Source organism: Styela clava, chromosome 10 (assembly GCF_964204865.1).
Source record: "Styela clava chromosome 10, kaStyClav1.hap1.2, whole genome shotgun sequence".
Classification (NCBI taxonomy): Eukaryota; Metazoa; Chordata; class Ascidiacea; order Stolidobranchia; family Styelidae; genus Styela; species Styela clava.
The window spans coordinates 21619971-21894705 of record NC_135259.1 but is presented as its reverse complement, the minus strand read 5'-3'; the positions used below and the strand labels follow the sequence as shown (position 1 = coordinate 21894705).

The following is a 274735-nucleotide window of genomic DNA, read 5'->3' as shown; positions in this document are numbered from 1 at the left end:
ATGACAAATTGAACAATGTGCTTCAAAATTTTGTGAAATGCAGAAATATTGCAACTCCCATTTTCTTCGAAAATGCCACCTTCTTCATGTACTTTGCGTTCAATTTATTCACTCAAGTGTTTAAGTATTCTTTTGCTAGCTTGATGTGTATTCTTAATTGGGTCAAAATGTGAACAAAAAAATTAATTTTCCAAAACTACTTTCAGTAAATTGCTTTCTGTGTGAATATTCAATTTCACTTTAAAAGGGTTGAAAAATCTATTACACTTAGATGAAAAAAACTCCAAAATACAATTACAATTATTGTTAAGCGTCCGAGGGCCGCACTGGAAGTTCTCCGGGGCCGCGAGTTTGATATCCCTGGTCTAGATTGAAGTTGTTCTAAATATAAAACAGTATTTTATCATGAATCATGATTATACCCTTTCCTGAATTTCTTTTTTAGTAGGCCTACTACCAAAAGTTGATGAATCAAATATAACACAGGTGTAGTGAGTGACCCATAATCCTCATTTTCCAAAGCTGTTTTAAGTATGTCTGGCATGTTTTGTGCCTTTTTACGAATAAGACCGCTTATGCAATCTTACGCTTTGGAATTTTTAGTTATTTTCCTCAAGCCCTGCAGGATGTAGGGGCCATACACAACTCTACCGGAGGGTCAAATGTCTTTGCATGTCTCCATAGGTTGTTCTTCTATTGCAAACATTTATGGAGTATTCTGATTGTATTTCTTGGAATCACACTGTCACTGATATGTCGCCAGACTTCTGATATCTCCCCTTCTGCTACAGTTGTCCTGTGAATAAATAATAGGAAATTGAGGTTGGACGAATAGTTGAAAGTTTTGCTTTATGTCGGCTTAATTACTTGATTGATATACTTTCTATTTTTGCTATTGCCTCTTGTGCTGCAGGAGTCCCACAATGCGTAGACAGGTTTTCCCACAACTTTTACATCTAAAGAAAGAGAGGAGATTTAATAATTTTCGTTAAGAATAAATAAAGCAGTCTATATGATTTAGATTGGAAAAGCTAATAAATCCAATATCTCATGTTTTATGTAAAAAATGTTTTACTGAATTTGGTATATAAACCAACTAATAAAGGGGTTTAGTCAGAAAATTACTATACAATATAGACCGGTATGAGTGAAATGTTAGGTGAACTTGTTAACCCTTTGATTCAATACGCAAATAAAAGTGAATGAGCAATAGTATGTTACAGCAATGAGTATATATCCTCACTGATTAAAAATAATCTAATTGGAGGTGCATGAACTATTTGAAACCGTAAGGGGTAAGTAAATATGCAATTTCGGCAAATGGGCAACTACGTACCGTACTGATTTAATAACTTCGTAGTATTTGACAAAAGCTGGCTTTCCCACATGTACTTAACAGTGCGATGCCCGGGTGTGATATACAACAATAGTATTTACCTTACTTTTTTCCGATTTCTTTCTACCTTCAATTTTCCAATATATCATTAAAATCGACAACAACTGTCAAAGCAGGAACGAACACCATTAGTGCTATGCCTTGAAAGCAGCACACATCCGCTCGTTTTCGTCTCGTAAGTATGTGCATTGGAGCGTGCTATCGGATACGATCTTCGGCCAAAAATGCCTGAGTTGCGCATCATGTTGTTTAATGTCATTGGTTGAACATATAAGAAATGCGCGTCCTAGTAATATTGTCCATGGAAACACACTTATTGTTGTATGTACTCTGCAGTAAAGGCAGTTTGTTATAAGTAGGTTGACAGGTATTGGGACTAATAATTAATTTAAAGGTGGAATAGCAGTGAAAGGATATATTAGGCTTTTCTATGTCTTCAATCAAAATAGCATATACTTGCTATTAGGCATTCGATTTTTTTTTCTAATCTAGGCTTTTTATAAATGATAGGCTAGCAGAGGCAAGTAAGCACTTGCTCTACCTGTATGTGCTATAAAGCAGGGGTGTGCAAAGTGCGGCCCGCAAGGGAAAATTGTGCGGCCCGCGGAGGCAACTGAATAGCAGTTTGAAAAATTTTAATATTAAAAGATAAAATAGCTAAATGAGTTTTGGTTCCAGCCTATCAGTTGATGTTGTCTAAATCGAACCTAGAATAAGATTTGACAGAAAATTATTTGGAAATGAAACTTGGCGCATTTTACTGAAAACCTCTCAATCAAGTTACTTCCCACATTTGAAAAAGTCATGGCTTCAAATATGGCACTTTTCGGTAATATATTTTTGTTCTAAAATGGGCGTCGCATCGAATTGATAGCACTTCCATTTAAGCAAATTTGGATAAAAGTAGTCGGGAAAAGAATCCAGCAGAAAATTTCTCACTGAATTCGTTTAAATTGGGTGCAACAATATATATCTTTAAATTACAGTTCTAAGAACTTAATGCGTTTTAACTCATCATTTCTGTAAGGACCATGAGATCAATAACAAAAAGACACCATTTTGTGCCTGCAACTAATAGAAAGCCTGTGTGAAATGTAGGTGCGGCCCGCGGTTTAACCCGGTTATTGATATTTGGCCCGCCTGCGAAAAAGGTTGCACACCCCTGCTATAAAGTAAACACGCCCAAATTTTTTTTGTCAAGGGATAAGTAAAGTAAGTTCGAGCCACAGGCAGGGTGCATAAGATCATGTTTAACGTGCGTGTGTGAAGAATTAATCGAAATGCAAATATTGCTGTCATGTCAGAAGAGGCCCGCCCGCAAGAGAGTTTTCCATTATCGTTATGAAAGTTTAATCAAGTCGCAGGCAGTTTTATGCAGGGTTCTACCACAAAAAGAAAAGATCGAAATATTTTCTTACAAGACAGCTTTTCTTATTGCTCGGCATAAGCGACCTTTCACTGAGGGTGAGACTATTATAAAGCCTGCTTTAAACAACTTTTGTGAAGTATTTGAGGGTGTGAACTTTTTGCTAGAGAAGTACAGGAAGCTGTTAATAATTCTGCTCTTAGTAATAATACTATAACAAGACGCATTCAAACTATTGCAACTGATCTAAAAGAACAGATTTTAGAGGGTTTCAGAAATTCGCCATGGACAGCCCTGGCAGTGGACGAGTCAACTGATACAACAGCACACGCACAGCTTCTGATCTTTGGAAGATTTTTGAAAGAGAGCTCAGTCACTGAGGAACTGCTTGATTGCATTTCACTTGAAACCACAACAAGAGGCGAAGATATTTTTAGTGGTATTGATAAGTTCTTCACTGAAAATAACCTAGATTGGAATAAAGTGATCGAATGTGGTATGGATGGGGCCCCATCAATGACGGGAAAGAATATTGGAGTTCTGGGAAATCTTTCTAGGTAATATCCTCACATTAAGATAAGCCACTGTAATTCATCGTCAGAATTTGGCCACAAAAAACTTGTCTCCGAACTTCTCTGATGTAATGCAGATAGTCATATCCACTGTCAATTATGTGAAAGCTAGAGAACTAAATTCTCGCTTGTTCAAACAATTGTGCATTACTGAAAATTCAAATCATCACACATTATTAATGCACACTGCTGTCAGGTGGCTGTCAAGGGGAAAAACTTTGGAAAGGATTTTCCTTCTTCGTCGTGAACTTGCCATATTTTTGCAATGGGCACGAGAACGCTTGTTATTTTCATGATCCACACTTTCTTGCTCGCCTTGCGCTTCTTACTGACGTTTTTGAACACGTTAATAAGCTTAACACTCAACTTCAGGGGAACGGGAAATGGGCGTTTGATTTTCAAAGATCAATAAAAGCTTTTGTCAGCAAGATGCAGATACTTTGAAAAGAAGCTGAAATAATTTTTATTCTTATTTTTGTCATTTAGAGGAATTTAATGCTACGATAGATGTTGATTTTCATGGGGAACTAGACTTCGGAGAAGCGAAAAAAGATTTGCTGGATTACTTGAGAAATCTGACAGAAAATATGAATTTAAAGATTTGATAGCGGAATCTTTCGACTTTGTACAATTTCCATTTAAAACTGATATCGGTACCACGAACTGCGGTGCTATTGCACTTGAGATGGCTGGATTGCAGGCAGACAATGAAGCAAGAATCAATTTTGATATGTTTCAGGATTTAGCAAAGTTTTGGATACAGTTACCAAACAAGTATTCAGCAGTTAGAAATCGAGCATTGCAAGTTCTTGTGCGATTCAGAACTACTTACGTATGTGAGGCAGGATTCTCATTAATGGTGTTCATTAAAAGTGATTATCTGATCTGCATAACAAACATTAACTTGGAAAATTCTTTGGCTGAAAAATGTTGCCTGACATCATACATCATATTTTTACACCAAAACTTCTGTGAGCGGAAATGACCTATGGTGCTTGACCAAACAAATTATATTAAGTCTATCAGAACGTGGATCCACGATGGTTTCTATTGTCAGTGACATGGGATCCAGCAATCAAGCAATGTAGAGAAGTGCGGGGATAGTTTCTAACAGGTTTGAATAATTTGAAGGATGTGATATCCGCGTATACATATATCACGCAGAAGCCTATCCATTACAATTTACAGCATATTAACTTCTCATTGGTTACTCTATTTTAGATTCGAAGTGAATTGCTCTGTGCCTCGCCCTGCTTTCGAACATAGGAAATTTCAATTTATTGCCGATGTACCGCACCTGATAAAAAATTTACGAACAGCTTTTATAAATCATGACATTGAATTGCCAACATCTGTTGTTACGAAATATAATCTTCCGACTAAAATGGCGAGTATCAAAAATGTGCTTGGTAAAAATGCGCAGTAAGTGTATTATATCTATAGGCTGAACCTAAAATTTACTTAACTAAAGGTTCGATTCTGTTACGTTGAGAAAGTGGCAGATGAGCAGAGAGAAAAAGAGTTGAAACTTGCCCCCAAGCTCACGGAGAAGCATATAAAACCTTCAAAATATCAAAAAATGAGAGTTGGTCTAGCGCAGGGGTGCACAACCTCTTTGCTGTTGACGGCCACATTGCATATATTTATACTCAAAACGGCCGCCAGGGAGTATCTGATCGCGCCGAAAGCGCGCGAAATTTTCTTTGGGCTTTTATGACGTCATAACCGCGTATTTGACCCATGCGAGGTGCAGTCTGCCCAATTATGAAGTATGTAGGACTACTTGGAAGTATAATATTCGCATTTTAAACGGATTTTTCTTTTTGCTGGACCTATTCTTGAGGAGATATATTGCAGCAAGTTGCATAATGATTGCACAATTTTGAAAAAAATCAAAAGCCGAGGAGCGGGGAGGGGCGGTCACACCCATTTTCTTGTCCACAAAGATATAATGAAAAATAAAATATTTTAATGAATTTATTCTATAAAAGTTTGCAACGCATTGTAGCAATTTAATGACTTCCTTGGTCTTGCATGTCGGCAGATAAACTTGCAAAGTCAGGTAACTGGTTGGATACCATCAGTCTTAGTTGAGACTCCAGATTGACGTCTAACAATCTGGTTCGGTACTCATTCTTCAGGTACTTCATTTTTGAAAACGTTGCTTCGCACGTGTAAGTGCTTCCAAAAAGAACGAGAGTTTTTCTTGCCAATTCTCGTAGCACTGGATATGCAACTGCGCCTTTCCATGTGTTCAGCAAATTTTCCTCGTCTTTAAACTTCTGCACAAGCTGCTCATCATTCTTCAACTCCAGCAGTTCCATTTGAAGGTGCAGTGGAGCATTCTCGGTATCAACCAGATGCGGAAAAGCAACGAGTCTTAACGTTTTAGAACTCCTCCTAAAATCTTGAAAACGATCGCCAAAATCCTGCAACACCGTATCGAAAACACCAGAAAATAAGACGATTGGAATTTTGTCAACCTGTATTTCTTTGCTGTCAATAAGGGCCGTCAATTGTGGAAAATGGATGAACTCACGCTGCTGGAGATGACCTTTGAGGAGACGACATTTGTCACGAAAATCCAGTACTTTTTTGTACATGAGACAAACTGTAGTTGCCTTTCCTTGCAGACTTTGATTCAGATTGTTAACGAAGGTTAGAAAATCAACCAGAAACGCCAGAGATGTGAGGAAGTCCGTGTTCAGTAAGGGACAGTCCTTGTTTTTTAAGGAATAGTATTCTATTATTTCTTTGTGTAACCGCAGAGCACGGTGAGATGTTTCTCCCTGAGACAACCAACGAACTGCGGTGTGATATAAAATGTCCTCAGCAGACGTTTCACTCGATTGCAAAAGTTCTCGAAATTGCCGGTGATGAAGAGCATTTGCGCGAATGAACAAGATGATGCGATTGACGTCCTTCAAAATGACATTGATAGCAACAGATTTGGCACACAGTGCTTCCTGGTGGATAATACAGTGCAGGTTGATGAGCTCCTTGTTATCATATTCCTTTGATACGTACTCTGAAAACCTTGCCACAAAACCTTGCGAGTTACCCATCATGGCAGGGGCGCCACGAATTCCACGAAGATTTGTCAGATCGAATCCGTTACGAATACAGGTATTCTTAACTGCAGTAAATATGTCTCCACCACGGGTGCGAGTAGCGAGTGTTTCCATAGAAAGAAGATCCTCGCACAACTCGAAGCTTGGAGATAAAGATCTAATGAAAACAAGTAATTGCGCCGAGTCTGTGATGTCAGTTGATTCATCGACAGCCAGTGAGAATAAACTTGCTTCCTTGTTAACCTGTGTCTGCAGAGAGAGGGTTAACTGCTTGGCGATATCATCTTGCGGCGCTGTATCGTAACACGAGAGAGCAATTGATGAATAGTCAGTTTCCTTACCAGGATGAATGCACTTAACAACATCTATGAGGCAGCGCTTAACAAGTTCCCCATCGGAATAAGGCTTCCCCGCTACACCAAGATGATATGCCACTCTATACTGCTATAAGAAGCTTTGCAACGATTATGAAGGGACTTAATGAAAGTAGAGATGCAAGATGTCTGCTGGCGTACACTTTTTTTCAAATTTTCTACACAAATCTTTCTTGGCTCGCCTTTTAATTTCGCATAAGCATGCGACATATGACGACGAAAATGCTGCTTTGCATTATCCCCTTTCACAGTTTTTATAATTTGACTGCATTAAGACACATCATGGTATGTGCTGCTGTCTCGATCATGAAGTAATCTATCTCCCATTTGGAATTAAATACCCGACCCTCTTCTGACACTGTTCTTTTCCGTTTTAACGACATGAAGTAATGTTTAAAAGTTTTAGGCAGTTTAATATAGGCTAGCGCTGTAATAAACAAAATCTGGTGCTAACTGCAAGCTCAATTAGACCTAATTTGAAATGGTATTCCTCACTAATAAGTTGGCCAATCGACAGATTCACTATCAGGCTTGTCATACAAATCAGAGTCAGAATCAAATAAAACTGCTACAATTTTCTCGGCTGTAAGCTGTGGATGCCTTGCTAGGCTAGCTTGCCACGTTGCTAGGCTGCCGAAACGCGTGATCAATTTGAACCATGAAAAAAAATTCCCAACAGAAAAATACACCATCCAGATTGTGACGCATCGTGTCGTCTGACTTTTCTGATGTGCTTATGTTTTGCTTCAATATACGCCAGCATAGCCGACATATCCTATATTTCAAACATTTTTTTTTGTTTATAGGATTTTGTATGTGGACCGCCGCTGTATTTTTTTACGACGGCCGCAGGTTGTGCACCGTTGGTCTAGCGGCTCAGGTCTACTTGTATTTCAGTTTATTTCCATCTTATTTAAAAATATTAGAGTAACAGTATAAAAGTCGTAATTTCACATTTTTGCTGAAATAAAATAATGTTAAATCGTTTTTTTTTTCTTCATAAACCAATGAGTTAGAATTTTACATCAAACTCCATCTTTTCACAGGTGATCGATCAGTCACAGTACAGCATGCGCAATAAAAACGCTTGTGGAGAGTGACGTACTGCCAAGAGATGCTTTGTCGACATCATTCTTCTGTTCATTCTTCAAAAAATGATTCGATATTGTGAACACCAGGTCCATTGATAATGCTCTGTTCCCTAACTCTCGAGAAAAGATCGATCACCTTATCGAGGTCTGTTGTGTGACACATCATATATATTGTAAGTAAAATCGCATACTAAAGTGGCACCAAATATTTTAGGTGATCGACGTCGTAGAGAATTTAGCATTTCCAGGAAACAAATGGAAGCCAATTCAATCCGGTATTAAGTTAGCAACAACTTCGATAATCGAGCTTCATGCTGACATTGTGCTAGGCGGAAACATGAATTTTTTACTACCTGGAAAACTAACACAAGATGCTGTAGAGAATTTATTCTCTCAGGTTATTTTTTGTCTTATCTTTCAGTACAAAGATAGAATATATTAAATAAATCGTAATTGCATTTATATGGTCGTATGGTGATCTCTGATTGAAATGTTTTTAACATCACAGGTGCGAAGTAAGGGAAATTCGCATCCGAAGGCATGTCAATTCCGAAATGCAATAAAATTAATATTGGTTGGTCAGTTTCTCCACGTTCCCTCAAGTGGAAATTACGACACGGACGACTCAGAAAACAAACGGACGACTCAGAAACACAAAAACAACATAGCAATGCCTCATATTCTTTGACGAATGGTGAGCCACAACCGAACATCGAAATCAATGAAGTGGACGCACTTATTGAATCTGCAGTTGTCTGCATGGACATTTGCGAGTCCAACGGGCTTTATTATATTTTAGAATGGGCTGTTTTCAAAGAACTTAAAAATATAGAAAAATGTGAAACATGTGGAAAATCATTTTGTAGGCAAGAATATACGATCAATATGAAGGATTGTCCCGAAGCCCTTTTAACACTTTTTAAATCATATAATTAAGACTTAATATCCACCGAAAATTCGATACACCTGATTCATCCATCACTGTCCCTGCTTAAATATTTTCAACAACTGGAATCTATTTTTCGGCTCAACATAAAAACTCTAAAATTGCAGCCTAATCCAAAAGCATTATTAAAACAAAAAATCGGATGCTTAAGATGACCATTGTTCTCCAGTTGCCATAATTTAATTGAAAAAATTATAGATAGATACATTCTCTTGAGAATGCGAATTTATGCTAGGAGAGCAACTCAAAAAGTATATGCCACAAATACGCTAGCAGAAGCGCTGCTTGCGCAACAAATATTAGGTAGACAAAGACCTGTATATATATTTTGATTCCGTTTTGAAATTTTTTGATTGTTTTTAATTTATTCGATTTTGTTAGTTACTCTTCGATGTTCTACTTCATCAACGTTACGGTTATCATTAATTATATTTCACGAATGCATTTATACTATTAAAATATATTTTCAGCTAAATTCCGTCGGCCACTTACATATTGTTGAAATATACAGTATTTGTCCTAGTGAACTATGCGTGTTCAACTGTTTGTTCCATGCGCAAGAGTAGTTACGCGTGTTCGGATTTATAGAAAAATAATGCATAATTTGATGATAATAAATCCCATTTTCACAAGGTATTTGAACTGTGTGGGTTTTTAATATAAATAAGGACGTGGATCTAATTACATAAAATCCATTGTTGCGTCAGAATACTTGCATTGTTAAGCGTCAAATTGGTATGTCGCAATAAAGATCTTTGAGGGCCTGATTGAAAAGTTGTACAACGTTGTCTTTGCGGCCCATATTTTTGCAATAGATAGTGTTGTGTCTCTTTTGGGACCCGGAAATGATAAGTCGATTTGCCAGACTCGTTTTATTGAAAGTATTCAAAACGGTTGACTAAAATACAAATGAAATAATTAGCACCAAATAAATCAAAGACAAATGATACAGAATATAAAACTAATACTTACACAAAACAACTCCATATAACAGCATAGTCCCAAAACGACAGATATACAACCAAGGTAAAACAGTAACTATAAATGCAATACCATACGAGCTGTAGACATGCAAATATCATAATGTTATATCGAACGATTCGAAATACAGTATAAAAGAAGACTATTGAATGAATTCAAACTTCAACGTTATAAAGGCGATGTAATCTTAAACTGCCATAACAAGAAATGAAATCCTAAACTGCTACCACCAGAAATGCAATCTTAAACATCTTGCTGAGCTTAGGGGACGATAATAAAATAAATACGTAACACGATAACACGTGAAAGAGAAAAATGCGACACGTCGAATACGAGAAAACAACACAGTAATGATGACGACGACGAGATAGCGATAATCATCACGATGACGATGTACAACTGAAGGAATCCTAACTAAACTAAACTTTAGGACCACACGGACTGCCGACAAAGCCACCCCATGACTATCCGCAGGAAGTCATTCTTCTAGGAGGCAGATTTTCGATGCGGGTCGAATATGTATGCCATTTATAGTTTTAACCGCGACAGTTCGGACTCGTCCGTCAGAACCAGGGTAAATTTGAATAACACGACCAAGTTGCCAACGTCCTCTCGGTGCAACGGGGTCAGAAACGAGCACCAGATTTCCTTCTTGTAAGTTTCGTTGTTCCTTCCGCCACTTACATCGTGTCATCAAATTCGGTAGGTAATCTTTTCGCCATCTTCTCCAAAACTGATTACAAATAGCTTCGGTTTGCCTCCATCGTTTTCTGTAGCATAATTTCATCACGTCTGAATCCAGTGGAAACACTTCGGCCGAATGCCCTTTCAACAAACAATTTGGTGTAATGGCACTAAAGTCGGTTGGTTCGTCGCTCACTGTTGTAATGGGTCTACTATTCATGATGTCGGTAACCCTCGCAAACGCGGTCTTCAAGACTTCGTCGGTTACACGCACATTCCCCAGAACTGCTTTCAAAGCACGCTTTGCGGACTTTACTAATCTTTCCCAAACGCCACCAAAATGGGGAGCGTAAGGTGGAGTGAAATGCCATTCAATATTGTGTTTTAAGCACAGTTCTGCCACGCGAGATTCACCTATCGAGTTAAGGACGGTTTTCAGCTCTCGGGAACCACCAACTATATTTGATCCGTTGTCCGACCATATTTGGGATACAGGTCCTCGTATCGCAATGAAAGACAAAAGTACACATATGAAGGAATCAGTATCCATAGTCCATGCCATCTCAATGTGTACAGCTCTCATTGAAAGACAACAAAACAAACACCCCCATCGTTTCTCTAAAACCCTGCCTCTCTTTGTTTGGATCGGGCCGAAGAAATCCAGCCCGACATTTTCGAACGGTCTTGCTTCAGTAACACGAACTTTGGGCAGATTCGACATCAGTGGGGTTCTGCAACTTGCTCGGCGTCTTTTACATTCCCAACAATTATCAATTATTCGTTTGACAAGTTTTCTCCCTTTTATATGCCAGTAGCGCTGTCTTAATGCGCTAAGCGTGGCCTCTGGACCGGCATGTGCGAGTCGAATATGAGCAGCTTTCATTATCAACCATGAAATTCGACATGGGCAGTTCGAATCACATTTCAAACTTGAATACGGCAGTATAATAGGATGTTTCGAACGCAGTGGGATATTGGCATTTTCAAGACGGCCCCCGACGCGGATCACTTGTCCATCGAAAAATGGCGTCAGATTAAGTAACGTTGATTTTGATGATAAATCTTCTCGGTTAGTTATGCATTTGCGCTCCACGCGGAAATGCTCGTTTTGAGCAGAAACTATCCAATACCGGCCCGCGAGTTCCAACTGTTTAGGAGTCACAAGTTGAGCTGGCAGCGGGCTATACGTCGGACATTTCACAGAAAGATTCTTAAAATACCGAGCTGCCAACAAAACCACGGCAGTTCGTTTGCATAAGGAAAACCACGAATCAAAACGTTCGACATCGACGACCTTTTCGATTTCCGAATCAAGTACTCCATCGCTGTTATCCGTAGTTATAAAACAATCTGCTAGTATGCATGTTTGATATTTAATCTCTTGGTCGTGGTCGTCAACTGCACGTAACGCTATCTGGCTTGGCCAATCACTTTCGGGCATGAGCAAAAACTCTGGTCCATGTAGCCATCGATCAGAATTTTCTAGAAATTTGGAAACCGTCATTCCCCTAGTGCAGTAATCAGCGGGATTCTGTGCGGAGTCGACGTACTTCCATTGGTGTGGCCGAGTGTGATCGAGTATTTCGCGAACGCGATTGGCTACAAATGTTTTAAATCTTCGAGTTTTATTTTTCAAATATCTCAATACACAAGTCGAGTCGGACCACATATGTACGTCGCCTAGTGGAAGGGATAGTTCTTTTCGGAGAAAATTTAACAATCGCACGGCCAAGAGAGCACCTTGCAATTCTAAACGAGGCACGGTCATACCTTTCATAGGTGCGACTCTTGCTTTAGCCGCGATAAGACTACACTGAAAATTCTCCCGGGAATGCTTCGATATTATGTATGCTACCGCGCCATATGCCACTTCTGATGCATCACAGAATATATGAATTTCATACGAGGAACTTTCACATTTAACACCTTTAAATTGACGTGGAATCGAAAAACTCTTTAAACATTTCAGCGAATTTATCCAATTTTCCCAACACTTCAATCTCTTATTATCAAATACTTCGTCCCAAGCTAAGTTGTCACGCCAACATTCCCGCAGTAATAATTTGGCATACAAAATGATTGGTGCTACAAATCCTAATGGATCGAATATTGAACTGGTTACACTAAGGGCCTTTCTTTTCGTGGTAAATTCAGTAAATTTCTGGTGGTCGAATATAAAGCAATCCTTCTCGATGTCCCAATGCAAGCCCAGAGCTTTTCTAACAGGTAATCTGTCCAGATCTAAGTCAACATTAGTGACGACACGTCCACTGGATATTTCACGTAAAACCGATTTAGAATTCGAAACCCACTTGGTCAAGTTGAATCCTTTATCGTGTAACATCTTAATCATATCTTTAGCTGTCGATACCGCGGAATCAACATTCCATTTCGAAGTAAGTAAATCATCGACATAAAAGTCTCTATCGGTAGTTAATATTACGTCTCTAGGAAACTTGTTTCTACTATCGTACGCAGCTCTCTTCAAACAAAAGTTTGCGACATAAGGTGAATCCACAGCTCCAAAAATACGAACTAAGAATTTATACACATCTGGCCGTTTGGTTGAAAAAAGGTCTTCCGACCAGAGAAAACGTGCAGAATCCGTATCATCTTCCGGCAATCGAATCATATGAAACATGGCTTCTATATCGGCGCTTATAGCGATTGGTCTTTCCCGAAAACGTAAAAGCACCCCGACTAGATTATTGATCAAATCGCGCCCGGACATCAATCGACTGTTCAGACTGACGCCGCAGCAAGTAGATGCCGCGTCAAAAACAATTCTTAGTTTATTTGGCTTGTTGGGATTTTCAACGCCATGATGAGGCAGAAACCAAGTTCGAGGACCGCGAAACGCCTTTTCATCTGAAGTTAGCTTACGCACCCAACCCCTTTCAATATTCTTTGCCATTTCTTTACAATATAAGTTTCGCAAACGTTCGTTTCCTTGGAGTCGTTTTCTGAGATTTTCGAACCTGTTAAGCGCTACGTGTTCGTTTTGCGGCATTTTGCAATTTTCATTTCTCCACATAAACCCAACCTCGTAATGACCGTCGATAAATCTAATTTTTCTTTCCATCAAATTATCAGTTTGTCTATCTTCAATCGACTCGCTACGGGTCAAATTGTACGCCGTGCCTACAGCTTCAGTGGACCAAAATCGCTCAACTTGTTCTTGCAGCATGTTATACTGGTCACGCAAATCACAACACAGCATATTTGAAACAGTTTCATCTTCATTAGTCGCGCCTGAAGACCCGATCAAAGTCCAACCGAGAGGAGTTTTAATACCCACTGGTTCATGTTGCTGGCCGACTCTACGTTCAAGCTGGAAATGCGCCAAGGGATTATCGGCTCCGATTAAAATCATGGCTTTGTTCGCTTCAATGTCGGTTAACGGAATATCCTGCAGGTGAGTCATATTGTGATCGTTCTTAAGGATTCTAGCTGGATGTGGTATGCGTGACTCGACCACAAACACGTTGCTTAACATCAGAATTTGACCACTCTCGTCGTGAGCAGATCGCACCGACAATTTCACCACCTCCGTATTTTGCGAAACGCCCTTATTGCATAAGGTGTTAATGGTTAGACACCTAGGACTTCCTTTCAAACCAAGTTTTTGTTTTAATTTGGGATGTATTATTGAGATTTGACTGGCAGAATCTAGAACAGCGATAGCATATTCAGAGGATCCCAATGGGCCTTTTACTACGACTGGCAAAAGCTGAAACTGAACACCATTAACGCCTGAAACATGAGAATTGGCAACGCCGCTCATTTGAGGAGGGAGATCAGGCTGATTGTTATCACTCAATCTATTAGGAACGACTCTCAAACCATGGATGGCTGAATGATGCTTACCGGGACAAACACGACACATATTGCGGAACCGGCACGAAATAGCTAAATGTCCAGGTTCGAGACAGTTAAAGCACAGGCGTGAATTTAGTAGAAATCTTCTTTTCGTGTCATTGGCACTAAACCTGAAGCTATCGCAGTTACTTAAAGAATGAAAACCATTGCAATAGAAACATTGCATTCGCGGTTGTTCGAGCGGCTGATTTGAATGACCCGATAAAGGGTATACCACATTCTTCTTAGGAAATGCCTGTCTGCGATCGTCACGATCTATTTTAGTACTGAAAAGATTTGGTGAAAAAGGATTTCCTAATTCCTCGCATCGTTCCCACAACCACTGCTCGAAGTCCAGTAAACTCGGCATTTCGTCGGCACGAATCATATCAGTCACAAACTTATTCCAACTCGAGGTCAGTTCTGCCGGAATTCGCATTGCTGTCTTTCTAACATTTTCAATACTATACAAATCTGCAAGCAATCGCATTTTCTTCAAATTTATCACAATGTCGCGAACTTCAGAATGAAAATCGGATATTTTTCGGATACTGAATTCTGTTACTCGTCTACCATCTACAACCTTCTCGAGAAAGGCCCGAGCAATCGTCACCCGTTGGCCGAATATATGTTTCAATTCACTCAACGCGACAATATAATTACTTCCCACCGTGCCTAAGCCATCGACATGTCGTTTAGCCACCCCCGTCAAAGACGCGACTAAGCGAACCATACGCGAACCGTCGTCGTCAAGAGAACTGTGTACATTATCAAAAAATAACTCAATAAAGTTTGGCCATTCTAGGGGCGTTCCGCTAAAACTAGGAATCGTAATCGGCGATAAATGGTGCTGGGACAATATTCTAGAATTCAACTGTAATGATAACATAGTTTGTTCCTCTACTGACATATTAAAAGAATTAACAGAAAATTTACCAGACTGGTTAGGTTCCAAGTGGTCAATCCACGCGTCGACTGCTTCTTGTGGTATGAGCATTCTGTTTGCAGGAGACGGGCGTTTGTAAGTTCGTGCTGTCGGGAAGTGCAATTCTTTGGTCTTTTCTGAATTTGTTGCCACTTGACTCTTCGTCGGAACAAAAAAGTTCACTGCACTTCGTCTGCGTGTTGACTCTAACGGATATTCAATATTGACGCCACGGAAGTTATCTTTAGGCATCTTTTTGGTAGCCAATTCAGTCTTTTCTTGTTCAATTTCACGCATAAGTTCGTCAGCTTGGCGACGTGTTAGATCTGCCATTCGTTCTTTTTCGTTTATATCAAGGCGACGCTCTAGTGCTGATATTTTATTGCGAATGGTATCTTCTTCTGTGAGAAAGTCTCGTTTAGCCATACGTACAAGAGAATCGGCTCTTTCTACCTCTCGTTCTTGCTCAAGTTGCAATCGCTTCAGTGATTCAACACTGCATTTGCTTGTATTGGATTCGACAGACCCGTGATCAGAAACGATCTCCTCGTCAAGGTAAGAATTAATTCTGCTTTCAATTTGATCGATTTTCGATAACATCATTTGCCTTCCAGTTTCATATTTCTTCAAAACATTTGGATTACGGGTAGTCGGAATGAGTTTATCCATCACTTGGTCATAAGCAATTCGTTTAATATGAAGTTTAATTTTAAGATCAGTAGCGATAGAATTTTGAGCATTTTCAGTAATCGATTTTGAAATTCTGTCGCACAAACCATTTAGTTCATTTTGTAGTCGGACTCTTTCGTGGCATAATACATTGCGTCCAATAGTTTCAGAGTTACCGTCGTCTGTTTCCGCGAGAGGAACTGCAGGCGAAGAAGAAGCTTCTCGTCTATTCAAATCTTGTGTAATTGATTCATCTGCTTCGTTCATCGTCGTCGCAAGGAGATTTGTTCAACTTTGTCACTTTTGGGACCCTCAAATGATAAGTCGATTTGCCAGACTCGTTTTATTGAAAGTATTCAAAACGGTTGACTAAAATACAAATGAAATAATTAGCACCAAATAAATCAAAGACAAATGATACAGAATATAAAACTAATACTTACACAAAACAACTCCATATAACAGCATAGTCCCAAAACGACAGATATACAACCAAGGTAAAACAGTAACTATAAATGCAATACCATACGAGCTGTAGACATGCAAATATCATAATGTTATATCGAACGATTCGAAATACAGTATAAAAGAAGACTATTGAATGAATTCAAACTTCAACGTTATAAAGGCGATGTAATCTTAAACTGCCATAACAAGAAATGAAATCCTAAACTGCTACCACCAGAAATGCAATCTTAAACATCTTGCTGAGCTTAGGGGACGATAATAAAATAAATACGTAACACGATAACACGTGAAAGAGAAAAATGCGACACGTCGAATACGAGAAAACAACACAGTAATGATGACGACGACGAGATAGCGATAATCATCACGATGACGATGTACAACTGAAGGAATCCTAACTAAACTAAACTTTAGGACCACACGGACTGCCGACATGTTGTACTTCATATTTTATTACATAGTTCATAGCTTGGCGGTAAAAATCCACCCTTCGGTTTCAGTCTTGCTCCACTAACAGCTGAGTTATTTGATTCGGTACAACAACACGAAGAAAATTCCCCATAAGACTCCATTGTATCGCGTTTTTCAAATATGGCACAAGATGGCGTCCATGGAGCTGTTTAACATTAGGCAAGTTGGTTGCTTGGCCTGGGCCGTCCTAAAACGCGGAAATACGATTTTGATTGACAGCCAACGGATTTGCTCATTCGCGGTACCTCTAGTGCGCGTGCTCTTCTGTGTGTTACGTGACGATAGAGTTGCTAGGTTTTATCTCTGCTTTCGTCTGTTATTTTGATAATAATTTAGTAATACATAAAACATAGCTATGCCTCAAGCTGGTTCACTGGAAGACCGACTCAGGAGTGTAGCACAGGACGCGCCAGCGGAAGAAAAGCCGGCGCCAAAGCCAGCTATTGATAGAGAGAAAACCTGTCCACTCTTGCTGAGGGTTTTTACTTGCAATGGAAGACACCATCCTCTGAGTGATTATGCGCGAGGGAATGTGCCAAATAATGAATTACAGATTTACACATGGTAAGTGTTGTGTTTGTACAATCTTGTTGATTTTTAAATCGTGGACTTCTAATCAATGACATTAGTTTTCTGAAATACATAAAGCAAACTAAATTGGGATGATTTAATCATATTCCGAACAAATTCTCCATGTTTAGTGTTCAGTTGAAGCTTAATCAGAAATATAATAATGCGTTTTTTCCATCTAAGTTTTTGATTTTATTGTCAGATGATATCTGTCCTTAAATTACTGAATTATCAAACTCCAATTGCTGAATTGTTCACTGTCACTTTGTTGTGAGAGAGAGTGTATAAAATAGGCGTGTGTAAAGTGTCTGGTCTCGTATCTCGAGTACTCCTAATGGGCTTAGTATAACAATTTTTGCACATGTCATTCCTAACCCCCACCTGACTACGCCATCTCAAAATCGCAATTAGCCAAAGAGCTTGCCAACGTATAACTGAAATTGCATCTGCACCGACGATAAAGAACTCGACTCTCATATCGGGATTATTGCGACGAGAAAATGAGAGAAATAGCTTGCTCGATTTTGCACAGTCGCACATTACTGTGTTATGCTACGCCCACTAGAAGTAAGAAACTACACTGAACCCTTCACAATCAACGATGCATGATAACCGTGTTTCGTATACATGATTTCACTGGTACCTGTTTTGCATCGCACATACGTCTAAGATAACGCCATTCTTGTGAGTTTGTCAATATTACTCATGGGCCCGAGTCTGTTTTACTTTTGTGTTATTGCACATAATACATTCACACAATTCATCACCACAATTGCTTGGCGGTATGGCGCATCGTGTTGAATGATAGGAATCCTGTGAGAATAGTTATGGGCGAAAAAAACGCCAGACTCCTCGCCGACTGACTCCTGGTCAGTTACGGCTCTGATTCAGCGTATTGCTCATCCAATAATTTTACGCAAAAACACTCCCAAAATTGATGACAATGTATAGAAATAATGTTCGGGTCGTCCAATTTTGCTCTGACCCAACTTATTTTTCATTCAATAATTTTACACCGATGTATGTTTATTTGCCTCAAAAATGTAACAGTACCGGTATCTGCATAATAGTTAAACGGTATAAAAGAGACTGGATACATTTTCAAGACCTTACCGGCCTAAGACACAGATGTGCGACATGCACGCTAACAAGTATAACTGCAGTTTAGGACTGCTGCGTTATAGTAGGACAACGAACATGAAAATTACAAATAAAACTCTTGTGCAATACACAGGACGAAGAGGTACGGCACCACGATGATATGTACAATAGGCAGTTTATGGCACGTTCATGTCCAAGGTTCTGATGATGGAGGGTATAAATCGAAATCGCATTTTTGTGTGTTTTACGGTAGATTGTACGAAACAAGTAAAAATTTATTCGAGACATGAACTAGCCAAAAACCAACGTTGGGTGGGACCACGACACAAAAGGGTTAGGTTCTAAAAAGGTAAATAATATAGGACATATGTAGAAATTCGTTGTTTACACTCGAGTTGGTAATTCTAAATTGTATGCGACAAAAGTAATGAGAACAATAGAGTCTGGCATAAAATGCAGGTCAACTTCATAGGCGCTATTGTGTGGAATTTATTGTCACCACGTCTCAGCATGATAAATTTAATTTGTATAAGATGATCTTTTCATTAGCAAGGATCCAATGAAGTAACTGTACAAAGCTAATAAACCATAAAAATATGCAGGAACTAGAGACAATGGAATAGTGGGTTGCCCGAGACTTGTTTCCTGAGCAATGGAAGTTGGTTGCATTCATGATGACATAGTCAAACGGAGATATTTTCATCTGCCAGTCTTTTCTCAACTTTTTCCCACCAATCATCAAAGAGCCCTTTGTATCTGAAAAATAATGCCTGGAGATTAGAATGTCCTGCACGAAAGCTAATATAATTCCAATAATTGTGCTTTAAGTTTTGATCTAAATGTACTTAACAGTACCAGTATCCGGGAATTTCTGATTGCACGCTCTATTTCTCGTTCAAAAAGGCCATGAAATCCAGACTGGCCTGTAGTTTTATCCAGGAATAATCTGAGTGAGGGCTCGGAACTTCGCTCAGACATGAGACTCCCATACTCCTGTGTGAGTGCTCGTAACTTTGGTCAGCGAAATTAAATATATAAAATTAACTAGTCTCATCCCTTTTTACACAGGATGGATGCAACATTGAAAGAATTAACAAGTCTGGTGAAGGAAGTGAATCCTGACGCTCGAAGGAAAGGAACAAAGTTTGAGTTTTCTACAGTTTATATGGAAAGAAATGGACGCCATAGGTTAGTTGAAAAGTATTCACCGTAAAGCTATCAAATAGCTTCTGATATTTCAGTGGCGCCCATACCTTGCTCAGATATTGTCTCATGCACTCTTGAATGGTCTTTCATAACCTTTCTCTCCTTTACTACCGAGTACTCAGAGTTATCTTTACTTCTGAGTGAGTGCCCGTAACTTTGCTTAGAGATGAGTCTTCTTTACTTCTGAGTGAGTGAGTGTGTGTTCAGAGTAATATTATTAAAAACAGTTTAAAAAAATACCCACCGTCGTCATTGAGGTTTTTTTTTAGTTAATTTAACGCAACTCCATCACACTGAAATGCCATTTTTGATTCCATTTTAATATTCTGTATCATGTAACATTGGTTATTCTCAGTATGGTGAAAAATCATTAATTAAACAATGGAACGCTCAATATTTCTCCACTATATTTTTATAGGTACAAAGACATTGGTCGAACAATGGCAGGATTGAAGGGGCCAGATGACAACGTTACTTTACAGGTAATTTTATCCGCACTATGGGAATGTCCGTCATATAACATTCCACACTGGCGGAATTCAACCCCCATTAAGAGGATTTGAAAATTGTTTCTTTATATAATGTTATATATATTTAAGGTGTCCATAAGTCTTTTTTTAAATTGCAAAGAATTGGCCCTTGGAGATGAATTAAATGAATCAAAAATTACTGATTTAAAAACAACAAAGCTTGTTAAGCTATATTAAGAACTGACTTCATGACAAAAATTAAAAGTACTTTATGGACACCCTGTATATTAAGACTTGCTTTGTCATTTTCTGTGTAGCAATTCCATATACATACATTCATATATATTTCCCTTCAATTATTTTTGTCTGGAAAGTGAGCATGTCAGAGGCTACGGTTTCCAATATAATTAAGGTTTTCAACTTTCCTCTACACAAGATATATATTCTATCCTATCTTCTCAAAGTTTCAATTTTTCATATTGTTGTTTAAGGACCAAAAATTCCAGATTGGGGATTTCATGGACATAGCAATTTCAATGCCACAGATGGGAAGAAGAGATTCATGGAGGTGAACACTGAAATTGGGAACACTCAATATTGGCGATATGTTGTCTGGAGAAAGCAATGACTTGGTTTTTAATTTGCCTCTTGGCCTTCAACATTTTGGTCTACTTAGTCTACTTGGGCACGGAATACAGATTTTTTGAATGACATTCATTCAAAAAGTTGAATTTTGCTTATAAATTGAGTTTTTTCGCACAATGATAACCTAATTTAGGCATTTTATCCTTTTCATTAGATGGTTCAGATATCTATAGCCAGCTGGAAACCAAAGTTATCATTTTTTGCTGCTTGAAAGTTATAAATATCTAACCTTGTTAGTAGACTACCCATATACAATTTAAGTCACACTCAATGCCTTACTATCATTTGGGGTTATGTGTGACTTCCTTTTCTTGCTCTACTCCGTTGCGCAAGTGGATTCTCGAAGATGAAAACTTTTTATTTTGGTGGTTTTACCTACTGCTTTTCGGAATTCAGTCTCACCAAGCAGTTCCAACATTGTGCATTTTGAGTGAGTTGTGAGATATCAATTCACTTCTTATCGGTCTGCTACATGTCTACAAGCTTTCACATTGTAGTTCTGGGTTCAAAGTGATACACTCCTTAATGCTGATCTGTATGTTTTTATTGTGCAGTTTTCAAATAAAATACATCTTGTCCCGAGTGTTTTTTGTTGTTGTATTTTTTTTAGAAAAAACGGAATTGGGAACCTTGGTCCTAGAGCAGTGTTTTTCAACCTTTTTCATCGTGGTACTGGTACACCTTTTACAAGTTTCAAGAACTTTGTATATCTTACAAATACCAATGTTAGTTTAAGGCCTAAATAAACGTTAAATTTTAAGCACAATATCTAAATTTGACTGATGTCCGTAACGGGAATAATGTTCAATAAAGCGCATGGCAACCAAAATGAACAACAGACAGACATGTGCCTGCATTACCTAGATAAATTGTGATGTAACGATGTGATCAAGTCGTTTTTTTGGGTAAATGACATTTTATTTATCATGTGTGCCACATTTGCAAATGATTATTCTGTAATTTAAATAGGATGCGTATACCTTTTATCAGTTGTATACCCTGCTTCTTGTCCCCGGTTGTAGAGCACTGTCCTAGAGCATGTTTCGCAGTGTGGTATTTTGTATTGATATTGAAGTCAAAAGTTAGAGCGCTAATTCTTAACTAACATAGGATTTACATATTTATCCCGGGGGTAAGGAAAGCCCATAATAAGACAACTTAATAATATGCCGAACCACGGCCCCATGTTGGGTATGGGATTAGTTAGCCAGTTATTTGTTTTCTAATTTGAGCTCCTTGGTATATGTTTGAATTACAATTGCCCTCTCCGGATAGTTTGGAGTGGAGCATAATGACTATAAGTTGGATGTTGGCGGCATATTTCATCCCGCCATTCTCTGGGGATGGGGTGGGATTAGTCTATTCCATGTGGAAAACCTCTTCTTCCTATCCCCAGCATACAGTGTAAAGCAATTTATTATCTGGAATACCCGCCTTCCAGTCACGACAACACACAATGTTTAAAAATGCTCCCAAAACTCGAGCCATGCAAGTAATAGGTTGATAGCTTGTCTGATAAACCTTCTATTCAATGCTTATAAATGTCACAAGATTGAATGAAACAATACAAGTACTGTTAGAGCAGGGGTTCCCAAACCAGGGACCATGACCCCAAATTGGGTTGGAGTGATAATTAGATAGGGTCGCTGAGGTATGGTAGAAGATGGATGTACAAAACATCTAAGATTTGACAAAACATGTTAAATTAAGCAGTTTGTACCATGGCTTACTGTAAAACAGACCCATATGCATCGCTATATGCTTATGCTATAGCATAGAAAATGTAGGTGAATATTGTGACATCACTGTTTGGTCTTAGTGATTTTACTTAATAATACCACCACATGACCAAACTCAAAAGTCCGATGGAAGAAGCTCTGAAGTTCCATGAAAAATATATATATTGACATGGGGTTGCACTGGACACCTGAAAGTTGTAGGCTTGGGAACCCCTGGTATAGAGGAACGGGGGTGTTCAATATGGTCGTTATGATTTTGAGACCTGTCTAAGCACTCATGGAGAGTAAACCATATTTTGGGTAAATGTCCTGATTTGGGGAAAAAATTTGGAGACGTGGCTCTCCTAAATCAGGACATTCGAAATAAGCCTTTAGACACGTCTCAAAATCGTAACATTTACTCGGAATCAAGACGATTTGTTCTCTTTGAGCGTGACCAAATCAGAGGATTTTGCTCAAAATATGGCTTATTCTCCATTATACATTGATGAGCAGTCTCAAAATCAGGGCACCCAATTAAGACTTTTTAATGATGCACTCAAAATCAGTCTGACCATGCCAAGTTTATTTTTTTTCAACCAGTAGAAAATCTATCGTTCACTAATAGAGAGATAATTAGACAATTTGCCACAGGGGAACAGTAGCTTTGTTAAATAACAGCACACAAAGTTCCAATATCTAATTGAGGAGATTTTAAGTACATTACTTTATTCAAAAACTCCTCGCGATCTAGAATTAGCATTTTGATCCCTAGCAATGAAATTATAGAATTGGTGGCAAGACTAAATTTCATTATTGGCTTGTGCAATTTCTCAGTCCATATCTGGGCAGGCGTTCTAAACCAGGGGTGCACAACACAAATGAGGACATGTGCCAAATTTTTCAAATTAATCTTGGCGCGTGCCACGCACAATCGTTGGTATTGTAAATTAACTCCCGTAAAACAAACAAATTGCAATAACAATACATAATAACGAATATCTTTTTATTAAAACAATTTAATGTCCTGAAAAAAAAAAGGCTGATTTTGATATAAACGTGATATTTTAATGTATATCATAAATATTTTTTTTTACAAAAAGGTTCGCGTGCCACGTTTGAGCGTAAGGCGTGCCAAATTTGGCACGCGTGCCTCGTGTTGTGCACCCCTGCTCTAGATCCTTGAGGGCGTTGTATGCATACTGCTGCTGGTTTGTATTTCATATTCATCAATGCAGAGCAGTGGTGTGCAAACCGAGCCCACAAGCCAAATAGGCCCATAAAGGAAAATTATGTGGCCTATGGAGAAGTGCCAATTTTGTATGGTGTGCGGCTCGCGAAATAAATCTGGTACGTGGTTTCATCCAGCTATTTGTATGCTTCCCTTTTGTATTAAAGGTTGCACTGCCCCATATAGGGAGTAGCCACATTTTGAAAGGATCTTCCTGGTTTAACACTACCAACCAAATCATCGCAATATTGGTGAATGAGGCACTGGATTTGACCCTGAGAACTCTGCAATGACACAGTTGGCCCTATTGCTTCGACTGTTGCATATTGCTATGTTGTCAACTCTTCCTCATCACTGAAGTACGAATCTTTTTGAAATTTCATCTTTTTGGGCTTCGTTACTGAACTTTGATGGCGGTATCCACTAAATTGCGCGCTTTCTTCCGCAATAACGTGACTCAAACTTTCAAAAGTTGAGCTTTCAAGATATATTTCATCATCGCTACTTTGATCATCATTGTCAAAACTTTTTTCTAATTTTTGTTTTTTTCTTGTAGTTGGCGGTTCAAATTTTTGTTTTGGGCGTTTCTTTTTCTGGGGAGGGGGTTGTCGATCTCCGAGCATGTTTTTAGGACATTTGTAGCTTAAATGAAACGCTTCACCGCACTCATAACATCTACTTTTGTCTCGGTATTCTTTCCGGCGTATGAATTCTTTTGCTCGTCCATTATCTTTTGCTAAACTGCATTTTATCATTCTACCAAATAACTGCTTGCCGTCAATTATTTTAGTTGCTTTGAAAGCGTCTTCTTGTTTTAAATAAAGAACAAAAGCAAGTCCTTTACTCTGTCGTGTTGTTTTATCACGAACAATCGTAACTTTCACAACTTTTCCCATTTTTCCGAATATTTGGTGAAGATCATTATTCGTGAGTTGATATGGTAAGTTACTCGCATAGACAGTACTTTTACTCGGAGCAAGACCACCGCTCATTTTGTTATTTTATAAATTCATCTAAAAGTCTAAAAAAAAATGAAATAAACATTTTAAATAAAACTTTGTCGCATAACAAATAAAAAAGTGAACAACGCAACAACAAAAAAATTGAAAGACTTTCACAGATGCACATTATAAAGAAAAGTCAACAAATTCAGTTAGGCAAAGAGGTACAGCCTACCAATCATATGTACGGATAGCCAAGCAGGTAATTGGTCTGGAGTCACACCGGCTTAGGATGATTATGGGAGGGGGCTTTCCGGGTGGGTTAGGATTTCCAACAAGTGGTCGGATTCATAGTTTAAAATTTCCTGAGCTCTGTGTAGTTATTTTGATCTACTCAGACTTGAAATTTCAAAAAAAAGTTTCAATTACCGGTAACGCCAAAAACTGACCATCCCAGAATAAATTTACAATCAGCTCAAATAAAAGTTTTCTCCTCTATGCTCACAAAATAATGATTAATAAATATGTAAAGCCTATCCTATAATACTGGCAGCTTTAGTTGTATTCAAACTGCTGAAAGGTATCTGTATAAAAACTGAGTATGATCAAGCCTTCTTATCTACCGGTACTTCCTTCTCCACTGGAACAAATATTAAAATCCTGTCTTAAGCTTTCTTATTAGCTTTTCCCTGTAAAAAACTTTCATCCTATGATCAATTGTGCCTTCTCATCAACTTTCCCCTTTATTAACTTTTATTTTAAAGGTTCCTACTCTCAGTATCATCTTAGCTTTGGCGCACTGCCTGCTCCAAATTTAATCATTGGTGTACTGCAGGCAGATGGGGGCTGGGAAACTCTTTTGGGGGTGCAGGGAGGAGTGGGCCCCAGTTTGCCAAAATATGCTGATTTAGCATTTGTACCAGTCCATTGGGCCGAAAGCGCTTGGAGATTCACTTTTGGAGAGGGTTTGTACATTGAATCTGTGCTGACCACTAGTGGTGAATTAGCTCGGGATGGGTATGCTGAACCTGAGTTTATGTACAAGCGGGGTGATGGCGTTCCAAACTTTCCGTCAGCTGGTCTAGGACGTATCGATAATCTGTGAGCTTCAGAAGGTGTGTTTTGAATTTCTACGAACGGACGATCTTTCCCCGTTGCTATGGGTGACTGTAGATATTTCGCTTCAGTGGCTAAGTAACTTTGTGGTTGATATCTCGTAACCAATGGCGACTGAGCTCGTGAACGACTAACACGTGGGGATGCCAACCCAGGGCTGCAATAAAGCTGTCGTGGAGTTGAAGGCCTGTGAGACGAATGACCAGAAACGTGAGCTTTTAATGCATGAGTGTATTTCTTTAAAATTGTTTTTTCATATTGCAACTTTTTTATCTCTTCATTCTGATTTTGACAATACTTTTCCGCTTTCTTTAACATGTCACTTTGAAGTTCAATTTTCCTTTTTAAATGTCCAATTAGCATAGTTCTGTGCTTTCCTTGAAAATTTAAAACTTCTATTTGTTTCTTTAAAGCTTTTTCCGGCGACATAAAAAATGTCTGAATGTTCATATCCAGTTTGTCATTTAAAGCTGCAACGTTGCATTTACGTTGACAAATAGCACACGGATCCGTTCCTTTTTCTTTGCAGCGATTGCAAAAAATATGGCTGCACGTCGTCAAGTAAAATGATACTCCCTTAGCAACATGTTGCCCGCAGAGATTACAATGAACCCACTCATCCATGATGAAATAAAAAATCGAAGATGACGAATAGCATTACATAGAGCTCTGAAAAATTATTCAAAATATATTAATTAAATAGGCAATGGAAGCTTTAGAAGATTCTTGGAACCCTCAACTAAAAATGAAAAGAGTACTGATAGAAGAGTTGCAAGTTTGCTCAAAGCAAAGTTCCGAGCCCCCGACTAAGTAGAAAAATGACTGATAAAAGAGTTGCATGTAACACTGACATTAGATATATATCATTACACACAGCTATTCCATCTAATCTAAAGGTATTTTAATACATTTTATTCGGACAAGTTTCTCACAGCCAGTCCTCAATAAAACTGAAAATATTACCAATAGAAAAGTTAAGGATGACCACTAACATAGTCATATACCGTAGGTCTCCTCATAGAGTTTAACACCACACTTAAAATATTTCTCAGATATTTGCAATTATGCAAAACAAAAATTAAGACCCAATATATTTGTGAGTGTTTGTCTAGCCTTGTTCAGTAAGCCCCGTTCAGAGCAAAAGTGTAAAACAACATAATAATTACCGGACACCTGTGGCGGTATGTATAAAATAGAAAAAAATATACTCAAAATAAGTGCAATTCAATTCAGATCTGTTATGAAGAGACATATATGAAAAACAAGATAATAGTGCATAAATACGCTGTAACTGTAATGATTTTAAAAGCAATAACAAGAAGGGTTTTCAATCGGCTATATAAATTACACCGTAGCCAATAGTTAAGTGAACCACAGTAGGTAAATAAACGTACTCCAGCAAACTTATGAGTCTGAGACTGGTTAACTTTTCCTGACATGGACTGATAACTGGATGAGCGGCCGTGGTTTGCCGTTCCATCAATTTCGCTTCCCCAGGGTAAATCCTATTCATGATATGATAAAGTCATCCATGCACCTGAAGCGGATAACTATTTCCATGCTCGAGATGAACTGATAACCAGACAAGGGACATAGTTCGCAATATAATTAGGCCGTTCTGTAGATTTTACTTTCTCCTGGATAAGATTTACATATTTATCCGGGGGGAGAGGAAAGGCGTTAAGTTAAGAGGACTTAATAATATGGCAAACCGCAGACTCCCGTCCGGTTACAAGTCCATGTCGGATTATTTAGTTATTTGTTTTCGGAAGCATGGACTTGATGGTGGAGGAAGCCGTAACAGACCAGCGGTTACGTGAATCACCCTACGGCGACAAGGAGTCCAGCAATCCTCTCACACACAACTATCCCAACATGGGATTCTAACCAGCAAACTCACACAGAGTAAACAGCGGTCCAGTGGCGAGTGTGAACAATAAAAGCCTATTTCAATTTTCAAAGTATTATCAAATCTTTCCAAATCCAAGTCCATACCTTTCTTTGGAATTACCTTGCGGCGTTATCGGCTCTGTTATTCCCTCACAGGTTTTACCTAGGCACTGCCCTCTGCTCCAACCCATTTTCTGGAGCATTTGAAAACCCTTGTTATTATCAGCTAACTCAGTATAAACAGAAGTTGGCATCTCATTTTTTTCATAAGGATTATCGCTACCCTTTGTCAGTCTCCTTTCCAAAGCTCTATCAATATATTTCACAGATGTGTCAGTAGTAGACACTACATTACCTTCCCCATGCAAATTAAATTTTTTCTTCAGGAATTTTAGTTCTGATCGTCTTTTTACTTCTAAATTCCTTTTTGGGACAATTTCAGGCGAATTGACCGACTCGCTCTTTTCAATGATAGCTTGAACTAGTCCAGGTTCGCAATCAGGACATGTAGCATTGCCCAAATGCAAGTGTAATACAAGTACCGTATCTCCAATCAAAAGCACACTTTTGTGTGATACTGGTGAAGCAAAAACTGTTGTTAAACCAGGATTATTTTCGGTAATCGAATTCAAAGTCGTCCCTAAGTTACTTCCGTAATCTGTGACAAAATATTTCCTTTTTTCTTGATCGAACATCACAGCGCAATGTTTTTTATCTACTTTTTCATCAGGTATCCGAATATCGCAGTTTTCGCTCGATCCCAAAATGGCTCCAGGATAAGTAATCATGAATATAGTCCCAGGTTTTAGACTTTTCGATGCTGTAACCATAGCTCGAATACATGGTCTTGAACCCAATTCGGCTCTATTTCGTGAATAAGACTTTGTACCACTAGAGGGATTTTTCCCTTTGGTATTGGGCATAGAGGAACCTGTAGTATCATTACTTATTCCATCAGATATTGGGCTACTACTAACACCACCTTGTACATAAGATATCGGTCCACTAGATGTTTTTGTGCCAGTAAAACTTTGTTTGTATGATATCGGGCCACTGGAGAGACTCGTTCTAGTGTTATTCCGTACATTTGACAATGGGACTTTACAGCTAGTGGCAGTAGTGCTAGCTGTGACAGTGTTACTTTGAGTATAAGATATCGAACCACTAGAGGCACTCACACTCTGTACATACAATATTGGGCCACTAGACATACTGACACCGTCATTCTTTTTTATGTAGGGTATTGAACCATTGGAGAGACTAACTTTGGAAAATGCATTGCAAAGAGAATCCCTGTAATCTATATTCCTGGATATTTTCTCGCTTTTTGAATTTTTGAAATCTTCTAGCTGATGTTGAAATTCATATTGTTGTGAAGTCTCATTGTATTTGTAATAACAACCGTTCTTATAATTGTAGAAAAGCTCAGTGTTGGGGTAATAGTAAAGATGGGTGTTGTAGTCAAAGTATAACCCGCGGTGATGATCGTAAGTCCATTGAGAAATATTTGATGCTGAGATGGTAGTTTTTTTGGTTGCTCTAGTATTTAAATTCTCCACAATGCTATTTGAATCTTTCTTGAGCTCTTGAAAATTAGATTTGATGTCTATAAAGTCAGTCTGGCAAGAGGCGTCAATAAATTTTGAAGAATCGTTGCAGTTCTTTTCATTCCGACTAAACTCAGCCAATTTTCTTTTTAACTTCGCATTTTCTATTTTTAATTTAGTAATTTTGGAACGGAATTTTACCAAATCTGTTACTATGTTGAAATCGTCATCTGATGAGATATCCTCATTATCCATTATAAATTCCTAATTCAAGTATGGGGTCGTTAACTATCATGAAATCTGTGAAATTATAAAGTAAATAAAGGTTTACAAATTACGGGTATATGAGGGCACCAAAATAAATACTAAAATAACAATAATAATAAACACAATCGAATGATTTAGTAGTCTTGTTGCACACTACGGTACGGTACTGTACTAACACAAATGTACAGTACCGTAATTCTGTAGACTGTACCGTACCGGTAACATTCAATAATTAATATAAAAAATGGAATAAGTACCAAAATCCAATTAATAGCATACCGGTACCGTAAAATAACAAATTTACTATCCTATATTTAATAAATTCAATGGCCGTACCGGATCATTTACCGGTACTACTGGTACTGTACTGTACTTATTCAAAGGGGCCTGGTATTTTCACAAGCCACACTAGTACCGGTATTTGTATAAAATTTATTGACATTACAATCTGCGGAGTATGGTACCGGTACCGTAGATGTTGAATCTCGCATTTAATTTAAAGTCCATGCATCACAAAGCCGTTTTAAACTGTTTACTCTCCCCCGGGATAAATGTATAAAATCCTATCCTGTCCTATAAAAGTGAGATCAAAAGTACCGGAATCGGAGTCTACTACCGGTACCCTTTTTTGATGCAATATATTATATTGAATATAAATATGTAAAGAAAGCGAAATTGTAGTGAAATTTGACTTGCAGACGAAAACATAAACAAGGATTTTTGCAAAGTTTTCCCATTCGGCAGAATGTGGTGTTTCCATACTTCAAGTATACGACAGGAACACTGAATAAAAGTAAATTCATATAGATTGAAATTTTCCGAAATTGAGGTTATTCTCAGAGGTTGAGGTCCAGTACCGTAACGGTACCGGTAGCGTACCTAATATGGTGTCCAAATATACACTTTGAGATTTTAGTGAGAGCGTTTATTTTGGTTTTCCGTTACAACAAAGCCCGAAACCAAAAAGCAATACCGGTACAGGGCAAAACAAGCAATGTTAAATTTTTTTGTTGTGCGTTGTTGTTTTTCGGTATCACCGGTCTGCCGGTACCGGTATTGTGATTACGGTACCGGTATGTTAGTCGTTGGGTACCGGTATGTCGTATAGATCAACTTTCCTATGCTATGAAGTGGGTGTTATCTTAGTACTGTGTTTATTTTATCTTTCAGTCTTTTGTTTCGCCACCCTGCCACTGAAATAAGAGAAATTTTTTTTATTATCTTGAAATTGGAGAACTGTGCCCTACCGTACTATACCGGTACCGGTAGTCAGTTTTTATTTATTGATATATCGCATATCGGGACAATCATAAAATCAGGTTATGTTAATTTAAATTGCAATATGCGGGTGCTGCAAGTTCTTGTGTCTGACAATGAGTTTTACCGATCAAAGTTTGTTCTAGTCTGTTAATTATTCTTTAAAACTTATTTAATAAGATAACGTTATTCTGGCTTGCTACACTTTAAACGAAATAAACTACATAAAACTTTCGGATATAGAGTCGTATTTCATAGCAAATGAACAGTATACATTATTCAGCATGGATAACCAGCATAGACGAGATCCGCAAGTAGCGGACGATTTATACAACCATGGACTAAATACGAACCATGCACCGTCACAAAATGGACAATCAAATTCTACGAGGCATGCTTCATGTAGCCAAATGGATATACCACGATTATCAACCTCTCTACCGCCGCCTTATGGCTTACACCATATTCCGCAGATGGCCTTTGACCCTGCTTTATATTCATCAATGCCAAGGACAATGTTGCCAACTTACCATCCAGAAATACTGAATCAATCCAGTTCCCAGCTGCCTATATCTAGTTCAAACCGGTTGAATCCACTTTTTCTTGTCAGCTCGAATGATAACAATAATTGCAACAGAGCTAGAGCGGCCTCACATTCCACTGTTCTTGAGGTAAGGATAGGATTTTTATTCCAGGGAGGGGAGGAAAGCCGCTAAGGAGGCTCAATTATAGCTCTGAAACCTTTAAATTTCAACAGTTTCTGAAATTACTAAAAAATGATAATTGTTCCTATCCGGAAACAAGAAAACCATTTCATTAGTTTCAATATTTTTGTTAAAATAACAGTGAATTAGTGAATTAGAATAGTGGCTCAGTGAATATTTGCCATACTCATCAATTCAGCTTTCTTGGACCTTTGGGGGTGCTAGCAGCCTTCGTTTCCTCAACTTCAAGCATTAAATTTAAATGAAGTCTAGTATAATTCACTTTTTTCACAATCGGGTAGTAAGGGTCAGAAACCTGTTTTTAATCGTTCTATCTTATTTGAAAATGTATTTGGAATATTGATTCAATTTTGGCCTTGACGAGCTCTCAGTTAAAATTGGCCGTACCTAAATTGCTCTGATTTGTATTTTATTATATTCAGATGCAGCAGAGCACTTCAGCTACAGCGGCACATCTACCTTTCTGTCCGATTCCGACATACTTACCAAACCCGTACTATGATCCTCACAAGTATCCAGATCCATCAACATGTCGTAGGAACTCAACTACATCAGCTTTTTCAAACCCCCACGGGACAACTGGGTCACATATTCCCCTGTACCCCCCGGGAACGAATTTCCATCTCCCATATGTAGCCCCACATTACGATTATATTCTGAATCGTCACCAACCACCGCCTTATGCTTCTTATAAAGAAATCTATCCACAACCGCACTCAATTCAAACCCCAGTTAGACGGGATCGGTACAGTGTTGGAGGCCCGTTACCAACGTCCGAGATTATTTCCAATGAAACTACAATAAGGTATTGAAACTTTTATGTTTTGAGAATAAAATATTATGTTTTTCGTGACTTGTTTTCACTCTTAATGAGGTCATATACAAGCAGCTAAATATACATAGGATAGGATTTTCATATTCATCCCAGGAGAGAGAAAAGTTGACGACTTAAACATATGGGGAATACACAGCTATTTAGTTAGGTTTATGAAACACTTTATCACTCTCTATGTGGGTGAATTGTTCATGGGATATTTTACCTGCTATGATAACATAATTAGGTCTAGGCTTTAACTGCTACCCAATGGTTCTCAAACTTTCACGACCTATTGCCTCCTTCCAAAGACTCTCACGACTTGCTTTGTGGCCCCTTAAAAATGTTTTGTGGCCCCTAGGTTGGTCGAGGGCCCATTTCAAGCAACCCTGTGCTAGAACATCGTGCCGAATTTATTTTCTGTTATACCTTACTACCATTCTACTACCAGCAAATTCACTTTAAAAAATTCAGGTTCAATAATCTTTCTATCTCATCTTTAGGCGACGTAACTCGATACCGACCACACTAGAAGTTGTTCAGGTATCGGACGGAAGTTCGGAAGATCCTGCAACGTCGACGTCAGTTGATGAGGACGAAGATGACGAGGATGATGATGATGTGTTCGATTCTTCGACTCCTGTCACCGCCCCTCACAGTGCAACTGGTAAGAGTTCGAAACTAGAGCTAGGATCTGAAGCCCGACTCGAAATTCGGCTGGATCGGGCCTGAAATGTCAATCATTAAGTTCCGGTCGGGTCGGGCTTCTCTATTGCTGACTTTTTTAAAATAAAATGTTTCGGCCGTATTTTGGCCACGAGAGACCGTGGTCTGCAAAAAACAGAAGTTGCCTCATCAACACGACACATACTGTACTTAACTCTTGCAATGACAATTCAGACTCCTAAATAAAATATGAAATTCCGGATTTGCTCCGGGCTCTGGTCTGCAAATCCAGTTGATTAGTCGAGCTCAGGCTGGGTCGGGTTTAATACGCACGGGCCTGGGTTGGGCCGGGCTGGAATTTTTGGGCTTAATCTTACCTCTATTGGTAAAGACCAAAAACTAACAAGTCACTGTTTCAGATCATGCCTGTGCAGTAGAGGTAAGATCGGGCCCAAAAATTCCGGCCCGACCCAGCTAGTGGGTATTACACCCGAGCCTGGCTAATTAACTGGATTTGCAGGCCCGAGCCCGAAACAAACCCGAAATTTCATATTTTATTTAGGAGTTCGTTGAATTGTCATTGCAAGTGTTTAGTACAGTATGTGTTTTGTAACAAGTATTCTTTAGTTTAGTATCCACACAAAATTTTAGTATATATTTTTATAAACAACTATTTATTTTTAAAAAAGTCAGCGATAAAGAAGCCCGACCCGACCCAAACGTGACGATTGACCTTTCAGGCCCGACCCGGCCCGAATTTCGGGCTCGGGCTTCAGATCTCAGCTCCACTGTGCAGTCACAGTTTGGCATGTTTCCACTAGATTTGTATTTTCAAATTCCCTGAAATTGTAGACGAGAATTTTGAAGTTTTGAGTCACAAAAGTGTAGACTTCCAATGGTGATAAAATGAGTCAAAACTAAAATTAACCATTACCTAATTCAATTAAATTGAATAATTCTTATTATGAACATTACAACTGGTAAGAGTTATTAAAATTTTTTGAAATATATAGCTTAGGGTGTCCATAAATTTCCTTTATAATTTCAATTTCGTTCTGAAGTCAGTTTCAAATATTTCCTAACCAGGTTTGTTGTTGAATCAATGATTGTTCAAGTATTTTTACCTCATTTAATATATTTGTGAGGGCCAGAACAATATATGGTATCGATAAATTCCCTCTGCAATTTTAAAAATTTATACGACTTTATGGACATATATTACAATCATATTAATTAAGTCTTATTCTTTTTCAAAAACAGTTGCCCTAAACAAGGCCATACATAAGCCGCTACGGATACGTAAAAATCTAGTTCAAGGTGACTTACAAAAAAACATAGAGCTCATAAATTTCTTAGTTACTTTTACGATAATGAAGAAAAATTATTTGACACGTGATTTGTGTATGATTGTACCAGAAAGTTTCAGCAGCATGCTTTGCACAAAAATGATGTTTTCTTTAGAACAGCGTTTCTGAATCGATGGGGCACACCCCACGAGGGGACGTGACAAATTGACGTGTGTGCGAGACAAATTCTGAAAAGGGGTTGCATCTTAGAGGGTTTGAGAACCGCTGCTCTAGAACAGGGCACTCAACTGGCGGACAGCGCTCCGAATACGGACCTTTCAACCATTCAATATGGACCGTGTCTGCAGCATTCGCATTGTTTTATATTCTTTGATGATTTTGATACTATTAGTATACAGTTTGCCGTATTGGTACAGATTTGCGACATTTGTTTCCATATTTGTGAGCCAATCATTGCTCTTGTATTTAATTTAATAATGCATTCGTTTATTTAATAAAATAAATTTTCGGAATGTGCGGATCCCAGTAATTTTGAAGTTTTGTAAACGAAACTTTAGTGGAAATACTTGAGTCCCTGCTCTAGAATATGTTCCAAATGATCTGGGTTCTGTTCTGTTATTTTGGCATTTTCGAAAGGTTGGGGAAACACCAGGTCGTTCTACATTTTTACTACCGGTAATCAGAAAAAATACAGTCAAGGGAAATATTTCAATGGTTAAATAAATTATTATTTCAGACCCAGCGTCTTACCTGGAACAACTACGAGAGTCAAGAAAACGAGCATTGAGTGGAGGCAATATGATGTCACAAGCAAAATACCTATGTCAAGATAATTCCAATCTCTACCCTAGAGCAAGATTCCGCGGACGCTTAACGCGGGTGGAATACGACCCGAATGCTTCTGACGAACAGAAAACTCGCCTTTTTAATCGAGAGAGTGCTTTTGCAAAACCTATACAAACAGACACTGACATTCCTGGAACGTCTGCTATGCAAATACCTAAAGTTCAAATTCTCGTTGATGACCAAGATAGAAGCAATGATGCCAAAGCTGGGAATACTAGCGGGAACGTAATAAAAGGTAGGTCTTGGGTGTAGAGGCAATTATTGAAGAAAAGAGAAATTAAGTAAAAGTAATGTTTGTACACACTATTCTGAATTCAGTTCCTTTAATTTCCTCGATAGTTGTTTGACAATTTTTAACGACTGCGATTGAATTGAGATACTAGTACATTATTATTTGAGTAAAATAGGAAGTCTGGAGTCCATAGTCTCCTTCTCATTAAAGTAGTCTCCATCAAAGCTCAGCGCTGAAGTCAACATTTCCAACAAAAGGGAATCACCAAGAGTCTTTATATATCTACCTGGGCCCACAGCCCTGATGTATACTGCTTATAACTTGTTTAAAAAATGAAATTTGAACGAAATTAACTTCAGGTTGAGGGAAGTTTTATTCCAGCTCTGAGCTCTGATAAGATTCAATGTTCATATCATAAACTTGTGCATGATTTTTTGTCTGTCGGGTATGCTTTGCTAATGTAAATTTTGAGTTAAATTTTCATCGTTTAGATTTCAACTCCAGGCTCTAAGAATTCAAAATAACAAAACTTGATGCGAACATGAATTCACATTTTTTAGATTCTAAATCAGAAGAGGCGAGTCCATCCGTGTCAAAGACTTCAATTCCTGATAAATCGACACACTCTCTTCGAGTCATATCTGCAGCCCCAAGAACTCTCACCCCCAGCCCGTCCATTTTAAAAAAATCCAAAATACGACTGAACCGGAATAATCATGTGACTTCCTCTTCTGGTGACAAATGTGAAAGTTCATCTGAAACAATACGACAAAAAACTCTCCCGCCTAAAAAGCAAGTCGCATGGAAAGATGATCTAAAGCCTACAAAAAAAGACATTTGTGATGAAATAATAACTCCAATGAAGCATGACCTACTTTCAGAACAAAATTTATTAAAAATTAAAAAGAACCCGAGTGTGTTTACATGCAAAAACAGAATTGGGCCGTATGTTTTTGGCCCGCTGTTTGGTGCCTCCCCGGTCCGCAGTATTTCACAATATTTAGTTCGCAAAGAAAACACGTTCAAGTACTACATGGCGAAAGTTTTGAATATGGGGGGAAATTCAGTCGATGATAGAAGTGGACGAATGTTACTTTATTCCGAGTACTCGTTGTTAACTTTACTAAAAAATCATCCAGGTGTAATAAGAGAGCATGGGTTCCATAAAGACATGACATTTGACCCCAAAACTGGCCGAGTACAGGAACGTCTTTGCCTAATTCTTGATTGTTTGTCTCCTCACGAATTTGACGAGTCCACAATAGATTGTTTGAACCTGCAACAACATGTCATAAAAGTTAAACGCTTGAGTGAACGCGAAACAATAAGGATTTTTACCTCTATTGTCGAAGTTATGCATTCGCTACATCAAATGAACGTTGTTCACAGGTAAGGATTTTTTTTATATATTTCAACTCCTCACCCCCCTGATTGTAAGTTCGATTTTGTCATAAATTTGTCCAGCGGCGAAGTTAAGGTCAACTAGCATTTTATTTGGCTAACTTACTACTTTTTCTTGCTGTATGACTTTGTGCAAGTGGAATTTTCATAGGTTTCGCTGCTTGATGGATGACCAATACTGGTTTATCACATTTCCTCGCAAAATCATTAGCCGATGAGAAAGTTCGCGTTTAATAAGGATGTTGAAATAAATTTCTGGGGAGACTGGACCCCAGTAATTTTTAAGTTTTGTAGACTGATCTTTGATGAAAATAGTTGAGAAGCCCTTTTATGAATAATAATTTCAGATGTTTGATTCAATATGTATATCAATGGTATTAGTTTTTTTCTGTATTAATCCAGTGTTCCATATTTTATATTACCAGGGATCTCAAACTTGGAAACATGGTATTTCTTCGGAAATCTCACAAAGTTATTCTGACTAATTTTTGTCTTGGGCGGCATCTCATGTCAGATGGTGAACTACTCAAAGACCAGCGAGGGAGCCCGGCTTATATCAGCCCAGATGTTCTCAGTGGTAAGATAAATTGTTTATCCCTGGACTGTTGTTGCCATGGTTACCCTGCTTGTTCGTTATTACCCTGACTGTTGTTGCTACGGTTACCCTGCTTGTCGTTCTCCGAGTTGCTTTCTTCTTGTGAAATGACAATGCTGGAAATATCAGGTTCACCTAAACCAGTGGTTCTCAAACTTTTCAAGTCGCGTCCCCTTTTTAGAACTGGTTGAGTTTCGCTACCCACCTCAAAATATCTAACCAACAATAAGCTACAAATATCAGATTATAAGGCAAAAGTCAGTTTTATTCGAAAAACACGTTGAAAGTACAAATAATGCAAGAAATGAAAAGTTTTGAAAACAAGCAGACTTTGTTGTTATTTTTATTAGTACAGTTGTTTTTAGCTGACAAAAGGTTTTGGGGAGGATAATACACATCGTAAATCGCTTTCACAGTTAAGATTCACAAAATAGGGCGGATAAGATCAAATCTAACAAATATTTTTATTTTTAATTAGCGTCACGTTTTGTCAAAAATTGTCTATGCCCCCCCCCCTCCCTCCCAACACCCTCCACCCCCCCACCCGTGTGGGTCGCACCCCACTGTTTGAGAACCCCTTGTTTTATACTTATATTTCATTTATTTTTTCAGGCAAGCCATATGCAGGGAAGCCGAGTGATATGTGGTCACTAGGTGTCGTTTTGTTCATGATGTTGTACGGACAATTCCCATTCTACGACCAGGAACCCCCCAAGTTGTTCAAGAAGATTAAAAAAGCAGATTTTGTCATCCCAAGGTAAGATTTGATTTTTATATTAAACAGGGGGGGAAGCAAAGCAGATAGAAGGCCTGGTCCTATGGCAGGCATGGGTAATTACTTTTATGAGTAAGCCAGCTACAGGCAATCAATGATCCCTCTAATTTTTTGTAGTATGTGTCCGCAGAAAATTTGGTGTGTGCGCACTTTTTTGGAAATGACTAATATTTGTGCAAAAAACAATGAAGAAATTTTGGCGTTCTAACCGGGTAATAAGTGGGCCAACAACAAACTTTCTCAACCTGGCAACCGAGCACATTATTACATTACATCGAAATATGTCTGTGCGCAGTAAATCTATGCGTGTGCGCAGCCTCTGAAAGCTGTGTGCGCGGGCACACGCGCACACTTTTTGGTTACTGTGCCAGAGGCACAAAACTCAATATGAAAAACTATGAATTAAAATAATTTTTCCAACAGCTAGACAAAACTTTATATAATAATAAGGAATAAAAAGTGACAATCGGGACATTATGACGTTATTCCATCAGAAATTTATATCTCTTCACACCTTGTCAAAAATTGTCTATGCCCCCATTCCAACACACTCCACCCTTTCCCCAGGTGTGGGTTGCACCCCATAATTTCCAGCACACCAGTGGGCCAGGTAGAAAACTTCAATTGGCTGAATCCGGCCTGTGGGTCATAATTCACCCATCTTTGTCTTATGACATTCGGTCACTGGTCCATGTCGTGTATGGAGGCAAATGTAACCAAAAAGAGTCTGTACTTAAATTTGGCTGTGACAGAAAGAATAACTTTTTGCTCACAATTGAAGGTTGAATAGGGTTTTTATATTAACCTAGGAGAAGAGCGAGAGGCTGATATAATGTATAATATGTCGAACCACAACCTCTTGTCTGGCCGATAGCTCACGGTATTGAATCTTTTAACATAGCCTTTGTGCTGATGGAGACATGTGCGCATTGGGATATAGTTACTATTGATCAGTGAGATATGCTTGTCACTTGTCAGACGAGACTATACAGAAGTACATTTCATGCTGGTGTGTTCTTGAATTAAATACAATATTTAACTGAAACCTCCACGTTTCAGCAATCCTCAGACGACTTCTCAAATTAACGACATTATCCGAGGATTATTGACCCTTGACCCCACTCAGCGATTGACGGCAAGCGAAACGTTGGTAGCATTAAAACAATGTGCCTGGGCATGGAGTGACGCCCGGTACTCTACCATTGATGCTCAGGTAGTTCCCGACGTGGATAACGTGGAGTCGGAAGACGATGATAAACAGAAAAAAGTAGGTTAAATTAACTTTTTTTTAATTATAAAAAGAAGATTACAGGTAAAATTCGAGGGCTTTAACGCAAACTGCCGAAACTTGAACAAAATGTGCAAAAAGGAGAACAAAATTCTTTGAACTTTCGTAACTTTTCATTGATCATATGGCCAACCATGTCTTCTCGTCCAGTTACCAGTCTATGTCAGATATGGGATTATTTGGCCAGTTATTTGTTTGTGAAAGCATGGACTTTATGGTGGAGGAATCTGTAACCGACCAGAGGTTACGTAAACCGTCTTGCGGCGGCGAGGAGTCCAACAATCCTCTCGCACATAACTATATCCACATGGGATACGAACCTTGCAAACTAGGGCAGGGTAATCAGAGGTGTGGTGGCGAGCGTATTCCTACTGCTCAACACGATGAGCCGCACCGCCGAGCTTGTAAATTATCTCCGACTCAATAGCTCTGTTTGGAGGGAATATTTCTTTTTACGAGGAGGAAGTGTTTCACTATATAAGCTTTCCTTTCCTCCCTTTTTTCTGTAGGATGAAGAAGATGAAAAATATGAAGAAGCCAAATTGACAGAAGAATTCAGACTAAAAATGCTGAGTTATGAGGAGAATGACTCAACAGAAAACAGGAATGAAGGTTCGATTTTGAAGTAGTTCTATATTCATGTTTATGACATCAGACCAATTGCCTTTTTATGGGGCTTTTTTGCATTAATAAGGCTTTAGACAAGCAGATATTGCTTCAAGCAAATTGTTCTCAGAAGTTAATGTTGTCACAAGGCGGTCACGATGACATCAATTCAAATACTGCACTTCCAATTTTTTGAATTGATTAATTTTCAATAAACAATGTTCAATGAAACTGATTAATTTTCAGAAAATAATGAGAGCCACATAAAGTATAGTATAGTTGAGAGCCGCGGTTGAGAATCGCTGGTCTAACTACAACTTCAACCACTGGGTGGCCATACCCATTTCTTGTTAAAAGTGACGATTTTAACCAATTTTCAAAATTAAAATTGAATTTTTTTTTTTCAGGTTTTGGACGCAGGACATATCAATCAACATTGCCAACGATCCAGCATTGCCCTTACGACGCTCGCCCTTTAACGGAGAATGAGATTGCGTTACATCGACAGTTACTTGTAAATTCAACACTTGGTGTCAGGGTGCAAGGAACTACGTAATAAAATGAGCGGGAAAAGAAATATTATTTTGTCGATCAGAATAAAATGTTGCCCTGATGATATAAAAAGGGGGAAGCTATCATTCCTTGGTTGATCATAATCATTTCCGGGGCTCCCGAAGTATGCGAACCAAGATGGCGGACATCGGAATGTAATATGTGTACTAGGTTAGGGTTAGGCCATAATTTTAGATATAAATACTACGGAAGGCTTTTGGCTAGTCTTCGAACTGATAATAGGACTAAAATAAGGAAAATTGGAAAAAAATTATCGCCTAACTCTAACCTGTTACGTTCCGATGTCCGCCATCTTGGTTCGCATACTTGGGAGCACCTCATTTCCTTGTCAATCATTTTTTTATTTACACTCTTGGTGGGGAGTTAGGAATAGGGTTTGAGTTTAACCTGTGCTTAATAGAAACTTTGACTATTAGGCGGAAGGCACATCACTGACATGGGCAAACTACAGCCTGCGAGCCAAATCGGGCTTGTTGGGTATTTCAATCTGTCCCACCTGATGCTGCCTTAAAACCAAATTATGATGTTTTAGCTAAAAAATAGCTTAAAGAATTTGTTGAGATTGCGATTAGATATAGTTCTAGCACAAGGCTTCTTATTTTTGCTTTTGTAACACTGTAAATATTGTTCATAGAATGTAACTAGGTTGGCAAAATTGTTGGTCTCTGGTCCAAAAACCGTGCCCACCACTGGCTTAGCATTATTCACCAGCTGGCTGGTATAACAGCATTTTTTCTTATTGTTTTTGCCCTTTTTCTGTTGCTGAATGTTGTTCCATTTGTTATGTTGCACTTTTTATAGATTTTTGTATTTTCAGTTTTGAACTGCAATTTTTAGAAGGTGTTTATCATATCTGAACATGGCTCTGAACTACTTAAGTGTCATGGAAATTCATCGTTGCAAAATGTTACTGTTGCTCATGTATAAAGTTTGGTACTCCCAAAGTATGTGAACCAAGATGGCGGACACCGGAACGTAGTATGTGTACCAGGTTAGGGTAAGGCCATAGTTTTAGGTACAAATACTACGGGAGTCACTTGGCTAGTCCCCGAATTCGTAATAGAACTAAAATAAGGACAATTGGTATAAAATTATGTCCTAACCCTTACCGGGTACACGTACTACATTCCTGTGTCATCTTGGTTCACAAACTAAGGTGTGTGCTCATTCTTAATTCATCAACTTTTCGTCCTTTTATAATTTAGTGTAAAATGAACTTGATTTGCGTCTGTACAGCAAACTCTCTTCCCTTTGGCGAAAATTTTGTTTTGCTAGGCTTATTTCATGAATATTGTAATGAACAGTTTCTTCTGACCTATCCAGACTTAACGACTGAAAAAATTTACCATCATCAATCTTGATTAGCTGTGTGGGCTCCCGCCCACCTAACGCTCAGTGCTCCTATCGAAAAACTCTTCAAAACGAACTTCAGTTATGGGAACCCCTTTTTTTCCTAATTGTGTTAACAGAAGATGTCTCCCTGTCTTTCATGGCGTTTTGCCTGTCGCCCTAGCTTTGCTCAAGGTCAATTTTTATTTTGGTGTGAATGCACATGATCTTGCTTCGAGCAAATTTCCCTAAAAAAGTTTTATGAAATTTGAAAAAATTGTTTTGGCAGAATAATCGCAGCCTAAGCAAAGTAAAACAGTGCTGCCAGTCATGCTTCATTTATTATATTGTTTAAATCATTATTAACCATATCAGTCCATGAGTTTATATTTTGCCATTTGTCATCAACACCATGCTCCTGTTCTTACAAGGGACCACAGATGCCTTTGGTAAGTTTTGACTCGATCAGTATATACTATCACATAATGCATCGATTTTGCAATTCTTTTTAGTCTCTGTGGTTTCTCGTACTGTCTCTTTTTCTTTTGGGTTTTCTTGTCCTTAACCGCAACCGCGCGTGTTATCCGGTCACCAGTCTGTGTCAGGTATGAGATTAGTTAGCCAGTCATTTGTATCAGATGCATGATCTTGGTTATGAAGAAAGCTGTAAGCCGCACAGGGTAATCAAATGTGAGATGGCAAGCATATACCCAACATGATTACCTTTGATATAAGCGTATGGACTCGTCGCTCCGCCAGTCAACAAAGCAGCCGTTTCTCAAGCTGTAGTGTAGTGTGTCGTGAGAGATTCTCGGGTGTGCCGCGGATCTATTGGCAAGTTTAGAAAATAAGCTATTCGTGTTACACATGGGCATGCTAGCAACGGACAAGCTCGTGAAACAGATCAGCGGTTTCCAAACATTTTGTCCCTGCGGTGCCGAACTATCAGGAAACTCCAGCCGCAGTAATACGAAAAAAGGCTGCTTTTAAATAAAACTCAATTTTGTCATCATTAATGTGTAATTTATGCCATTTGAAGTTTGTCAACATACAGTCCTAAAGCAGGGGTGCACAACCTGCACCAGTCGAGGGTAAAATGTGCTGATGTTTGTTTTACTGCAATGTAAGTATATGTTGGCGCTTGACTATTACGGAAAATCATTGTGTCGTTAACGTAATAGAAGTTATAAAGAGTAACACATTTGTAAACATCCATTCATAAAGCCAAAAGAAAGTCTGCCAAATTTCCTACAATTTCACATCATTACAAATGCCAGAATCAGAAGAAAGAGCCGTTGGATAATGATTTTTTTATATGGCGCAAAATATTCAGGCTACGGCCTATACGAGCATTCAAAATATCATGCTATACAGGGCCGGATTTACCAAAAGACCAGGCAGGCTAGGGCCTCAACGTCAAGGGTCCTCGAAGTTTGGTTTCGAAATTTGTAATTCTTTTAAAAACTTGACAAGTTTAAACCCTACCTATAGTTAGGCTTACCATACGTCCCGCCTCGTTTTGTCCCGCCGTCCCGATACCGTAAGTCAGTCAATAGTCCAGTTTTTTCTGCATAGTACACAAACATGTTCTCGTTACTGTTGTTTCTTTGCAGCGCTAGCCTACCTACTGAAGGCGAATGCTTTCGTTTCCCGCCGATTCCCATTGATGGCAGGCGTATCGCATGTAAAACCAATACTAATTAGTCTAAATTCGAATTATTTGTACCGGTGTCGTTAACGTCAATTCCTCCCTATTTTTCGAACTGAACCCGATATTTTGACAGAGAATATGCACATGAAATTACGATAACAACATGGTCAATAACGACATCCGAGGAAACTTTAATTAAATGTAGGCCTATGTAGTAGAGTCGGAAAATGTGAAATTATAAAATCACAGCTAAGGGGTCGTTGTCTTTCGAGGCGTCCCGATTTGAAGTCACAAAAATATGGTAACCCTACCTATAGTATATATATATCAAGCTTTTCAGAGTAGAAAATTCTATACACAACTGGTTTCAACCACGTTGTAAACATCCCTTATTACGTCGTTTGCATCATAATAAAGGCAATTATTATGCGCATTCTGTTGGAAGCTTCTATCCATGTTGAAGTACCGTAGTCTACTCTGCAAAAAACAGTATCGGTAGTTGATATGTTGCTGAAATAAATAACTGATTAATGTTCTCGACTTATCTTATTTTTAGACGTCTTGGTATTGCTAACCTGCGTTTAAATCAAGGAATAATCTTATTTCATAATTTTTCGAACCTCAAATTTATTACGAGTGAAAGATTTGATAGTGGAGCTAGCAAGCGCAAGAGAAAGGAAATTATAAATTAAAAGCAAAACTGCCTTGAGTAAATTTTTATTCTTTTAATTAAAAATTTGCACTCATGAATGGGAGAATGAAAAGAACGAAGAGTTTAATCAATGACATTAAACAACATGATGCGCAACTCCGGCATTTTTGTCCGAAGATCGTATTCGATAGCACGCTCCAATGCACATACTTGACGAGACGAAAACGAACGGATGTGTGCTGCTTTCAAGGCGTAGCACGAATGGTGTTCGTGCCTGCTTTGACAGTTGTTGTCGATTTTAATGATATTTTTGAAAGTTGGGGTAAAAAGAAATCGGTAAAAGGTAAGGTGAATACTATTGTTGTATATCACACCCGGGCATCGCACTGTTAAGTACATGTGGGAAAGCCAGCCTTTGTCAAATACTACGAAGTTATTAATTCAGTACGGTACGTAGTTGCCCATTTGCCGAAATTACATATTTACTTACTCCTTATGGTTTCAAATAGTTCATGCACCTCCAGTTAGATTTTTTTAATCAGTGAGGATATATACTCATTGTTGATTGCTGCTCATTGTAACATACTATTACGCATTCACTTTTATTTGCGTATTGAATCAAAGTGTTAACAAGTTCACCTAACATTTCACTCATACCGGTCTATATTGTATAGTCTGATTTCTCAAGTATTTGGAGCCACGAATGCTTGTAATTTTCTGACTAAACCCTTTTATTAGTTGGTTTATTTTCCAAAATTCAGTAAAATATTTTTTAAATAAAACATGAGTTATTGGATTTATTAGCTTTTCCATTCTGAATCATATAGACTGCTTTATTTATTCTTAACGAAAATTAATAAATCTCCTCTCTTTCTTCAGATGTGAAAGTTGTGGACAAACCTGTCTAAGCATTGTGAGACTCTTGCAGCACAAGAGGCAATAGCAGAAATAGTAAGTATATCAATCAAGAAATTAAGCCGACATAAAGCAAAACTTTCAACTATTCGTCTAATCTCAATTTCTTATTATTTATTCACAGGACAACTATAGCAGACGGGGAGATATCAGAAGTCTGGCGACATATCAGTGACAGTGTGATTCCAAGAAATATAATGCAATTGAAAATTGCAATAGAAAAACAACCTATGGAGGCATGCAAAGACATTTGACCCTCCGGTAGAGTTGTGTATGGCCCCCACATCCTGCAGGGCTTGAGGAAAATAACTAAAAATTCCAAAGCGTAAGATTGCATAAGCGGTCTTATTTGTAAAAAGGCACAAAACACGCCAGACATACTTAAAACAGCTTTGGAAATGAGGATTACGGGTACCTCACTGCACCTGTGTTATATTTGGTTCATCAACTTTTGGTAGTACTATAGAAGGAATTCCGGAAGGGGTATAATCATCATTCATGATAAAATACTATCATATATTTTTTGAACAACTTCAATCTAGACCAGGGATCTCAAACTCGCGGCCCCAGAGAACTTCCAGTGCGGCCCTCGAACGCTTAACAATAATTGTAATAGTATTTTGGAAGTTTTTTTTTTATCTAAATGTAATAGATTTTTCAAACCTTCTAAAGTGAAATTGATTATTCACACAGAAAACAATTTACTGAAAGTAGTTTTGGAATATTAATTTTTTTTGTCCACATTTTGACCCAATTAAGAATACACATCAAGCTAGCAAAAGAATACTTGAATAAAACACTTGAGTAATTAAATTAAACGCAAAGTACACGAAGAAGGTGGCATTTTCGAAGAAAATGGGAGTTGTAACATTTCTGCTCTTCACAAAATTCTGAAGCACATTGTTTAATTTGTCATATTTCCATCAATACAATCAAAAAACACAATAAGCTCAGCAGTCAATATGACAAATTCGAAGACCAACTTCGAACAGAAAATTTCCATGTGTTTGTATATTAATATAATTATACAACGACTTAGTTACTAAAAATCAATATCAATAATAATTCAAGCAATCCTATGCCACGCAATGTAGTGCGAAATGTCTTGTCTAAAAAATCTGTCATTTGTTTTTTTACTGATCTATACATGAAATGATAAAAGTAACTTTTTTGCATTACTGGAATTAATTAAACATTCGTAAAGATCCAGATAAACCCATGATCATGTGGCCTCGTTAGTTAGAGTTGGTACTATAAAATCATTTCAGACTGGCCTTAGTATGCTGGTGACACAAAAAAGATGCCAAACGCCAGGACGAATGTAATTATTAAAACATTGAGTTTATACTGTAGTATTTTTGTTAATTTTAGGTTCATATATTTGGATTAAGTTATTTTTAGTGTATGTATTATTCTTTCCTTATTCAAAGCTTGTTCAAAAATGATTTTGATGGTTGTACATAGAATTTTACGATTTTTTATAATAAATACTGTAACTTGCAAATGTTGCAATAATAGTGGAATGCAAATATTAATATGTAATTGCATTTGAAATTGAAGAAAATAATAAAACTTAATCCAACTGTTTAGTTGCATCACAATATATGTCACAAACTAAAACTATCTTAAAAATATCTTTTAAGTATACATTATCAAAAACTGTTTGCGGCTCTTTTTACAATTTTCAAAATGCAATGCGGCTCTCGAAAACCCATGAGTTTGACACCACTGATCTATTCTAGACGATTCAAGCATTGCTTTGGGAAATTATATCACTTCAATTAAATTGAAATAATCTCGCTATATTAAATACAAAATCGTTGCTATCATAAAGGTAAACCAATTCAGCCACTCGAAATATATTGGCCTTCACAAAGCAATGAGGCAAAATTGAGAGTTCATGAGCTATGAACATTTGTTCTTTTCTTTGTCTTGAACTTTCCATACTCCACAGCCCCTATTAATTTTTTTTAATTTTAATTACCATGTGATAGTCATACATATCTTTAACTTGTATTTTCTGTCATGATGTATTATCTCAATGTGCCAAACTATTAATTTGTGTGCATATTTTGCTTCCAGATGACATAAATGTATTGTCATGTTTATTACCTCAGCTTGGAGTATTGACAAGAAAAAGGTGCCAGTAAATTAGGTAAAAAAATTTTCAACTCATTGTTATAATCAGAATTCACAATCAATAGGAATTATAAACAGCCAACAATCAGTGAGAATTATATGCGAAATCCCTCAGAATAAATTTGTCTAAAATCGGAGGAAGGCAAAAAATATAGGTAGTTTCCATTCACACAAGCATTTCAAGAAGACTTGCTCGAGCCAAACTAAATGAGCATCGTCAGGTGATCGGTAAGGCTGCAAGTTGAATTCAGCCCTGCAACCTCCTGCATAGAAGATAATATTAATTAGTGGGCTATGAGCTAAATTCCTAAATTTAAACAAACCTATCTACGATGCATTATGTACCAGCAATGTTACCTACGATTAACTGAATATGTAATATGTCTAATAAATTCACCTACAAAAGCAAGTTCGATAGGTGCAAACTTTGTGTTATGGAATTGTATCGCAGCACAGTTTTGTATGACACCCTCTTTAAATGAAATTTCAATGATTAAGCGCAAACATTAAAATTACTAACTTTGAACTTTGTCATTATCTGCAAAATGTTCCACACAAATCTTTCCGCTATCGCGTTTGTAATCTTCTCTGATAAAAAAAAAACGTCTATGATGTCCAGAATTGCTCTTTACAGCTTGCCTGTTATTCCAGCTTTCCAAGTAAGCAAAACTTCTTAGATATAGAGATTATTTTGTTTCGTTACAGGCGCAAAAAGGCAGGTACTACACGTAAAAAAGACGCCGAGTAGCAAAAGCGAGCGGAAAACGGACGCGAAAGGCGACGAGAAATATGTGCATTGGAGCGTATCATGAAATACAATGTTTTGCCTGTAGTCTTATGGAGTGACGTCAGAGTTGCCTATCATGTTGTTTAATGTCATTGGTTTAATTCACTAATATTTTTAACATTAAGCAATGACATGTGATGTTGTTTCGAGAGAAATTCTGAGCTCAAATCCGGCCCTGATGCTATATTAATACAACTGTGTTCGACGAAACAAGGGATTCCATCGACCTATGACAAAATGAAAGCATTATTTCTAGAGTAAAATATCACGATAATATGCGAACATTGGAATACTTGCTAAACCTGTCCGATATTTAGCTTTGATTCGAATGTCTGCAATCTTGCAATTTCATTGTCGCTATTAGAAAAATTCCAAGAGCTTAGATAAAATCCCAAAGCGTACATTTCATTTTATTACGATATAAAATTGATTGAACATACTTTACATTGATTAGCTTGTATACCATCATAATCTGATAAAAAGTCGAGTGCAACCCCGAATAAAATTTAAGAATGGGTGAGAAGATACATCCCAGGCACAAATAATTGTTTCGATTTCAGCACTTATTATATAGTTTCCAATTCAGGATAATGGCCAAGTTACAATGTCTAAAATAGCGTTTTTTTTTTATCTGTTACGGAATATCAAAGTAAAAGTTTTCCGTTCATGTTGTTAATATTTAATACCATCATTTTTCAGACTTATTTTTAGTTGCAGATTCACTCTTCCAAATATATTTGACGTCTCGTTGCCGATTATCGCAAAATAACGAGTTTTACACACCAGAAGCACAGCCCGGCTGATACCACGTCTCTGTGACACAAAACATACGTCTGCTTCGGCGCTAGAATTTGTAGTAATCACGAGATATGGAAAATTGAATGCATGAAAAGTAATAAATGCTAGTAAAAGTATCTGCAATTATAATGTAACTAACAAAGTAAAATATGTTGCGCTGTTAACAATCTCTTGGGCCTTAAAGTAATTTCCAGCGAATATTAATGTCGACCCTCAGTGGTCCTCTTCTTTTCCGACTGTAGATTCAAGTATCTCTTATTTGTTAAACTTATTTGATAAAAATATTTGGTCATCCTCAAAAACTTTCGTTTTTGTTTGAATTTTACCATTTCAAAAACACAATTTTACACACATTTTAGACACAAGTCAAAGAGATATATATCAATAAAAACCAATTCTTAAGTCAAATATATCTTTTAAAGCATAGGTTCTCAAAGTGCTCCGTACGGAGCCCCAGGGCTCCGCGAGAGAAACCCAGGGGCTCCGCGAGCTATTCGGTTACTTTTCAAAATACTGACTTGGCTAATTTTGTAACTGTTCAAAGAAGCAATAACAGCTTTGATAAAATTGGACAACAATATAGTCTCGAAATATGGCAAAAAGGCGGAATTAAAAAATGACATTATTTATAAGTAGGAGCACAGCCAGGATTCTTAAGAGGGAGGAGTTCAAAATTGGAATTGGAAATTTCTACGCAACATTCTTCATTTAAATTGCATTTAAAGTGTCTTGTCGTAATAATTCTAATTGTGCTCATCGTCACTCACGTTTGATTCGAGATTACTATTAGGATTACTAAAATGAAAGAATACTATTCTAAAACAAGAGAGCTACGCACAAATATATGGACACGTTAGACCAGAGCTAATCAGTCTTTACCGGTACCTTTGACGCTACCGGTACCCTCAAAAAAGTTCTGAATTTCCAGTAGCAAGAATTTTGCAGAATCAAAACGTACAGCCAGTCATGACACTGACTAAAATCCGTGTTCCCATGGATAAAAAATAATACAGCAAAATTTTAGACGAAATATCAAATTTCATAGAATTCACGCAAAATTTTGAAATAAATAAAAGTAATAGCCTTCTAGCGAAGAAATTAATCTTTAACCACTGAAAATTTCAAAGCAATTGGTCCAGTATTCGAAGAGAAAAGCGATTTTTTAAAAACGTATCAAAGAACAACAACAACAACAACATAATATTGAAACGATCGTTATGGCCACTAAACGTGTCCAATAACATAAAATACCCAAGGTCTGGGCAAAATATGAACGATTGTAATTTATTTTATTGCATGCGACTAAAAGGTACAACGCATGAACAATTGACTGTGTTTCGATTTCGCAGTTACTATGATGAATAACCAAAGTAAACATAAAACTAAATTTTGTGATTCACAATGTCTATAAAAGTCTGCTGAAACAACACTTATAGTGTTATCTCCCATTTAAGTTTCAGTTTTAATATTTTAGAATGCCGCTTTCCAATCAAGAAATTCGAGTTGCGGATTTACCTCTTTATTAATTATTATTTTTAGTATTTCGTCGCCGATGACTATAATATGATAACATGTTTTTTTACATTGAACTCATAATTCCCCACGAGAACAAAAAAGCAATTATCGTTGTCATTGTGGAACAATACACGTATATGTCAAGGAAATTTTTGATTTAGGAAGAATAAACATCGGCGTAAAGATGTTTAAGGTTTAAAACACGCCATACTGACGAAAACAATCGGCGATTGTAACAAAATGCAATCGCGCGCGTTTTTAGCGCCTTTTAAGTCTTCCAAAAATGTCAAAAGGGAAAAGATTCGACCCCTAATTTATTAATATGTTTGTCAAGTGTCAAATTTATAGCTTTAGTATATATAATTTATCTTTGAAATTTAGATTCATTTATGACTTGTATTAACCCTATTAAAAAGGTGTTGCATTCAAATTAAGTAAAGTACTTTTAACTTACTCAGGAATATTAATTGGAAAGTAACAATTTTAACATTTATTTTGGGGCTCCGTGAATAATGGTCAACCTTTTCAAGGGCTCCGCAACATCAAAAGTTTGAGAACCCCTGTTTTAAAGGACCTCGATCCCACCGATAGACCTTTTATAAAAACGCAATGCGGCTGTCTAAGGAAAAAAGACAGTGCACCCTTGGCCTAAAGAATAAAGGCAAAAGGTCAACTGTTCTTCCTCATCTCTGCCTGATTTACCTTTGAAATGCTAACAAATGACTCTCGTTCGCTAAATACGCTCCAGCAGATAAATAAACTGCAGTTCACGAAATTGCAGTACAGGGAGTCCTCGGGTTATGACGATCGCGACTAACGCTGTTTCGAGGTTACGAACGCGCACTCCATAACGCTGTTTCGAGGTAACGAACGCACTCCATAAAAGTATAAAAGATAATACTGTACTGTAATATCTGAGCCCTTAAACTGGATCATTGTGATCAAGAAAATCAGTGCTTTGGGTTCATTGGTTTTCGTCATTTACATCGTGAATAACGTAGAGTTGACAATTGCGACATATTACGATTATGAACGAATAATCACTAAGCTTTAGTCACATGGTATACAGTTTCAGTGATACTGTACGTCTCTTTGGTTGTTTGAGCCGGGTTTTTCGTAACTTCTTTGAACGTTTTTTTTTAGCTTTTTGCCCTTTGATATGAACTCAAAGCGTAAAACAGATGTTTCTAATACAGTACGATATGTATAGAGTAATTAATGTACTGTACAGTATAATGTTCCGACTTACACTGAAATTCGAGTTACACCGCTTCTCAAGAACGGAACAACGTCGTAGGTCGAGGACTCCCTGTAATTAGTTTCCATAAATAAGAAAAGAAAGTAAAGTCGATGAGATATTCATAATAAATACAATAATGTAAAATACTCAATCATATTTTAGTTATGTTTAACGCAATTCTTAATTTTCGGGCGCATTCAGGAACTTAACGCACCTTTTGAGAACCGCTGCATTAGATACTAATATTGCATTTGTCTTGTCGATGTAGTAAGAGTGATTGTTATGTTATAATTGGATTTTTATGTTTCAATGTATTTGTAAACAAGACGTCCACCTTTCGCCACGTTAACCTGCGCGCTTAGTGTAATGAATGAGAAATTTAGTACCCTGATATAAGGCTTTATTCAACTTAAATCTAAAGCACACTTAGAATGGATCTAAAGTAAAATATAACACAAATAAATGTTACTAAACAAGAAAACACATACGCAGCGAATTGCTGATGCAGTGAGCTGACTGTCAGACAAAATCACTGCACGCAAAGTTACACTGCACGCAGTACATGTCGTAGTAATTAGTCCTTCACGTATAACAGTGGGAGTTTTACAGTCGTTTTTGTGTCTCGAGGACATGACATTGTAACTGTTATCCTACTTTTTTTCTGTAAATAAAAACATAACATCTATAAAGACACAACAATACAAATACTGTTATCCTACTTGGGATTTAATCGGAACAATAGTAGGCTAATTTTCGTGTCCTGTGACTCAAGTTTAGTTTTAATTTACGACTCAAAGTAAAACAATTTTTAGTGAAAACACACACAACTATTAGTTAACCCAATATGTTATATCCTAGAAGCTCTTCTGATAAGTGTTTTCAACATTTTCACATCTGTATGCTATCGTTCCGTTTTTTGTCTACTGAAAGAAAAATTTAAGCATGATTATTGAGTGACACCCAGGGTTCACAGACTTATGTTTTATTGTTATTCAATAAACGCCTGTCAACAGCCCCAGCATAATATATTGCTTCTATGTATGGTGTCGAAATAAAGAGATGCAAAAACAATATCGTACCACAGAAATCACGGCACATGTCGGCTAAAGAGATATATATATAAATTTAGCCACAGAGTTATCTGAGACTATCAAAAGAATTTCTCCAGTTGCAACACTAGTGTATTATAGTCAGGGTTGAAGCTACCATTTGTGGCGGATATAAATGATCAAATCACAAACTTTATATAAGAACCGGGTCTCGTGTGGTGTCGTATCTCAAGTCTAATGGGCGTAGCATAACAATTTTTGCGTATGTCAATCCTAATGCCCACCTGACTTCGTCATACAAAAATTACGTCACTCAAAGAATCTACCAGGCAACTATACTAGGCAATATAACCTAATCGTACACATGCAATAGTGGAGACTGCCATAAAAACAGGTGCCTTGAGGTTCAAATCCTGGTTCTGAATTTCCCAGCCAAAACAATATTCGGTCAAATTGCGATTAATGCTGTTACTCAATAAGAAAGTAATGCCCTAATATATGGAACCGAATGCCAAAACTAAGTAATATGAAATATATACTGGGAGTCTAAACACCAGAAACCACGACACGGTGTGCAATTTTAAATAATGATGACGACGTCAACACACATTCCAAGAAAAAACGAACTCCATAAAGTCCACAGAAAAGCCTTCTTGCGACAACAACTACTTTCAAACACTGAAAATTTCTAAGCAATTGCCCCAGTAGTTAATGAGGTAAGCGATTTTTTCATAAGATAACAACAAGACGAATAACAACAAAGCGATCGACACGTTCGTTTCGTGATCAATAAATGGCACTCCTATAGTATGCGAACCAAGATGGTGGACACCGGAACGTGGTATGTTTACCAGGTTAGGGTTAGGCAATAATTTTATTCAAATTTTCTTTATTTTAGTTCTATTACGAGTTCGGGGACTAGCCAAGTGACTCCCGTACTATTTGTACCTGAAATTATGGCCTAACCCTAGATTGGTACACATACTACGTCCCGATGTCCACTATCTTGGTTCGCATACTACAGGAGTATCCAATAAAGACATATGCTATCGAGACATTTTCCTATAACCAGCTTTGGTTCCCAGCGGCTTCCCTTCCCCAGTGTAATTTGTGTTCAACATTATTTCTTCAAACTTTGCATGTTATTTTTTACTGGATGGAAAAAGTAAACTTTAATATGACTATTTCGTTCGCTACAATGTTACTGAGCACGTCTATCAATAAGGGGATCGACAAGTTATTGAAGTAATTCTCCATTCACCACAAATATTAGGATAAATTGCAAAATTTCAAATCTCATTCTGTGAATTATCAACGCACAAATGTTCCCATTTGTGCACAGGTGAATTCCTGGGTAAATCGTTTAGTAACATGCGGCTGAGTCGCGACAAAACATTTATTATTTATATTCATATTAATTTGGCATTCAATAAGATGAACGTTATACAGAAGTCGCGATTTAGTATATGATTTAGTGAGAATTTGTTTGATTACAGGTTTACTACGATGTTGCCCAACGCGTTTGTCAAACACATAACCATCCAATGTATAGGTAATTCTTCAGCCACCACAAATATTAGGATAAATTGAATGAAGGCTGATATCCATCAAAGTTTATAATACCGTCGCAGTTTTAATGGGTTTATCAATTCTAATAAAGATTAAAAAAATTAAATTGTTACGTTTGGCCTACAATAGCTTACTCGATTTAAGTCAGTCGTTCAATATGCGTGGATGGTAAAAAAGCTATAGTTCGGTGACAAATAATCTGCACGAGAATTCCAGCTGTCACTTTGTTCATAAAGTTTGGAAATTGAATACGGAGCCAAGAACACATTGCAGTACTTTTATGGGTGCGATGTACGACTGTTGAATAGTTATCCTTACCGAGTTAGTGGTTTTTGAAGTCGTTTTTCTTTTGTTGAAGCGAGCGACCGCAGGTCTGATGAATTTTTCTTTCAGTTAACATTCATAGGTCTACTTTTCTTTATAACTTTCCCTTCTTTAGTTATGGTTGGTATTAGTTTCCCGCGTCTCTTTCACTTTGAAATACGGCGTGTTAATATTGCAATTTGCATGTCTTGTGCCTATTTTCAGTATGGTGAAAAATGAACTACTGATTACTGAATGCCTTGACTAATTGGCATCGCATGGTGAAGATCTCGGTTTATAACACCTATGCCCACTACCAATTCGTTAGGACAGCTGTTCCCAAAGTGTGAGCAGCGGCGAGTTGTCAAGTGCGCCGCGAAAATCAACAGAATTGAGTAGAACATAACTGAAATATGCTTGATTATAAATGTTTTATTGTTTCTTAGTTTAAATGTTTTGTATATGAATCAATAAGTTCTTTTTCCATTCTATGTCGTTTACTTTCTGTTACATAGTGTATGGTTCTATTGTTATGTAACAATGAAGATAAAAACTCTTGCTGCAAATTCGCGAGTTGCCTTTAATTTATCTGCTGAACCGAGTTTAGTGGGCATGAGTGATTTTCGTAGCATTTAGATAGAAAATCAGGCAGCGGTGAGGTAAAAGAGTCATTTTCCTTTATCTATTAGGGCTACATGTTTACAACCTTTAAAAGGCATAAATTAAAATTTAACGATCATAAAATTAGGTTTTATTTAAAAGCACCTTTTAATCGTGTAAGTGCGCCGCGTGTTTTTCCCGAATAATTTGGCGCCGCTCGAACAAAAAGTTTGGGAACTGCTGCGTCATTAGGCAATGCCGACGAACCCGACTTTGAATGGATTTGAGACGATACCCAATATGACGACAAATATTGGGAATAGGTTTTCGTAGATCATATTCGGATTCTTCGAGACAAAAATTCTTAAATTTTATATAATCTTCATTTCCCAAATTCAATTTGTTATATAAATCATTTATTAAATTACACACGGGTCGAGAAAAAAAATCATTTACTAATGAAAAAACATATCAACTACAACATACAAATGACCCGAACGATGATTTATTTCATATAAAAAACATTCTTAGTTATAAGCACAAGTAAAGTTATTCACAAATTAGTGTTTGAATTACAATGCATATGATAGTGCGATGCGTCTGTGATGGTTCTGAATCACTGACCAATAGCGTTGTCATGGTGAATGACTCGTTTACCACTGGTGGGGGGAAGTGAGCAAGGTACTTACTTCTGCTTGGCATTGGAATTTATTTGGCACACAGATCTACATAATGAAAGTCATAATAATGTGGAGAAAACTGTCAGGTTTAAAGTATGGATATGACGAAATGATGTTATATTTCAAGGAGTCGCAACAGATGTAACAAGAGTGAAAAAAAAATTAAAAGGGGGTTGAAATACAGACTTAGTTTAGAAAAGCATAGAAATGATAACAAATACAGAAATATGTTAATATATTAAGCTAATGTTTTCAATATGAATGTCTTTGCCCTAGGTACTGATAGATAATAAGATAAGATTAATTTGTTTAATTTATTAATAATAGTGTAAAATATTCATTTGCTAGTTGTCATTTATGTTCTTTTATGCAACTTTGGAGTCTTGTATAGTTTCATACCAAAGTACTTCTAGTAGGCAGAGGCGTAGCTTAGGGGGGGCAGTGGGGTACATATGCCCCCGGGCGCCAAGGTACAGGGGCGCCAAAATGGGGCAGGCAAAAATTTCACAACAAAGGTAAAAAACGGTCACAAGCAAGATCGCACCGGCGGCAGACATCTAATCTTAGTACATGGCAAACTGCACACTTGGTCAGACCACTTACGACTGCCGACGTCATCACGCACATAGCACGGTCAGATTTCCATCGTAATTACATGGCCAAAAAAATCTGGTCGGAAAACAAAGCAAAATTTGATTTGGTAACGTTAGGTAACAAAATGCACCGGGTTAATTACGTGGTTCTGTATCGTTAAGTTCTTGCCTGCGCACTCGGATGTAAGTTGATATTAGTTCTGTGCTGGAGACAAATGGAAACGGAATTTGGTTGAATGATGTTAATACATGTTTTGAGTAATACGTGGTTTTGTATTTTGTTGTCAAAGTACCGTACTTTGCGGCAGAGTTACATAAAATATATTATACTGTGCTAAAAGACCTCAATGCCGTTTTCGACAATTCGTCGAGATTGCACAGATTTTGCAAATCTCTACCACACGGACATCAATGGCCACGAACTTTTCACCGAAATTGGAGATCAACCAGAAACTCCTTTGGCTCTTCTTGGTTTTATTGTGTCTTTTGGAGACGACGTTTTATTCAATCTGCGAATTTCTCTACAAATTTTGTTAACAATATCAGTTTCAATTGCAAGCTGTGAACGGTCTTTCAGCAGATTGAAACTTATTTTGTCGTATTCGCGTGCATCAACGGGACAGGATCGTCTCCGTGATCTTGCACTTCTAAGTGTTGAAAGAGAAACATTGGAAAAAAACAGATTTTGATGACGTCTTAACCAGTTTACGACAGTGAAATTGAAAAAATGAATTTATTTTAGACTATGTAGAATGTAGATCATCTTTGACAGTAACTGAGTGGGACATATGCTCTATTTTGTATAGCTTTGCTTCTTCTTTAAATAAAATGTTCCATTAAAATTTGAATTTACATATACATATATTTTTGAATAAATAATAAAATATATAAATACATATAAATTTGAATTCACATATCGTCACGCTAATAACCGAATTGCGTAAGTCATTTTGAGCGGTTTTGAATTTTTCATAAAATAGGTATTTATGTAATGCTGCGCACCTGTCTGTTAACTCAGATTTTATTTTAAGAATTCCGAAACCCATAAAAATAGAAATTTTGTATGATATGCAAATTTGTTCAATTGTTCCGTCATAATGAATTATCATTGTTAACGCAGGACTATTGTGACGTCACAAAGGCAAAATAACCTAGGCGAAGGATTTTCGAGTTTTTGCATCTCAGATTCTAGCTTAGCGCTAATAATTTTCAATTTATACTACTGTATAGGAAGGCGTGCACTTGTGATATTTACTGTCTGAGTCCAATTCACCATGGTTGACTTTTATATAAGAGTACATTACTGTTTTATTCTTTATATTTAACTTTAGTCTTATTTCAGTGATGTGCAGAGCGTGTTATATTGATGAAATATATATTTTTAAACATAAAAAATAATGTAATTGAAACAGATTAGCTATTTTGGGGATTTTGGATTGTTTGGTTTTCAGGACTGGTACATATAGACAAGTTGCAAAATTGCGTATGTCCTCTAGCCATAGACACATTTTTGCCTAAATCACAGTGTGCCATTATGACGTCACATGATGCGTCATACAAATTAACTTAAATCCGGCTACGATCAAAAAGTTGAACTATGGCAAATTAAAGACTCTCAATGGCATAGCAATATCATTAGGAAGTTTTTTTTACGTTTTTCTCAAAACAGCTAAAAATGACTTACGCAATTCGGTTATTAGCGTGACGAAATATAATTTTTTTTTACATATACAATTAAATGCAATAGAAAACATGATTAAACGTGGGGGCCGGGGCGCCAATTTTATATTTTGCCCCGGGCGCAAAATATGCTGGCTACGCCTCTGCTAGTAGGCGTAGCATAACAAATTTTGCACATCAATCCTAGAAGCACTTGTGATACAAAACTACACTAGACCCCAACTTTGTACATTAATGATTTTAATAACAACTTCTGATTTGATAATCTTAACCAAGTGGATAATATGTATCTGAATGAATTGGATACTACTGGTGGCTGTTTCTGCTGGAATTATAACTAGTTTTTATGGCTAGATAAATTTCTGTCGAGAATATTGATGTAAATAAAGTCATAATGACCCCGAATGTTACTCTGTGCTTCTTCTCATTATATAGACATTAACCTAGCTGTTGAAATAGTCTTTGTAAAGGAACTGTTTTTATCCATAGTTATTCATATTGAGTTCTGAGCACCCGGCCCATTAACCACATCTATTACCTGTAACTGTCGCTCTCAAAAAATTAATGACCCACTCCTGTGCTGGACTATGTGTCAATCTTAGTATAGGATTTATATATTTGTCCCAGAGGGGGCGACCGATAATAAGACTTAATCATACCACGGCCAGTTACTACTCCATATTCAATATGGGACTAGTTAGCCAGTTATCTGGTTCATATTCATGGACTTGATGGTAGAGGAAGCTTTAAGCGAGCAGTGGTTATGTGAACCACCCTACGGTGGCGAGGAGCCCATCGATCCTCTTGCACATAACTATCCCCGCATGGGATTTGAACCCACACAGGGTAATCAGAGGTGTGGTGACGAACAGATTCCAAACACTTAGCACAATACGTCACACCACCGAGCCAATCTTCTTTGGTTTGGTCGGTAGATCCGAAACTGAGGGATGCTGTGGTAATGGTGACAACGACTATTTTTTATGAATGATTTTGCTCAAAGCAATTTCACCTCTCTTCCAGAATTATAGGAAACTGATCTCTGAACGAAATTGCAGGTGGCACTGAAGTGCCAAGAGCTAATAAGACTAAATATTTATAGCGCTGAATTATGTTATAGTAAACTGGCTAGTGCAAGACATGAAGCAGTTTTCGCTAATACAATCAGGAAAGCAGCTATGAGGTAAAGCATTCCGCATAACTGAAATTATCAAAAAAACCTTTGGTGAAAATCTTTTTTCCTCTAGGTACACTGACAGTATGTGCTTGCTCAGATGAAACAATTTTTAATATATACCGTATATGCTCGTTTTACCGCCCGATCTTGATTAAGGGCCCAGTTGAATAGCCGCCCGTGTGAACAGAACATAAAAATAAATAAGGGCCGGTGCTTGAATACCCGCCCGATGTAAAAGCTGATTTTTCTGTGGTAGACAACTATAGGAAATAAGAAGCGCTTTTGTCACAACGCTGTTGAATTTTAAGCATCAGTAGATAACACTCACGCCTTAGGCGTCCAAGTACATAACAGATAGCATTGATTACGTAACACCATGGTTCTCAAACTGGGCGTCGCGATGCCCAAGTGCGTCGCTTCAATATTGATAGGCCGTCGCAAAACTTATCTTCTTTTGCGGATTTGTACCTGCGGTGCGTAGAAAAAGTCAAAATTTTCGTTATTCTCGTTTGAATCATACTTGAGAACTGGAAATAACAATATAATAATTATTGTAACGATCGAAAATAACAAGCACCCGTGCTTGAATAAGGGCCCGGTTAGTGAGTTGGTTGAAAAAAATATGGGCCCGGGCTACAAAACCAGCAAATACGGTACTCAATATTTTGGAGCTCAAAACTAAAAAAGGGCTCTAAACTAAGGGGACGGCTTATACGCACATGACTGGGACTGTAATTGTATCTTTGGGGAGTTTGACAGTGATAGTCAGGTTGAATTTGAAAGATTTTGAGACTAGTTCTTATCCCTATTAATAAATGAAAAGCATAAAAAAAATGGTTATCATTTTCATTAATTCTCTTCTGCAACCGTTGGCTATGATAGGTGTGTACGGCGTTACTGTTTGTAGGGTCAGTTACTCGCAATTTTTGAATGCATTTTAAGGGAGTGCTTATATTTTTTTATGAACATTTTCGAAGTAATATCGCATATATATTCAAACTTGTAAAAGAAAAGTGTAAAGAGACTTTATTGAGACCCTGGATAAAATAGTTTCATATGAGGTGCTACTGTGTAACCGAACCAAACCTGTTGGACAGAATTCAATAGGTAATGTTAATTTCAATTCTGTATTTTTACAGGGCCAGAAGTCATGATTGATCACCAAATATCAAATGTTTATACTGTTAAATGTATTATATCATCTATGAAATTGTTTTAAATTATTCCTAAAATCATATATTAACCATATTGTTTAGAATCATTCCAGATGTATTAGAACATTCAATTTATTTGGATTATAAAGTTCTTTGAATTATAATGAATAAATGTTCTTTTATTTAGTTTTTTATTATGGTTTCACTGACTATCTAATAACAGTTTCATCATTCAGAGATGAATCTGACCTAAATAATCAGGTATCACAGGTTAGGTGTGAGAGGACTTTTATGAGAAAGTATTAGGTTCGTACATTGCTAAGTTTCAGTAAATGCTTGTACAATATTTTGTTCATAAAATGTGTAAAAAAATGTTGTATAAGAGAGTGTAGAGTAATGAAGATTTGTTTATGGAATGCGTTCCAAAAGGGCGGCTTTTATTCAAGTGAAGCAGCGATATAATATAATTCAAGTACAAGCATATACGGTAATTTATTCTTTTCACAAAATTGTAGGGAGATTCTTTTGACACCACGTATATTATAATTTTTTTGAGGTTTTACTGTATAACTGTACTGACCTGTTAGACCAAATGGATGCAAGATTAAATACTTTTCCCCACCTAAACGCATACAGAGCGATTTAATTGCCATGTACTCGTCTGTTCAAACCCATTTCGCCTGTTCAAACCGGTTTTAACTGGTTTCATCTTGTAAAAGCAAACAAATCGTTGATACGTAAAGGTACTGTATGTGATGTCTCTATATTTACATATGATAGAGTAAAGTCTGTTTGTTGGCATATTGATATATTACTGTAAAAAGAAAGTGTGAAATACTGAATTTTCAAGTTATTATATTAGTTACTTCTTCTAACGTCTGCTCAGAAATAAAATGAAAAATAGTCATTTACAGTCCCAGACAGTACCGACAACACAGTACAAATCTTAATTGACCAATATCTCCCGTCATTAAAATACAGTAACACTGTTACTCAGTAATAGGTACACATGGAAATTTCTGAGCAGTTTTCAAGTGCTTGCTGAGTGTTTTTCTTAAGTTGGGGTTAGAAATGAAGATTGTGCTGGAAATTTTAATTGACTAATTCGTTATTTGGCAGAGATGTTTTCTCGAATCTCACATTTTTGCATTAGCGGGGGCTTTGTACAAAGGATCCATTTTTAACAGTACAAGGCAAAAAAAATGCATTGCCAAATTTCATTGTCTTAAAATGCCTGTTTGGTATCAAATAATATCCAATGCTCAGGATATTTACAACTAAATACTGTTCGAAGATAGTAATGAATTTGGGTTACAATTTTCTCTTTTCAAGTTTCAATCAAGCAATGCGGTGGGTACTGGTAGCTATGAAAATTGAATAGGATTCGTGTTAAATACTCCTGCCATCTTTGATTATGCTGAGTCAAATGCTATCTCTCTAACTCTGCAAATCTCTGGAGAAAACTTACAAATGACCACTAAAAATGGTCCAATGCTAATAACATAAAATATCAGTTACTCAGTAACAAGTTCACACAATACTGTCTTTGTGACTTACCAGTTGAGTACTGATCTAAATGACGTTTTTTTTTCATATTTTCATCTACTGTTTTTAGCTAAAACAGTAGGATTTAAGTCAAAGAAATGCTTCATCGTCAACATGGATAAACATCCAGAAGTGAGCGGTTTCTCTGACCCAACCTCTGGTCAAGCTTCAAGTTCTCAGAGTGGAGATGCACCACCAACATCTCACGTTAACATCTACACAGGAACAGAACCTAAAGGTAATTGAATTTATTTTGAACTTGGCCAAGGAAAACATCTTGATGCTGTCGCCTTCAAATATTGATGTCCTCTATGGATAAATTTTTACCAGTCGTCATAATTAATTGGAATTCCTTTTTTTCCTAACCAACCTTTTCATATATAATTCGCTCCCTCGAAATTCATTCAAATCAAGATCAAGTTTAGTCACTGGAAATAAAAGACACTCTTTAGCAGAGTTAGCAAGACTAATTGAAATGCCTAGAACTGCTATCTGCAAAATTCTTCGCAACATTAATCTACGATTGAAGAAGCCTTCAGTTTTCTTGTATTTTTTCCATCTTGGGCCATATTTGGTAGAACCAGAATGTTTACTTGAAACCTTAGCGACGAGCATCAAAAATATTTGCATTACATAAGCAATTGCTAAACATCATAAAGTTGCAAACAAACTTAGAGAAATGAAACAAAGGAGATCCCCTCAACTTCCAGGATAAACTTTGCCAGGAAATACATTGAATTCACTCATTGAACTAATTCATTTGAACGAGAATAAATATCATTTATATGATTAAAAAAATAAAAGTGCTCAATCCTGCATGAACAACCAATATTTTCATAGAATATATTTTGGAGTTTTGTGATCTTAATTTATAATACTCCTATAGGGACGAATAAAAATATGACGGTTGAGGAAAGTTAGTGATGCATTGACCCTTAATTTTGACATCATAAGTCATTGATATCATCCTGGGATTTTAGCCTCAATGACTTATCATGAAAAACCATACATTATTTGATATGTTGGAGTGGTATCACTATTCCCACAAAACATTTCAATTTTGTATAATACTCATTCTTGGCATCATGAGCATCAATCTACTGGTAAACATTTTTATGTAACGAAAGTAACGTTTTTTTGGCATTTTTTCATTAATATACCAACTTCCTATAGTTAGCTACAAAAACAATATGTACACATTTTTATTTATCATGGTTGTATAAATTTTTCAATATTCAATGTCAAATTGTGTAAAGCAAGTAACAATGTAACGTAAGGTAACGATAGTAACGCAAGTAACGAAACACGAGAAATCAAAATTTAATAAATCAAAAAGGTCTTAATTATGAAATATGATGGTTTTGGATATTTAGTTTATATTTACCCCATTCAATTCAAATATGGACCAATCAATCCTACTTTTTGCCATAACAATATCACACTTTGAAGAGATAATTGATATCGGAATTTCAATAGTTGAAGATAATTTTAGGATTAATGGTATTCTTGGGAAGGTGATAGTTATATACTTTGATGTAAAGCACGGCCAAAGAAAAATTAGCAGAACAATTTGGCAAATTACATCCTTATGAACCCATCACTTGAGCAATGTAACAAAATAAGTTCTAGAGTTATTCCATATCTCATCATATATGGCAAGCCCAAATTGCAACTGTTGTGTGTGAGGTAGCGGTGTACAGCAGTGGTTCCCAAACTTTTTGGAGTTGCGACCCACCATTTATTACCACAGCTTATGGCGACACATTTACCGTTAATTTATTTATTCTATGACATAACACAGAACACTGCTATGGCTAATCATCGCAAAACTATCGTATTTCCTCGAGAATAAGACCTGGCCTAAAAATAAGACCTAATTTGAATTTTAAAAATGATTTTAATTAAACCCTAACCATAAAATAAATTTAAAATGTGTGTAAGAGGAAAGGTTCAATGATCTGAGGTAAAGTGAAGATCATACCCCTATTCAAGATTGTGTGATGTCACAATCACAATTATGATATTTGTCACTTGATTAAAGCAATGGATGTCGGTTTTTATATAATGTTTATTAAAAAATCTCGTGATTTTCTACGATGTAATTTAATTTTTGATTAATGAACACAAAAGATCTCTTCCAAAAAAACATATTGTTATTCTTCAAAAGAAAATAAATCAATACCCTGTCTAAATTTCGTGGAAACACGGTGAGAAGTGATTTACAGCGTACAAAACTGCTATGCGTAAAAAAGCCACATGGTCATTCTTTGTGTAGCAAATTTTTGTTCCTTTGAGAAGATCGTAAAAGGGAAGCTTTCACAGATTAGGGTTTAAATTCAATTTCTTTTGTTTTTTTGAAGATTTACGTATTCGAGACGCCATAATAATTGATCAAAGCTTTCTACATCTTTTCACGACCCACTAAGTTCCTTTTGGGGTCGCGACCCATAGTTTGGGAACCGCTGGTGTACAGCATTGCTTGGATCTTTCAGAGTTTAATAATGTATTCAGTCTATTTTTGTTTCGATGATATTACATAATTTAGCAATTTAAATTTAATGCGATTATATGTTAATAATTATTGACTAAATATCAGATGTTTAAAAAAAAACATAAAACAGACCCAGATTTTAACGTAACACAAGTAAGGTCCCATTTTTACTTTGGACTGAAAGTTTTAAGATTTGGATCAACCGTATTCACCTAATTACTTATCGATTTTAATCGGTAAGTATGTTGATAGGTATTTGTCTGTTAGATGCACGCGATATCTCACGAAAGCGAGATTGAATCTGCTCCAGATTTCGCATGTGCATTCATCTTATCTCGGATTATATCGGACCAGAAGCCTATTGATTTTGGGCGAATTATGTCGTATAATTAGCGAGTTATTAATTAATTAGTGATGGGACACAAGGTGTCACTATGGAGTAAGAGTGCTGTTTTGGGGGATCCCTTAACTTTCGATCGATAAGTCTTCAGTCTCTGACCGATATTCTCGTTTTATAATATTGATATGGGAAAAAGTGGTTGATTGATGACAATATCTTGAGATAGGGACCATATTTCTATCAAAAGAGCTTGTGTTCTTTTCTGAAATGCAAGTAACGGTGTTTCGCGGCTTGCCTATGTGAAAGTAGTCTATGTTACAGGTCCAAGGCCATCTACAACTAGTAACAATGTGACTTGAATGCTTTTAATGGGCTTTATGTTAAATCAGTTTGAAAGTTGAAAATTTGCTCAGATGTAATGAAAGTAACCCTGAATTGCCGTATTTCGCAATCTCTCAATGCCTGATGACATGATATTAGCCACATCATGTATGCTCCTAATTCAAAAGTTATTATCTGAAATCAATAATTTGAATTACTATAATCATTCTCTCTCAATTTTAGCTTCTGGATCGCATTCACAAAGCCCAGATAGAAGCAGTGTTGAACTAGAAGTTAGAAATCAGGATTTGTTTGTGGCAGGTGAGTGTATTTATAGTTAGTTCTGTTATTGCAATTGATTTCCGTTCGTTATGAAAATTTAAAATATTACATTTAATCATCGCAAACGTAAATACTGTGTTCAAAGCTTTAATAAACAGCATGACACTTTCCAGTCGGAGTGTAATTTGAAGTTTGTATAATTCTCCATTTAAATGAAAAATGGGGAAATGTTAGATTAGGCATAGTCTGCACATCTTTCAATATCAGTAAAGCACACTCAGCATTGTTTCTGCTTGATTACTCTCATCAAATTGTGACTTGTTTGCATCACTCAGGTTTAACTACATTATTGAAAACAGATCAAAGTATGAATGTCGAAATTAAAGATTCGAATATTCACATTATTGGAGGTAAAAATTTTGGAATTTATGTTGAAGCTAATTAAGCTAAATAGTAGCTTTGTCATTCCATTCCTATAGTATTATCAAAGTTTAGTCATTCATGTTAACTGACACACAAAATATCACAAAAATGTTCTTCTGCTAGCTCAATCAGGATGTTTACATGGTTCACTATTAAAGTTTCTACTTTATATTATACTCTTTATAAAAACGATCTTGTCAATTTTATAGGCAAGGCAATCAGTCAGTCAGTAGTTTATTTTATCACAAACCGAATGTAAACAGGCAATGCTAACTGAGGGAGTTATTTTCGAACAATAAACATCACAAGGCTCTAGAGAAAAAATTGAGTAGCTAATTTCTAAATAAATTTAGTCGGGGATAGATTTACAGTGACAATGACCTCGTGTAAAAGAAGATTTTGACTGTACAGATTTGACAGGTCTGAACTTGAGTTTCAACAAATTGAATGTTATGTTTCCTTGTTTTTTGAGTTCAAGAAATTTTTACTTACTTTGATGGACTATTAGAGTATTGGTGAGACTCGACTCGCAAGATCTCAGTTCTACTTACGAGACAACAAACAACAATGTCACAATATATTAATTTGCTATTCCTAAATAATATTGGCTAGCTGACGTATAATTTAAACTTGCAAATTTTTTCAGATTCATCTTTTTCACCTCCAGCATTGACTGAAACTGCTGTTCAGGCACTGCCAAATTATAAATTTGGTCATGTGTATGATGTGATTTTACCATCGTCAGGTATGTCTAATGCATGCAAATCCAGCCTTTGTTTTAAGGAGCGTTATTTGTTCTCCAGTGCTTTTCCATGAATTAGATCAGTTCTCATCGTTTGTACTAAATGGAACCAATACTGTGCTTCAACAATTACATAATGAAAGTATACATCTGGTCCTTCCAACTCAAACGCAACTCTCTATATAATAGTCTCAAGATCCTGTGAAACCTAAAAATTCCAGTATAGCCTACTTCAGGGTGGTCCGAACTGCGGCCCGCCGACACATTCTGTGCGGCCCGCAGAACAATTTCAGCGTACACTACTAAATTCTTGACAGATATTCGTAATTATTAGCACAACAATTTTGATTTATCTTTAAACCATTTCAACTGGGAATAGTCCTTTCCCCAATCCCGATGTCGGGATTGATGTTTGTTAAAATCATGGAATTTCATTGTTGTATATATAAACGTCAAGACGGTGGCTACATGGGAATGACGTCCTGTGATTGGTAAAAGGAGAAAGTCTTGTGCAGACAGTACCAAGTTGATGAGATGAGCTCGCGTCAAGTACCGTACCTCCCCTTTTCAAGAGATCTCTTGTGTCTTTATTTTAGTCAAAACACTCCTCTATTTCAAGCGTTGACCATGTGACAGCAGTGACGAACCGCAAAGATGACTCAGCGCCACGCGATCCAGTTTTTTTTAATCCGAGTTTGATGCCCCAACTAAACGGACTTGGTTGTTTTTTGACGATAGCACTAGGCCTGCTCTCGCTACAAATAATAAACATTCTAAATGTAACAATTCACAATGAGTGTAGAAAAAGGGTGACCGAAGTAAACGTATTTCCTTACCCACAACATTGTTAAATCACAGTGTCTGGTGTGTTTTCAAGTAATATCTGTCACAAAATAATATAATTTCAAGCGACATTGCAAAACCAAACACGAAAAAAGATACCGAAAATACCACAATATTTCTCGGGAAGCGATTTTAAAATAACTAAGGGCTTAATATAGTTTCTTTGAAAAACTGATTAGAACGATGAACTCTCATTCTTAAATATATTTAAAAGGAGTAAATTCGCGATGTTTTGATCACTTTTGGGTTTTCTCCGACTGCGACCCGCGAGACCTTCTCAAATATTTTTGAGGCACTCCCTTCGACCACCCTGGCCTACTTGATTTCATCCTACCTACTTACGCAAACTAAAGAAAAACTTTTTAAAGGTGAACATCTTTGATTGAGTACTAATTCTTTTCTAACAAACAAATATTATTATTTCTTACACACAAGTGCAAACTATTTTTGCTGCAAACAGGCCTGGCGTTGCAGTGGCTCGACGGTTGACTGCCTCAATGTATGATTCATTAGAGACATTCTCGATATCGCACCCCTAATTAACCTGCATGGTAGCGAGGATAACTGAACTGCTGGCCGGTTGTTACTCCACCATCAAGTTTATGCATTTAAATTGTAGGGAATTTGCTGCAAGATGGGGTGCGTTTCAGCTAATAAATAAACACAATGTCAGAATATCTAATCCACCATTAGTAATTAATTACCTAGAGCAGGAATGTTCAACTTTATTATAGGAAGGTCAGATACAAATAACTGAGTGAAACTGTGGGCCAAACCTTCATTTAACATGGGCTTTCTAGTAGTTATTAGGCTAATGACATGCTCGGTTCACTTTTACAAGCTAGCTGTTTGGGCATTGTAATGCCATAGGCTCAAATCAGGCTCTGGTATAACCCTTGCCACGCAAAGTGATTGGAATTACTCACAAGTCACCCACCCGTATCAGATTAAATTTAAAGTTTGACTTTTTTTTATTTCAAAATCTCAACGCATTCACTCACCATCAGCAAAGTCATTCATATCGTCCAGTTGCATCAATGATGCTACTACATTCGCTAGAGCCAATTTTTTTTTATAATCACTCAAGTCCTATTGTATCGTTACTCGAGTCGTGATTGGCTCGCAGACCGTGGTTAGGAACCACTGCTTTACTGGGTCGCATGTTTCAGTTCTGCAACGCCGACAAAATTGCTTTTTTTGAAACTTGTTAGCTTACTTTGACAGCTTTCATTGAAATGTCATAATTTAGGTACATATACTTAGGTAGTCATTTGGCTAGTCCTTGAACTCATAATTTACTGAAATTGTAATAAAATTATAGCCTAACCCTAACCTGGTACACTACGTTCCGGTGTCCGCCATCTTGGTGCTTCAGGAGTATCCAAAAAATAATAAAAAAATAAAACCGAATATAGCATAACTAAAAAACGTAAAAGCAAAAAAAGCGTCAATTTAGTTCTGAATTTACTGTGTATATGCTCATTTTCGTTCCGTACGTTCTTTCTCGGGTGTGAACTTTTGGCGACGCCTCTCAACTTTTCCTATTCACTTAGCCTAGTCCAGGGGTTCCCAAGCTTTTTTCAGGACGACCCCAAGGACAACTTTCAAGAGTCCAGTGCGACCCCATGTCAATATATATATTTTTCATGAAACTTTAAAGCTTCTTTCACTGTACTTTTGAGTTTGGTCATGTGGTGGTATTGAGTAAAAGAAGCTAAAACCAAACAGTGATGTCACAATAACCACGTACATTTTCTATAGCATAAGCATATAGCGATGCATATGGGTCTGTTTCACAGTAAGCCATGATACAAACTGCTAAATTTAACATGGTTTGTCAAATATTAGATGATTTGTACATTCATTCTCTACCATACCTCAGCGACCCCATGACCTGTATGCGGCCCTACCTACCTATCTCTCCGACCCAATTTGGGGTCGCAACCCCTGGTTTGGGAACCCCTGGCCTAGTCTATTCGACCAACACTAAAGGTAAACAAGCATATCGTTCGTAGTTTTCATTCGCTACTCCTCCTTTCCATGTGTACCTTTTCTGTTTATTATGCAATAATCTAACATGTATTTGTTGCGGGTTTTAATCATTATTATAATTTATACGAATATTATGTCGTAGATTGTTTGGGGCTTAAAACAAATTTGAGCATTTACATGTCTCTACCTACAAAGGGCCTTCCGGAGCAAATTAATTTTGTAGGTGGAGTGTCTACTGTATAAGGTGGCAAATTATCCACATGTAACGATCCGAGTTTTGTGGAAATAGGCCATCGTATTCTTTACTTATTGCACTGTTGTCATTGGTAATGGACGTTGCAATCCTAATTATACCGCAAAAGTGTGTCAAACAGGAAAGTTCTAAATGCAACATTGACTTCAATATTTGACTGGGTCTTGTAGGGTCTTATTTAATGACATTGTTTAGTCCTCTAGTCTCAATTCCACTAACATCCACCAGTGTTCACTATTAGCGCACTTTTTTGCGAACAGTGAGAAAAAAATTCAAAAATTCAAAGTTTACAAATATTTTGGCGAGTATGAATTTGACAAATAAGTTGCGTACTAGTACTTTTGTAATCCAATTTTGCATTATTAAACGATATTTGCTGGAATTCTAACCTGTGTGGTTCAGACATGAAAGATAAAGCTTTTCCATTAACGGCAAAATTCTTGTTTATAATATGATTATTGTACAAGCACGCCGATTCCCCTTCCCCGCAAAAACGCTCGGTGGCGTCTTTGAAACCAGATTTTGGAATACTATGCACTGCGTTTCTTGGTACGATTTTCTAGTGCTGGTTCGACATGTCTTTGTTCCCTTCTTAGTGAATTTATTGGAGCCATTCAGAAAGTTATGATACCCGATTGGGCCATTATTTTTTGAATTAGAAGAAACTTTTATCAGCATCTCACAGATTTGCAAAATCACCAAATTCACAAAATACATAAACATAGGTCGTATTAACAACCATTTTATTGTAACTACGAATGTTAAAAGCACGCGGCATTTCCAGAAATTTCGAGATATTTAATATTATCTAGTCATCCACGATAAATCAAACTCAGACCAGGGTCAAAAATCAAACGCGACTATTTCTCATTGATATGCGAGTAGAGGTGGGCAAATCGAATATTTTTTACGAATCGAATATTTTTAATTTCGTTATAATCGCTAATTGTTTTGTCATCGCGATCGTTTTGGCGGCGATTTCTTGGATTTGGCAATCTATATCCCCGCCCTTTCTCTTTTTTGCAGGTATGAATTCTTGCGGGTCGGCTGACATCTCAGTTTTATATTTTGGGTTTACCTGTGCGTTCACATGGCAACAGCTGTTAAAAGACATTTAAGGACTAATTTCAAAACCCAAATTACCATTTTCGTTGGCTTTGATATATTTTTATGTAATATTATTATCAAAACCGGAATGCAGATATTTATTAAGACGATAATTAACTCTCTTATTCTTTTCTACGGTGTCTGTATTATTGCACAGATAAACCTCGCAAATCTGCAATTGTGTCAATCCTGAATGTTGATTTAACATAGTGATTAAATAATTCTGCTTTTTCAACAAAACAATACTCCGGCGATAATAACAGCTAAAATGTTACGCAGTAACTCACAATTTTATTTACAAAATTTGCAAATTCACCATTTTTTTGACGATTTTGATAATGTCACGCCCTAATTATTAGTGCAAAAATACTCAAAATATATCGAATGTAATCATTTCGGATGATAATAGGTGCAATTCCTGACCGAGACAGTGTGCGTTGTTACATCGAAATTCATGATTGATTTAACATTCTATTCTTGTTCACGATTTTAACACTCCAATCGAGAAAAAAATTAATATGAATTGTCGATTGTGATCCAATGACCGAGAGGGCACATAGTTTTTTCTCTGTTCAAAGCTGATATAAAACGAATACCATGTCGCTGAAAAGTGGTTCTGTGTTATCTTTCTTTAGCCAATCAAAAATAGTGGTATATAAACAGGTTTCTAAACTTTATATACTAGGGATATAATTTCTAATAAAAATACGAGTAATGGCCCACGGGAAAATGAATTTGATTTGAATATTGAAACACACACACCTAAGAGTTTCACATTTCATGCACAATTAACCGATGCTACATGTGAGGTTATTGTACATGAACGATTATATATCGCAACTGGATGTCTGATATCTGAGAATGCGTACTTATCCTTCAACTTTAATTTTCAGGGTTTCGTGCGTTGATGCGGTCGAATAAAAATTATTTATTAAATGGATTGTTATTTCGCGACACACTCAAAATTATTTGGGAACCAGTATCATATCTTTTATATTCATGTTTTTTTTTGAGAATCATCCTCGTTGTATTTCGTGTACTCTTTAAAAAAAAACTTTGTTGTCCCTATTAGTGTAATTATAATATATGGAAACGTCGCAAGTGGCGCTAAGATCCGAATATTTCATACTGGGTTTGCAGCATTAGAGAGATGCTATTTAGAAATGCTGAAAGTACAATTCCTGAAAATTTTGCCAATATATGATGTTTTCCACCCGATTTAAACCAACTTGCACGCAAAGTAATGCCGACATTTGAAAATTACATGTCTTTGCGTAATCTCTGAGATAGTATAATATAAATGTAAATTAAGTCAAGCTAGCTCATGAAAGGGGGGAGGATTTTCTAATGATCTTACATAATATTTCGGAGAAAAAAATCTTCGGATAGAAAGTAGGTCAACCTATCTCTCAAAACAGCGGGACTTTCATAGTGATCTTGCGTAATTCAGAGAAACATGCCGTCAACCCATTTCTTAATAGGGGAGAGGGGGGACTACCTACAAGCATTTTCTTTCGGACGAGAAAGTATGTTATACTAAAGCGATATCGGTGAAGGGGATGTTATTTTGCACAGGATTTGTACAAATGACTCCTTTCCCTAGCTATGGCGGTAGTAACTAATATCGATTCCAACCTGCAAGTATCAATTGTTGTCTGTTAGATGGAAGGAGTAACACAAACGTGCAACGCCTTGCTGTTCACGCGAAGGAGTTTGTTTCGCTACTGACAAGGGTGGTTGATTGGACAAAATTTTGTACGCGACAGGTGTGCTTGGCAGGTGTCCTTTCGTTACCGATGAATTCGCTTGTTTCAAACAAAGGTTTAAACTAAACTCTGTTAACGAAAAGGCTCCTCTTTAATTAGCAATATTAACTGAAGGGAGGTATTTTCAAGTATATATGCAATTTGAAATGAGTTGAAACAAAAGCTTGGCACCTAACTTGTTAAAATCGGAAAAGCACTTTCGCACTTTTTTTTTCAACTGCGAAACACTGTCGCACTCATAATTTCGTTAGAGTTAACACTAGGGATGAATCTAAATAGGTTTGGCTCGGCCGAATCCGAGTATTTGTGCTGGACTCGTGTCCAAGTCCCAAGTCCAATACTTCTACATTAGCTCCGAAATAAATACCCAAAGTGATGCTGTAGTTCGCGTATATTGGCCATAAATTAAACACTTTTCAAAATGAGACTATGTACCGGTAATTCCAAGCGTTGCACATAAACACTGTTGCTTTCGGGTCAATCATCTTTTCTAGTTGGCGCTTATAATGATAAATAACAATGGGCAATTATTGATTGCAATTCAGAAAAGCGTATTTGCCTTTCTCTCCACGAATCAGATAATAAACTAATTCAATCGTCGTTAAGGGCGCTCAAAAGGAGAGAAGGACTCTCTTTTTCCGACGCAATCCCTTTTAATAATACAAATCATGGCGCATTGAAAAGCATAATAAAATTTATTAACATTAATTTACAACGAATTACGAGTAAGAATTTACATACGGCTCTCGCTAACAGACACAAACGATAAATGTGAGAAATCTTGTGTTGTTGTTTTTTGTTTTCTTCTTGCGACTATAATATCTTTTCAATTTCATAATTTCCTTAGAGTTAACACTGATCCACACAACAGAGTAATATTCATTGTATTCAGGTAAACCATCATCAAGTCATCTCCATTTCAATCTCCAAAAATCAACTAAAGCAGGGGCTCAAGAACCTCCTCAACTTGTCGACCCCGTATATGAAGTGATACCCGAATCACCAGGTACAGTAATAATATTTGATAGTAACATTTGAATTCACGTTTTTGATGGTATAATAAGGAATGTTTTGTGGCTCATTTGGTTTTTATTTTAATCTTTCTGGTAATCTAACATATAACAACACGTGCATTTCACCAAATTAAACCGATGATAAACATTGTATGCTGGAATAAATAGCTTGTTGTCTACTATGTTGTTGTTGATCAGTGCTCTTTTGACTTGTCATAATTTTATTTCATTTTGAGTGCTTCTGAAGTGCGAGTGCTTCATACGACCCTTGCCACATATGCTTGCTTCAAAAGATTTTCCATTTTTCAAGAACTGTAAAATATCAAGCAATTGTTTGTGTTTTATTATATTGAAACAGTCATCAAAAATGTTTGGCAGTGATGGCTCCCTATTAGGTTTCTGCTTATTATTTATCGTTAATTGTATTTTCAGGTTTCATCAAGCGAGCAGCCGGAAGAGTTTTCAAAGGTAATAAAGCCATTTTAGGAAGTAGAATGTTACTTATTTTTATTCAACTTGATCAGTTTCTAATGAGGCAGATTCACACTCTAACTTCTGAAAGTAATTCTATTTCTACAAGCGGCTACTGGCGCTTGGGACTAGAGCTCAACTGGCATCACCTCTTGGCAGTTGGCACCGATACACCAATGACTGATTACCGATATCTATCTATTCGTACAATTGTTTGACACAATGAGTCAAAACAAAAATGGTTGTTCACAGCGAAATTCCACAGTTACTTACAGCCCGCCTCTCTTTGCCTGACAGTGTTTGGTTAATATTTTGCAAGTCCCAATTCAAACATCGACCATTAATCCGTAGTCGGGTACCCGCATTTAGAAATGAAACATTAAAAATCGCGAAAATTAATTTTGGAGAAAACTACAACTCACATATGTCAGTAGCGTCATAATAGTTTATATGTACAAAAATACGGTCGCATGTAGCACCGATCAAATTCATGAAATGTGAAACTATTACTTGGAATTTTTTGATAATGAAGTTGATTTTTTATTGCCATTCAATGATTATTTACATGCGCCATGATTAGTGGCGGGCAAAATCGCATTTTTTAATCGAGTAATTCGAATATTTTTAACGAACACCAAATAATGAGTATTGCCATTTTAAACAACATTAATTGGGATGTCGGCCGCCGAAACGATCGCCGTGACAATGAATTTTTTTTTTCGGATTTGCCTAGAAGACTGAAAACTATGTAACAATGCGGCATTTTTTATTTCATAATTTTGTCATAATCGAAGGCTGCAGTAAATTCTTTGTCACCGCGGTCGTTTCGGCGGCCGACATTTCAATAAATGTTGTCAAACTATATTAAAGCACTTTTTCATTCACTAGCAAATATTGATTTTCACGTAATGGCGGATATCGTAGTTTGGTTTTTATATTTCGGACAGAAATGTGAGTTCGCATCGGCAAAGAAGTTAAAGGCAACTATTAAGTAGGGCATTCACAACACAAATTAATTTTATTCTGATTTTTATCTTCTGTGTAGGATTTGTATCACAGTTTGTAAATTACGGTCCCAATTTTAAGCGAACAATATCATTATTACCGACCTCGGGATGCGATATTTGTGAAGCGAATAGTTGACATTTCTAATCTTTTAATTTTAGATCGTATCCGTGTTAATTTCGAATTAAATAATAATTAAAAACTCTGTAAATTGGTAATCTATTGCGGTGGTTCCCAACCACCGGTCCGCGGACCGGTGCCGGTCTGTGAAGCCTTTGTGCCGGTCCGCGAGAAATTTCGTTGTTTTTATGCCCTCTCAATCGCTTCACGGAAGACGAGTCTGTGTTGGTTTTTTACTCAATTTCTCTTCCGCCGTCATATTGTGACGTCTTTTGCGGCATCTTGGCGACGTATGTCGCGACATCTTGACGCAGAGTAATCACACTTTTCGCTTTTTTCAGATCCGATTCATCGCGAATGTTCTTCATCAAATCTCGCAAAATTCAGAAACTTAAAATCGGCACACATGCTTTTTCTGTGCTTCGCGATTATTCTGATTAATATGACAATCCATATAAAACGTTGTGCATATTTCTTTGTTCCAACCTGAAAACAGTCAAGGACAGTATAATATTCCAGTACAATATGAAGTTGTTGCGACCCTGCAGGTGACCACAAGATGCGCAAAAAAGCATGGGCCGCTGAGATTTTTTCCAGTACTTTGAGCAGACACAGTAGGATTTTGAGCTTGATGCAAGTTTACTGACGACTTTGTAATTGTAATGTAAATTCATTTCGTTTGTGGCGTCGATTAACTGCATAGAGAATTAATATTATAAACAGAATGAAAAAGAAAACGCTTGATTAAAATTGTGATTCTACTTTACAGTCCAGATTTAAAAAAGAATCACTGTCACAATTTTGGATATCTCTTGATAACAAATAACCACCGCTAAGTAATCGATCAATCAAACTGTTGTCCGTATATTCAACCAATTTGTTTATGCGCTATGCGAAAAAACAATTTCATCACTAGCTTCAACTAAAACGAAGCAAAGAAATCTGCTGCACGCCGCTTCAGAGATACGTGTTGCAGAAACCTTTTCGAGGCCTCGTTTGCAATGTTGTATTGGAAACGGAACAGCAGCAAAGTTCTCACTAGAGTTAATTGGGTCTGTACATCATTTGGCATGCACATGATTTTTATGAGATGTTTTATGCGTACCTTTCTAAAGCATAATGAGTGCCCATCCTGCATTATATTACGCAAATATATGTTATTATTACTTATCGATCTTAAGATCGATAAGTATATTGATAGGTATTTGTCTGTATGTATGTATGTCTGTCTGTGTGTGTGTCTGTCTGTTAGATGAACGCGATATCTCACGAACGCGTGGTTGAATCTGCTCCAAATTTTGCATGTGCATGCATCTTACCTCGGACCAGAAGCCTATAGATTTTGGGTTAATTATGTCGTATAATTAGCGAGTTATTAACTAATTACCGATCTAAGATCGATAAGTCTTCGGTCTCCGACCGATATTCTCGTTTTCTGTTTCAATCATTTCAATTTTCGCCAGTCCGCAAGTACATTTAATTTAATTTTACTGTTCGGCCAGGGTAGAAAGGTTGGGAACCACTGATCTATTGAATACTCAGTGTTGAGTATTCACGCAATTTAGCTTTGGGTTAAAACGCTGATACTAAACATGTGAATAAATCGCCAATAACAGCGGTTAACTTTGTTTCATGGAGGGAAGGGACAATATGCTTTCCGGACTTGCAATCAACAATTGCCCATTTTTATTTATCATTATCAGCATCGCAACATATCATGAAGACGAAAAAAGTCTGGTGGTGTCAATTGCGCTATAGCACTAACGCACAGAATAATATCGTTTTGACCACGAAGAATTGATGCGCGACCGAAAAACGACGCTGTTGCTTTTTTGTAAATGACATTTCACATCAAAAATTTTCCCAAAGGGAGGGGGAATATATTTTCATTTGGCTAATACGGACAACCCCCGAACTCGTAACATAACTAAAATAAGGAAAATCGGAACAAAATTATGGCCTAACCTGGTACACATACTACGGGAGTACCAAAATATGACCATCATTTTAATAAGACTGAAACCAAAATAGACACAAAAAAATTTAAATTGCTCCTGCATTCTGAAATAATGTCTTTTCTTAATATTTGTATCATAAACGACAATTTTCAAAGCATAGAAAGTGGTTTGGTGGATCAAAGACAAAATTTTGAAGGTTAAAAGCAATTTTGTTGGTGGTGCCGTTGGTTAGTAACCAATGTGCTGACCTATGGCCCATCTTACATACACTTGGATGTTACCTTCATATTGTTTTTATATTTTATCCAGGCTCACGTGCAAACAAATTTGTTCGATACTTTAATAAAAGAACTTGGGAACGAACAAGACTGAACATTACAGAATCCTACCGCAAACAAAAATTATCAGAGCCTGAATTTCAGGTGTTTCCTCAACTACGTATTGTGAATCAATTTTACTCTGGACAGATGGCCCCAGGTGATACCAAGTACAGGCCAGAAATCGATTTTATTCACACTCAACTTGGATTGTTCAACGATTCAAACTTGGGAAAAGAGATCTCCGTAAACAAACTACTCGAACATTTAGGTGATTCATCATGCAGAAGTGTGGTATTGGTTGGACCGCCAGGTAGCGGGAAAACCGTGGCCTTAAGACGACTGGCAGAAGATGTCTTTGCTGTCAATACTTTATTTAAGGATGCCAGACCTGACTCCAGATTACTTTCCGCAACATTAAATAAGTCTAAATGTAGATTCAAGTTTGTTCATTACTTTAATTTGAGAGATCTCTTAGTTTCATATTCTATAACACCAGAAGAAGCAGTGGATCCCTGTTTTTTGCTTTTTGGACAATTCGCGCCAGGTTTGAAAAATATTGAGGTACGTGAAGGGTATATATGGACTCAAAATCATCAGTCGGAATGTATATTTTTTCTTGATGGCCTGGATGAAGTTCCTTGGAATCTAGAGAGGAATTACAATAAGATGTCGTATACAGATAAGTCAAGCACTGCTACATTCATGTATAACTTCTTATCAGGCAATCTCTTTCCTAATGCAACATTAGTTATTTCTTCACGCGAATACGGAATTGCATCGTTGCCTTTGGAATTACGACCACAAATGGTGATCGCTCTTGCTGGCCTAGATCAAGAGGACATTAAGAAAATGTTTGTTGCGGTTTTAGGTGAGACCGGAGAAGAATCCTGGAATAAGTTAACAGTTCAATCACCATCTCTTGTCCAGTTCTCAAGCGTACCATTATTCTTGATTCTTAATGCGATAGTTCACAAGCTCAACCCGGAGAATCCACCCCATACCTTGACAGATGTAATGATACAAATAATCCATTTATTTAATCAATCCCGTCATGTTCGATATACACGACATCAAGATATTCGCAATCTAATGGAAATGTCATTCAAAGGCACAAAAGCAAAACGAGTAATTTTTACTGACAATGATCTCAAAAAGGTAGGCCTTCGTCCAGATGATGTCCGCGATCTTATGGTATATGTGCCTGGAAATGGCATAACACAGCCTCTCATGAGAGGTGACCATTTGATGCACTTCAGTCACCAAATCTTTCAAGAAATTCTGGCTTGTCTATACATTGCCAACATGGATCTTGACATTTTTCAATCTTTCGTAACTACAGAAATTCACGGTGATCATTGGGCTGTCGTTTTGAAATTTCTATGCGGAATTATCTTGAACGAGAATACTGCTACCAAGTTTATTAAGGAATTGATTGACGGTGAGTGTGATATATGAATCACTATTATATAATCACAAGCAAACAAATACACAGACTTAAATAACTGAAGCAGCATAGAAGTTTATTTCATTGAAAATCATCTGTTTATGCTACAATCGTAATTGCTTGAGAAAATACCAATAAATTCTGCTAAGACAAATACAATTTATCATATGTTTATCCAAGTTTTATTTTTATTTTTGATAGTTTCTTCATTGGCATCGAAAAAAGAAATTCTCAGACATAAAATAGAATCTTTATTCAATCACGCAACAAGATTTCAACAAATTGTGGAACTGTACAATACTTTGAATGAATCCAAGGACATAGAATTCATTCAGGCACTCGTGAAAAATATCACCTTTGAAAGGGAGATATTTACTGAATATGGAATGCATGCTGTTTCATCCGTGATGCGACATTGCAACTATCTGCAAATAATAAGATTAATAGACTGTAGCCTCAATGAGAATGTGCTAGAAGTTATGAGAAGAAATTTATGCTCGTCAAATCTGAAGGTGATTATTGGTTAATATATTTAAGTATTCGTCAAATTTACCATATGCTCATTTTCATCAAAAGCTTAGAAAAACAATTATTGACTGGTGGAACTGCTGTGGCTAGTAAGATTTTTTCATGGCCTCAGCAGTTAATAACATTAGTTCACACTGCACTATTTGGAAATGAACACAAGATATCGGTTCAGGATTAACTTTAAGGTGGATTACCCAAACTTGATTGAAGGCAATTGATTAACCTAAGAACTAAATTTTTTTTTTAGGTGGAAAGATTTGACGTGAGCAGAAACCAATTAAATGAGCAATCATGTACCATTCTGGGGTCAAGTCTACAAAAATGCTCTGTGAAAGAACTTATAATGCAAAACTGCAATCTCACTGACAAGAAACTTGAAGCTTTGTCAGGATTTGAATCATTGAAGGCAAGCATTTATGTTAAGTTTAGAGCCTATTAGGAGCCTAATAGTTTGATAACGGAAAATGAAATTCTAAATCAAAGTGAAAGTTTAAAGACTGAAATAATATGAGTTGCCTGAGCTTCATAAAAATCTTCTGTTATGACCATTGTTTATTTCCCAATGGATTCAAATGTGGTTATAATAAAAAATGGATAACTAATATATACACAGACATTTGACATTGGCCACAATGATCTTTCTAAAGTTTCAATGAAGAGCCTAAAAAATTTCATCTTGGAAAATAACGTGGAAACTCTTATCACCGATACTAGGCATTTACGACAGGAATGTTTGGATGATCTAAAGCAAACAACCAAAGTAGTGGAAACAGGAGTAAGAAAAGTAGATCTTCCTAAGTTTACTTTGATATCCTTGGAATGAATACTTTGATATCCTTAACTGTGATAGGTGCGTACGTCGGGTTACGATTAGACGGGTCGGCTTACATGCGAATTCTTTTAAATTCACTATTTTAAAGCCGTTTTCAGGGAGTCAGCTTATATGCCATGATATATGGTAAATCTTTTTAGTTATATTTTTTAATTATGAAAACTTAACTCCAAGGAACATCATTAATCTTATATGAACGTTGAACAATTAGTTCAATGTCCACTTACTATAAATCTATGAATAAGATATTCTACAATTTATTTTATATTATTTATTTTTCTAAATAAAATTATTTTTCTGAATAAAATTATTTTTCTATTGCAGGTAATGCAAAAAAAGAATCACAATATACTTCCAGGTATATATATCAACAATAAAATTGTTTCCATGATTTTAAATCCACCATGATACTGAATCAGGGCTCTGAATATTATCCTAAATTGTCTGCAGTTTTCCTGCCATTAGGTTGGGTCAAAAGTTTCCCATTTTACTGTGTGAGTGGTTCATGTGGCCTGGGCGATGTGTTGCATTGTGCTATGCGTTAGAAATATGCTTGCCACCGCCTGATTATCTTGAGTGGGTTCGCAAGTTCGAATCCCATGCGGGGTTAATTATGTGCTGAAGAATTGCTGGACTCCTCACCGCTGTAGATCATGTAATCGCTGGTCGCTTATGGCTCCCTCCACCATCAAATCCATGCTTCCGAAAACAAATAACTGTCTAACTGATCCGATATCCGACATGGACTGGTAACATGACCAGAGGTCATGGTTTCATCATATTAAGCCATCTCAGCTTTCCTCTATCCCGGGATAAATATGTAAATACTACCCTTATGCTTGCAAATTTGAGCTAAATGAACAAACTGAGAAAAAAGCAATCTCACACGTAGCAAGAGCGCATATACAATAACCACTCGAAAACTTTCAGGGCTTTTTGTGTGGAGTTGTAATATTTTGACCAAGTGTCTGAGTTATTTATTGGGTATTTCTGTGTTGCAGGCCCTGAAAAAGAAAAATACACCAAATTACTACAAATTGGTTCAAGCAAATCAGAGAGAATGAAGATTTTCACTGAAATGCATGCAGTCGGAGAGGCATTGAGTGATACAATTGCATCGAGTGTACAGGCAATCGACATGAGCAATGTCACACTCACATACAATGACATCCCAGCTCTTGGTTTTATCATAAGCCACTCAACAACACTAAGTATGGTCAATTTCAGCAACTGCAGATTACCACCAAACTCGATTGCTCGACTGGGATTTTCTATCAAAAGCAATGTTGTGGTAAGGCTTTCTTTCATTTTATTTCTATTTTCAAGCAAGCAAGTTACATGTTAACTCTGTTCAGCTACTAGTTTTTAGATAACATAGAATAGGAATAAAGAATTTCTTTAAGAGGAAACCTAGTAATACGAGAATATCGGTCGGAGACCGAAGACGTATCGATCGAAAGTTAGGGGATCCCCAAAACAGAAACTGCCGTTTCAAATTAATCCACTCTTACTCCACAGTGACACCGTGTGTCCAATCACTAATTAATTATTAACTCGCTAATTATACGATACAAATCAATACGCTTCTGGTCCGAGATATGATGAATGTACATGCAAAATTTGGAGCAGATTCAACCTCGCTTTCGTGAGATATCGCAATATTTTCAAAATATTTTCAAAATACCAGTTACAATACATAACATTACAAAATATCAATAACTTATATAAAATCCTGTAGAGTACTACAGTACAATTTCATTTCGTAAAATGAAAATACATATAAAGTATATCGGGCATATTTAAAATGTCTCGCTTTATTAATTTAAATGTTTTCAATTTAACCTGCGATTGCGTTCACAAAATAGAATGCCCACAAGTCTTAAATACCACGGCAATCTGCGGACATATAATATGTGGTAAACTGCCATAAAGTTTTGATTCGTATTTTTGCTATTTCGCGAATTCTTAGATGTACTTGTTAAACTGACTCCGCTCAATCGCAAAGCTACCACTCCGATTACTTTTAAAATAAAACCTTTTGAAATATCCATAAATCCACTATAAAATTTAAAATAATAGATAATAAGGCAAATCCCGCCCACAACCAGCAGTGCTTCGATTTTAGTGACATATGTTTCTAAACGCCGACCAAACATAATACGAATCCCCGCCCCCCTCACCCCCTGGCTGTGCCACTGCTAGCACACTATTACTCATTTACACAATCATAATCTACTTGCAGATTCATGAACTCAACATTGAAAAAAATTACAACCTCAATGTGGAAGACTTCATTGCCGGCGTCAAGCTTTGCATCAGGGAAGGAAGAGAATGCAATTTTATCTGTGATGTTGCGCAACTCACCAAAAAAGATAAAAAAGTCTTTAAAGCTGTGGTATTACAATACACGGTATGTGGAATTTAGTTCAACGCTAGCATTGTAACTCTTATGAGTCTTATGACTCCAGGAAGAATCAGAACACATTTTTAGAAATTACAGACAATAGTAGTACATTTGAACATTGATGTTGTGAAAAAACACTTGCTGCAAATTTAAGACTTCCATTTCTTGGGTATAGCCATACAGTTTTCTAATCACTGTTAAATTATACCCACAAACTATTCTAGTACTGATACATTAAAATATATCAATTTATAAAACTTTATTTAAGGAAACATCTCCTTCTCAATCTGCGAGGTCAAGACGTGTATTAGCAATGGAAAGCAGAGTAAGTAGCTTCTAACATATTGACATCTGAACCACTAAGCATTAGGAATGCTAATGAAGACATTTGTGAGTTTGAGAAAACCATGTGAGAACTTCTTGCTGCAGGTTGTTTCAATGGTTTTTCAATACAAATATGAAATATACCCTTGAAACAGTTTACAAATTTGATTTCATTTTTGTACAAGGTTGCCCTACGAGATACAAACAACTGCCGGTGTCTCACAAGCTATTTATATAAGTCAGAGGTGACGAACCTGCGGCCCGCGGGCCGCATGGGGCCCGCCAAAGAATTTTGTGCGGCTCGCGAAGCATTCAGACGATTCAGTGTATGTTTGGCTTGAAGTCATAAACCTTCAGAGACTGTACATATAAAATGGGAGCGCCAGTATTACCTGTATTACTGACAACGACATCTTGTTTTGTTGGATCAACAATGTATCAAAATAACCAATGTCTTAGTCTAGTTACGCTGGCTTATCAACAAACGCATAGGGATTAGGGAAGGAGGGGTAACCTCACTTTACAAAAATCTAATGTTTCAGGGCACGATACACGGGATATCTAAAGTAATAAAAAGTTTATAACTTCAGCTCTATGATTAAAATAATGGGAGATCTTGAATAAATGCCTACATTTTAAAAATCAGTTAATCGTTACAGGATGGATTCGTTTATATAACTCCTGTATCCGGAGGCTTGCGAAATACGGCTCTTTTGTACGAAGCCCTCGTCACTAATGTGAAATTTGTTAACGACAAATTTGGTATGCAGTTTAGAGATTCCAAAACGTCATTTCGTCCTAATATAAGCGCTTAGTAAAGCAAAAAACTTTCCAAAAATTTCACTAAGCAAAACTTGAATTGAATGTTCTATTTTTATTTTATACTGCAATATATCATTAGATAACTTCATCTTTATAGATGCTGTTGTTCGTTTTTGTTGGTGAAAATTAATAGGCATCAAACTATATATGACTAAAAAGTTGTGCGGCCCGCTTACTCAGCAGTGACTGATAAAATGGCCTGCGAGAGCAAATGGGTTCGTCACCCCTGACATAAGTACATTCAAGATATTTATTACACTACACTATTTAAATTGCATCAATTGAAATTTTATCAGCTAGTTAATTAAAACCCATAATAATATTGGATTTTTGTGCATTTCAGTTGCAAATTCCACAAGTTCCTGTGAGGCGGTACAAGAAGCACACAGGAAAGTCTTATAGCATTAGACATCAGAGAAAAGCTGTTGAAGACAAATCTCAAACAGCTCCATATTCAACTAGTCAGGTTAGTGCCTTGAATATGATTTAAAAAAATTTGCCCCAAATGATTTGACTGTTAGATTAGTTATTCGAAAAAAGCAAATGAATTTTGTTAACTTACCATCCTATTGAAATGTTTTTTTGCACTAGAAAATTTTTTGGACAAATTGTCAATATGAGAATTAGACTAGTATTATTTATCCCGGAAGATAGGAACATTGCATAAACAACTAACCAAATACTGCATTCCATATATAGCTATTCCTCCATCTTCATGAGATTAATATTAAATCTATTATTGAACCCTGAAATAATCAATTATAACTGCATGTTACAAAAGATTCAAAAGAACCTAATGATTTTAGTTACAGCCATCAAAGACAGATCAGACAACTACAGATCCAAGAATCGTTGCCCACACAGAAAATACTGACAAACGGGAAGAGGAACCTCTAGAAACATTCTCTGTAAGTCGAGCAGTAACATTACATTATGGAAATTCATTCAGGATTTCACTTTATTGCAATTAATATAATGTTACCGGTAATAATAATTTATTGGGAAATATTTTGACATTTCAATATAGTTGTCTTATTTTTGATAACTTTCATTACTAAATTGAACCTTGAAAAACCTTGGATAAAAATTTGCTAACTTGCTCAACTTTCCCACGTTGGCTGTGAGAAATCGTTTGCACATTTTTTAACAAAATTCTTGATCTACTTAGACAAAATCGAAAATCCCGCAGTCATACACTCATAAAATTTTATTTGATAAACAGGATGCTACAGTCTCCACAAATAGGTATTCTACACAGCCGAAAAGAACGAAAAAAAATGTGACAAAGTACAAGCCCAAAACTGTTGCGGAATCTGTTAAGTATAGGAAGATGCAGAGATATCAGGTATTGTTAACTATCCTGTATAGCAGTGGTTCCCAAACTGTGGGTTGCGCCCCAAGATGGGGTCGCGGAAAGATTTTCGGGGTCGCCTAATTTCTTTCCAACATGCACACAATTGACTAGGATTGGAAAATGAAATTTGTAATAGCCGTCAAGTATTTTTACGCGCACGTGTCTAAAATCTACAAATGGGCTACGTGCTTTGTCCACATCGCCTCCACCTGAAAGTAAACATTTCGTATTGCAATAATACGTATTTAGACGTCTTATACATAATTTCGAGCAGTCAAACACGAAACCACAACAATTTCTAGCATAATAAAAGTCATTTAAAAGATGTGAGTCCGTACACGCTTTTTCCTATTTTACTTTCATGCTCTATTTTACGTTCGAATTAATAATAGAGCAATCTGTAATATGCAATCTTGAACTGAAAATAATAAAAAAAACTGTTGGAATATAATAAATAAGAATTTAAATTTATGTTTATTTAGAAGCAGTCTTACTATTTCCGAAGTATCGTACGCTTTCTTACAATCTACCACAAATCTTCTGTGTTATCAAATCTTCTGAGGTTTCCCTGTTTTCCCGGCGCTTTGCCGGACTCGTTCATATAATTTTTGTGCCAATGTTCTCCGCTAACGTCCACTTTTAGTCGATATATGGGTAGGCTACATTGTAATAAAACTTATATATTCATTTTTGAAATTGCTGAACGTAGATTTAGAATGGATGAAAAGGTACTTTGCACACACACAATTGACAGCTCAATAATGTGTAAGACGCCAGGGTTGGTTTCCCCACTGTGGCTATTCATCACTTTGCTTGACATACTATAAATAATGTAATCTTTGATGAATTATATATTCTGCATATATATTACTGTATTATATTGAATCAGCAAATTGGCTTTGGTTTGCGTGATATGTAAACCCATTAGTTCATCAAGCCTCCTTTTTGCACTACTTATGCAAGGGCTTGTCAGAGAAAAATTCTGGAAAACTTGAATGTTGAATAAATAACATTTTCTTTTTTTTTAGTCAATTCTAAGCACATTAGAAGAAGAAATAAGTGAAACCCTGTTTCATTCAAAATTGGATAAAAGTGTAAAAATAGCGGTAAGTTGACAAACTGTACCATGCAATTCAAGAGTTTCGCTGCGCACCAACACAGATGTATTTCTGTAACGTTGCACCTGACAAAATAAGACTTACTCAGACCATCAGTTTACAACAATCAAACTGACCGGCCTTCGATTCTGAAATGTTTTTGCAGGGAATATTTTATCTACGGACCACCGCAAATGCGGATCTACAATATTTTCCATTCACAGGGGGGGGGGGAAGAGATTTATTGTTTCATCAACCAGAAAACAAGCAATGGTACAAAACATTTATAAAAAATATTTCGGTAATTTGGTATTGACTGGGGAGGGAGAGATACGACCATAAGGTCATTGAAGTCAGCTTCCCCCAAAATCTCTATTGAGATTCGCATTTAATGTATGTAAACAGTGGCTAAAAAAGCTACCTGTTGGATAGTTTGACTAAATCTTTTATAGAATATTTTGGGGTTTTATCTATAAAGACGTTAAACCAATGGATATCCACAGTGAACAGCATGTAGGACAACCAGAAATTATCTAGAATCATAAAAAATGTTATTTATTAGTGTTTTACTTGCTTCGCAGTCCTATTGCTCCCAAAAACAACTATGGTTCTACACAATGTCCCTTTCCCTGCTAAAACTCGACTATCATATTTATTTCTATTTATTTTCAGGCATTGGCATCAGATAGAACAAGGTTTCATGTTTTAGCAAATAAAACAACAAAGTCAGCAGGACTGAGGCGGCATGTTGAAAACACGCATTCGATGGTAATATGATTTGTTGTACCCTAGATATTTAATCTAGAAGAAAAATATTGTTTTGTTGTTTGTTGAGGCCCGTGACAGTCTAAAAACGATAATTAATCTGAAGTATATTCGATCAATTTTTATTGTACTGAAATAAATTTTACTCCATGAGAGTTTACAGCAGATTTACGGATTTTTTGAAAGGTTTTTACTTTAAAAATAATCGAAGTGGCAGCATTGCGATTGAGCGGATTGTCACTGTTACAAGTATAGCTCAAATTTGCCGAATTGGCAAAATAACAAAAATACGGATCAAAACCCCAGAAACTTGACCCCCCAGAAATGGGGGGGGGGGGGGGGGTCAAGTTCCTTACCTAACGGGCATTAAAATGATGTTGGCAACTTTAAATAGCCTATAAAACATCTATATGCCGGGGCAGTCAATAGCAATTGAGTAAGTTCAGGCTAGGTAACAATCTTAAGTCTGGATTTTTGCAAGTTTATTTCTTTTCAAAATTATGCTTTTGTTTAATTTCTTTCTATTTATTAATACTTACAATGAGTGCATTTTGGATTATATTTTATTGCTCAAATAGTATTTAGAATCCTTTTGAGAATTTGGAATAAGCACCAGCCCATTTATTTCATCAGAAACATTCAGTTATGACAAGGCACATTGTTGTCGAACACTTTCTCAATACCTTCAAATTTACTATCAGTAGACAAATTTTCAAACATTCCCTGGGAATTTAGAAGTCAGCAAATAACATGGCTTCATTTCATACTGTACTCAAAACTAGGGTTTCAAGCTTCAAAAACAGTTACAACACCCAGCTTTTCGGGTTAGGGCAGATACCCTAGTTCCGGTCTGAATTTTATCACTGAAGGCCATGCCTAATTTTCGATACTTTGAATTGATGATTATTTGATAATTGATGACTTATGATAATATATACACATAGGTTTCCTCAATGAGGAAAAGCAGCAAGAAAGATTCTGGAATCAAATCGTTCAGCTACTTCAGTTCAGCAGCCAGCAAAAAAAGCATTCACAGGAAATATTCTGGACTCGGAACGAGAATTTCTGTAAGATACTAATTTATGATTTTATAACCCCATTTCAAAAAAAATAAATCACACTGAAATGGCATCTGCAATGCAGGCTCCAGGTAAACTAACTCTCTCCATGTCGTGATACGTAGTACAGCTTCAACCCTAATACCTACATAACGTCAGGCTTCCACCCTAATAGCCATGAACTTATTAATTTATCCCTTCAAACAAAGATTCTGGACCAGGGGTGCACAACACCGATGCATGCGTGCCAATGTAAAAAGTCATAAACCAGTGGTTCTTAAACTTTTTGAGCGGCGCCCCCCTTTGAAAAATTTTACAAACTTCGCGCCCCTCCTATTTTTGCTTTGAAAAAATGCTTTTGTGATGGGCAGGTTGCTATATATTATGATGGCGCTATAAGAGTGTTGGTCTCATTGCGTCATTGCTCAGATTGTTTAGGCATAAAACGCTTTGGAGTACAACTTTGCCATTCACTGTCGTATGTATAAAGCCAAATAATGGTTGGTCATCATACATTCTCGTTTTCCCCTCAGTTTGCAATACCTGGCAAAGTCAAACTAATTTTCAAGTAAAACTAAACACGCAATAAACCTATGCTTTAATGTATTTTCTGCTTAAACGTTTACATAAGACACGTAAAATTTCAATCAATTGTTTACTTCATCACTATTGAACGATGCCAAAATTATTTACTGTGTGTTAAAAATAAGCAACAATTACAGACTTCTTGGCTTGCCTAACGTTTCAAACAAAAATGGAGAAGTACAAATGAATTTATGTAAATTTAAAAGCAGATAATTGTTTAATAGTTATTATGCATGTGGACGTTTCCTCGGCCCTTGACCGCTGAAAAATAAATTCGCCAAGGCGTTCGCGATTGCATTTTGTTAAAATCTCGATTGTTTTCGTAAGCGTGGCCTGCTATTTAAGCCGTAAAAATCTTGATTTTGGTGTTCATTCTCCCTAAATCAGAAATTTCCCTCGACATATTCTTGTGTCGCGAAGACGATTATAACTACTTTTTTTGTTCTCGAATAGAACCATGACACCTCTGAGGAAAACGAGTTAGTTTTTATTATATAATCATCAGCGACGAGATGCTAAAGATGGAATTAAGTAGTGAATCTGCAACCAAATATTTCTTTATTGTAAAAGCGAAATTGTAAAATACTGAAAATAAAACTGAAAATATCATGAGTTTTGTTTTGGGGTGGACCGCACCAGCCATTTTTATGGTTGCGGATTACCGTGGTATTTTGAAGTAGTGGTGCTTTTAGTTTATCGACGCAATCGCAGATTTGATTTATCACAATTAAATGAATAAAGTAACCATTTTAAATGAGTATATCGGTCATGGATTGAATATTTTATTCAACACGAAAATCATTACCTATCCAGTGACAAAGTCGGCTCTTATAACGACTTCCGATTCCATCTTGTGACCTTTCGCGCCCCCCTGTGAGCATCTCGCGCCCCCCAGTTTAAGAACCACTGTCATAAACTGAAAGGGCATGCAAACGGTATGGGAAAAATTACATCTATAATAATAGCTTACGTTTAGGAGTTCACTCGTACAATTGTGAACAGGCTTTCCCAATCATGAACAAATCTTAAGCTTACGGACATGGTAATTTGAATCTTCTCTTTGAAGCCAAACATTTTAAATCTGGTTCACCAACAAAGCAGAAGTTTTCCGGGGACAAAAAATTGGTTTAGTAAATAGTTAGTTGTTATGTGTTTCATGAACGTTCATCCACAATACCAACGATTATTTGAATGTGGCATGGCAACAGGATTATTATGAAAACTTTGACACATCCTCATTTAAGTTGTGCACCTCTGCTCCAGACAACCAACTGCTAACATACTAAAAGCTACCAAGTTTTTGAAAAGAAATAGTTCTAACTTTATTATTATGAATGGGTTAATATATAATGTGATAAGAATGAGGTATGAAAATTTCTTCTCGTAAATCCAGACTTTTAAAAGTGCACAAAAACTGAAAATATATTGCAAAGCATTACAAATCAAATTCACCCTCATTTCCAACAGGAGGACAAAAGCAGAAGAACAGAACATTCATTACAAGACAATGTAGATGTGAGATATTTATTCAAACTACAACTTACATTTTCGATTAGGAATTGAATTCTTTAGCTACCTCGATGTTAAAGCATTAAAATTATCATTAGCACTGAAAATTCTCATAAAAATGAGTTCACTATATATATTTTTCTGTACGAGATAGTCACTCCGAAGTTTTGGTCAAAGGGTTTAAATTTTCTGTTTTAGAAAACCCTACCTAATATACGGAGTTACTTTGGCGAGTGGTGATATCAAATTCTGTGATTCTGCCAAGTTATGTGAAAATTTAGCAACCACCTTGCCATTATTCAATTCTCAGTTTCTTTAATGATAAGATTTATTACACTTATTATTATAACTTTTCAGACTGACAGTGCACATGGAAGTTTCGGCAGTTCCGAAAATTTTGATATTTTAAGGAAAAATAATGTAAGTCAGAAATACTTTTTTTGCTGTTTTGCTTCAGAAAAATTGTACACCAGTTACCTCTACTAATTGTTTGTTCTCACTTCACAATTACTAAACTGGGAAAAGTATATGCATAAAGCTAAAAACATCAATTGTCGATCTCAATTACTGATTACGAATATTTTGTAACTCATTCAGGATCACGATCCAAAAGTGGTTGGGCACCAAAGCTTCGAAATGACATGCAAATATGGGCTTGGAGTCGTGGAAAGTAAAACTGAGCAGATTGTAAGGTGGTTAAATAGTAAGTACTGAATGATCAACATAATGGGATTGGAGAATATGAATCAGAGACAAGAATTTTGTTAAATTTTGACTATTTGACCCTATTCAAACCGATTTTCTGAATTCAATTTGCATGGGTCATTCAATCGCCTGTTCATAATATGCCTGTAATTCTAAGTCATCAGAGATTTAGTCATTTCTCAAAACTATTGAAAGTCTGAGGTGAAATTTTGATTTGAGTATAAATAGTTTTAACACTGGAAGATTTTGGATATGAAGCTTTCCACACAGAATGTAATAAGTTATCAACTTCAATGAGTTTTTTTAAACTTTCTCCTATTTCATTAAATATGCCTAATTTGAGTAGATCAATACGTTTTGCTTAACCTTGTTGTAATGTGAGATATTTATTAACAGAAAAACAATCGCAAAAGTTTGAATTACCACCAGAAGAGGATTTTGTAAAAGGGAGTGAGCAAGGTAATATGCTTGAGATCTAGTTAGCGATAACCGAAGAGGTTTGTTTGAATGAAGTTAAGATTATTTAGTATCGGCTTAGCCTAAAATTACCCAAGGAATAAGATATTACCACTAAGAAGGCTCAAGACAAGCATCCTTCGATATCTATCTGTTTTTTTTTCAGGGCATATAGATCTTCTTGAAATGAAACTTGACAATGCTCTTCGTAGACCAGAAGTAGTATATGCAACCATTGGTGAAAAAGGTGGAGAAGTGAGAATATCCTCCTTCAAAATATATTTTCCACGCGGTGCAGTTAAAGAAGAAACAGAATTTTTCTTCAAGTCATGCTCTTTTCCCGATGAACAGCAGTCTGAGGGTTTTTTCCCCATAACTCCTGTCCTCACATGCAGACTGATAAATGAGCCCCACAGATTGAAAGATGATACGATACTGCCATTTACTTTTCATAAGTCAGTCAAAATAACAATGAGAACTTTTTGTAGCCCAAAATGTGTGAACGTACCAGTTATAGTTTCAGTATTCCATACAAATGAGAAGGGTAAAGGTGGTCGACAAGTAAGATCTCATGAGACAATACTTGGTCGATTGGGTGTTATTGATATTGAAGTTAAAGACTTTTGCAAATTTGAGCCCTCAATTCCTAATGAGCAATTGAAAAACATAAAGTTTTCCCTAAAAAACAATATCAGCTTTGAGAATACAGAAAGGGTAATTTCCTATTTTTGGAAAGAAGAAAAAAACATCACTGCTAATGATTTGGGTAGCAGTGGAAGTCCAATAGCAACAGGATTTCCATTGCCAGTAGAAATCATCATTTCCCAAGATTCGACCATTAAGCTTTCGATGAATTGTAAATACCCCAATGAAACTGAAGTTGAACCTTTGGATCGTAGCTTCAAATTTGCTGAAGATTTGCTCATACAAAAGTACCATATGGTATTCTTCGAGTTAAAAAAACTAACACATAAATCTTGTAAATTAAAAATTGATTATACCATCAGAGCAATCGACTCATACCAGAAATCTAGAACAAGGGGACCGCTTCCTATCTTTGTTGAATGGCCTATAAAACAAAATGGTAAGTGATATTTTCTACCTTTTTGGGATCGCTTAAAGCAGCTTTCAGATTCTGTAGTAGCTAAAATTTGCATGCAGGCCGCATGATTGGAAACACGCTACTTCGCGGGTCTAACAATCAAAGCCGGCATTGTTATTTATGCTTTGTGTGAAATTGGTGTGCCCTTCGCGATCCTTAAAATTCGTCGCTCGAGCTCTCGCCCCCCAGTTTGGGAAACCCTGATTCAAATATCTCGGTATTCAGACTGATTCACGCTTAAAACAATATCGGTATACAATCTCACACCCATTAGTGCATATTAGCAACCTATTAATAACCCCATTTTTTACTAGCAGTTTATGAAACTTAAAGTTTCTTTTTCAAATTTAGAACTTAAAAAACAATTCCGAATGGTGCAGAAATTCTCGCACAAAAGATATTGCTATTTACTGTAAAATTTTAAAATATTGGAGCAGATTTTGTAGAAAAATGTAATTTAATAGTCGAAAAAGTACAACAGAGGAATTTCTATTGCTACTAAACGGATTGTTTGTCCAGCCTACAATGGAAATATCCCAAAAAGTTAGATATGACTAAATAAATTGTCATACATATATCTAGGACAATTTTGCAAGACTGAACCTGAGTAAAATATTTTTCTGCAGTCAGTTTATACTGTAACACTCAATACCTAATTCTAATAAACAGGAAATATTGAAAATGAAGGGTGGGTTTTAAAAGTAGATCAATGCTCTTTAACCTTTTTGTTATTGTGGAACCCCTAATATAATTTTTCGTTTTTTATGGAACCCCAATTAAAAATTTTTTTTTTAACTTCGGCAATTGATTTACATTTTCGCTTCGGAGAAGAAGCAGGTGCCTCTTTCGCATTTGAATTACTTTGCTCATTGCCGTCCTGACCTTCACCGTTGTTATTATTTTGCCTCACATAAAAAAAATATACTATTTGCTTCATCTGTATTAACTAAATATTAAAAAGTTGGGTCTCACACTATTTATAATATATTCCAACAAAAGCTGAACAACAACTCTAGTTTCTAGTATATACTCTCTCTAGTCTCGAGCAATATCTACATACTTTGAACATCATGTCACTGTGGTGCCACAATAGCTTGTTCTTGTCAGTTGCATACCAATGACTAAAGTGATGCAACAACCAAAAAAATTTCTATTTTGTCTATTAACTGATGAATGAATGTTGACTGTTGAAAAACTGATATGAACGCGTCACGATGGTCTAAGAATATTTATAATGATGCATCAACATACTGAAAACAAGAAATGATTCCCCCTGAAAAAAAAAAAAAACGTGGAACCCCTACGGAACCCTATAAACTCACAGAACCCCACTGCATGTATTACGGAGCCCTAGGGTTCTGCGGAACCCCTGTTGAAGTGCACTGAGGTAAATGAACCACTAAATACATATTTTCCATTTCATATGCAAGGATACTGTACCTTGTTTTTACTCAAGAAAATAAGATTCTTCATATTTTTAAGCCCACCAGTAATGAAAGTATTTCATTAAATTTAACTGTTTCAAATTATTATTTTGATTTGTAGTTCGTCTTGTGAAAAATGTATGTGGCAAAGTTTGCGGCCCGCTGGGCCTTCAGATTTATGCTTGCGGCCCTCTTGGTAATTTGAGTTGTGCAGGCCTGCTGTAGATGGAATCAAATTAATATCTATGAAAGTAATGATAACATGTGCCATAAACAAATAAATTTTGACTAATGATATTTGATATATTGTTATTTGGTGTATCAAACTATACAATAATATTTGTAAAATATGCGAATAAATTTCTACAGAATCCACTGGGGCCACTGGTATAAGTGTTAGTGGTGCTGATTGCAAAATAATACAACGAGGAAACATAAGCGCAATAGCAGCAGGTATGTCATATATATACATATATACCGTAAGTCCCATCCCCAGTTATTTGCAGTTCACATATTATGTTGTAACAATATTTTCATTAGTTGCCCAAAATTATCCTTTAGAATCATTGTTTAGTGTTTTACATTTTATCCGCGAATAATTGGATTTATTTTCTTAACTGGTAAGCCGGTTTCTGCTTTTTAAAATTTTATTGTATTCACAATTTCACTTCAAAATGGAATATTTCAGAAAAAAACATTAATTCAAAATATCTGATTTATTCAAATATACTTTAGTGGATGCTAAATAAGTTTGAAACAAGTTATTTTGGTCCTCAACCTGTTATGCTTATTCTCCCTTTGAATCTTTTTAAATACCAGAAACATTTTACAAAAAGACATCACTTCAAAACTAGAGATTTCCACAGGCTATATAAATAGTGTATTCTATCTAAGTGGATTTAGTGCGGTGCTTTTCAACCTTTCTTTGTCCTTCACTCTAAATCTGGTACACCCCCACCCATCCTACATTTTTAATCGCCCAAAAACACAATGTTTTACCAACAGAATACTTTATTATCTGTGTCCTGTGAAGGTTGCTCCTGGATTTCACCAGCAATTGTACAAAGTGAGGTAATAATCTCAATTCCAGTGTCCCTATTATTAATGTAAATTATACCCAAGAACTTTAACAGTATAACTTCATGAATTTCTCAGAAGCTCCAGCAATTATGCGAAGTGTGTTAAATTATGCTAAAGTTATTCTCCAGACATGTGGTAGATTTAGATTCACTTGTGATCACTGATATCGGCTTTGGAAGCAGGATGGAACATCTGAAAATGTAATTGCTCTTTTTATATCTACAGGTACAGGCCAACGAATTGCAGCTGCAGGACAAGATGCTCCACAACCAAACTTTCAATGCAGCACTTTAACTATTTATTTAGTTGTTACCGCTATTATTGCCATTTTTTTATCACTATTATTTCAAACTATGAAATGATGCCACTTCTTACATTAAGAATGCTATTTCTATAACATCTCCCTGGTGCCTTTTTTTACACAAGTTTTAATTTCAAATTGTAAACGCATAGCTGGAGCGCAAAGTTTGAGAATTATACCTGTGCTGTTAGAATTACCGTATTTTCCTGGCTAGCAAATCTCAAAAAGAGGGTTTTTCCATATAGCCATCCAATAGGACCGGGCAGAAAAATTGCCTTTTCGTTGGTCCTTTTTGGGCACTAATATGCGTTCTTATTATTATAAGTTAGAACAGTGGTTCCCAAACTTTTTAGAGTTGGGATGGGACCCACTATATATTACCACAGCTTATGGCATGGCGACCCACAACAAAATATCTTGGTTGGTTCTATTTTTTTTTTTTTTTATGACAGAACACAGCAATGGCTAATCATCGCAAAACTACCATGTTTCCTCGAAAATAAAACCTGGCCTGAAAATAAGACTTAATTTGAATTTTAAAAATTATTTTAATTAAACCCTACCCTTAAAATAAATTTAAAATGTGTAGGAGAGGAAAGGTTCAATGACCTGAGGTAAGGTGAAGATCATACCACTATTCAAGATTGTGTGATATCACAATTATGATATTTGTCACTTGATTTTTGTATAGGAAACACGAATAAAAACAATGGATGTCGGTTTTTATATGATGTTTAATAAAGAATCTCGTGATTTTATTTTTGATAAATGAACACAAAAGACCTCTTCCAAAAAAAAAACCATAGTGTTATTCTTCAAAAGAAAATAAATCTAAATCCTTCTAAATTTCAGGGAAACACAGTAAGAAGTGCTGTACAGTGTACAAAAACTGCTATGCGTAAAAAAGCCACATGGTCATTCTTTGTGTAGCAAATTTTTGTTTCTTTGAAAAGATCATAAAAAGGAAACTTTCAGTTTAAAATTTTAATTCAAATTTTTTTTTTTGAAGATTTACGTATTCGAGTCGGTAAACACTGGTAATTGTAGAATAGCTCATGTTGATCATCTTCGTTTATATTTGAGGGAAGATTGTGACAGTGTGCCTGTTATTATTGCTGATATCCCAGACAATATTGCTGTTTCTAATGATGAGCAGGATGTTGTTATTCCTGTTGATGTTGAGCCAGAAGTTAATTTAGATTTGCCTGTAGGGGGGTCTGATGAAAATCAGGTTGTTACTCGTTCTGGTAGGACAAGGCGGCCTTGCCTACTTGGATGATTTTCATACTTGATTTATGCTCTGTAACATTTTGTTTTGAATTACATTGGGAATTGTGCTATAATGTATATATTTAGGTAGGACTAGTTAGTGTTTTTAGATAGGGTTTATTTGATTTTGTAGTTGGGAATTTTTTGTATTTTTATTGTGTATTTTGTAAATAGTGTGCTTTATATTTGTCATACTTTCAGGAATGCTTTCTACTGTTTAATATTTCGTTCCACATTTTTACATTTACACATTTTTACGAGTTTTGTATTCCTGCTGTGTTAATACCTTTCTTAGGGGATGTTTTTATTTTTTTTTGAGAGTAAATTTTTCAGAATTTTCACTAATGAACAGGGGGGTATTGTGGCGGGACTGGATTGTCCTATTTTTTTATTGTTTTATATTTTATTTATATTTCTTGTCTAGTATTGCATATGCATTGGTGTGTGGAGTCTGATCCATAATTCGGCCTATAGTTAGATCCTGTTACTCGACTCCAACCACCACTGCATATGTGAACTGGCTGCAGTTTGCAGCATTCGCTCTTCTTTGCTTTTGCTGTTGCTGAGTAAGGACCGTATTTTGTCGCTCTTCCATTCTATCTGCTTCAATCGTGGATTTTACACTATTTTAATAGAGTCTTTCATTTGCATCGTGAACTTCGAACCTATTTGTGTGTCTTTGCAGCACACAGGATCTTCTAACTAATTATTACTAGACTATATTATACCGGTATTCCGGATAAGTCGTACCGTTGCACCACCGATCCTATTAACCAGTATAACTAACTAAAGCTTTCTACATCTTTTCACGACCCACTAAGACTCATTTTGCGACCCATAGTTTCGGAACCGCTGTGTTAGAACCAATCTGTATCAGTATTAGCATACCCACAAAATTAACTTTTCTTTTACAATAAAGCAGTAATTTTAGCATTAAAAAGGTAATGACAATAATTTTGAAACTGTAACATATGGTGAGATAAGTATATTACCGCACGCAGGGATGGTCAATTCGAATTTAATATCCAAATATCGCAACCTTAGAATATCGTTTTTAGCGTTTATAAAAATATCAAGCATACGCCAAAAAGACGGCCCCACAAAATCAGGTAAAAAAATTGGGTCCAGAAAATAGACTTAATGGCCAGGAAATACGGTAAAGATGCAAAGAATAACGATCACTGATTATTACATTTATTTATTGGACAATATATATGTTTATATATATATCTTGTTAGTTATTTGAGTTTCTTTATTTAATTACAGAACATAGCTAGTTTGGCTTGCTTTTTTTGGAACACCTTTGCAATTGGTAGGCAAAAAACTACTAATTTTAGATTTGACTGAGACCTTTTACTTTTGGCATTGCCCAAGTTATTACACTCTTTGATATGTACCAAGGATATGTAACCTGCCATGCCAACATAGTAACATATAATGCCTCAACCGCAAGGCCACTGCTTCTTTTGGAAGAAGGAATAAGTTAGACTGTTCAATATGCCATCTCTTCGATTTTGCTGCAGTTATTAGTTTCAAGTGTGGTGTCGTTAACAAATACCACATTTTGATATCCAATTAATTCAGTGTTTAGTGCAGTTTAATGCTGTGTTATCACTGACGTAAGACATGAAGTTAGAAAATCAATTTTTATGAGCGTTTTCACAATTTCACTATGAATAAGGTCTTCTTGTATAAGCACCCACTGATTTGCTGAGGAGCGATTAACATAATTTCTCATGCTGTATTGGATTTTTCATCTTGTCCCTAGTACAGTTAACACACCAATTTATGTATTGGAACTAATTTGAATCTCTGTATGAGCTTATTCCAAAATTCTATATTTATCTCACATAGCACATACCAATAAACACAACTTCATATGCTTACTCTAACCATGCTTAACGTTTTTTATCTATCCCAACCCTGAACATACCATGAATGCCACTCCATATGCTTACCCTAGCCATTTGCCTAGAGTTACATCTGTCCTAAATCTAGAACATACCATGTATGTTTACTATGCTTAACTTCTTATATCTATCCCAACCTAGAACATACCATAAATTCCACTTCATATGCTTACTCTAACCATTTGGTTCAAGTTTTATATCTTTTCCAACCCAGAACATACCATGAATCCCACTTCATATGCTTACCCTAGCCATTTGCCTAAGGCAGGGGTCACCAAACTACGGCCCGCAGGCCGGCTCCGGCCCGCAATAATACGCAAAATTGGCTAAATTTTTTACCGAGGGAGATTTTCCCCATCATCGTCTTCCTTGTTTATTTTGTAACCTAGGCCAATCAGCAAGATGCAAAAAAGTGACTTATTAATAGACCTTTTCGCATCCTCTCAGACACTTTTGTCACCCTGACAGATTCTCAGTCGTGGTTGTGAACAATACTTCGTTTTTGCGGCTTTGAATGCTATTCGTTAGTCTTTGGTTGTGTTTCGGAAATTGGGAGTATGAATCAAATAAGTCAATCATCATTTGCCTCCTTAGGAGTTGTAGTTTTATTTTTTATTAGTATAGTAATGAAAAATTAGTCTAAAAATAGCTGTGATAAAATAGGCTAAAATTCTCTACCGGCACGCAACATTTTATAAAATGTTTAAGAAATTATTTTATAAAAACGGTCAAGAAATAACGGAGTTTTAGTACCGCCCGACAGGCCAATTATTACCATGAGGATTGTATTACTTTTTTGATAAGAACTGTAATAAATATGAAAAAAGAACACTTATCAAACACCAATCTTTCGATGTGCGTCACATCGTTGGAATATTGAGACTATTTCAGGATTCTATTCTGGCAACGGTCATTGGCACCGCCACCGTCGCAAATAAACGCTGGAGTTGTGCATGATAGTTTGACAGTGGTTAATTGTGGGTAATAATTAACGATGTTCTGATTGTACAAACTTCATAAAAATTGGTAAGTATCAAGCTAGGCACGAAATACACACGTCCATATAAATTTTATTGGTGTCCATAGACACTATCATTAATTTGCACTACGTATAACTGGAGCGTAATTTTCAGAAGCTCCGAATGTTGGGATATTTTATGCGCTAATGAAAAAATTCAAATACCAGATAATAGTTATTTATTTTATCTAAATTATGTCAATTTCATGGAATTCCAAGATACAGCAGGCAATCCGTAGTCGTTTTCATGAACGGTATTCCAACACGGCGTAACGGTAATAGTCAGACGTGTTGCGTACATTTTTTGGCGCGAAAAAGCAGATTTTGTAACATTCCTAATTCATGACAGCAACGTTCTAATAACAGCTAAACTCAGGATAGTTGTCTAGATATAGAAATCTTGTATATTTGTTTTCATGGGATGTTCTCGATCTGTATTCTGCGATATAGGTGGAATTTAATATTTAAGTCTTCAGAAATGTAGAATTTATATTGTTGAATGAATTTCCCAATTTTATTGCATTGACAAAAATATTCATCCGGCCCGTTTCAACATAGTTTGAGTCATACCCGGCCCGCGGTCAAAAAAGTTTGGTGACCCCTGGCCTAAGGTATTACATCTGTCCTAAATCTAGAACATACCGTGTATGTTTACTATAACCATTTGCTTAACTTCTTATATCTATCCCAACCTAGAACATATCATAAATTCCACTTCATATGCTTACTCTAACCATTTGCTTAACGTTTTATATCTATCCTAACCCAGAACATACCATGAATCCCACTTCATATGCTTACTCCAACCATTTGCTTAACGTTTTTATAGCTATCCTAACCCAGAACATACCATGAATCCCACTTCATATGCTTACTCTAACCATTTGCTTAACGTTTTATATCTATCCTAACCCAGAACATACCATGAATCCCACTTCATATGCTTACTCTAACCATTTGCCTAAAGTTTTATATCCATCCAACTCAGAATTAATCTAACCATTTGGTTCAAGTTTTATATCTATCCCAACCTATAACATACCATGAATCCCACTTCATATGCTTACTCTAACTATTTGCATGAAGTTCTATATCTATACCAACCCATAACATACCATGAATCCCACTTCATATGCTTACTCTAACCATTTGCATGAAGTTCTATATCTATACCAACCCATAACATACCATGAATCCCACTTCATATGCTTACTCTAACCATTTGCCTAAAGTTTTATATCTATCCTAACCCAGAACATACCATGAATCCCACTTCATATGCTTACACTAACCATTTGCCCAAAGTTTTATATCTATCCTAACCCAGAACATACCATGAATCCCACTTCATATGCTTACTCTAACCCTTTGCCTAATGTTTCATATCTACTCCAATTCAGAACATAACACGAATACTACTTTGTATGCTTATCCATGAGCCCAGAACATTCATGCATCTTCTCCGATATGCCATTTCTAACAATTTACTAAAAGTTCTGAACTGCAACAGATTTACGTTATATGCTTATTTACGTTGTACATGAAAATGGTCGAATTAAATAATAACTAAAATAGCAACCAAAAACAGACAAATTAGAAAACATATTTTTTCTCCACGAAATATATAAGCTTTCGCTAATTGATAGTTCCACAATATGATATGACCTAATCAAACAGCGCTAACTAAAGCTAACAAATATACCGGTACTTTGAAAAATAACAAGTTTATCCTATTTATTTAGGATTTACATATTTATCCTGGGTAAGAGGCTTGATAGGACGACTTGACCATACGGCGAACCGAGGCCTCTCGTCCTGTTACCATTCCATGTCGGGTATGGGATTAGTTAGTTAATTGTTTTCGGAAGCATGGACTTGATGGTAGAGGAAGCCATAACCGACCAGCGGTTACGTTAACCACCCTATGGCGGCGAGGAGTCCAGCAATCCTCTTTCACATAACCATCCCTGCATGGGATTCGAACCCACGCAGAGTAATCAGAGGTGTGGTGGCGAGCGTATTCCTAACGCTTAGCACGATGAGCCACACCGCCACGCCAATATATATTTATCTCTTCAATACAGTACTAGCCTGCTTGCCGGTACACAAGCACAGCTGTACTTCTCCCTTAAGAATAGAGATGTACATATTCAACCCGCATGAAAGCTTCCGAAAACAAAACAATATAACTAATCCCATACCCGACTCGGAATGGTAACCGGACGATAGGCCGTGGTTCGCCATATGGATAAGCCGTCTTATCAGCTTTCCTCTCACCCGGGATAAATATGTAAATCCTATCCTATCCAAAGTCAATAAATATATGCCGAACCACTGTCTCTTGTCTGGTTACCGCATAGTAGAGCTCGACCGATATATAGGGCCGATATTGCGTGTTTGCCGATATATCATATCAGCCGATATATATCGGCTAGCGCCGGGCTGCGTGCCACAACGGCTCTCGCCCCTGTGTAACTGGTTTCTCAATATTCCTCTCGCTTTCATTTTGCGTTATGAAGGTGTCTCTCCTAATTCCCGGTGTCTTATGATTAGCCATTTCATGCATGGTCATAACTGAAAAGTTGTAACAATGACGTTTCATAAAGTGACGTTTTTGAGAGAGTACACAATGAGAGAAAGGCAAACTTAGTAACAGCATTAAACGGTGGTTCTATAAATAGAATCGATTGGAAGCTGGTGAGTTAGTGATCATAGAAACATGGCACAGGTATCTCAAAGCAATAATGTCAGTTCCGAATTTGTGACATTCCCAAATTCAATTTTGAATTTCTGGGGTAGCAGTTTTGTTTATATTGATGGTTGTTTATCATTTTGCTGAAAATTACAAAATAAAAACCTAATTCATTATTATTGACTAAATAAGGTATTGAGAGTCTCTGGAAACAAAGTTATTAAAAATTCCACATGTAACTGAACATATGCTATCACAATATTGAAGAAATTTATCATTATCACGATTCACTTTGAAATATATCAATTTATAATTTTTTAATACCCTTATTAACATGTGTCCACAGTTATATTTAAAAACGTCAGATTAACCCTTTCCGTGCGGTGGGCACGTATACGTACCAACGACAAAGGTCGCTAGATTGCGGTGGGTACATTGATGTACTCCACTGTTTTAGTTAGCAATCGGTCGCAAACTGTTGGTCTAGTTTTTCCAGGTTTTAGTTTATTGATAAGAAGTCTTCTTCGAGATTAACATAAGCGACGGTAAATCTCGCTTTCGTTTACGACGGGAATTTTATTTGCGGCGGAACGAGAGAGTGTTTCTGAAATTTATGCAAATTTCGGTGTTTTTTGGGTGGTAATAGAAGACATATTATCCCTTCCATCTACCAAAGTATTTTGAGCGAATATTTCTATTTTTTATTGTGGTTTGAAGTTTCAACTCCTACGAAAAAAAAATGCCTTTTTTCTATCCGGTTTGTGACTCAGACCACCAATTTTAGAAAAACTTTTTTTTATAATTGCCAATTGAAAGCTCTTTAAATAAGCTTTCCAACGAGCCGTCAGTGGGCAGCAGAGGATCATTAGTTTTTCGTTAGTCGATCGATTAGTTGTGGGGGTACAAATGCATAAAATCGGCGTAGCAAATACGATTATTTAATAAAAAATAAAAATTGCACGGAAAGGGTTAACAATTCTTTTTCCTGGAAATAGCTAGACTGATATTGAAGTAGCAGGACAAGTTACAGAATAACATTTGTTCGAGCATTAACTGGAATTATTTAAATAAAAGTCTCAATGCAATGATAATAAAAATCAAAATACAGACTCACGAGGTGCTTCATAAAAGCGAGGCTCAAAATATGATTTATATTAATATCGGCATAGCGATATTGATTATACGCTACCGGTTGGCCGATATATTGATATCGGCGACAAGAAGTAATATTGGTCGAGCTTTATCACATAGGATCAGTATAATCATGACACGACCCATTGGATAGTTCAAACTGGTACGTCAGATGCTGCCACAACCAAACTAAAACCAAATTGATATTTTTTAGATAAAAAAAAATAGCTCATAGAATTTGTTGAGATTGCGATTACGTGGTCCAGTCCATAAACCTTGTCCCCCCCATAGTATGACCGGTCACTTGTTTTAAGGTGCAAGGTGCATGAACTTGATGGTGGAGGATGCAGTAACATATGCTGGTATCCTATCTAAGTGCCCAATAGATAAATCCCAAGTTAACAGCAGACTACAGAACTTCGGAACTCGCATGAAAACTATATCAAATACTGAGAAATCACTCACGCGATGTAGTCTACGATGCAAAACGTTCTTGAAGTAAATCTCTTATACCGAGTTTATGTCGCTAATATCCAGCTGATTAACACCCCATTTTTTGCATTGCAAAGACTTTATATGAACAATAATTTTTCATATACCAGTTTACCGATTCTCGTTTCACCAATTCTTCTGACCACCCACAGCCAGAAATTGTAAAGAAATGGCGCGCTTCACAGACGCTTCGGCCGCCAAAAATGTCAATTATGACATCATATCCAACTACCGAAGCGTGTAATATGAGATTTCAAACTGCGGTACCTCGAATAAAATACCGGATGGGGCCGCCAAAAGCACGATATTAATCTATTTGCTATATGTAAATGAAATATTGAGATCAAGCAAATTATAAAATGATTTAATAAGGATTCTACTCGGCCTTTTTGTGCGGTTAGCTTTGGGGCCGTAACTTGCAGTCGCTTGTAATACCCTCATCACGTTAATATCGAAGGAATCTTCTGAAATAGGATGGTTTCGATTTTTGTTTCAATTTACCGTAGAAAAACAGCGTTTAACAGCCTTAATTAATATAGGTTAATTTATTTCTAAGGTAGTGACGGTGCATATCAGCGAGAGTCAACATTCTACACTAGCAATCGTCAAACTAACGCGGCGGTGTGGCTCAACGGGCTAAGCGTTAGGAATACGCTCGCCACTGCACCTCTAATTACTTTGCGTGGGTTCGCAGGTTCGAATCCCATGCAGGGATAGTTATGTGCGAGAGGATTGCTTGACTCCTCGCCGTCGTTGGGTGGTTCACGTAACCGCTGGTCGTTCCTCCACCACCAAGTCCTAATAACCATTAACAATAACTAACTAATCTAATACCCGACTTGGAATGGTAACTGGACCGAATGGAGAGGCCGTGGTTCGCCATATGGATAAGCCGTCTTATCGACTCTCCTCTCCCCAGGGATAAATATGTGAATTCTATCCTATCCTCATAATCATATCAAAATCTGAAACATGAAAAAGTTCACGTAACCGCTGGTCGTTCCTCCACCACCAAGTCCTAATAACCATTAACAATAACTAACTAATCTAATACCCGACTTGGAATGGTAACTGGACCGAATGGAGAGGCCGTGGTTCGCCATATGGATAAGCCGTCTTATCGACTCTCCTCTCCCCAGGGATAAATATGTGAATTCTATCCTATCCTCATAATCATATCAAAATCTGAAACATGAAAAATTTCGTGCAATGTTTTTGAAGAAGTTAATTTAGAACTGATGTAGTAGGCAACATCGGAAATAAAAAATAAGTATGTGTGCCAGGTTGGTTGGAGTAACCGGACGAGAGGCCGTGGTTTGCAATATGGTTAAGCCGTCTTATCGGCATTTCTCTTCCCAGGGTTTAATATGTAAATTTTATCCTATCAGCTTGATTCATTCTCAATTTTCATGTTATCGCTACATTTTCCATTTCATACGCTTGGGATCAGAAGATAATCGTTGATCACCAAATGCGACTCCTTTCACATCTTAAGTAAAATATTTGTCTTGAATATGTTGGAGAAATTGTGTGGTTGTGTTGAGTTTTATCCTATTTCTTTGCTGATGTTCAGTCACCGTACATGGGAGCGTAGGTAAAAAGTACTTAGTAAAAAAGAGAAATAAACATTCGAACCAGCTTAGGTGGCGGGTCGTCCAGGTTTTCTCTTGTATGTGGCACTGGTTGCAGCGAGGTCGAACAGCTGAGCAGCGATGGCTCATGTCGTATATGCGGAATCTCCGCCTGGATTTATTGAGGAAATAAAATATGAAGAAATGAAATTGGGGAATGTGAGTATCCCGGTTTGCTAAGTTGGTAAAACTTTATTTCTGTGATTGAGAAATTCTAAATCATTTTTAATGTGAAAATAAAAGTATTATTCACAGTGGGGCACAGTTCCCTGATTCCAAGATGTCCCGAACTTTGCTTCAATAAAACAAAACTCTATTGGTCCCTGAAACGAAGATGTCTGGCACGACAACACATGTGTCAGATTGTGTTGAGCTTGTCTTGGTAATAATTTGTGACCAAAATTGCTTTTACTTGCTAAAAACTTTCGAATGCTTCGGTAAAAGATTTTTTCCTCAGATAGATTATTAGATTAGATTATTATATTTTCAAGGAATCCAATGGTGATGTTTTTAAATTGCACTTTCTTTTAGTTTAGTTTATTGTGTTTTGATTCGATATGGAGGCCCAGCCTGTCTCGTAAGGGAAGAGTTTGCACTCACTGTTGTAATTGATGTCTTTCATGTGCGGGCTATTCTTTTAATCAGAGAACTGTACATTATGGTGTCCATCCGCATCTTCATATTCCGTTTCATCTTTACTTTTCAGACGATTGGCAAAGGAGCTTTCGGCGTAGTTTATGAAGCTGTTTATCGCCAACATCCTGTCGCTGTGAAGAAGATTGAATCTGAGAACGAACGTCGAGCCTTCATTACAGAATTGAGGCAGCTCTCAAGGTTTGATTTGGCATGTTATTCCAGCACTTTATATAACTTACATTGTTTCTTATATTATATTTATATGTTATTGTGTAAATTAGCTTTATTGCACAACTCGTTTTGATCGCAAATTGATCTTCAAAATTTCAAAAAAGATTTTGAAACCCCTGACTCAGACTCATGAAATATAAATCTTTAATGATGCCATGTTTATATCAAAAATCTGAAGTGCCCGAAAAGTCATAACTAATATGATTAATAGGTCCTGTGATTTTATTAACCAATTACCAAGTTTAGTGCTGTAGATATGAAAAAAACAGTATGAAACAAAATAAACACAATGCACATTAATATCCTCACATACAAGCCGACCCATTAAAAACGATCTCAAAATGGTGAATTTATAAAAATTCTCATATATACCGGCCCTACCAATCGTAACATTCCGTACGCTTAGCGCGAATAGAGTTATGCGCGTACAAGCCAGGTTTTTAGTGCGATCAAAGTTATGCGGCTTTAAGGTGACCCCTTAGTTTGTTTGGCAACTTTCTTTTCGTATCAAACTCTGCTTATATGTGAGGATATGAGTAGGTTTGTTTCATTGCGATTCTGACTATTCCCAGCCCTAATCGAACTATTATTTCCAGAGTTTCACATCCTAATATCATTCGTCTGTATGGTGCCTGCAGTAACCCTGTGTCTCTTGTTATGGAACTGGCAGAGTGTGGATCTCTGTATGACTGTAAGTAAAGTAGATATAAATTGGAAATTCAAGTATTTGGAATTAACTGTATTCGATGGGATTTATATTTTATAGACTTGAAAAAAAAATTAAATTTTTCATTTAAAAGTTTGCCATGGTAATAATTGAAATATGCCAGATAGACAAGCCAGGGTTGTACAACTATTTTTCTGAGTGGGCCAATTATTGACAATAGACTTGGTTACCGGGCCCGAGGCACAAGATTTAATATGAAAACCTATGAATTGAAATAAGTTTTTCACAACAGCTTGGCTAACGTTTATGTGATGTAAGAATCAAGGCCAATATAACGTTATTTTCATCAGAAATTCATAATCATAAAAACTATAGTCGTTGAAAGTTGAAAAGTAATAATATAATGTTTATATTAGCATTTTAGCTTGTTACCTATCGATTTTAATCGGTAAGTATGTTGATAGGTATTTGTCTGTCTGTTTTTCTGTCTGTCTGTAAGATACACGCGATATCTCACGAAAGCGAGATTGAATCTGCTCCAGATTTTGCATGTGCATTCATCATATGTTGTACCAGAAGCCTATTGATTTTGGATGAATTATGTTGTATAATTAGCGAGTTATTAATTAATTAGTGATGGGACACAAGGTGTCACTATGGAGTAGGAGCGCTGTTTTGGGGGATCCCCTAACTTTCGATCGATAAGTCTTCGGTCTCTGACCGATATTCTCGTTTAACTGTTGGTTTGAATCTATGGGCTTCCACAGACACAATTGATCTTTTTTACATGCCCATAGATCAATCAAATACCTGTTACTGTAGAATAAAAAAAATAAAATTTTTCATTGCAAAAAGTATGTTTGGCACCTCTATATAAACTAGCATAATTCTATACTTTTCAGTGCTGCATGGGGCAGGGCCTCTCCCCCACTACACCGGGGGCCATGGGATGAGTTGGTGTTTACAATGTGCAAAAGGTGTCGCTTATCTTCATAATATGAAACCAAAAGCTCTGATACATAGAGACCTGAAACCCCCAAAGTAAGATATTTTTTTTTTCTAATTATTTCTCCGAGTGATGACGATGAATGAGGTGCTGTAATGTTCGAGAATCACTGATTTAGGCCGCATACTCCAACTTGAGAAAATCCTTTCAAACAGCTTTGAATCCTATTATTTTACTGTTCAGTTTACTTCTGACGAACCAAGGACTCGTTCTGAAGATCTGTGACTTTGGCACTGCCTGTGACATTCACACACAGATGACTAATAACAAGGTAGGGATTCATGTATTTTCATTATGAGATGGGTTTTGTGTTTATCCCCATTGTGAGGGAAATATGAGAGGAAGCCTAGTCATAGTAATCTGTGCGCAACTGGTAATAAGCAAGCGATGTTGTCAGCTTTCCAGTTTCACATCGCAGCCAAACCAATAACAATTTACCATAAAATCTTAAAACTTGCTCAGAGCTGAGTCACTTTTACTTTGGAGTGAGCGAGTGTATCTTTGTCTAGAGATGATTCTCATTTACTTCTGACACATAACTTAGTGCACGTAACTTTGCTCAGAGAGGATTCTCATTTACTTCTGAGTAAGTGCCCATAACTTTGCTCAGAGATGAGTCTTCTTTGCTTCTGAGTGAGTGAGTGCCTATAACTTTGCTCAGAGATGAGTCTTCTTTGCTTCTGAGTGAGTGAGTGCACGTAACTTTGCTCATAGATGATTCTCATTTACTTCTGAGTGAGTGCTCATAACTTTGCTCAGAGATGAGTCTTCTTTGCTTCTGAGTGAGTGAGTGCCCATAACTTTGCTCATAGATGATTCTCAATACTTCTGAGTGTGTGCTCATAACTTTGCTCAGAAATGCGTCTTTTTAATTTCTGAGTGAGTGCCCTTAATTTCATTCATAAAAAAATTAAAAGTATCAAACCATTCTTTTGCACAGGGTTCAGCGGCATGGATGGCTCCTGAAGTATTTGAAGGATGTCAATACAGTGAGAGATGTGATGTCTTCAGCTGGGGAATCATACTCTGGGAGGTAGAATTTGGATTTTGCTCTTTTTTTTGTGCCACAGTTTGAATAAGTATAGGGAGAGTTTAAAAGTCGTTTTCTAAGCTTCAATTCAAACAATGCAATGTACATTCAGCAACTGGGAATGAGAATTTATTAGTTTTATAAGGACCAAGATCTGACTAGTTCTGCTGTGCCAACGTGTAAAATCGGGTGCTCTAACTACTCGGATATTGTGCCCATGGTTATGATATATTCTTTCTCTTTAAGTTTTTTCTAATATACAACATTGTTGACAGGTCTTAACTCGAAGAAAACCATTTGATGAGTTGGGAGGTCCAGCATTTCGCATCATGTGGGCAGTTCATACCGGTACGAGGCCGCCATTAATACAGGGATGCCCAAAACCTATTGAGGAACTAATGACAAGGTGGGTGCGAGTTTGCTATAAATTTTCACAAAACTTCAAGCATTAAGTTTACTATGTGGTCCTGACAACAGTCTATCAATAAAGGTTTGGATATTTCAATGTGTTTGTCACCAAAGTTTGATTTTCTCCGAGTCAAGTTCAAGAGAAGATATTTTTTCTCAAGTCTTGGTTGATGGTAAATTATCTTTGACACCACAGCCCTGCTCTAGTAAACCATAGAAAACATTTTATGTAGAATCCATTTTTCAGGATTTTTAGGTACAGAAATCAAAATATCTGGCTACAAGATGTTTTCCATACTATTCAGCTTTAGTTGAGTCTTTTTTAAATTCAATGAAAACCTAATATTATTTCTTGTTCCAGATGTTGGTCAAAAAATCCGAGTTCCCGTCCAAGTATGAATGATGTTGTATATGCAATGACAGAATTGATGCCGTATTTCCGTGGTTCTGATGTTCCCCTTGTATTTCCACAATACTCTGACAGTGATGAAGAGTCTGATTATTATGAAACCGGCAGTGACAGGTGAACACTGAATATTTCTATATATAATTTGATCTCATATTTATCTCAGGGGACAAAAAAAGATGGTGAATAGCTTGGGTGAAATTTGTTGGGTGCCACTGCGCTATGCCGACTAGCCCACAAATATTAGCATTTTTATTTAAATGTGCTCAGCGCCATGTGACAAACCGTCTATTCTACATTCCATGTTTCTTGTACTGCTAGATATGGACCTGTGTCACAAGGATGTTTGATAAGATATAGAAAAATAACTGAATACCTATTCCCATACCCGACATTGGTAACCGGACAAGAGGCCGTGGTTCGCCATATGATTACGCTGTCTTATCTTCCCTCTTTCCAAGGATAATTATGTAAATCCTATTTTACTAACACTAAGCAGTCCAATAAAGGTTCGATACAACATTTATTATGTGGAATCCTGCAATTTTGTCGACTACATCTTGTTCAAGTATCCTGTTAGGCAGGTAATTTTGCTCTGCTTTATTTAATTTATGTCCTTATTATTCAGAGGGTATGGAACAACATACAGTACAATCAGCGACACCCTGAGGAAGACACACATTACAAATCCTAATATGACCAATCATGATAGACCACCAATGGTGACATCACAATCTGTGCCTAATATACAAAGACAGGTGAGATGAATGAATTTTTATTTTGGATATAAAAAGCTGATATAACTTAATCGTATTGCCACAGCAAAACCTAAGGAGCTTATGTCACATTTTCAGAAATTGGCTTTTTTGATCTTCTGTCATGATGGACCAAGGACCGACCATCTTTTGGTCCAAGTTTCAAAGCTATACCTGTTTTAGTTTTTATTTTAGGCAGCGCTTTGTGTCCATTTTCGTGTTTGACTTTACAGTTCTGAAAATTACAAAAGATTTCCTCGAAACTTTAAAATGTGACATAAGCAAATTTAGTTCTACTTCTGCGATATGAAGATACATTTAAAAACAGGGTGTTAAAAAAGTAACGCAAAATTAACAGAAGTTAAGATGAAATGCTTCTTAAAACATTTAACCTGTAACCTTTTAACAGTATTGAATTACAGTGAAATGCCATTTAAACATTTCATGTCTGACACTTTTCAACAGTTAGTTTTTTAACGTTGCCATGACGAAAAATTGTTCCTTAATTTTGCGTAACTTTTTTTAACACCCTGAAGTAGTACGCCAAAATGAATTGAATTGTTTGTATTTTTTTTCATTTTAATTCTTTGATTATTTGGATAATAATAATAATAATATTGAGCAGTCTCACAAAGCTTAGTTCTGAAACCCTAAGAATACAGGGAACTCTTTATCTTAACTTTCCTGCTTTTCTAAATTCAAGCTATCAAATATACATTGACTTCTATGTGCTCCTTTCTTGGACATGACCCCTTTCAGAATATGTTCAGGCTGCCTTCGATTGCGATAAAAAATAAAATAATTATAAAAGGTTTTCAAATCAAAACGTGGACGACGGTGTTAGGATATGTGCATCATATTCGGTATTCTTTTAAACACGAAAAACAATATTCTGAGGTCGCGAATATTAAATTCGATTTGAACATCCCTGTATTAAAATAACCTAGAACAAACGAATATCACTATTCACTACACACGTTTTCTAACTTTTCCCTTTTTCGGCCTTCCGTAGAAAAAACTTAGATTAGTCGAAGCAATATTTTTACGAAAATAATTTTTGTAAGTTGGATTTTTCGTATCCAGAGTCTTTCATAGGTAGAGTTTACATTGTATTATCAAGAATGCATTGGTATTAAGATTATGGTTATCTCTGCTCGATTATTAATAATTTTAAATTGAAAAATATTTCCAGGAGCAATTGGCATCATCAGGATCCCCTCTACCAGACCCCACACGTAAGATCTGTTTTATATGTTTTTCTCAATAGATATACATCAAACTTTACCCTGAATGAAGGGGCAACCACTGTATCTCACTGGTTACTAAGGACTGGGATCATTATTAATTAAACTCGGGGTGAAGTGGTGGGCTTTGTTTTTAAACCAAAGGTTTGATTTTATTCACAGTGTTTCCCATGGAACAATCTCTCAACTTTGCTTTTTACACACCCCTGACACTGAGACATAAGGAGTTTATTTTGGAAGGACTTAAATTTATTTGGTTCAGAATTGCCTCCTTAGTTTATTACATCATGGGTGAGGTGGTGGGCGAGGGGATTAAAAACAACAAGCTAACTTATATTGTACACAATTGATACAGTTTTTGACCCTAATGGTTTGCATTCTCTTCTGTCTCTTTGGCGCTCTTGTAGTATGTGAACCAAGACACTGAAATGTAGTATGTGTACCAGGTCGGAGTTAGGCCATAATTTTATTTCAATTTTCCTTATTTTAGTTCTATTATGAGTTTGGGGACTAGCCAAGTGACTCCTGTTGTATTTGTTTCTGAAATCATGGCCTAACATGGTACACATACTACGTTCCAGTGTCCACCATCTTGGTTCAGATACTACGGGAGTACAGTCTCTTTTGGCACCAAATCCTGGATTAACTGGTTCGGACATCCTAATGGCCTCTTAGTATAAATATGGAGTATGAGGCCTGAATATGGGTGAAGATTTGCTGTGAAGTGATTTGCGTAACTACAAATCGGTCATGGCTCTCTCCATCTAAGTCTGAAACAAACCAACTGGTTAATTACTTATTCTCATAACCATCGAATTATTTTTCATATTTATAATTTTGTAACAAATATCTACCATTCTCAGCTTATAATGTAATTACTAATAACAATTTGAAGTTGCAACGTAAACTATATATTTAAAAGGTAAAGGTTTAATCTAAAATTTGAAACCCCCCCATTTGAGTCCCACCCACTACCTATGGCTACAGAGCTGACATAGGAAAACTACGGCCCGCGGGTCAAATCAGGCTCGTTGGGTACTTCAATCTGGCTGCCACAACCAAACTGAAACCGAATATTGATGTTTTAGCTAAAAATTAACTCAAGGAATTTGTTGAGATTGCAATTAAATTTAGGTTTGGCACGAGGCTCATTGTTTTCCACTTTTGCTTTTGTATCACTGTGAATATTGTTCATAAAATGTAACTTTTTATGTCACATTTACATGGCCTGCAGGTCTAAGTGGGCAACATTTTTGGCCCCTAGTCCGAAAACTTTACCCACCCCTGCTATAGAGTCTGAACTGGGGCCCAGCTTTGAGGTAAAAAATGAAGCCTTGGAGCCTGAGACTCAGGTTTGTTATACTGTGGCCACAGAGCTGAGGCAGAGCCATTTTGATTTCTAACCAAGTCTCCAGCCCTGCTATCAACTGGACAAAATATGCTCCATCTTATGCACGCTTGCATGACAGTGAAAAATATTTTTTTGTTATTCATGAAGCTCACCATAGATCCTTCTCATATGGCAACCTACTGACAGTTCCAACCGAGACTTATGGAGGTATTCTGCATGAAGTTACCATGCAATAATAATTGTCTGCTTGAAAATCAGATGCGATAATTATATCTAATTGAGCTTTTTGTGAATGCGCAAACTCTGAGCAATGCCTGTAGATTCTAGAAAATTTCGGACAAAGACTGTAATTATGAGGAAACTCAAAAACTCGTCCACTGCTGAGTCTTAGAATTTCCAATGGACTTGGAGGCACCCACGTTATAATGTTTCCTTGTTCCTTGTAATTCATTTGACTTTTAGCCTTCAGCTTTTGACAGTGTAATAGTAACTGTGGAGGTTAAGAGGGGGTCGAACACCGGTGACCGTACATTTGAACCCATGTCTATATCCGCGGGTTCAATCAATATGTGGGTGCTGAAACCCATGGGTTAGGGTTAGTATGGGTTCAACTATCCGTGAAACAAAAAAAAATCCACAGGTGCAATAGCATACAGGTGCAATTGTCATGGGTTCAAATGTACGTGGGTTCAATTGTAATGGAACCTCGAACACCATATGTGAGAATGATGCTTTCAATATCATTTGATAGAGGCAGCGGTTGGGAGTAAAGCTTCTCACTCTTTCTGAGTTTTTTTCGTTTATTTTTAAGATCCACCCCCTCCCCCACTTTTTTCAGCAATGAAAACCCACATCTCTCACTTATTTGATGATTATTTTAATCTTTATCCTTCAAGTTGACAAAGTATTCGGTGCCATATTACAATTTTTTTTTTTGAAAAATGACCCAGAGTCGTTATTTATTTTGTTTGACTTCTCAGCCAATCGTCTTCAAGTGCCACACCCCCATATAGTTGGGCGTCGCCGTACAAAGTCTTCTAATGCTCTCCTCCCCAGTGAAAGACCTATGAGCCCTCTAGTGGTAACACAGCTGCCCATACCAGGTGCTGTACCATACAGAAGGGGGCATAGGAGAGTGGCTTCGTATGGGAATGAACTGACAGTTCCCAATCCTGAAGGTATCAATGGTTTTCGTGGACGTAGAGAATCGTAGACAGGGGTTGACAAAACACTTCGAATACATTCAAAATTGGTTATATTCAATGTAAAATGTTCTTGAGAATGTATTTGGAATTGGGTTTGGTCATTCCATGATTGTAGGTAGAGTTTTAATATCAAAGTAGCCGATTAAAATAACATGTGGTATCTCACAAGAGCATGCTTGTTGATTCGAATAATTCATAATTGACGATAGTCTAGTCCAGGGATCATCAGACTTGGCCTATGGCGAACGTATGAGGCAGCAGGTAATTGTTTGCGCGAGGTACAATTTGCCACAACTGCGTTCATGTAAAGCAGTGGCTACCAAACTATGTCCCGCAGGCCAGTTACGGCACGCATAACAATTCAATATGGCCGAGTGAAGTAGTTTAAAACCTTTAATTTTTTCCTATTTGCGTTCTAGATACTGCCAATTGTTACATCATTATCACAGTTTAAGAACGTATATATATTTGTAAAAATACAATTATCCTAATTATACTAATGTTAGCAGTAGTGTAGAGATCGTATTACATGTTTAAAATGACAATTTTGAAACCGTTTCTAGTTAAAACTAAAATAGTGTTTTTAGATAAATTGAATCTCTTTGAAATAGCACTAATTTCTTTGGGTATTTCCATGATTTTGTAAATTTCATACTCCGGCTTTGAGCTACAGGAGTGAATTCTAGTTCAGTGGTTCTTAAACTTTTTAAGCCATGCCCTCTTTTAGAATTTGTCGAGTCTCGCGCACCACCTCAAAAATAACCAGCTAACAATAAGCTACAAATAACAGATACTAGGACAAGAGTGTGTTCTGAAAGTGTGTTTAAAAAACACATTAAAAATATGTGGATGGAACTTAAATATCCAAATTAAAGAAATGTAATAATCAAAAATCAAATGTAACAAATACCTTTATTTTCCAATTAGCTTCATGTTCCTTCAAAAAATTGTTTATGCCCTCTGTTGGAACACACCCCCGTTTTAGAGTCACTGTTCTAGTTCATAGCAAAACTGAAGTTTTTTTTGATGAATTAAAACTATTGTAATTTCAATTATTGCTTACTACTAATTTTCTTTGGTAATTCTTATATTTTGATTTAATTTAACGAATTCTCAAGTTTTGTAATTTTAGCTTCCTGGTATTCAAATGCTTGAGATGACAATTTTGAGAACTGTTTATAGTATTTAGTTTACAGTAAAGCCGTATTTTCAGACAAAATAGAACTTTTCCACCTTAACTTTGATTACACCAATTTTTTTGAGTTTTCAAGTTTTCTGTTTTAAAAACCTAAATTTACCTCTTAGCTGCAGGAGTAGATTGTGGTAAATACTAAAACGATTTTTTTAATAATATAGAACTAAATCTTAACATAGGGCTACGTTTCAATCTTTATTCGCAATGAATCCAACACTAAGTTTTCTAGCGCAGGATTGTCATCAGGTATATTCATGTTGGAGATAAATAAAGCACCGCAAGTGTTTGTAGAACAATGCAGTTTGCCGATGTTTTCAGATTAGATTCTGCGCATTCCTATCTATATATCTCCACTGTTTTTCTGTGACAAATTCGAAAAGTCGACTGTTACATCGCATTTTTATTCTCAACATGAATATACTTGGTGGCAATAAGGTGTCTAAGTTTTCTGTTGTTTAATGCATCAAACTTCTTCAATTTCAGCTCTGAGCTATGGAAATAAATTTTCAACAAAGCGTCGCTCATCTTCAGACCTTATTGCAGAGATTGAGAAGTCACCGATTGAGAGAGTTTCCCCGTCTCCTGTTACATCAAGATCTGCCAGTCCTGCAAGGTAGGTTCAAAGCTGAGACGTGGGGACTTCGAACTGACAGTCCCTGCTTTCTAAAGCCTTTTGCACAATGAATATTTTAGCAAAAGCTGGCAATTTATTAGCACAGCGGTTCCCAACTGGGGCCCCATGTCTTCCAAGAGGGCCACAGGGCAGTTGAAGTGGGGCCACAATGCTAGGCATAATACTGTTTTTACTTTACAAGAAAACTGCCCACCTTTTTCAGTTTAATTGCATCACAGGCAGTTTTCAATTTATTGAGGATGAATTGTTTCAACATAATGGGATTTATAATCTACCAATCAAAATAACCCTATAAAATACTACTCTAATGACAAACAGGGGGCTATGGCTCATTAGTGCTAAAAGCCCTTGGTAGGGGGTCACGTCCACCAGGGTAAGAAGAGCGTTGTGAGTAGCAGCTCCACATTTATATGTATCTGCTTTCACCAAAGTACTGAATGACCTCAGGAGACCAGCATGGCAGTATTTATACCCAGGAATCACGCTTCAGTAATTTTACCCACAATGCAATACCATCATGCTGTGCTGTCATTGGTCAGTTAAAGAGTGGGGATTAGAATTAAATAAGTTATCCTAGGATGATAATCATCTAGACCAAATGTAAATGAGAACACACAAGTGAACATGAGCATTGTAAGAAGCATTGTATAATACATAAGTAAATCTTTTTTCAGACCTCGGGCTTCAACGTCTTCTCCACTGATTACACCGGCCATTCACGCTCCAGATTCTACAGCAAGTGTTACGACTTTACCCCCACCTGCGAAGCCGTTGATTGTTCCCTCCCCAATCGCCAGGAATTCTCCTCTCCTCATACACGACGAAGAACCAGGTTACGACGATTATGATTATGCAAACGATTGCACGTCTCCGAGTAAGAGCATGGTTCTGTTGTTTTGTTTTTATGCTAATATTTGTGGTGGATGAGGATTTTTGGTAGATGTTGAGCAATTTGAATTGCATTTGATTTCTGAATTATAAACAGTGATACATTAAGCATCTTTATGACTTGTTTTCATATAGTTGCCTTAAATAAGTGTTAGATAAGAAACCCATGATACAATAAAGAATTGCTATACTAGTGAAAGAAATAAAATTTCAAGTAAAATATATATGCAGTATACTATATGTACCCACCCACCACAAATTTTAGCATAATATTTATGTTCATTACATTGCATGTTGCAAAGCCGCTTTGTGTTTTGTTCATTCATTGCTTTGCTCATTTGTTGTGTTGTTGTTGTTTTTCAAATGCTTCTCGATTGATCAAAATAGGTGAAAATGATGCACATTCCAAGCTCACATAACCTCTAGGCTCGGCGGTGTGGTGATTCGAATATGCTGGCCACCGCACCTCTGATTACCCTGTGTGGTTTTGCAGGTTCGAATCCCATGCAGGATGGTTACGTGTGAGAGGATTGCTGGACTCCTCGCTGTCGTAGGGTGGTTCACATAACCGCTTGTCGGTTACGGCTTCCTCCATCATCAAGTCCAGGCTAACCCCATACCAGGGATGGCCCATACCGAATAGTTCACTATTTCGAATACATTCGAAATTATTTTTTTCGAATATGAAATTTCGAATACTTCGAGAATAAAATCCACTAATTGAAGCTTATCTAAATGTATGTAAGAATTTCCATACAATAAGCAATGGAATAACTGCTATCTACAAGTTACAACCTAGCTATATTACCAGGCATTTCATATTTGCAGATTATTGCAGTATATATTTTATATACCATGAGTCATGTTAACAGAATTAAATTAATACAGCAATAGTGGTATCGATGATGGATTTGAATATTTGCGCAACACAAAATCATCCTAGTAAAACACCCATACTTTTAAATACCAACCATTATCCAAATTATTTGCCAAAAAGCGGGATAAAGTATGAGTTATTTTTCCGTCTTGTGACAATTTTTTTCGTGGGCACAAAAATACGAATCAAAAATTAGTTATATTCAAGAACTTTACCACACATTCTAAGTCCGAAGATCGCCGTTGTATGTTTGAGTAATAATACTCTTATTATTTTATAAATATGAAAATAGGAATCAAAAACTATTTATAATCGGGTAGTTTACCACAAATTCTAAGTCCACAGATCGCCGTTGTATTTTGTAAATACGAAAACAGGAATCAAAAATTAATATTAATCGCGAGTTTGCCACACAATTTATGTCCACAGATTGCGGTGATATTGTGCCGAATATATTTAGTTTTTGATTCTTATTTTCGTACTCACGAAAAATTGTCACAAGTCAGAAAAAGAATTTATACTTTATCCCGCTCTTGGGAACTAATTTGGATAATGGTTGCCATTGGTTTGTATTTAAAAGTATGGACTTTTTACTAGGATGATTTTGTGCTGCGCAAAATATTCGAATCCATGACCGATACCACTATTTAAAATGCCTTACCATGTTAATTTAATTCTATTATCATAACTCAAATGTTGGCAAATCGGGCAGTTTACCACACATTTCAAGGTCACAGATCGCCGTTGCATTTTAGAATTATAATAGTTTTATTATTTTGTAAATACGAATCCGAAATGAATTATAATTGGGCAGTTTACCACGTATTTCATGTCCACAAATACCCGTGGTATTTGGTATCAATACTTTCATTATTTTATCAATATAAAAATAGGAATCAATATTTAATAAAATCGGTCAGTTTACCACACATTTTATGTCCACAGATTGTCGATACAACCATGAGTTACGCTGAACAGAATTAAATTAATTCGACATGACATTTTAAAAGCTGGTACCAGTCATGGATTGCATTATTTTGCGCAACAAAAAATCATCCTGGTAAAGGATCGATACTTTTAACCATCGTTATCAGAATTATTTGCCAGAAATTATTTTCTTATAAATCGACTTGTTTTTCCAACTTGTGACAATTTATTGAACATCGTAACAATGACGGCTATGAATACCGTATTTCCCGTCTAATAAGTCCACATGGCAAATAGGACGATGTCTATTTTTAGCACTCCAAAAGGGGTTTTTCCATATAGGCCTCCAATAAGACGGGTAGAAAAATTGTTCCCTGTTGTTCAGTTATGCTGATATGCGCTAATAATTTTATATGTTTAGAACCAGATCATGTTAGTTTGGTAGAATCATACTCACAGAATTAACCATTTTTAACAATTGAGCGGTAAATTTAAGTTGTAAAGCGGTAACCATTTTGGACAACCTATTAACCCGAACATTGAAATAATTTTGGAATGTGATAAGTAATACACTGTACGTCCACGGGTTATTTCACAGCTGTGTTTTCCTGTCCCTGTCGTGTTTTGCTGAATCCGCAAAACGAAAGGGTCGCAAATCACTTTATCTCGGTGACCAGGTTTCTCTTTGAGGTAACGATAACCGGCCTGCGATAAAATATCATGATTGGCAGACCCTAAGACCCGAATATAAGGTTACACAAATCATGCTTGAGAAGACTCATGCAAATAATAAGCAGGCCACATAGAAATAAAATAATTTCGACGTCAATTTTTCGACGTAATGGAAATGAATTTGTAAATTAAAAGCCTCGTAGACGAATGTCGGCAACAGTGTTAACTCTAAGGAAATTATGAGTGCGAAAGTGCTTCGCAGTCGAAAAAAAAAGTGCGAAAGTGCTTTTTCTGATTTTAACTAGTTAGGTGCCCTAGCTTTCATTTAAACTCATTTCAAACAGCATAGATACTCGAAAAAGCGCTCCTTCCGTTAATATTGTGAATTGAAGTCTTTCGGTTAACGGAGTTTCGTTTAAACTCTTGTTAAAAACAAGCGAATTCGTCAAAGGACACCTGATAAGCACACTTGTCGGGAATAAAAGTTTCGTGCAATCAACCACCAGCGTCAGTAACGAAGCGCACTCCCGCCTGAACAGACCAGCCTTGCAAACTTGTTTCTTCCATCTAACAGACACCGATTGATACATGCAGATATTAGTTACTACCGGCCATAGCTAGGGAGGGGGATCATTTGTACAAAACCCGGGCAAAATGACATCCCCATGACCCATCACCAATATCGCTTTAGTATAACACGCTTCCTCGTCCGAAAGAATATGCTTGAAAGTAGTCCGCCCTCTTCCCTTTTAAGAGATTGGTTAACGTCATGTTTCTCTGGCCAGTTTTTCTTTGGGAAATAACGCAAGATCACCATGAAAGTACTGCTGTTTTTATGGATACAGTGACCTACTTTCTATCGAAGATTTTTTTTCCGAAATATTATGCAAGATCACTTTGAAATCCCTTTCATGAGCTAGCTTGGCCTAATTTATATTACACTGTCTCACGGATTACGCTAAGACGTGTCATTTTCAAATATCGACTTGCATTGGTTTGCGTGCCAGTTAGTTCAAATCGGGTAGAAAACATCATATATTTGCAATTTTTTTTTAGAAATGCCATGTACTTCCAGCATTTATAAATAACGCTCTCTCTAATGCTGCAGACCTAGTATGAAATATTCGCATCTCAACGCAACTTTCAATTACACTAATAGTAATGATAACACCAAAGAGTTTTCCTTTGCGAAGGTACAGGAAATACAACAGGGTGATTCTTGAAAAAAACATGAATGTAAAAAATAAACGAATGACATGATAGTTTTCCCAAATAATTTTGAGTGTGACGCGAAATACCAATCCATTTGATAAATCTTTTTTAGTCGACCACGTGAACGCCGAAATCCTGGAAATTAAAGTTGAAAGAGAAGTACGCATTCTCACATAAATAATCGCGATATATAATCGTTCATGTGCACAAATCTCACATGTAGCATCGGTTAGTTGTGCATGAAATGTAAAACTCTTATGTGTGTGCGTTTCAATTTCAATAAAATCAAATTCGTTTTTCCATGCACCATTACTTGTAATTTTAATATTAATTGCGTTCCGAGTTTGTAAAGTTTAGGAACCTCTTGTATATACCATTACCACTATTTTGATTGGCTAAAGAAAGATAACACGTAACCGCTTTTCGGCAACATGGTATTCGTTTTATATCTGCTTTGAACAGAGAAAAAAACATGTGCCCTCAGTCATCTGATCACAATCGAAAATCCGTATTCATTTTTTTCGCGATTCCGGCAATCGTTATTTTTAAGGGTTTTCGTCGACTGAAAAATAAACATCGTTCTGTTAATTATATATTTCAGGCCATGTTCTTTATATCCTGCCATAATTAGCAAATCTTTATTAAGCAACCCATGATTATAAAATAGCTTTGCTTATCATTTGCTGCTGAATCTTGTGCTATCGCTTGTCAATTATAGCAGAGACGTAAGGAACATATTTAAAAAAATTTTAAATTTTAAAATTAAACATATTAAAAATGTTTATAAAGAAATTAGCCACGTTATCAGCGCCAACTAACAGAAAATAACTTATCATAAATCACAATTAAAATTCAGTCGGTAATAAATGGCGCTAAGGTGATGCCATACAGAACAAAAAGATTTGGTCGCGAGAGTTACTTTAGATGACCGTATAACGATGTTGTTTTATAAGCGGAAGGTAGAACAATCAAATTTAATAAAAAAAAACGGGGGTTACGACACCCGTAACACATCAAGTTCATTAGACATCTCTAAAGACTTCTAAGTTGGTTACTCGATTACACTATACTATCAATAGTACACTTATTACACCTGTTTGAGTATTCCGGACAATTTCGAATTTGAAATAAACGAAAACTCAACATATCATAATTAATACACAAAAATAAAATAAACATTCATCGAAAAAGTTATTATTTAAGAACAACAACATAATCGTATAATTCCGCGCAAACCCCGATGTTCGCAAGTGAGATGATAAATAAATACTATCCGTGTATTCGATAAATCAACTTCTGCAAACAGTCTTGGTGCAAAATATTTCCATCCAGTGATATGCTTACAAATATTCTCTGCGTTAATATCATAACCTCGCCTATAGGACTGGGCAAAATATTCGTATCGTTTCAATTTCATACTTTGCGCCAAAAAAGGTACCAACAAAGCTTCCTAATTTTAGAAGAGTAAAAATAAATAGACTATTCGAAATAAATATCCCAGATTTCAAACTCCGTATATTGGCAGCATGAATTAGCCGTTTCATGTAGGAGCCGCACATACAATTGATTGTCGAAAATTAAAAGTTAAATTGACGTTCCGAGAGCCCACACATGGTATAACATGTACAGGCTATAACCAGAAAAAAATGACAAGTCATAATCCTTTTAATGTGCTTTCAATTAGCTCGTTAGTGATCCCTCCCATCCTTGGCCAAGTAATGTTTCGAAAATGTGAACCTTCCACTCAGCCATGCATGGCGGGTGGAGTGTTGAAATCGTGAACAAGAGTATAACGTAAAATCAATCGTGAATTTCGATGTAACAACGCACACTGTCGCCGTCATGAATTGCGCCTAGTAACATCGGAAATGATTAAATTCGTGATATTTTGAGTATTTTTGCACCAATAATTAGGGCGTGATTATCAAAATGGTGAATTTGCAAATTCCGTAAATAAAATTGTAACATTTTAGCTAGAATTATCACCGGGCAGGGGCGCAGCCAGGATTTTTTCAACGGGAGATTAGGGGGAAGTTAAAACATTACACCAAAACTGCAATTCGCGACGACGTAATGCGTTTATAACTAAAATGTAAGGTCGTTCACGGCGAAATTTCGCAGTTACGTGTAGCCCGCCTTTCTTTGCCCAACGGTCCGAAATCCTATTTTTAAACATCGACCATTTATCCGTAGTCAGCGGGCATCCGCATCTAGAAATGAAACATTAAAAATCGCGAAAATTAAATTTGGAGAGATCTATAACTCGCAGATGTCAGTAGTGTCATCATGGTTTATATGTACAAAAACACGCTCGCATGTAGCGACGATCAAAATCATGAAAATGTGAAACTATTACTTGAGAATTATTGTTAATGAAGTTAAATTTTTATTGCCATTCAATGATTATTTCATAATTTTGTCATAATCGAAGAGTGCAGTAAATTTTTTGTCGCCGCGATCGTGTTGTTAAACTATGTTAAAGCATGTTTTTATTCACTAGCAAATATTAATTCTCACGTAACGGCGGACATCGTAGTTTGGTTTTTATATTTCGGATAGAATTGTGAATTCACATGGGCGAAGATTTTAAAGACAACTATTAATGAGCGCATTCACAACGAAAATTGATTTTGTTCTGATTTTTATCTTCTGTGTAGGATTTGTATCAGTTCGTAAATTACCGTCCCGAGTTTAAGCGAACAATAATATTATTACTGACCCCGGGATGCGATATTTGTGAAGCAGATAGTTGACATTTCTATGCTTTTAATTTTAGATCGTGTCTGTGTTACTTTCGTATTAAATAATAATTGAAAAACTCCGCAAATTGGTTATCTCTTGAGTACTCAGTGTTAAGTATTTACGTAACTCAGCTTTGGGTTAAAACACTGATAGTAACTAAACACGTGAATAAATCGGCAATAATGGCATTTCGACATGGTCAAAATAATATTTCTCACCAATATCTCATGAAAGTTCCATAAAATACATTATTTACTTGTCTTACTTATCGACGTTTCTAAATTTATAAAAACGTTGTTGACACGCTTTATACAAAATCGTTTCAAATTTATTGTTTCTACATGTTAGCGATAGCCGTCTGGTTAATTCTTACCCGTAACTCATTGTAAAGTAATGTTAATAAATTGTGTTTTGCTTTCCAATGCGCGGTTGCGGTTAAATTCGTTCGTTTTCCGGAATTGCAATCAACAATTACACATTTTTTATTTATCATTATCAGTACCGAATATCGTGAAGATGAAAAAAGTCGTTGAAACTTGAGTTGAATTAGTTGCAATTAGCGCCTGATTAGGCACCAAAGCACTCGAGCCCAATGTTTTTAGCATTAGTCGCATATGTAAAATATCCTTAAAGAAGTGCTGTTTATTAAAGTCATCTCGTCTTATGGCCACGCAGAAATGCCTTTATTACCGAATTATTTAATCACAATTTTAAATCAACATTCAGGATTGGCACAATCTCAGATTTGCGAGATTTATCTGTAAATTAATACAGACACCATAAAAAAATTATAAAAGTTAATTATCGTATTAAATATTTGCATTCCGGCATCGATAATAATAATACCATTCGCTTAAAATTGGGACAGTAAATTTACAAACGTTGATAGGTAATATCGAGTCAACGCAAATGTTTATTTTGGTTTTGAAATTTGTCGTTGATGCCCTTAACAGCTGTTGCCGATGTGAACGCACGCGTAAGCCTGGATTGCCAAACCCAGGATATAGTCGCCAAAACGATTGCGGTGACAAAAACAATTAGCTATTATAACGAAATTAACCAGTAGAAAAGGCTTCCTTGCTAATTTTTCGACCGACGTTCTAGACTCCTGCTGTGCATAAAAAATATTCCTTATTCGTTAAAAATATTCAATTCGAAAAAATATTCGATTTTGCCCACCCCTACTGGCATATTAATGAGGAAATAGTTTAGATTGATTTTTGACCCTGGTCTGAGTTTGATTTATCGTGAATGACTAGACTAGCTAACACTAAATATCGCAAAATTCCGCGAAATGCCATTTGCTTTTAACATTCGTGGTTACAATAAAATGGCTGTTAAATGTTAATACGACTATGTATTTTGTCAATTTGGCGATTTTGCAAATCTGTGAGATGTTGCTAAAAGTTTCTTCTAATTTAACAAACAATGGCCCAAGTTTACATTCCATTACTAAACAATGTCGTGTCGAGTATCAGAAATTTCTGAATTGCTCCAGTAAATTCACTAAGAAGAGAACACAGACCTGTCAAACCAGTACTAGAAAATCGTGTACTTTGGTCACAATTCATCGATGTCATTGACAGTCACATGACCACTCTCGTTTAGAGAAACGCACTGCCTTGCATTCGGACATCTGGTTTCAAAGACGCCGCCGAGCGTTTTCGCGGTCGAAGCGGAATTGGTGTGCTTGTATAATAATCATATTATAAACAAGAATTTTGCCATTAATGCAAAAGCTTTATCTTCCATGTCTTCACCACATAGGTTAGAATTCCGGTAAATATCGTTATGATATGCAGAATTGAGTTACAAAAGTACTAGTATGTTACTTATTTGTCAACTTAATACGCACACAAAAACATTTGTCAACTTTGAATTTTTATTCCATTCAAAATCGAAAAAAAGTGCTATTTCTCTTCAAAATCGGAAAAAAGTGCTCTTTCGCAGTCTCTAAAAAAAGTTGCGAAAGTGCTTCGCAATTTTCGCAAAAAAGTGCGCTAATAGTGAACACTGGTCGGCAATGTCCACCCAGCAAACTTGCAAATATGTCGCAACACTATGCGACGTACGGTCGGTCGGTCGCACAGAATATAAACAATCAAAGTGCCGATTCTATTTCATCGTCATTACAATACGTGAGACAACGTAAAAAGTCATTTGAAGATTCCCGTAAAACGAAACACCACGTTTACGGCGAAAAGTGGCTACTATTCGGAATTATTCGAAAATCAGCCGAAAAGGTATTCGAATACTTTGATATTCGAATACATTCGAATATTCGATTCGTTTTGGACAACCCTGCCCCATACCTTACTTAACCTGTTAACCGGAGGAGAGGCCGTGGTTTGCCATATGATTAAGCCGTGTTATCTGCTGTTCTCACCTCGGGATAAATATGCAATCTCTATCCTATCTCTCAGAATTAGTTTTTCGTTTGGTTTTCATCCATGTTTTGTTTGCATGCTTTCCGGCTGTTGATTGTTGTTTTTGCACTTAATTTGAGGTTTTGTGTTGGATTGACGGCCCATCTATTTTTCTATGGTGCCTATTTGCACCTTTTGCTCTGAACAAATCACTATACAAACAGCCACTGATATCCAATGATGAGTGAGTTACTATTTTTGAAAAGGAGGGGTTCTGAAATTTCTAATTGCCAAGATAGACGTTACATCTCGTGGGTCCGGCCCGAACGTGAGTTTTCAAAAAAGTGTTTAAAGCTACAAAAAATTGCAATGTATGAAACAGAAATAAGTTTTTTTTTTACATTTTAAAAGTTTTCCAACCCTCAACCGTCCCCCACCCCATGGTTATGCCCCTCTTGTTACTTTTATTAAAATGTCATAATCGTTTCTGAACATGAATCTCACATTGCTAAATTATGAAATTGGCTCGCGTCTCCAACCAGTCTAGGCTCGCGTCTCCAACCAGTCTAGGCTCGCGTCACCGACCAGTCTGAAAAAATCCAGCTGGTCATTTTTCCCTCAAGCTGATAACAGTACAAAAAATGATAAAGGAAGGTCTGTGAATACAAAGCCATATGCTAGAAGCTTTTCTACTTAGTTTCCTTATTCAACGTGTTCCTTTACCTATCCTGGAACAGTAAGTTGTTTAATGAGACATCTCAATATGTTTTATCTGCTCTTCTCTCTCTGAGAGAGTGGTTCTCAAACATTTTGAGTAGCGCACCTTTTTAGAATTTGTCAAGTCTTGTGGGCTACTAGCTAACAATAAGCTACCAGTAACAGATAGTAAGACAAAAGTATATATGCGGATGGAATCACAATGCCCAAACAATAAAGAAAATTAAGTATCCAAAATAAGGCAGGCAAGATCAAATCTAACAAGTCTTTTTATTTTCAATTAACTTTACACCCCTTGGAGAAAATTGTCCGCGCCCCCCTTGTGGGGGCATCCCACCATTCAGGATCTACTGCTCTAGAATAATTATACAAAGTTATATCCCAACTAACATGACTATTTTTTTTCACAGAAGATCCAAACAAAAGCAATTCCTTGCCGATGTCATATCTTGCATTGGAACTCCATCTACAACCGTTGCCTCCAACCACCTCCAGTTCGGAATCCATGGAGATTTATGAGCAGCATTGTAGACTGGCTGAAGAGTATCTACGGGTCCAGGTAGGGAATAAGAACATTTTCAAGTTATTCTCTCCTCACTTCTTACACTTAATTCACACTTAATTCTTCTATTTTTATTTTTTGCTTAATATTGCCGAAAATTTTTAAAATTCAGCCAAATTATTGTGAATGCATTAAAAAAGATTAATGGGCCCCATAACCAAAAATACTAATTAGGACTGTGTGTGTGTGTGTTGGGGGTAAAATTGAGCCAAATAACAAATTATGGTGGATGCATTGATGAAGATGAACTGGGGGGGAACTGGAAATGATCCTGGCATAATTCTTAATATTTAATGGTGCTTGTAATTGGAGTAGCTTTGTGCAACATGATTTTCTTCCTGTTAGGACAAAATCTATGACAAAATAAATAATTCTGAAATATTATAATATAGGGCACTCAATTTAGTGTTAAAACTGTTTCGTTTTCTGAAAAAGTGTTGCAGAGTCCATTGTTGTGACAGCCAGTTCGAGTTACCTTCCAAAATATCACAACATATGTGATGAGGCGGCGGTTTCACATAAGCTTTGCAAACCTTTGTTCATCACGGTAGAAAATTTCAATATTTATCAGGGGAAAAGAGATGAAATTCAGTTTCATACGCAAGAGAAATAAGTCAAAAAAATTGCCAATTTTTGACTTTACATTCTGGGTCCGAACGAAAATTTTTATCTTATTCAGACTGAAATTATGTTCCTTCAAAATCGGAAAGAACTCCTGACAAATGAGCTTGAAGAGGAAGAAAAACACAAAGTCGAAGGAAGCAAATTAGTGGAGGAATATCAACAGTTGTTAAAACAAAACCAGGAATTGTCTCAGCTCACAACAAAAATGAAAAAAGAAGTTGAGAAAGCTCGAATGAAACAGAAAATGTGATTTTAAAATGCCAACATTTGACCTCGTTACAAAAATTCTTTAACTGGAATCGCACATTTTCAGATTTTAGATTATTATTTTCAAATATTTGTCCAATTTTAATAATATCCGTATAATCCGTCATTGCTTGTCATTATCAACAAAATTCAAATTAATAACAAAATCATACAGGCTTTTGATCCCAATCAAAAAAAAAAAAAAAGGAAATACGCTTCATAAATGATAGCGCTGGTCAGTGTTTAAAACTTTTGGATTTGTGAATCGCATCAAATATTCATGTTTTCTACCAACTTTTTTTAACTTTTACACTTTCTATTGTTTAACTGATATTGTGATATTGAGTTACAATAATATTAGACCAGCAAGAGACGTATATATTATCAGTCCAATTATTCAATCCCCCTGTTGATTTGACTTATTGTTTTATTTTGAAAAGTTTTGACTCCAATCAGCACCCAACTACAGGGTCACTGACTCACTACCCACAGTGTTGCAAAGCTCAATTCTATTCCTGCTGTAAGGGTTGATTCAAGTACCTCTAGTTTAGAAAAACTGCCACAAAGCTACCAGCTTTAAAACTATCTTTGCCAGTTTTATATGAGCATTCCTCTTAAAAATAATTTCATATAAAATGTAACCAATCAACTTCAGTCTCATTCCTACTTATTGTGCCCAAAATATTTCAGCATAGAATTATTTTTAATGCGGGGACCACTTTAAAGAGAAAATGTTTTTTGTAATTTTTAGTTGTATAAATCAACAAACGAACAGCATTTTTGAAATCTTTTGAGTTCTGTTAGTCCAAGGATTTCAATGTCCAACTAAAAACTTTCCCAGAGCATAGTATCTTTTTATATATCAGAGGGTGCTTGTATGCTTAGTCCTTTCACCTAAATCAGTGGTCCCCAAAGTTGATTCACGGGGGGCCAAAATTAGAATAGGAAGGATATTCAAAGACGGGGAGATGGGATTGCCCTTAGGGGGACGATACTGGTTCGTATAATTGAGATACCGGTATAATTGAATTGTTGCCAATATACATGTAATATGAACTATGATAATGATGTTACGATTGGTGGTACATAGAACGCAAAAGTGTAAAAACAAACTATTTTATTTAAGTGAGGCGGGCCATATTAAACCGTTACACGGGGCGTAATTGGCCCACAGGTCGCGAATTGGAAATCAGTGACCTATATATGCATTATGTGTGCACAGTGCTTATTTTGTTTTCAATACAGGGACAATATGACCCGTTAATCCCATTCTAAAGTAATGTTATTTGTTATATTGCCCTTGATTCTGTACTGGTTCACTGCATGATTAAACGGCCTCATCTACTTTCCTCCCTCTTGGATTGAATTGTAAAATAGTATTTTTTGCGGGTTTTTTTATTTGCTAACGCACTTAACATTCAACTTTAACTAATTTTCATTGCTTTTGATTTTGCGGTTTTAATGTAACATGTACGGTATGTTGGCTCTTTATGCTCGATAGAAGCAACTTTGTAGAATTATTCTCATACCCAATCTGGACTGGTAACCAAACGAGGAGTTGTGGTACTCATATAACAAATTAAACCAGTGGTTCTCCAACTTTTTAAGCCGCGTCTTCCCCTTTTAGAATTTGTCAAGTCCCCTCCCCCCCCCCCCCCAAAAAAAATAACTAGCTAACAATAGTCTACGAATAACAAATAGTAAGGCGAAATTATGTTTTATTTAAAAAACAAGTTGAAAGTACGTGGAATATCCTAAATAAACAGATGTGAATATTCAAAATAAGGCGGACAAGATCAAATCTAACAAATTCCTTTATTTTCAAATCAAATAATTGTGACACCCCTCATCGTTTGAGAACCACTGAATTAAACAACTCCTGTATTGCTATGTCTGTTTTACTCTGTTCACAGATGAGGAGAAACGAGATAATTGTATATTGTAGCGAAATTTTAATTGAGGCTGTATGAAACGAGGTTCTATTGTTTATAATTTTACTCAGATGTTTTAATTTTTAGTATTGTCTTGCCTGCCCTGGGCCAATCTACGCTAATTTTGTGCTGACGACATATCATTGTGTATAGAAAATCTTTTCATTTCTGTATTTTATTATTTTTCATCTTCTCAAATCTAATGCTTTTTAAATTGCTGTAATAAAATGAATAAACTTGTAAATTTCTACTGCTTCAAATGAAAATAGACGCAACTGAGAAGTATTCAGAGCTGTGGAGTTGGAGTCATTTCTGGTGATGTGCAAGATTGAGTAAATTTCAAATCTAGATGTAATCAACTTTATATTCTTTTGACCAAAATTTGGACATCTGACATTTTCGATCAAAGACAGTGTGATATTGCCGCACAATTTTGTGCAAGAAGCATCAGTAATGAGAAGTTGAGTTTTGACTTATTCCTGCAGCATTTTAACGTCAATTTGATGTAATATAAACAAGGATAAATATGAAAATCTTATTCCAAGGCCTTCATGTCGAGTCAAGATGGGACCAAAATGAGAAGCCTACTCAGACCAACTCTTTACCTGGGTTCCGCTGTGGTTAGAAAATATAACGGAAAGCTCTGGAACAATACCACAGGTTCTTCATTTGCTTCAAACTGGAATAGGTCGAATAGTACATGAAAAATTGCACACGATGCACAGTGTACTGCAGAATTTCCCTAAAAAGTGCATTTTGTGGCACATGTACAAATACAGATCATTTGAAATTAATTGGCCAACTTCATACTGTAAGTCAAACCCCCTAATTTATGAAGTCTGAAATTTTGACTTCAAAATTAAATTGAAGTTTTTATGCGACTGCCGCAAGGTGACGCGCAGCTTTCTTGCCCTTTCCGTTCAACCAAGAAATCAAGTTCCCAGTAAAAATAATTCGTGAGTTTCTGTCTAAATGTATTCATTAAAACAAAAATTTTATTGAATTTGAAAATAACATGATCAAATTATGCATTTTTGTATTTTAATATAGCGCAATACCCAACATTTATCAACCTAAATCTTCGATATTAATCTTTGATATTTACTAAAATTACTAGAAGTGCACACTGCCCAAAACATTGCCGCAGGCGATACACGTCATGCAATCTCGCTCCACGTCCATATGTTTACCTTCTGCGTTGATATCTAAGTGGTGTTTCGAGATAGGTATGATGGTAGTTGCTGTGGGTTTTTTAATGCAAGTTCGCAATGTTTTGGCTAGAAGGGTGCCAAGGAAAAGGTTCAAGCAGGTACCGGTACTGATGTCCTTAGAGCTAGATTTGTAGATGTGACAGAGGCGTTCTTGAAAACTGAGTACGGTACCGGTTAGGGCTGGGAATGGTTAACCGATTTCAGATGGTTAACGGTTACGATTTATTTTAACCGTTAACTGACATTTCAGGTACAAATCATCTTCATACCGTACAATTTCTTCGAATATGATTACGTTATCGCAAATTTATCTCTTGTGGCATTTAATTCAAAAGAATATTACTAACTGGGCAAAAGGGGCAAGGACTCAATAAATGTGAAAAATAATGGAAGTACCTAGATTGCTGATTATGGAAATTTGACAATGATGAATTCAGAATCAGTTTTCGGTCGATTTCGAAAAATATTGTTCACGATTTCATTGCAAAATCGGATATTCAATGTCATACCACAAGTGCGCAGTTGATGCCGTTTTTATTTATATGATATATATCTCGAAGTAAAATTTGCACATCGAACACTGATAATTTGTCACATAAATGGCGTTTAACAACGGAATCAGGTTTTCTAAAATACTTCCACACGCCCGAACCACGCTGCCTATCTATTGCAGCAGAGCAATCATGAAACTATCTCGATTCGTGAATAATTTTAATAAGCGATACCGGGGATAAGAACACGTGAAATTGCTTTATAAGCATTGTGACGTAACAAGCTGAAATTATAAATTATTATGTCAAACGTCACGCATCGGTTAACTGGTTAATTTTACCCGGTTAACGGTTAAAGTGTTTTCCCTGAAATTCCCAGCCCTAGTACTGGTACGTTATTGAAATAAAACTACAATGAATTTTACATTTGAGCTAGTCTATATTACTACTATAGTCAAGTCTTTTAATTTACTGCCAGATAACGAAGTCTTTTCAAGCTTTGTGTTATTTATTTTGTGGGCTCACTATATTTATTCCAATTTTTGCAGAATAACAGTTGTAATTTATGTATTTCTAAGTTCTCTCAACACCTGTTTAGGGTACCGTGAGCGATCATCTGAAACTTGACGAAACTAGAAGTTGACTTTGAAACAATAATTGTGGGTATTGCTGCTACAACCTTATAAGTAAGGATGAGATCCCTTAAGAAGTCTTTCAACCAGAAAGAATCGTCAAAAATGAAGGCGGAGCGTCGAAAAGCCAACAGAAAAGCAATGGACCAACTAGTGACAATCGTGTTACCAACAATTGCAATTCTATTCTTACTAATTTTTCTCTACGTTTTCGTTTATTCACGCCCGAGTGGAGCCAAACAAGAATTATAATAATGTATTTTGAATTTAAATGAAGGTCTGAAGATTTGTATAAAGATAAAATTATTTTAGTTTTTACTTTTTGTGAGTCATTTCAGGGTGTATAAACTGTATTATTTTGCCAGAATATAGTCCTCTGGTTTACATTGCCACGATTCTGCCTGAATTTAATTTCAAAACCACACTAGCAGGCTCATTAATAATGTTTCAATATCTTTGCTGCTCAGCAGGTAAATTAAATGAATTCTAGATTGGATCGGGAGATTGTGTAGATTTGTATAAAGATGAAATTATTTTATTTTTCTGTTCATTCCAGTGGTTGTGTGAACTGTACTGTTTTGTCATAGTCTGATTACAGCCCTCTAGTTTACATTGCCATGATTCTGCCCAAAACCATTGCTGCATGCATTGACAAACTTTGTATTGTGCGAGACTAATATGGCTAGTCCCATCAGTGAAATGAATTTGTATTTCGGCCACTTAACTTCACACTTAAAATGCCCCTTGCACTGCATAATAGTATTCTCTGTCCATTTTTTTGTCCAATCTATTCAGAAATTGCCATTAGATAATTTTTTCATTGACCAAACTCTTTTTAAACTTTTTTTATGACCAAATGTTTTAGTAGCAGCTTTCTATTTCATTCAGGGAGTCCATGTCTGAATAATTTGCTGCTTTGAAGTTATTTCTTGCGATCATTTTTGACTTGACTATTGTGCGTGAATATATTTTACAGAAATTTGTCTCATAATTTCAGTAAAATATCATTGCAATTCGTGCACAAAGAAAAGTGCGATCAAATGACTATATTTCAATTTATTACATATTGCCGACATTACCGCAGAACAATTCAGCAAATAGGAACGCCCAGATTGTAAAATTAGATGGCCAGAGTTTTTTCGTTTTTCAAATTATAATTATGTTGAATTCCATGGTAAATTAAGTGTGTTTTGTCCTTTCTGTAAAATATATTTAAATTAATATAGAGCCGAATTCTAGGTCTATTGCTCAACATTTTAGCAATGAAATATGTTCACTCCCTCGAGCATGCCAAAAATCTGGATACCGATGCCTCTAGTGGCCTTATATGATTGAAGCTCATATTTTTACGAATGCTTTTCTGACTATCTTAGCCAGGTTTTAAATTTCTTAATAAATCAGTTAATGATGTCAAAATCAATGTCTGTATTGTGTAGATGGGAGACAGGGATAAGGTGTATGAATTGTCTGTGTGTTCAAGTATATGCTCAGAGCTTAGATGCTCACAATTTTGACAAAAATGACTCTCAGTGTTTTAAGAATTTTAAATATTCAATGGAAGCTTTCATGCAATGGAACCAATATGAGGATTACGGCGGCACTGCACCCTGCGTTGGTTTAAATTTCATGGAAGATAATTATGTGCTGTCGTGGGGTGGTTCATGTTACTGCTGTTCGGTTAAGACTTCCTCCACTATCAATTCCATGTGTCTGAAACAAATGGTGACCGTACATTTGAACCCATGCGTATATCCACGGGTTCAATCTATATGCGGGTGCTAAAACCCATGGGTTAGGGTTAGTATGGGTTTAACTATCCGTGAAACAAAAAAAATTCCATAGGTGCAATTGTCATGGGTTCAAATGTAATGGAACCGAAACAAATAGCTGGTTTACTAAAAAATAGCATAACCGTATTACTTTCATGACTCACATTTGGAGCCCGCCATGGGTTTTTAAAGTTAGAGACCTAGGATAACTTTTGTAAGATCGGTGACTGCCTAAATGGTTTGTGCATCGTCGTAAACGCAAGGTATGAATGAATACCAGGAGGGATTTCTACTGTTCGGCTTCGTGTGAACGGAAGCATCGCAGACTACTCGCTTCCCAGAGTTGAGTATGAAGAAATCATGAGCTTTGTCAGATAGTTTCTGCAAAGATATTTTGTAATAGTTTCCCAGTAAACTTGATAGTCATTCCTGATTTTGAGCTCCCATTTTGTGTTAGTAACTTACTTGCATTTCTGATTGCCCTTAATTTTAGCCTTACTTTCGGAGTGAGTGAAATAGTTTTAAACGAATTTAGACTTTTTGGTCAGTTGGTACATGGACTACAATTAAAAAATGGAGCATATTTATTTCCTGTCGCTGTTATAGGCCATAATTAGATCTAAAATTCTCCCAGGAGACAAGGAGAGATGGGACCTGCAACCGTGCTAAGCTATATAAAAACAACATCAGTTGTGCATGTGTGGCTGGTGAAACATCTTGTGGCAATCTGAAGCAAATAAGTGATTGTCTATTTCTTCATGGACTGGTATCTGAATAAGAGTCCAATATAAGAATAATTAAACCGTGTTTTCAGCATTCCTCTCCTCTGTGAAAATCTTACTATTTTATCTTTAGCCTTTCTACAACATTTGAACCTCTCCAATTTCTGTTTAAATTGGCTGATGCAGTTTCGCATGTTGAAATAGATATTTCAGGAATGTGCTAAGCCAGCGGTTCCCAAACTTTTTGTTTGCTTGCCAAATTATCAGGAAAAAAACTCACAGCGCACTTACACAAAAAAAATGCTGCCTTCAAATGAAGCTCGTGATCGTTAACAGTTATGTAACAATAGAGGGAGACACTACACAACAGAAAGTAAACGACAGACATCGAAAAGTAAAATGACTTTATTGATTCATATACACAGAATAAGAAACAATAAAACATTTATAATAAATACAAAATGTCAAATATTCAATCACATTTTAGAATTTAACACAATTCTGTTAATTTCTGTGATGGGTTGTTGTGTGCACCCCTTGGGAACCGCTGGGATAAGCTAAGGATATACTTGAGACTTTTCAACTGCAGAAATGATATAATTATGATATTTTTATTACTCAACTGCTTTACTTAAATTTTTATAATATTACAAACACTATAATTTCAAGATTTTTATTTCGTGAATCTATTTTCTCTAACAGCATTAACTTGAATTCAACAAGTATATATACTGGTGCGTTTTGCATAATTTCATCTAGTTTTAATAGCTCTTCGCATTTCAGTTCTCGCCCGTAACTTTCTTACTGAACGAGTTTCATTTACTTCTGAGAGTCCCAACAGCTTTTAGCAGTCTGTAACTTTGCTAAAGATGATGAGTCTCATACACTTCTGAATGAGTAATAGGTAACTTTAAGCTAATAATTTTGGAAAATTTAACGATGAAAAAATGGGTGAAACTTTGCACCCTTCGCCAGATAAGGCTCTAACCACTCACACAAAGAGCAAGCTTGCTTAGAAAAAGTTACATTTCCTGCCAAGTCCGACACTTTTTGTGAAAAGATTGACATGCATGGAACTAGTTTTCGGAAATACTAAATTTTTCTGGCTTGGCATTGTCAGCCGAGTTTATCACTCTTCGGGTGAAAAGGTGGGTCTAGGATTTGAAGAGTTTGACAACCGCAGACCACTAAGCCATCATGTAAGTCTGTCTGCACCATTCCATATGAGCATTCAGTTCATTTCTATCAACATCTTTCTCCTGGCATCAAACAATATTATACTTGCTGCCACCGCTGTGTTGAGACAGTCCGAACCAACAAACATTGGAATGTTTATCAAACCCATATAACCTTCGACCTTTCGTTTCCCTGCTTTCGTTGCTTCAAGAGCAAACTGACATGCATCAGCGCTCACTCCATGTACTTCACCACCGATGATGACGACAGTGTGTCCTTTTTCATATGTGACATCATAATAAGGTTTCGATTCAAAGATGACATTTTTATAATTATTGATTGTGACATCATTATCCTTGATATTCATATCGCCGGTAAGCTCTTTATAAAATTCAGAGTCTTCTTTAAATCTTCGGAAATCTGTCACCAGTTCAGACAACCGCATGTTTTCTGCACTGTGATGAGATAATTGAACATTTTGTATGTCGAATTTTTGCAATGCTTCACCGACTTCATCCCATGTGAGGCTGTGTTCGATAGGAATCTTAAAATGAGCTCCAGCACCAGCTCGAATAACTTTTGAATCCCAGATATCCACACATCCTTTAGTTGTTATCACCTATAAAATTCAAGAATCAATTAGATATCATGCTCAGGCGGCGGCGGCTCAACGGGCTAAGAGTTAGGAATATGCTCGCCACCGCACCTCTAATTACTCTGCGTGGGTTTGCAGGTTCGAATCCCATGCAGGGATGGTTATGTGCGAGAGGATTGCTGGACTCCTCGCCGTCGTTGGGTGGTTCACGTAACCGCTGGTCGGTTATGGCTTCCTCCACCACCAAGTCCATGCTTCCGAAAACAAATAACTAATTAATCCCATACCCGACTTGGAATGGTAACCGGACGAGAGGCCGTCATTCGCCATATGGTTAAGCCGTTTTATCGGCTTTCCTCTCCCCCGGGATAAATATGTAAATCCTATCCTATTCTATAATTCGATCTTTTAAGAGACCCACAGCATTCTACAAATTTTGAAAGAAATGCATTTATTTTGCATAAAATTTTTCGAAGAAAAATTTGCTCAAAGCCCGGCCAGAAACAGTCACCGAGAAGAAAAGAAGGTAATCTCTGAGTGAAGTTATGAAGTGCCATGAGTAACTGGGACTAGATTGATTTTGGGAAATTTTATATCTGAATACATTCTGAAATATTATTTCATATATACTCTAAATCCGTGGCTCTCAACAAATTGAAAACACGTGTATGGAACATAAATAATGAAATAAATGAAGCTGAAAATCAAGCAAAATTTAAAAATAAGACAGGCAAGATCAAATATTTTTATTTTTGATCAGCTTCACGCTCCCTCAAAAAATTGTCTGCGCCCCACCATTTGAAAACACTGGTCTAAATTGAGACACAGGTATTGTTTTTTAGGCTTTCTACACTAATTAGAAGTTTGTTTATCAAATACAAATAAGACAAAATTTTCATTTTTTTAAAATAATTTTTTTTTAAACGTTTAGCCTAGTTTAATCCCAGCCAGGGATGCAGAGTTGGGGTTTGGTATGTTTCATATCCAATAGAGAACACACAGAAGTTAATTTATATTCAATGACTTTCAAACACAGAAAATCTGAAATGACAATTTTTCAATCTCTTCTCAGTGTGTAAAAGTAATTTAACCAATCACACCACATGGTGGCTTGACTGAAAAAGTACTGTCCAATCACCTGTTCACAACCAGCGGCAGCAGCACCTCGTAGTATTGTTCCCATGTTTCCTGCATCCCTTATGTTGTCACAAACAAGTGTTAGCGGCAGAAGACTTTCGTCATTCTCATGCAACAATTCATTTCGCTGACTAATCACTTTTTTTCTGGTAATTTCATCTTGTTTGCTGGCGATTGCCAAAAGTCCATCCGTTTGGACTTTAACCTGGGTATATTGGAGTTGCCATGGCATTAATGAAAAATATTCTAGCAAAATATTTGAACAGAATATTTCTTTATAAATTAAGACAACTTTTTCATTTTATAAAATTGCATTTTTGCTCGAAAATTCAAATTTACTAACTGTAACATAAAAAAAAAAAAAAAAAAGTTTTTTAGTATAGACTGGAGGACCGATATGGCCATCAGAGTTAGCTTCCCCCACATTCCCTATTTTGTATTATGTACATGAGACTGACAGTTATTGTGAGTAAATGGTGTGGAAATAGCTAAATGTTGGAGAGTTGAACGGACAAGCAAACGTAACAGCTTTTTCATTGATTAACACTTTTTGTGCTGAAGGGGGCCCTTGTGCTACCTGATATATAACATGTTGCCAGATTTTCACAGAATCTTTAGGGTTTGACAAATTCACATTACAGCATGGACGGTGGGCAAGGGAAGGGAAATTTATTTGATGGATATAGTCAGGTCCAAAGCCCTCATCCACCAATTTGCCCAGAGCAACAAAAATAATACCCACCTCTGAAGCTTGTTGTATCTCTTTGAATCCAACTTTGATTAAATTTATCTTTGGCAGAAGATCGACCGGCAAGCCGACAAGATTCTGCAATCTGCTAAAGTAGAGAGAGCGGACAAACATCCCAGACTTCATGGCATCAGCAATCAGAAACTTTCCTTCCAGTAAACAAGCGTTGTGTCGTTCCCTGCAGAAAAAGAATACAATTAAATATTTTCATCAAAAATAAGAAGTTACGATTCTTTTTAAAATGATGTTTGCTTTCAACAAGATGCTAGGCATACAAGTACTGATACATAAAAAAGAAAGAGTTTAACAAAAAATATTGGAAACCACTGAGCTATACTATTAATATCAATTAAACTACCATGTAATTTTCAAATTGGTCAGAATCAAAATGAACTTGGAATTCTCAGCTGAAATAGGACTAAGCCTCACCTTCACATAATATGATCATAGAGGATGTCATAAATTTTGAGTCCGCATTGACGAAATTGGCAATTCGGTTTTTATTATTGAAGAATACATGTCATACGAATTTTTCTGATGAGCCGACTAATTTAAAATACATTCGATATTTCATCCTAATGTCCATCCTCGTTTGAAACCACAAGAAATTTTAGCTCACGTTCCAATGTTCAACTCATAGAGAATCAAAAATACGGCTCCAATGACCTTGTCTCACCTGTATGACCTTGACTTCATATTCAGCATCAAGTTAGAGAAACTTCCGATTTTCGCCGGATTTGGTTTTGTGAATTTTAGATTTAATATCTCTTGTGGAATGTCGCTATAGGTGTTGAATTCTTCATCGATTTCAGGCTGTTGTACTTCTGTGGTCTCTTTCAGAAGCTGTAAGAAAACAGACACATATAGTCAAGTATGTGGACCAATATGGAGGCAACTAATTTTGTTCGCCCACTTTACATCAAGTTATTTAAAGTGACTGAAACCTATGGGGTATATTCACTTGGCTAACACAGACAGTCCTCGAATTGTAATAAAACTAAAATAAGGAAAACCTGAATAAAATTATGGCCTAACCTGGTACACATACTACACCCATTTTTGGGTCCTACACGACCAAAATTCAATATTACTGGCCAGAAATTGTCATCTAAACACAGTGATGCAAACACTGCAGTTCCACACTCCATTGATTTTCAGGTTGAATTTCACCAAAATCTATGAAAACCTCACCTTTGTTTGTTTCGAAGCCCCTTTTCTCCTTTTCTTCAATTTTTCATTTTTGAGATGTTCTTTATATTTATCTTCATTTTCGAACGAGTCTATCATTCGTCGATAAATGTTTCGTCGCAAAATCAAAGCGATGGTGTTTTCATGAATCCCCAAGATGATTTTTCTTCCTATATTAGCTAACATTGTTAATAATCTAAATGAGACAGAAAGTATTTCAATTTAAATCTTCAACAGACAGGCAAAAGAGTCGAAGAGTGTTGTATTGGACTGTTTTGGAATATGGCGCCCTGCAGAAGAGTAGATATCATTTTTTTTATTTATCTTGGAGAGGAAAGTCAAGTCAGCTTAATTTTATGGCCAACCATTGTCTTTCATTAAGTTACTAATCTCCGAGATCATCTTTCTTCTGTGATTAGCTGACATTTTTCCTGATCTAGACAAGAAAACCGTATTCTTGCAAATATGGAGACCTGTAAAGCCGAAGAAAGATCCGCCAGAAAATTTTTGTATTTATCTCGAGAGGGCAAAGTGCATCTATAAAGTAGTTCCACTTGTTAAAATATCCCACCTTGATCCAAGCTCACTTTATTTTTGTTGGAGGGAAACCACTTTTTTTTCATTTTTTCGAAAAATGGATGGTTTATTTACTAAAAAAGTTGGTCTCCAGGAAATAAATAAAGATTTCAGACCAGGGTTGCGAAACATTTTTTGCCGGCAGGCCGTATAACCAACTTCAGACATCTAGCTGGGACACACAAATTTGATTTTCTATGAACACAACAATTTAAAAAATTCTCAAAATGCAAAATTTAGTTCATTCAACATTTTAGTAAAACACTTGAAATTTCGAGTTTTTACATAGTTTGTTTACATCAGCTTCAACCCTTAATGTTGAAATACTTAAGCGACAAGGGAAAGGAAAGGCAAGGGGAGAGAATCCGGCTATCGCTTAGCCTTTCGGTTAGAAAGTCACCGGGCAAATCGGCAGAAGATTTAACGCAACGACAAGGGCAAAAAAAACCAGAAATCATTACTCATGTGAGCATCTTTTAAAAAACGAACTTTGCATTGTGATTTTATGCTTGATGGAGAAACAAGGGCCACACTAAATGTCTTGGCAGGGCGGGCTGCAGCCCGGAACACCACTGTTTTAGACTATATAGTTTGATTTCATGTGCATGTACTTCTATGAACAACGCGTCTTATGTATGGACAAAACCTTAATCTAAGCAATTGGCGGTTAGCCCCATAGCCCATAAAATACGGTAGTAATGGATCCATCTTTTGAGAGAATTCGATATCATGACTCTTCCTACACAGAGTGCACCATGAACCAAACCCTTTGATATGAGCCATTCATATACCATCCAATATCACACATTACTTGAAGTATGAGAAGCATTTGTATAATCATCATGGCTGACCATTCCTCAAGATATTCATGAAATCTTAGTTTGAGACCAAGAGTTTTTTAATGAAATGTTTTTACTCTGAATAAAGCTCTTTACAAGTATTTATAATAATATCCTGTGCAAGAGAAATAGTGCGCTTGTTAACCACGGCCTCTCATCCAGTTACCAGTCCATGTTGGATATGGGAATAAATAAACATTTGTTCCAGTGAAATGCAACATTTCACTCTGTTTATCAAAAATTGATTTTACACCCCGGTACTGACAACAAAACACAAGATTTTCAAGTTTTTGAAAAAATTATATTGCAGTGAAGGAACATTGTGACATAACAATAATATTATTTTATAAAATGTGCCATGAACAATAAAATATTATTTATGATATAACAAGGAAAATACAATGGAATTAATACATTTAAAATTACAAGATAGAGAATCATTTCATCAAAAACCGATCACATAAGTTTGCAAGAAAGATGAACAGATTTCACACGAGGCCTCCAACCTAAAACAGTTGGCTCATGGTCCTGAAGAATTCGTTCTCCGTCACACGGCCGATTATCTTGTAGGCTTTTCCCTCCCTTGAACGGAAATTAGTCGCAACACCTTACTTGAAGGCTTGTTCTCATCAGAGGTGTGAAATCAATCCAGAATTCTTGTAAACGTTGAATATTTTTTTTAAATAATGCTCAAGGACTTCGATTCAGTTTATTTCCCGCAAATTTAGCAGAATCTCAGCCATGTATGACGTTACAGTATTCACTGATTCTGCAGCAGAGGTTCAGTGATGCATAATAATGAAAATGAATTTGGAAAAATTACGTTGACATGGAACTCACTTTAATACCAATAAGGCTCAGTACTGACGGAAAATATAATTTAATAAACTTTCACTGAAAAGTTTAAGACAACCAAAAGAAAAAAAATCGAAGCTCAAATGAGGAATCGTGTGTGAAAAGTCATCAAAAAATTCTAGTTTTTTTATTACCGTATTGAATTACCTTTGGATAACATTTTCAACTTATACAAGGATTCAAATATTTTTAAAAATCTTTTCTAAGACTCGTCCTAAAATATCAAGTGCAAAAAATACCCTGGATGAGAATTAAGTCATTGTGATGTTAGGAGATACCATGGTAAATTTTGTGAAAAGGGTAGCATTTTTTATTTTATATCAGAAATAAGAGAAGTGTCGAATTGAACATAAATCATAATTTCAATGCAAAAATGGCAACCGTCCACATAATCCATCAATTCCAATTCACAGAATCTTCGTGAATTACTTGAATCATGGGTGCATTTTAGTATTGTAAGCCTCTCAAGTTTTCCTTATCTAGCAGTTCAGTAATCGCTTGCAAAAAGACTTGTTCAGAGTGGAATACACCCCATTTTTTTATTCTAAATTCCCTAAAAATTTTCTTTAGAGTCCATTTGGAAAAGACAGGTATTGGAACAAAACAAAAAATATTTTTTCATCTAAATAATTTATACATTCTACTAGCAATTCTTACTAAATCTAAATTCATTCGAAAAATAAAACAAAACTGAGTTGTGGAAAATGAAATTGAAGAAAAGAGAGTTTGAGGTCTGGGTATATTCAAATCATTGGGAGTGTCTAGGGTTGGGCTTATACAAAATTGACACCACAAAATATAACAACAGAAAAAAATGAGGAGGCTAAATCATATGGGGAACCACGACTTCTCATTGAATGTGTGATTAGTTAGCCGGTGACCATACTTATTTCCAAATGCATGGACTTGGCGGACATGGCGTTGCAGATGGTAAGTTCTTAAAATATGCTTTTCTTGAAATATCACAAATCATTTAAAATCGAATCCTAGCCAAAATAACATTGATACAAATATACCAAAATATTCGGGTGCCCATAAAGTCCCTTTACAATTTCAATTTTGTTATGTAGTTAGTTCTCAATATATCTTAACCAGGTTTGTTGTTTTTTAATCAGTATTTGTTCAAGTATGTTTACCTCAATTAAAATCATCTGTGAAGGCCAAAACAATATATGGTATTGAAAAATTCCCTTTGCGTTTTTAAAAAATTTTGAGACTTCATGGACTCCCTGTATATAAGAATTGCTTTAATTGAGCCAATAGGCATTTGGCAATTTGGTAATGCACCATTATGATTCTAAATATTTCAGAAGCTCTTGGCGTTTCAGTGTTTGACCGTAAATTTGCTCAGAGATGATTTACTTCTGAGTGTGTTTGGATTATCTTGCTGAGCAAAATTCACTGGTATTAAATAATAAAATTCTGGGTATAAATTGCGAAAATGCAATAATAATAAGATGGCACAGATACTGACAATTAAAACAAAAAATAGAAATATGAAATAAATTTAAAATAAATTTGAAATATAGTTTTTTTTACCCTGGTTACTCCCCACCCCTGCCCCAAGCAAATCGAAGTACGTTCTCAATTAGTCTAATAAAAATATCACAAGTAGTGTTTCGTAGGTCAGAGGTTATGCGGTTTGAACCTGGAATTTTGCTCTAATCCAGGGGTTTGGTGAAATTTAAAAAATAATTAGTAAAATTAATTTGGTAATTTGGTAAAATTTGAAAAATAATTAACCCCTCAACTGCCATAGGACTGTCCATAAATAAAACAAGAAATGAGTTGCCAAGCCAGACAGTCTCTCCATCATCAGGAAACGTTGCATTCCTAACAATGTTGCAATCCTTTGAAAGGTCAAATGCCACATTTGGTTATTTACTTTCTTGAATGGGAAATTTAGCTTCAATGCAGATCCTAATATCTCCCCGGCTGACATGACAGTTGCAATCTTGTACTTTCTTGCTCTCTAAATTTACCCCTAATTCAGGTCCAGTATGGCCCTCAAGAGAATTTACCCCTGGATTGAGAGCCTCGGTTTCCTGATATATTACAGACTTCAAAAGGATTTCATTGGGATTCAATACCATGATCTTAGATAACCACAAAGTTCATTGAAGCTTGTCCAATGCAGAATTCTTCTTCATTCGTCGTATGCGTTGACTAGAAAATGTGTCACAAATTTTTGTGCTTTTTCCCGATCTAATCTAGCCTCCATTCTTGGTTTCCGAACTTTTGATGGAGGACGAAGCATAAGTCCGCTGAATATTTGAGCTGAAATAAACAAAACAAGTTGAGCAGTTGAGTTAAACAAAGATAAACTGGAAATCCAGGCCCAAAAATATAAAATTGAGGGTTGGACCCTTTTAAGATGTAGAAATAAGCATTTTTATCACACAGCAATTTTTGTAGATTGAAATGTTTTTTAGACTCTTGAAAACCAACATTTTTCGGCCAGACTTGGAAATTAGAAATTTCAGAAATACCGTTTTCCAGGTTATGCTGTTTGCAAGGCCCGAAAACCTGTTTCGTATAAAAAAAAAGGTTAATAACGCTATATCACAAAGTTATAAAACATTTTTCCATGATTTTTTTTTTTTCAAAACCAAACATGGAGGAGCCATGGTTTCAATTTTATTATTTCATATTTCCCACATCTATACTTGAAACCAGTATGCATACACAACTATGATACGCTCTGATATTGAGTCAAGATCAGTTTAACTAAAATCAATTTGCAATTAAAGAAGTCTTTTTTCGAAGTAAAGATGATCGAAATCTTATTACGCAAGATTTTCTTTCCATTTTTGTATAATTTAAAACAAATTTTGGGGAGCATCAATAGAAGGTTTTATGGAAATATACATCTATTAGAAACATTTGGAATTTTCATTGAAAAAATAGACTAATATTTTGACACAGACATTTCCGCTGAAGTGATGTGTCTTGAGCAAGGAGAGACTTACCGACTAAGTCAACGTCTAGACCATTCTCGCTGCTGTATCTCAGTAATTCTCGTAAGAACGCACAAATGTATTTGAACACATTGCGATGGTGTCGAGTCATTCCTTGAAGAACCTATAGGAGAAATAATGGAGTGATTAGAAACATGGCTGAGTGAACTAGCTAATTAGCTAGCAATAATGGCCCAGACTGGATAAAATACTACTTTATATCCTCACATATAAGCCAAATTAAAACTAAAAAAAAGTTGTCAAACTAAGGGACTTATACGCAAATAACTCGGATCGGACTCAAACGAAATGACACGAACGTGAAGGATTTTGAGACACTTATTACTGTTATTATTAAAAGTAAAACATAACAACAATGGTTATCATTTTCATTAATTCTATTCTGTAACCATTTGCTGTTATAGACGAGTACAACGTATTACAATTTGTAGGGTCGGCTTATATGCAAAGTTTTATAAATTCACCGATTAGGGTTCATATTATATGTGGGATCGGCTTACATGTGAGAATATGTGAGGGTTCAAGAAAATTCTGGCAATAAATTGGAATAATTGTATAAAATAAATTCTTCATATACCACGGCATAAAAATGACTCTCAGATTCCATCCAAAGCAGGTTTCATTCAAAATGCAAAAATTTGTGAGTCAGAATTTTCAAAAAGCATAAAAAAATGGGACCTCCAGAAGTATGCGCACCAAGATGGCGCACAACCTGAACATAGTATGTGTGTACCGGTTAGGATTCAGGTTTTGCGCTTGGTGCGCATACTTCTGGAGCACCGAAAAATGGCAACGGAATAAGCTTTTGTAGCTGTTGCAGAAGGCTGGTGTCCAAGTACATTTCTTTCAAAACTAGCGAAAGCCAATGGCAATAGAGTATTTCCTTTGACGCCATGGGTCATCAACCTGTAGATATTAGATGGCATGTCTAGTAATCATTTTTCTATGGCACGCATAGGCACCTTTAGCTTTGAAAGAGTCTTTTGGCATCCTTTCCATCAAACTCGAACCTACTCAGAGCCGCAACATCTACTCTAATGATAGTGCCTATTGAAATTCTCCGAAAACTACTTATGATGCAATATTCTAGTTCTTATTAGGAAGATGACAAATAATTATGAAAGATGTAATAATTCAGTTTACAAAAAAATATGAAGAACTTGGAGAATAAAAAGAAAAAGTTTGCTCTGACAGATTTAAATCACTTTAATGCGATCCATTTTTACCGCTCACAACCCATTGTGATGTGTAAATAGTGAGTAGTTAGACCTCATGCCTCCGACTTTTCATTGAATCCCCACTGCTACTAACAGAAAACTGCTATAGCAACTTTGATTGAAGTGATCCAGAGCTCTGAGAACAAAGAACGGCTTTGGGGCCACAGGTTGCAGACGCAACCAAACCTACTTGTTTGCATTGGAAGAAGATATCACAGACTTCTAGGCATGGTTGGTAGATATGAAATGGAATCACTGGCTCAGGAAAAGCTTCAAGAAGAATAAGAAGAGCTTCAGCTGCTGAGTGGTTTGAACCTAAAAAAATGCAATGGACCGTGAAAAAGGCGGAATAGTATTTATATGCAAATCATACTGCCCAGGAATATATCAGGACTATCTGTATCATTTTTAACAAAATTGCCTAAAGTAATTCAAATTATTCGATTATTCACAGGCTCTCCTTCTATAGCAGGCCTGCACAACACACGGCCCGCGGGCCGCATGCGGCCCGCCAGATACTTCTGTGCGGCCCGCATGCGGCCCACTAGATACTTCTGTGCGGCCCGCGGTTGATTTGGAAACACGCCACTTCTCGGGTCTAACAATCAAAGCCGGCATTGTTATTTATGCAAGCGAGCCGCTACTCCGATCATATTCGAAATCGTGAGATTTATGTTTTGCACTAGTTTCAATAAATATCGAACTTTGTGTGAAATTGGTGTGCCCTTCGCGACCCTTAAAATTCGTCGCTCGACCTCTCCCCCCACAGTTTGGGAAACCCTGATTTAGATATCTCAGTGTTCAAACTGAATCACGCTTAAAACAATATCGGTATACAATCTCACACCCATTAGTGCATATTAGCTACCTATTGATAACCCCACTATTTTTTACTAGCAGTTTATGAAACTGAAGTTTTTTTTTCTCAAATTTAGAACTTAGAAAACAATTCCTTCATTTATGAATGGTGCAGAAATTCTCGCACAAAAGATTTTGCTATTTACTGTAAAATTTCAAGAAATTGGAGCAGATTTTGTAGAAAAATGTAATTTAACAGTCGAAAAAATACAACGAAGGAAGATCTATTGATACTAAACGGATTGTTTGTACAGCCTACAATGGAAATATCCAAAAATGTTAGATACGAGTATATAAATTGTCATACATATATTTGGGACGATTTTACAAAACTGAACCTGAGTAAAATATTTTCCTGCAGTCAGTTTATACTGCAACACGCAATACCTAATTCTAATAAAAAAGAAATATTGAAAATGAAGGGTGGGTTTTCAGGGTAGTTGAACCCCTCAATATGTATTTGCCATCTCATATGCAAAAATACTGTACCTTGTTTTTACTCAAGAAAATAGGATTCTTCATATTTTTAAGCTCCCCAGTAATGAAAGTTTTTCATTAAATTTAACCTATTTACAATATTCTTTTGATTTGAAGTTCATCTTGTGAAACATGAATGTGGCAAAGTTTGCGGCCCGCCGAGCCTTCAAATTTATGCTTGCGGCCCTCGTGGTAATTTGAGTTGTGCAGGCCTGTTCTATAGTAATGGGTTGGCCTGGTGTGTGGTCGCTTGCATCCCTTCTATCTGCACTCTTCCAACTTCCATTGGATATTGAGTTAGTTGCAAACATACCATATTCCAGATGTTCCTAACTTTTTATGGCTGGTTGCTTTCTTTTGCAGGCTTTTAGCACTCATGGCTCCGCTCTTTGCATTTATAGTGTTATTTGGATTAGATTCTAAATCCCATTTTATCAAACAATTCATGTTCAACAAGGTGAAAACACCGTGAAATATCCTTATCAAGCAAAGAAATGGGGAATTTTTAAGTAATAAAAAGGTAAAATCAGTTATACTGCTATATGGCCCCTCAGGGGGTCCTTGGTCACCTTCAACTTTTAGTCGAAAGTTAGTTTTTACAAATAAAATGAACCCCCACTTACCAGGCAGCCTCATTCTTCCTGTCGTTGTGTCAACTTTCGTGTCGAGACAATCTCGAATGTCTTCAACCTCTGAGTGAAGACCAGGCTGTTGGAATAAATCCTCCTATAGAAAGAGAGTGAAACCACCATGTGAATGAACAGTGAAAATTATCAGTCAGACTAAGGTTACAGTAGTGGTTATGAGGCACTCCCACATTTCCATCCTGAGCAGAGCTCTCCACACAAGCAGTCCCACCTAACGCGTCACAAAGAAATAGGGGCGCTCCAGAAGTGTGTGTTCCAATATGGAGGTAACTAATTTTGTTCGACCACTTTACATCAAGTTGCGTAAAGGGACTGAAGCCTATGGGCAGGGGATATATTCACTTGGCTAACACAAACAGTCCCCAAACTCGTAATAGAACTGGAATAAGGCAAATCGGCATCAAATAATGGCCTAACCCTAACCTGGTGCATATACTATGGGAGTACCGAAGATTATTAGCCAGACCAAGGGTAAGGTAAGAAATTTTCATATATGTTTCAATTAGGCATTTTCATTCCGAAAACGGCTCTGCAGACAATCAGTTTCGCATTGCGCATAACACTTCATTTGGAGAATAGGTATCAGGTGAACGGACAATGAAGATTGATAGTCACTTCGTGTATAATGAATTTCCCTGACCTTTGACCCCCAGAAAATTCTTCCTATGTACTTTACCATTGCAAAATTTTTTATGCTTATTTTAAGAGTGGTTACGCAAGTTGGCGTTGTATTACAAAATGTATAAAAATAAAAATGTTTGACATTGGTTTTTAACACCAAGCATTCAACTCATTGAAAAAAAGTAGGATACCTGTTTTCTTCCGTAAGTATACAGATGATCCACGAGTGTCCACAATTCTTTGGGAACAGACAACGAAACTTCGTTCTCTGAAGATACGAAATCTGCACCTCTGTTTGGTTGGATCTTGCTCTGAAAAAATATACAAAAAAATTAGTGTTGGACTTTGGTATTGAAGCTGAAGATCTCGAATTTAAATTCTATGCCCAGTACCTCACCTAGAGTGTTATAATTTGGATAATGCTGAAAGGGGAGGATTGCAATCATCCCAAAAAGAGTAGCTTTCAAGATAGTCAGTGGCTGCTTGTACAAGGTTTGTTGCAAGGAAGATGTGAGAGCAAATTTACTACAATATCTTAGATTGTAACCGATTACACCAGTGGTTTTTAACCTTTGCAAACGTGTCGACTCTACGTTATTCTGCAAGCTTCATCCGAACCCCGATGTTTCGAACACTTAAAACCAAAGGCATGCGAAACTATATGAAAGAACGTATATTGAAAAAGAGGACTATTAAGTCCACATAGCCATGTGACAAAGTGCCTTTTTTGGTTGAAATATTTCTCGAAAAATTCCTCTAGATGCAATTGCTCAGAGTTTTTCGGACAAACTAGCAACACCATGATACTTCATGATATACAAATAGTCCAAAAGAATCTCGTCAAAACTACGTAAAATTTCCATTAAACCCCAGGAGTTTGACAGAACCCATGTTAGGAAACACTGGATAGCACCAACAATATCTTACCAAATCTCTTATCTCTTCAAGTGAAACCATCGTAACTGGCTTCTGTAGCCGACACAAAGCTTCGATTGACATTCCGAAACAACTCGGCAAATATTTACCGGTCACAGTAATGAAGAAATCTTTCCCTGGAAATATTGTTAAAGTTTTTAGATCGATCAAATAGTTTAGAATTTGCATTTAAATATATTCATATTCGTAAGAAGGGATTTTCATTCAAAAAACAGATAGTTTAGGCGAAAGTATGTTTTATCCAAAAAACACGTTGAAAATACGGAATGGCACTTGAATATCCATAATAAGGCGGACAAGATCGAATCTAACAAATGTTTTTATTTAAATTATCTTCGCGGCCCCTCAAAAAAATGGCTACACCCGCGCGCCTCATCGTTTGAGAACCACTGAACGAGGTCATCTAGAAGAGAATATAAATAGGGCCAACACAGAAACCAGTTTTTGACTTGTCGACAATGTTCCCTCTAATTTTTTGTAGTATATATGCGCAGAAATATTGGTGTGTGCGCACTTTTTTGGAAATGACCAATATTTGTGCAAAAACCAATGAAGAAATTTTGGCGTTCTAACCGGGTAATAAGTGGGCCAACAACAAACTTTACCAACCTGCCAACCGAGAACATTGCTACATTACATCGAAATACATCTGTGCGTAGTAAATCTATGCGTGTGCGCAGCCTGTGAAAGCTGTGTGAGCGCGCACACTTTAGAGGGAACACTGCTTGTCGATATGAAAATTGGCAACTATAAGCCATCTCAATTTCAGTATATTTCAATGATTTAAAAATAAATGACGCCGGAAATTCGACTCCTAGTGTACAAAAAACATAAATAAGAAGCAACTCTACACATGTGAGAGCAGTTGTTCTCAAACGATGAGGGGTGCGGCCGACAAGGGGGGAGTAGTAGATGAAACATATTTTTGCTTTACTATCTGTTATTTTAGACTATTGTGAGCTAGTTATTTTTGAAGGTGGAAGGGCGAGACTCGACAAATTCTAAAATGGGAGCGGCGCTTAAAAAGTTTGAGAACCCCTGAGTGAGAGCAAAACCATAGCCTACTTTGGTTATGAGTTCATATATTGACAATTAGCTTACCTCCTTCTAAATGTAGAATCAAAATATCGTCTAATCTTTCTTCCCCGGAATTCAACAGTGGCGCTGACAAACGATTAACGTAAACTTCAAACTCAAGAACTAACTTTTCACCTGAAATAAAAGAGGTGCAAATAGCCATTTAAAATTGATGAGGGGGGCATTATCATAGGTCGGGGTTGAATAAGTTAATTCAAAATGGAATAATTGTTAAAGAAATCCAAATAAAATCACATTATAGGAAGTAGACAAATGTTTAGTTAAGCATTCAAGTTTAATTTTAACAACATTTTCAATAACCTACCATGGGGGTGCAACAAACTGTTGCCATTAGGAAAAAGGGTGAAAAATCACCATTAGTTTAAGAACCGCGGATCTATACTCACCAGGTAGCAGACAACCTTTTGGCTTAGTTATCGTCAACCATTTCTGACAGATATTCGTTTCCTTATTCTTGCAGATGAATTCAAAGTTACATGGTCTCATACCATCATTGTCTATTTCAACCGTTTCCAATTTCGGTTGTTGGAACTTCACTTCACCAAAGTCAACCTGGATGAAGAACAGAGAATGAAAAAACAATGCTACTTTCGTAATGTGGTTCATGAACAACATTCATGAAAAGACAGAAATGGGAGAAAACATACACGACTGATAGGCATTAAATATATACAGAGTGTCCATAAAGTCTCTTTACAATTTCAGTTTTGTTATGGAGTCAGTTCTCAAAAATATATCTCAACCAGGTTCGTTGTTTTTTAATCAGTAATTGTTCAAGTATTTTTACTTCATTTAATACATCTGTGAGGGCCAAAACAATATATGGTATTGATAAATTCTCTTTGTAATTTTAAAAGATTTTAAGACTTCATGGACATATGCAACTACATAGAAAACTTTTCTCATTAACAAAATATATCCAATACCGAAGCGTCCAAGATAACAACCACCACACGAGGCTACAGGTGAGACCCAAAAGGCCACAGAGAAGGTCAACTTACATGTTGTTTGTTTAATTTCATTGTTGGCAAATATTCGTTTTCCAATTTATCGAGTCTTCTGTTTTCGTCTTCAAATACTTTCTTGTAACGACTTTCGTCAATTACTTTGACCTTGAACAGAAAAACAAGAGTCAGCAAGTTAAGTCTAACTGGTGGTTAGTTGAACCAAATTCTCTCATCTTAATACAACCAAATTCTCTCTTCTTAATACAACCAAATACTCCCATCTTAATACAACCAAATTCTCTCTTCTTAATACAACCAAATACTCCCATCTTAATACAACCAAATACTCTCATCTTAATACAACCAAACACTCCCTTCTTAATACAACCAAAAACTCCCATCCTAATACAACCAAAGACTCATGTCTTAATACAACCAAACACTCACATCTTAATACAACCAAATATCCCCATCTTAATACAACCAAATACTCACATCTTAATACAACCAAATAATCACATCTTAATACAACCAAATATCCCCATCTTAATACAACCAAAAACTCCCATCTTAATACAACCAAACATCCCCATCTTAATACAACCAAACATCCCCATCTTAATACAACCAAATTCTCTCTTCTTAATACAACCAAATACTCCCATCTTAATACAACCAAATACTCCCATCTTAATACAACCAAATTCTCTCTTCTTAATACAACCAAAGACTCCCGTCTTAATACAACCAAATATCCCCATCTTAATACAACCAAACACTCACATCTTAATACAACCAAACACTCCCGTCTTAATACAACCAAACACTCACATCTTAATACAACCAAATACTCCCATCTTAATACAAACTAATTCTCTCTTCTTAATACAACCTGTTCAGGACAGTGATCATTTAGAACTATCCCACGCCAGACCCCTTGAGATGCCAGCGTTTTCTATTGATAATTTAAGATTTGATGTTGCCTAATTCTCTGGTTTGCCAGTTTGCTGGTTGAAATGCGTTAACCTTGAACTGAAAACTGACAGCAATGACCCAATCCAGTGAAACACACAGAACACAAGTTGTAGAAACGAAAACCAATGCAGCAATGTAATTTTCTTTGTAAAGATTGAAGATGGCAAACGGCAATGCAAAATTTAGATATCAGTGATTATAGCAAACGATTAACAACGTTCAGCGTACATAGAACAACAAAATCTGCAACAATATAAAATCATACAACTATAAAGTTTGTCTAATGAAACCCATATAAGCCAGAAACCCACAAAATTTAGCATTACTAACCCTAAACTGAGATAAGCGCACTTCACATCGAAAATCCTAGAAAGCAGCTGAGCAAAGCCCCGGATGTAGGACCATAATTCCAAGATCAAAATCAGTATGCCAATATCAGTAGACCATAAAAAATGCGATATTAGGCTAGCGTGAACATAACCGGCCCCGGGAAATTATTTAAATTTCAGGGAAACTAAGAATCATTTACCAAACACAAGCAGCTAGCCCAAAACACTTGGCCCAAAAACGGTGTAATTATACAATTAAGCTGAATAATAGAAAAATAAAAAAAATATAAATATCAAACAACATCATTCACTACCCTCAAGTAAGCACAGCCGTCTTACATCCCGCATAGCACTAGATGTAGCAGTTCTAATTTCGACCCTACGCACCATGCCATCACCATCCGGAAAAACTTTCTCAACAATGGCCTTAGGCCAAGAACCACGCGGTAAATTCTCATTATGAACAAGAACCAGATCACCAACTTTCAGATTACGACCAGACAAGGTCCACTTCTTGCGAGACTGCAAGAGGGGCAAATACTCCTTGGTCCATCTTGACCAAAACATATCCAATAGACGTTGAACACTGCGCCAACAATCCCTATACTCGTCAGTTTTCAAAAATCGATCGGCAGGGAGGGAGGTGTCAAGACAACCATGCAAAATCGCACTGGGCGACAGGGCCGCAAAATCTCTACAATCATCGCTCAGTGGCGTGATTGGCCTATCATTCAAAATTCTCTCAACGCCTGTGAGAAATGAAATAAGGGAAAAATCTGTCAACGTTCGTCTTTCTACAAGAGCATACAAAATACGTTTAGTTAAATGAACCATCTTTTCCGTAACACCATTTTGCCAAGGGGCGGAAGGAGGACTATGTTTCCATTTAATTCCCTTCCGTGCCAATTCACCTTCAATACGGGTAGCATCCAAATTGTTCATGCCTTGAGCCAACACATTCTTTGCACCAATTAAATTTGAACCATTGTCACAATAAATAAGTGACGGAGTATTCCTACGATCAGAAAAACGAAACAAAGCATTCAAAAAGGATGGTGTATCCATCGACTCAACACACTCAATATGACAAGCTCGCGTGGCTAAACATGTAAAAATACAACCATAACGTTTCAACTCACGCCTACCGCATTTAACCTTGAGTGGACCAAACAAATCTACTGAACATTTATCAAAAGGAGTTCGACCAGGTTCAATCCTAAATTTAGGGAGAGGTGCCATCCATTGACTACTAAACTTTGCCGAACGTAACTTGCAAACCATACACTTGGCCAATATTCGCCGAACCTCAGACTGACCTCTGAGGATCCAAAACTTTCCTCTTAGAGCAGATAATGTATGCAAAGTACCACAATGACCCTCCCTGCAATGATACATATGTACAATCAACTCAGTGACATGATGACTTTGGGGCAGAATAATTGGGTACCTCTGACTGTAAGGCAAATTGGAATGCTTCAGTCGTCCACCAACTCGCCACACATGACAATTTTCATCAAAAAATGGATTCAACTTCAACAATAACTTCGAAGAATTACTCGTGGATGGTTTCAAATTGCTACTTGAAGGGGGAGAACTATCATTCACTCGGGAACCCAACTGCAACAAACTAGGCGAGATGGAATCCAACTGAACCAGACTCACCACATTATGCATAGCAAATTCCAACTCATCAACACTCAAGTTTCCCACAGGCGGTCTTGGACCACTGCGAAACTTCCATTTCATGTATGCCTTAAAACGGAGCAACCACCCAACACTTTGGCACAATTTTTCGAAACAAGAGAAGCGTTTGAGCAAATCAAAAACAGAGGCAAATTCATTAGAACTTGTAGAGACAAAATTAACTTTAACCTCAGAGGCAAAATTATTGTCACATTTCACAGAACAAGGTTTGGGCCAATGAGAGCGATCTAATTTCAAAAATTCTGGGCCGGCAAACCAAACAGACATTTTTGGTAGATGTTTGGGCATAACTCCTCGAGATAGAACATCCGCAGGATTCAATTCAGAGCTCACATGAAACCAAGATTCAACTTTAGACAATGAATGAATTAGGGCAATACGATTAGAGACAAAAATTTTAAACCTTTCAGAGCGATTATTAATCATTTGCAAAACAGACATACTATCGGTCCAAAAATAGTAGGAACACATCTCATAGTCCAATTCTCTTTTGATGGACTGGGACAACTCAGCAGCAACGACAGCTGACATCAATTCTAAGCGGACAACCGTGATAGGTCGCTTAGGTGTAATTCTTGATACACTTTTCACAAATGAAACATGAACAGAACCATTAGCATCTATGAAACGTAAATACGCAACCGCACCATAACCATCTTGAGAGGCATCACAAAAACAATGCAATTGTATATCAATTGGCGTAAAACCAGGTGGCTTGTAACATCTAGGGACTGAAACATCATTCAAGATTGACAACTGTGAAACCCAATTCTCCCATCGAACCTTATGACTATGACAAATAGTATCATCCCATGAAAAATCCTCACTAGACAAATCTTGCAATATACGCTTAGCAGGCAAAACAAAAGGTGAGACTAGGCCAAGTGGATCAAAAATAGACGAAACAGCACTCAATATACCCCTACGAGTTGCTTGCTTTGGTTCAATATCCACACACACTTTCAGTTCATCCGGCCCCATATTCCATTTCACACCAAGGGCGTGGTGAACACCAGACCCATTCAAATCCAAACATTTCAGTGAGGGAGCAAGTTCCGAATTAGGAATTGATGAATTAACTTCACTTGAATTACTAGCAAATTTTGTCATATGAAACCCCTTTGTTTCAGTTAATTCACACAATTGATTAATCAAACTAATAGCTTTCTCAGACGACTCGCAACTTTTCAAAACATCATCAACATACATATTTCTCTCAAGTGTTTGAACAGTGTCAAAATCAGCACCACTCAAATTATCATCAGCAACCTTTCTCACAGCAAATGTAGCAACACAAGGACTAGACACACAACCAAAAAAATGAGACGACATTCTATACTCAAGGACAGGTTTTGTCATGTCACCATCCTCAAACCACAAAAAACGCATGGAATCACGGTCAATAGGGCTCACTTTAACTCGGTGGAACATATGCTTGATGTCACCAGTGAACGCAATGGGTTCTTGACGGAAACGCAACAAAACACCCAATAGGCCATTATTCAAGTCGGGACCCGAAAGAAGGTTCTGGTTCAGAGAAGTGCCTTGGAAGACACTGCTACCATCAAAAACTATTCTAAATTTTCCCGATGTGATCACAGCATGATGGCAAATATAAAAAGTTCTATCAGTATGTGAAAAAGCATCAGGGCATAATTCGGCATAACCATTTTCAATATACTCATTCATTTTAGACCTATACATACAGAAAAAATCATTATCAGTTTCAAAACGACGTTTCAGAGACCTTAATCTGGTCTCTGCCATTCTTTTATTGTTGGGAAGTTTGACGTTGTCACTCTTCCACGGGAGTCCTATTTGCAAACGACCATCAACAGTGGTGGTCGTTTTTTCCATAATTTCAAGAGCTCTCTTGTCATTGACAGACAAACCAGTTAAACATGGGTCACAATTAATATCAGCAAATTCATGGGCACAAACTTTACACATTGGAGCACTGAAACTATCACAATCATTGACAATAGGATTGGAAATATGAAAAACACAATTAGCATTAGAAAATGAATCGCACACTTCTTCGGTTTTTGAGTTTCCATGCAGAATATCCGGACCAAACAGTGTCCAACCAAAAATTGTATGACATGCTGTAGGAGCATTGTCATCGCCTTGCAAATATTCTGTTGGTGGATATCTGGAAAGAACATCAGCACCGATCAAAAGATCAATGTTATCAGCATTCAAGTTACAAAACTTCAAATTAGACAAATGTGGATATTTTGCAGTAATATCATTGCTTGGTAAAGAACCTCTTAAATCGGGAAGAGCGTCTAAAGCCAAAACATTATCTAACCTCACAACCGTTGATTCCCCAATTCCCTGTACTTTGAGGTTTACCCTGTGGCCAATATATTGCCTTGAGTCATTTATACCATTAATCAAACAAGATTCAGAAGAACCAGAAATATTCATTCTATCTAATAAAGACTTGGAACAAAATGAGCGAGTAGCTCCATGATCGAGAAAGGCATACACTTCAATTGATTTTTTCATGTCATTGAGAAATACCCTAACAGGTGCAACTTGAAGTCTAACATAGCAAACATTTTTATTGACTGAAAGAGATGAAAAAATGCTATTACCGGCCCCATGTACTGTCGCAAGGACTGACTGATTATTTCTGTTCACATGACCAATATGGAGCAACGTATGATGACGAGCACCACATCCTTCAGCCCTGCATCTACTTTGCGAAGGGCAACTACCAACCATATGGTTGGGCTTTAGACAGTTATAGCATAAACGTTGAACGCGAGCAAAATTTCGACGAGACTCAACAGGCTCCACCATGAATTTTTCACATTTATATATGGAGTGATAGTCTTTACAAAACAAGCATTCTGGAAGAGTAGAGCTGGGAACGGCATCAGATGCTTCAAGTTGATCGTCAACGGATGACGAAACTGCAGTGTAAATTGCATCCCTTGTTCGATTCTTAGCAATTTTATCAGATACCCGAGCAGCATTTTTCATGTAAGACGCTACACAACAGTCAGATGTAATCCGAGCTACTCTGCAAGCAAAGTCTACCAAAGTAGCAAACGTTGACCTTTTTGAAGAAGCTAAGAGCTCCGCAAAATACATTCGTTGAAGATCTTCTGGCAAACGTGCAAAAATTCTAGTTAGAAATTCACTTAAATCCATTGCATTTGGCTTTTTCCATGCCTTTAAAACTACAAGGCATGTTTTCAATTCAGAAGCATATTCCCGCAATGCAGACAGATCATTCATCTTTAGTACACGGCCCTCAGTTAAACTCTTACGATAAGCTTCAATAACTTGATCGTGGCGACCAAATTCCTCTTTTAGGCCATTCAAAGCAGAATAATATGCAGTTTCGATATCTTCTTCATAAGTAAAACGCTTAATAACCCTTTTAGCATCACCAATGCATGCACGTTCTAATTGTTGAAATTTAGTGCGAAAATCGTATGCCTGGCCTTCTATCAAATTTTCGAAAGATTTCATGAATGAAAAATAGTTCAAAGGGTCACCATCAAATGATAATGGCTCAGCACGAGGAAGTGAAAAGCCTTGCTGCATCGCTTGAGTCAATTTGTATAGATGTTCAGAGAATTGCGTTTCAGCCTTACTCTTTGAATTGTCAACATTTTTTCCTGGACTAACCTTTTGATAGGGTCTAGAAACATTTCCCAGAAAATGAACTTTTTCCTGAACTGACATTTCAGGTGATGTAGAATTGAATTCTTCAGGAAACCTATTCTTACATAATCTTCTTTTGACATTTGAGGAACCAACAGCCACAGGCCTCTGAGCATCTCCCAGAGCTGTATTGGCCAAGTCAACAGACTTCCAACCATCACTAGATTCCACATCAGCCATTTCAGCCATAAGAGCAGCTTCCTTACAATCTTGTTCAAGCCGAAATCTTTGCAATTCAGCAGCTTTTCTTCTCTCTGCTTCTAACAGCTCAGATTTTAGTTTCTCTTCCTGATCAAATTGCTCCAACTTGAGTTGAGCCATCTTTAGATTGTATTCAGCACGCACAGACTCATTAGAAATAACAGAATGAGCTGAACCAGTTGAGCCTGCATCGTCATGCTTAGCAACTGGTGTTCCAGAGGAGATCACATGTTGCATTTGCGGTGCAGAATCTTCAGCCATTGTTATATACGATATAGTTTTAATTTCTTTAGTTAAACTTGTACCTCGTTGTTAATTTAATGTTCAGGACAGTGATCATTTAGAACTATCCCACGCCAGACCCCTTGAGATGCCAGCGTTTTCTATTGATAATTTAAGATTTGATGTTGCCTAATTCTCTGGTTTGCCAGTTTGCTGGTTGAAATGCGTTAACCTTGAACTGAAAACTGACAGCAATGACCCAATCCAGTGAAACACACAGAACACAAGTTGTAGAAACGAAAACCAATGCAGCAATGTAATTTTCTTTGTAAAGATTGAAGATGGCAAACGGCAATGCAAAATTTAGATATCAGTTATTATAGCAAACGATTAACAACGTTCAGCGTACATAGAACAACAAAATCTGCAACAATATAAAATCATACAACTATAAAGTTTGTCTAATGAAACCCATATAAGCCAGAAACCCACAAAATTTAGCATTACTAACCCTAAACTGAGATAAGCGCACTTCACATCGAAAATCCTAGAAAGCAGCTGAGCAAAGCCCCGGATGTAGGACCATAATTCCAAGATCAAAATCAGTATGCCAATATCAGTAGACCATAAAAAATGCGATATTAGGCTAGCGTGAACACAACCAAATACTCCCGTCTTAATACAACCAAATACCCCCATCTTAATACAACCAAACACTCCCGTCTTAATACAACCAAACACTCACATCTTAATACAACCAAATATCCCCATCTTAATACAACCAAATACTCACATCTTAATACAACCAAACATTCACTTCTTAATACAACCAAATATCCCCATCTTAATACAACCAAACACTCACATCTTAATACAACCAAACAATCACATCTTAATACAACCAAACATCCCCATCTTAATACAACCAAAAACTCCCATCTTAATACAACCAAATATCCCCATCTTAATGCAACCAAAACTCTCATCTTAATACAACCAAACACTCTCATCTTAATACAACCAAACACTCCCTTCTTAATACAACCAAAAACTCCCATCCTAATACAACCAAAGACTCCCGTCTTAATACAACCAAACACTCACATCTTAATACAACCAAATATCCCCATCTTAATACAACCAAACACTCACATCTTAATACAACCAAATATCCCCATCTTAATACAACCAAATACTCACATCTTAATACAACCAAATATCCCCATCTTAATACAACCAAATATCCCCATCTTAATACAACCAAAAACTCCCATCTTAATACAACCAAAAACTCCCATCTTAATACAACCAAACATCCCCATCTTAATACAACCAAATTCTCTCTTCTTATACAACCAAATACTCCCATCTTAATACAACCAAATACTCCCATCTTAATACAACCAAATTCTCTCTTCTTAATACAACCAAATACTCCCGTCTTAATACAACCAAATATCCCCATCTTAATACAACCAAACACTCACATCTTAATACAACCAAACACTCCCGTCTTAATACAACCAAACACTCGCATCTTAATACAACCAAATACTCCCATCTTAATACAACCAAATTCTCTCTTCTTAATACAACCAAATACTCCCGTCTTAATACAACCAAATACCCCCATCTTAATACAACCAAACACTCCCGTCTTAATACAACCAAACACTCCCATCTTAATACAACCAAATACCCCCATCTTAATACAACCAAATACTCCCGTCTTAATACAACCAAATACCCCCATCTTAATACAACCAAACACTCCCGTCTTAATACAACCAAAAACTCACATCTTAATACAACCAAATATCCCCATCTTAATACAACCAAATACTCCCATCTTAATACAACCAAATTATCTCATCTTAATACAACCAAACACTCTCATCTTAATACAACCAAATACTCCCATCTTAATACAACCAAACACTCACATCTTAATACAACCAAATATCCCCATCTTAATACAACCAAATACTCACATCTTAATACAACCAAAAATTCACTTCTTAATACAACCAAATATCCCCATCTTAATACAACCAAACACTCACATCTTAATACAACCAAACAATCACATCTTAATACAACCAAACATCCCCATCTTAATACAACCAAAAACTCCCATCTTAATACAACCAAATATCCCCATCTTAATGCAACCAAAACTCTCATCTTAATACAACCAAACACTCTCATCTTAATACAACCAAATACTCCCATCTTAATACAACCAAATTCTCTCATCTTAATACAACCAAAAACTCCCAATTTATTAAATGAAAAAATCATTTGGACAGCACAGCATATCCCAATACCACAAAGGCTCTGCTGTGTATACATAGCACAAATATGTAGTGCATGCAGAATTGAAGCCAGGCCAGAATGAATAACCCAACGAGCCGATTTGGACCGCGAGTCGTAGCTGTAGTTTGCCCATGTCAGGGCTCGAGTCCCTACCGCTAAGCATCGAATGAACCTCCTTCTTACCTTGACTTGAAACAAAGCACTGACTGGTTTGTGGTCACTCAGTTTCAATTTCATATGTTGTTGGTATTTGAGAAGATCAACAGAGGATTGAGGTTTTGCTGCAAGAAATAAGATTTGTGTTTTATGAGCAATTTTTAATATTTTGTTACCAGCAAGGCTTTGCACAAGCCGCATAAGAAGCAATCCAAGACTGCTTTTTCAATTTATTCGCACTTCTGATTAGGTTGAGGGCATTTCGAAATTTAATTTATTTAAAAAATTCATGCGTCCTGTGGCCTAAAATTCAGATTTGTCATTTAATAGAGCATCAGGAAATGAATTTATATTAATAATAAAAAATTGCATAAATAATATAAGAATTTTCAATCTTGTAATAGTAACATTTGTTCAAAATAAAATGAATTTTTTTGAATTTATCCATTTCTGAAGGTAAAAATTGACTCTTGAAAAAGGGACTGATATTAAACAACTCACCGTTTGCACCAGTTCTCAGAGACAAGACAGACTCTTTCCAAAGCACTCGATCGCACCAAGCAGGAGTCCGACACTTTTCTGAAGTGTCCCATTCATCTGTTCCTGGATTATACTTATAAGTTGGTCGAAAATTTATCTCGCCTTCATTAAAACCTTGGAAGACTCGTTGGTCACCACGTTCGATATTCAACTGTTAAAAAAAGAGGGTGTATTGGTGTGAAGAATCTCATTTTTAGACATATGGAACTCAAAATTTTAATAAACAAAGTAATAACACTAGAATATCGGTTAGAAACAGAAGACTTATCGATCGAAGGTTAGGGGATCCCCCAAAACAGTGGTCTTACTCCATAGTGACACCGTGTGTCCCATCACTAATTAATTAATAACTCGCTAATTATAAGACATAATCCATCCAAAATCAATAGGCTTCTGATCCGAGCTATGATGAATGTACATGCAAAATTTAGAGCAGATTCAACCTCGCTTTCGTGAGATATCGAGTGCATCGATATTTACGTCCCTTCAATGTATATTGTTTTTTTTTGAATAAAACGTACTTTTGCCTTACCAGCTGTTATTTGTAGCTTATTGTTAGCCAGTTATAATTGAGATGGGCCGCGAGACCTAACCATATGGCGAATCACGGCCTCTCGTCCTGTTACCAGTCCATGTCGGGTATGGCATTGCCAACTCATCTCACATTTCAAAGAAACAAACCTGATCTTTTTCTTTCAACAGCTTGTAGCCTCGTTCATCGATCAATTCTTTCACATATTCAGAAGACAGGTCTTGTATCCTGTAGTTAAGGTCACCCAACCAGAACACAACGCTAGAAATGAACAGATATTTCTCAGAGTAATATAAATTTGGAGATCTCAATTACCCAACCAGAACACAACACTAGAAATAAACAGATATTTCTCAGAGTAATATAAATTGAAGAGATCTCAATTACCCAAGCAGAACACAACGCTAGAAATAAACAGATATTTCTAAGAACCATATAAATTGAAGAGATCTCAATTACCCAAGCAGAACACAACACTCGAAATGAACCAATATTTTTGAGTTCCGAATATTTTAAAGAATTTAACTACCATTGAAGAACACAATACTAATAATCAACAAATATTTTCTGGTTAAATATATGTTGAAGAGATGAAATCACCCAGCCGAAACACAATGCTTGAAATTAGCAGATATTTGCATATTTGTAGATTTATTGGAAGCAAAATTTTTTTTTTTCAAAACTATTTTCCTGAAGTCGCTCGCACTTACTAGGAGAGATACTGAACTCTGAGCAAAATTATCGGTGCCCACTAAAACTATTTCATTCTATGGGAGTTCAATATGCAGGCTACCATTCGAATGAGATTTTCACAAACAGTAATAAAAGCACTTCGCCATCAATGGCCATCACACATGCAATTAAAGCACTCACTCATGTTGGAAGACAGACATCGGCATTATTTGTCCGTTGATATTAAACTGCAATCTCGAGCAAATGTCTCTAAAATCTTCGTTTCTACGTTGGCATTGTTCAAGATGAGCCGCGAGATGGGAGTTCACAGCACATATAGATGAATTATGGAGATCCATACGAATTGCTACTCCTCCTTTGTTGCCCTGAGGATGTAAAATAATTCAAGTCAGTGCTTTATTCAAGTGTATAGTGGATCTAATTAGAGTTTTGTTCCCCATTTCCCTGAGAAAATCAGTTCTAAACTGGAAGTCTGTACTTAACTGGTGAATAACGAGAAACAAAATAGATCTTGATATGTCAGCGGCTGTTTTTCTAGAGCCTGATAATGAAAAAAAACTTCCTGTCTTTTGCAAGTTTTTTGGCGTTTTTTTCACTGTTTTTGATGGTATTTCACTGTTTTTGCAAGGTTTTTGACAGTTTTTCATTGTTTTTGATGGTATTTCACTGTCTTTGCCAGGTGTCTCACTGTTATAGCAAGATTTTTGATGGTTTTTCACTGATTTTACCAGTTTTTTCACTGTTTTAGCCAGGTTTTCGGTGATTAACCAGCTCCAGTTTGGTAGTCTTGGTGTTACCAGCTTGTCTAAGACGTTTTTGAGGGTAAGGGGTATATAAAACAGAAAAAAAGCGTAATTACCATTCTTCCAAGCAGTCCGGTCCCAACTTGATGGCAGGTAACGTCTCTTATTGATAGAACGTGCATTGTCTTCACAAAGACAAGAAGTAACATCCCAACCAATCGAATTGATTTTACCTGAATTTAAGGGGAAAATTTCAGATTAAAGAAAATATGTTCATTAGGTATCTGGATTGGTATTTCATAATCCTGATAATATCAATTCCCAATAGTAATAACAATGGGCTGCTGTGTCAGGTACAGGTCAAGCAAATAATTTGTTCCAGATGCATGTGTTAACTTTATTGTATTTCTGGCAAATAGCATTTTCTCCGATGGCTGAGCCTGACCTGTGATGTCATCAGTCACAGATGAATGATCATGACCAAACAGCTATGAAGGTGAAGTAGCCATGTGCTCTCCCATGTGCGGCGCGGCGGGGTGGCTAAACGGGATAAGCGTTAGGAACACGCTCGCCACCGCACCTCTAATTACTCTGCGTGGGTTCGCAGGTTCGAATCCCATGCAGGGATGGTTATGTGCGAGAGGATTGCTGGACTCCTCGCCGTCGTTGGGTGGTTCACGTAACCGCTGGTCGGTTACGGCTTCCTCCACCACCAAGTCCATTCTTCCGAAAACAAACAATACAGTAAAACTAATCCCATACCCGACTTGGAATGGTAACCAGACGAGAGGCCGTGGTTCGCCATATGGATAAGCCGTCTTATCGGCTTTCCTCTCCCCCGGGATAAATATGTAAACCCTATCCTATCCTCTCTGTACTTGAGGGCATATGTCAGTTGGTGTTGCTTATGGGTTACTTTAGGTTTCTCTGTATGCCAATTTCTCACAGCTTGAAGCACATATATGACAATTAATTTAAGAAACATGTAAAGGCACATTTTCCGGTCACCAGTTATGGTCTAACTTGCCAATTACAAATTTCGGACCCCCCCTCCCCCCCACCAACTGAAAAATCCTGGCTACGTCCCTGACCATGCCAATGCCCCAGAACACCACCCCCCTACAATCGGATTTCCTTTTTTCCAATTATTGCAGCTTCTCACAAATCAATGTGTTTGTGCTGACACTTGGGTACTCCCGTAGTATGTGAACCAATATGGCAGACACCGGTACGTAGTATGTGTACCAGGTTAGGGTTAGGCCATAATTTTAGGTACAAATACTACATGAGTCACTTGGCTAGTCCCTGAACTCATAATAGAATTAAAATAACGAAAATTGGAATAAAATTATGTCCTAACATTAACCTGGTACACATACTACGTTCCGGTGTCAGCCATACTTCGGGAGTACCGAGACTTGTTAGGATTGTAAAACGCCTCATAAAAAACACTCACCATATGATACTTAACATTCACATGCGGTAAAGATCTCGACACAGCTACGATCCAGTTGTCTTCCCTCCATGACTCGGTGAAGACGTACGCCTCCTTGCTCAAGTCAAGTTCTTGAAAGCTAGAAAGAATTACAGAGCGTCCATGAAGTCCCTTTACAATTACAATTTTGTTACGGAGTCAGTTCTCAATATATTTTTACCAGGTTCATTGTTTTTTGATCAGTAATTGTAAAGTAAAAGTTGAAGTATGGTTACTCCTAACCATAAGAAATTTGATATTGCAACTCCAGATCAGACTGCCACACAAGCCAATCTCAAACTATACCTGGTGGAAACTAGAGCTTTGTGGTTTAACATAGCGAGTCTGATTTAGTAATAGAGCATGCACAAGCACTGCCACACGACCCCCTGCATAGTATGTGGAATATAATGAGCCATACCATCAAACTAAACTAAGTACGCCAATTCTTACTTGGCGGTGTAATCTATATAGGCTATGGTTTCAGTTGCTCATAGAATTCCAGTGGCCATTCATAATTTCACTCTAAGATGAGTTAACATTTTCTTTGAGTACGAATAGTTTTTGGATTTTACCGGTCTCTCCTGACTTGACTATACTTAGGGATGAGTCTCGTTTGCATCCGAATGAGCGTGTGTAATGCACGAAACCCCAATTATTGTATATGATATCAACTCTTGGCCTTTCAGTGGTAACTTCAATCAGAGATGTATGCCCCTAACTTCAAGCAAATTCTCCTGAAGAAGAAAACTCATATCCTCACCCAATGAAATATATATCCGGTGGATCCCTCACTAAATCGTCTGTGCTCAGCCAATCCGTGACTTCATCAGGTGGGTTCTGTCCGTTCACGTTCCACGTTCCCACGAATATTCTGAAAGAAAACAGTCATGAGGTTTAATTTTTCAAAACTTGCTTTGAAGAAGGCTTTAGATTAGGAAGAAACATTTTTGCTAAAGGTCAGTCTAGCATAACTGTAAAGAAGTAAATGATGTTAGTTTTCATTGTTTATTAAATGGTTTACTTGGTAACAACAGCGAATCAAATGTTTTTCCTGTCGTTAATATAGACAGCTGCTATGTTATCGGAAGAACCAGAACCTGCCTGGCAAAAAAAGACAGGTGCACGTGCAACGCCATTGGTGGGCAAGAGATTTGACCTTGAAATTTTAAACGTTCAACACGAACATGTTTGGTAAAACACACCGACCATTGGGCCATCACATATCAAGAAAATGGGAGTTGCGGTGTTTGCTGCCAAGCTTATACATAGTAGTAAGAAGCAAGCAACCAGCATTATTTCTATACAGACAAAAATACGTCGAATTATGACTAGAAATAAATTTTTCTGTTAAGAATTTCAATAATCAAACTTGTCTAAGCTCAAATATTACAGATTACTAGCCAAAAAAATAGCGACAAAGCTCGATAGCCAGTATTGTTATTATGCGTCTCTTTCAGCCCGAAATGTCATTTTTACTTCATTTTTTACATTCGTGTGTGTTCAGCATGTATTTTTAGTATGGTGATGGATAAACTTCTGGTTTTGTAGTCGCCTAGTTTATCTGACCACCACAAAAATAAAGTGTATTTGCCAAAACAAAGATAAATTTTATACACTGCTTTATGGTGGCCCATCGTTGTCACACGTAAAATTGAAAAAATAAAAAATAAACATAAAAAACTTAAAATAAAAGCAAAATAAAAAAATAGTCGTGAAAAAACATGAAATAATAAAAAAAAAATTAAAAAAATAAAAAACGAACGTGAATAAAATAATGTTCCCTGGGTTTCTAACTCACTACTGATTTTCTTGAGCAATATTCAATAAATTTAATATGCAAATGTTCTATCAATTCTCCATGATACAAGTTCAACTAGAAGTAATATATTTATATAAAATAATGGTAAGAGAATATAGAATTGAATACAAAAATTCGAGAATTTTGTTTTTACGTGTAGAAGGTAATTGAATTGGAGAATGCTGCTTAAATGCTCAGTTGTCCGGACACTCGTGCGATACAGATATCGTCTGATCGTACCCGGTATTGATTGCATGGGTACAGGTACGGTCAGTAGTGAGCAGTGAGTTAGAAACCCAGGGAACACCGTTTGTGCGTGTAGGATTATGCATGACAACGTTGGTCCCAAGCAGAAGCAAATTTTCTCAAAATAAAAACGTGTGACAACGATGGGCCACCATACTGCTTTGCCTAAGTAGGGTGATAAATATAAACCACTGATTACTGAGTTTGATAATATTCAAGCCCAAGCACTATTCACATGACCAGCTTCTATAAACATAACACTCAACAGTCATATCATCACAGGCATTTCCTGTATCTATTATTATATGGCTGTCTAATAATGTGTAGAAGTCTGCTGAGGGCTGCTCAAAACTAATCAAGAACTTGAATAAATTAAATATATTCATGATTTCAAAAAATATATTTCCTATTTTGACATCTTGAATATGGAATAGTTTTAAAAGAGTTACGTCCAAATTTTAAAAAATTATAATGATAATTTTTTTAACATTCTTGAATTTTCAAACTCAACTACTCGAATTTACATTGACATGTCCTTGTTAAAAATAATTTAATTTTAGTATTTGATATTCCTTCAGAAATATTAGTTCAGACTTCCGAGTGTATTCAGTTTTGGCCAGTTTTACATTCATTTTTGTTCACTCTGGGAACCCTGCCGAGCTCCTGCTATGTGTAGTGTATGTTAGAATAAAGCATGGCTCCTAAATTAAATAGAATACACAAAAGGTTTTCAGTATAAAAATATCAAAGAAATATGGTCAAATACAAAATAGTTCAGATAGCTCTGAATTGTGGGATTCATCAACTATGTAGATAGTTAGATTCATAACACAATATAAGGTGGTTTCTTAATTTGAGGAAATTTACGTTTCGACCAAAATATGATCTGCCTACTCATAATATGGTATTGTCATAGCATGCGTCACCATTGTTTCCTTTATGTGACCTAGGTCACAACTTATAAGCAAATCTGCCTACTTCCAGGTGTGAAAATAAAAACAGCATACATAAAAGCTAAAAGATGGGTTCAATAATAATGTCCTTGTTTTATGCTTTTGCACTGGGGGATTTGTACAATGGATGATAAGGATGTTATGGCAGGAATAATTATTCCAAGTCATGAATGGGCAAATTAAGCCCCGCGGGCCAGATACAGCCTACCGAAGTGTTTCATCCTGCCCATTTGTGCCTGTTGAGATAATAATTGACTATACTTTATAAACTTCAGTTGGAAATATCGGCGAAAATAACGCCATAATGACCTCAATTGATACATTGCGCTCGTTAATATAAAAACATTAGCCTAGCTCAGTGGTTTCCAAACTGGGGTTTGTGGACCTTTTGGGGTCCGTGAGGCAATTTCAGAAGGTCAGCGAAAGAAATCTGTTATATAACATATACCGTAAATGCTCGTTTTACCGCCCAATCTTGATTAAGGGCCCGTTTGAATAGCCGCCCGTGTAAACAGAACATAAAAATAAATAAGGGCCGGTGCTTGAATACCCGCCCGATGCAAAAGCTGATTTTTAGTGGTAGAGAACAATAGGAAATAAGAAGCGCTTTTGTCACAACGCTGTTGAATTTTAAGCGCTGGTAGATAACACTCGCACCTTAAGCGTCCAATTACATAACAGATAGCATTGATTACGTAACACCATGGTTCTCAAACTGGGCATCGCGACGCCCAAGTGCGTCGTTTCAATATTGATAGGGCGTCGCCGAACTTTTCTTCTTTTGCGGATTTGTACCTGCGGTGCGTAGAAAAAGTCAAAATTTTCGTCATTCTTGTTTAAATCATACTTGAGAACTGGAAATGACAATATATTATTTATTGTAACGATCGATCTTATCTATATGTGGTCATTGTGGTGACTTGACAAACATCACGGATCATTCAATACTGTTCCAAAAAATAACAAGCACCCGTGCTTGAATAAGGGCTTGGTTAGTGAGTTTGGTTAAAAAAATATGGACCCGGGCTACAAAACGAGTAGATACGGTAGTTTGATAATACAAATATTGAGTGCTTAAATCTGACACATTTGTCGCCTTTGCAAACACTGCTGGGAACACTGATTCCCCAGTTTCTGTTTCGAACATGATGTCCCAGAGCTTTGGGCCTGTGATATCACAGAGAGAGTTCAATTGAAGCCATTACAAGCCAACTGACTGCAAAGGTATAGCTGACGTTGCTTTTTGCACGTTTGTTGGTGAGAGCAGGTGGGGAAAAGGTGTTTTTCACTATACCATACGGCGCACTAATTTTTTGTTGTGATCTTCTAATGTTTCATTTTAATGCACAAGGCCGCGAATCATGAAAAAAATTGCGATGGGTCCAACATGGAATTTTTTTTAAAGAGTTTGGGAACCACTGGCCTAGCTAGCTGTTGCAAATGAACTGTGTTTTATTCATACTTTTTCATATTGAGGCTTGAGACTCTGACCCAGTAACCAAGTCTATTATCCATAACTGGCCCACTAAAAAAAAGTAACCCCTCACCCTATTCTGGGTGATTCAAGTCTTGTTGCACAATTACACAGAAACACTTAGGTTAGAGTAAAGCAAAACTCTCAAATCACATAGAATACAAAAAGTTTTAAATATAACGATACCAAAGAGATATGGCCAAAACATGTCGCTCTGAATTGTGGGAGCCATATATATACACCCCTTTCGACATTCTTTTTTTTGTAAAAAATTGTTTACATATTTCGCTGGTCTTCCATAGTCCAATGACACACAAGCTTTGCATATTAATCGTATGATGTAATTATAGAATAGCAATATGTATGATAATGACATCACAGATTCTATTATTATATCACAATAGGCCAGATTTGATATATAAACCCTACAGCTGGGATGCCTGTACAGCTGGAAACGCTCAAAATAGAATAGAAAATACACAAATTGTCTCAGATCAAAATGGGAATTATAATCATAGATTTTGAACAAGATATGAAATTGTGCAGCCCCAAAGAAGGCTCATATAGATTCATATGGCGTAAGGTTTTTAAAAATCTTAATAATGACTAATGATCAGACTTAGAATGCAAAGTGTATGGTTTTCAAGCTATTCCAGGGGGGGGAAACCCCAAACATAAATATTCGGAATATTACAAAGTCTCTAGGAACCCCTGTATTGTCTTTTATTATCTGAATAGCATAAACTATGACTATATATGGAACATAATGATCTTCAAAGTTTAATAACAGCAGCAAACCTAATAGATATTTGATTATAGTCAAAAAATATTCATTTATTAATACGGACTCCTATTTTGCATGGAAAATCATGGAACCCCTGGGCTGCTCTGGTGGAACCTGGACATTTACAAGAATTGACATTTTATAAAAATTGTGAATTAGAAAACTATTGGTGGGCAAAATCAGTGAATTAGTTTGTTCGAGTTATAAAGCGAGTTAGTAGAGATGTCTCCTAGCACTATACGAAATATTAATATAGTAATTTTCTGAACAAAAAACTATAAAAATTTTAAAAGCTTTATGATAAGGATGAGATATCATTTCTATCCCGGGGGGAAAGCTGATAAGACGGCTTAATCATATGTCAAAGTACAGCCTTCATCCAGTTACAAGTCCTTGTCAGGTATGGGATTTGTCAGCCATATATTCTTTTCTTCAGATGAATTGATTTGATGATGGAGAAAGCCGTAACCGACCACAGGACTCAACTTGAAAACCCGCGCATGGGAATAGGCGCTCCAGAAGTGTATGTATATTTTTTTCGATACTTTACATCAAGTTGTATAAAAGGACTGAATCCTATGGACAGGGGGTATATTCACTTGGCTAACACAGACAATCCCCGAACTCGTAATAAAACTGAAATAAGGAAAATCAGAATAAAATTATGGCCTAACCCTAACCTGGTACACATATGGTTATGTCCGCCATCTTGGTTCACATACCTCGGGAGTACCGGGAAATCAGAAGTGCAATGACAAGCGTATACCTAACACAAAGCATAACGTGCCTTTCTCAAAACATTTTGTCTTCACTCACTTGAAAGGTTTCCTTATCGTGTATTCTTCCTGTCTTTTCTCCATGCATGTCTGCATAATTTGTTCACGTCCTCCAAATAATTTTTGAGGCGTGACTTCACTTGCGTCTGCTGAAGACATGTTGTCATAGAAGAAGGATGACCCGCTGTTCAAAGGCTGAGGTTCTCTGGAAAAAGTAAAAATTAGGAATAAGACCAGGATTTTGATCTGCCCATAATATATCAAGTATTTGAACTTTAATAAATTTTGATCTGAACAAGGACCTAACCGCTGGCCGGTTACGGCTTCCACCACAAGTTTACGCTTCTGACACAAATAACTGGCTAACTAAACCCATACCTAACATGGAGTGGTAACCGGACGATTGGCCGTGGTTCGTCATATTATTACTTCCTTTTAGCGACTTTCCTATCTATCCGGAATAGATAAATATATCCTATCACCATGAATTTAATACTTCAGACCTAGGCCAATATGACACACAACATGCCGTTTTTTCCTCATCACCTCGAACTGCCAGCTCTGGGCAGTTTTAAAATACGAACCCTGTTGACTCCATCGTCAATAAAAATATTTCGAAGTCTGACCCCTCAATCCTGATAAAAATGGCAAACCTTTACAAAACAACCCACCTTGTAACTGGCAGTCTTGCGACATCTAGTGAGGAATCGTTGTGAAAGGACGACCCACTTCTTGATGGCCTGAAGTAGAAGATGCAGGAGAAATATTTCATGCGTTGGGAAGTCATATAAAACAGGGCCTACCCAAACCAATAATGCAACAAATTTTAGGGGTCGCATTGTTATTGTGAGTGCACCAATTTCATGCAAAGTAATACCGATATATATCTATTGTGCTTCGCTTTGAAACACAATTATTAAAATTATCGCAAAATGAAACCTCACGATTTCGAGAAAATCCATAGGATCGAAGAAGACTCAACAAGGGGTACGGAAAATTGTAATATATTGAAAAGGGGTCGCAAACATTAAAATTTGGGAAGGCCTGACCTAAGGGATGTTTGTATTCTAGAGAGCAAGCAATTTACAGGCATTGCAAGTATTCTATACCCAGCAAGAGAATAGGTTTAAATAAAATTCAATCTGACATTAGAACATTAAAATTTTTGGGTAGAATTTTATTCTATTGCCAGAATTTGTTATCATGATCATGCTACAGAATATATTGGTGGGGTGTAGAAAACATTTTGATGGGTGTGAAGCAAATTGAAAATATTGTTAAATTTGCACATTTCTTCGTTTTGGATATTTACATATCCATTCACGTATTTTCAATGTGTTTTTGAATAAAACATACTCTCGCCTTGCTATCTGTTATTTGTAGCTTATTGTAAGCAAGTTATTTTTGAGGTGGATTTGGCAAATTATAAAAAGGCAGCGCGGTCTAAAAAGTTTGAGAACCACACTTTATTAAATCTTTTTGAACGCATGATTTGGGAAAATGAAGGAGATAGATATAGGGGGATTGGTTTCAATTATTGGTACAGAGGGTAATCAGATAGAGAGCGTGTTCCTAACGCCTAGCACTATTCCACAACTGCATCTACTGATCTACTTACCTTGTAGTTGTTCTTGTGTCTCTTGGGTTTGGTGGAGAATCAATGAAAAAGGTTGAGGCTTGCTTTAGTGATCTGTAAAATATAAAACAAGCAGTTAGTTCACAGAATCTAAACGTTAGTAGGACTAAAGTACAACTTCAAAATAATCGAAATAGTTTCAAAAAATTAAGCGTAACCATTGCTTTAAAATCTTTGAATTAAAAACAAATAAATAGTGAGAGACATTTGATTATGTTTGATAGCTTTCGAATGATTTTATTATCGAATTAACTGATCAAAAGTTCATAGAAAGCCAAGCACAGCAAAAATTCACACAGATAAAATCGAGATCTGAGGGTTGGAGGGAATTGAATTAAACAGACTCAATTCTAAACACAGCCATTTATAAAGGACCCAACTCTCTGTGAAAACCAAATTAGTAAAAAGCTAAGAATAACGTTCTGATATAAATGACATAGATTTAAAATACCGTATTTGCTCGTTTATTAGCCCGGGCGCTCATTTTTTTAAACATACTCACTAACCGGGCACTTATTCAAACCGGCCCTTATTCAAGCAGGGGCGCTTGTTATTTTTAAAGTAAATTACACACAAAAATACCGGTAGATAAGATCGATCGTTACAATAATTAATACCGTATATTGTCATTTCCAGTTCTCAAGTATGATTTAAACGAGAATAATGGCCCTTATTCATTTTTATGTCCTGTTCACACAGGCGGCTATTCAAATGGGCCCTTAATCAAGACCGGGCGTTGAAACGAGCATTTACGGTACCCACTTTTTAAAAATATATAATTAAATTATTCTAAGATCACCACATTAAGCATTGATTTTTTAATAGTAATTAATACGTTTCACCCTGAACAAGGCTCTCTACTAGCAGTCAGTCACTGATGCCACTAATAGAGCGTTTTCCAAACTTTTTGTTCGAGTTGTGCCAACTTATCAGTGAAAAAAACTTGATGCCATTATGAAATAAAACTCAATTTTGGGATCGTTAATGTGTACTTATGCCATTTAAAGTTTGTAAACATATAAATCTAAGGAATTAAAGCAAAAGGTCAACTCTTCTTTCTCATCTCTGCCTGATTTTTCTTTGAAATTCTAAAAAATCACTATATTCGCTAAATTTGGTTCAGTAGATAAATAAACTGCATCTCGCAAAATTGCAGCATGTAGTAGATAACAATAGAGGCACTACATAACAGGTAAACGACATGTGAGGTAAAATAAATTTATAAAATAACAGCATTTCAAATGAAAAACATTTATAATAAAATATTCAATCATATATTATGGTAGTTATAACACAATTCCGTTAATTTTCGCGACATACTTTTGATTTTCCTGAAAGATCATAATCTCCCCTGTTTGACATGGCTGGCGCAATTGAATAACAATATATGTTTCAACTTCTAACCTGCTATCACACTTTGAACTGTTCCAAGACTGATTGATAAAGCTTTTTCTGCAAGTTCATACTTGACCCAATATCTATTCTAATCTACTGGCACAATTATGTTAATCTAATAATGGAAGGTCAATCAGGAGAGCAATGGCTAAATATATGGGAATAAATGTTGTGCTTTTGTATCTTTGATTGATTTGAAGTTTGTTTAAAAGAATCACTAAAGTTAATTGGTTATCTATAATTGTTGAGGTATACAATGCTTTGATCAATATTCTCAGTTCATACCATTTTTGCTTAACAATCAAATTTAAAATGCTAAGATGTTACCAATAAATGTTGCTCCTGACATTCAGTGGCTCACAGATTCTTGTTTATAGTGTAAAAATAGTTCACAGCAACCTAAATTGCTTATGCTTTCAGCTAACCTTCGATGGTTAATATTTGACAGACAACCCCACAATGCAAGCCTCAGAATCAATACCAATTTTGGCACTTGTGTGTGATTAAAAAGAATTATCTGAATGAAAGAGATTGCTGGATCAATAAATCACTGATGCATGACCATAAAAATATCAGAGCTCAAATTAAAATTACAGTTGCAGCAATCCATGCTGACTCACCTCCAACTAAACGAATTTTTCCGGACGGTAGTTATTCCAAAAGTAACAAATTCTCAGTTCATTTTGCAAGAATACTAACTTACCTATATTAATGACTTATATTATAATATATTACCTCTGGATGAATAAATCAAGAAGGCCTATAATTTTTTGGTCTTCTATTGAAGTGAGTTGTAGAGTTGTATTTGATAACACAGACCCCTTGCTGCAGACTGCCGTGTTGGAAAAGGAATTCTATATTTATCAATAGGATAGGATTTACATATTTATCCCGGGGGAGAGGAAAACCGATAAGACGACTTATACATATGGCCAACCCTGGCCTCTCGTCCGGTTACCATTCCAAGTCGAGTATGGGATTAGTTATATTGTTTGTTTTCGGAAGCATGGACTTACTTGGTGGTAGAGAAAGCCGTAACCGACCAGCGGTTACGTGAACCACCCAATGACGGCGAGGAGTCCAGCAATCCTCTCGCACATAACCATCCCTGCATGGGATTCGAACCTGCCAACCCACGCAGAGTAATTAGAGGTGCGGTGGCGAGCGTATTCCTAACGCTTAGACCGTTGAGCCACACCGCCGCGCAATCTAATAGAACATTTAATCATCTTTCTTCCCCGTAGTATATACAAAAGTCTTATTCTATTGACTGCCACATCAAAATTCATCAACTACAGAAACTCAATAGACTGTAGTTTGCTCTATGATTGAGCTGATTACTCAACTTTCCTCTATCCAAGACAAATGTGGGAAGTGTTCTATTTTATTCAGCCAATACTTCAGAAAAGCAGATCTCAGTGTCAGTTTTATTACCGCACCCTTGCCTATGATATATGAAAGCAATCAACAAAAGACGTCAAGCTGCCTTGCCGAGGTTAATCATTTATAAACAGCAAATATTTAATGATTTTTGTCTTTCTATTCCAAATTGTTTCATTATAATTTTTATTCCAATGCACAGACACCTACTTTCAAGCCAACTTACACAATACTGTAATTAGCTAAATAACCAAAGGATGGCAATAAACGAAAATAAAAGACATATCAAATTTCCCGGCTCTTAATAAGTCGCTTTTCATGACCTGGTCCAAAGCATATGTAATTATAAGCGCATATTACTGCTTATTAACTGACCAACAGAGAAGAAAATTTTCTGCCCGTCTTATTGGAGGGCTATATTGAAAATTGCTAAATGTAATCACCATCTTTTCAGTGCAAAAATGTGGCTTCGTCTTATTCGCCAGGTAGACTTATTATTATTAGCCGGGAAATACGGTAAACATAATGGAAAATAATAGTTACCGGTACTTACAATTACAAATCAGAAGATGCTTAAGCATAGCTCCTCAGTTAGGATAAATAGGAAAATCTCAATTAAAATAATAACTTTAACAAACAGGCCAAGCTTGGGTAATAAGACCAGAGAAAAATTGTGAAACTTGAATATAATATTATTTTGATTGGCATATACAACAGGAATATTGTTTATTGTTTTATTGCAGTGTTGGGTGGAAGTTACTGAAGCCCTGAGTCGTGAGGAATCAGACTCACGTGTTGAGTTCAAAGTTGACTCAAAGGGCTAAGTCGATGCCACTTAGGTATGCAATCTCACTTGCTCAACGTGATCTCAAACTCATATCAAAGTGACACGAATTGTAATGCCACATCGGTATGTGTTCAATCTAATAAGGACATTTTCATACAATTCAGTCCCTAACCCTAACTGAGATTATACAAATGCTGCATACCAAAGTAGCATCACTAAATGTTTCTGGCTGTTGGTTGATTCCATCTGTCCCTACCATGGGGGGGGGGGGGGGTGGGTGGATACTGTATGTGGGGATTGTTTTAATGAAACGATAACTTTTTTGAATTTGTCGTTCCACAATTTATTTTGATTTGAAATCAATCTATCAATCAATCGTTTATTTTGTCATCACAAAAAAACACGTTCAAACATGAAGTGACATAATGAATAAATTACAGTACTAATCATGTTTTTGTGTGACCGGAGTCGCGAGGGACCTAAGAAGGTCTTCAAGCAGCGACACCTACAGCGCTACAGGTTAGAATAAATATAATTGAATGAGGGATAAAATGAATAAATCCTAGGAATAAGTCATAACTGATACAATTACAGCGACATTCGAAGTGTATGCGATTATGACACACTAAAACAGAAAATATATCACATTGCTTGATACACAGTAAACAGTGTTAGAAACACAGGCAAGTACCTGAAATACATAACTGATTATCCCCATACTCGCCGAAGGCAGGCAAATGGAAGAATTGTCAGGGTTTGCCAAATGATCAAGCTGTTTTATCAACATTTTTCTTCCTTAAGATAAATATCAATATACTATATTTACCCAATGTATAGAGTAAGTAAAAGCAATAGCTATTTGGGTGCCATTCGATATCAACCAATCTAAGAGAGCAATAAAGCATAAATGGCAGCATTGACACACTTCTGCTATGAAGGAATTATTCTGACTAGTCATGCTTCATTGCTTTTGAATCTTACCTTGAAGAATTTGAAGGCTTGATATGCAAATTGACAAACTTGGGATCCAAATCTATCAATGAGTTTTCGCTGACTGCTCTTTTCTTGGTGGGAGGGGGAGGCGGGGGACGTGCTGGTCTTATAGGAGCATTATTTGTAGAAATTTTTGATCGAACATCTGTAGGGCCAGATATTTGCCTCTGTATTGGATTATTATTGTTTGTACTCTCTTCTGTTGTGTCATAAAGATCAATTAGAGTTCCCATTGTGTTAGTTTCTTTTACAGGTGTCTGATAGTTACGTAATAATATTCCAGCACCATTTGAATCAGATTTATTTCCAAAATTTAAATCCATTTCAAACTCTGCATTATTATCCTGGGTATTCGATGAAGCCAACGGATCAAACTCATTCACAATCTCCATGGTAAATCGCAGAGTAGAATTAAACTTTGATATGGATTCAAAAGTAAATCCAACGGTGATTAAAAATTCTCATATTCTGTATTAAATTAAATAACTTCTATGCAACCTAAAGGTTAATAATATCTAAAGAACAATAACGAGGTACAACAATAATTGTGTGTTCAACTGCAGGTCTACTTATCTTGAATCCGTATGGCACAGCCGCGGCACGAATGCTTGAATGAGACATTTGGTTTAATAAAATAAACATTATTGGCTACAAAACGAGGTGTCTGGCACGATGACAGATTGTTCCATACTTGTCTCGATGATAATCTAATTTAATGGGGCCGCCTTAAAATCCAAAGATGCATGTTTTTTTTTGCTAAAAACTCTCGAATGCTAGGCTAAAAAAAAATTTTTTTTTAAAATTGAATTAATTTTTTTCGAGAATTTAATTGTGATGTTTTAAATTGCGCTTTCTTTTAAGGTTTATGCACAAATCTGATTTGCTGATCCATGCCGATATAGATGCTCAGATCAGATTGTCTCGGGAAGGAGAGGTTTGCACTCAATGTTATAATTGACGTCTTTGAACGTGGGGATTCTTTGAATTGGAGAACTGTGCGGTACAGAAGCACAAACCTTATTAGTTCGTCCAATACTTTTTTACCAATAGGAATAGCACGATCTGCTTTTTCACAGTAGAAAACACATAAACATGTCAAATAAGAGAGAATGACCTTGTACACATTCTAAAATAAATGTGAATAGTATTGATCATTTAGATCAGGGGTGCACAACCTTTTTGCTATTGGCAGCCACATTGCATATATTTGTATTCAATACGGCCGCAAGGGGGTTGACGAGCGCGGCGAAGGCATGCAAATTTTTTGGCTTTTATGACGTCATAACCGTGTATTTGACCCATGCGAGGTGCAGTCTGCCCAATTATGAAGTATGTAGGACTACTTGGAAGTATAATATTCGCATTTTAAACGGAGTTTTCTTTTCGGTGGACCTGTTCTTGCGCAGATATGTTGCAGCAAGTTGCATAATGTAAGTGCTTCCAAAAAGAACGAGAGTTTTTCGTGCCAATCCTTGTAGCACTGGATATTCAACTGCGCCTTTCCATGTGTCCGGCAAATTTCCCTTGTCTCTAGACTTCTGCACCAGCTGTTCATCATTCTTTTTGCACCAGCATAGTCGCCAAATCCTATATTTTTTACTTTTTTTTTTGTATTTGTATGTGGACGGCCGCATTATTTTGTCACGACGGCCGCAAGTTGTGCACCGTTGATTTAGATCTAATAAAATGAGAGTTTTATAGTTCAATGGATCAATCAATCATTTTATTTCAGTTCTTTGACACAAAAGGTAAACAGACAAACAAAATGCACAGATACCAGTACCTGGAACGTGAGCATAACTTAAAATAAAGTTAAAAAATGTACGTGTCACGCTCTAAAAAAACACACCAAAAGAGTGAATGCATCGAAATCAGAAAACACATACCGGTAGTAACCAAATATAAGAACAAGCGACATTTTATATTTATAGTATATATCGTAAAACCGGGTTAATTCGGAAATTTTCAATCGTTTATATCTTGACTAAATCACGTCATATTGTGCTTCTGGCAGTTTCTATAGTGAGTCCTTATCTATCTAAATCTATTATCATATTTAATCGCGCAGTTAAATTTATTTTTCGATTAAAAAATCTCGTTTGAGCATAAAATTGACACTTCGTTTTCGAGTGGCTCAAATGTGACTTCTACAGACGCTAACTTCGTCAAAAAGACCGCCATTCGATAGAGGGCGTTATGTTATGTATATAAAAAATTTGACTGATTGCGGGATGTCGCAGGAGACTCGAGAAAAAATTAAAATAATTTTTTTTATCAAAATAATAGCATATGACGCACACGCTGAACTTGACATCGCTCACTTCGAAGACAACGTCATGTTGTGTTGCATCGACATCGCAAACTGAACACAACAAAACAAACAAACTCTAGAACATGCATAGGTCTATACAGATATCAAAATTTGAAGGCAGTCCAATTGTTGCACATAAAAACAATATTATTGCACATAAAAACAATATTAGTTTCCATAGATTTTGGATGAATTGAGGGCTTTCTTTACATTGAATATAATTATATGTTGGTTTGCTACTGTTACAGGGTTCTTCGTTGTTGTGACCATTTGTTTGTATTTCGCTTGAGAACATTTGTAGTCATTTCACGCAGATTAGGATTAGGATTTACATATTTAACCCGGGGGAGAGGAAAGCCGATAAGACAGCTTATCCATATGGCGAACCACGGCCTCTCGTCCGGTTACCATTCCAAGTCGGGTATGGGATTATCCAATGGTTCCTTCAACAATCTTATTTTCGTTCATGATTGCAAAAACCCTTTTCGGCTCCATCCGGTCACCGGTACAGTTCTGAAATCAGATTCACTAGGGAATTACTTTTGTCCAGGTTTCAAAGTTTTAGTCGAAAAAATCTCCTATTCCTGTATTCCAGAACCGGTATTCCATTGCCCAATACCGGTACAGTGCCACGTCCGCACCTGACGGCGGTCATATGCAAAAAATGTTGAGCTAGGCCAACTAGACGTGCATGTGGTACTAAACTATACCAGACCCGATACCGGTACCAGTATCCTGTTGCATCTTTACCTCAACTCCCAGCTCAACGGCTTTTCCCTACCCAAAGATAAATACGGTACGGTACCGGTACTGTAAATACGAAAACAATAACCTTTCTGCCTTGAAAGTCACAGGAGAGTACCGGTAGCTATGAAAAAAGGCTACCGGAACTAATTTTAAAAATAAAATAACCAAACCCGAAACTTTTACACTTCTTAGTTCCTACTTTCTTCATTCAAGTCATTCGAAAAATCGTCTTCTTTCCCAAAAACACCCATAGATTTCGTCAAACTAAATCCAGTCAGTCAGCTCGGCACTCTGCTGCCTCTACCAACAATTGCTACAAAAAGTTTACGTTATCGGACGTTGTCAACGCTGGCTGTTTCTAGAAGTTTATGCCAATGTGTTTCTAGTGTTAAGGTAATTATAGATAAAATGAATATATCTTGCTACCAAACAACGCCCTACCTCATGAAAAAATGTGGAGCCTATTTGTTGCATAAAGGCTTTGTATTAGCGGTCACTGGTACACGGGAAAAATGCGACAATAAATAAAGTTGGAGTATCTTTATTGTCTTGTTATAAATTTTATTTGAGATTCATTTCAGTTCCATTATAATGTGTTCTTTTTTTTCCAGTACGCGATTGGACCACCGGACATCATAGTCTTGCTCAAGCGGCGGATAGAGCAAGTTGCAGGATATTAGGCAGCAATATAACCACAATCTCAACTCAAACGTATCTCAAAATTCCCCCTGTTAAATTGTGGATAATACATAAATATTCGAATCCTTATTCAAGTAAGTATAAATACTTATGAATGCTGGTAGCAATTAAACAATATTCATCGATTGTTATGATTTTTCCCCTGTTTCTTCATGTGAACTAATTAAATGCCAAAAGGGGTCAAATGATACTTTCACGTCATGCACTCCATTACTGAATCTGTGATGATATTATTTTCTGTCCCTATCTTTTAATTTTTGATCTCGGTCTGTGTCCAATAAAAAAAAAGCTTTTTTTAAATCTTTGTCTGTTTTGATTCTTCCATTGGACATGATCGATTACATCGGTACATGACCTCTCAAAATCCTAAATTGCGCTTTGATAACTTTAATAATAATAACTTTAAATTGAATTGCCGACTCATTCACTCATTTCTTTATCTTATATATATTTTATTTAATCGCATTTGCATTTACCCATGGTACTATATTATGCCATGATAACCTTATATACAGCATTTACACAAGGGTCGGGAGCCTAGATGACCTTAATCGGTCTTGCACACCGACCCGCACAAAACAATAATCAATCGCTGTTTATTACTGATGAAATATTTTATTCATTGTATTATTATCTATTATTGTTTATATTAGTGTTGATTTTGTTTTTGTGGCAATAAATCTCACTCTCTCTCTCTGTTATCAGTTAACTTTCTCGCCGCCGTTGGGTGGTTCACGTAACCGCTGGTCGGTTACGACTTCCCCAATAGGCCGCATTGAAAGTGAGTTTCGTAGCGCACATCAGGTAACTACCTGAAAATGATTTTAAAATGTTCCTTAAAAAAAATTTATTAACAAATATTGCCTTGTTCCCCCTTCCAAAAGTTGCACGTTTTACGGAAAAGACGCTTTTACTACAAGAAATATGTGCTACGATCTGTCCTATAAGGAGAATTTGCACGGGTCACGAAACTTTGTTTACTGGACGGCAAAAAAAAACAAAAACGTCCATTTTGCTCCTGTCAGTTGCAAGTCAGATTATACGTTTCCGTTTTGTTTGGCTGTTGAAAATGGTTATTTCGTATTGTTCCGTTAACTGTACGTATAGTATATACAACGAAATAGATCTTCAGTTATATTCCACTGATTTCAAAAGATCCGGAACGTCGCGCAATGTGGATATCATCTATTGACAGGACTGCTTGGTGCCAAGTCCAGAAGTCATCTCGCTTGTGTTTCACTGTTTGCGAACAGCACTTCGTTGATGGTGAGTGATAATGTGCCGTTATCAATTTCTTTAAATATTCATAAGCTTCCTCATTTCAGTCGAAAGCAGATGACAAACTACTGTTATTGTTAGTCCTAGGCGTAGACCTACTTGCAGACTTGACTTGTGTAAGGAATTAATCATCAATTGCCATACGGTATTGTTTCCCTAGTAAGCAGGTAATCTATTAGTAAGTGTGAAAAGTTGAATAGATAACTAATATTATTCTAGGTCTAGCCTTCATTGAAGTTACCGCAACGTACCTATACAACTAAAATTGCTATTTACGGTAAGGATATACAAGTGTCTTACTTATATATTTCAACACCTCCTTAGAACAACTAAACTAATAATAACTGAAAAAAACTATGAAAAGGCTATTCAACGCAAAAGCGAGCAGTAGTACATCCGATATTTATCCGACCAAGGGGGATCCACCTACACCTGACTAATTTGATTGTTACCATCTTATCGGCTTCCTTCTCCGCGATAAATTCGTGAACCCTATCCAGTACAGGTACTGTATATCAAATTTCCAGTTACTCAATATTGCACGCTCCAGTGGATCTGTTCTATGACGCGATAGTTGATGTTTAGGCGGGAAATGTTTCGTAGAACGTGATATCCTTCATATTCTCACATCTGTATTCATCGTGGATCTGCTATCGTACTCTATTAGTACAGATTAATAATTGTTTAGATCTGGTATTTCAAAACAAGAACGGATTATAACACTTATGGAATTTATTCGCCTAAATCAGGACAAGGGATTTACTTCATAACGCAGTTTTATCGGCAGAATAGACATCGTTTGGTGAGTTTCTAGGATTAGGCCTAGGCCTATATCATATTTTATGCGGCGTTTCCGTGCCTTCATCACGAGTAAGATTGTGTACAAGAATCCACTAATATGTACATGGCTGCTTGCTATTTAGCAGTACAGATATTTTAGAGTACAATGTGCGATCGTAAATTGGTCGGACTGCACGCATATACGGTAAATCCTGTAAGATACCGGTACTGTTACTATGACTGAGGCTGTATGCTCTGGCAATAGGATATGAGGTGAAGCCTGTATGATACCGCTGCTATGAGCTACAGGAGTCTGTAGTTGGTGCTAATCCTACGAAGTTAGATCGAGCCAGAGTTCCAATCATGCCGGTTAAACCAAAAACAGTCGGGTATCTGTTAGGTTTTACAATATAGTTTATTCATTCAGTGTAGAAATGGGATATAACAGATTATAAAAAATATATGATGAAGGAACAAGCAAGTAAATCCAAGAAAATTACTACAAATCATACTGTTTTGCAGATATTGTGTTGCATAGGATAAAAATACACACCAGATATATGCTTTTGGGCACAACAAACAAAAAACATGAAAGCAATGGAGCGTCTGAGTTGTTTTATTAAAGCTGCTTGGTTTCATCTCCTGATAATTGGGAAGAATTGCTCTCACTGGGCACTACCTCATTGTTATAAAGTCAGTCCATAGTCAGATGGGCAAATACCCACCACTTGGTTCGGTTCTAAAGTTATCAAGTGATGATGAACAAGTTGTGATTTATATGACAGTGATGAATGCAAAACAACCTAACAAAATAAGGATATTCATCACACACCACAGTTACTACCAAGTGCAGGGCCAACTTCTGGTATCGGGAGCAGCTTGGTGTGACTTTGTAGTTGCAGCTCCGATTCTGAATCTTGTTAATTCTTTCGTGACCTTTTATTATTTCTTTTTCTGGTAGGTAGTCGCGTACTTTTTGAAATTTATTTTAAGGTATGCTCGACTTCCACTTTTCTCTGCATTTTGTTTGTATGTTGACTTTTTGTGTTGTTTTATGCCAGAGAACCAAAATAAATTGATGATGATGCTTGCTTACATTTTTCTGTTGTCTGACAAAGCGCTGACTTTTTCATCAGCGGCACTTGAGGTAGTTTCAACTAAAGAGTCTGGGGCAGATCTGGTTGGATCCCTGACAATCCTTTCTTACTTTCGTCAGATTTGCATGTCTCTGTATCAAATGAAGTATCTGGTGACAGATCCTGTTAAATTATGATCCAAAGTTAAATTATGGTATAAGTAATCCTTACCTCACAATTTGATGGTGCTTTTCTGTTGGGCGACAAGAATCTGCTATAGGGTCAGGGAATTTCGTCAGTTGGTCCATCGCCTCCATGAAAATGCATGATGGAACGCATTGCTTGTATGAAAATTTATTTCATATAAGAATTAACATATTGAATATATCATAGGTATCGGAAACAATATTTATGTTGGCCTACCTTGGTACACACGAAGGTATTTCTGGTGATTTTTCCTAGATTGAATATACTGTGAGGCCTGTTGCATTCCTTTATCCACCCCATTGCTTTTTGGCAGTCAATATGTGGCTTCGGAAAAGGCACAAATCTTACTCCATTTGAACAGCAGGGGTACCGTACAGGTTTTCAGACCGGCAAATACCATATGCGCAGCGTTTACACATAGTTGGTCTACCAAAATAATTCACTAATAGATTCTGTTTGATAAAAATGCAACATCGTATCGAAGACAAATTCTTCCGTACTGACATACGGTAGGCTACAAGTACCCTTGATTGCATCAGCATGACTGTCTACTATTTTTTGGTTCGAAATAGCAGTTGTGACCTGTACAGTACCGTACCTGTAAGGTGCCTGCAACGGGTACAGCCTTTTAGTATAGTATAGATATATAGATTTCGTGAACGTGATTTGCAACAAGTAACATACAGTATTACAGCTTTTTAATTCTCGCAGCCCTGTGAAGAAAAAAAGGGACAAATATCTGCCTAAACCGCCAGCAACCTTATTATCGTAGCCATCATCCGCCGCAACCTGTGCCGAACGCGTCTAAAGTTGTCTGAGCGATTTTCCGGCGGAGAATGTTTGTTTACATCTGCTCGCTTGTGATTGGTTGAAAATACGGATGTTTTGATGTCGGGGAAAGGTCTATAGCCAGTTGTTGAGGTCAACAAATTATTGGAAATATGATGAAATTAATTTAACCTAAGGTTTGTGGTGACTGGAGAAATACATAATTGACTTGGTCGATCATTTTATAAGAGGTAAAACGACATCACAGTGTATCTAAAGTTAGTTGCATTTTATCTTAATCATTTATTGCATCAGGAATGCCGTTAACATATTATCGTTCATGGCATTCTACATGTCGCAATGTAGATGCTCAGAAATAATAAGTGATTTATCGCTACCAGGTAAATTTCGATAAACCATTTATTAAAAAAATAGTATGAAATTCGGCGAAAAATCTATCGATATTATATGTCTCCATTGACCAAGAAGTAATTCGGAATCGTTTTCTTATTACATGTTGTTGTTTTCGGACAAGTAGTGGACATATGGATCGTTTCAATATTATGTTGTTGTCCTTTGACACTTTTGGACACCTAGTGGAAAATCTAAAAAGTCTCTTCTCTCTTTGATTACTGGACCAATTGCTTTGTAATTTTTAGTGGTTAAAGATGAGATTTTTCTCCAGAAAGCTATTGATTTTATTTATTTCAAAAATTTCTGTTGGCTCTGTGAGATTTGTTTTTGTATGCTATGACGTCACCGAACGTTCTACGGACGCATATGCTGGCACTCCTCTTCATGCCTTTTGATCACGTGCCATCGAACGTCGTGGTTCGAAATAGAATCCTTGCTTTGCTAAGATTTGAAGAATGGTGAATGAAGAATAGTGCCGTACTGGCGTACTTGGTGTTATATTGCAGTAGTGACTCGGATCGTTGGTGTTGCTATAGTTGTGAGTCGGACCATCTTGCAAATACAATTCACGCTGTCACCAGATGGGAACTTCTAAAGATAGGGCAGTTCCGGTACCGTAACACAGCGCGATGACACTGAACTAACTCGTAGCTGTCTGATAAAATCGGGGCTTGTTTTTTGAATTTTGTTCGGATAATGTAGAAGGGAATGAAACGGATTACTTGGTATTTCAATTCATGTTGCAGTTGAATGGAGAAGAGTAGATCATTGTCACGGGACATGCCACCAGAGACAACTCGACTACAGATAGACCTGGTGAGTTATCCGTGTAGTCGAATTGTCCATCAGCCTTAAACGGCTATGACAGTCACTGTACCAAAATTTGTAACCCGATTCAGGTGGTGTTAAGTTGACGCATGTTATTTAGTAACGTTTTTATGTGAAATGTTTGACTGTGGTTCGGTACCTGATCCGGTAATACGGTACATAGTTGACTCATATCACGAGATATTTCAATTGATGTTTCAATATAATCAAGGAGAATGAATCATTGTCACATGATATCTATGACAGTCCCTGTACCGTCACGGTACCCCGATACAGGTACTGGAAAGTCACCGCATATGATTTTTGGGGAATCGTTCTGCGTGTCCACATATTTGAGCATTGCTCTCTTTTATTTATTAAAAATGTCTGTGGACTCTATTGGATCCGTTTTTCGTGTCTACTGACGCCATCAAAATTAAAAATTGCGCGCCGTGGTTTCGTTATCGCATTTCAGCAATCTGGTAGTCAGGTAGACCGAAAAATTAGATGTTGCAGTATTTAGTTTCGTCTTTCGTGTCCTTATATTTGAGTTTTAAAGTTCAGAACTATGTTCTTACGGCAGCACCGACATTTGCAGTGGCATGTTGAGTACATGTGCCCTCTGACTAGATATGCTGTCGTTCATCTGTCTCAGATGCCGGGTCGTTCTTTCATAGAGTTCTCAGTTTGTGATTTAATATCAATCATTTCCAACCAGAACAAATGGTAGCCCAAACGCTAACTATGATACATTAGTGTTGAGGTCTTATGGTGAGTATGGAGTCTAAATTCCGTGATTTCTGTGTTTGGTTATGGGTGTAAGTTTCGAATATTTTATTTGGGGTTGTAATTTGTTGAGGTATTCAACTTGCTTACAATGTTTTCTCCTCATTAGAAGCTGGGTAGGGTTCCTGGCTCTCGCGCAGGCGACCCGGGTTCGGTTACCGGTCTGTCGAAGTATGTCCGCAGACTTTCTGTGCAATTCTTCTGACGTCTGATCCTTTCACGTTTCGTTTTCGCTAATCATTTTTCACCGGGAAAAACCGGCACCGGTGGTGGACATCTATAACTCAATTGTTACAAAATGGTTAATGGTGTAAAGAGATGAAATTTAATTGCAAAGTACGGCCATGCTAATGGTTACTACCACAACCAACTCTTAGGTTCCCGGTCTGGAACATCTTTTTCTCCTAAGATAGCTTTTGTCACAAATTTTAAATTCCGAGTTTCAGGATATTTTGTTTACTGACTTAGAAAGTTTGATAATTTTCTGTTTTTCCGTAGCTAATCATTTCACCGCAGAAGACTTGGTGTTGGATATGCATGACTGACCCAATTGTTACGCAATGCTTAATCGCGTAACCAAATATAGAGAAACGAAAACAAACAGTGACCAATATCTATATCTCCACTTCGTACGCAATAATGTCGGCCGGATCAAATTTAGTATTTACCTATATCGCAATATCATTCATTAGGCCTGTTGTTTCGTGTTACTGTTCGCCTGTAACTTACGATGCCCATTCAACGAGCAGAATAGCAAAACCAAGAACACTCAGTGTGCTCCTGACTTCGAATTCATAATGCGGAACCCCGACCAGTAGTTCTACGTGCTGCTATAGCGTGGGATCTTCTGCCGTATGTCGCTTACCCATTTGTTGTCTCAGTTTCTTTCTAGGCCTGAGCTAGTTAACAGCAATTGAGAAAATTTAAAAAATTCCAGGAGATAAACATTGACAGACCTCCGCGCTATAGTATCAGCTTGAGGTAGATCTCACGGTATGACCTTTCCCCGAGCACCGACTTCCTTGTTTACTTCGTGACATTGGCCAATCAGCAAGATTCAAAATGTGACGTAACAATGCTCCCTTTTCGCATCTGCTCAGACACTTTTCTCACTCAGACAGATTTACAAGCATGGTCGTAAACATTACCTCGTTTTCGCGTTTTTGAACTCTATTCGTTAGTATTCTGTTGTGTTTCGGAAACTTAAATATTAATCAGATAATTCAATGATCACTGTCTTCCTAGGAGTTTCAATTTACATGCAGTAATAAAATTAGTGTAGAAATAGCTGTGATAGACTAGGCTAAAATTCTTTACGGGTAGTTTAAAAAAACAGATTGTTGTATGCGATGAATCATAATGATGGTTTGAAACACATACGGTACCCCTTTTACAGGCGCCAACTCGCAAAAGCACTCTTAAAATGGCCCCGAAAATTTCGCAATGGTTAAGTATAGGAAGAATTTTTCAGGGTTCAAAGGTACATAGTAATCAGTAGTTTATTTTTCCACCACACATGAAATATACTTAGTGAATGCAGAATGTAAAAAGAAGCAAACACGGATAATTCGGGATGAAGGAAGTCGCGAGAAACCAACACTGGTTATCAAGCGTGGACACCGTGATTGAATCTAAAAGTAATTGAAAATACAATGAAAAAGTAAAACAATTTTTATAAAGAAATAAAATTCAAGGCGACCTGAATTTCCGGGAGACACCCGATAAACAAAGAACCATAAAAAAATAACGAATCCAAGCACCCAAGTGTCACAATGCCCCATTCCACAAGCAGAATAGCAAAACCAAGAATACGCAGGGTGCTCCCGACTTTGAATTAGTAGTTATCCGTGGTGCTCGCGTGAGGTCTGCGCTATATGTCGCTTACTCAGTTGTAGTCTCAGATTTCTAGGCCTGAGCTAGTTAATTAAGAACGATTGAGAGCAATTCAAATTATCATAGGAGTTAAACACCGGCAGACACCTAAATCTATTGTACCAGTTATAGCAGAAAAAAAACTCTCGAGTGATTTGTTCCGAAATATCTCGTGCTCGACGGAATGTAATCGACTTCCCAGATGGGTTAAGGTTCCTGGCTTTCACCCATCAGGCGGCCCGGGTTCGATTCCCGGTCTGGGAATAGTTTTTTAGTCATCTTTAAACGCGGTGATTCCAAGTACTGTTGTTCGAAGTATAATTATCGACAACAAAAAACATTTTCCTGAAATAGAAATGGCTTTTGCTTCAGTAACACCACGTTCTCGGTGGCGGCTAGTAATAATTAGTTGGTACAACGGTGTTGTTGAACATACCAGATGGTCTAGGGCAGGAGTGGCCAACCCGCGGCCCTTTCGCCTTGGTTATTTCAAGGAAAAAAAGTTTAAAACTACGATTTATCATTTTCGATCAAACGTTATAATTCATCGTTAATTCTTCTTTTACGTCGAAGATACGCCTTCTTCCACTTCAACGTGCAATCGTCCATTATTACGTCACAATTAAGTTCTTTGTTGTGAGACGCGCTTATTGCACTACAATGGCTGCCATAATCATAGTTCGGCGAGAAACGCACAATTTACCTTTTGGTTGAAGTAAATGAAGTGCAGATAAAACGTCACAGATTATATCATCATGAGACTCATTTCATTCTGAGACGGATTGTTTAAAATTTCCTTTAGTCTCAGATGAGGCTGCAACTGAGTTGAAGATGATCGATCTTCACGAGAAATACAAACTGAAATGCGCTTTAAATTAGGGGAAGAGGAACCATTGAGTTATGGAAAAAAGCCAATGCAAGCAGTAATGAGTGATTACAACGCCGTTGTTAAACATCCCAGATGGTCTACTAGGGGTTGGGATTCTTGGCTCCCACCCAGGCGACCCGGGTTCGATTCCCGGTTCGGGAACGCCTTTTCTTCTAAGTTATCTCTTGTCATAGTGAAACCCGGGTTGTTCATTAGACTTTCTTTTTTACTGACTTCGGCACGCTCTTTCTTTTTAGTTTTGCATTCGCTAACAATATCTTGAAATCATTATTTAAGGATTTCGTGTTACTGTTTCGCCTTTCAGTCACGATAACCTCATTCAACAAGCAGAATAGAACCAAGAACCAAAACCAAGAACACGCAGGGTGTTTCTGAGTCCTGAATTCAAATTTATAATGCGGAACCCCGACCAGTAGATCTCCATGTTGCCATATGTCGCTTACTCGTTTGTTGTCTCAGATTCATTCCAGGCCTGAGCTGGTTAGCAGCGATTGAGAAAATTTAAAACATTACAAGAAATAAACATTGACAGACCTTCACGCTATTGTTTTAAATTGAGGTGGATCTCACAGTATAGTAATCGGTAGTAAGAGAGATATGCTCAAATATATGGACACGTTTGGAATAAATGAAACATTTAGCCTTTTGAAGAAAAATTTTATCTTTAGCCCCCAAAAATTTCAGGGCAATTTGTCCAGTAATCAAAGTAAAAAGCGATATTTTAAAAACTTGTCAGGGTGCCAGTATAAAATGCAAAACGATCGTTATGTCCACTGACGTGTCCAATAAACCAAAAGAATACAGAATGTAAAAAGAAGCAAAAACTGATAATTCGGGGTGAAAGGAGTCGCAAGTAACCAATACTGGTTATCGAGCGACGACGCCTGTGATCAGTGGCGTATCTAGGGCGTGGCACGTGCCATGGGCGCCAGTCATATAGGGGCGCAAAAGACCAAAAAAATTTAATCGTAAATTGTTCTTATACAATAATCCAAACATGGTAATAGAAATTCGTATTTTTTTTTAGATAATACCGTACAAATATTTCAATTCAGCAACATTCGTTAAAAATTGCCAGTCAGCGATCAAAGTTGCGCATTTTAAAACTTTGCCATGGGCCCAATTTTACGCAGATATGCCACTGCCTGTGATGAGTCTAACAGTAATGGAAAATACAATTAAAAAGTCAAACAATGTTTGAAAGAAAATAAGAAGAAATAAAAGTCGGCGCGACCTGAATTTGAGGGAGACGCCCAATAAACAGGAAAAAAAAAAACTTCAATCACCTTTGTTCGAGTTATACCGGGACTATAGTTTCCTGTTCTCGCGCTATAGTACTCAATTTTTCTTTATTGTGTGGTGAACCTTATGTTATAGACGCACCAACAGAGACCTCCTGAAGTATGCGCACCAAGATGGCGCACGACCTGAACCCTAACCTGGTACACAACCTGAGTTCAGGTTGTGCGCCATTTTGGTGCGCATACTTCAGGAGCACCCGCAACATGTATCCATACTACGTCACCAATGCTAACTTGACCAGCCTGCGACCGATTTCTGCTAAGTGCTGGTTCCTGGTTCGTTTTCACCATGTTGAACAAACATGTACTAAACAGGGTTCAGTTTGCTAGAAGTTGACTCAGTACGGCATTGACAAGTGACGAAGCAGACGAATCGATCGCATGCTAATCAAGCTACTCTTATATTTGATTGTTACGTGTTTTCTCATTTCAAATTGCTTTTGTATTGTCAGATTTTGAATCATGTTCAATCTCTTCTGTGCTATTTTCATTTTTGGTAAATGGGCGCGTACTTATAACGTTTTTTTAAACTTTATTTCAAGTCAAGCTCGCCTTCCAGGTATCTCTGCATTTTGTTTGTCTGTTTACTTATGTGTTGTTTTGATTCATGTCAGAGAGCCGAGATCAAATTATTGATCGATACTAACCAAGCGATCACCAGAAAACATGGCTTTTTGATAATGAGTGACTAATTGGTAACCGCATCTCAAGACACGCTCAAAGCTTCGCGACCGTCAGTTGATGTTGTGCGTCCGATAAATTGAAATTGCCTGCTTAGCGACATAGCGTATGGCCAGTGAAAGGGCTGTGGACTCAGTGTTGCTACATTTTCATTGGAACCGGATTTTCAGACTCGTCGGATTGAAAATTTTAAATTCACCATAGTTTTAACGGTAATATATTTAGTCAAAATCTTTTATCTTCTAAACTTAAAAATGATTAATTTAAAATAAGCATTTTTATTGTTATGCTAAAGAAGGCTCACATGCGCTCACAAGTCTTTTCATTAAAATTTGATTTTTCAGAGTTCGACTGGAATCGAAGTCAAAACTCCATGGAATCCGGATTAAATTGTGACTTTTCTTGACTCCGCACCTCTGGCTTCTAGAAAGATCTTATCAGCGAGTAAAAACATTTATCGGCACTAAAAAGTGGAGACAAACTCATCGACTCCAGATGGCGCTATTGAGCACCAAATTTCATTACAATTCAGTCGCATTCCTCGTTACGCTGAACCGATAAAATACGTAACAATAGGGATCATTGAAGCGCGAATCTCTCGTCTCACGAAAAGAAGAAACGGCATTAGCTGTTCATTACCGATAAGCAGTCTGCAAGGAAAGGCGCGCGAGTCATTGCACCAATAGCGAAATAGATATGATAAACTAACAGTTATAATAAAGTAATACCGCATCAGTGTTATTAATCGTTAGCGGGAATATCGCGAAGGAAAACACACAAAGAATGGAATGTACGAAACAACTTCGGAAAATATTTTTATTGTTCTGTTTGATGATTCAAGTCCAAAGATCGATTTCAGCTGGTAAGTGTTTTAGTTTTATTTAGGGAAAATCGAATTTTACATATTTTATGAATCAAAAGGAATAATATTATCGTCAATTTAACATACCCCGGCCTGCATTGGTAACCCGACAGGAGGTCTTAGTTTCCGTCTTCGAGACGGCATATTTGTTTTTTATACTCCGGGAAAATCTGTAGAATTCCATTCCAAGTTTCAAAACATAGAGAATTTACGTATAATACTTTACCAATGATACTGTCTGTATAAGTTATTTTTGTTCAAACGAACATTCGACAAAGCTATGACAACTGCAGTTCGAAAAGCGTCAAAATGCGGCCGCGTCTGTATCTCCCGTCGTGTTATTACGGCTAGAAGTGAAGCCGGGCTTCTCCGTTAAGAATATTTTATGATTTATGTATAATAATATGATTCTCTCAAAATACATTGATAAATGCTTTTCAAATTTTAATATTGATAGTAGTTATAAGTAATTCGGTTATAATAGAACCGCCTAGTCTGAATGTGGATGGACGATCGGGCACTTGTTGGGCAAAACATTAGTAAAGAACCCATCTCCATAGTTGACTTTATATGCTTTTTAATGGAGCTACATAACATAATATAAGTAGGGGTAGGTATAACCAAGTATTCTATAATTCTGCAATGATTATTGCTGGCTAATTATTTTGGAATTTTGTTGAATAATCAATTTCGAATATTAAGAATGCGCTACTGTAAAATCAAATATATGGCCAGAATTTTATAGTCCAAATCGGTATCTAACTACCAAAATGGAATCTTTCACAGAAGTTTTCATTTATCTTTTACTTTTACTATAATCCGTGATTCAAAACTTAATTATATTTCTGTAACGATTCATCGGGTCAAAGTCAGACAAACAGAATAAAACAGAATTATATTTGAGTTATTGTGAATCAAAACTATTATCTGTTACTTAAATTTTCGAAAATACAGTCTTCGAATAAGTTTAATTTTAAATTTACGCATTATTCAGAACTTTAAACATCTCTAATTCTAAGTTCCGTTTCGCCTCCCACTTCTTTCGTATCGGCTCTCTATCCTTTAGTATGAAATCGACTTTTTGAGTGACTAAAATAGACCTTGCGAGTTTCATGTACATATGTTCAGATATATATTGTTGTTCAGACCAGCTAAGTTGAACTTGGATTTTTCTTGGTGGTCGATATCCACGATATTCGATTTTTGAAAGTCTTTCGTGGCTGTGAGATCTTATTGATTTTGGCAGCTGTAAAATCGTTACCAAAATTACTGAGAAATACGGAAATTTAATTGTATTTCGTATTCAATTTGACTTTAGTATAGAAACATTATGTGTTTACGAAACAATTAATATTCAAATTATATTTTTAATTTAGTACTCTATGACTTTTAAACTTGCTCCTCGTTAATCCATGGACGAGAAAGGCCTCGAAAAGCTTAATTATATTTAGTATTGCGAAAAGTGTCTAAACTGCACGATATAACGACATATTTCGTTAAATATTAAAGATTTGAAAATCACGAGAAAGTGCATTTTCGATACACTCAATTAAATTGATTCTTACTCGTTTTCCATTTATAATATTTTTAATTGAACCTATATAAACTTGTGTTACTATCTATTTTTTCTTAGTTTCGATTCCTTCCTTTTATTGTAAAAATCGTTTCAAGGTTGATTTACTTTTAAAAATCAATTCTTGATTATGTGTATAAGCAAAATTTCCATACAATGATATGACTTGTTTTTTTTATCGCGGAAGAGGACATTTCTTTCACAATTTTTATAATTTCCTTCATCTTCAAATTTGATTTCATATTAAACCTCAATTCTTGAGCAGATGACCTGAAATTAGTGTTTACTAGCTACATTCGGGGCAAAATTTCCTTTAAAATATGACTTGTTATTTATTGTGGGAGACGATATTTTCGTTCAGCACTCAGCAGATTATCGACGATCCAGAAATTTATATATTGTACATATACAGGCAAATATAATTTAAAAATAAGACGGAATGTCTACCGTCTCGCATGATCGCAGACAGGCTCAATTTGTTTCTAAATGCAATGTAAAAACTCAGGCAGGATAATTACTGGATTAAAAGCCTCAGGCTACGAAGCAGTAACTTTCCACAAGTCATCAAATACCTTGAATGTTTTGTAGCTATTTCGCGCTCTTTTACCTCCCATTGTCTTTGTTAATTGTTATGTAACAACGTTAGATTTATGACTACACAATGGTCATAAAAATTTATGAATTAAAAAGCTATTAATATTGTTTGATCACAATATATTCGCCTGATTGTTAATTGTATCATAACAAATAACGTAATCGTAAGAAAATGTGATAATTGCCGTACATAATTGAACTAATTCTCTTCCATTTTGTATAATTTAAGGATAAAACGATTATTTTGTAACAGTTTTCTAATTTGTTACAAATTTCGATCGGTTAACGGAAATTAAAAGAAATATAATAGCCAGCTCCAAGGCCATAATGGGGTTTTTTACGTAGTCAACACATTGCATATAAAATAAATGTCATTACATTAAAATAGTACCGAAGTAAGGCTGTATATGCTGTATAAGAGTTTTGTATAAATATTTCAAATTATCTTTTACTATCAAGTTCATGTATCGGTAACGATAAACCGGTAATCTTTTTAGGCTCGATATAGAATAGTTACCAGTAATTTATCAGGCGTAAAATATGCCTTCGATATTCGCGGTTAGATATTATTTGTTCATCCAACTCATAAAATCGCTGATATCATGTGAATGAACATAAGCGATTATAACTCATAAATGCACTTCATATTTTAATTATGAGCGTATAATCCGCCTCTGCTATGAATGATTGTTTGCACAACTGTCCTATGTTTCGTCATATTAACCCAAACTTCCACTTCACCAGAAGACCGTTGGCGTCGTCATACAAAACCCACGCAGACAATCGAGTAGCTTTGTCGTCCCGGTAGCCTAATGGCAGATTTAAAATTCAACTTTTCGATTTTAGAATCGAACCGAATATATGGAGTTAACCAATTTTACATCAAGTATTGTGAAGGGACTAAAGCCTATATTCACTTAACTAACTCAGAAGTCCCCGAACGCCTACTAGAACTAAAATGAGGAAAATCGGAATAAAATTATGGCCTAACCCTAACCTGGTACACATACTACGGGACAATTCGGATTTATTATATACCTTAAAATGCAGTTAAATAAATTTGGTATCTAATGCTGAATCGGGAAGATTACAGTCCTTTGAACTGAAGTAGCTTCTTAAATAGCAATGGATACAAGTACAGAGCCCTGTTTTGAGTGAAAAGGCTGGAAGACTTAAAAATGGGCATTTCGCAGTATTTAAATTCTTTTCACATTTCATTCAGATCTAAATTATAAGATTTTTTTCTAGTTAATGCATCATATTTTCCTCAAGTTGCCAATGTATAAATCTGACAATAGAATTTCTTGACTTGAGAATCAAACCGATTATTGAATAAAATATAATGAATAAAAATTTTAATAAGTACACCATAAACCCTCAAATGGCCTACATTTCTCAATGTGGCGATTAGCAATTCTTTTTGCTTCTAATTATTATGCTATCACTATACCCGACTATTTATTTGTTTCATTTACCCCCATTCAAAAAACGATGAGTTTTCTGTACTGAAAAGCGTGATTTTGATTGTTTACGTCCAAACATTATGACGCACAATAGAACTCAAAATCTGTCGTCTGCGTGCGTAGGCGTTGATCGCCCCTACCCTGAAATTTAAGAACTTCGGTTCCAGGTGAAAAACAAAGTTTTAGCGTGACTATGCGGTTCTAATAATGTTACTGACTCGATAGAATTGCCAGAGCCTAATTAGGAATTGATGCAAATTTTGATAGGGACTTTTAAATAGCCCAAAGGATGTATGAATGTATATGTCGAAGCGGGAAGAAATGCTAATTTTTTATAGGACCCTTTAAAATTTTTTCATAAAGACGGAACTTAAATGTATAAATACATATAATGAACAACATTTAATTCTTCATAATTGCGTTGACCGGCCAGCCCAAGATGTAACTTCCGGATTTCAGCTTTGTTACCTTCACCCACATTAAAGCCCGTGCCATAAAACGAAAGCAAATGCCCATGAAACACTCTGACTGGTGAAAGATACCGCACGCATAGTCGTTGGACCATTCAATAAGAAATGATTCATTTGCAGTAAGAAATAGGAAAACAATAGACCCCCTTTCTCTTATAATGCTTAATATTTTCGATTACCAAAAAGATTTATATCTTTGCAGATTACGTATAATATCTATGACTAGAAAAAAACTGAAACTAAAATGAAAAAAATAATAAAATTTCGTTGTTCGTGCAAAGATCATCTTTAGTTTTTACCTTTTAATATGTCTTTCTACTAATAAGGCTTGGACATGGACTTAATGCCATGTAAAAATCTATCATTCAATTTTTGAGGGGAAGAGAAATATTTCATGATCTGCTTTATTTTATTGGAATACGCTTGGATCTCGCGTATAAAATCCACCCCATCCTACAACCACGCGTGTAACTTCAAAAACACTTTTTATATTTTTCATGATCCAATTTTTTTATTACACTTTTGGCTTAATTATATTATTTATCAGCATGCATGGACCGAGCATAACATTTTTATAATATCATTTACCCTACGTGTTCACTCACTTAAACACACAGCTTTACCTATTTTAAAATAAATAAAGAGAAAAACACCAAAAAGAGAAAAAGTCCCACACAAAGAACACGCGATATCATTTCTCATGCTAATACCTCTTAAACCATCAATCAGTGATTTGTAAAACCACTAATGTAGAGAAGGATAAACTACTTAACATCAGGAGAAAGGTCTGGTAACTAGAATTCCATATTTCAATAATTAAAAATTAGGAGAAAGTTCGATTTGTATATGTTTCTTATGACGTTTTATTATTCTACATTGTTATGTTCAAGAATCTTACTAATCATGCTGAGATAGTTTTTTTTTATTTCGAATTAAAATTTTCGTTTGTGGTTTACAATGATTTTTTAAACTCATTTATTACTAGGAAATATTCAAATTCTATAAAACAAATGTAACTTTTGGTACCAACCCAGTATATTTACCTATACATACGATACATATACTAGGTAGGAGTACTTGTTTCCATAAATAAATCTGTAATATTCATGATTTGGGGCTCCCGAAGTATGCGAACCAAGATGGCGGACATCGGAATGTAATATGTGTACTAGGTTAGGGTTAGGCCATAATTTTAGGTATAAATATTACGGGAGGCTCTTGGCTAGTCTTCGAACTTATAATAGGACTAAAATGAAAAAAATTATCGCCTAACCCTAACCTGTTACCCATGTTACGTTCCGATGCCCGCCATCTTGGTTCGCATACTTCGGGAGCACTCATGATTTTATGGTAAGTACAAACATTTTACAGTAGTTTTTCGACCTCCACAAAGTTTCGTTTCCCATACTTTTGATAGTTTACTATTTAGCAGAAGATATAAACCCATTCCAATGTAAACAGTGGCATATTTATCGTAAGATAATCTTCATTGAACACACAAAGCATGGTGGTCGGCTTTTATACTTAAGACCTTTATCTGATTCGTTCGATTTTAGGGTAAAGTCATTTTAAAATGGAGTAAGGTTCGCTCATAGTCTTATCATGTATGATGGAGGGAAGAGAAAAGTTCCAATTCTGAGATGACTTTACCATTCATTATTGCTTGATTAAGCATTTCGCTTTACTTCAGATTAGTATAGTTTAAAAAGTACTCTTTCTCTAAGCGTTTTATTCCGTTCGGCCTAACACAAAATAGACGATTAACATAGTTTTTTGTTTAATGGTTCAAGAGAACATTTTCCGATTTCCTAATAGATTAATATCCGCTTTGGTATAAATTCATAGACTACATTTGGTAAGCGTTTCACATAGTTGTGCTGTGACTAAAAGGGACACACTCAGCTGGTTTTGCTTGCTTATTCATGGTTCGAGAAAATATGTTCCGAGCAGATTAATCTTCGATCCGAAAATTCCTCTTTGTAGTTTTTGTTTGATCTCGAAATAGGCGTTTCAAGTGGATTTTGTAAAACATCTTCTGTGTGTAGCTTGAAAAAAATACTTGTTTTGCTGGTTAGATGTTCCCATATTCGACCAGGGCAATCGTACGAAGTCTATTAATTTAGGCCAAGTTGTGAATTTTTATAATTGAATGTTGGCGAATAAAAACTAAAGGTAAACATAAACATTATGAAATTTATATGTAATATGTATTTGTTACTAATTGCTTAATATCCATGCCACCCAAAATACATTAGAATCCTAAACCTTATGTTGAGTCTGTATGAAAATCTGGTAATATCAAATGCTACCCTAGTTAACGCTTACTTATTTGCCAGAAATGGTGAACGTTCGGAATCCACGCATTTGGGCCAGTCTGTTATTTCAAATATGTTGGTAAATAATAGATACCAATAAGAAATCTAAAATTTGTGTCGCGCAATTGCATTGAATGCGAAGTCTGTGTCATGTCTGAGCTTTGTTCGGAGTATAAATGTGAAATTACGCAGCATTATTTATTACCTCATAATTAATTAAAATAAGAACATAATGGTTGTCAATGGAATTGGAAGAAGAAATTTAGAGTGAATTAAATTAGTTTTTTTTTTAAATATCAAACAAAAGCACTAAAATTCGACGAAACAAGTGTTATTGCATTCGTGTGGTTCATAAAAATACCAATGAAATAGTCTCGTCAGCTTTTCTGCGAAACGTCGAGACTTTTTAAGCTTTAAAACGATGCTAAACCTAATTTGATCAGAGAGATAACCTAGTGTTAGAAGAATCGCACAGATACTGAGTAATGGCCAATGTGTTCACTTTGTATCATTTATTATTTTTTTAAATTTGTTTGAAACTGTAATTCAATAAATGATACTTCTAAATATATTATTGTAAATTAGGATTAGTGCATAAAAGTTGTGTTGTTTCTGCGTGTGATTTCGAAAATTGAATTTTTTGTGGGAGGTGGAACAAGGGAACACTGCCTACTTCTATCCCGTTGCGCATGGATTGAAGACAAAATTATGGGTTCCCGAGGATTAGGCGCTGATATGCTAATGGGTGTATTTGCGCCATGCCACGGCGGTTACAGATTAACCTTTTTGCTATTTAGAGTTCATTTTGGTGTAATTTTATGCAAACATCTCTCTTTCACGGTAACCAGAGGGTTAAAGTAACTTTTTTAACGAATTCTTCTTACAGATTTAGGTTAACTTAGAATAATATTAGCGTGGTGTAAGAGTTTTTGTTTTGAACTAATAAGAAGTTATGTTCGATATAAGTGTGGCCCACGCCAAAATGAAAATAATAGTTCTATATTATCATATAGTTTAGTTTAAGTTACGTTCAAAATCATGATTGTAATTTTGAATAAACTAAAAAAAATTGTAATGAATATATAAATGTGGATATAATAATTAGGTATAAAAATTCATTGATATTGTTTTATGCGCGGTTCATGTGTGTCTTGCAATACAAAATAGTCTCATACAATACTCAACATAATATTACGGTACAAAATAAGTGTTTTTACGTTATGCTTAGTTTATAATGGTTTTCGTTTTCGTTTGTATTTTGTTCATAGTCTTAAATTTTTTTTAAATTGCAAATGGAATTTATCGATATCATATATTGTTTTGGCCCTCGCAGATGAATTAAATGAAGTAACAATACTTGAACAATTACTGATTAAAAACAACAAACCTTGTTAAGATATATTGAGAACTGACCTCACAACAAAATTGAAATTGTAAATAGACTTTATGGGCACAATGTATTGATAAGCATTGAAAATAAGAAATCGGTTAGTCTATTATTTACTGAGAAAAGCGATTTTTCTCACAACACCAATTTAATAAAACGATCCATAGGTTCACTCTTTGTGTCAAAATTGTCTATTGTGTAATTCAGCCAGCAATTGTTCATTTCACGGATGATAATAAACAGGTATTCCGAGTCTGTCGAAGATTTTCTAATAACGGTTGTAACTGCCTTTCTTAATGTTGTTCGATCGTTTACAATTTCGTAAAAATGCTCGTTCAACTGCCCTACGGCGGTATTATCCGAGGTCGTCGACATCTGAGCTAGGTTAGGTATGTGTCACACAATCTATTAAAAACAAGCATGGTAACATAAAATGATAAATTTACATTTTATTTTTTGTGATTGAGGTGATTTAGCGATCAATTTAGTAGTTATACCACCTTAGCTGTGAGATGATAAATTTTGGGTGGACCATAACATAAAAAATGTCGGACGTTTACAAAAAGGTAGTACATCATGTAACAGTTGTATTGAGTCTTTTCGAAATAGCTCATCATAAAAAGTTCATCTCCGTTTCAAGTATTACGCGAACAATCCCGAGTCTGAAAATTCTGGTGTCCCAAAAAAACAGTAGCTCCGTGCGTATAGGTTCCCAATTAGGCGCGAAACATTTATTACAAGTAACTACACTACGATCTTCCCCCGAGATAAATTTTTTGACCGAAATATGGAATTTAAAAAAAATATGATTACTTATCATTTTACACTAATTTTCGTCAATAGGCCGATAGTTTCAGTTGACGTTTTGGGTATTTTACTATTTTTAAGCTTTTTCTGGCACAAGTTGTTTTGTGAATTTTGCCGAAATAAGGTCTTTACATAATCAACCAAATTATGCATTACTATACAAGGCCATCGATACAACCGTTTTGTATGCGTGGTGCATGTTTGGCCATGGATAAAACTCAAATTTAAATACGTAACAATATCGCAGCACTTCCCCACTCGAGCGCTTTATTGTGACTAATAATTGAAATTCTACACTTTCCCGCGACCAGTGACGGCCTCTGTGCATTGTCACATCACAAAACATGCCAGCTCAGTCTAAGTCACGCTTCAGTGATAGCAACATTCTTCAGAATTTTTCAACTGGAAAAGCTGGTTTAACTGGATAGTACGATCGTCTGCTTTAATATTTTCTCGTTCAAGGATGGACTGTAAAGTATGGGGAACATTTATATCCGACTGCAAACTTTGAGCAATTTAAAATAGACTCCGACAATTGTTTGGCGAACTCCGCTGTTAACTTCAGATTGAAAGGAAATCTCATTCCAGATCCCAACTCCGGGAAAACCAAATTATGATAACAATACACTTTGGCCTGTGCCAGCCTTATTGATTAACAAAAAGTTAATGGGTGAATAATACCAAGCGACTCCGGTTCTGCTTGACAAAGATTTTGACTCAAACAACCACTCCAATATCAATAAAAACATATTAAACTCCCACCCCGCAATCTTCGTTCCCAGTTTATGCATACATGTTAATTTCCCACTTGTTTGGAGCGCTGTCAATAATGAATTGCAATTTGGAGTTTGTTGGCGTTTTAGATTGTACCTATCCATATAAATTAAGTCCGCAAGTAATATATATGGAAGTTCTAATCGGCAAAACCCGATTTTTGTCAGCTTCCAGATTTGAAAATGCTCACATTCGCCGTCTGGCATTGTCTCTCTTCCAGTACAATCTGAAACACACATTTTGGGTCAAAATAACGTAAAAATAAATTCTCACAGTCTTTGCATATATAGGGACATTAGCCAGCTTTTCCCGGGGATTAGCGCATTATTTCCGGGGCCACCCAAGCTTTTGACACTTTTTCTGTTTTGGCATAAATATGAGATAAATTTGATATATGTGGGAGTTTGCAAATATTGCAAAGTTTTGTCATCTTTGAAGCGGTTTGATAACCTCGTGTAGCGGTTTCATGACCTCGTGTTTGCTTAAGATTATTTCCGAAAACATGATTGTTTCGTTTTGCTTTCAAACTAGTATTTGGAGAAAATTAAGAATTCCTCCCTTTCGTGTGAATGAAATAATCTTGCCTTGAGAAAACAGATGCTTTATTTCGTCACAAAGTGTATTTGAACACAAACAAGGCTTGCAACTCTAGCGCTTAGTGTTCACCCAGCTGTGAATATCTGGATTCAAACAAAACCTACAGACCATCGTACAGACCGTGGGAAACAATCGTCGTTAAAACGGCAAATTTTAAAAGGTACTCATTGCAAAGCAACGTACTAAGTATTTGTCAATATTAAGCGCATTTTCTGGTACTTCCGTAGTGTGTGTACCAGGTTAGGGTTAGGCTATAGTTGTATTCCGATTTTCCTTATTTTGGTTATATTACGCGTTCGGCGACTGTCTGTCTTAGCCAAGTAAATATACCCTTGCCCATAGGTTTCAGTTTCTTTACACAACTTGATTAGTTACCTCCATATTAGTACACACACGGTTCCATTACATTTGAACCCACGTACATTTGAACCCATGACAATTGCACCTGTATGCTATTGCACCTATGGAGTTTTTTTGTTTCACGGATAGTTAAACCCATACTAACCCTAACCCATGGGTTTTAGCACCCGCATATAGATTGAACCCGTGGATATACGCATGGGTTCAAATGTACATGGGTTCAAATGTACGGTCACCTACACACACTTCTGGAGCGCCTATTTTCTTGCATTATGGTCACGAGCGATCACCGTTAAAAAAAAGTTTGATAAGTACTGATTGTTGGGCAATAACCAACTGTTTGCCAATTTCAAGCACACCTTGCATCATATGTGCCAACTTGTATGTACAACCAAGGGAAATAAGCATCGCACCTTACGCGGAGCGATGCAACCTGGCCATTGAATCTCCGCAACAGGTTGCTTACTTACCCAAAGACTCGTTTGAAGAGAAAGCGTGTGGCATTTCATAAACTGACAGAATGCACCGTGTTCATATTTATTCTAAAATTTGAACTGTTTCGTTTATGCTGCTCGTTATGGTATTTTGTGATTTGCTGTGATCACGTGCACATACTTGCATGAAGACTGAACAATGTTTTCATTGCTATACCAACAATGACGTCATAAATTGACAATAACACGCTCATATCACAACAATCAACTTATCGTCTGCGTTGTTTTGCCAGTTAGGAGTGCAATACGCCAGTTAAAACAACAATATCGAGGTATACAGAACCTGTTTCATAATTAGAAAAATTTATTGTTTTCTTTAATTCGGTTTACCTGAGGTTAGGATATTCTCTATATAGTTTTTCCTAAAATACTATCCTAGCCTAAAAACGCCTTAGAACATTAGTGGTGGCAGATACTGGATTGCACATAAATTACTTTTATACCTTCTAAGTCTGAGAACTATGATTATCGCCACTCGCGACTAAATGCCACATAATGAACATAAATCCCACCCGCGTGAACCAGCATTATTTATTACTTGGGTGGCAAGCTCGAAAATTCTAACAAAACAACTTTTTTGCACAAGTTTCGTGCAGAATATCTTACAGATGTCATAAAAAATTTGTTATGTAAAAACATGGCGCAATTATTGGATCTCAAATTATATACCTTGAAATGACCATTATTTAAATTCCTTTACAGAATTAGAGAATACAAGCTAGGGTCTTACATGTAAATATCATTTAAAGACATACCACGCATGATCGATGATGGTTATTTATCGTCATCAAATATAGCTGACGACCATCCATTGTTAAATCACAATCATGTCAGCTGGTCTAGCACGTGCTTTGTTACGTCATTGTGGGGGCGAAGTAATAACAATGAATGATTTGTTATAAACGAACATTTCCCTCGAACAATCAAAAGTGAACAAAATCGAATAATTTACTATTCTGATTACATACGGAAATTTATAAACATTTTTATGAGCAAATACCCTCAAATCGTTTTATATACAACGATTCAGACCAAAATTTTCTCCTACATTCGTGTTTCATGATAAAAAAAAGCAACGATCTTAAAAAATTCCAGATAAAAATTGTACTGCTTTAGAAGGACTGTCAAAACTAGTATTTTTTTTCCTGTGCGACTTGTAATAAGTACCATAAGTTAAATTTTCACAAATTTTATTTTGTAACATTTCGTGCGACCAAAGTCAGACTTTACGGATTTACTAACACAAGAAGCAGAGAGAAAGTAGGTCATCTTGCGCTAACCAACGATATATATGCTCAACATGCAATCCATTACTACAAAATAGGTTTGAATCCGCCATTACTTCATCTTCGCTTAGTGTTTTTCCTATTAAACTTGGGCAATAAATTTGTTTTTATTCAATCTTATTATGGCCAACAATATTAGTCGCAAATGATTAAAAATGCCTTAGATAAATTAAAATCGTCGGCGAATTGTGTGAAGTGCTGTCGGAAAGCATTAGCCATTCCGAAGAAAAATAAATGTTGGTTTACACTCCGGGGAATTACCATGCAATATTTATTAGGCAGCGTTGACGGCATTAATCTAAAAGGCGGGAAGGCTTGTCTACGCCATAATGGATAAGAAGGATATTTTTTATGACGCCACAATCCGTCACGCTTGGGGAAGGCTAATATGCTTGTTTTATGTTTTGCATTATTTGGACATAATCCACAATGTAATTCGTAGCAAATGTCAGCTGCGTGTGCTGGCTTAACAGAATTATGACATCATACTTACATGTATTATATTTCATCCAATTATATTATTTTGCAACTAGCCTGTTTATGAGATCAACAATGCGAAATGGAAAGCCGCCAAATTAATGCGAACTGTCGTTATTGGTGGAATATGCAATATTGTGCCATAATCTTAAGAACAGTAGTATATGTTAGTGTCGTACATTAAACCAGGGTCGCTCTGTCACTATACTAAGATGTATTATGACGTCACTTCAAGCGATGTCACGTGTTATAATATTACGTAATATTTAAAAAAATCAAATTCCGATTCATCGAGAGGCTCTCATTCATATGCATTCACTAACTAATAGGTATATAGCTACTAGAGATCTAAATACAGGAATCTCCACAATTCGTTTTAAGATATATTTTTATCTTGTATCAGTATTTGCTTTTTCGAAGTGAGAAAATAAATTAGAATACGTCCGCTACATATGGAGGACCAGTATCAGCCCTCCTGTCTTGTAACAATTTTAAGGCTTTTCACTTGAAATGGATTTTTGAGTGATTGGCTAATTTTCACTATTTATTTTTAATGTCACACATCCTTTAACAATGTGTTTCAGGATTTTAAACCCGAACAAATTAATCATTCTCTTTGAACCTTCAGGGAATTCCGCAACATGCATTATTTAACATCGACAGACTTGTACATTCGTTCCACTCTGGTTAAATAACGTGTTCCTCTGCCAATTCTGATGTTTCGACACATTTTTGTCACGATACAGAGCCAGAAGTCGATCGGCTAAATGGGAATTGAATTGCCATCCTTCCATTCTAACCAGCCATCTTTGGGGGTGATTTAAATGGCAATTAGGGTCTACATCCATTTATATTTTCAATTGTTTATACTTTAAACTGTCCTAATATCAAAACCTGTAGTTCAGTAGAGAAGTTATTAAACGCTGATTATTTGGCTTCTGAAGAAGTCTGACCTTGGTCAGACGAAACGTTACAGACATATATTTGTGTTAGTGTGCAGTAGGACTCTTGAATCACTTAGTAAGTTATTCAAATTGCGATTCGGGGACATTTTTCCGAACCATGTATTTTTATTTTCGCACCTAAGAGGGAAGAACACTGGCACCTATAATCGTAGGTGCATTAGGTCTTACTATGTTGATGCCGCAAATTGCCAGTTTAAATATTGTGGCAAACAGGAAAGATTCCTGTTCAAAATCATAGCAATACGCAGTTTTGTCTGCTTGTCCACGACCTTATTAACAGCAAAACAGAAAGTTATATTTTCAATTCGATGATCCATTAAAGACAAACAAATATTCGTGACCGGATTTCTAACGAACAGTTAAACTTTCTCCCAACTGTAGAAAGAGGTTCGAAGCGGAGTCAAATTTCTTCAAAATAATCTTTTTTGTTTTATTTTTACGCTAAAATATCGCATTTGCGGTTAAATCCTTTTGAAATATTAGATTTTCCGCCATTTTTGTTGTTTTGAGAAGGAAACAAACAACTTGATAGTGACGTCATACACAAAACAAGGAATGTAATTGTTATATAACAAAGTGTTTGGTTTAATTATTCTAAGCAGACGAAAACGCGTGTTTTTAATAAATAGCTAGAAAGTTGTAATTAAATGATTTAAAATAATTGGCTGTTCCTTCCTATTGTAGAACTTACTTTTCGAAACCTTTCTATTTTTTTGCTTTCTGAGATTATGATTCGAAATCACCACGCGCGCAGGTGCTCGCTATTGTGATTTATGGTCAATCTAAAATGCCATGAGACGAAAGTTTATGATTAATTCGTTCCACACGTAGAAATATCTAATTTTAACGTGTGGTTATTCACGTACTGTGAAAAAAAACTAGACCTGTACATTATAAGATTAAGATAAACGAAAGAGCAATGTTTAAATATATGAACATAAAATTCGCGTGTCTGCATCGGTACAGTTAAGACCTGACATGTGCAAACTACGGCCCGCGGGCCAAATCCGGCCCGGCAGGTAATTCAATCTGGCCCGCCTGATGTTTCCACATCCAAACTATTATCAAATTTTGATGGTTTAACTAAAAAATACCCCAAGGAATTTGTGAGTTTCGATTAAATTTAGTTTTGGCAAGAGGCTCATTGCTTCCCGCTTTTGCACTTGTAGCATTTGATGAACCGGGCATAATGAAAAACTGCTCTCATGGATCAAGATAAAAGAGCAAAATTTTAGGTGAAATATCGTGTCCAGTAACATTTAGCAGAAATTAAAAAAAAAGTGGAAGTAATGCTTATTTGGTAATAAAAATGCGAAAACTATATTAAGAGCGGCGAAAAGCGATTGTGTACGCGGTTTTGCTTATCTGTGTAAGTGTTAGCGTAACCTCGATCAAACGAAACGTTACAGAAATATATATATTTGTATTGGTGTGCAGCAAGAATGTTAAATCAAATTGTAAATGAATTGCATTACTTCATCTCTCCCAGGTCGCTTAATTAAATTCCCTGAATCTGTCTTTTCCTTCAACATCTTTCTTAATTTCACGGGTCTTATGTGGACTTAATTTTATCGGACATTCTAATGAATATTGCATTGGAAATTTATCACCTTTGGGAATGTATGTGGCAGCAGTGAATGTCATGTTTTGCGCATGGGACGTGGTTAAATTGTGCTGCCAATCTATATTTCAAGCTTGTTGATATGTGTATTGTAGTTTTTTTCGCTCTCTGATTTATTGTTTCCTTTAAAATTAATTTAACGATTTTAAAAATGTCCGAAGAGAGTGGACATTACACTCGAGGGAGTTTGAAAAGACTCTTCTCCGACATTGTATCTTAATCGCCATAAAATTGAAAATCCCTGAATGATTTTATTATACGACGATTAGAATGCATTCAGCTCCGAGCAAGTCTCTGTACATTCGTCCTCTGCAAAGGTAAGGAGATACTAAAATTGGTACTTCCGAAGTATGTGAACTAAGATGGCGGACACTGGAACGCAGTATGTGTACCAGGTTAGGGCCATAATTTTATTCCAATTTTTCTTATTTTAGTTCTATCACGAGTTCGGGGACCAGCCAAGTGACTCCCGTAGTATTTGTACCTGAAATTATGGCCTAACCCTAACCTGTTACACATACTACGTTCCGGTGTCCGCCATCTTGGTTCACATACTTCGGGAGTGCCCCAAAATTTGGAAGGACTGGAATATTCAGGGTTCGGTCGTTGTCTTCTCGCGAGATGGTGAACATATTTTGAACACGAGATTTTCAATTTGCTATGCCAAACATTGTTAGGTTCAGCGCTCTAAACTAGGCCTGTGCGTCGACACTAGAAGTTTTGACCTTACTCACGCTGAATAGGGTCGTTTGCTCTACAGAGATTACTCTGAATAAATTCACAGGTTCAAAATCTGTGGCCGTGTACTTTATTGTGAGCAAGTCTCATTGCTGTCATAGAGTGTTACATATAACGGCGCCCCCCTAGTATGTGCACCAATATGGCGCACAACCTGAACCCTAATCTGGTACACATACTACGTTCCGGTGTCCGCCATCTTGGTTCACATACTTCGGGAGTGCCCCAAAATTTGGAAGGACTGGAATATTCACGGTTCGGTCGTTGTCTTCTCACGAGATGGTGAACATATTTTGAACACGAGATTTTCAATTTGCTATGCCAAACATTGTTAGGTTCAGCGCTCTAAACTAGGCCTGTGCGTCGACACTAGAAGTTTTGACCTTACTCACGCTGAATAGGGTCGTTTGCTCTACAGAGATTACTCTGAATAAATTCACAGGTTCAAGTTCTGTGGCCGTGTACTTTATTGTGAGCAAGTCTCATTGCTGTCATAGAGTGTTACATATAACGGCGTCCCCCTAGTATGTGCACCAAGATGGCGCACAACCTGAACCCTAATCTGGTACACATACGATGTTCAGGTTGTGCGCCATCTTGGTCCACATACTACGGGGACATACATATAACTACTTGACATTTGTGATAGCTATTCCATTTTTCTGCATATATACTGCCATACCAGGACGGGTAGGGTCCATCGCCTTTCTCCTCCAAAAAATAATTGTTCATGGCATGCTCGGGATATACATCATAAATTTATTTCATAAGCAAAATATATATGTTTGTCTGCTTTGATAAAGGATGATGTCTTTAAATTACGCCAGCGATGACGACATTCATGTGTAACATATCCGGTAATTAGCTGCAATATATTAAAGATTATCTTTCTAATGCATTATGACTTATATGTTGACATCGTGACCTAACACTCGCGTTTCATATCAATTGTCGCCTCACAATTTAGATGGAAATTTAAAATAAATGTCACAGCACTATATCAGATCAAACGCGGCAATACTTGAATATCATACAAATAACGAGGTTTCGAGAATATTTATAGTCGGACATGCAAACGATATATTTGAAACGTTGGGTAAACTATATCTTTCGCTTCTTTCCATTTGTGATTGTTTTCCTGTTCTTCGATGAAGGTATCGCATTTCATCCTGTCGTTGATAGTGTTCTAATTGGAATGGTAACATAGCCCCAATCGTCATTTGAGTGGCCCCATCCGTGGAGTCCTAATGGCCATAAATTTGCAAATCAACTTTTTTTTTCGATTTCTGTTTAAATTTATTAACCATAAATAAAAATGGTGATGATTATGCCAAGAAATGTATAAATTTTGATATGAAACTTATGAAAAATTATGAACCAAAAAATGAGCCGATTTTTCAAACAATTAAAATTAATGCAATGCAAAGGTAGTCAATATGATTGCATCTCTTAACGTTCTTTTCAATTCAACCTTCTAGTCAATTTTCTTAAATAAATCAGAAGTGTTATCAAGGTAGGAATCACTCAAAAAATCATATTTTCGTGCCTTCTTTTATTTCGATATTAACACGGAAGATCAGAATGTTTGCTTCCTAATCACAGAGTCATCAATGAAACTTAAACTCGTCTGTCTATCTTCACCGTTACTCGATGTCCCTTGCGACCTTCCCGATGAAATTATCAAATTAAACTCTGACTCGATGTCCCCCTGAGATTTGAGGTGAATTTAAGTGATTAAAGCTGTTGAATGATGGTGTTTAGAAATTGAATTTAAGTAAACCACTAAATTGGATAATTAGGAACGGGGAAATTTTGTATCTAAGTTGTAAGTTTTTGTCGCAGGTTGAAGACAATAAGTAAAAATATCATGCTGAATACCCCACTAAAGCTGCTTAAGGCTGTTACTTTTTTCCAATTTCGGATGTTTTTGCGAGGTGTTTACCTTGGATAATAATGCTGGAACATTTTGTACTTAATTGACTGTGAGCTCTTATTCGGTCAGTATTCAAAATAGACAAAAATGTGAAATCAATTTTTTAATTTTAGTTATATGACACTCATCACCTTTGAGCTATTTATAACCGCTACAATTCTTTATATTGGCGCTTGGTATTTCAGTGGCCGCTGTAATTTCTACTGGTGACCCTGCTTTTTCTAAATGCTTTAACCTTGGTAACTACCACTCGCATTATGGCTATTCTCACTTGTCAATTTTCATTTAAACCAGAAAACCTTGAAAACAAATCGTGACAGATGTTCTGGGGGCTTAGAGATTTCATTATCCGATAATTTAGGCACATTTTTCGCAGATCTCAAATTTGTTTACTTTTCCTATTAGGCTAACGAGGTTTCGTAAAATTCAATTTAAATGATTTTTTTTATTAAATTGGCTTTCCATTTGAAATTGAGACAAATTAAAACTTTTATTTTTTGTGACATCTGATGAAAAATGCTTCTTGGAAATGATTTGTCAAATTCATTGCAATGTTTTCAATCATTCAGGTATTGATTCTGGGAGTTTCAACGAACTTTTAGTAATGAGACTTGAAACCTCAATAGGAATGAAAAATAAACTAAAATGGTTGTGAATGAAAATTTGAGTTCAGTTTCTCCGCTTAATTGGCGTGTATGTTATTAAACATGCAAATTTGACGGCGCTTCAGAAATATGTGTACCAATATGGCGGTAACTAATTTTATTCGCCTACTTTACATCAAGTTGCGTAAAGGGACTGGAACCTATGGGCATGGGGTATTTTCACTTGGCTAACATAGACAGTCTCCGCACTCGGGATGGAAATAAAATAAGGAAAATAGGAATAAAATTACGGCCTAACCCTAATCTAGTACACACAGTACGGGAGTGCCAATTTGACTACTTTCAATATAGGAAATATAAATTCAGTTAACATATATTCAGGTCCTTCAAAACACTGCAGCTATTGGGTCTTACCATGGCTGTTAAACAGGTCTTAAAAATAGTGGAAAAGTGCATCATTCAATCAATGTATTTCAAATCATTCTCAAATTCCCCGTTTTGGGAGTCCGCTCGTCAAGAGACTTGTTGATAGGAGGATGCAATTGTAAAAATTGCACTTATTTGTTAATTTCTGCAAATTTGCGCAGCTGAACTTGAGTCTATATATAACGTATAAGCGTAATCGCTTTACGTTTTGTGAAGTGCGGTATTACAATTGTGGAAGTGTGCAACAAGACTTCTGGATCAGCCTTGTAATTAGTTCATAGGGATTCAATTGCACAAAAACAGAGGAAATAGAACAATACTTAGGTACACTCTAATCAACCATAACGCTTTTCACCTCTGTCAAATTTTCAATCCATATTTGAGTTATCTCAGACAACATTCCGCGACTCCCATGGGACAGAATGGGAAGTGGCGACTAATCGTGGATGAAAGCTAAGCTTCAATTTGGAAAAAACAAATTTATATCTGTCAAACGTTTTTGTTTTATTCTTTAACTTTTGAATGATTTTTTAGAAAATGTAATGTCGTTTATCTAAAAGAGGGTTTTCTAATAGCATTGTGATGTCACAAACTCTGATCTTTCTGAAAGGTTTTCTTATTGATTATTGCACGACAATCGCAATGATGGATATTTTGAATTTGAACCAAAGTTGCTTTTTAATGCAAATCGGGACTTAATACCAGATCATGTTAGGGAAGGGTAAAGAATCAGCCTTAATTTTTAAAACATCTTGATTTTAAGAAGTCACTTTCTGATTTTTAAAACATAAACATCTCCACAAGGTAACAAATTTGCCTGCACGGAGTGAGAGTGTGAAAATTCTTTAAAAACCATGGCACTCAAACAGTATACGATGTTGATTTATTAGATTATTTCATTTTTAGTAAGCGGACTTCACGGTTTGAAATAAGTAATATCTCCATGCTTTTTATGTATGTGTAACTCAAGAGTCGGGTGTACTTCTGTAACGTTCCGTCTAACTGAGTACGGAAGGATAAGATGTTCGTCTCCTGTTATCCCGACTGATAGTTCATTCTTGGATATTTATTGGTCGCTCAAGAAGTGTGTGTACCAATATGGAGGTAACTAATTTTGTTCGCCTACTTTACATAAATTGTATAAAGGGACTGAAACCTATGAGTAGCAGAATATTTACTTGGTTAACAAAGACAGTCCCCGAACTCGTAATAGTACTAAAATAAGGAAAATCGGAATAAATAAAATTGTGGCCTAACCCTAACCTGATGAACACGCTACGGGCGTATCATTTATTGTGGGTATTATGCAGTGGGTCAGTTCACAAGCCTGATACATGCTTTTCAGGATTTGCCAATGCATTACAACACTTCATGTATTTCCATAATTAATTTTCTTAAATTTTAAATTACTCATATGAATTCAATACTCCCTCTGAGATCGTTATAATATTGGTCGAGTGATGAAATATAGAGACCGCAATAATACAACGAGTGCTAATGTATCCGCAAATGTTCAGAAATCAAAGAGCAAAGGCCGAATAGCTTAATCTACTTAGTATAAAAAGTAGGTCGAGAGCTCGAATTCTTAATTCGTCTGTTTTAGAGCTAAAATCAAGCTTGGCTAATATATACCAGTCGGGGTCGCGCAGATTTATCCATTTATTCTTCTTCTGTAATGTTTGCGGATTCGTATTTGTTCAATAATAAAAATGATAATTCTTAGTGATTCAAGATTTTTGTTACTTTTTCTATCGGTTGGGTATCTGTTGGACCGACTTTATCTACTCTTTTGCATTTGATGGATCCGTATGTGTCACAGACAAGGGCTCTGTAGCATAAGAGAAGATAGCTCTTTTACGTAATTCAAGAGTCATGATGCACACTAATACAAGTTTAATTACTAATGAAATACGATTACTAACATATGCAATCATTATGCTTCAAACACAATCACAATGGTTATTTCCGAACGTAACAAACGACTCCTATGACTCAACAATAGCATTTCCATGAGAATTATCGTCATATTTTATGAAGTCGTCTGCAAGTTGATTACGTCACAATACATGAGACAATGAAAGAAACGGTAGCGAACGACAATTCTTTCCCACGAGAATTACTAATGTAGATCTTCGAACGATCGGTATTTTGCTGACAGATGTTACAAGTAAAAATTAATGCTCGCTTTCAAAAACTGAAGTCGGTTCTTTCTTTCCAGTTAACCGCAGATTTAATTAAACTAACAGGATTGTCGTTGATTGATATAAATGCGAGTATGTGAGACATTCCGATTTGTAACCGCACGCCTCCCTGATAGATTAGCTTTATCTTCTTGTAGCTTGAGTCTCGTATTTTATTGACTCCTATGAATCACACAAATATGTTCATCGAAATCCACCAGCTCTATCATCGGAATTTTGTTTGTACAAAATGGCGAATGGGTATTTTTTGTTTTTCAAGAAGCTGGCTGCCACTAACATAAATGTATTTTATCGTCGTTTTTTCTCACCTAGTTCATAGCCGTTGGGGAGAACTATGGATAGTCCTTGGGTTTCAGTGACCGCTTCTTACACCCATTGCCCTTTTTGGTCACATATGGCTGTATTGAGATCAAAATACAAAAGTGCACGTTTTTAATCTTACTCATTTTATTATACTTTGGTCAAAGTTTGGCTTAGGCTACCAGAAACTAAAAACCAAGTTTTCACTCACCATGTACGATAAGAATACTTTAGGTACGAATTTAACTAACAAATTTAAAATGACAACAGCAAAGTTCTGGGATAGTTTTTTTTGCATAATTTAATTCTAATAAAAATATACCGTTTTCAGAAAGATAAAAATGACAACTTTTCATTAAACCATTTTTGCTACTTTATATCACTTGGTAATGTCTGTCGTGTTTTGATGAACTTGAACGGTAAAATGATTTCTAGCATATAAGAACTTTGTTTATTGGACCTAATTCAATCGCAGAAGACTGTGTATTACAAGATAAAAGCGATCAATTTATGATGTCATAAACAATACTTTGTGTGGTCATCAATCACTTTCTTCTAGCAGATGACATTCCGTATATTGTGTAGATTCCGCTCGATACGCACAGACATAATTCAATCCCCAATCTTTTGTTACGCAATAACCGTAAAATTGAGGCGTGTGAAATCGCATTCTTTTGTAACAATTTCGTTCTCGCTTGAAAACGACACTAGTCCAGGTTTTCGTCACCTCACATTCTATCAATATATAAACATGGGCGCTATATAATACGCGCTTCAATGTTCATATACCCGATTCGATATTTCTCAGCAAAAATATAATTTTGCACTAAAACTTTGCAATTTATTTTAGCTTATGTATGCTTACAATATGCTAGTCTTTCTGCACACTAACAGAGTGTTGTAGGTATAGTCGATCTCATATGACACCAAATTTAAAATAGTTGCGATAATTAAAAAGTTTTCACGAAATCGACAGTAAACATTATTTTGCTCATGGAAGTTTGTTATTGGTAATTTGGGCGCCAGTCGATATTTACAGGTTTTCTCTTTCATGCGCGATCTGCTAAAAAAAAACACTATCCAAAAACTCAGTCTTGACTGGTCGATCTGGCCATAGGGAAAATATTATCAACACATATAGGTGCAATTTCAACATCTTGTGAAATCAATTAGAACATTTAACATTAGAACACCCAACGCGTAATATCATAGTCCAGGTGCAAAAAACAGTTATAAACATCATTAAAATATTAAAAATAAATACACAGTTGTAATTAAAAAGCAAGATATAGACGAACACTACAAAATGTTATCACAGTTACTGGACATTTTTAAAAGCGAAGTTAATCGTTACATAAATATATCAAAAATGGATACATTTCAGGTTGTGAGGGCGTCCACATATTTGTTCAATCTATTGTATTGCCTTGTAAAACATCCAGAGATCAGTCGGATTAGCTCCCTTTGTTTTTAAGAACGCAATGTAACTTGATTCGACAGGTATTCAATGAATTGAACCACAAACAAAACTGATTTCCTTTTTTAATTCATCGATGTTTTAGGACATTTACAGAGACATTCTTTCTTGACAATTGGAATTTTCATGCCTGGTGTTTTTTATGGTAGTATAGTGGTAGTCAGGGCTGATTTTCATCTTACCCAGATTCGACGAAAGTTCGTTTCATAGTAGTTGTGGTTATGACACAACAATTAAACTCGAGGTTGGTGCTATACCAGCTAAAAAAGCATCAATTCTTATCGAGTTCCTTATTTAGAACTGAAACATAGTACATTCTCAATGAAATTAAAACCTTAATTTTAGAATCTTGGATTCCCTATTATAATAATAACTAGTTTCGTAGCAAATATCGTAAGTCTGACCAACAATTGCTTGAATGGCAGGCATAGGGTCATCCACTAAAGGCATCAATATCATTATCATAGGCATCCACTAAAGGTCTTTTACATACCAACTTTGCACGTACTATTAGTTCTTGTCAAGAGTTTGCTTGAATCGAAATATTAAAAGGACTCGTAAAAAGAAGACATAATACCTAAATTTTTGGATTCATTCTTAGAAAGATCGTTTTTAGTTTGTCGTCAAATTAATACATTTACAGACCTTTGTGTTATTTCTTTTGTTCAACATGTTTCCGATACAACTTGTTTGTCGTCAGTTCTAAAAACAAAAGATTGTGTTGATCGCGTGAGGGTTGTCCACAGCGCCGTATTACGCCAAATTATTGAAGGTTATTTTCAACTTTCATATTTGTTATCAGTCAGTAACCAGTAATTTATATCTTTACCATACTGAAATACTAACTATACATACACAAATTCAAAAAATAAAAAAGTATAATCACACTTCAGGGGGAAAGGAGACGCAGAAAACAAATTCTCGTTATCTAGCAGAGGCACACTTGCGACAGTCTAACTGTTCTGCTTCTGTATAATATAACAATATAATATAACATGATAAATAGAATAAAAACGAACAAAATATGTTATTTGAAAAAACGTTACGTCAAGGCGACCTGGTATATGCCAAGTAGTCGCCGTTTCAACAGAAGAAAGTCGACTCCAAGCACTTCAAAACTAATGAGATAAATACCTAATATAATTCTCAAAAGTTTCCAAAACATTGTCATATAGTCATCTTAGGCGCACAAAAACCGGAATTGATTGTTAAAAAAGTTCCCATAACGGTAAATTGCATTTGAAACCAATCTCTTTGTTTTATCATAGAAACAGACTAACCGCCTATTATGACGAAACACCACTTATTTATAGTTGCAAGATAATGGCCACCATTGTGATATAACAACCCACTAAGTTCAAAAGCCTGTTGTTGAAGACTCGTTCATCATCAACTCGTAATCTGGAATCGTCTTGGGTGTTTATTGTCTGATACGACCGCCATATTGTGGGTTATTTATATACGTATACTTAACGAATAAATCGCTATGCAGTTCATAATATATGGTCTGTTTACGGTTTCAAAATTTTATCAACTGAGTTTATTTTGAATTTACAATTTCATTAAATTTTTTATTGTGAAAATAGTTTGAGACACCCTATGTGCTAATTGTCATATACTATTTCGTTTGTCATCGCTCTACCAGCCTTAAAAAAGCAAACTCCATAGCTATGTGGAACGTTTTTTCCAACGTTCATAAATTTACGATATTCTATTTTGGAAAGTTTAATTTCAGAGTGTACATAAAATTGTAAATTATTTCGATAATGAGCTACAATGTCTTTTTTACAAAAGCTACAAAAATTACCGCACGAGAAATCGCGGCTTCCCCTAAGTAAGATTGTCTTCTCGTTAACTGGAAGTGAAAATATTAAGAGCAGCGTTAGCTTTGGTCAATGTCCTGTGTGTCGTGGTTAGATAATTTGCTACAAAATGTTGGTTAGACATCGCGGCTAGCCCTAAGTAAAATTGTCTTCTTTGCGTTTCCCTATGTTACGTTTTCTGATAAGCAGAAAGCGATGACAGACATAAAGCATTGTTACTAAAGAATTGTTAAATTAAAACTAGTCCGTCGAATTCGACATGGCTATCGAAACACACGTTGGCTTATCGAACACGAATTGGAAGTCGTTTTTTTCTTGTTGATGTTGTTGGGTTACTTCTTTGTTTTTTGTATCTGTTTTTTAATTTTATTTTAAAAGGTAATTTATCGCTTCACTTTTCATCGTTTGATATAGGTAAATATGGAACAATAACCCAACTTGACTTATCTTAACCAAACTAACCTAACATGAACAGAAAACAGATAAAAAAAACTTGTTTGTGGGCGATAACTGAGTAGCCCTAACTTAACTTATTCTACACCAAGATAAGAAGAATTAAAAATAAAACAACTAGGATAATAACTGGATAGTTCCGTCATACAAAGAAACTCTTACATAGTCAATAAGCCATTGTGACCGAATAAAAAAATATTTCAACCGATACCTTCCTCGATTTTATGCGATAAAGTATTGCTTTGCGAACTTTTTTAACATTTTAGGATTTGTCAAGTCTCGTTCCCCACCTCAAGAATAACTAGCTAACAATAAGCTACAAATAACAGATAGTAAGGTGAAAGTATGTTTTATTCAAAAATCAAGTTGAAAATATACTTGTGAATATTTAAAATAAGATCAAATCTGACAAATATTTTAATTATCTTCACGCCCCCTCAAAAAATTGTCTACGCTCCCCCTCTGGGGCGCGACCCACCGTTTGAGAACCACTGCGATAAATCATTTCGTAAGTTAAACTTTATTGCTCGTAAAATCAGGCTTATTTTAATGTTTTATCTCAGACAACTCGGTGTGGTCTGAGAGTATTTGAAAGAATTTTATCGTTAAGAAGAATTAGGGAGGGAGTTGTTGTTTTTCTGTTGAGCGATTTAAATTCCAAAACTTATATCAAGAGTTCAAAGATTGAAAGAAATAATACTTTCTCTTGCAAATGTATTTTTTTTGGTGACCGTACATTTGAACCCATGTACATTTGAACCCATGCGTATATCCACGGGTTCAATCTATATGCGGGTGCTAAAACCCATGGGTTAGGGTTAGTATGGGTTTAACTATCCGTGAAACAAAAAAAATTCCATAGGTGCAATAGCATACAGGTGCAATTGTCATGGGTTCAAATGTACGTGGGTTCAAATGTAATGGAACCATTTTTTTTAATATAAATAAAGTAAGCATATGGCAGAGGGGTATAATAGAAATAACGTTGATAAAAGCAAGTGGGCGGACAGAGCGAGGTCGGCGAGGTCAACCGGATTGAAATTATAACTGTTAAGATTTTTCAGTTCAACATAAAATTAATTATGCAAATAACCTGAGAAATGACTGAATATAACTTTACGCGTTTGTAAGGCCCCATGCACTCGTTCAGAAGCGACGAAGACTCGTAACTGATCGAATTTTCGGGCACTCACTCAGAAGTGAAGAAAAATACCCATCTTACGTGCACTCACTAAAGAGTGAAGAAGACTCCTCTCTACGCAAATTCACACGCACTCGCTCATAAGTAAAAGAGACTCATCTCTTAGCAAAGTTACGCGCACTCACTCAGAAGTGAGTGAGATTCATCTCTCAGCAAAGTTATGCGCACTCACTCAGAAGTGAAGGAGACTCTGATTGTGAGCAAAGTTAGGCGCAGAAATCTCGTCTCTGAGCAAAGTTACGGAGGACAAATTGAACTCCAAAAGCTACCGAAACTATATAGAATTATAACAAGCCAGAAACTGCCGATTGGTGCGATACTTAGAGCAGTTCAAGTGAACATAACAGGCTTTAGTGATTAGGACGTTTCGGTTCTTGTAATTCCAAGTAAAACAAATTTTTTCGTGCCTGTTTTTCATCGTGATATCATATTACCCGCCCTCGGATTTGCTTGATTAATTTTTTCGTTATGCTTGAGTTGTTTTAACATTAGTCATTTTTGTTGTTCGAAGCTGGACTAAGTGTTACGACACAAATATGATAATACTTCAAGATAAACATTTTAGCGAGCGCGATGTTATTTTTCTGAGTAGCGTTTTCACGCCGTCACTCGGAACAAAGCTCTGGGAAACGGTTACTGATATACTGATTGAAACGCACTACTTTAGGTCCTAGGGAGCTAATTCTTTGGATATTGATTTGGAAATAAATTCCCGAACCCAAGTTCTACAGATAGTGTATTGCCAGCGTGGCAAAGAATATTAATTACTGATATTGGTTGTTTGTCATAATAAAATGAGGGCCATATAAATGGTTAGTGAATTTTAATTGAACAAATTTCAGATTTATTTAGAATAGTAATATATAGTAGTGGCCTCCGGGTCCGAGTCATTTTGTTAACCAGCTCATTCTTTCACAGTTTCATCGTGTGGCGGAACACTGGTTGGTCCCACCGGAACTTTTACGTCACCAAACTATCCCCACTCTCCGAAACGAGCACCGAATGCAGCGGAAGTACGTACGTCACTATCAAGTAAGGATGAAGATATTATTACGTGTGAATGGAAAATAAAAGTACCTGAAGATTTCGGTATTCAACTCAATTTCGGGGATTTCAACATGGGAGCAGGGCTGGATGAATGCAGCAAAGGAGAATTAGAAGTTTTTTCTGGAATTGATGAGAATAAAACAAGTTTGGGTGAGTTATCAGTACCCTTTGTTCAACTTGGGATTCCTTTGGGATTGTCAATTTAAATTGCTTGTCTGAGGAAGTCTGGCTCTGATTTGGTGAAAATGAATGAAATTAGTGAAAGTGTTTACTTGTAAAGTTGGTTTCATTGAAAAACAATTAGTGAGTAAAGACCGTTATGGGGACCCAGCTACATACATTTTTTTTTCTCAAAGCAAACAGCTCAACTAACAATGATATTGATAAGCGCTGATGGAAAAATTGTAATTCGTAAACAGCCACCAATGCACACATAACTGTATATGTTCCCAAACCACGAAATTCCAATGAATATTCCCCGAGCATCGATTTCCTTGTTCATTTCTGTAATCATCAGTAAAAAGTAAACGGTGATATAACAATGGCAATTTTTGTTTGTTCGCTCATAAAGATATACAAGCATGGTTGTAAAATTTGTCTCATTTTCGTGGTTTTGCGTGTTATTTATCAGATTTGTTTCCAAAAATTAGTTGTGAATGCCATAATGTGCTATGCTAAAACTAGATATCAGTCCGTGTTAGCGTCACCTGGTAAAAAATGATGGTTTTTATCATGTAATTCAGTTTGTATGTGCCAAAATTTTGAAATAGTAAAGTATAGGAAGAATTTTTCTGAGGTCAAGGGTCGGGAAAACATCCATAGCTTTCTATAAACCTGGGGCTTAAACCGGATTCCAACAAACTGAATAAACAACGAACGGGAAGCTTTGATTGACAGATCCTGACATGGGAACTTGACTTAATACTTTTATTGGGATAATTTCAACCAACAGCAAAGTTTCTGCGTTGAAATAGAATGCATTATGCATATTCTATGACGCCATACCTGATGACGCCATTGATACAGATTGAGGAGCACTCTTTCTACTTTCAGTTTAAGAATAGGGACATTGCTTTAAGCAAACTTATACAAAAAAACATGCGATTTGTCATTTCGCCAGTTAAACTCTTGTTCCCATAAAAAATTCCAATTTAATGCCACCAACATCGTTTTAAAACCTTTTCCGGAGTTGACATATCATCCCCTCTAGATTAGGAAGATAAGTAGTCTGTAGTGGGGTGAAGAGTCTTTCAATATTCCCATTCGAGTGCTTGATCCGCACTTTACTGAGCGATTCAGGCACTTAATGCCTTTGGTCTTAGATAAACAATTGTCGATATTTCTGGAAATAAGATGAGATGTGTTGATAATAAATGGCTTCGTTGAAAATGTAATATAAATGGCATAGTTGGCTGTTATATTAAAAGAGAGAGAGAGAGAGAATTTGTTTTTATTTTTTTGTCAAAGCAGAAAACATGATAACGATACATATAATAATAAAACAACATACAAGGTGTCCATAAAGCCCATTTGCAACTTAATTTTGTTATGAAGTCAGTTCTTAATATATCTTTACCAAGTTTGTTGTTTTTTAATCAGTAATTGTTCAAGTATTTTTACTTTATTTAATTAATCTGTGAGGGCCAAAACAATATATGGTATCGATATGGTTCGGGTACCACCCATGTAACATGTACATCTTGTCGTAGTATATTAAAGATATTGGGATCGAAACCCATGTTGGTCACTTCGTAGGTAGGTGTATATAGTTGCTTTTAATCCATGGATTCCAACATGTACTAAGACTTGTTTGGAATAAAAAGCGTGACGACGCCGCCAAAAAATTCCACTCAAGTCAAGTTTATTTTTCTAACCAGTAAAAAACAATCAAATAAAAAATTTATAAAAGAGCGAGATAATCATATAATTTTACTGGAGAAGGGAAGTCGTGGGCAACCAAAGCTGGTTATTGAGCAGCGACACCCAAGGTTCTAATATCTAATCGAAAAGTTAGTTGTATTGTTGACAAGTTAAACGACCAATACCGCTAATAATACCGGCAATTTGTCTCGAAGTTTAAAAAAAGTATGGTTTTTAGGAATCAGTCTGAAGAGTCTATTATTCCCCTATTAGTCTTACCACTTACTTTACCACGATATTCACCGTGTTTATGAAATATCATATAATAGACATTGTGTTTTGTATTTGTAGAATTTTGAAAAGCAATATTTCAAAATAGCTTATTATTGAAAATTATTATTTCTGATCTCAATTTTTCATAGTAAGATGGCATTCCACCCACTACAACTTCGCTTCGAAGGAGACACTTGACAATAAACCACAATTACGTCAGAGTTATCTATTATCAATCCCATGATTACCATCTAGCGCAGGGTTTATTAAACTTTGCATTCAATGTTAAATAAGAAAGCTACCGACAGGGGTTTAGTCAGGGGGGTTGAGAGTGAGTCGGAAGCCGTTTTTTGAAGTGTAAAAAAAGCATTTTCCCATATAGCAATATTTCGTAGCTTGAAACGAGTTTTAGACACTCAGGACTTTTGAAAACCTACGTTTTTTGTCCAGCAGTTCCCCATTCTTTTTGTTCGTGTGACGTCAAATTATCTTATCACCTTACGCAAAAATAGCTGCTGCTTTTAAATGAAATAAAATCACTCATGTTCGGTTTAGGAGAGGAAAATCTTCAGGTCGCAAAATTGCAGCAAGTAGTGTCTACCCATATTGTTGCGTACCAGTTAGTAGTCCTCAAAAATTTAAAAGGTTGTTATATATCAGTATCTACCTGCCCGAAGCATTGTTCAGAGTGTGAGGCGTCATAGACAACATATGAGAATTTGTCGCTTCAAAAGCATGATACCAATATGGAGGTAACTAATTTTGTTTGCTTATTTTACATCAAGTCGTGTAAAGGGACTGAAACCTATGGGCAGGGGTTATATTCACTTGGCTAACACAGATAGTACCCGAACTCGTAATATAACTTTTAAAAGGGAAAATCGGATTAAAATATGACCTAACCCTAACCTGGTACACATACTACGACAATACCGAAAATTCCCACCGTCCCCCCAGTCGCCCTTATCAGACAGAAACGATAAAATGATGACGGATTAGTCCAAATCGGTTGTTTTGTGCGGAAATCGACGCAAATATTTTCAAACTTTTTGAGGGAAATTAACGACTCTGGCGCCGAGTTTGACGGCGATAAATCGAAAAATATTTAAAAAATGATCTCAGTAAATAGTTAAAGTCTGAAAATGTGCAGTTTTTATTATTTGTTGAAAGGTTGTATTTACTTTCAGATTTGGGGTAGAAAAGTTTAATCACGTTTTTTTGTTTGTTAATTTCAAATCTACTCTTCTTTGGGGTAGCTTTCGTATGACTCTAAACACAGTCATAAAGATAAGAAAAATGAACATTTTTAGCGTAGTAACGTAGTATTTCAGGAACCCCTGCCAATTATCATCACTTCAAATTCGACAACTTTGGAGATCATATTCATGAAAAATCGTATTAAAACCGCAATCATACCTCGGCCACTCTGATACAAATAATACTTGTTTTCAAAAAATAATAGCAGAGAGAGACAAACATCAACAGCTTGAAATAATCCAGCCACCTTTGACATTTGACCTTTACGCATCGTTGCAAAACTTAATGATTCTTAAGTTATGTAACACCATGAAGTTTGTCAAATATTTCACCCCTAAGGCTCAGGGGAAACCATGTCTATATTGGCGTGCAGGTTGATGTTCGATAATAATTGTCGTTTCCTGAAAGATAAGTTCAGTCATCCGAAACTAAATGTTGTTCTTCTTTTGTAATTATCTAACGAATTTCAACAACGAGTTTCGACGGGGACGGGGAACTTGAATTTTCTAGTCTTAAGGGTCTAACAGCGTTTCAAGATACGAAAAATTGCTATGTATGATACAGAAAATAGCTCTTTTTTTGCAATTTGAAAAAAAAAAGGGGGGGGGGTCCGGCTTTCAAAACCCTTCTCCTGGGTACGCTACTGTTGATAATTGCTCTCTTGTAACTAATGGATATCACATATAATTACATTTGCGCCACAACTGAATATTTTTACTAAAATGCATGTCCAAATATAAAAAAGCACAAAAAACTATTTAATATCCTGCAACTGCTAGGAGTCGAACATTTTAGACAATAAGGTGCAACAAAAAAAACACATTAGTTTTCTAGATAAGTTGAATTTCTGCCACAGCTGCGTAGCTGTTTAGTCCAAAAAAGCCCGAATGAGTAACTTTTTTGATAAATCACCTGGGGTAACGATCCATCAAAACAAAGCTGATAGATTTGCGAGATTTGCATACTTTAGCTGTGAATGTTAAGCACTAATTCGATGGATTGTTATTGCAATGCTTTTAGTCATTCAAAATTGATGGATTTGAGAAAAATCGCTAGTTTCGAAGACAAATGTGAGTTTTTCTAGCATTTTTCCGTGTATTCGAAGTAAGGTATCTGGACGTCGAAAGAAAAGTCCCAATAACAGCAATAACAATTCAGCATTACGAACTACACGTCCAATTTCTCAAGTGAAAATAATTAAAACCCGTTTCTCTCTGTCTGTCAACCATTTTGTTTCCAACGCATGACATGCGATGTGAGTCATATCATGTTAATCGGTGATAATGAGCGTTGGTTTTAGCATTGTTTGGAGCAGACGAATTGAAGAAAGACATTTTGTTAATAACGTGTCTGAGAAACATTTTCTGTCGTGTCATTTCGGCGCTCCAGAAGTCTGTGTACCAATGTGGATGTAACTAATTTTGTTCGCCTTCTCTTCATCAAGGGACTGAAACCTATGGATAGGGGCTAAAATAAGAAAATCGGAATAAAATTATGACCTAACCCTAACCTGGTACACATACTACGGGAATACCGTCATTTCAGTGTGTATGTGAGTCCTAGCGTAATTCTGGAATAAAAACGTCGCCCGGATGATCATCCTGATGTAATGAAGAAAATGTGATGTCATAATAACATGTTTTTATCAATCGATTATTTGTAATTGAACAATATGCTTGTGTGTGGTGAGCTGATTGTAAGAAAACAAAATAATGCAAAAATAAACAAAAAACCGAAGTTACGATGCTGAAAGATTCTGATCCCCAAATCATTGCAACTTCTTATATATCAGCGGAATCTTGTTCAAAGTGTAACGGTGCAAAAATGCGGGTAAAAATGTAATGCGAACATACGTACAATGAATGTCTTCAACGCTGCGAACATCATTTGGAAAATAAAATAGTCAGGTTTTTTATTTAAAAAAATGATATTACATTACTGGGAAAGGGGATGCCGCGGGGAACCAAAACTGGTTATGGAGCAGCGGTACCCAATATTCGAACATGGAATTCAACTGATTGGAGTTTCAAAATTACTGATATCAATGTATCGTCATATAACGGTTTCTATTTTTTTTTTCTATAATTGTACAAAATAAATCAGTTTCTTTAGAATAATTACAACTTGAAATTTCGTCGAAGTTTCCTAATAAAACAATATTGTTGTAAAAACGTTGTCTCGTCCAAGCCCCTCGAGCAAGTTAGATCGCCAGATAAAGCGGTATCATCTTGTGGTTACTTATGCTAATGGAGTATTAATATCCCAATGAACGTCATCTTTTTACCAATGTTACTGAAAAATAACAGTGGCGTTTTAAAATTATTGGAAATTTTGGTACTCCCGTAGTATGTGTACCAGGTTACTGTTAAGCCATACTTTCATTTTTTCATATTTCCATATTTTATTCATATTACGAGTTCGGGGACTGTCTGTGTTAGCCAAGTGAATATCTTCTCGTCCATAGTTTTCAGTCCTTTTACACAACTTGATGTAAAACAGGCAAACAAAATTAGTTACCTTCATATTGGTACACATACTTCTGGAGCGCCGAAATTTTAAACTCTATATTTACAATTCCACCCCGGGAGTGAGTGTATTGATGGTGACTGCTTGTTATCAGTTTTTTTGATAACAACGAGTGAAACCCTATTAAAAAATTTAGCATTGTAGGACGAATTATTTTTTGACGGTAAATATATCACCTAATTGTTAGCAAAATAAGATAAACTGTGATATTATAATCAGGGGCATAGCCAGAGAGTGAGGGAAACTCCCGCTCCATCGCGACTCAACTATATTATTTTGTATTATGACTTCACATTTTGTATCGAGCTATCTATCGCCTTTTCGAGGGGTTATTATTACCTCACATTTTTCATTATGACGTCACGTTTATATCACCATTTTCAATCCTCCTTCTACCGTTGTTAAGATCCTAGATACGACGTTTCCATGTTTACTCTTCATTCATCGACCTCACCAACAATAATATTTATCGAAAACATTCTTCTTTTATCCACCATTTCCGACGCGCGACTCTACTATGTGTATTTTAGACGGAATATATATTGTTTTATTTACCGATGAAATAAGTATGGCATACTGGTAAATATAAGCGTTTAGGCAATGACCATAAATGGCCCGTATTTGATTAATGGTATATCGCAAGTCGATGTCTAACCGTCTCAGCTAAACAATGGACGTACCGGTACCATTTTGACAAGAATATAATATACCAAGACATCGGGGTACGTGTAACTCACAGAACATTGAATAGAAGGAAAAATTAAAAGTAATCTTCAAGTACTGGAAACATGAATTCGCTGGTCAGATAGTTGCGTAGAAAAGTGATTTTGTGACAAAAATCCCAACAACAATTTACTCAAACGGTCCATGGGTAAATTTCGGGTCCATTTTAAAGTCTAAGAAATCTAGAGGTGATGACGTTTCCGTGAAATCGAATACCTTATCATTGGAGTATGTGTTCGAGCGAAATCCAGGTTCGAAGCATGTAATTCCTATCGAATATACGAATATATATAGACTTTGCACGAAGATTTGAAATAACCATGATAGTTGTAGAAGACACCCGAAGTCATCATGACAAAAAATCACCTGTCATTAAACAATACCTATCACAAACGGTTGCGATTTGATGACTGTGACACAATAATCTACAGCGGCGACGCAGACGACAACTGGAAGTCGTGGATAAAATGTTCTAAATATAGTTCGCGCAAATTTTTCACCTGCCAATCATTTTAGAGATACCCCGCCCATATTTAGTAAAGATAAATTTTCCAGAACAACTGGGCCAGGTCCTGATTGTTTCGTAACAACCGGAACTGGAGTCGGCATTGTGTTTGTTTATTCTACGTCCTAACGACTTATTTATGAATGGGGCGTCGTTAAGAATTGTTTATGTCGTCACATTCATCATTAACGCCAAGGGATTGTGCGATCACAAACATAAGCAATCAACCATAAAAACAAATTGAATAGATTATCTCCCATAGGTGAAGTTGAGGAAGCCATTTTTGTAAATAAATTGAACAATATTTCAGTATATTTCCATATTTATCTAATGGGAGAGGAAAGTTGATGAGATGGCTTGATTTTACACGGAACCACAGCTCTTGTCCCGGTTACCGATCAAGCATAGATATCAGATTAAGTAATCAGTTAATCGTTCCAAATACATGTTAATGCCAAGTATGCCGTGCTTTAATGCTCATTTAATAATTTCTCTGATTACCCAGGATGTATACTGGTCCTCCCAACAATAACAGCTCCTTATGGCTGCTTGCACAGACCCTTGTTATGAGTAAAATACAAAAATGACTAATTAAAGAATAGATTCCCTGTATCCAATAGTCATTTCAAGTCGTAAGTCAAACAAACAAAGTCAAGTCCATGCTTCCAAAAACAAATACCTGGCTAACTGAGCCCATACCTGACTGGGACTGGTAACCGGACAAATGGCCGTGGTTCGCCATACGGTTAGGCCGTCTAATCGTCTTTCTTCCCCCTGGATAAATATGTAACTCTTATCCCAAATGTGTATATAATGAGCAAGGGACATGTTTTACGTTCAAGTCACTGTTGTTTCACTTCTTCGTGAATTTTTAGAAAGATAAATATAACACGAATTAATGCATCACATGTATATATATGTGTGTTTTATATGGTGGGCGAAGTTGGTTTTGATACATTAGTGTCCCATGTTACTAAGAATAATCTGGCAACCCTACTCTATATACCGTGAAATGGAACCATCTGGTTAGCGAGATTCCCCGACCGTTGCAAATGAAATTTAATTCTGTTTTTATCCAATTTATTCGTTTATTTTTCCTTAATTAAGTGCCTTAATGAAATCAGCAGTATGTTGACAAATGTTGGGTTGTTTCGCAGATGTACTTGCCAGCTGGTCATTCTAAGATAAAGGTGCATGATTTAGTATCTCTATAATGTAGTGGGAAGATTGAGGAAAACTGTACGAACGTGGCGTTATAATTTTTTTAAAACTGGCGTCATAATGCAAAAACTGACGTCATACAATACGAAAATTGACGTCATATCGCAAAAAACGACGTCTAATACGGGCATGTGACGTCATGGTAACTCCTTAAAACGCGACGGTCGTAACTCACCGTCATTGCAATTAACATCATAAAACGCCACAGATTTAAACCGCCACGCTTTAAAATGACAAATTAGTGATTATCCAGTTTAGTTAGGAAGGGATTTCAAAAATTTTAATTTGAATTTTCATCGCAATCTGAATTTCTAACCCCAACTGGATAATTATTAATTTTTTATTTCATTTTGAACGTTGGCGGGGCTCTGTACAAAAGATCATACTTCGTAACAATCCGTGCTTTGCGCCTAGACTATAAGAATAAGCCTTAAAATGCGTTCGGACTTTTGTAAAGCATAACAAATGAATCTATTTGTCTAAGAAAACGATTTGTCATTCTGTTATAATTACCGGTTTGTTACGAAACAAAGGCTTCGAAAAACTGATTTGTTTATGTCATAAAGAATCCGTTTGTCACTTGTCGCCTTCAGCTATTTAATGAGTTGTAGCGGAGATTTCTTTGTCAGGTTTGACTAATACTTCGTTTGATTCGAAAAAAAAAATTTATTCTTTGAAAATGGGCAGAGGATAATCGAAAATAGTTGTTAGTAATTGCCAATAATCGAATGTATGCTTTTTCACTAAATCTCCTTCAACGATGTGGCTATGTCATAACCACAACTAGGTTAAAATTCATTACAAAATCGTTCATGTATCTGAATTGAATAACTAACTAACTGGTAAACTATTCCCAATGGCATCAGGACAAGAAGGCATGCCCGCCATATGATTGATTAAGTCGTCTCATTGGTTTCCAACTCGCACGGGATAAAAATGAAAATATTATCCTTCAAATGCAAAATTTCAACTAAAATGTTCCCGGCCAAATTATGATTTACAATTTGTAATAACCCTTTTTTTTATTATGCAATAAATACTACAAATTGTTTCACGGTTATTAATATGAGTTGTTTATGAGGTCACAAAGACAATTTATTCCTTATAATTTTATGTCGTCATAAATGTCCAAATAGTCTTCAGACGATAAATAGTCACACCTGCGCAAAAAAATAATTGAAGTTTTTGTTTTCCATAAGCAAAGACAGTATTGATCCTATGAATAAATTAGAATTATTACTAATTACTACTCGGCGTCTGAAACTTTTAAAAATGGCTCACGGATTTTTCGCACTTTGGAGCTGTTATACTTGAAAAATAATGAAATAGAAGTTTTGTAGAGAGACTCGCAAATACACACTCTCGTGAAATATGAAATCATGACGTTATAGTAAAACGTGACGTCATTAAAATAGATACCAGTATAAAGCTTTTAGTAAGCTTCGGAAGACTATAGCCTAATAGCCCCCTCTATGTACTAATGTTTATGAGTAATGAATACGAATAGCGTGCGAGGATGACCGTAACATTATTACCTAATAATGGCAAACCATTATCTGTAATATGATACCCCTAAGTCTTCTAATCCTACTTATGACATTCGCCCATATTGAAAATGTATCTGAAAACAAGGATTTTCGTCTTGTCGTCTGCTAAAATTTGCTCAATTATGACGTAATACAGGCTGAGGTTAGGGTAGAATTTCAAATTTAACCCGGGGAGCGGAAAGTCAGCGATAATGCTCAATCCGTACGGTTACAAGTACAGGTATGCGATTATGGGCGCGATGGCGTAGTGGTTATAGCGTTGGAGTTAACTGAGTTGGCATCGTAGTTAAAAAAAATCGAGAATAAATACCACAGCCATACCACCCAGTGTGTAAAAACTTGGGTGCGCACTGCCCAACGGGAAATATTCCGGTTCTTTTAAGATATGAGCTTCTTCTAATCCTCTTTGTTATTTGATTACTGAATTGGAAAATATCACGGTCTTTATCAAAGCTATAATTCTCTAAACATGAATTGTTGCTTTCTTCACAATGTTGGACAAAACTAAGCTGACATTACAAGTTTAAAAACCTCGGGATGAAACGCACCGCCTCGCCAAGGGTGTAACAAATTAGGTAGACGGGATCAGAACTTGCAAATCTACATTGCCTAAACAAAGCCAGCCCCACTTTGTTCGTTATATACTTGAAAAATTTTTCTCCCTAAGTTATTTTGGGAAAACTAATTGATGGATTTCTGGCGAAAAAGCGTGAAAGCTACTCTGTCATCGTATGCATAATCCCTCTATGGGAAATATCCGATCTGGCAAGAGGCAATGTTAATCATTGCAAAATATATACCACCAGATATGGTAAATCGTAAGGCATTATCGCTATCTCATGGACCATAACTAGTTTCATATTTACAGTGTAAACCTGACACCAAGCGATTTTACGTTAGTCGAATATTTTAGACATCGTCTCACGAACGCGGGAAACAATTATTACGTCATAGCAGTTTGTCTTCTTCAAATTCTTATGATTACCTCGTGTTGGGCTTCACGATGGCCTTGTGGTTGAAGCGTTGGATTTAACTATACTGACTATGTTGATCAAGACAATCTCGCTTACGCATCCCATACTACCCACTGATGCCCACCGCCCCCTCTCGGGGCGTAGAGGCGAAAAGATTCCGGCTCTGTTCTAAATTATAGTAACTGCTTATTCAAATCTCTGTTTGAAGCAAAAGCAAAATCCCGAAAAGACCCTCATTGGTTTCGTCATCCAATCACTCTTCGTCATAATAGACATCCATTTGTATTATTACGCAACAAAGTGTGTAAAAATAGAATCTTCATACAAAAAACGTTGTGATTAATATACAAGGAGCGGTCTGTCCGGATTTCGTTTTTAATTTAAACCACCGATAATCTAAAACCGGACGTCGTGGGGAAAAGTTAAGACTTCCGCCCTGAGAAAACAAATCCATTCACGTGCAATGCGGCGGTAAATTTGACCTAGTGGGGGCTTCGGGTCACGCCCCCTGAGTTTCGTGTTAGATTATCCTAACGCAAAGCGTTGCCTGGGCTGCTATAAATCACAATTACAAAAGCTTAACGATCACAAACGTTGTCCTGTGCAAGTATCCAGTCTCTGATATTACGGTTATTCGACACCAAGTGGACTTGCGGATCGTTTTGTTATTATTATGTTGCTGATCTTGTTTTCAGCTATCTTTACTTCTTCTTGTTATGAAAAAATTGCTTTTCTCAATAACTACTGGACCAGTTAAAACTTTCCGTGGTTAACGATTGTATTTTTCGCTAGTTGGCTATTACTTTCATTTATTCCAAATGTTTCTGTGGGCCTATCTATCATAAAAATTCCTTGTGCAGTAAAATATTCATTTCCATTTCAAGTACGGCCGATACAACTCCAAAAGGTATTTTAATGAAATACAACCCCCTATTGTAAACCCCAAACCCCTAATGCCCCTGTACTTATCTCTATTTATCCCCTGCACCCCCTTTCGCGCCGCTTAAGTGCGTTCATGCGAAAATTGGCGCGTTCTTTGTGTGATCACAATAGATTAAACTAAGAATAACATTGTGAGGTAACAGAAGATATTGTTTTCTCATAACAGAAAATGGAGCCAAAATAACAGTCAGCAGAAAATCGTTGTTTTGGGTTAAAAACCGCATAGTTTGTTCAGGGCGGATAATGAGGGAACAGTCTAACTGATGGTTATCTAAAAATGATTGCCAATATTTCCAGTAAAAAAATCGTTACAGATATATATATTCATTTTTTCCTGAAATTTTCATTTTTGAAAATTTGGTCGAAGAAAAACAATATGCACTCTCTTTTTCAACCGGAGTTAGTTGCTAATTTTTAATATCAATATTCAACAGAAGAGAGCTATTGAGGTTTTTTAAATGTGCGATTGCTATAATCATATCGCGTAAATGCAAAATTCTCCACCATTACATATATACCACAAGACCGATTCCTGATTTCAAATCACAACTTATATTGAGTGGTTAGCTCAGTGGCTCTCAACTTTTTCCCCTCATGGCGGTTGCACAAACATTTTGTGATCCTTCAACTTTCTCATGCAAGGGAAAAACTACATAAAAAAAAGTTATTTTTGCCCCCCCCCCCCCCAAAATACTTCCAGTTTATAATTAAAATGAAAATTACCATTTACTAGGGCAAAAGTGGGTTCTGAAATTGATATTTGCCAAGTTAGATCGAAACAGCTGGCGGGTCCGGCCGAACGCCGGAAAACGTGTGTTTTCGTGAGTCTTGAGAGTTTGAAAAGCGTTTCAAGCTAAGAAAAACCGCTATGTGTGATACAAAAAGATATTCATATATTTTTACATTTCAAATAGGATGGGGGGGGGGGGGAGCCCCAACCCCCCATGACCGGTCTCGTCTAATCAGATCGTTCACTTTCTTCGGTATGAATTAAATGAGTTTTTACGAATAACCTTTCATATCGCGCAAGCCTAATAGGGTGATTAAAAAAAAACTCATACATTCTGTAGAGTGATTTCAAGTTTGTTAAATGCGAAGAGTTTAGTATTACATGCGGTCATAATATACACGGAAGCCTAGATACCTATATTCAAACTTGGCATTAGCTTTTGCAAATCAGGTATTTGGGGAAAACGCAAGATGTACCCCCACACCGGGTGGCCCAACTTCGAGGTCGCTTAGACGGGATTTGGCTAAGCCGCTTAATCTTTTAGTTGTCCTGGTAACGAAGGCAAACATTACCATATTTGGTGGCAAATGATGTTCGTGTCTTCTGCAAAACTTCTTCTATTATGACGTATTGCTTATTCAATAATTGTAGTTGTCTTCGCGAAGTCGAAGGAGATAGTATTGTGTTTCATTGCTTTCGTCATAAATATTACATTGAAATGACCTTGGGGAGTGACCTTCACGAAAAGGGTGTCATCCATGAAAAATATTTAATAATTCCTATATGTGATATTTAATAAATATATTTACTGAATTACGGACAGTGTGGCGAGCGACAATGGTCAGTTGAAACTTCACAGAAAAGGCTCAGTGGTCTGAGTACTCTACCTACTGGACCCTTTTCCAGTAAGATTGTCGTGATATGTTTTTCCACTTGTGTGGGTGGATGGGCACAAACGCTGGAACCTTTCTCTAGGTTTTGCCCATTTTCTCGATCTCTCTGTCGTCCTTGTCTGTTTTTATTTTTTTATTTATTCGTGTTCTGTGTTGTAAACAATCGAAAAAAAATGTTGAAATGGCGTATGAATTTTTGTCTTACTGCAAATACCACAAAATTGCATTTAAAAAAAAGGTTGAAATTTTTATAATAAAATCATGTATTCAATTTGGACTGTTACCCGCACGGAGGTCTGTGTATTTACTCCCTTCTGGTGTATTAAATAAAAAATCCTATTATCATTATATTTATAAAAATAGAAACTTACAACGTTGTTATATTTTCAATAACGCTTCTGTTTTCCTTCAGATAAATACTGTGGCAACGACGATCTGGACAGGGTGCAATTAACGAAGAACACAGCTACAGTTATATTTCGAAGACCGAAAGAATTTTCTGGCAACGGGTTCTTGGTTTCATATATTGCAACGAAGCCCGGAGAAACAAAAGACGGTAGGTGTTGCCACATTTTATATTTGGTATTATGATCATTAACAAAAGATCACTCTTTTGAATTTGTCCTTGGCAACTACTGATCGTTTTAGCACGTGTCACGTGTGAATTCAGCTGTGCACAACCTAGGCTGGGTTTGCACGTGGCTGCGACGCCATCGTCGAAGTAAACCTCATTGACGATTGACTTGGCTAACACAGACAGTCCCCGAACTCGTATTATAACTAAAATAAGGAAAATAGGAATAAAATTATGGCCTAACGATAACCTGGTACACATACAACGGGAGTACCAAAAATTGGGTTTACTACATTTTCAATTTGTCTATCAAAAACTTAGCTGTTTCCGTATTGCTATATGCTTGCCTAGAGCCCCAATTTAGCTCAAGTATTTTTGTAAACCAGTCCACACAGCAAGTCCGAAAATTCAACTGAGGATAGGCAATTCGTCACACGACTTCACAGCCAATCTATTAAATACTGTTTTCCAACTATTTTGAAAAAAAACGTGTTAATTTTTATGTCTATCCGAAAATAATAGCTTCTCCTGAATCTGTGTCTTGTTTGGAGTGAAGTGTGTGTAAAACATCATGCGAAGATTCTGTAAAAATATTTCTCGAATAATATCCTAATTCAACAGCATTATGTTATTTGTATTGGAAAATTGCAATATTAGACTTTCGTTGCGCGTTAATTCGATGTACATGGAATATCAACTTCAATTTTTTCGTGATTTAATCCGGTAATATACTGGTGTCCATATAGTCTCGTTACAATTTAAATTTTGTTGTAAAGCCAGTTCTCAATATATCAGGTTTGTTGTTTTTTATTCAGTAATTGTTCAAGTATTTTTACTCTATTAATATATATGTGAAAACCAAAGCAATAAATGGTATCGATAAATTTCCTTCGCAATTTTAAAAATAGTGTAAGACTTTATGGACACTCTATATATGCAATAGCAAACTAATTATCAAACCTATAGCCTACTACCATTGAGGCAAAGTAGTCTCGGCACGGATGAACGCACCAATGCCATCACGCAAGGATTAAGGGAAGACTAATGTTGGAAGAGAATTAGGTGATGAAGTGTGACAGTTGACTCGTTAATCACCTATAAATAATATGAACTCATGAACGGGAAATAATTTTTTGAAATTTAAAATTTAATTTGAATTAAGCTGACATATTTCTATCACCTAAAATTGGTAAAAAATAGTTGTGTGGACCAAAAGTAATCAGACTTCATATTCCTACAATTTCATTTTATTTTTGGTCATTCTGACATAAAACAAAATAACAATAAACGGTCAAACAAAATGCACGGGACCTACGATGGCCTCGTTTTGAGTATTGTTTCAAGCTATATTACGTATACATGTTAAATACGTAAATAAACAGCTTGAAGTCCATTGCTCTTGAACATGCTGAAATGAATGCGGAAACGGAAAACTTGAAGGCCGTCGAAAACGCAACCCTTTACATTTCATAGTCTACACGCCCAGTGTCTTCTGCTTTAAAAAGAGAAAACAACAATGAATCGACGCTAAAATCGATCAGTTAACGCCGTAAGTGTTAATATGAGTCCCAACTAGTGCAGGACGTCTAAAAAGATTACAACAGCTTAAATACTTGGAGCACTTTAGCCTGAAATCGACTCCACTGCTTCGGCTCAAATTTCGTCGTTGAAGGCGACAGTTGAGACGAACAGCAAGATAGATTGATGACTGAACAATGGTGAAAGATGAACCGTGAATTGTTTTGTCACAGATGCAATCGTTAATCGCAAAACAGGCGAAGCGTTCAGATTTGGAGGCCCGTCGCTCCTACCAAGGTTATAAACAAGACAAAATTGTTGACTCAGGGGGACTGGTATTATAATGATTGTTATCATTCGCAATTTAGTATGTTCACTCTGTATAACGTATTTGCACGAGTGACCGCCGATCTGAAATACAAGGCCACCAACGCTTTGCAAACAAAATAACCATATGAATTCCGCTCAAAATTATCATTTATAAAAAAAATACGAATATGATATTGTTGTATATGCTGTCATCTCTCATGAAAGACATAGGCAACCAATCCAATGCCAAGAGCTTCAGAAACTATATAGAATTATGATGGTACATACAGCACCAGTACAATCACACGGAATATGGAGTTCAATAAGAACCAGAAAAACATCCATTTTGTTAGAATACTGAACTTTTTACAATAAGTCTTCTGTTTTTCTGGTTACACTGACAGTTAATAGAGCCTCAATATCTTTTTAGTGTCTTTGTTTATTGAACATATCATATTTTTTGGCCCAAACAACGAGTATTTATTGTTCAAAACTTTGATTAAATCATTTTATAAACTTATTATATGGAAACGAGGTGTCAGAAAGATTCAAATCTAAGTTTTCTCCTTTCCCAAGCAAGCTAGTTAGCTTAGTCTTCAAGTTTCTAGTGGGTAAAGATGAGCTTTATGACGAAAGATAACGTCACAATACCGACTTTGATCATGACTTAGATATCTGTAATCCAAGATATCCATCGATTACGTTCTATCACGTATTACTTTTACCATAGCCCCGAGGTAGGAATGATACTACTTAGCTAAGCCTCATTGTTGAGGCTTATAAATCTTATGTAAATACTTTTGGTCTTGGTTCAACCTGAGGGCATTCTTTATGGCTTTGTTTTAAAATTTAATAAAACTTGTGAATTATTCTTTTCGAAGTAATAAGTAATTCGAAAAGCGGATTATATGGGGCTTCGCTTTTCCGAGTGCTTTACATTTGAAGAAATAGTTAACTAAACCAAATACCTTATCTATCGTAAGTTGCTCATTTAAAAGTAATGACAATGAGGTAATTCGCAAAGCCGCTTTATAAGTAGACGCATTGCGTTTTTTACTATCACAAACCGATAATGCATAACCAAAAGCGGACGTGATTTTTGTATTCTTTTATCACATCCGAAAAAACGAAAAAGATATTCTTAGATGCGGCAGAAAATTCATCAATTAATACCGAAAACTGAAGTACCGGTAATTTAAATAAAGTATTTCAGCATGGTTGTTCCTCATATGATAAAAAATTTATTATTTTTCAGATTTCGTTACCTGCGTTGACCAAGGAAAAGACCATGTTGGAGTTGGATCTTACAGGTACTTTATTATTGTACACTTGTCCCGACTTTCGCTGATTTTCTTGCAGTCGGGCCACTAGTATCCTTAAAATAGGAAAATTTCATTTATTTTTTGAGCATTTGCTAACAGCAAAATTACACTTGCTTCTTCAGAAGTAAAGAAAACTTGTCTTTGAGCAAATTTACATGCACTCACTCAGAAGTAATGCAGACTCATCTCTGAGCAAAGTTACGGGCGCTCACTCGGAAGTACATGAGACTCAGCTCTGAGCAAAGTCACGGGCACTCACTCAGAACTAAAAGAGACTCTTGTCTGAGCAATGTTACAGGCGACCACTGGAATGCCAAGGGCGCTTTTTGCGCGCTGGTGTAATAAAGTGAGAAGGCAATTTTTAATCGAAAAAAATAGGACCCTTTTTGCATATCATTATCTGCTTGTACAGCGCCATGCTCGAAGAAGTAAGTCTTTGTCTGTTTCCAGACGACAGATTTAAATTTTTGTGGTTTCTTACGTCACAGTGCGTGATCGTTCGCTGGCATTTTACGCTCGACTGAGCATAATTTACGCTTGAATTAACTTCTCAAAGCAATCTTTCAACAACCCCACGCATGTCGCCGTTGACAAAAATTATATTTCAATATTTGTCTTCAAAATTTGTTGTCTGAGTTTGGTTGAGAAATACTGTATTCTCTCATTAGTCGTGCATTTATGAAATACCTATTGCGACCTTTTCACTCCGAAATAGGCGCTGTGTAAGCAGCCGTAGATACAAAACTATTTTAGATAGCAGGGTAGATACTCGTAGCATAAGATATTCGGTACTCCCGAAGTATGTGAACCAAGATGGCGGACACCGGAACGTAGTATGTGTACCAGCTTAGAGTTAAGCCATAATTTCAGGTACAAATACTATGAGAGTCACTTGGCTAGTACTTGAACTCGTAATAGAACTAAAATAAGGAAAATTGGGATAAAATTATGACCTGACCATCACCTGATACACATACTTGTTTCAGTATTCGCCATCTTGGTTGACATACTTCGGAAGTGACAGATATTCTTTGCTTTGCTTCATGATCTTTGTTAAGTTTTAAAATTTGAAGGTACAGTAGCCTAATGAAATAAAATTCATTCATCATGTTTTAAACTTAATAACAAATCGCCCGTTTTATAAGGCTTACATGGTGTTCGCCAGTTAAGCGCCTTTTTTCACTTCGAATATCACTCCGTACAAACGGTCTCTGAGATATAAAAGTCACCATTTTTGGAATACCATTACTTTTTCTTGTTTTGAATTCTCTTTTAAAGAAATTGCCGGGATTTCTCCATTCTGTACTTTGGGTCCAAATATGGGGAAGTCCACATGATATATTTTGGTAATTTGGAATGGGCTCCAAAAATTTTTGAATCACTCTTTTTATACCAGGAGAATGCAACTAATTAAACTTTCAACTTTTTTTGCTACATTGAGTGATTTTGAACGGGAAATTATGTATATTTCCTCTCGTTGCGACTAGGGCTTCAATTTACTGGTTTCTGGTAAAGACATGTTCGCCTTTTTTTTCGAGAAAAATTCTGCGCAAAGCGAAGTATCGCTTATCATAAGTGAAGAAGATTCATTTTATAGCAAAGATACGGTGGTCAGTGGTCTTCAAGCTTCTATCAGTACTCCATCTATAGTAATTGAAGTAAAATTTCATGAAAAAACACAAGCCGACAATTTGATGGTTTCTCAAAATGTTTTCCGCACTTTGGTCATCTGTTTCACGATAGCGTGACAGACACCAGACATTATTATAAAAACAATGAGAACGATTAAATGATCACTTACGCACACTGCCAACTTTGGACCGGCTATGTGGTACGTTTAAGCAACGTTTTGACGATGGGAATAGAATTATAAATTGATCATTAGCACTGACTTTTGCACTGTTAAAAAAAAGTAAAATTTTTTTCGATTTGTTCCACATAATAAATTAGGAATGACAACAGGACTTGCGAAGTTGCGATATATGTAAAACATGTTAACGATCTCCTCCTAATTTTTCGTGAGCAAGTAAAGCAAGAATGCTGTAGCAAGGGTGATAATGACTATTATAAGTGATCCGAGAGTTTTGCTGCACGAGATAAAAATATATTTTTGTAAAATTTCGCCTAACCAACGATCGAGCCTTATTAAAAATATATTTCAATAATTTTTTTACACTGTTCATGACCCATTTGCTCATCATGACTATTTTTTCTAGTGTTCTATGTGCTGGCGGATGCGGCAACATCACAGATCTATCGGTTCGAGGAAAAGACCCATACAGAGACGTAAGTAAATACTTGATTATAAACTCGGTAGTTTTCTGAAAAGAACTCTAGTCAAGCAAGCTACGTTTTATGGGTTGTCTTTCTGACCTTCCCGCCTATAAAAGCTTTAAAGAAGTCACTGATATGTAAAAGACAGAATCTTTTCAATTCGGCTTAGCCTAATATTACCCGCCCTGTGCTGATCCTTCCAAACCAGTGGTTACCAAAGTTGATTGAGGCCAAAATTAGAAGCGGAAAGATATTCGCGGGCCAGGAGAGGAGGGTACATATAATTAATATACCGATATAATTTATATATATAATATATATTTAATTGTGACGAATATACACGTGCTTAACTATGATAATATCGTAACAATTGGTGGTAAAAGAAAAAACATAAAGTGTTTAAGTATTAAATCGACGGGCCATATTTAGTCGTTATGTGGCCGTATTTGGCCCGCGGGCCACAGTTTGGGAATCACTGTTGTGGTTGTACATTCTTGTACAGAGTCCGGTTACAGGTTAAAGCATAGATATGGTAGATTTTTACATATCTATTACCACTTGTACAAAGCCGTGTTAAAAATGAAAATCGCTGATTCAAAATACTCTCATTGAGGTAATCCTACTTGAGTTTTATTAATTTTTTTCGTGTTTTTCTTATCACATCCTATAATTAAGAGATTAAAATACTTGTAGATCAAATGATTTGACAACCTGAGAACACAACTAAATATTTTCTCGATTACCTATCTTATCCTATGTCGTTGTAGAAGGTCGGCCGCCTCGGTAATTTTATTCCAATTTTCCTTATTTTAGTTCTATTACGAGTTCGGGGACTAGCCAAGAGACTCCCATAGTATTTGTGCCTAAAATTATGTCCTAACCCTAACCTGGTACACATACTATGCCCGCCATTTTGGTCCACATACTACGGAAGCGCCAAATTTTGGGGTTGGCAACAAAATTCTGCTTATTTGAATCCTTGTTTATAAGAATTATGCCCCTAATAACGATAATGTTTGTAATATTGTCGCCGTTCGGTGACTCTGGTAAAATTTTGCCTGAGTGGTACAATTTTGCCCGATTTAAAGATACCCCCTTGCTCAAATTGAGAAGATATCGGTCGTTTCAAAATATGCTCTTTACCTATAAATGTCTGCTTGGTTGGAGTTTTGTTTAACGCAGTGATGTGAACACCTGTTACAGGAACTATGCTAATTTTTTTTCTAAACGTCGTATAGTCTGACGAAAAAGTTTTTTTTCCAGAGCGCAGTTAATTGGGTGGGCTGGCTATCTTGCGAGTTACGAAGACTTCTTGCAATAACATAGATCACCTTAATAACAGTAGCAGAATATATATATATATATATATTGGAGATGTTGTTCAACCTTAAAAAATGTGACACCGCATATAGTGGGTATTTCAATTTTAAAATTTCGTCGATTAGTCAGACTGGCATGGAGCTGCCCAGGGTTTCTATACATAATGTCACCAGACAGAGTATAATAAAATTGATGGGCGACCCGGAAGCGGAAAGATTTTATAGTATTTTAAAATAGTAGCCCCGCTCATATCAGTGGAAACTTCTACATAGTATTGTTCACCGCCGAACTAAGAATTGTGGTACTTTTTGATTTTTTGGATAGTTAGAGTCTAACATAGTTTTGCCCAGGGCTCCTAAATATGATAAATGAACTCAGACTCTCTTTTATAATTGTTATTTTCTCGTCACTTAGCAATGAATTAGTCAGAGATAAAAAATAAATAAAGTGTCAGACGGCGATTTTATCAAGTTGTGAAAGAAATAATTACGTTGTTGGTTTGGTTATTCAGCCTTTCGAAGTAAGGTCATAAGACCTTGTTTATTTTTCTAAGAAATTTTGCCCAAACCTAGTTCACGCGCACTCACTCATAAGTGAACGAGACTCATCTCTGAGCAAAGTTACGGCCCTTAGTCAGAAGTAAAGAAGACTCATCATTGTGCAAAGTAACCCTCAAAAAATTGTCTACGTTCAAGAACCACTCCTCTAGTTATTGGAAATTAAAATAACATTGAAATCAATTTTAGCAGCATACGTTTGCAGAAATTTGAGTCGGTAAACACATGAAAATCGACGAATTTGCGCGCTAAAACGGCGTTATTTTCCGCTTCAGTGGAGTAAACATGAGGATTATTAGTTTCATCTAGTTTCAGGTTAGGCAGCAGGCGTTCTGCATGAATGCATATCGTCCGGCTAGAAATATTTATTACGACGATTATGTAACCATGATCACCGCCATTTTATGCTTTATTTTGTCATAATGCTAACATTCGTGTCGTTCGTCATATATTATTTTAAGTTCGCTACAAAAAAAAATCCGGTTGTAAAAATATGACTCCAACCAAATCAACTTTTTTTTGTCATGATATCGAAATCTTAGCATATTGTTCGCACATTTGACTCCGAGTATGCTCCGATACTCAGCGATATTCGGTTGTATTGATATATATAATTAAAAAACATGTCCGATTTCATTAATTCCGATTTCTATTTATTTAATGTACGTTAATCAGGCCATGATTTAACATATACGAATACAAATAAATATATTCGCCATGTGTTTAATTTCAAATTTATTAGCGTATGGGAAAAGTAATATCCGGCTATATTGGACTCCAACTACATTTTAAATCTATCATATTTTTCAGGACTCATTCTTATGCAAAGCAGCGGTCCATGCAGGAGTGATATCGGATTTGTTCGGCGGAAGGATTGACGTGAGAAAAGTTCCAGGCAAGATGTGGTACATGGCGTCGGAAGCTAATGGAGTTGTTACTGAAACGTAAGTTAAGATTCTAGACCAGATTTTTCGGCCAAGAGCAAAAGATTTTGTCCACCTAACCTGGCGGACCATGTCAGTGTTACGTAAAAAGTTACATTTTTATGTACAATATTTACAGTGTCACATAAGCAGTAAATGGGAAAACAATAGGAAACGATAAGCCCTGTGATAAAACTTAATTCAATCGCAATCTCAACAAATTCCTTGAGCTATTTTCAGCGAAAACATCGAAATTCGGTATTAGTTTGGTTGAGGCATCATCAGGCGGGCCCTATTGAATTACCCAACGGGCCAGATTTGGCCCGTAGGCCGTAGTTTGCCCATGTCAGGTGTAGAGCCTTGTTTAGAGAAAAGCGTTAAAAATGCACCATAAAAATCTCTTCTGTGTCGTGCAACGCCTTACAATTATCATATCATCAATTTTCAGTGGTGTGATGTCGGACACCATGATAAAGTTCGTCAGACCAGACGAAAGCTGTAACAGTCTGATTGAATTCCATGAAAACCAACTGACGGCTTCAAGTTATTGGACAAAGGATACAACAGGCCCGGATAAAAGGTAAGTAAACTTGTTGGGCTGAATGGAAATAAATCAACCCAAAGATAAATGCCATGCAAATATAAGTGATAAAATTATAATTGTTTTTGCACCATGAATACCAATGATATACGGAGCATGGGAACAGTATAGCTCGATTCAAAAATTGATTAGATTCTCGCTCCCCAGATAAAAAAAATTCATGCAAAAACATTTAAAATTTTCTGTTCTAGAAGTTTAAACAGAATTTTCAAACCAAACTAATTCAAATATTTGACAGATAAATAATTATCCTAATATCTTTTTCCAGTCCGAATCTTAGTGAATGGAAACCCGACAAAGCAATCCTCGGAAAACAAATCGAAGCATGGAGTCCGAACAATCCGACAACCGAACAATGGCTTCAAGTTGATCTGAGAGAAACTAAAGTCATCACAGGTACGTAAACTCATTGTGGCGTTATATCCATTATGTGACGTCAAAATCATAATGTATCATCTTCTTTGAGCTATGAAATCACAAACGGTGTATGACGTCATAAACGCAATGTGACGTCATATTTGCGCTATGTAAACGCAAAAAAATATATGGTGTCATTATCGTGATGTGACGTCATATACCTGATGTGCCGTCATTGTCGTGACTTTTGTGACGTCATAGTAGTTATCAATGTGACATAACAAAGCCATGTGTTCCGCGAATTAAGGGTCTAGCAATTCTATTCACACATATTTATTTTGTACATTTTGCTTTACAGCAGGGTTCAACAACCTTTTGTCGCACGCGGGCCAAAATAAAAGGTTGCAAGTCATTGGCGGGCCGCACATATTTTTATAATGTTAAAAATCGAATGGATGACCGATGAATCACATTTTATCACACAGATCAGAAGTTAAATTTCAAGCAGCGCGCGAAGACTGAACATTTGAATATTTTTGCGCCATTAAACCATTTGCACTTAGCATCAACTTTTCTGCGTTTCGTTGTCACTTGTCAGAATTATAATTGAATTATAGGCTCATTAAACGAGTAATTGTGAATTATATACTTGTTACGTTATAATATAATTTAGTCTACACGTAAATTATTTTGCGTGAAGAATATAATCGACAAAACAGCTATAATTTGTTACTATAATTCAGTGAAGCGTCGCGGGCCGGATTATATTGCTCCGTGGGCCGGAACCAGCCCGCGGCCCGTAGGTTGCCGACCCCTGCTTTACAGTGATATCAACCCGATAAACACACACATTACATGCGCACACAGAAGCTGATTAGGGTAGTTTAAAGAGCGTTAATATAATCAATAAATGTGAAAACATGAAGAAGCACATACATACACCTATAAGTTCACACATTGGTTTATTTTCATTCCGTATCAGCATGGGAATCATAATATGCACGAGAACATTTCATTCATCCCCGCATGCGATCTTATTAAGCTAAGTTCAAACCATTTGCTTTCCAGCAATTTTAACCCGGGGATCCACCAAAGACTTCTACACAACGAAGTCATATAGAATCGCATACAGGAATGATACAGAGTCGCCCTGGACATTTTACAGAGAAGAAGGCGTTGGATATGATAAGGTATGTACGATTTTTAGGGGTCTTGTCTGGAAATGTGCTATCCAAATGTTCTATTTTTAAAACTAGTTTCGAAGATGTAGTGGCACACTTGTCAAATAGAGACAGTGGGGCGGGTGGGTCACCTCCATTTTTAAGTACGATTTTCAGGGGTAAAAAATGTAGTGCCATACTAGTCGAACTGGAAAATGCAAGATAAAGCTGAAATACATAGGCAGATAATGGCCGTAAAGACCCTTATACCATAAATCCAATGCACAATAAATCTGCTATTAACTCATTTTCGACTTCAAACGCGCATGGCCCACTGGTCTCAGTTTGAAAATAAGATCATTGTTACAATAACTTTGTTCATTCCTGTTATAAAACATAATAATCGAAGGCTCAGATACTTATTCATAGGCTCTTCTTATTACTTACTAATAGTATATTGTTTTGTTAATGTATGAAATTGTGTAGGCGAAACTCTGGACCTTTCCAATATTACTGCGTTAGTTCGAGTGAATCTGTGGAACACCAACAATGCATCAACTTCTAAACTACCAATATATTTACAGGTATTCGTTGGTAACAAAAACATTTTTCAAGAGACGAGGAATAACTTTATTCGTCCAAGAATCGTCGGCAGATTTTTCCGGGTTTATCCAACGCCAGTAAGAAGCGATGATTTCAGATATTCATTGCAGATTGCTTTGTATGGATGTGATGCTGATGGTAAGAATTTATTTCTACTTAGGGACGCGGGTTAAAATCCCGTGAGAGATGGCTATGTACAGAGATGTGGAGTTTGCATGTTTTTATTGGGGTAGGATTTATATTTTCAAAATCCCAGGAGTCGGGGTAGTAGATGATTTGAATTTTCTGTTGTGAGAATTTCAGACCCTCAATGGACCAGTGGTTCTCAAACTTTTTCCCGCCAAATTCCCGCCCCCTTTTTAGAATTTGTCAAATCTCGCGCCCCTCCTCAAAAATAACTAGACAACAATAAACTACAAATAACACATAGTAAGGCTAGAGTATGTTTTATTCAAAAAACACGTCCAAAATACATATCATTTTATAACATTTTACAGAAACAGAAATGCCCGTAGAGCCCATCCTTCAACCAGTTGTGACGCCATCAACAACCAAACGGACAACTACGTTATCAACGACGTCACGAGTTCTCATAGAAACCACAACAATGCCCTCCTTAGCGCCGGATCTCATCAGAGAAAGTATGATACCTGGTTGGTGATCTCGAAGTATTCGTATCAAGATGGCGCACAACCTGAACATAGTATGAGTACCAGGTTGGGGTTAGCAGGTTGTGCGTCATCTTGGTACAAATATATTTGGAGCGCCGCCTATGTTTTTATTCATGTAAAAAGAACATAGTGGCTTGTACAGTGTTTCAAATAGTACAAGTACAACAAAGTTTGGGGAATCGGCTTCTTCAATCATAAGGGATTTCTGCACTCTACACAAGGCTTAAGACAAGCATCCACTCATTTCTAAAATGTTGAAGTATTCATTGGTGGACATTTACGATAAAGCCAACTTATAATTCAAAATTTTGTGTTTTTTCCAGAAATTCCCTCTTCGCCCTCGCCTCAAATATATATTATAAATAAGAGGTAATTTCTGACAATACCTTGTTTTTGCAGACAATAAATCTACATCGGGGTCTCCGCCAACAAACAAAACATTGAATGAAAAAGAAGAGACAGTCACTGATGGAGGCGGTGTTGTGAAGGTAACATCCCATAAATTGGTGGTTTCTGTTTTGTGAAAACTCGCTTTCTCTGCAACGAATAAACCAATCAATTTTGAATTTTCTGTTTAAAAATTGGAAGAAGCTAATAAGATATTTTACTATTTATTGTTTTTTTTTTAATTCCCGCTGAAGCCTAATCCCAACCCAGTTTCGTCTATTGTTTGAAAATTTCAATTTAATAAATATTTTGCTTCTACTTTCAGTCCCCTGTAGCTCCAACTGACACGAAGAAGCCAACGATAAACGGTGAGTCGTTGTTTACTTTTAACTGTCAATGTATCACGATCGCTTAGTAATTATATCGTTGGCATCAGTGGATGGCGCTTGCAATCAGTTACAATTACCTAATTGTTATCAAATTCATTTAATAAACTGTATATTCGACAATACACAGTTCTCAACGCGTAAATGGACTCTAGCAACTCTTATATCCGTAGACTTTTCCCTTTTGGTTATAAGCTCTGAACCTTGCTTTACGTGAACTTGAAAAATAAGTAGCTCTTCAGGTGTCAATTGTCGCTTCCAGCTCTTCTATCTATTTAGATTGACGCACGATTATGTTTTGCAAAATAAATTTCGTTGTCCTGAGCAGGTGTTTCTCAGCTAAAGCTGAAGATCGGGTTTTCCACGAGATCCAAATCCCATTGTTCGCAAACAAAGGTTTACCCACGTGGTTTGACTTTACCTCTTATGACCCATGAATTGAAATTTTTTCAACTCATTATTTCATCACAAAACTGTCGACTTCGCGAATTTTCAGAACGGTCACGGTCTAATGAAGCGGAACTAATCTAAGCGTCGTGATATTTCCGCAAGTCGGCGAGAAATATTTTTAACCCCCTATTATACGCTGTTGTTTGTAGCATTTTTTATAAGAAAATACATTCGAAGCAGTGACACTCGGACTCACTCAGAAGTAAAGGAAACTCATATAGGAGTGAAGTAGCAAAAATAGCAATTTTTCTTTCCTTGTGTGTGATTGCACCCAAACGTTTCAAGTTATCCAGGACGCTTACCACAAAAGTTATTTTCTCTCTAAAGTATGACCTGAATGATTTGGACTTCTTTTAGGGTTCACTAAATAAATTTCCTTGGCTAGCATGAACCTCTACATTGTATGGATGAGTATGCATCGCATACCAGCTTTTTTCCTTTCTAGTACTTTTCCATTCTCAGTCAGCTTAGCGTGTTTTGTTTAAGAAACGCGTAATCCTTTAAACCGCGACCGTAAAGCGTATAATCTGCGCTCTCCTAAAGAAAAAATTCAATGGCTGAAATGGCATAAGCTGATAAACAATGCTTATATAAAAACTTACGGTTTAGTGAGAAGTTTTTCATGATATTGGAGTTTTATTTTTTATTTCTTGAGACATTTTTACGCGTTCACTTTAAACTATTCTTTGCACAAGAACCCACTGATACATTAAAAGTCTATAGACTATGTCTTTAATATTGGAAAGTTGTGGGTGAGACTTTATGTAGAGATATTTTCAAATGCTCACTCTGAGCAATGCTCTAGAGCTAACATGGGCAACCTACGGCCCGCGGGCCAAATACGTCACGTTAGGTAATTCAATTTGGCCCGCCCGATGTTGGCACACCCAAGCTAAAACCAAATTTTGATGTTTTGAATAAGTCAAAGAATTTGTTGAGATTGCGGTTAAATTTAGTCGCGGCACTAGGCTTAATACCTACCAGTTTTGCTTTTTTAACACTGCAAATATTGTTCATAAAATGTAACTTTTTACGTCACACTCACATGGCCAGCCAGTCTTGGTGAGCCCCTGGCCCAAAAACCGTGCCAACCTCTGTTTTAGGTTCAATCTCGTTTTTGAGTAAGCTAACAATGACACATAGCAATGATAAGATCTTTGTTTATGGTCAGCCATAAATAGAACAAACTCGCACGTTTAACCGGATTGAAACAAATAGAGATATCTCGTTATATACTCGGTTTGTTTTGGTTTATCGGTTAATCGAGGTTTAGTTACTAAGGTAATATTTTGTAAACACTGTTATGGAAATTTTCAGAAATTTTGTTAATAATTTGTAGTGATTAAATATGGATGTTGTGAATTTAACTTCCTACTGACCCCTTTTTAAATGTAAAAAAGAATAAAGGCATTTTTCTGTATCATACATAACAGTTTTCGGGGCGAACCAAGATGGCGGACATCGGAATGTAATATGTGTACTAGGTTAGGGTTAGGCCATATTTTAGGTATAAATACTACGGGAGGCTCTTGGCTAGTCTTCGAACTGATGATAGGACTAAAATAAGTTAAATTTGAAAAAATTATCGCCTAACCCTAACCTGTTACCCATGTTACGTTCCGATGTCCGCCATCTTGGTTCGCATACTTCGGGAGCACCCAATTTTCCGTACCTCGAAATGATTTTTAGATCCTCAAATATTTTAAGAACCCACGTTTTCCAATTAGCTGTTACGGTATAACTCGGCAATTAGAAAATTCAGACCCCCGCCCTCTACTATTTGAAAAATCCTGGCCACGCCTCTGGGTTTTCACGTCACGGCTATAACTAAAATAGAGACATGTCAGATTCCATTACTTTGGTTGTACCTTCATAAATAAACTTTTTTCAGTTTAAAATCCTGAAAAATGCAGCAATGCTAGGTCAGTTTACCGCAGGTTATAATTAATTTTAACCAAAAAACTGAAATTTTCACAAACCAATAATTATTTTTGGATTATCCATCTCGCTTTAGTAACGTATAATTACATGATGAATTTCTAAGTTTTATTTATCTCACTTATACACTGTGAAAAGTAGTAGATTTACATACATAGCAACAAAGGGTTGCGTCCTCTTTGATTAAAAAAAAGTAAATTTGTCGTGTGTTTGGTCTTGGCCATGATATAAATTTCTGAATCTGAGCCTTTTTCCATTTATTTACACTTTAAAAATAGCAGATTTTACCAATATAACATCAAAAGGGTTTCTAAAAAGATTGTGTCCCCACAATTGAAATGTAAAAATCGCGCATTAACCTATGTAGCAACAAGATAGTCTCTAAAACTGCCGTGACTCTTTAGATTGAAAAAAAAGGAAATTTATTATGTGTTTGGTCTTGGCGATGAATTAAATTTCTGATTCTGGGCCCTCTTCCATTTGAAGCTTGAACAACAGTCTAACGAATTTCAAAAATTAGCTAGGGTTATATACGAAGATCAGAATATACTCCGCTTTAGTAAGTAGCGATATGGTCGGGCAAGAGTATTACAGCAAAATCGTCATCTTGTGCAATTAAAAAAACTCATTCAATTTAAATTAGCGAATTTGTACATACCGAGATCTAAAACATCCGTATCACATATTCTAACCATGTATGACCGCCAATTAACTGATAATATAAATATACAAATGTGACGCCATAATAGCTTTTTCTTTTTATACACAAAACACCATCGTTCCTTTCGCCATATTCGCTGTTTTTTAATGTCGCATTGATATTTCTTGTCGTCTAAATATGTCGTCATAATAGTTATTATCATATTTATTCTACAGAAACAGTATGAATGTTATATCCATAGTTGCCATCACTTCAATATTCCCTGTCGCCTTAATAATTATTTCCTTCTTCTATTTTACAGAAAACAGCATTATTGTCATCGCCATAGTCGCTGCTCTTGCTGTCACCTCGATATTACTTGCTGCATTGGTGCTTATACTTGTTAGAAAGAGGTAAGAAATTGGCCCGCCGGCCTCGCCTGATTTATGCAATGGCTCAAGAACGCAATACAAAGTTAAATTTCTCTTTTATTTTTTAGGAAAAAGGCACCGAAAGATGGCGCGTTGCATCCCTACCAAATGCAACAGATACATGACAATAATAATACAGGATGTGAGTCATTAAATCATTCTTAGTACATAAATAGGGCAAAAGTTGCTGGAATTCCATTATGTATGTCTTGCCAAATTGTCTTTTTTGCTATTATTGTTGTTTTTGCGAGCCATTTCGCCATTTTCCGCAACAACTCGGGCCAATGGATTTCAAATATTTAGTTCCTAAAAGCAGAAGGGGTGTCATATAGACTTTTGCTTGTTTATTTTACAAATTGCTCCGAGACTTACTGGACCCGTACTTTTCCGTGTATTTGGTCATCACGTGTCATTCCGCCAGAATGGCCAGCCGATCGTTACGCTGATAGTACTGACATTGCAATTTTAACATCTGTATCCATATATTTTGACTTTGCTTGCTCCTTTCAAAACCCGATATTTCGACTAGAATATGGCTGTTTTACTATGTATGATTCACAGGAAGACATTGATATGACAAATGGGAACATTCTTTAAATTACATATGGGCTCTGTGTAAATATTTATTCATTTTACTTATAGTTCAATATAAGAATAAGAAAAGTCGGAAGCGAGGCCGGAAGAACACAGGGGTTCATATTCAGAATGAAGACTACAAGGATACTTTATTACAAGGTAAAGAATGTTTTATATTCAGGTGTGCGAAGTCAATAAAACTTATTTCCGAATTAGAATAAATTCACCGGTTTTGCTCGACTTCGGGATTGTCTTTAATCAGCAGTGCGGAGTCGTTAAATAACTGAATTTGAAGTATACAAACATAAACGTTGATTCCCCTCATGTTGGAATAAAAAATATTTTTCTTTGACTTTTTCACTTTAAGTATAGGACTCATTGTGGCTATTTGTACAGAGCTTTTTCGGGATTAAAAAAAACGGATTATAAAAAAAGGCCTATTGTGATCAAGTTCGTAATTTCGACCTGACTCTTTGTTCTCGATAGTATGTCTTTTTTAAAATAAATTTTTGTCGTCGCCACCCCTAGAATGTAATAAATAGTGCAGACAATGCAAGAACGAAAAGCTGGACTCTTCCCAAACTTTTTGTTCGTGCGACTCAAATTATCAGGAAAAAAAGTCAAGGCGCATTTACATGAAAAAAATCTTTGAAATAAATGCAATATTAAAAAGATTCTAGTCTCATAAAAAACAATAGCTTCCTACAGGGACTTATTTGAAGTGAGTTTGCAAAAGCGCTCGTACGAAGCCTTGATTTTGGGTTGGAGGTATGAAACCACCTAATCATAAAAAGTCACACCGTAATGTTTCATTACAGTTCAAATTCCTCAATCCACATTGGGAATCGGGTCGAGTCAGACTGTCACACTACCAGCTGACCAGACCAGGTTTATATCAAGCCATCCGGAGAATGGATCAATGCCTGCTTTCCTAAGGAATGGAATCCCACAGAACAACACGTTCAGACAACCAGCGGAGGAAAGTGACAGTTTTACAGGTTAGTTGGAATGGTTTTTGTGTTTTTCGTAGATCGTAAATATTCTATTCAAGTATGAGTATCAACATGGAGGTAACTAATTTTGTTTGCCTATTTTACACAATTTGTGTAAAGGGACTGAAACCTATGGCCAGTGGGGTATTCACTTGGCTAACACTGACACATACTTCGGGAGTACCCAAGAAATTCTGCAGCAAATTGGTATGGCATTATACAGAGGATTGAATAAAAAAAACTCTTAATGGAGGCTAGGGTTGGGTTTTGTCTGGAAGGAATATTCTATGGAGGAAATTTGACTTGAGTGGGACTCCTCGCATTTATGGAATTTCCGCATGTTGAATTTTCCTATTTCCGTTTTTCACTTTTCTGTTCGGTACTAGAGGATTTTAAACAAGCAAGATATCAATATTGTGGGGACTGTGTCATGATGGACAATTTTTTAATATTTGTCACCGGAGAGATCAAATCCAAAAAGTCGGCTCGATTATATATGAAACGGCGATGCTGCTTTTCGTTCCTTCAGAATGTAGGATTTAAGAATAGTTGAATAAATTGCAGATATACTTTGTTCAAACCTCTATTCACGTCCAATCATATATATAAAACAAACAAACTATAAAGCAATAATAAAACTCATCAAAATACTTTTCGTCCATCTATCCGGTAGTTTTCATTGTTATTAATATTATAATAAAGATTATTACGTCACAATGTATTTTCTTTCTGCAGAAGACGATGATGACGACCACGAATATCAAGTCATTCCTGACGAACTTGTCGTCAGCGACGCAAAGACTCCTGTACCAAGCGTTGGTCGCGGTTCATCAAAAGCTTCCACCGGTTCGAGCATGGGGAACCACAGTCGCAAATCAGACACAATGCAGCGCCCATGGGGTGTTGATACAAACCAATGGAATAAACAACCACAATTTGCGTCTAATTCACCGGTATTTACACCACAGCCGCATAACGGGATACAGCGCAATCCACATATGTCCAGTTTCTCGGGTTCAAGTCACCCTAATGGAGTATTTGCATATCCTAAGGGAGCTCAACTTACGCGAGCAGGGACTTTTTCACAAGGGGATTACCCACACCATCAGATTCATCCCGGGATACGACGGGGAAGTTCCCAATCTCCCACCCATTTACAACGTCATTCCTCGTCTTCTAATAATTCTGCTCATTCCTACACTCCCAATGGGTCTTCCCCTTACTCCCACGACCCCAATAACCCTTACTATTCATCAGTACCCAATGGAGAAGGCAATGTACCATTGGGTTATAATCATGCAATGTATGGGGGTCCAAGCATCCCAGAACAAAATGAAATTCCTGCGAGCGCCACCAGGCGAGCACCGTCCTACAAAGTTCCAAGACAATTTGACAATGACAAGCCAGCGTTGCCAGAAAAAATTGGGCATTCATCCCATCATTTACATAATGGAAGCGACCCGTCTATAGGTAAGCAAAATAATTTTTTTCAGTTAACTTCAGTTAAATGATCATCCCGGAATCCGGAATGGAATTACATAACTCATATCTGTTTTTTTTTGGTTGAACTTATTGGCGTAAACCAGTGCTTCCCAACGTGGTCGAGGTGAACCTCCAAGGGTTGACATCGCGAGTTCAAGAGTTTACAGATAAAGTACTAATTATATCAAATGAGTACAATACATTAAAGTTGTTGCACTTTTCATATGTCGTTGGATAATCTGAAATAATTGATTTAACCTATCATAGCCACACTAAATAAAGTGAATAAATCATAGAATATTTAAAAGTGGAATCAAAATGAATATGCAAACTTAGTACGCGAACTAAACGAAATGAAAAAATCAAACTTGACAGGCAAAGGGTGTAAAAAAGATCCAATACTAATAAGCATGCCAAACTCGACCACTCAGACTCGTTGTCAATCTTGCTCGAATAATCTCAAGAAGCAATTTTACCAAATATTTTTTATTTCTAGGTGGGCGTGGCCGAAGTATTTCTCCGACACAAAGATCAGACTACGATCGATTATATCGTAACAATAATTCAGGAGGTCACGTGATTCCAGATATTCAAAACAATTTTTCAATTTCAAATGGAAGTCACAGCCAATACAACCAATTAGATTTGAATGGTGCGAGGGTGTGAAAGGGGCGTGGTTCTTCTAAAAAAGCGTTGTTCTATCTTCTTATCTTCACCCTTTTGGAAGACAAAAAGGCGCGAAAAAAGTGGAGAACCCATTTTGGCGGCCTTTGTTCTTATGAACAGCGTAAAATTTACGGACGCTAGACGGCGCCGAAGAGTTGCAATCAATTTTTTATTATTATCGATTTTATGAGACAAAAACGACCAAATTTCAACAAAAAACTCGTTCAAATGTTGTAAAATATTTTTTTCGTCCATTTTTCGTGTTTTATACTTTTTTTCTTGAAATATGCGAAATTAATGATATCGATGCGAAATTTTTCTTTCCATGGCAAAATTTTTGACATTTTTACTATATATAAGTATTCGCCATTCGTTGTCTAATTTTTTGCTTTGAAAGTATTGTTTTTGTTGCTTTTTGTCGTATTTTGAAAATTTTCCTTTAACCATTACCCGAAGATTATTGGTTTACCGCCTAATTAACCATTCTATGCAGTATGTGGAATTATATGAAAAATTTCACTACTGTTAACCACAAAAAATCGGTTTCCCGTTTATGCCTATATACATACACAACGGGGTGGATTATTGGGCTACGACCGCTACGATAAGCGTCGGAGGTTTTAACTGAAATTATGACGTAATAATTCGCATAATGTCGTCATCGTTTTTAATGTGAGGTCATCTTTGTGTATTGTTAGGTCATTTTTTGAGAATGTACATTTCAACGAGGGTATTATGACGTCAAGTTTTATATTATGACGTCACATTCTCGTAATTCCCCCTCAGTGACCCTAAGTTTGTCAGGGTTTATATGTTTACACGGTATCTAGAAAATAAATAACCTTATTTCTCAAATTTTAGGGTATATGCGTTGTAAACGAATATTTTGCCATTATTTTATGAAATTATTCTTGTTCTCCAATCTTGCTTCCTTTATTAAAGCTGCCATTTTATTTCCTTGCCATTTTTGCGAATAATTTTTGATTTATTTTTACTCTTACAAGCTTTACAGCGATTGATGTTTGAGAAAATTCCCCCAGAAAATCCCCAATAAAAAAATGTTGGTGCTCCCGAAGTATGCGAACCAAGATGGCGGACATCGGAATGTAATATGTGTACTAGGTTAGGGTTAGGCCATAATTTTAGGTATAAATACTACGGGAGGCTCTTGGCTAGTCTTCGAACTGATAATAGGACTAAAATAAGGAAAATCGGAAAAAAATTATCGCCAAACCCTAACCTGTTACCCATGTTACGTTCCGATGTCCGCCATCTTGGTTCGCATACTTCGGGAGCACCAAAATTTTCCATGCAATACCCCATTCAAAAATTTAAGTCATGGAAAGTTCTCTCTTGTTCTATTCCATCCGAACTAATTCCACTCTTTAGCCGTAGAAGCAACCAGTGATAGGTCATTGATTTGTGTGTTAGAAAGTGCCTGAATCTTTCTGGTTTAACATCAGAGGTGGTCGGGACCCTCTTCTAAAATGTATGAAAAAGGCATTTTCCTGTATCATACATACCAATTTTAGGCCCTCAAGCCTCCTCATCGCTCATAAAAGCACTAGACAAGCGTTCGCTTAAATTTCAGAAATATTGCCTGATTCTTGTTATTATTTCATGCTATTTTTGCCATTTTTGAACGTTCTTTTCCCATATTCTACTTATTTGCAATCATATTTTATGAAAGTCAATAGTCACTACTTCGAAACCCGGTAACCGTAGAACAGCAGTTCCCAATCTGTTATGACTTGTGGCCTCATTCTGGAAGCTTTTAGCGCCCCTTGTTGTTATTCCAGTGGTATTTAAAGTAATACTTTGATAGGTAGATTCCAAATCCCATTATGTTTAACGAATTCCTGCTCAACAAAGTGAAAACACACTGCAAAATCAATCAATGAAACTTGGGAGAACGAGGAGTTTTCTAGTAAAAGTAAAATCAGTTTTGCGCCTGACATGATGGTCCCCTCCAGTTGCATTGTGGCTCCATTGGGGGGCCACGGACTCCCGTTTGGGAACCACTGCCTTAGGATATTTTTAGTAGTAAATGGGGGAGAAATTTACTTCGCTCTAAATAACATTATGACGTCTGACAATGCCCGAAAACTCTCCAGGCTGAAAATAAGCTTCGTCACCGATTTACTATACAATCTTCTTATTGACTAAAATATAATTTCATTTGCATATTATCAATAGATGTTTATATATTCTTATCTTTATTATCAATGTGGTAAATTATATCACGTTTGAAGTATTTATAACCTGATGACGTCATCAGTATGTATTACGTCATACTTCGTTGAAAATATCGATACCGAACATCAAAAATAGTACTATTTAATTACCAGAATACCGTGTTTACGTTATTATATAACAATATCGGTTAAATGAGTGTAATACCAGTATTTGTTCTAAAATAGCTTTCCAACTACCAAAGTACTGGTTCCTGAATACCGGTATCGGTTACAAATGGTATTACTAAACAACTATAAATGATCAATAAAAATAACGACAATCTCAAGTATCAGAATATCGTTTCCGGATTACCGGTATCAGTAATGTTAATGATGTATGTATCAGTACCGGTATCGTTCATCTAAAATAACGGTAAATCGGCATTTTCAGCCATACTAACTGTATCGGTACCAATATTATTCTCCATCGACAACTTTTTCAGTGTTTATTTGCGATATATAGCATTTAGTCAACATGATTTACATTTTTTGAGCAAATTTGTTACGTTTTGTGCGTTTTAATGCGTTATTTTGCGTTTACCGCGTTTACCCGAAAATGAGACCAAGTCTTAATTTAAAAAAAAAGGATTTTGATATAAGCCTTCCCTTAAAATAAGACCTATTTGCGTATCGTATTCGTAAGAATGGATATCTGTTTTCACATTTTGTATATTTGAAAATCTCGTAATTTTTTACTTTGTAATTTTATTTTTGATAGATGAAAATGAAAGACATCCCCCCCCCCCCCCGAAAAAGCCCTAGTGTTATTTTTAGAAAGAAAATTGAAATAAGACCCTTGTTTCATTTTCGGGGAAACACGGTAGTTGCGTTTTATTGCTCTCTGATGCGCATTGTTTCATTTTTTCGCGTTTTATGGCGCTTCCATGCGCACTATCGCGCGTTTAGTTGCGTTTTTTCGCGCTTTTTCTCGTTTTATGCTGCAGTTGTTTATTATCGCAAAACCGTATTGCTTTTTTCTCGTATTATTATTATTTCTCTTTACTTTTATTATAACTGTGCATTGACTAACAACAATAATAAATGAATAAAAATATCTACAATATAAATTCTGTTTGTTACATTTTTGGGGGCACGAAGAAAACCTAGGTGACGCCATGACTGATGACGACATTAAAAATGCAAATATTTCAATATATATTCGTCTCATTGAAAAAAATTAGGAAGTGAAAAATATGCACCTTAGTGCACATCACCGCTGTTCATAAAAGTCACGAATATATTCTGTTCTGTTCGATGCATTTTCAATTTAGGTGACGTCATGGCATGGCGGATGACGTCATTGACTTACGAAATGAATGGGAAACGCAAAAATTTGTCTCATTTAAAGAAATTAAGAGTAAAAAATATGCACGTGGTGCACATCACCTCTGTTAATAAAAGTCACGAATATATTCTGTTCGATGTATTTTATATATAAATGGGTTCGTCGCGAGTTCTTTGAGTTCGAGAGAGATTTATTGTTTCGTCAACCAGAAAACAAGCAATGGTACAATAAAATATATACAAAATATGCAAGTCAATTCGGTATAGACTGCGAGGAGCGATACGACCGTATCATCATCAGAGTAGGCTCCCCGCAAATTAACCATTAAGATTCACAGTTAATGTATATGAACAATGTATAAATTGGCTCTTTGTTGGAGAATATTACAGAATATTATTGGATTTTAGCTAAGTTACAGTTTTAAGTCAAAATGTTAGAACTCTGTCCTTTCTCCACTTTCAGGATTTGTCATTATAATTTGAAGCAATTTTGCGGATTAGAGGACTACTGAATGGTTATATGGTATGAAGATTTCTTTCTATGGCGATAATTACGACTCGTTTTATTTGGTGGATGTGTGACAATTTTTAACAGCGTATAGCAGGGTCGGGCACGGTTTTTGGACCAGGGACACAGACTGGCGGGCCATGTAATTGTGACAAAAAAAGTTACACGTGACGTACACACGACAAGTGCACGTGGCGTAAAAAAAGAGAGCCTAGAATTCAAGGGTCTCAAACTCAATTTACTTGGGGGCCGCTGGGGCAGAGTCTGGATGAGTCCGGGCCGCATCAGGTTTTCCACAATAAAAGCTTAGCAACTCGTTTAAATTGTATTTCTTGTGCACTGCAACTTTCTCTGTGCAGATAAGACGTGTCGGGATGCTCCTATGCTCAACAAAGAAAAATTGCATTACCCAATACTTTGAAATTTTCTGTGCTCATCACCAACCTTTCTGTTTACTGAAACTTCACTTCCAACGACACGTTTAGGGATGTGCGAAATTATAAAATTCCATCTTGTAATAACTGTTGCGCTGATGTTTCAATCAAGCATTTAGCCGATGGACATAAATCTAAGCGTTAGTGATTTTGACGTCAAAAATCATGGAACATTGTTTTTAAATTATTTCAGGCGATCCCGCGATCGAATATCAGGCCTACAGGTATGGTACTGGTAGGTTACCGCACCGCATATTCCTTTCAGGGGATAGATGATAAAATATTCTGTTTTGCTCTACGTGGAAGTTTCCCTTTTTCGGCCACGGAACACTTACACTTGTTATATCTCTTCGCGGAACACCAAAAAATAAAAGGGTGAAATTGATAAAGAAAAACGGTGCAATGTAGCGCTTTCCAATGGTTTCGCCGTGGCGAGTTGCAAATGCGCGAAAAACTTTCAGCATTTCAAAGTAAAACCAGGTGGAGATGGAGGAAGAACGGTTGACCTTTTGCCTTTATTATGTAGACTTACTTGTTTGTCTTTAACAAAGTCAAAAGTTAACAGTTAAAAAGCTAAACCGACGGTTAACGAAAATGCCACTACCCTAACTTAGTTAGTCCACTTTAGGACGACGGTGACGCAATTTTAAACGGTCAGTTGGGCAACAACCTCATGATTCTCAGATCGCCATGGCGACCAATTTAGATGTATTTTTGATTCCTATTCCACGCAACACTCGGCAGATGCTCGCGGAACGTTAGTGTTCCGCGGAACACAGTTTGGGAAACGCTGTTATATTAAAAGCATTAATCATGCTAACTGAGCTGAGTGACTTGCGGGCCACACTAACATTAAACTTTAATACCAAAGCGGGGGCCACAAACTATCATCCTGCGGGGCGCAATCGGCCCGCGAGTTTAAGCCCCCTGGCCTAGATGAAATTCCATCCAGAATTGCATAGTAACAAAAGACTTGTGCAGCAGGCTACCGAGTCAGAGATTGGTCATTCTATTGCAAAATGGATGACCGGAAACAAATCCAGATTATTGCGTCATACATATTCGAATACCCCTATTGTGATGTCAACAGAGCAAATTATTCAAGGGGAATGACTGATCGAATTATATCACTGACAACATCCTGAATTCTGCTGACTCACTATTACACCCTGTCAATCTTTTTCGATGCTTGGATCAGGGGAAACGCTGTCAGGCAGGGCTGCGATGTCGGAGCTTAACATGTCCTCGTTGAAGCCGTATTTTCTCTCGAAGTCAAATTTCGGTCGGGAGTCAAACTGATCTTAGACTAATCTAAGGAGAACAGAATCAAGGAGTACAGATTAGAAAATTAGTTTATTCAATTCAAGAGTCCAGCTGCACACTAACACAAATATATTTCTGTAACGTTTTGTCTGACCAAGGTCAGATATCTTCAGACAAGTATGTTTACAACAAAGGCAAGAAATGACCTTTCATATAGCGATAAATAAATTTGTTTTAACAAGAGGCATAGAGAAAAGATCAGTGGCGTATCTGCATAAACTGACGCCCATGGCAAAGTTTGAAAATGCGCCCCATTGATCGTTGACTGACTATTTTTATCAACAGCTTTTGTTGGAATTAAATACTTGTACGTTATTATTTAAATACGAATTGCTGATATTTTTAATTCCGAATTATATTTTTGGAACATTCTAAAACTAAAACTTTTCACCGTTTTTGCGCCCCCTCCAAACGGCGCCCATGGCACGAACCCTGGCTGCCACACCTTAGATATGCCACTGGAAAAGATAGCGAGTTAGTCCCGCGCAACCCAACTTAAAGTTAGAAAATTAGTGGTTGGACAATGCCAAGACAGTTCCCTAACTTAATTCACGGTATGCTAAGAAATCAGAGGTGACAGAATAGGGGCCGAAAAATACTATTACCTCCTCTAGGTTATGGTAACAGGCTATATTTATGACGTGCAAATACATAAGTTCAGATAAAAAATGTACGCAACACATCGCATTTCTTAATGTAGTTGTTTGAGTTACTAGTCAGCCCAGGTTGCCGAGCAGTGTGTGATATTGTATACAGCAATGCGGGAGGAATATTTTAGGTGTCACATAGTATTGCGATGACGTATGTCCTCTTTTCTGAGTTGTGGATTCCTCGTTAAGACAGCTTAGTGGCGTCGGAGCTATTTTTGAATGGTGTAGTCAAAGGACGTCCAAATCTTAGAATAGATTTCCGATTTGACGTCGATTTTTCAAGCAATGATACGTAAGAAGCTAACTCTATGATGAAATAGAATTTTTACGCTTTGTCATTGCCCACCCAATTCTTATGTAATGTGGGTATCAGATGATTCGGAACCGAATACTTGAACCCACGATGGCAACAGGTACCATAGATGTAGCCAGAAGACGGCTACGGAGATATGCCTCCCCCTCCTACCAAAAAAGCCTCAAAATTGTTTTAGGCAATTTTGCGGCATTTGCAGTGATACATAAATTCTCACGTGTTTTTCAACACCATTTTGCTTTATTCTTGAACAATATAATGAAAACCAGACGTCCCCTGACTTGCTATAAAAGTTAATGGCGTGAAAAAAAATAGCAGTAAATTCTACAAACCCGAAGTATTTATAATATACCCATTCCCGACTCCCAAATTTAGGTTGACAAGATACTATAAAATGCCAGTAACATTTACAATCATTTATAGTAGCTTAACCTAGGTTATCGAAATAACGCGCGTTTATATGAGGTTGAATGAAAGCGGATACCAGCTCATAGCAAAAGCTTCCGGGAATATGCGGTTTCAATGGGAGCATTACGATTAAGCATGCCCGTGCGTAATTAGTAATCTGTGATTTAGGATTCAATAGTATATCATACATGAAACGTAGATTTATTAATCCGTCAGTGGGCGCTCTATGTCTGTTTCACGTTTGGAGATTTGAATCAGAAAATATATTAAATGAATGAGTGGTCGCGTATTGATAATAAGTACTATGCCCTGATATTGTTAATATTGAAGTGAAGCATCATAGTGTTGCTAATGCAATGCTGAATTTTGTGCAATTGTTCGTCAGCGGGCTTGATAGCCCAGTGTAGGGGTGTACAAGCTTTATTACAGAAGGGCCAGATACAAATAAGTGAGTGTAACTGCGGGCCGCATCTTTATTTCACATAGGCTGTTTGGTAGTTGCAGGCATGAATAACAATTTTGATTATTGATCCTATGACATACGTTCGTTCGTCTTGCACAAGCTAGTTGTTAGGGCATTGTAACGTCATAGGCATAGATAATAAACTGAACTCAGGTATAAGCTTACATCGTAAAAGTATTGAAATTTCTCGCACGTACCAGATTAAACTGAATCAAAAACTTTGTTGTGAGCCGGACGCCATTCAAAATTGTCACTACCCCGCGAGCCGCACAATTTTTTGTTGTTGAGCGCATGTTGCACACCCCTGGCCAAGTACATGGTTTCTTATTCGATGAGGTGTCTGGGAACAGTAGCTAAGGAGTGCAAATAATGAATCGTTATGTTTGATTTGAAAATACAATTTAATACAATTAGGAGTAATATAGTGTCGCTGATGCAATGCTAAAGTTTGTGTAACTGTGGGTCAGTGGACGCAATGGTTCAGTGCAGGTTTCTTATATCGTTAGATTTTGTTAAAAATGTAAGGCCATTAGCGACATAACACAGTAAGAGCGAATGCAGAAAATCACAGGGTCGTTCGCTTTAGCTGAGATTTTGTAAATAGTTGTATACATGAATACTGTTTTTGGTTGGGTGAGGAGGCTGGGTCGTTAAGTTTGGTTAAAAGATGCAGCTATCAAATACTTAGCACAGTGGGATCATTAAAGCGTTGATAATGCGATATTAAATTTTGGGAGCTCCAGAAGTATGTGTACCAATATGGAAGTAACTAATTTTGTTTGCCTACTTTACATCAAGTTATGTGAAGAGACTGAAACCTATGGGCAGGGGGTATATTCACTTGGCTAACACAAACAGTCCCCGAACTCGTACTAGAACTAAATAAGGAAAATCGGAATAAAGTAATAGCCTAACCCTAACCTGGTACACATACTACGGGAGTACCGAACATTTTATATCGAATTGTAGGGCGTCTCAAAAATGTTGTGTTGCACTTGTCTTAAATGGTTCCATTACATTTGAACCCACGTACATTTGAACCCGTGACAATTGCACCTGTATGCTATTGCACCTATGGAATTTTTTTTGTTTTCGGATAGTTGAACCCATACTAACCCTAACCCATGGGTTTCAGCCCCCGCATATAGATTAAACCCGTGGATATACGCATGGGTTCAAATGTACGTGGGTTCAAATGTACGGTCACCGTCTTAAAGTAGGACACGGTATTTTGAGATACAGTCGAATTATTGCCTGTGGACAGATCGGCCGGGTCGGGTTAGGTGGGGAATCAGTAAACAGTATTCACAGTATGAAAAACAAACGTGAAATGTTATTCCAGGGTGAAGGGGGCACGAACAACCATTACTGCTTATCAAGCAGTGACACCCGTGATTAAGTCAAGCTACGAATTTTCGTGGCTTGATAAGAAGCCAAATAAGATAGCCAAAATACAAAAACATTGAGTTTAGTCGCATTTGCTTTTTTCTTCTAAAAACTCGAAAAATAATGTCACAAAACAGCATTCCAACCAAAATTCCTAGTCAAAAAGCCAAGATCAATTATAAAGAAAAAAATTCACTGAATACCGGAAACAGGATTTTAAAATTATAGTCATAGTTTCTTCATAAGCTGGCATCTTTTCAATTTAAGAGCACTACACCTATGAAATTTATCAGAAGACATTTTAAAAATTTGACAATCTAGAATTTAAAATTATAAAATTGACTTGAATTAAATTATATTTTGTCGAATTGCCGTATTTGAAAATCCTGTATTATCCGAGTACTGGTACTTAGTTAAGTTTCAATAAATATCCATAAAAACAACCAAAAAACATCGATTTAGTATACTTTTTTGTTTAAAAATTTAAGAAAAAAAACGTCAAAAAAGGCAACACAGTCCAAAATTTATTGTCGAAAAGCCAAGATCAATTATAAAATGCAAAACGTTCACACCAAAACGGAAACAGGATTTTCAAATTTTTCTCGTATTTGTTCCAACAAGTTGGCTGCTCTTCATTGTAAGATCAACTGCGCCCAAGAAAGCATTTTTGAGTCGAATTAGTATAAGGAGTCCATAAAGTCTTAAATTTTTTTAAGATTGCAATTGGAATTTATTGATACCGTATATTATTTTGGCCTTCACAGATGTATTAAATGAAGTAGAAAAACAATTACTGATTGAAAAACAACAAACTGGTTAAGATATATCGAGAACTGACTTCATAACAAAATTAAAAAGGTAAAGAGACTTAATAGACTTCTGTTTTGATGAAATTCTGTATTTGAATATTCCTTATTCGAGTACCGATCTATAGTTGAGTTTCAATAAATATCAAAAAAACGATCCAAAAACATCGACTTTAATCATTGTATCCGTTTTCGTCTAAAAACTTATTAAAAACGTCAAAAAAAGTATTACAGTGCAAAATTCATTGTCAAAAAGCCAAGATCAATGCAAAACGGCGAAAATTTTAAACCAAAACAGAACCGGGATTTTCAAACGCTTGTTAGACTGGCATCAAACCATTCGTTCGTGATATAACTCCGTGACAATATGACGTGATAATACACATTTAAACTTTAAGTGATGTCATAAAACGATGCCAGTTATTTGACGACAGTCGAGAGCTCTGATTGTCTGCCCACCAGAAGGAACTACGCATGGAGCAGACTTCCGTAGTTTATGTATACATAGCCAAATATATATATTTGAATACTTGACTATCCAGGTAGTTGTTTCGGCGATGGCGCTCGGTAGTAAAGGTATTAGTAATAAGTACTTTTCTTATGTTAGGCCAGAATAATTATACGCTACCAATTTTTCAATTCGTTTGCTGTATATATCGGGTTAGTTATAGAGCTTTTGGACCAGGGGCCAAAAATTGTGCCCACTTAAACTGGCGGGCCATTAAGTGGAAAATAATAAGCCTCTTGCCAAAACTAAGTTTAATAGCAATCTCAACAAATTCCTCGAGTTATTATTGTGCTAAAACATCAAAAATTTGCTTTAGTTTGGTTTAGAGGCCTCAGGCGGGTAAGATTGAATTACCCAACGGGAAGGATTTGGCCCGCGGGTCGTGATTTGCCCATGTCAGGGTTAGAATAAGGATAGTTTTGGTTGGAATATTGTCCCATTCATTACTTATGCTGACTCAACGTGAGATAAACAGAATTAGAGAAAATTGATGAGAAAATTAGTGACGAGGCATAAAACCGACATCTCTAGATGAATAGAGGAAGAAAAATTGGCGACGAGGATTTGACTACAACTTATATCTATCACACGCCACACACAGTATGTTCTGTTATTGCTTCACCACCTATTTTTGGATTTGTTTACTTTACTTCTGTTTATAGGTTATGTAAAGAAAGCTCAAATGTTGAAAAAAATTACGCGTCGGGCAGACTTTTGCACTTTATGTAAAATAACCGAAATATATATTCGAATATCACGACCCAGTCAGTTCGGAGGTTTTGTTTAAAAAAGTAACAACTCTTGGAAAACAGCTTGCGGTTATAGAAAAAAATGCGATGCACTGCTTTGATAAACTGCCCATAGTGTTACAAATTATTTTTTAATTTCCATGTATTTTTTCCCTTTGTCTGTTTTCCGTTGATTTATTTATTATTCGCTGTTTTGCAAGATAACCAAACGTTTTGTCCCGTGATAGTTGTAAACAGTAATAAACGAAAGATTTTGGGTCAATTTGGAGAAGGTGCACCATCATAATGAAGAGTAATGAGTAACAGAACAGCAGATAATTAACGCTATAAAATTTATCACTGTTGGGTGAAATTCCTCATAACCCAAGTCACGAAGGATCCGAGTCCCGGGCTAATTACTGAATTCAATTGTCAGTTGCTGACTAGTCCGACGCATTCTTATTATATAGCTTGATCCACTTCGACTATTTCAGTGGACCTAAACTTTTTAAGTCGTGCCCCTTTTTAGAATTTTACAGACCTTGCGCCCAACCCGAAAAATAACTAGCTAACAGTAAGCTGAAAATAACAGATAGTGAAGCAAAAAGAAAACACTTTGAAAATACGTGGATGAAATCGCAATCTCTATACAATAAAGAAATGTAAATATCCAAAATAAGGCGGACAAGATCAAATCAAACAAATATTTTTATTTTTAATCAACTTCACGCCCTCTCAAAAAAGTGTCCACGCCCCTCTTGTGGAGCGCGCCCCACGTTTTTAAGACCCCTGGACGATTAAATAATTAGTGACTGTGGTTCAACTCTGATTGAGTCAATATTCACCAGCCTTCAATCGATTTATTCTCAGAATCTTCAATTTTATTTTTACTCAAGATTTAATTTTATCGCACGTTTAAACAACACGATCATGAATGCCCTTATTTGAATCAATATCTTTATGTTCATCTGTTAATTTTTACCAAGTAAACTAAATAAGACGCAATGTGCTTTACATAAGCTTCAATATGCTTTTATTTGCAAGGTGTCGTTAAACCATATAAAGTTAGTCTCATGAGTGATATGGTGAGATTAAAATTTAGATGTACTACGGTGGTTTCCATCTTTGTGTTATACTTGGTGAGCAATGTTAGCTTCGCAGATTTAAAATCTCGGGTCCAACTTATCTCAACTAGACATAATGAATTGGCTAGGCTTAGGTGAGCTGGTTAGACTCTGGTCTTTTTGAAAAATAGAAGCTTTGTACCCAAAAGTGGAATCATGCCTTGTTTGAGGGGAAGGACACGTAAGAATACTCAATGGACTTGCTTTTTCTCTCCGATTTAAAGCTAGATCTCTTTTGTCTGGTGTAAAAAGTTTAATATAGTTATTTACCCGTCAAGCAACATCAAACAATTTATAAATAAGGATTGCGTAGCTGACTAATTGAAACACTGCCATATAAAAGCATGAATGAGATTTTCATGGTTATCTCGGGGAGAGGAAAGCCGATAAGACGACTTGATCAAATGGCGAACCGCGGTCTCTCGTCCGGTTATCAGTCCATGTCGGGAATGGGATTAGTGGGCTAGTTATTTGTTTTCAGAGGCATGGACTCGATGATGAGGGAGGCCGTCAAAAAAAACTCCAAAACAAGAGCAGAAATTTTTCAAAACGATTTATACGTTCCTCTCGTTTATAATAAGCAAAGACACCTTTATTACATTGTGGTGAATGAAACAGGTCGTGCTGCACGTGTGGTGACGTGAAATGACGTCATAATTTGAATAGTAAATTTAATGAATCGTACCAAACAGGCGGGGAATTCGATATCAGACTGATATAACTCATGCTTGAGAATGTATTTGGGTTTTTATAGCTTTGATACAAAACGATTTCTGAAGCCTATTTACATAGTCAGTGAATGGCGTGTGTTTTTTTGTAAATGGCGATCAATAATTATAGGTGTATGTTGTATAGGGAATCGGAGCATATTTTAGAAACTATTTTAAGCGTATAGAGCTGGTTAAAGAGTTATATGAATCGACGAAAACAAAAATAAATTTAATCTTACGTACAAGTTTAGTCAAAGTAAGGTCGTAGTTGATGTATAGGAAATTGGGACCTGCCATAGAGGTTATTTATTCAATACGTATGGAGCCTATAAAATATATCTTTCTATATAATATGGTTAAATAATACATTTGACACTGGTTTGTTTAGACTTAAAGCGTATAGAGTCAAAGACTTGAGGATTTAAAAAGCGTTTCGAGTTGCGCAAAAGTGCTATATATGATACACAAAAGAATTTTTTTTTATTCAAGTATATGGGTGTGTACGGGTGGTCGAAGCAAGGTGCCAAGCCTTTAACTAAAACTGAAGAGAGTACTGATAAAAGAGTTGCAAATTTGTTCAAAACAAGGACCTGAGCCCTCAACTAAAAGTGGAAAGAGTACTGATAGAAGAGTTGCGAGTTTGCTAAAAGCAAGGGCCCAAGCCCTGAACTAAAGTGGAATGATTACTGATAGAAGAGTTGCGAATTTGCTAAAAGCAAGGGCCAAGCCCTGAACTAAAGTGGAATGATTACTGATAGAAGAGTAGCAAGTTTGTACAAATAAACACCCCGAGCCCTCAGCAAACAGTGGAAAGACTACGGATAGAAAAATTACCACTTTACTCCAATCAACGTCCCAAGTCCCGTCTTATTGCAAAATGGGTACTGGTAGGAGAATTGAAAGTCATTACAGTGTGGGTGCGCCAGATTCTCTCAAATTAGTGCTTATAAAAACCTGAATACATTATTTTTAGGCGGATCAGAACAACTTCATAAAAATTGCGTCGATATAGGCAAGCGCAAGCGCGCCAAATTCAAACTCATTAGTGAAAAAGTTTTATGACGAACCCTAGACGGATGTAATGTTTTGTGATCGCGCGATGACAAAAAATGATGTCATTATTAGTGAACAATAGTAAACTTGCATGAGCTTTATTTTGTCATAGACGCGCAATCACGATGCCGTACAGTCTGTTAGGATATTTTGGGGTGTGTGTTTTAGAACGAGGGCTCTGAGGTTATGCGCTGTTTGCTTTGTATTGAAACGGATAACAGATTGCGTTGTTGTAAATTGCTTATCTGGTAAAGTCTGACTTTGGTCTGAGACTTTACAGAATAAAATTTGTGAAAGTCCGCAACAAAAATTACGACTTTTCATTTTATACCAGACCGTTGGAAGTCTGCTGTTCAGTCAAAAGTTTCGATTTCGACTTTTGGGAATTTAAAAATATGACATCGACTTAAGTTATGAACCAATAGATCAACGGGCTCGACTAGTTAGTACGCCGATTCTCAAACTGGGGATAGGTACCCCTTAAGCTAACGTTACAAGACAGATATGCTATTGGAAATTTTTTCGGTTGGACTCAATATTCAATGTGGCAAATTGCATGATGTTAGTTTGCAAGGGCGTAGTTGAGCTTTTGGGAATTCTTTTTAGAGTTAACGGCAGTGAAACGTTCGGGAACCACTGGTCTAGTATTAAAGCGTTGGACCTGACCGTGTTGGCAACGCAGTTTACACAACTCGGGTTAGAGCGCCTGACATTTCACCCGGGGTATAATAAACTGGGTATCGAGCCGAAAGCATTTCCGTTCTTCTGAAAATATAGCTCCTTTACCGAGAAATTGCTATAGTACGGCCATAAAAATAGACTAGTCCAGGGTGGTCTAAACCCAGGCCCGCGGGCCACATGTGGCCCGCCGTTTCATTATCTGTGACCCGCGTCGCATTCGAAGAGGAATCAAAAAATCGCCTTTTGTGTTGTTTCGTCATAAAATCAAACAAAAAATCTTTTGACATGTCACTGAATTGACTAGTCACTAATGTTATGGCTGGCTGAGGCAACTAGCGAAGTTCTTTGCACTATTGTGGCCCGCGAACAATGCAAAAGTAATTTTGTGGCCCGCGGAGCTGCCAATCTTGGACCACGCTGGACTAGTCGTACTATTTATTACATAATGTAATAGACATGACGATGAAAAACCCTTTTTCATTTCACACGAATAGTGTGGTAATAATATGTTTCATTGGAAGTTCTATGACACGACAATGGAATTTAACATACTGAAAGCGGTTTGAAATTGAATTTGTAAGATCAATCACTTTCAGGAGTGAATCTAGTTATTGATCCACCATTGAAGTTTTTTTAAAACTTTGACTTTTCTAAGCTTCCAAACAGTTTAATAAGAATGACTTTCGTTTGCCAAATATTTTGGTTTTAAAAATGATTTTCTCGGAGCTGTCTGTAGTGGGAGACAAAATTTTTTACAACCTGAAGTTAGAGTATTTGTTCATATATTTCTACGACTGGAAATAACTGTCTCATCGTGCTTCACTCAGTTTCACAGACTAATCTAATAAAAAAATATGTAAAAACGAAATATAAACTGAACTATAAGTCGATTTGGGATTGTAAACCTTTTAAACATGTTGGACATAATTGGAAATAGCAGTACCGTGGAACCAGCATTGATAGCGGTTATATCAGCAGGAGCGCTAATAGCGTCTGTTTCACTGCTCATACTCTGCGTCTGCTGTAAACCAAAAGTTGCTGAGCATAAAGCAAAGGTCGTCAAGAATGTTGTCGCGTGAGTATGCTTATTTTGATACTCCCGTAGTATGTGTACAAGGTTAGAGTTGGGCTTAAATTTAGTCAGGATTAAATTAATGGATTCAAACTTTAACTTAGTACACATACTACGGAAGTACCGAAAAATCTATATTCTCGATAATACTTACCATACATTTTAAATTTCAGAGAGGAGGAAATCAAAGCCAATACGCTGAACAACAGAAAACCGAAAGAGAAGCCACGACCTCGTCCTTCATCTATGATATTAGATGGGAGAACTCTTGGAATAGGAAGATGGGACGACTTGACTGAAATAGGTAGGGACGCATTTTTTTTGTGTGTGAATTTTATCTGATGCTACTCTAATTTTCCGATCTGCTTCTCTGATTCTGTTTATTTTAGGTTATAGTATTGTCACTTCTTCTAACTCAGTGGTTCCCAGATCGCGACCGCAGGCCAATTACAGCCCGCGTAACTAATTAATGTGCCCCGCCGAACTTGGGTCAAATAGTTCAGTACTTTATATTTTTACTTTTTTTGCGTTCTAGATCCCTTCAATTGTTACGTCATTATCAGTTTAGGCATGTGTATATATGCGTAACAATTCAATTAACCGATTTCTCAATTATACGGAGCGGTACCGTCATCGGCCCACCCGGCCGCGAACATCCTTCCGTTTTAATTTTTGCCCTCGGTCAATCAACTCTGGGATCCACTGTTCTAGCTTATTCACCCTGATACAAACGGAATCAAACAAAAATCAGAGATTAATGTTGGGGCAATAATTTTTACCAAGGGTGTGCAACATTTTTTTGGCGGTGGGCCTTATAACCAAATTCGGACAGTTAGCAAGGTCACACAAAAAGTTTAGTTTTCCATTTACACAACAAATTGAAAAATTCTCGTCTAGAGTTACATTTATAAAGGCACCTGGCAAAACGGCGAAAGATTTAACAAGCGACAAGAGCCATATGAGCGTCTTTTTATTATACAAAACTATCGGATTAGGATTTTATGCTCTATGGGGAAACATCCGAGTGTTGACTTCGCGGGCCGGGTTGTGGCCCGCGGGCCTCCTGTTGCACACTCCTGATTTATACTGACCTAATCCGACTCAGCGGGTTCTGTTATCACCCCACTATTATTTCCCTGATTAATTTTTATTATTTTATGGATCTTGCATGATTGTGATAATTTGGGAATTTAATTTAATAACAGACTTGAATCATTTTTTGACACAGACTCAACTCAAATGACAATGCATTTGTAATTGAATTAATATTCAAATCAAAAAATTTCAAAATTTTTAATCAAAATTGGCTCAATGTAGACTTATAAACATGAGTTATTATTACTTATCGATCTTAAGATCGGTAAGTATGTTGATAAGTATTTGTCTGTTTGTGTAGCTTATATCTTAGATCGATGTCAACAGGGTTCTAACCATCTAATCTTACAAAATTTTGTTGAAATTTTAATGCATGGAATAATTTAATTAATCTGTTTGCGTGTGTTGTTTGAAAATGCATGTTTGTTTATTTTTTTATATTTAATCAAAGCCGAGCATGAAGACGAATTTCCCGTTCAATATCGACAGAAGAAGACCAAGCCTGCAAGACCGCCTAACCCGCCCGATGTTATTCTGCACCCGTCTTTGATTTATGCCCTGAGAGAAGGTAAATTATAAAATTGTCTCGGAAACGGGGGGGAATTAAATGGATATAGGAATGTTAAAGCCTGCAAGACCGATTAACCCCTTTCGACGTGATTCTACACCCGTCTCTGATTTATGCTCTGAAAGAAGGTAAATTAAAAAATTGTCTCGGAAACGGGGGTAAACACAAATCATATTAACTCTCAACTCTCCCGATAAGCTACTGCATCCGTCTCTGATTTATGCCCTGGGATAAGATAAACTATAAAAGAGTCCCGGAAATAGTGGAATTTAAAGGTTCTCCCGAAGTATGAGAACCAAGATGGCGGACAACGGAACGTAGTATGTGTACCAGGTTAAGGTCAGACAGTAATTTCAGATACAAATACTACGGGAGTCACTTGGCTAGTCCCCGAACTCGTAATAGAAGCAAAATAGGGAAAATTGGAATCAAATTATGTCTCTAACCTGGTACACATACTATGTTCCGGTGTCCGCCATCTTGGTTCACTTACTCCGGGAGTACCAAATTAAATAGATATATAGGGATGTGAGAGCAGGCTAACCATTCTTACACGAATATATATCCGTCTCTGAATATAAGGGTCTCTGAAGCAGAGGATGAAAAACATATTGAGTGTTGCGGTGCTGTGTTGTGTTGTCCCCAGTAAACGACAGTTATCTGATTTGCATTTTTACTAATGTACTTTATAAAGCATGAAGAGTGGAAATAATAATTTTCATTTAATTTTTTGGAATTTTGGCTTGCTTGTTTTCGGTGTGACATTAGTATTTTAGTTCCTATTATTGAGAGCTGTTTTGAAGAATTTTATCAAAGCAAAGTTAGCGCACTTACTTAGAAGTGAAGAAGACTCATCTCTGAGCAAAGTTACATGCACTCACTCAGAAGTGAAAAAGACACATCTCTGAGCAAAGTTACATGCACATACTCAGAAGTGAATGAGGCTTATGTCTGAAAAAGTTATGGGCGATTAGGAGCGACTATATTTGAAAGGACCGTAATACTAGTTGGGCATTGCCTTTCTAATGCATTACACCCTGTGGGATCGAGCCCGATACGTGCGATGCCAACAAGGTTGAATCCAACGTTTTAACCAAAAAGGCAGTGTTTCGCAACCTATAGGTCGCGGCCCAAAACTGGATCACGAAAAAATTTTATTGGGCTTGCTTTTAAAACAAAATTAAAGTTACTAATTTTATTTTCTAGTAAATTTAGTGTTTATTTTATATTTGGTATTGAAGTGTTGCTCAATATAATTGTTTACATGGGAAGTATTAGAATGTAAAAAACTTTCGTAGCTTTCTCACTTTGTTTTTATTAGGTATTTAATTTTGTGGCCGTAAAATTACTACATGCGATTTAATATCTGAGCATATCCTTGGGTTGCGAGATTTTACAAAATTCATATTTTAAAAAATTTGGGGCGCTTGAGATAAAAGGTGGCAACCAATACAATAAGGCATGGTATCCACGACATCCATTACACCAAGGTTGCCATTTCACGATTTTTCAACTTCAATATGCGTTCATTGCGGTTACGCACGTATATCACACACTAATCGATGAATAATCGATCATTAATGCGCGAGAACGAAATTTTTGTCCTTGAGATGATTAAGATAATAGTGCAGGGCCATGTAAGTGTGGCGTAAAAGTTCGATTCCGTGAACAATATTTACAGTGTAACGAAAGCAAACGTGGAAAACAATACGCCTCGTGCTAAAACGAAACTTAATCGCAAGATGATTAAGATACCATAGCGTAATAAATTAGGTATGCAAAGCCAAACCAGAAAGATTTTGATTGTTTCAAATATAACATCCCCGTACTCGGCATTACACAATACAGAGCAAGAGCGTGGACTAAAATTTTTATAGGGAACCAAATTTTTTTGTATAATGACGTAATACGACGCTTAGTCGTTTTTTTGCTCCGAACAAGGCTAGATAAAAGCAGCCATTCATATCTAACAGTATCTTAAGGAATCTCCCTGCGGACTTACTTTGCTTTCGAAGTTATCCAAGGTATACGAGCGCACATTTTCATCGATTTCAGTTGGTTAATTTGGTGAAAGGATTATTGATGGCAGCAAGGAAAAATCAGTTTTCAGTAATTCGTTCAAGAATAGAGTAAAAGGGTGTTGGAAAAGGCGTAAGAATTTATGTCTCACTGCAAATGGCTTTCCAGCCCCTATGGGTATGCCTATTTCTACGGAGTCTTATTATATGCGAGAAGTATCGTATAAAAATGAAAACCAAAAAAGGGCTAGGCAGATGAATTATAGTCATTTACGTATCGTGCGAATGTTTTGTTTGACAATAGATTTTTTTGTAAATTAATCGAAATATCGATCCATTTGGCAAATAAAATGTGTCATAAAAACGGTCTGGAGTTGTGTGACGACGCATTCTTTCATATTCATTATTGCCGCACAATGTGTTATAGTATTTTCAGTATTAATGTATTCTAAACATTATTACTCACAATAGGTCGTAAAAGCTCATAATCTACAACTATCTTCCGCGTTAATATGACGTAACAAATAAATATCATATTTCGATTTCAGCCCACATTTCTGATGACGTGTTTCCTCGTCTCATGCCGCACGCCTCGCTTACTAAGTCAAATGCTTTTAGGAAACTGGTAATATTTAATTGCATTTAATGTATAATACCAGTTGTGGGTTATAGCGTTGTGCGTAAAAGAATTCAAAGTTTAAACTAAAGTTTATAGTAGCACCATACGAAAAGAAATGTCATTCAGAAGAATTACTCATTTATGATCAGTTACCATAAGTTTGATGGCATACTGATAGTTGAAAGGCTATTCTGGTAGTTGATAGCGGTTAGGGCAGGGAATTTCAGGGAAAACACTTCAACCGTTAACCGGGTAAAATTAACCGGTTAACCACAGCGTGACGTTTGACGTAATAGTTTATAATTTTAGCTTGTTACGTCACAATGGTTATATAGCAATTTCGCGTGTTCTTATCCCGTTATCGCTCAAAATTATTCACGAATCGAGATGGTACATGATTGCTCTGCTGCAAGTGATTTGCAGCATGGTTCGGACATGTGGAAGTATTTTAAAAAATCCGATTCCGTTATCAAACGTCATTTATGTGACATGTTCGATATACAAATTCTACTTCGAGATATCATAAATAAAAACGGCATCATCTGCGCACTTGTTAAAGGACATTGAATATACGATTTTGCAGTAAAATCGTGAACAATATATTTCGACCGAAAACTGATCCTGAATTTATCATTGTAAATATTCATAACCAGCAATCTCGGTACTTCAATTATTTTTCACATTAATTGAGTTCTTACCCAAACAGTTCTTTTGAAATAAACGCCACAGGAGATAAATTTGCGATGGCGTAATCATTTTTGAAGAAATTGTACAGTATAAAAATGATTTGTACCCGAGATGTCAGTTAACGGTTAAAATAAATCGTAATCGTTAACCACCT

The 274735-nt window shown here is 36.5% G+C and overlaps 13 protein-coding genes and 2 long non-coding RNA genes across 19 annotated transcripts in view; 7 read left to right on the top strand and 8 right to left on the bottom strand.

Annotated features, from left to right (window-relative positions):
• Window positions 1-5346: 5346 nt before the first annotated feature.
• On the bottom strand, window positions 5347-6519 carry LOC144428046 (general transcription factor II-I repeat domain-containing protein 2-like). Its single transcript, XM_078116698.1, has one exon. The coding sequence runs from the start codon at window positions 6517-6519 to the stop codon at window positions 5347-5349; it is 1173 nt and encodes a 390-aa protein (XP_077972824.1).
• A 3756-nt stretch (window positions 6520-10275) lies between these two features.
• On the bottom strand, window positions 10276-16200 carry LOC120332010 (uncharacterized). The gene has a single exon (XM_039399213.2). It carries the CDS (start codon window positions 16198-16200, stop codon window positions 10276-10278), a length of 5925 nt encoding a protein of 1974 aa, XP_039255147.2.
• Window positions 16201-17077: 877 nt separating this feature from the next.
• Window positions 17078-21447, top strand: LOC120337417 (histone deacetylase complex subunit SAP18-like). Its single transcript, XM_039405182.2, has 4 exons — window positions 17078-17436; window positions 19612-19731; window positions 20168-20231; window positions 20711-21447. Exons 1-4 carry the CDS (start codon window positions 17228-17230, stop codon window positions 20789-20791), a joined length of 474 nt encoding a protein of 157 aa, XP_039261116.1. The 5' UTR covers window positions 17078-17227; the 3' UTR covers window positions 20792-21447.
• A 2124-nt stretch (window positions 21448-23571) lies between these two features.
• Window positions 23572-25069, bottom strand: LOC120337413 (zinc finger CCHC-type and RNA-binding motif-containing protein 1-like). The gene has a single exon (XM_039405176.2). The coding sequence runs from the start codon at window positions 24803-24805 to the stop codon at window positions 24143-24145; it is 663 nt and encodes a 220-aa protein (XP_039261110.2). The 5' UTR covers window positions 24806-25069; the 3' UTR covers window positions 23572-24142.
• Window positions 25070-25078: 9 nt separating this feature from the next.
• LOC120337405 (E3 ubiquitin-protein ligase RNF212B-like) lies at window positions 25079-26995 on the bottom strand. The gene has a single exon (XM_039405169.2). It carries the CDS (start codon window positions 26492-26494, stop codon window positions 25535-25537), a length of 960 nt encoding a protein of 319 aa, XP_039261103.2. The 5' UTR covers window positions 26495-26995; the 3' UTR covers window positions 25079-25534.
• Window positions 26996-27066: 71 nt separating this feature from the next.
• On the bottom strand, window positions 27067-29603 carry LOC120337392 (uncharacterized). Its single transcript, XM_039405153.2, has one exon. The coding sequence runs from the start codon at window positions 29560-29562 to the stop codon at window positions 27838-27840; it is 1725 nt and encodes a 574-aa protein (XP_039261087.2). The 5' UTR covers window positions 29563-29603; the 3' UTR covers window positions 27067-27837.
• Window positions 29604-31053: 1450 nt separating this feature from the next.
• On the top strand, window positions 31054-43000 carry LOC120337384 (uncharacterized). Its single transcript, XM_078117009.1, has 10 exons — window positions 31054-31502; window positions 31979-32361; window positions 32874-33037; window positions 35080-35424; window positions 35982-36810; window positions 37248-37399; window positions 38030-38174; window positions 39252-39459; window positions 39990-40092; window positions 40494-43000. The coding sequence occupies exons 1-10, from the start codon at window positions 31116-31118 to the stop codon at window positions 40640-40642; spliced, it is 2865 nt and encodes a 954-aa protein (XP_077973135.1). The 5' UTR covers window positions 31054-31115; the 3' UTR covers window positions 40643-43000.
• Window positions 43001-44311: 1311 nt separating this feature from the next.
• Window positions 44312-45588, top strand: LOC144428183 (uncharacterized). Its single transcript, XR_013478189.1, has 3 exons — window positions 44312-44634; window positions 45171-45242; window positions 45331-45588. It is a non-coding gene; the product is annotated as an uncharacterized LOC144428183 (long non-coding RNA).
• Window positions 45589-73393: 27805 nt separating this feature from the next.
• Window positions 73394-97818, top strand: LOC120337199 (uncharacterized). Its single transcript, XM_078116697.1, has 23 exons — window positions 73394-73601; window positions 74041-74076; window positions 77472-78920; window positions 79128-79438; window positions 79702-79860; window positions 80068-80229; window positions 80611-80644; window positions 81288-81577; window positions 82529-82696; window positions 82959-83015; window positions 84180-84302; window positions 84643-84744; window positions 85059-85181; window positions 86219-86296; window positions 86960-87055; window positions 87997-88119; window positions 90163-90210; window positions 90562-90624; window positions 90802-90907; window positions 91306-91368; window positions 91532-92449; window positions 94261-94344; window positions 95197-97818. The coding sequence occupies exons 3-23, from the start codon at window positions 77630-77632 to the stop codon at window positions 95331-95333; spliced, it is 4536 nt and encodes a 1511-aa protein (XP_077972823.1). The 5' UTR covers window positions 73394-73601; window positions 74041-74076; window positions 77472-77629; the 3' UTR covers window positions 95334-97818.
• Window positions 97819-105306: 7488 nt separating this feature from the next.
• Window positions 105307-130191, top strand: LOC120337389 (mitogen-activated protein kinase kinase kinase 7-like). Of its 3 annotated transcripts, none has more exons than XM_078116819.1 (15): window positions 105307-105574; window positions 106122-106249; window positions 106879-106973; window positions 107852-107990; window positions 108139-108226; window positions 108896-108988; window positions 109261-109391; window positions 109755-109916; window positions 110428-110557; window positions 111747-111789; window positions 114130-114327; window positions 116033-116162; window positions 116858-117057; window positions 126995-127143; window positions 127826-130191. In XM_078116819.1, exons 1-15 carry the CDS (start codon window positions 105497-105499, stop codon window positions 128018-128020), a joined length of 1959 nt encoding a protein of 652 aa, XP_077972945.1. In that variant the 5' UTR covers window positions 105307-105496; the 3' UTR covers window positions 128021-130191. The 3 variants fall into 3 exon arrangements, with proteins under 3 accessions (XP_077972945.1, XP_077972946.1, XP_039261083.2); XM_078116820.1 differs by having other exon boundaries at window positions 105308-105574; window positions 116858-117015; XM_039405149.2 differs by lacking the exon at window positions 114130-114327 and having other exon boundaries at window positions 105309-105574.
• Window positions 130192-135081: 4890 nt separating this feature from the next.
• On the bottom strand, window positions 135082-140205 carry LOC120337397 (rRNA methyltransferase 3, mitochondrial-like). Of its 2 annotated transcripts, XM_078117443.1 has the most exons (6): window positions 140188-140205; window positions 139620-139812; window positions 139105-139271; window positions 138423-138606; window positions 137682-137885; window positions 135082-136567 (listed from the first exon to the last, which is right to left on the bottom strand). In XM_078117443.1, the coding sequence occupies exons 2-6, from the start codon at window positions 139800-139802 to the stop codon at window positions 136004-136006; spliced, it is 1302 nt and encodes a 433-aa protein (XP_077973569.1). In that variant the 5' UTR covers window positions 139803-139812; window positions 140188-140205; the 3' UTR covers window positions 135082-136003. The 2 variants fall into 2 exon arrangements, with proteins under 2 accessions (XP_077973569.1, XP_077973568.1); XM_078117442.1 differs by lacking the exon at window positions 140188-140205 and having other exon boundaries at window positions 139620-140035.
• A 1105-nt stretch (window positions 140206-141310) lies between these two features.
• On the bottom strand, window positions 141311-177990 carry LOC120337385 (inositol polyphosphate 5-phosphatase OCRL-like). The gene is made up of 20 exons (XM_078117318.1): window positions 177445-177990; window positions 172884-172955; window positions 171937-172005; window positions 171306-171470; window positions 165995-166105; window positions 165214-165331; window positions 163874-163990; window positions 163195-163379; window positions 162471-162582; window positions 161751-161940; window positions 161277-161374; window positions 151720-151830; window positions 151105-151270; window positions 150722-150832; window positions 149612-149736; window positions 148876-148995; window positions 148040-148142; window positions 146272-146396; window positions 144856-144967; window positions 141311-144163 (listed from the first exon to the last, which is right to left on the bottom strand). The coding sequence occupies exons 1-20, from the start codon at window positions 177846-177848 to the stop codon at window positions 144033-144035; spliced, it is 2745 nt and encodes a 914-aa protein (XP_077973444.1). The 5' UTR covers window positions 177849-177990; the 3' UTR covers window positions 141311-144032.
• A 5856-nt stretch (window positions 177991-183846) lies between these two features.
• On the bottom strand, window positions 183847-185259 carry LOC144428049 (uncharacterized). The gene is made up of 2 exons (XR_013478022.1): window positions 184771-185259; window positions 183847-184530 (listed from the first exon to the last, which is right to left on the bottom strand). It is a non-coding gene; the product is annotated as an uncharacterized LOC144428049 (long non-coding RNA).
• Window positions 185260-192138: 6879 nt separating this feature from the next.
• LOC120337568 (uncharacterized) lies at window positions 192139-256886 on the top strand. The gene is made up of 20 exons (XM_039405398.2): window positions 192139-192284; window positions 192417-192934; window positions 220193-220471; window positions 234185-234328; window positions 237429-237483; window positions 239712-239781; window positions 242457-242590; window positions 243018-243149; window positions 243439-243566; window positions 244596-244717; window positions 245272-245428; window positions 245788-245931; window positions 246361-246449; window positions 246674-246716; window positions 250085-250175; window positions 250262-250335; window positions 250836-250928; window positions 251588-251767; window positions 252497-253231; window positions 253740-256886. The coding sequence occupies exons 2-20, from the start codon at window positions 192856-192858 to the stop codon at window positions 253907-253909; spliced, it is 2919 nt and encodes a 972-aa protein (XP_039261332.2). The 5' UTR covers window positions 192139-192284; window positions 192417-192855; the 3' UTR covers window positions 253910-256886.
• Window positions 256887-269369: 12483 nt separating this feature from the next.
• Window positions 269370-274735, top strand: part of LOC120338412 (uncharacterized) — a 23995-nt gene continuing 18629 nt past the window's right edge. The window contains exons 1-3 of one of the 2 annotated variants that reach the window (XM_039406406.2): window positions 269370-269597; window positions 269768-269898; window positions 271141-271257. In XM_039406406.2, coding sequence (XP_039262340.2) covers window positions 269437-269597; window positions 269768-269898; window positions 271141-271257 — 409 coding nt within the window. In that variant the 5' untranslated portion in view covers window positions 269370-269436. The remainder of the gene's footprint in view (window positions 269598-269767; window positions 269899-271140; window positions 271258-274735) is intronic. The other variant, XM_039406407.2, reaches the window with a different exon arrangement.

Bases quoted from the DNA above. Each gene is read 5' to 3' on its own strand.
- LOC120337568 (XM_039405398.2), top strand. From the start codon at position 192,856: ATGGAATGTACGAAACAACTTCGGAAAATATTTTTATTGTTCTGTTTG. The intron at 250,176-250,261 runs GTAAGAAATTGG...TTTATTTTTTAG, and splicing joins CTTATACTTGTTAGAAAGAG to GAAAAAGGCACCGAAAGATG. The intron at 253,232-253,739 runs GTAAGCAAAATA...TTTTATTTCTAG, and splicing joins TGGAAGCGACCCGTCTATAG to GTGGGCGTGGCCGAAGTATT.
- LOC120337405 (XM_039405169.2), bottom strand. From the start codon at position 26,494: ATGGATGAGTGGGTTCATTGTAATCTCTGCGGGCAACATGTTGCTAAG.
- LOC120337389 (XM_078116819.1), top strand. From the start codon at position 105,497: ATGGCTCATGTCGTATATGCGGAATCTCCGCCTGGATTTATTGAGGAA. The intron at 111,790-114,129 runs GTAAGATCTGTT...TTGACTTCTCAG, and splicing joins CCCTCTACCAGACCCCACAC to CCAATCGTCTTCAAGTGCCA. The intron at 116,163-116,857 runs GTAGGTTCAAAG...ATCTTTTTTCAG, and splicing joins AGATCTGCCAGTCCTGCAAG to ACCTCGGGCTTCAACGTCTT.
- LOC120337392 (XM_039405153.2), bottom strand. From the start codon at position 29,562: ATGGATAATGAGGATATCTCATCAGATGACGATTTCAACATAGTAACA.
- LOC144428046 (XM_078116698.1), bottom strand. From the start codon at position 6,519: ATGGAAACACTCGCTACTCGCACCCGTGGTGGAGACATATTTACTGCA.
- LOC120337417 (XM_039405182.2), top strand. From the start codon at position 17,228: ATGCCTCAAGCTGGTTCACTGGAAGACCGACTCAGGAGTGTAGCACAG. The intron at 19,732-20,167 runs GTTAGTTGAAAA...ATATTTTTATAG, and splicing joins GAAAGAAATGGACGCCATAG to GTACAAAGACATTGGTCGAA. The intron at 20,232-20,710 runs GTAATTTTATCC...TTGTTGTTTAAG, and splicing joins ATGACAACGTTACTTTACAG to GACCAAAAATTCCAGATTGG.
- LOC120337199 (XM_078116697.1), top strand. From the start codon at position 77,630: ATGGCCCCAGGTGATACCAAGTACAGGCCAGAAATCGATTTTATTCAC. The intron at 79,861-80,067 runs GCAAGCATTTAT...ATATATACACAG, and splicing joins CAGGATTTGAATCATTGAAG to ACATTTGACATTGGCCACAA. The intron at 88,120-90,162 runs GTAAGATACTAA...CATTTCCAACAG, and splicing joins GACTCGGAACGAGAATTTCT to GAGGACAAAAGCAGAAGAAC.
- LOC120337413 (XM_039405176.2), bottom strand. From the start codon at position 24,805: ATGAGCGGTGGTCTTGCTCCGAGTAAAAGTACTGTCTATGCGAGTAAC.
- LOC120337397 (XM_078117443.1), bottom strand. From the start codon at position 139,802: ATGTTAGCTAATATAGGAAGAAAAATCATCTTGGGGATTCATGAAAAC. The intron at 137,886-138,422 runs GTGGGTATTATT...CAATATACCCAG, and splicing joins AGATACAACAAGCTTCAGAG to GTTAAAGTCCAAACGGATGG. The intron at 136,568-137,681 runs GTGATTGGACAG...TGAATTTTATAG, and splicing joins CTGCCGCTGGTTGTGAACAG to GTGATAACAACTAAAGGATG.
- LOC120337385 (XM_078117318.1), bottom strand. From the start codon at position 177,848: ATGGAGATTGTGAATGAGTTTGATCCGTTGGCTTCATCGAATACCCAG. The intron at 172,956-177,444 runs GTAAGATTCAAA...TATATTTTACAG, and splicing joins AAGCCTTCAAATTCTTCAAG to ATCACTAAAGCAAGCCTCAA. The intron at 161,375-161,750 runs GTGAGTTGTTTA...TATTTCTTGCAG, and splicing joins TCTGAGAACTGGTGCAAACG to CAAAACCTCAATCCTCTGTT.
- LOC120332010 (XM_039399213.2), bottom strand. From the start codon at position 16,200: ATGAACGAAGCAGATGAATCAATTACACAAGATTTGAATAGACGAGAA.
- LOC120337384 (XM_078117009.1), top strand. From the start codon at position 31,116: ATGGATAACCAGCATAGACGAGATCCGCAAGTAGCGGACGATTTATAC. The intron at 31,503-31,978 runs GTAAGGATAGGA...TATTATATTCAG, and splicing joins CACATTCCACTGTTCTTGAG to ATGCAGCAGAGCACTTCAGC. The intron at 32,362-32,873 runs GTATTGAAACTT...TCTCATCTTTAG, and splicing joins TCCAATGAAACTACAATAAG to GCGACGTAACTCGATACCGA.